At 43.3% G+C, this 288,358-nt stretch overlaps 6 protein-coding genes and 1 long non-coding RNA gene across 8 annotated transcripts; 3 read left to right on the top strand and 4 right to left on the bottom strand.

Moving 5' to 3' along the window:
• Positions 1-20,340: 20,340 nt before the first annotated feature.
• LOC118123778 (transcription factor Sox-9-A) lies at positions 20,341-24,298 on the top strand. Its single transcript, XM_035181368.2, has 3 exons — positions 20,341-21,092; positions 21,477-21,724; positions 22,082-24,298. The coding sequence occupies exons 1-3, from the start codon at positions 20,665-20,667 to the stop codon at positions 22,846-22,848; spliced, it is 1,443 nt and encodes a 480-aa protein (XP_035037259.1). The 5' UTR covers positions 20,341-20,664; the 3' UTR covers positions 22,849-24,298.
• A 42,954-nt stretch (positions 24,299-67,252) lies between these two features.
• LOC118123483 lies at positions 67,253-176,882 on the bottom strand. The gene is made up of 7 exons (XR_004698587.2): positions 176,663-176,882; positions 119,239-119,451; positions 118,376-118,494; positions 117,213-117,949; positions 84,361-84,424; positions 70,007-70,074; positions 67,253-68,074 (listed from the first exon to the last, which is right to left on the bottom strand). It is a non-coding gene; the product is annotated as an uncharacterized LOC118123483 (long non-coding RNA).
• Positions 176,883-177,690: 808 nt separating this feature from the next.
• LOC118123547 (somatostatin receptor type 2) lies at positions 177,691-183,434 on the top strand. Its single transcript, XM_035181010.2, has 2 exons — positions 177,691-177,963; positions 179,407-183,434. Exon 2 carries the CDS (start codon positions 179,452-179,454, stop codon positions 180,562-180,564), a length of 1,113 nt encoding a protein of 370 aa, XP_035036901.1. The 5' UTR covers positions 177,691-177,963; positions 179,407-179,451; the 3' UTR covers positions 180,565-183,434.
• Positions 183,435-184,996: 1,562 nt separating this feature from the next.
• On the bottom strand, positions 184,997-208,643 carry LOC118123546 (ubiquitin carboxyl-terminal hydrolase 22). Of its 2 annotated transcripts, XM_035181007.2 has the most exons (14): positions 208,140-208,643; positions 207,164-207,196; positions 197,213-197,345; positions 194,783-194,896; positions 194,578-194,679; positions 193,190-193,356; positions 191,438-191,597; positions 190,779-190,884; positions 189,615-189,773; positions 188,396-188,522; positions 187,455-187,546; positions 186,833-186,895; positions 186,239-186,388; positions 184,997-186,156 (listed from the first exon to the last, which is right to left on the bottom strand). In XM_035181007.2, exons 1-14 carry the CDS (start codon positions 208,257-208,259, stop codon positions 186,114-186,116), a joined length of 1,569 nt encoding a protein of 522 aa, XP_035036898.1. In that variant the 5' UTR covers positions 208,260-208,643; the 3' UTR covers positions 184,997-186,113. The 2 variants fall into 2 exon arrangements, with proteins under 2 accessions (XP_035036898.1, XP_035036899.1); XM_035181008.2 differs by lacking the exon at positions 207,164-207,196.
• Positions 208,644-215,043: 6,400 nt separating this feature from the next.
• On the top strand, positions 215,044-215,912 carry med9 (mediator complex subunit 9). Its single transcript, XM_035181730.2, has 2 exons — positions 215,044-215,188; positions 215,403-215,912. Exons 1-2 carry the CDS (start codon positions 215,109-215,111, stop codon positions 215,620-215,622), a joined length of 300 nt encoding a protein of 99 aa, XP_035037621.1. The 5' UTR covers positions 215,044-215,108; the 3' UTR covers positions 215,623-215,912.
• A 398-nt stretch (positions 215,913-216,310) lies between these two features.
• LOC118123982 (dexamethasone-induced Ras-related protein 1) lies at positions 216,311-217,700 on the bottom strand. The gene is made up of 2 exons (XM_035181729.2): positions 217,315-217,700; positions 216,311-217,205 (listed from the first exon to the last, which is right to left on the bottom strand). The coding sequence occupies exons 1-2, from the start codon at positions 217,583-217,585 to the stop codon at positions 216,682-216,684; spliced, it is 795 nt and encodes a 264-aa protein (XP_035037620.1). The 5' UTR covers positions 217,586-217,700; the 3' UTR covers positions 216,311-216,681.
• A 46,572-nt stretch (positions 217,701-264,272) lies between these two features.
• Positions 264,273-268,168, bottom strand: LOC118123391 (transcription factor Sox-8). Its single transcript, XM_035180746.2, has 3 exons — positions 267,454-268,168; positions 266,885-267,120; positions 264,273-266,758 (listed from the first exon to the last, which is right to left on the bottom strand). The coding sequence occupies exons 1-3, from the start codon at positions 267,867-267,869 to the stop codon at positions 266,010-266,012; spliced, it is 1,401 nt and encodes a 466-aa protein (XP_035036637.1). The 5' UTR covers positions 267,870-268,168; the 3' UTR covers positions 264,273-266,009.
• Positions 268,169-288,358: the final 20,190 nt, after the last annotated feature.

Here is a 288,358-nt window from a genome sequence, read left to right as displayed (position 1 = left end):
GAAGAAGACGACTGCTGGCATCTTAACATGGATGTAAACAATGCAGATTTAAGAATAAAACTTAAAATCCTGGTAAGAAACGCTGAATTTAAAAGAGAACTTTGTTTTGCAAGAGTCTTCATCGGAGCTTTAAAGTCGTAATACTCGCTTTGCTCATCTACTGTCTAAAGGTCAACTCGACAAAATAGAAAACAGAAAAATGATTTTTTGCTCCAAAGCAGAAGGCAAAGTAAACCTATTCATACAGTTAATTCAAAGGCTGTTTCTAATGAAATATTGCTCCATGCTAAAGGTTTTACTGTTAAACTTTGGCAGAAAGATTTTTTTGTTTTTGTGTCGTCGTCAAGGACACATCAACATATAACAAAATCAGTTTCTGAATCTAAAAAGCTCCACCAGTCCGACCAACTTGACTTTTCACGTGTGCTGAGTTTGGAGCCCACACACTACAACACGTTGACGCACGGCGCTGACACTGATGTTCTCGTCATGACTGGACTTCTGCCATCCTGTAGTTTTTTTTCTGTCACTTTCAGACCAACAAAGCAATCACTTTCCTGGACTTACAGGGTTTCCTGTCTAATGGCACTTCTTCCCTCCCTCCCAACCGGCCCTCGCTTCGCAGCATCTGCGGCGCGGTTCCCCCTGTAAATCACACTGTCACTTCTCACACTCAGCACCTCTGGAGCAGCGAGCGCCCGAGCTGGTTTCAATTTGAGCCCTGAGCAAAGTTAATAAGTTTGAGATAAATTCAGCTGGCCTGGCTGGAGCTGATTTGGAGTGGTGTACGCTTTCGTCCCCCTGATTAGCCCTGGTCCCAAACTTCATTGGCAAAGCACAAAGAGAGAGTCTGTTTCACCCTGACCCCTAATGCAGTGTGACCCCACGTGAAGAGAAGCCTGTTATCATTGCTATTTAGAGTTCAGGTTACAGGTGAGCCAGGTACTAAAAAAGATAATAGAGACATAGCGTAGGCTGACTGCGAGCTGTGGGGGTTCACTAAGGAAGAGTTATCGAGAGCATCCAGTTCAGTGAATCTTCACCTTGCAGAAAACAAGCAGTGTCCCGGTTTGATCTCGAAATGTTGCAATCACAAATATAAGGTGGCACGGGAGAAATTGACAAGTCACACAAATCAGCTTTGTACCGGGAGTGAAATCATTCATAGTCGATAATAGGGGCCTGCCACACATAAGTGCCAGTGCCATTTTGTAAAATAAACCTCACATGCAGCTAATATTCATCCGTGGTAACCTTTGGCAACTGGCGTGATGTTGGTAAGCACCCGTTTGGCCGTCATTAACCAGCTGGAAGTGACTAGAGCCCTTTCTGCTTCCCACCACATGATTGGAGGCAACCCCCAGTAACCTAACGCAGGGGCCAATTATAGATAATTTAAGACTTAAGCAATTTGGACAGATTTCTGGAAATTACTGTAGAGGTCTTGTTGCTGTCGCCGAACAGAAATGAGAGTGGGATATTTTGACAGGTTTTTACCACAAGCCAGTTCTCGGATACACAAAGGCAGAGGTTACATGGTGCCTAATATCCATGTGTTGATTGGGGCTAAAGTCAGGGGGTTAAGCAAGGTCTAGTTAGCCGTGTTCTGAATTACCACAGAGAAGGTTAAGCAAAACAACAGGCCTCCATGCCACCTGTCCACCAATTACTGCTACATAAACACGATGCTCGGTCTGCTGCATGCACACGCATAAGATAAATTTGCCTAGGTGGTCGGACTTCCCCAATTAAGGAATCTGACAACTTGAGACTGAAAAATGCTCAGCTTGAGCCAAATATCATAAAACCCTGGAGCGGTGACCAGTCTGGGCACGCTTTCGAGAGTCAACCGCTAGTGACATTAATCATTACAACTATATTTCATGGTAAAGTTGTTAAGTAAAAGACATATTTTGCAAAGCAGTGAACTGGAAGCAAGGGAAGAAAAAGCAGAATTGTCTTTATTCTAGTTCTCATCTCTCCCTGTGAAGCCGGACCCTTTCCCCTGCTGTCTTTGGCCTCTGTGACCCGGCTGTGTTAACAGGTGGATGCGCCCGTGTTTGCTGCCCGTCTCTTAGTGTTTGCCCACGATGGTCGGACAGGAAGCTGGCCAGACTGCGGTCAGCCTGAGCCAGCGCTCAAACCTTTCGGCTAAGTGTGAGGAAGACTCGGTGACATCACTGTTGTGGGGATAGTCTTCAGACGAATAAGGCCAGAGGGAGGAGACTTGCTGAGAATCTATTTCTGGCTCTGCTTATATATACACACACCATCTTCCATAAGAGACACTTTTTCTATCTAAATATATGATTAAAAGCGTAAAATACCTTGGACATATATATCTAGAGAGAGAGAGAGAGACCTAAAGTATTAGTATTCAATAAGTATGCCAAACTACCTTCTTATGGGTTCAGTGAACATAGGAAATCTTTGTTTCCTGCTGCATATGGGTCAAACTAACGTTAAAAACAGAACCCATTGCGGCATCCACCCCTGATGTTTTGTTAAACCACGCAGACTGAACCCGGTCGGATATTCTCGCTGCTTGGTCCAGGTGTGTATGAGGGACTTGGGGCTGTTCGGTGGCCCACAAACATCCAAGAACAGTCACTTCTCATTACAACTGCGATGGTCATTTATTCGAGCCACGGTATTACAGCATTTGTGTAAATGTGCATATGTGTGAATGCATGTAATTGTGTGTGGTCTTATTCACATCACACATATGTGCCCCCCCCCCCCGCTACCACTTCACCCAGAGACACAATTAAGAGCCGTGGCCGGAAAGCAGGCCCGAGCGGGTGGACGCTGAGACGAGACAGACTCGCCGGGGCAGTTCCTTTCCTTCCTCGTCTCCAAAGGCCACTTGGCACGATGCAGACGGCCCGAGATGTCAGGGCCAGGCAAAAGCGCAATCTGTCTCATCACAGTCGGCTGACTGCAGGACCCGGAGCAATCCCAACTCGTAGCATCTCTCTGCTTTGCTTTGCACTGAGCCGTGCAGGCTCAAACACAGGGAAATAGGAAGGCCTGATCATTCACAGCGGTTGAGGTGGTCTGTGCGTAGAACTCATGGGACATTGCCACTGATAAATTTCACCACTATGGGCCAGTTTTCCTTGAGAGGCAGTGAGAAAAGTGTTCCTCTCAAAGTCACTGCAGGCCTGTGAGCTGCATGCTGAGTAATTACCAACAGATGCTTCTCCTGTCTTTAGTTCTACGTCCAAATTGGAAACATTAGTCCATTGTTAGACTTAATAACGGAAATATATGTTTCACTGATTAAATAATCCTACTCCATATTATTCTGAGCTATGCAGTATTCATAAAAAAATTAATTTGAGCTGTCAATAAGTGTGACATCTTCCCCCCATTGTGAGATCTGAAGAAAATAACAAATAATAATAATAATAAAAAAATGCCATCCAGTGTCCTCTGTCAACAAACTGAGACAAATCACCTCTTAAATGTCTGTTCCAGAGTCCCTGGGGTCGAATGACAGTCCTGACTACATATAAAGAGCTATATTTAGGAGAGTGTCTTGTATTGCCTCTAGCACCATATTAACCCCTGACCTCTAACTACGCACTAAGCTCCTGGTGGTTTACAGCTGGGACAGCTACTCTACGCACTGAGTCTGGTGATCATTTATCTGTTGGACAGTTCTAATACATGCACATTAACACGAGCCAAGGAAGAGATACTCTATTAACAGATGAGCGTGTTAGATCTGATTCATTTTGTTTTCTAGCAACCAATGGATCGTAAATGCAAAGACTGGATTTTCAAGTGACGTCTCACAAACGCCCCGATTCAGATGGTTAACGAGGGTGGATTTCAGCATCCTCCTCCGCCCTCAAATTGACGTGACAGTTTCGGAGGCCCTCTGTTTTCCAGCTCGGAGTGTGTACTCAGAACAAACAGATTTGCTACTTAGAAATGCAAGTGCGTGAGAGGGCCGCGTCTCGTTGGGTTTTCGAGGGTGCCACGATCAGGGCTTCGAGCCTCTCTGATACGAGGGGGTCAAGTGTTTGTTTAGCCTTCACCTTTGATGTAGTGAGCAAGTCACACTAGCCTTTTACCCAACATGCAATAATGTGCAGGTCTAGGTAAATGCAATTATAAAGCAACGTGCAGCACATTGAAATTTTCCATCATGAAAAACAATCGTTAATTCCCAAAATACCAACATTTCCATGCTTCTTTATTTCTACGAGTGTCTAATTGGTTGCTGGTGTTTGACACCCAGGTGACAGGTGTTTGTATTTCCCTTCCCGAAACCCACAGTAGGTTTATTTAGGTTTTCACACGCAGGCTCCATCCACAACGCCTGCTCCGTCCTATAGAACAGGAGGAAGGCATCATTTGTGTGACTCACGTTTCGAGGCTGGCAGCCCGGGCCCGCAGCTGAGGTCCTGGATGTAACTTAGCTCCTCGCCTCCCTAACCCCCAGCTGTAAAATGACACAACTCCACAAGTAGCTCCTCAGCAGCCATCAAACCCCCAAGTGCCTGTTAAAGCTCACTGGCTCCCCCCCTCACCTCCCGCCGCCCCTCCCTTGTCTTATAAAACCATGGAGCCATAAAACCGCTGCAGGGCTCACACTAACTTTCTGTGAGTCCTCTGTGTCGCGACAACTGGACAGCTCATACATTAAGATGTTTTATGATCATATTTTGAACTTGATCGCTTCAATTGGAAATTTATGATTAATCTGCTGGATCACAGGTCAGAACTCGGACGGTGGAAATCTCATAAAGTAGATGCTTAGTCCCGCTATATGTAATTTACATAAGTAGAAGAATATTAACAGTCCAGCAGTAATATATGTCGAAAACCTATCAGAGACGTTGTGTTTAATATGTGTCAATCAGCTGAACTGAATGTGACTGAGCACTTTTACGTTCACCAGCTTTCCAGGGCCCGACATGAAGAAAACATCACCAGCCTGAGAAGCAGTGCTGAGGAGTTGGCTGTCGGACGGAGGAGCCCCTCCCGATCAAAACCCCGCCCCTCCCTCTCAGCATTCTCACTCCACCCTTCTCCTTCGCCACAACTCCTGTCCACGGGCTGAACCACGAAAAAAGTCAAATCCAAGTCTTGGCAGCTGCTTTTCGTCCTATTACGGGGGTGAAATAGAAAACTATTGTCGAGATCAAACCGCAAGTGACAAGGAGGACAAGAACATGATGTTGTTCTCAGGCAAATCATTTCACTGGCAGCCAGGTGCAGGATCTACTCAGGGAGGCTGCCAGAAAAAAAAAAGATATAATAACATACAATGTTCAATTGCAAGCTATTAGTTCTACAACGGCATCTTACAGGTTTTATGTTGTGTAAAATTATGCATATTTAAAACGCTAAATATGCAAACGGTTTAACACAGAGAAAGCTGCTGAGTTTTGCATCTTACACAGCTTCATGGAAACAATTACTTCCTGGCAAACGTGGATTTCGTTGGCAGATCTCTTCCTGAGTGTGTGTGTGCGCCCGTGCACATTCGCATGTGTGTAGTTCCACTTGAGCACAAAGAGAATAATTGCCACTGAAACGTCACTAGGTTTTCATTTGACAAGTGTGCTGTGCATCAGCCAAGCAACAACTGGACGCAGACGGAGAAATGACTGCCAAGCGCATGCATTACAACTCAAACCTCTTCGCTCGGGGACGCTTGCAAGGCTGAAAATTAGCTGAGAGAGTGGTGTAAAAGTTGCAAAGGCGGGAGCGTCTCATTGTCTGCCACTCCATGCTGATTCCACAAAATACAGCTCAGTAATTCAAATTAAGGAAGCGGCTCCACGCAATAATGGCACGTGATGTTTGAGGGAACAGAGGGGATGGTCGGCGTTAAAAAGCTGCGCAAATACAAATAAAAACGACCCTAGAAATAAAGCTAAAGGTTATAGTCACCCCAAGGAAGCATAAAATCCTAATAAAATAAAGTTCTTTAATGCATGAAGATGTAATAAATATCCCTTTCAGTGTTTTTACTGGACATATTAACTTCACAAGTGGCTGCTATGACCACATCCATACACACCTCCTCATGCAGTGGCCTTTCTTTGTGCTTTTAATGATTCAAGCATGCGGGATGAGAACAACACTTGGAATTTATGGTAATGATAAAAAGCAACCGGCAATTGTGGAAAGATTGAAAAAAAAGAAAAGGAAGAGAGGTTCACATCACTGCACGAGCAGATAAAATAAATAACATTCAGCATAAAATGTCAAACACATCAGCTCCCAGTGAAATTATTTCAAGGATACTTGTGTTTAAATGTCAAACTTAACAACAGTACCTAAGGAAACATGGGCGTGCACCTAAGTCCAAGGCTGATGATGTTATACATTATTAAAGTCTGCGATTCTGTGAGTGGAAAATTAAGATTATTACATTCTTCTACTTATTTTGCAATCATATCTCAGGTCGTGGAAAATGTGTGTTGTACATGTATATCATTCAATTTAAAATTCACACCGGTGGCCTCCAGCTTTGACACACACCTGGCAGCGCAGAATATTCCTCATGTTTTCTCGTCTGCACCACGCCGTCTGCAACCGGGCGAGGAATACTAAGAGGGCGTCCTCAGATGAACTCTGACCTGGTTCCTGAAACGTAGAGTGGAGGGCCTCTCTATTCTGCATGTTTAATGAGAGCGGCTGACAAAGTGAATCTAAGTGTCTGCTGAGGGAAGGAACGCGAGGTTGGCGGAGTGGGTGCGGGCGGGTTAGGAAAAGAAATTAGCTACCGGGGGCCTGTTCTCTGTTGGCTTTAAGTGAATCTGATTGGCTGTAGAGGGATGTAATTGAGTTCAATCAAGTCAACAACAGCGGTGAGCATTTACTTTTCCTCGTGCTCGATAAAAGAAATTATCCCTGTCAACAAGTGGTGGAAATACACCTTGCGTTTAAAAGTGGGACCTTGTGTGAGTGAGAGAAACAACATAAGCCGAGTATCCTGAGAAATGATGTTGGTATTGGTTAATTCAGCCGATCCTGATTTAAATCCAATGACGAAATTCAGCGCTGATGTAGACAGTGAGTCTTGGGCTGCTATTTTCTGTCTGAACTCAAGTGAGCCTGAGAGAAAATTATCTGAGCCAAGCCAACGTGATCGAACCCGACCCGAGCCAAAACATAATTTAGTTAACATAGTGGATGGTAAGGATGTAGGGGATGTACTGGTGGACAGATGTGTGGCATTTGACATTCAAGCAGAAGACAGGAGTGAGCTCTGCCTCACAGACCTGTATTATTCTTTTTCTTTTTAACTTTTAAAACTACAATTTATACGCTTGGCAAATCGACATCCATACTTCTTAGTTCAACTTTGACCTATTGTGTTACTTATGTAATAATAGATTAATATAGACATTACAGGAGCACTAACTTTTGGTTTGGTATCTTCAAATCCAATCATTAGCTGATCTGGCAATGGTGTTGGCTTGTTCACAACATGTACGATTGTCTAACCGCTGCTTCTTTCTTCACTCGACATGTTTTTACGTTAATGTAAAACAACTGATGGCAAGTGCTGTAAAAATAAAAGAGTTCTAAAACACATTATTTTACCTTAAATTTGTTTGTTCTTTTGGCTTTAACCACCTTTTAACCTTTAACTTATTTCCTCGCATATTTTCCCCAACGCTGCAGTTGTGCAGATATTGTGCAATTTTAAACATTGGCATGGCAAAGTGCTGTCATTGAATCTCATCCAGAGTTCTGCGGAATCGTGAAGTTTCAGGTTTCTGGTATGGTGACAGATGTTGCCACTCCTTAGTCCAACTAGGTTTAGTTTAATCACCCAGGCTGGTCTTTGCCATTCACAGATTGCTTAATCAGTGTATGGATGCATTGCTTTCAAACCTAACATGCATGTTTTCTTGGCAGCAAGGCTGCTTATATCAAAGTCCCAACGGTCTGTCTACAGGCATCACAGTACAAGTGCAGCGGTAACTTCACTGACCCGTCTCAGCCAGGCAGCCTGTGCACACACATCTGTTGCTGGTTTGGGGAATATTGTACTCTTTCATAAGCAATCCCACACATTTTGCAGAGGATAAGCAATAATTGGTGAGACAACTGTAAAATGGTGATCAGTTGCCGGGCGTTATAGGAACCTTATGACAGCGCGATACACCGCGAGGGCTGTCCGGCCTGCCGTTGTTTGGCCGAGCAAGCGGCTGTGAGGTTTCGTAGGCTGGATTTACCCTCGAGGGAACGGCGTCCGAGGCTGACAGCTCTCAGGAGGTCGGGGTGGAGGGAGAACAGGAAAGAGGTGGTGCATGAGCGTTGGAAGCGGGGCTCGTTTTTATGAGTTTGATTTGGAAAGGACACTCCATCACTTGTATGGTGACGCTGGCTGAATGAAAAAACAGGAATGGAATGGGGCCGATGCACAGTCCAACAAAATAGGGAGGTGAAATGAAGACTCTGGCGATGATGCTGATGCTGATGCTGATGATGATGATGATGATGATGATGATGATGATGATGATGATGATGATGATGATGATGATTAGGCTTCCTTTGGCTAATGTGACTGCTTCAGGCTGCCTCACTAATCAAAGTCTGCATTTTATGGTCGGCTCAGTTGAGTAAACTTCATGGCTGCTGTCCGCTCTCTTCTCGTGCACCTCATCCTTGTTCTGTCTCCCTGCTTTATTTCCCCTGTTCTTGGCGCAGACAGCTGGCACAGACAGGGACTGGCATTTCTCTTAATTACTGACTTCTGTGGATCCAGCAAAGACAAATTCAATTTCACACACCAACTATGGGCCATAGATAGCATAACTCACGACATTTTTTTTGAATGTCAAACCAAATATGAACAAAACTGCTCAAATGAAACGATTTTTAAATATTCTCATGTAAACTGAGCATTTTCCTGTGTAACACATTGACCAGGCTTATTTGGGGGCTATATTTATCTTTATATACATGTGATGAGTTGCAAGCCCAGTTTAATGTATTACATATATGTATGGTATATCTCAAACGCCAACATGAATTACATCATAAAACCTAATGCACGTCCAAGCCAAACAAAAACCGAGGCGTAATTCTAATTCAACGCAAAAGTTTGACCACATTTCTTACCTCCCTAAAATAAAATACATCAAAACGAAGATGTTCCAGCACAGAACATGTTTTACTGAAAAGGCACTGAGCAAACTATCGATTAATACTTCAGCTGTTCAGAATAAAACTTGTAGTGTGTCCTGAAAGAGCCCTTCATATAATTTGCAGTATCATGATGCCAACTTTCTCTGCGATTACCCAGATGACAGTAACAGAGAAATAGGCTTGCTGTCATCTGGGACGGCTGCAGAAGGATGAGATCATTTATTATGTAATTGCTGCTGCTGTTGCAGACTCTCCTGACGTGTGAAAGACGGCATCGCCCACACTGGTATCCTGCAGATCAGCCAAACCTCGGCGATTAGAGAAAAAGCACCAGGATCCACCATATCTGTTCCAGCCTGCAACTTCCAGCCGCCAATCAAACAAACCTCTCAGCGGACGATTAACACTACGAAGTCCTACAATAGGATTTGAGCCGGTTATTATTTAATGTAATGAAGGTCTAATTTCATAAACCTCACTCATGAAGAGAAAAACCATTAGCGCAGGAGAGTGTATTTTCTGACTTGATGGAATCCAGATTTACTCCAGGATGCCGGGCAAGTACAGTTGGGGGATTACATTAACCTTTAGTTGATTAATATTCATAAGCAGTCTGTGTTATGGAAACAAAATAGATGCCATAACAAACATATTTAATCACTGTAGCGTAAACATGAATTAATGTTGTTTGCATTTCCTGACAGAAACCTGGAGGCATAAAATTTGACATTGTTAAAATACATTAGGTAACGTCTTGACGCTGGATGCATTAGTCAGATGATGAATGTCAAAACAAACTGAGCAAACCTTAAAATGTTTCCCAGAATACACCAGTGTCCACCGGTTATTTTCGGGAGCTAGTAAAGGTCGAAAAAATATTTATTTTCGTAAAAACAATGTGGCAGAGTGGGACTGAGCCACGCAGAATTACCTGTAATCGTTTGTGTCAATAAGAAATGTATATAGAACCCCAGAGCGCCGGGAGGTTGGGGAAGTGGAGTCAGTTTTCAGAAGTGATAAAAATCAGCTGGCGCCTGTTGAGGAGGTGGCTGTGTATGTCCTGTCACCACCAAGGACAAAGAGTCTACCCAGTCACGCCTGAAACAGGGATTTCCACATTAATGCTCTCTTATATGCTGGCTCCCGACGTAGAAAGTAGTCCGAAGGTAAATCAGGGTCTATAAAGTACGTTGGGTATTTAAGCTAAAAATCTTATTTCAATTCAAAGTACGCCTGGAAACCTACAAAAGCAATAAATTCTCTTTAGGACTCAAATGCCACCTCAAGGCCAGATGACAGTCCTCATAAAGATGATTCTGATATGATACTTAAATTGTCTTCCTTCAGCTCCAGTAACATAACAATAATTCTGAACTTCTCCCCCCCTCCGGATCAAATTCTCTTTCATTTTTCCATGTTGTTGTTTTTCCTCGCCATTAGCCGACACCTTCAACTGTAAATTCAAGCCCCCGGAGGGACCGCTCGCTCCTTGTGTTGCACCCTCTCCCTCCGCTGGCTTCTGATCTTCAGGCCGGTGAGGAACATTCAGACTTGCTCCTTTTTCCTTCCTGTTCCACGCACGACTTTAAGTGGTGCCCCAAGAGACTCGGATTGTGCTTACTGACAAAACTTTGCACACACACCCCCCCCTGACATGCTCCCCATCCCAGCTTTATTCTTCACTGCTCCTTCTGGAGGCTCTGCTCTCTCAAAGGCCTCGCGCGGCTAAAGACACCCATTATTAGAGTTAGGCCTCAGTGAGCGACTTCAACCCGGGCTGAGGTGCGCTGAAGCCACAGTTTCAGGTCACAGGAGTGCACTGAGGTGTAGGTGCAGTGTAACTCTAGATTTTTAATTACAGAGTGTGCGATAAAGAGGGTCACAGCTTCCTGATAACCCGTTTGGTGAGTCAGAGGCTGTTTGTCGCCCAGACGGGGCGTAGGATGTGAGAACGGGACAAAACCGCAGCTATGTGTCGATGCATCTCTCTGAACTTCCTATAGATTCAAAGTAACAGCCGCCAACAGGATACAGTGAAAAATCCAGTTTGAAGTATGAGACATGGACCCACAGTCAAAGCTCAAAGTCTATGTTATGTGGTTTGAATTACGTCATTTAGATTTCCGATTCAGAAAGTCCATTTTGTGTAAATGTAGGAGGCAGGCTAAAGGCTTTTCTATGACATATATACGTCCTGTCATCATCATCTTGTCGGGCTGAGTCTACCTATACTGGGCATTGATTAGTTTGTGGACAGTTGAGCAATTACGACCTCGGTGTGTTGTCAATTCATCCATTGTATTCACAAACCTTTTTTTTAAATAAGGCGCAGAGAAAAAAGTAAGTTGTTCCTTTTGATTAGATGGTTTTACTACCAGCAAAAAGAATGTCCTCGTCTAAAAATCGTACATCATATCGTCAGAGTCAGAACCTGCAAGCAATCATGCGAGCCGCTTCAGCTTCTTATTCCTCCTCCATTGTTTAATGCCGTCTCAACTTCCTGCAATTGTACGGAACTATCCCAAAAACAACCACAATTCAGTTTGATCCTGACCGAGACTACCTCTTTTGCTCCTGCTGAATTGTTGTCCATTTGTCTGGACCTTGGTACGAGGCAAGTGTCACATCTATTATGTCGGTTTGGACTAAATTGGAAAGTCTGACTAAAAATCCAGAATAAACAAGGTTGGTGTAAAAGAGCCCTTACAAATAGATGAGATTTTAGGTTTATCAAACATTTAATCACTACAGTTTATTATATGAGACAAGATTTTGCAGCTCTGTAAAGTAATTTTTCACTGTCCAAAAAATCGCTAGGCCAGTGGTAGAATTACCTCTTTAGCATTAGCCCTTTAGCATCCTGTTCTCATCCATTCTTCTTTTACATTTTTGTCAGAACCCAGAAAGATCTCCTTTGTGCCAAATCACTGGTCTCATTGAAATTAAAATACTTGGTGCTGTTGTCAGTCTGAAGAACTTGGCTGTGGTAAATGCACATGTTTGATTGGCTGATAGAGAAAACCTTGTTTGAATTATAGTTCACGTCACCTGAAAGTACAGCACCATGTTGTATTCTGCAGGCACATTTAAGACACTGTTGCACAACTTTGTAAAACGTTAACACCAACTAGATTAGTGCAATTTGTGCTCAATGATATTCCAGAAAAACCCACTCTGTAACTTGTAGTGAACTCCCCAGTCTAGTGCCTGGACACAGCAAGCTACAGATAACAGGCCGGCACTGAGCTCTGCAGCAAATCTAATAAACCAGTTCCAGTTTTCTTATTCCCACCACGAATGGTAACCAAGCTGCTTGAATATTGGATCTCAGGAAATAGTGCAGGACAATTTCCTCAGAGCGTAACATTAGAACGCACGAGCCTGGCTCCTGGAGGTTTGGGGCCGCCACCGCTGGGCCGCTCCAATTAGATGGAGCTTCCCCGCGGTGTCTGAGCCAGCCTGGACACAGGAGCACCCGAAAAGGAGCTGGAGGAAGAGATGGAGGAAGGAGAGAGGGGAGGCACACGCGGCCCCCCGAGCGCTGTGTTATGTTTGGCAAACATTTCACCCAACGTCTCTCCCTGTCTACACTTCTGGCCCCTGATCAGGCCGCAAAGTGATCGTCAGGCAGCGAGAAGGGAGGAAAAAAAGAAAAGATGAAAACATGGAAGGTGGTGGAGACCGAGGAGAAAGCCACTATTATGGTGGATGACTGTTACCTCAGATTTAAAGATTAGCTTTATGTATTTTCTAGCGTTTATCATACTGCTATTTAAAAAAAATTTGAAAAAACCTTTTTAAAAAACTGATCCAAGATTTGGATGAATCAATTATCTGGGTGGAGTTTTTATTATTGTACATCAGAAATATTTTATTTAATATTGTGCATTAAATGTTTATATAATGGTAATGAATGCTTTAAACTGTCCCAATAGTTTGAATCAATGAAAAATATCAATATTTCACATTTTGAAAAATATGTTTTGCTCTGACTGTTGTTTTTATATGTGATATATAGGCCATCCATCCATCTGTTTTCTATAACCTATCACTTAGCCTTTAAGGGTGGCATGGGAGCTGGAAACAATCCCATCGGACATTGTGCGAGATGCAGGGTTCACCCTGGACAGGTCGCCAGTCCATCACAGGGTCACATGTCAGGACATTTCTTGCTGTTAATAAAACATGTTCAGTGTATTCCCTGCCCATCGAGTAGACAGGCTCCAGAGGGTTTAAGCTTTATATGTACATTTGCTTTTTGGTCAAACATTAATTCTCACACACATTCAGATCAATGGAAGAAGTTAAAGTTTATTTTTTCTTCTTCTACTTGGAAATCAAACCAGTGATAATGGACAAAGCACCACTGATCCTAAAATAGGCTGAAACAAAAAGTCTGTATTCATTTTAATAATAAAAAATAAAAACGTTTATACAGTGTAGTGTCACTAAATGCAGTTTGTTGACCTTCTCTTTTTCCCTTCGCCCTGATATAGGATTAATCAAGAATAGCCTTGGCTCTCTCCATTGTAACAAGACACTGTTTTAAAGCCCTTGAAGTATGCCATTGTTCATGTCACCCCTGCCCTTTCTGAAAGTATTAATCCCATTGCCACGGTCTAATGCTGAAATCCCCAGTAGAAACACCTAAGAGGACTGGATCTGCTTGACCACACAAGGTATTCCTGTTTCCCCCCCGCAACAAGTGATATCAAAGGTTCAACTGTGGTCGCTGCCGAGCGGCGAGGAGGAAGTACATCTGTAGGCTGTCCGCTTGTGGGCATTCAGCACAGGTTCGGGCCATTGGCATCGGATGCAGGTGCTATCCTCTGGAAGGTGATTAGATATCATCACTCTTTCATTAACTCAGTATTTCTGGTATCACGGTGACTGTGTGGAATGAATGGCCCTTTTCATAGGTCAACCCGACAAATGAGCCGCGCTGAAAGGGCCAGGTTAAGGTGGGAGGATAATGAAACAAGAGAAAAGCAGGGATAAGTCTGGCAAAAGAAAAGAAAAAAAAGACACCTAAGACATGAGGGATTTGTAAAATTATGCCAAAGTAGGTGGATGCTTTCTAAATATGTCCATCTCATTTTATAGATCAAGCCTGTTGTCGCTTTAATATGACAGAGGAGTATCGATGTGAGCTAAAAATAAACAAAAGTCAACAATAGCAGCTGAGGTGAGGAAACGCGTTGAGGTTTATTTTTAGGTTATGACACCGCAGGCGACAACAATAGCCTCATTTTCAACTCATGCTCGAAACAGGTACGGAGGCGGGAGGAGGCTTGAATGTTCCATTACGTGTGGAGCAGACCCGGCTGAATACAGCCTCTTTGTGAAGGGTGTCTCTGTGTGCAGGCAGAGGTGCCGTGCACGCTGACATCACCCGGAGCTGGGGATGTGACTTTTTCTCATGTGTAGTGGTGCCAGGGAGCAGCCAGTACCGTCAAGCCAGCCTGAGTCAGCGCTACACGCTCCAGACACGAATGTGCAAGAATCCATGACGGAAGAGAGTCTCACAGCTTAAACACAGCATATCTGCTCCAAACAACCGGAGCTTCAAGACCGTGGAGGAACAAAAACAACTGGAAACTGGGATGTTTGTTTTTATTAGAAAGGAGTACATGTTTAAATATGGGTTTTAGAATGTTAATGGTAAATCAGAAAAAAGACTGTTGACATAAACAATAGCAAGGGAGATATTTATTGGCATTTATTTAGACATATTGGAGATCTGGAAGGAAAAGCTCTGACCTCGGGAACTGTTTATTTGAAAATAAAATTAAATAAAATTAAAAACTTCAAGTTAAATTTTAACCATATCTAACTGTCTTCCTTAGCAGCCGGCTACCAGCATTTTAAACAGCTGAAGAAAGACAAGTTAAGAGAAAATCGAATAAGTCGACCTTTAGTTATCTGTACCACTGGTTGTGTTTTCGTCTGTTTTTTGGTTTGTTTATTAGCAGGATTACACTAAATCTACCACTGACCCTAAAGACATTTTGTGGGGGGGGGGCACAACCCAAAGAAGGTCCCATTAAATTCTGATGCTGATCCAGATTAGAATTATTTATTTCTTTTGCATTTTCGTTGATTTCATGCATGAGAAGGGAATCACTCACGTTTAGAAAACTGATACTTATCTGTGCGTGTGAAATGTGGTGCAGATGCAAATAAAAATCTGGATCCAGTTTTAGTTTTGTTTTCTTGCTTTTTGGGGTCAACATACCTCATTGGTTTATAATTTGCAATAAAAATCTTTGCAATGTTGATTTGCTGTCTGATTGGTGTCAAATGATGCATGTCATAGTGAGTGAAGTGGCAGTGCGTGAGTGTGTTGACCTGAGCCAGGGTTTTGCTTTTAGTCTCTAAATGTTTCTCTCTCTCTGTTAAAAGCAATCGTCGTGTGGAAGTTTTGTAAGATCAGTGTATTTTCATCTCATGCTTCGTACCCGTCACCTGTTCTCTGTTGAGAGGATCCCCGGTGAAGACGACAGCGCAGTATCGGCCTCTGCCAGGTTATGTCATTGCATTTTGTCAGCACTTTGACAATGAGCCATTGTCATTCGGGCGTAATTACAGCTCAGGCCTTATTAGTGGAAATGCAGGAGAGTGACCTGCTGAGATCTCACCCTGCTTTTGATACTATTTCATTGTCTTTTAAACTGACTCTGAGGTCACATCACCTGAAGGCATGGGCGGGAGCTCGTAGTCACTCAGCAGAGTTCAATATGAGAGCTTTTCAGGGGATCTGTCAGAAAGGTGGGGGGATATTTGGATTCTGTTCAATGCCAGTGGCTTTACAAGGTTTCACCAGGGGGGGGAGAAAGTACTCAGTGAGGTAAAAGTATGTACTCAAGTGAAAATACCACATAAAATGTTCTTCTTGAGCAAAGCAAGAAAGTAAATACTCACTTTTAAACATACTTTAAGTATTAAAAGTACCTTCTGAGTGTATCCTATATATTCCTAATAATTCAATGGTCTACATCATTGACTGTGTCTACTGTCTATTTAGTTTACTACAAAAATAGTACAGTCGTTCATCTATCTCTCTTTAATACTGCCATGGATGGGGTATGTCTAAGGCTGAATCGTGGTGGTGGCCTCTTCTTAATTCATTTCATGTGTTGAACTTAACATATTCTGCTTTATTATGGTTTCGGTTTGATGATTAAACAGGAAAACTATGACACTGACATTTATCAAGAACTATTGGTTCCACTGCATTCCAAGATCAGTGTGTATTTCCTTCCCCGCAGATACACTATCAATGAGTGGCCAATGTGTTTCGGTTTACTAGAAGCCCGGAGCAGATAAGGCCGAGATTACAGTGGCACTATCTCCAGAGGAGGCCGGAGAAAGGAGAAGATATACAGGAAAGCGTGCGGCAGCAGTTATCACACACTGCTGGTCACAGGGGTGAAGGCCGGAATACATCTGTGTCTTCACGGGATAGCTGAGCCATCTCATGCGTTATCTGATTCTGATTTGAAATGATGATGGAGGTGACAACTGCCAAGTCAATAAATAATCACACTGGAAAGTCGTTTTTTATTCTTCTTGTTATTAATCTTACAGCTTTTTAGAGATACAGAACTCATCTGAGGTTGTTTCCAAGTGTCTGCATGCACCCCCCCAACCCCCACTCCCTCGCTGTTGCTGCTGAAGCCACTGGGAGCTGTTGTGGTCATGTGTGGGATATCAGGGAGGTGTGAGAGAGTCAGAGCGGAGAATTTAAGCTCATCCATCTGAGGATGTCAGGGCCTTGATAAGTCCTGTTTAAACTTTACCCTTTGCAAAATGCCATGTGTCAACAGTTGCCCGTGACCAGAGTGCTCTGATCTGGTTAGGCAAACACCTGGGGGAGACCCACCCCATCCCCGGGCGAGACCGCGGCCGACAGTGGGCGAGCTAGGGTACAATTCTGCAACCAAAGGTGATAAACATTTTTAAAGAACTAACACGCAAACTGAGGGACAGTGGAGGCATCCGGAAAGGAGAGTTCAAATGGTTCGTTGAGAGGATTTTCTCAGTTCTCCCTCTTGCAGTCCTCTGCCGTGTCTGGGGCAGTTGGCGTTAGTTGCGGAAAGTCTCGGGCAGGTGTCATGCCGGCTGTGAGCGCTTGAAGCTCTGCCTCCTCTGGCGCTGCCAAACTATCCATCACCTCGTGAAGTCTTCTAATTCTTTCAAATGTTCACAACAGATCATTTAAACACAATGGGGGTTTTAATGAATTTTGAGCAAAGTCATCCATATTTGTGATATCAGCGAGATATTTGGTTAAAATCCTAAATGTCCTTTGTGCACTTAATCCTTTCTTAACTTGAATGGCATTAAAACAAAGACTCATACGTTTACGGCACTAACACATCATTACATACACAACTCTGTTTTGTTTTTTAAAAGAAAAGCAGGGAGGGTGCTCTGCTCAAACATTTACAGTGGAATCTGAGAAAGCCCGAAAAGGTGGAAGACATGATTTGGCAGTTTACCTTCAGTGTTTGCCTCAAAATTTTGACGCCATGGCTCGAAGTCAAGCTGAGAAGTTTCCCAAGACCCGCTCGGCCTACAGGCGGGTGCTCTCCCTGTTTGAGCTGTGAGCCTGGCCCCCGAGGACCTGTGTGTGCCGCCCCCCCCACACACACACACACACACACTCACTCCCTTGATCGACCATAAGTCAGTCTGCAGGGCACCTCAGACCCTCTGCAGTCAGCACTGCGGGGGCGCGAACATGCCCGACCACACCTCTGATGCCTCAGTGTTAGCCATCACCGAGTTTCCTCCTCTGTGTGTCGAGACCAGCTGCCTCTCAGAATGGAAACTCTCCAACGACACCAGGCCTCCTCACACCTACCACGACGCACCGAATTAAAATCGGGAAATCAAAACAAATACTCACTGTGGTGCGTTCAAAAAATCTCATATTATCACATAAGATATTGGGGGAAATTAACCAAGGTTTTCTGTCCAAGTACAGAGAATAATCTTATTAAATCAGCGTATTATCAAGTGGCGACGAAACTAAACTAACTTGCATGCCTTATCTTTATCTACTGTCTCTTTCTCTCCAACATGAACTTTGGAGGAATAGCATTTCAGTGGGGGGGGGGGAAGTCCCTGACTGGAGCAGACTGCCACAGCCACCAGTCAACCAGTAAGACAAGGAGCAAAAATAGCAGGTTCATCTACCTGACAGACATATCAGGCTATTTTTAATGAAAATGTCACAGTCAGGAAAGACTGGAAGGCTTTAATGTAACTGGAAACCTCAAACCAGCACCTTCATCCATGGAGAAAGATTATCTTCACAGTAAAGCATCTATTTTTAGCGATGAAAGAGAATTCTTTAGACAAAAAAAACATTGTTTATTTATGTTGTGTGTCTTTTTGGAATGTTTTCTTTATATTCTACAGTTTTCTTCTGTGATTGATATTAACAAAATTATGAATAAGCATTATATAAGCAGCTTTAGTTTAAAAAATATATTCTTTATTAATAAGTACCATTTCATGTGTGTGTGTGTGTGTGCCTATAAATCTTTACTGATAACAGTACTGCTACTTTTTTCTTCTTATACAATCATTATGATGTAGACCAAATAATTATTAAAGGTTATGGTAAAAATAGTAAAAACTTTCAATCTTCTCGTGGCTAAATATGGACTCATAACTTACAGTGGGATTTAGTTTCTAAAACTGAATCCATGGATTATAGTGACTGAACTCTCTCAACAAAGTGTCCTTTGTGCACCGACAACAAGTGTTGGAGCAAATCCAGCAAAGTAGATTTTAGTGTTGCAAAACAAACATGTTTGCTTCATTCCAGTTTTTCATGGAATGTACAGTCACAATGGTTTGACGGCTTCATTGAGGAAAAATTATTTGTATCATATGTTGTATAATATTTAATATGATCATGCATTCACATACAGTTACACATAATATTGTTACTGTAACTGTTGTTATTATTTGTATCAGTCGTACTGTTTGTAAATAAAATAAATAAAAGTCACTAAAACAACGTCAATCAACTAAATCTTGAGTTAACAGAATGACTTTTGATGTTAAAAGACATTCTTGTTTAGGATAAAGTCATATCTCTTGTTATTAGTCCCAAAGAACCATTTTATTTATATTTTTTGTTTTGTAATATTCTTGTTCTTGTTTGGAACATGACATTTTAAGCCAGAAAGAGGAAGACCTAAAGTATAAATGTGAATCGGGGATTTAAATGTGGGAAATATGTTTTGAAATCCCCTCGGACTTTCTCTCGCAGCCCCCGCACACATGTCGCTCTCAAGTTTCTGGACCGCTGTCTCCCCCTATTGGTCCATGTGGTCACTGCAGCGCCGAGAGAGCTGATGAGAGGAGGCTGCTGCTCCGTAACGACTTCATCCAACAAACATTTCAGACAAGTGTCCGCGTTTAAAACAGACACTAACAAGCACCACTGTCCATTCCAACATAAATAACACTTGTTAAAGACGAGTTTGTTTTAAGGTTTGGTAGTTTTATAGAGTATTTACTGCTCTTATTTCTAATTGAAGCAGTTGTATCCAGCTATCAGGCTGTTGCTCAGAGAAAAGTGAACTCAGCACGAGGATGAATTCAGCTGTGAACGAGGGAATTAAGATGGAGGCATTTCAACATGTATTATTTTTAATTTGTCAACTTGGGCTCAAGTTGTACATGCCTGTAATTGCCTGTCATTTCAATACGGTTTAAATAAACGATATAAATTCTATTAGAAAAAGAAGACAATAATACAGTCTGCAATAGAAATGTGTGATTTTAGAAAATCACGGAGGAACATATAATTTAATGAATATTGTAATGTCAATAATACGGATTTGATTTTGTGATCATTGACAAATCATACATTTATCTCCCTCGACACCAGTAGCTATAAGATTATATATATATTTTTTAGTTAGACATGAGATACTTACAGCATTGTTCAATTTTTTTGTTTTGTTTTTTTAACTTTGGTTTTTAACTTTGAATCCTCAAGTTTTAAATGTGAATGTTCAGTCAAAGCAAAGTTTCTAGAGGCAGACACACACACTTGTTCTCGCTGGACGAGCTTTCCACTGTTGTTGACTGCAGGAGCCTTTCGGAGCGGAGTCATATTACGTCCCCGCCTCCAAAAAGTTTCCCCCAATCGCTTCCTCGCCGTGAAACATAAATCCAGGCAGCGCCTCCTGTGTCCCTAGACTCCTCAGCCATCCTCCAAGAGCGCGTCTCTCCTCACAGTTCTCCTCAAAGTCACACTTTCAGAGTCAAGCATCAGAGCGGCATCACTCGCAACTCGCCTTCTCGTCTGCGTAAAAGTCAAAGGAGCGTCCAGAACTTTTTTTCTGTTTGGCTTTTTGGTTCTGTTTTGCACTCAAGGATTCAGGTTTGCCAGTCGAGCTGTGCGCCCTCACAGACTGTCACCGCAGTCTCTGGGCACAGCGCTTGGATTTTAGAAAGAAGGATTTTTCCTCCTTTTTATCTGTGATACGCGGTTCTTTCAATTTTCTTCGCATGAATCTCCTCGACCCTTACCTCAAGATGACAGAAGAACAGGAGAAGTGTCACTCCGACGCTCCCAGCCCCAGCATGTCTGAGGACTCCGCGGGCTCTCCGTGCCCGTCCGGCTCCGGCTCGGACACCGAGAACACCCGTCCGATCGACAACCACCTCCTCCTGGGCCCAGAGTACAAGAAGGAGGGCGAGGAAGAGAAGTTCCCCGTGTGCATCAGGGATGCGGTGTCCCAGGTGCTGAAGGGCTACGACTGGACGCTGGTGCCGATGCCAGTGCGCGTCAACGGCTCAAACAAAAACAAACCTCACGTCAAAAGACCCATGAACGCGTTCATGGTGTGGGCACAAGCCGCGCGGAGGAAGCTGGCCGACCAGTACCCGCATCTGCACAACGCGGAACTCAGCAAGACCCTGGGCAAACTTTGGAGGTAGGTTCGCTTTTGCACTCAGTCAAGTTCGCTGTGCGCTTTTTACGCGTCACTGTGCGCAGCGTTTTCGGACGAAACGCACCACCTGCCTGCTGTTTCAAGTTTGTGCAGATTTGTAATAATGATTTTCGAAATGTATTTTTATCTGTGAAAGATAGATTTTATTTGTTGGTCTAGGGATTGAGGTCAGAACTTTGGGTTTTTAATTCTAAGAAGTTGTATTGATACGCAAACTTTGTAGCTGCCTCCTGCTGACGATTGATAATGAAACAATTAACGCTCAAATGTAACACCTCTTCAATCAATGAATCTGTCGTTTCTCGTGTAAGTTTTCGATTCATTTTAATAAAAAACAATTCTCTGTGATTTTTTCCCCCCCTTCAGATTGCTCAACGAAGTCGAGAAGCGCCCGTTTGTGGAGGAAGCGGAGCGTCTGAGAGTGCAGCACAAGAAGGATCATCCCGACTACAAATATCAGCCGAGGCGGAGAAAGTCTGTGAAGAACGGACAAAACGAGCCCGAGGACGGCGAGCAAACGCACATATCTCCCAATGCGATCTTCAAGGCGCTGCAGCAGGCCGATTCTCCGGCGTCCAGCATGGGCGAGGCGCACTCTCCAGGAGAACATTCAGGTAAGAGACGGAGCGAAGATATAAATAAAGAAAAAAAAGTATTTTATTATTATTATTATTATTATTATTATTATTATTATTTGCATTTATTCTACAATTTATTCGTTTTTGACTTTAGGGCCTTGAACTATACCTGTCAATGTCTAATGATTAATGATTAGTGGGTTTTACAAGCATCATGTAAATACACCTGTCAGAATAGTGCCAACAAACTCCTCCTCCTACAAGCATTTACATTTCATGGCACTATTGAGCTTAGTGCTTCATGCTGGAAATACTTTTTTAATTGGATCAGATCTTTTTTTAAATGTATTTTAACTGTGAACTTACCATAACGTTGTTTTCCTTTTTAACCAGGTCAATCCCAGGGCCCGCCAACACCCCCAACCACCCCCAAGACAGACCTGCCCACCACCAAGGTTGACCTGAAGCGTGAGGGGCGCCCCATTCAGGAGGGCACCAGTCGCCAGCTCAACATCGACTTTGGCGCCGTGGACATTGGCGAGCTGAGCAGCGAAGTCATCTCCAACATGGGGAGCTTTGACGTCGATGAGTTTGATCAGTACCTGCCGCCTCACAGCCACGCTGGGGTGGCCGGCGCAGCCCAGGCCGGCTACACTGGCAGCTACGGCATCAGCAGCTCCTCAGTCGGCCAGGCGGCCAATGTCGGGGCCCACGCTTGGATGTCCAAGCAGCAGCAGCAGCAGCAGCACTCTCTGACCACCTTGGGTGGAGGAGGCGAGCAGGGCCAGCAGGGTCAACAAAGAACCACCCAGATCAAGACGGAGCAGCTGAGCCCCAGTCACTACAGCGAGCAGCAAGGCTCCCCACAGCACGTCACCTACGGGTCCTTCAACCTGCAGCACTACAGCGCCTCCTCTTACCCCTCTATCACAAGAGCACAGTATGACTATTCTGAACACCAAGGTGGTGCCAACTCCTACTACAGCCATGCAGCTGGCCAGGGCTCCGGCCTGTACTCCACCTTCAGCTACATGAGCCCCAGCCAGAGGCCGATGTACACCCCGATCGCCGACACCACCGGAGTGCCCTCTGTACCCCAGACCCACAGTCCGCAGCACTGGGAGCAGCAGCCCATTTACACACAGCTGTCCAGGCCGTGAAGAGGCAGCCTCAGCACTGACTGTACGACACTCGCCCCCGCGCATAGACTTCTCTCTGCCCGGTGGCCTTCGCGCCGCCACTTCACAACCCCCCGCATTGCCAACAGAAAAACATGACAAGGACTTTTTTATAGTACTGAAATATATCTTTGGATTGGCTCACAACAGTGCCTTTTTGTATTGGTTGGAATTGTGATTATATTTTTTTAGATATAATGTTTAAAAAAAGTTAAATCCTCTGTGAGGACATACTGGTTATAAATATTTTAGTATGTACTGTGTATGTGTTCTGCTCTTGTCATCCTCATCTTGGTAATCAGTGTCATTAGAATCCTCATCGTCACGATTTGAAGGTCTCACACGTTTTAAAGGAGCAGTAGTGCCGAGTAAATACACCCTCAGTGGCCTTACTTCTCACTCATGTATTTTTTGTACAGGAAGTAAGAAACGTCTGTTTACTGACACTGCCATCTTATAATAGCCTTCATTCTGCTTTGAACTTTTGTACTGTACATATGTTATTGTAATTCCCGTGAGATGCAAGGTTTGAGCAATGCACGTTAGAAATAGATTTGAATTGTTTGGCCATGATATGACTGTGTCATCAGTGAATTAGTCAAATATTCTACTTCTCGTTCTTTGCTTTAGCTCAAACGATTGTGTTGGAAACGCTATAGCAGGTGCCATGTAACTCTACTAGGGGCCTTACCGTGTTGCTAGACGTAACTGAGCAATGCTTGCTTTTATCTGGGTACTGCCTTGATACCATTGGTGCCTCTGGAGCCACATTAGAGCGACTCAGTCCACTGGCATTGCAGTGTCAAAACCACAGCATAGTTCTGACTTCCTGTTTGGGGGGGAATACAGGAAGTGACCATTTACCTGACTCTCCTCAGCAGCCAGCAGGTCTGAGTCTGGCGTACTTCTGTCATTCCCACAGCCTTTTCCTAACCTTTTTATTTTCTTAATTTATTCTTTAGCATAAATTTTATTTGAAAATAACTATTTGCAATTATCTTTTTAATTCAGCAGCAGCTTACAGCCGCTGACATATGTGGTACAAATTTGTTTATTTATCATTTGTAAATGTTTCCGTATTAAAGTTTCCTTTATTCATGATCTAGTTTATGTACAGATTACTTATAATTACACGATAAGTCTTTCTCTTAAAAAAGAAAAACTGGAAGTCTTCTGTCTTTTCTCTCTAACAAATGAATTAATGTATATGGAAGCCGTGGCCGTTTTGTAAAGAATTTGCTGGAATCCACAGGATACTTTTTGTTTTTGAAAAAAAAAAAAAAGTTGTGTTCCTCATTTTATATTCTGTATCATTAGTTCTTCTTTTGTCATCTTTCTTAATGCAGTTTCCCTATAGGTAAACATGCCGTTGTCTTAAAAGCTTATCTTTTGTATTCTATTGTTTGCAATAAAAACAAAACACTGAGAAATATGTGATCTTCTTGTGCGATTAATTCTAAGCATGTTTCAGTCAGTATCATATGTTGTTCACGGCTGTGTGGTGCAGTGCATATACAGCGATAAGATCAGTGGGGTTTATTCATACGAGTGACCCTCCACCGACGGCACAGCACACCAGCGAATTCAAGATGTTATTCATTGAGGTGGAATGACTTTGGAATAGTCGTTATCCAGCTCGTACGCTCAAAGAAACAACAGAAATAAACAAGCTTGTTTTAATGTGACAGAGTCAACCTGTCGCAGCGGTTTGATGAAGTGAAGTCGTTGCCCCTGGCTTCTCAGACCATGAGGTCACAGGTCCATTATTGCCACGGCCTGTTGAGAAGACGTATGTCCACCCTCCCCGCCCTGTATACACGACGGCTTAAAGAAACAAACTCGACGTTGCATATTGTTTATTCATTACTGGCCAAGTAATATAGGAATAGAGCGGCCCTTAATAAATCAGTGACAGTGTAAACACAATCAGGTACTATAGCTTTGTGTTGAAATTCGAGGCACATTCAGAGATGACGTCTCTTTCCTCACGTCAACCGGACTGAACCTTTCTCTGCCACCCACCGCTGCACCTCGTCTCCCTGTGATGACTGGATAGTTGTTTAGTTTTTTTTATCTTGACTCCTTAACTACCCACTACACATCATACACGGCTTCACTGAACATGTGGCTCAACACGTCCGCACTGCATAGAAATATGGAAATATGATTTTCATACTATGACCAGAGTCATCATTGTCTTGCTTCGAAGCAAATTTTAAAATGTGACAAAGAATAAAATCAATAACCACCATTTTGATGACATAAATAGAATCATAGTCCATTCCCATTATATGGCCAGTCTGTATGACTTCGTCCAAAAAGTTTGTTTTTTACTGCATAAAAAGCAGGAAAGAATAATTCCTTGAAAAATCATTCCTCACACGGCTTAATTAAATAAACCTGAGTACAAATTTTAATTTTAAATAAAACTTCATCAGTGTTTTTGTAGGTTTAAGTTTTAAATTAATTTATAGCGTAAAGGGAAGTTGTGCTGTTTTTTTTGGTATGCTATTTTATCAATACTTAAAAATGTGAATTTGTAGTTCTCTCACACGCTCTGGTATTTGTTGAATGTTAGTAACTATGAGAAGTATAAGCTGTGGGAATGTGGGTACAACCAAAAGGGGAAATTACAAAATTGCAGCACACGCTACTGCATGAAATTCACTGAGGACATGTATCAGCAGGATATCGTTAGAATTGTGGTTTGAAGTTGGCATCCACAATTTAACTCTATTGATTTAAATTATGACACAATCACTGATGTGTTGGAGTTAAAACAATAAAAAAACATCTCATCACTGTATTTGTTTTAATGGATTGTAAAATCTGAGGTTGTTTATAATCTTCTGTCTTTATCTCTGCTTCCTTTCTGTGCTTTGCTTAAAAAACTGCTGCCACTACTGACACTGCAGCTTTCAGGAAAGAGCAGCTGATTAAAACAGCAAAAATAGGAAAACAATAAAACAACCCTTGTCAATACAAAGTTATATTTAGGCTTGTTGTGTTGATCACGAGACATTGATACTCCGGCAGACTTTCCTCCATCGTCTCTGGTTAAATATGAAGTCTGAAATTTCTCCCTCTGACAGTGAGTGTGTGAAGCTCTGAGCCCACCTCCCACAGAGAGCCCCCCCGAGGCACATCCATCACCGGATCTCCAGTGGTTCAGACCCGGAGCGAGGCAGCGAGGTAGCAGGCAGAGCCTCAGGGCCAGAGAGGGCAAAGGGAGGCCGGTTAGTGACAGCCTGGGGAGGGGGGGGGAACAGGAAGGAGGGGCAGCGGGGGGGTCACAAGGGGAGGACAGAAGAATCGTATTAATTCACTGTTTTTGTCCGTCAAAGCGAGGCCTCGTGTTCCTGACTGACATGACTGAAATATTAACACGCCGCGTCATTTTCAGGAGAATTCTGAATGGGAATTACTCAACTAATTGAAACGTCAGATTATCAGGGAAAACAATGTGAAGGGAATCAGGGGAAAACACTTAATTCAAACTGTGACGCCACTCAAACCTTTGGCAATAAAAACGTGCGGATAGATAAAGTAAAAGATAGTATTACAGAACATAATGTGGCCTGAAGGTTTAGCTGTAACTAAAAATTTCTGTTTGGCAAATAGGGGAAAATAAACTCCTGTAAACACAGGTCCATCATCCTCCAGCTTCAGAGAATGACCAGAAGATTTTAGCTGGATTGTTCTATTCTGAGGTTTTTGGCAGCATTTGTGCTTGCATGGGGAATGTGAAATGTCCAGCTGTTAAAAAACTAACCACAAGATTTTATATTTTCAAAATAAAAATAATAAGAATAAAATTCTTATAATAAGAATAAAAAAAATAGGCAGAACTTTTGATATTTCTATATGATCCCAAGAAGGTTTCGTGAAGAACCCAGCGTGTTTGCTCATTTAATTCTAATAAGATGAATAACAAGCATTGTGGAAGGGGTGAATTAAAATAAAATTAAGTAAATACTGATACGTGATATATATGTGAATTTTGCTGCTCTTTCCTAAAAGAAGAAAAAAAACAAGGAACGACGATAGCCACTTTCAGCGAGTTTCATCAGAATTATACGTCACATGATGCAGCATCATTTCAGGAAATGACCTCACTATTGAGACGTTCGCTGTTTGAGACCACGGTGACTCATTAGTTGGGCTTCCCTGTGGACACAGACCGCCTTGCCCAGTAGCAACCCAAATATGATGATACATTTAACACATAATAACAGTTACAGCCATGTCCCAAAGCAGATGCTCTCAGATTATGACTTCTGATAGTAAGAAATATCAAAACAACTGTCAAGAGCCGATATACAGGCTGTTCAAAATACATACTATAATCACCGCAATATAAATTAAAGGGCAAGCCAAATAAAAAAACTTCTTTCTAAAGCGTGCGCCCCAGCCTGCTGACCTCGCCTCAGAGGCTGCGACGGGACTGCTCCCCTCCAAAACAGCAGGAGCGCCCTGATGAATGTTTCCGAGAAGGATCGGAAACAAGACCAAATTTCTCTCTCTTCTTCTTCTTTTTCTTTTTTTTTTTTCAGACAGGCCTTTGCATGGGCAATTTTCCCAGGACGACCCCATTATTATTCCACAGAGACGTCTGCCCCCTCCGAACCCTATGGGTGGTCTTTCTGAAGGCAAAAGGAAGAGGAAAAGAAAAGGAAAAGGGGAAGAAAAAAAATCTGGTGATACACCCGCGGAGACTGGACAACATTAAAATACACAATAAAGTAGAATGAGGCAGAAGGAGATGAAGAGTCAAACAGCAGTTCTAGCATATTGCAAGCATACAGCTACCTCTTTTAGTTACTGGACTGTGTGTCTGGGTGTGTATGTGTCTTTTGTATGTTTCTGTATTTCAGGACAGTTTGATATTGAAGACTAGGTTACTTAAGAGTGTATTATGGGCTGTGGTAAACTGGTTATCATTCCTCCGTTTAAATAACCTACACGGACAGTTTGAATTGCCCCCCCACGCTGAGTTTTAAATTGTCCAGTCCATAAAATTCTTTCTTAAACCAATAAGACACATCCAGTGGAAACCGCTGCTAAATCACACAGAGAGACAAGTTGACCACAAGGCCGTTTCCATGGAGGCGACACCCTCGGCGTAAGAACTACCATGTTCTGATTAAAGTTGGGAGCACAGGGCGGACACATTTCCTACATCCTGAACCATATTGATCATGGTTGTGATTAAATCAGAAGAATTACACGAACATACAGCGACTCACTCTTGGGAAATTATATGCGTTTAAAGTTTACACTCCCCTCTTGCCACCGTTTGATTCTGCTCACTGCTGGAGTAGACTTTAGGAAGTGAGACTTTGCCCCACAGCCATCTATCTTGCTCTGGCCCCATGAGGACGTCGGCCTGTGCCAAGAGGCCGAGCTGGGCCGGCCTGCTGGAACCCTTGGTGAGCTCCCTGCCTTTGTCTGAGGATGTGGAAGAAACCTGGCACCGGCCCGAGGTCAGCGTCACAAAATTATATTACCATAATCCCATTAAGTGTGTCTGAGGCCTCGTGAGCTCCAGCTCAGTCTGGGAGGAAGGTAGGCGAGGGCTGGCAGTGGGTGGGTTTGTGCTGAAGACAAGAAGTCAGGGGATGATATCCAGGTCAGAGTTAACCCATAGGCTGTGGGATATCTTTAGCCTCAACGCCAAATTCAAAGATGTTTCCTTGACTTATATATCAAACTAATAATTTAAAAAACTCTGTCTGTCTGTCTGTCTGTCTGTATGTGTCTCGTATAACCGTCATCTAATCGACTTCCCTCTTGTTAAGGGCCTAGGAAGTGCCGTGTCGGATTTGGTGCGTTTTGGACACGCGATAGCTTCACTTTTATGGTTTTAGAGAGAGAGCTGCGAGCTGCGTTATAACAGGCCAAGCAAACAACCCATTCAACAGGCAGGTTTAAAACAAGCACCGCACTACTCTAGTCCTCAGGTGGAACATTCCCAAAGTATGCATCCAATCACACGAAGTGGGAATCTGCCATCTCTGACACCAATCTGTCACAGTAAAAAGTTACAGGAAATGTTCCTATACAAGCAAGACCAAGTCCGGATGAAACGCTTCCAGGAGCCTGAATAAGATGACGCATTTGTCTGTAAACTTTTAATAATAACAAAGGATTCTTATCCTTATCTCCATCATCAATTCTCCCTCAGAAAAGTAGAGATTTTCCAACCACCTACATTTGTCTCCAATTAAGACTCCAGTTCCAACCAGCCAGAGGATCAGAGGAGTTTGCCTTTGCTTCTTCATGTGTACCTGTTAAATCTCCTCAGAACATTTCTTTTTACAGAGGATGTGATGACAGGTTGTTTGCTCTGGCAGTTGATCCTTGGGGTATAGCTGTGGCTGCTGTGCCTTACTGTATATAGAGATTATACACTGTACAGCCTCGCTTCTGTGTTGTTCTATTGTGACCACAACTTTTTTATAAAATACCCAGAATTACAGGTTTCTGTTCTCTTGCTACGGTCATAACTCTCTTTCACTTTCCTCCAGTGCTGGATAACAATGTGGACAACTATGTGCGTAGAAGATTTGGGAGGAGTCGCACACACAGGGTGGAGTGTATGTATGTGCACGTTTTCTCAGCTATCAGCAGCCATCTCTTTACTTACAGACCCAGCATATCAAACATACCTCCCCCATGTTTGTCCATTCTATCTGCGGGACAACCAGTAAGCCCTAATCCCTTGTCCAAATAAATTAATACCTCAACTAACATGTAAAAGTAAAGTTCAGGGCCCAAATGCAGATTCCTGAGAGACAGACGGTGCCTAACCTGGCAGTAAACCAATTAATTACACACAACGTCTCAGTCTGTCATGGAGACACAGAGTGAGTGACACACACACACACACACACACACACACACACACACACACACACACACACACACACACACACACACACACACACACACACACACACACACACACACACACACACACACACACACACAACCTTGCAGGCTCTCTCACACAGAGTCACACACACACAGTATGTTTATCTTTCAAACTAAAAATTCTATCCCACGATTTCCAATCCTCTGCTTTGCATGCTCCTTTGAGTTTATGTGTGTGTTTATAGTCGTGTGTGTGTATAGTCGCCTGTAGGTTTATTCTACCTTATGTTTCTCAATCTTGTTCCTTTGTTGACCCCCCCAGTCCCAGCATGTGCTCCGACATGGTTCATCTCAGTGGCCTTCTCCTCTGGGACAGGGGAATCGTGAAATATGGGCAGAATGCCTTACGGTAAATGGGGTCTTCACCAGCCTCATTTCCTGCACACAGTGCACTGTCACAGAGCGCTAAGCAGAGCCCCCGGGCCCGATGCCGACAGCACAGGAGGAAACTGCACATTATTAGGTTCCCTTAGAAATTAAGGCAAATATCACTTCACTGTAATAAATAGAAGCGGTAACTCAATTTGAGAAAAGAGGCTAATAAGACACAAGTGTCTTGTGATGCGCTGCTTAAGCTTTGCTGGCAGATCACTGCAGCAAGACAGCTGACTGGTCACATAACTAGGTGATGGGAAGGTGAAAGTAAAATCTGCATTCACTTTAAAAATAAAATAAAAAAAGCTTTTCTGCAGCAAGCTATGGATTTTGCAAAAAAATTATATCTCTTATGCTCCCATCCTGCAACTTTCACAAAGTTACGTGTGGAGTCTCTTTTGTGCATTAATTGGTAGCAGTGCTGGGATGGGGGTTGGGCAGAGCTCGGGGTGTTCTGCTCTGTGCCCCTATTATTTTCTCCACAGGCAGTTTAGTGCTTTCCAACTACCTCTGAAGCATCAGCAGTTTTGGCCTCATTGTGAGCAGAAGGGAATACTTTGAAACTAGGTGCAGGGGGACTCTCTACAGGAAGCTTTTATGTGCCTCTAATTTTAGAGAGCAGTTGCTTTTACAGATGCCCACTCCTTATCAGACAGTTTCATCTGTTTGATGGTCATACATGTCCCTTTTAAGGCAGGCCATCAAGATGTTAAGGTTTAAAACGAATTTGGCAGCTGTATTCACAACAATAAATACTTTCCTCTCTGTATTTTTTTTCTGTTATACTAATATATGTCCAATTTTCTCTTTAATACCAGTATATAGACAAAATGCATATGATTGTATATGATTTTTTATGTTTTCTATTCTATCTTTTGTAAATCTTTTGGTTGTGGTTTTCATATAAGCCATTTCTGGTTTTCTACCACTTTATATTTTTGTTGTGTGAAACAAACTCAATCTAACTAAACTATAGTGAAACGAAAACCAAACGTCTGGAGAACCTTTTCCAAGAGGGCTTAGAAAACACTTAAGTAGCCATTGCTCCCAGAATGCTTTGCATGGAGCAGCAACTGCGGAGAGCAGGTGTGTGTGGTGAGCACATGGTGAGGGTGGTGAGGTCTGCCACATGTTGAATACGTGAAACACAACATTTCTACTTAAGTGCAGAGGGAGAGACTGCGATGCTATAGCCGCTGTTGGAACTACATGTATGTTTTTGTGTCTCTTCAGATTAGCGGGAGGAAAGGTCGCCAAAACATCTGGAGAAAGAGACGCTGGGGGAAAGAAATGAGAAAAAGGTGCCAGTTAAGTGTCTTTCTGACGTGGGCTAGATGAGGGAGAAATTTGAATCTCTCCCTTTAAAGCAGGATCACATGGTGGGATTTCAATAAATGAGTGAGCGCTGTGCCCGAGTACAGAGCCAAAGCTGCCAGACAGTACATCCAGTCCCCCCTCGCTCTCTCTCTCTCCCTCTCTCTCTCCTTTTTCACCAGTTCCTCTCTGTAACTTGCTGTGAAATTCCAAGGAGACGTCAGGAAGAGAAGAATCAGGAGGCAGACATTTGGTTTTCATGTGCGGCAAAGCCAACTCTTCGAAATGCAAGACATAGTGTTTTAAAGATTATTTTTTTGCTTGCCAGAGGAATTTTACCTCTTCTTGTTTTGGCTCAGTTGTGTCTTTTAACACTACATTTCTGTGTTTACTTGGTAAATGCAATCCTTGATCGGTTTAACCCCCAGCAGATTCCCGGCAAAGGCCTCAGAATAAAACCGCAGAATAGCAATTCCCCCCTAACTCTATTACCACTGGTTGCCACGGTAACACAGCCTGCTGGGCGTTCATTGGCCTTGATGGCCTATTGGCAGTGGCCAATAGCAAGTGAGACGCAGTTCCTAACCCTGGGAAAAATCATGCCCCCTCCGGATATAATGTCCTCTCTCCTCTGTGAAAACTTCAGAATTCTCTCCCAGACGTGTCAACAAACATCACAGTGCAGGTTCAGCTATGCATGTGCACATGTGCAAAGATCCAACAATCCTGTTTGACACCTTGTTAAGGTTTTCCTCTCCCGTCTCCTGCCCTCTGTATCCCTGCACACCAGTGCCCCTGTGGCCTTTTGGACGTTAGCCACTGACCCCGAAGCCCCGAGGATCAGTCGAAGGAGCCTCCGAAACCACCACAACAATCTGGCAACATTTGGCTTCCAGATTTTTTTTTTTTCCCCTGAGGTTTCCCCCTGAATCTCCAAGCTTGTTATTATTGTTGTACAGCAAATTGATACGTAACCAGTGCTTCAGCTGCACTCGCTTTGACTCTTATAATGATGAATATCAAACATTACCACCGACTTAGAGACTCGTAGAATTTGTCAAAAACTGGGAAACAACATATTCTTCTACAGTTGTGAATTATATTTAGTTGCAAATCACTTGAATATTCAAACTGGGCACTTTTTTATTCATTTTTATTTTGTTTTTTTTCTCACTTTTTATTTTTGAGTGATAATTCACGGGTCTGTTAACCTCGACATTCACAGCTTTTCTGTTCCAAGCCGGACCGCAACAAGAGTCCAAGGACCTGTGTCTGTGTCCAATCTGCCAAAGTACTCCACAATAACCATGAGAACGGGCTCTCCTGTAAGATCCAGGAATGCACTGTTGCATATCAATGACCCACATCAACAGAGAAAGACAGAGAGAGAGAGAAAGAGACACAGAGAGAGAGAGAGAAAACAAAAAGAGAGGATAAAAGGGCCCCTTCCCAACACAGACACACAAACACATTGCAAACACACACAGGCAGGCAAGTCTGTGAAATATGACAGCCCCACGGTGAAGAAGGTGGGGGTGAGGGAAGCCATATTGTAACAATCTTATTCTGTGGTCATTAATCGTATCCTGCTGTTCCAGCCTCCCCGACCGTGTGCGCTGAGCGTATGTCAAACACATTTCCCCCTTCCTCGGTGGGCGCACTCCCAGCCAGCTCTAATGCTGCACAAAGACACAAACCCCGAGAGCTCCTGGAGGCAGACGGGCCAGATAATCTCCCCCTCGGACTCCAGCGCCAAGTCCAGAGCCAGGCATAAAGACGCAGAGAGACGCAGGCCCATGAGGGAATGGCCCCTCTGGCCGGGCTGCTGCCACGCTACATTCACAACGAACGCCGCGACAAGTCATATACGCTGTCAGCGAAACGGAAAGATCTCATCAAACATCTTTATCTCTGTCCCTCGTGGCCTCATGAACAAAAGTTGTGAAATGCTACTGTTTAAATATACATTGCCTCACTGGGGCCGTCTACCACATGGCTTTCCAAATTACAGAGGGCTTAGCTGAGCTATCTCCCCCAGGTCGGTTTATATGATCAGTGCAGGGAGACACTTTAATGTGACAGCGAGTTGGACTCAAGAACAGAAGTAATCACTTTAGATACTCTTCTGTCATACAACTGATTGCAGTTTTTAGTACTCCACAGTAATCCTAAACTCTGTTCATTGACAAACGCAGACAATATCTGGGCAACTGGTTATTTGGCAACAGAAAAGTGGTCTTCCCTCTCTTTCCTCTCTATCCCTCCATCCCTCCATACTGCTTGTGCTGCTCCCTCTTTCCCCCTCCTGCTGTGAGCTGCCTCATTAGAGAAGTGATGATGTAACCCCTCTGTTTCATCAAGAGCTGCCATTTGTCATTATGACTGACAAGTGCTGAGGTGGGCCAACTGAGCGACAGGAAATAAAGGCCTCCCATTGGCCCTGTAACCAGTTCTATCGATTGTTACACCTTTCCCTCATCTCCCTTTTTGACGCAGTGCATAAAGAAATACTTATGACTACTGTTTTGTTCTGTCACTACCATTTCTGTCAGATACAAATTCATAAAAAGATATATTGCGATCATAAATCAGTCTCTATAGTTCCATATGCTAAGTGGGTCTGCATATGTGTCTCCAAAACTGCGACTGAAGACCATTGCCAGAAACCTGAGACGTCTCTTGACAAGTGGCGTCTCCAGAGCAATGGAAAAAATCGGCCTGAAACGCCATCAATCACGGCGCAGGAGATCGGTTGAAAGACCTGCTTTTCACTTCCCGTCTGCTCAGAGATCCTGACAAGATAATAGATTGTGAAGCTGTCAAAATGTCTTGATTGAGGACACGCATTGTTCGTAAATCAAAGACTTTCCAGAACGTGCAGCTACTGTAAGTGATGTATTTGTGTCATTGCTGTTGTTATTAGAAGAAAATCATTTTTTATGGGTTCCTTTATGGCTGTTGAAGTGGATCATTATGCAGCCTGAAGCATGAGATATGTTATCCAGCCCGATAACTTGGTCTTTTGAAATATACCCCAGCTGACACATTTGTTTTTCTTTTCTCAGAAGATACCAAAATACTACAAACTAATACAAACACTCAAGGCTAGGGCAGCAGTCCACAAGAACAACAGTAGGACCAAGTAGCAGGCCAACAGAATGGCTGAGATAAAGCAAATATCTGGAAGTCGTATCAACAAGTACACACACAATTAACACTCCTACCATAAAGCCACACTCAAGATGATCAAATAAGTTTGCCCGTGGTCAAGGGACGAGTGTAAGGATGAGGAGATGCCTTGACAGAACCCTTGACCTGAAGGTCTCAGTTGGGGTGGGTGCCCGTCAGTGAGGACAGGAGGGGGGTGATTGATTGTATCCCTGTCGGCAGGCTCAGCTGGACATCCTAGAAGAGATCTCCCCATCCATCAGACAGTTCAGACGCAGGAGAAGCTGCTTCCAGATGGGAAGCATTGTTCCTGGGCCACCCTGGCAGACGTCAGCGGGGCCCTGCAAGACCCAAAATGTTACCGACAGCCCACGGAACTCTGCATCTGTGCCTGACTGTCAACACGCTTCAGGAGTCGTAGGGACACACCCAGCCTAATCAATACCATACACCAGATAGGAAACAATAGCTGTCATTACGATCACTGGCCATAGCTCTCTGTTCATCCGCAGATTGGAGATAAGCGGTAGCGGCAATGGTGCCCTGGCAGCGATCACTGTGTCAAGTGACTAGTGAGGCGTAACATGGGGACTTAATTGTGGTGCGAGGCCTAATTGCATGGTCAGGACAGGGGGTAATGAGTTAATCCCAAGCCAGTCATCCATGATGAGAATAAGCAAGTCCGCAGCACAGTAATTACACTGCTGCTCATTAACCTCTGAGCTTCAGGACACGGGAGAGTGTTATGCGTAGATTTTGCTGATATTTTACATGTTTTTGTGTATTAAACAAACTTGACTGGTTGAGAACAGGTTGATTATTTGTTAGTGGCGAGCAAGCAACCGTACTCCGCCAATCCAGGGAGGCCAGAGGCTCAGTTAGTGAGGAGCGCTTGCCAGGTTGCAAGCCCTGTTGACAGATTTGAATGTGTTTTCTAGAGAGGGGATGGTGTGGTATTCAGGGGGAAGAGAACCTGGGAGATATTTAGGGGAATGGGTGGGGATATATGTGATCCCATGGCCCCACTATGACAGGCGTCACACTACTCTCTGTGTGATGATCTCTTCCATATGGGCCCAGGAATGGTCAGTCTGTGTTTACACGAGCTGATCCTCAAAACGTGTCCCAAGACCCGTTTCTCTGGCACCGCGGCCCGGGAGGAGAGCAGACGCGAGGCGCTTGGGAAATCAGGACACCCCCTACTGAAAATCCATTAGAGCAGACTGCACAGTGGCACCAGGCGGAGCAGCAACCTGCCAAAAAACACCCACATGCACTTATACACATGCACTTAAATACACACCAAGCCCTGTTAAAGATTACACCCGTCATATTTTCATAATTGTTGGAGGCACCTGAAGTCAAGGCCAAGTCAACACATTTTGCCTGGCAGTCCATGAAAAGGGCTGTTTGTGTGGAATGTATATCAAGAGCATTTCATCTCTGTTTGCTTCAGCAAATTGAAGAAAATATCAGGGTGTCGCATTCAGAATCTGAGCTTCTCTGTCAGCCTTGGACTGAAGAGGGTGTCATGTAGTTTTAATGAGCTGGAAGTCTAAGGTCTTCAATCTCTCACTGCCAAACCAAACCCTGGCACCCGGACTTAAGATGGGTGCAGGCCAGTGCCATGGTACTAACAACTTTCTGCTCTGAAAAAAAAAGAAGAAACGTTGAACATTTAGGGCTATTTGGTCCTTTGCAGCGAGGTGGTTTAAACAGATTCGTCATAGGGATGTGTGAGAGAGCCCATACTGACAGATAAGTCTGAATATATATGAAACTGTGATTATTTCCCTGGTGTTCCTCCTGTGGTTTCAGACTCCATCAGCTGAGGCAAAAAAGAAAATGAGTGAACCAAAGTCACCGATCTCCTCTCCTCTGTCTCCCTGATAGCCTCTCCTCCATTCAAAACATCAATTCACCCTGAGCGTATAAACCCCTCCATGGATGTTTGGAAAGGGGGGCTCTCCCCATAGTCTGCTTAAATAACCACTTCCCGTGGAATGAAAACAGATCAATTATAGGACACTGGTATCTCCTCTCCTCCAGGGGCACCTCTCAGTCTCTCCTGACTTGGGTTCAGGGTCTGGGCTTAGTGATGGGCGCTGTGATGGCGTAAAACTGCCCCTTCTCTGTTGACTCAGAGCTGGAAGTGAGTAAGCTGAACTCGGGCCTACTCTCACTAGGGACCAGCCGCACCCCGCTAATGACATCCAGCCTTGACATTCTTAAAAAGTCTCTGGTTATTAAGGAAAACAAACAAGGACATCAGACTCACTCACTCGCTGTGCTAACAAACACCATCCCCAGGCAATCCGGTGGATAGCGGGTGCAACTCTATAGTCCCCTGTTGAAAACCAAATCAGGTTCTGGTGATTTGGAATATGCAGCGACCATAGCTCCTCTGAGGTGAATGAAAGAGACAGCTTCAGATTTGATAACACACAGGGCGTGCAGGAAGGCAAGTGCTTACCTGACTTCAAGTTTTCTAGCTACTACACTGGAAGGGGCAAGCGAGAAAACACACAAACACACAAACATTTGCAGTCTAGAGTGATGTGTCCTCACTGCAAGGAGATTCGTGGTGGGACGTGGTTCTCATCCCATTGGAGGGAGCTCCTCCACCCCCTCCACCTGCCCCCACATCCCTCCCACCCAGCGGGATCTTGCCACACATCATTGCCCCGCTAAACGCTGACAATTGGTGACAAATGGACTGCGCTGCACACTGTGCGCCAGTTGCCCCTGGAGACGGTGGCGGACCTGGGGCAGGGACGTGGAGCAGAGGAGGAAGGGAGCAGGGGAGTCCCTGCAGCAGCGTGGCGCCTGGCACAGGTGGCTGAAAATCAATACAGATCCGGCCCCTGATTGGGCCTGACAGCACAAGAGCGGTGGAGTGTGGGAATCCGCTGAGTGCCACACACCGCTAAATTGGATGATGGAGGGCTAGAGAGCAGAGGAGGAGCAGAAGGGAGAGGGAGGGGGGGAAGACACGTTAGTCCACATTATCAGAATGACATTTTGACAGGGTGACAAGGACACGCTCCGAACGCATGCACACAAAGTTCAAGATAAATGAGAACGACACTTAAACAGATGGCATCTGGACACTTGTGCGCACCTCATATTTTGCATGTTTCTTTAGCATGTTTAATCTCACTACCATCCCAAGGGGATTACACTGTTCAGGGTTAACAATGGCTGCTGACAGTGGCATGTTGGGCTATTAGGAGACTAAACGCTCTGGTTTAGTGCAAATAACGACGACTCATGCATGCACAAACACACACACTTGCTGAGTTTGCAGTCACTGTAATTTCAGCCAAGGCTGAGTGCACGCAGAAAGTGCTGCAATGTGGCCACTCTGCTGTTTCGAGGCCTAAACTACTGCTGGAACAAAAAAGAATAAATAAATATCAAGAACAAGAACCAGAAGAAGGCGCTTTCTGAAATGTGATTATCAAAGCTATTACAAGGTTGTCAACACCATCATGTCTTGGAAGAAATACTCTGGCAAGTACATACAAACAAATGGCAAAATAGTTTCAGCACCAAATACCATGCTGTTAAAATTATTGCACTGCTTATCCAAGGAAATAAAACTAAAAATTCTCTGGATTTTCCATTGTTTACTTACTCACCAACACGTGTGTGTGTGTGTGTGGGTGGATGTGTGTTATAATTCTACTTTCCTCCAGGAATTCATTCATCAGTTCAGATTAACCTCTCAGATTAATGATAGCACACTTTATAGTTGATGGAATGAAAAGGAAAATTCTAACAGGCAATAAAAGATAACTGACACAAGGAAAGGTTCATTAAACGTTAATGGGAAAGAAATGCCTCGGGATGTTTTGAGGAATGGATGAGTTCACCATGACTAAATATAACATTTAACACAAATCTACATATTGCACTCTGTGGATGTGTTTAAGTCATTTTCGTAAGTTTGAATCAACGCTGGTTAACACGGGCAAAAGCCAAACTTTTTTTGGGAGACCCCAGTTCACTGTCAGTCTATTTGACAGCAATGAACCTAGAGTTGGGTAAGTGACATTCCCATCCTGCACCCCTTAGAGAAAGACCCCTCCCACATATGACAGTACAAATTAATCAAGATCCCAGACAAACCCTCAACCTTCATGCAACAAAAGGGATTTTCCCCCGGCCCACCGTGGCCTCACCAGGCAATTAAATTACATGTGTATGTGAATGAGCGCAAACATTAATACATCTTTATTATTAACTGCATCCCGTGTCATGAATTCGTATTCATGCATTAAACATGAGCGAATATCTGTGTCGAACCAGCGATGTATATTTACTTGCGTGTGAGTGTTTGCTTTGCAAGTGTGTGTATTTGTACACGCATGTGGAGGAAAGTGTGTTTTGTGTGAAAGGGGGGCACAGAGGGGGGGCCTCGATCAGCTGTGTGCAGGTTGCTGTCTTTGAGGGGTGGCTGTGTGGGGGTGTGAGGACATGTCGGCCCTGTGTGTGGGAACCCCGCGCTCCTCACTTCTCATACATTGTTCTCTCGCTCCTACAAACCGTTAATGCCACAAAAGATGCTCAGCCTATTGTGGCCCGGGACAGCTGAGGGGGGAGGGCAATGGGGCGGAGGCAGGCGAGGGAGGAAGGGTCTGGCCCCGGCCTGAGCTTCGTATGGCTGCTTTGGCTACCTCCCCGCCTTTGCTCTCCTCTCCTCCTCTTCCTCTCCTGTCCTCGTTCCTCTCTGCTCCCGGGTCCTCTCCTCATCTCTGCTCTCCTCTCCTCTCCTCACTCAGCCCTACCACTTAGCCCCTCTCAAGAGGATTTGGCCAGGCTGGATTTAGGGTGCCTATGCTTATCATACAAAAGAATTAAACCAACTCAAGGTCCGAGCTTTCTCCTCTAGTCCGCTATGGCTAATCTGAGAATCTGTGAAGGAGGGCTTAGGTGATGTTACATTTTCATTAGACTTCTGATCGCAAACGGGCGACTAATGGTAAGAGCCCTGGTTGCCATTGTGATGCAAATCCTGATTATTTCTTTAATTAAAGCATTGAAGGGGGGCAAGAGGGGAGGATGGGTGGGGTTGACGGAACTGACAGTACTGCATGTCCTCACCCCTACTAGACAAGGATTTTCACATTGCTCCCAGACTGGAGATCTGGGGCTCCAGGGGATTTGGCTGCTTTGTGAGGGGCTGGTAGGGTTGAGGGATTGGGGCTGAGCCTTTGAATCTCTCTCACAGGTCACTTACATTGACTGAGAGCATATAATGTCTTCTAAGCCTGAACATTGGTGTTTCAACTATTGAAAAACAAAACAGATTGACGACAATCAAGTGGACGATGATCTGGGTGTGAAGTTCCGTGGTTTGTGCTTTTTGATCATTATTTTAGGATGAAGTTATTGTACCTTTCACGAACAAAGAAAAAATCATCACCAGTGTTCTTATAGAATAGTGTTTATCAGTGCGGCATTAATTTCTAATTATAAAAACTCTAACCCAAGAGAAGATGGATTGAGTGAGATAAGTGTAAGATGAACTGGAACGTTCACAACAAACATATCAAAGGGACTGATAGCTGCAATGACTGCGTTTTACTGCGGGGCGAAAATATGTTGGTTTTGGTCCAGTTCCCCTGAGATAATGCGCACCACAAAAGAGGAAGACAGAAAAACACTGAGTGTTGGGTAGATGAGCGATCCGCCCTCGGGATCTGTATTGTTTGTCCTCGCCACGGTTGTGGTATTCATGTGAAGACTCTGTGTACCCTGTGCGACTGTGGACCAGATGTGGCCCCAGAGCTGAGTGCGGAGCAGGACAGGGACCACTGTCTGCACCGGAGACAAGAGGGAGAGAGAGAGTGAGTGGGAGACAGAGAGAAAGAGGGAGAGAGTGAGCAGTGGGTCAAGACACCTCCCAAAACACCTCTGACCACCCTCCAACAGTGGATGAGGCGTGCGTGTGCGCAGACACGTGAGTCCTGGTTGGTGGTGAGTGTGCACTCCTGGGGATGACTGCTGGAGGTGGAGGGATGTTGGGGGCAGTGGAGGCAGGAGAGGAAGGGGTGTGTGTGTGTGTGTGTGTGTGTGTGTGTGTGTGTGTGTGTGAAACCCTGAGAACTTTTTTTTTCTTCTTTCTGTTGGCGTAGCTGTGCTGCTCTCCAGGACCATGGAGTGTTGCCCCCCTGCAGCTTAAGCCTCTGTCTCTTTTTGTCCCCAGCACAACAGCCTGTGGCATTCCATGGCAGCAAATCTGGCTGTGCTGTCACATGGGGGAGATTAGCCAAACTAAGTCCTCAACAGAATGCTCACTTTACTCACCCATTCCAGCAGTGGCCGCCCCCCATGCCCAAACACCCTCGCACACCCAATTTAACCGTTCCTCGTCTAGACAGGGTGCAAAGCGATTATTAGTGGCATTATTAAGACTTATAAGCAATGCTCCTTTTTTGTCATTGTCACATTCCCAGCGGTACACATGAGCTGCCAAGCAATGAGTCCTATTTCCCACTGTGAAGGCCACTTCCTCGTTGGGGCGACCTGATCAAAGCTCCATCGGCCAAACTGCAGCTTCGGGGACAAAACGCAGAATATCTTGCAGTGTATTTACATCTACTCCCTATCCATTTTCCTCTGTAACTGTGGTTTCCCATGCCTCCTGGCTCCTCCGGTCCACCTCCCCTTCATAATGCAGTTATTCTGGGCATGGTCACAGATATTATAGAGTTATTCTAGCCACACCGCCACTACCCACACACACACACACACACCATCCTTATCTGGCGGGGGGGACACTCGGAGGAGGATCTTCCAGGAAACGAAGCTCCAGCAGGCTGCAGAGGTCTGTGGCTGCCTGAAGGGACCTAGGATGAACTGTAAAGGGGACGGGGGGAAACAGTTGAGATCTGGGTAGAACAGAACCCTCTCCTAGGGGGTACTGCAAGAACAAAGCCATCTGACTGCATTTATAGACAAAGAGGGAAACACATATGGTTCACGTTTGTAGCATGTCAGACTTACACCATTTGCCCCTTTTACGAAACCCCTCCAAACTCATTTACATATGTATTCATGCCCAAATGGGAATTATTAGATTAAGATTTGCCTGATATATTCTCTAGTTACATTTTGGTAAATACCGCTTACACAAGGCTGGAGTTAATGCAGTGAAAGAGGACACTTAACAGATTATTATAGTCGACAGAATCTGAGGACGCTTGTGATTCGAGAGCTAAGACCATTGTTCCAGTTATTGGTTAAGTGAATCAATCTTACTCTTTGGGTTACGGAGACGTGGAAGCCTGAGCGTCATGAGGCCCAGGAGCTGAGGCCAAAGCATGAGTCTCAGTTTGCAGCTGGAGACTGGGGGCCACAGTTTCGAGCAGCACAGAAAATAATTAGGTTTATTTTCATGTAATGGTCTACTGCCCAGAGCACCACCATTGCTAAGCATAGGCAAAAAGCTATTTTATCGCTGCCACATAAAAGGCCCTCTCTCACCGCCTCTCAAAATGGATGTCGTTAATGGACCAGGTCTGGTGGAAAAGGGGTGAGGGTAGGGACATGGCAGGCAGGGGGAGGGCTTGTACTCTAAGGAAGGATATATGGGCAAGAGCCACCCAATCCAACCTGGCGAGTCACTCGGGCCGTGGCGCAGTAGCACTGCCTCGATCACCTGTTTTACATTAAAGAGCAGAGCAAACCACAATAAACCATGAAGTTTGACCAGTAAGCATTGCAATATATGGTATATCTGCTCTGAACTTATGGATTGTAGTTGATACACATATTGCTGAACAGCAGCGTTAAAAATTTGAGCTGCATGTTGACTATTAGAGAAGATGGTCAGATTCTGGAATGAAGAACTTAATCACAATCTCCTCTCGTCTAAATCCCCTTGCTATGAGAATATCACTGAAAATATACCTCTATCTAATAATTCCAGAAATCTCCGTCAGTCTTTCCCTCCGTCTGTATGTGACTCGCATGTCTCGAGAACCATTCATCTTATCAGCTTCACACTTGGCAGGTGTATTGTTCAGGGCCCAAGAAAGAGCAGTATCAATTTATTTTTGTTAATAAACTTTGAATAAACAGGAGGCAGCGGTGGCTCGGATGCATTAGCAGCTGCGGTCAGGACTCAAGGGTGACAACTCGGGTGTTCACAACAACAGCAATGATGACTGATTTTCCAGTTTGGCTTCCTAACGTACTGAGTGGAGCTCCCCACGAACAGCTCTCTGTGCAGCAGCGGTGCCGTGGCTTCAGGGTTCTGCAGAACTGCAGTCTTTACTTAATGACTGCCTCAATTACTGCCCGGTCACTTTTACAGTTTCAGAAAGAAACCTGCAACCAGCATTACCACAAGCCAAACAAACAGCCAGGATGTTTACAACGGGCGCAGCACTGGTCATAAATAACAGCGTATTGTTTACTTTTATCAACACATGGGCATTAAGTACTGATTTAAGCAGCAGAGTTTAGCTTCTGCTTTTAAACATATGTGTCGGGCTGATTTTGTTTATCCTCACCACGGTCTGTTGTTTGCTGCAGGCATAGTTACCTGGCAGGCAGCTATAGCCAACCCAGCGCACTGCAGTCCAACAGAGTCCTGGCAAATCCTTGCCAGGCCTTCTGAATTTTACTGGACACATGCTCTGGGACACATTGTGAGACCCAGCAATCGTCTAAGCCACCAGTGATCTAACGTTTCACCTTGCCCCCTCTGGCTCCAGAGGTGGACTTGAATTTACAAGTCAATGTTGGTCAGCGATTTTTGCAATAAAATGCTGTATAGTCAAGAAGTGGTAACAATAATGTAGCCCCCCCCCCCCTTTAGGGTCTATATGGGCTTCTGGGTGGGTGCCTTCACTTTTCACCCCTGTGAGAAAAAAGGTGCCTGAGTAAAGTTTACATCTGCTGATCAGAGTCTGGGTGCCCATCAAACAGACAAACCTTAATCACCTCCTCTTGGCAGTTGACCCAGTTCTGATAGGCTGGCTTTGCAACCTGGAGGCTGTGGTCATATCTAACATATCCATTAAACAGGATTTAATCCCGACTCTCTTCCATCCTTATGGGCATGGGATTATCGAAATATCCTCAAAAATAAGGAGGGGATTATATATGGGGAGACCAGGAGATGTTTTTGTCACAGACGACCTTTTGCCACTCTTGTGACGCACAGTCACAGAAACACACACACATACACACAAACAGGAGTGGGAGTGAAGTCAGTGCTTGGCAAAGCAAGACCATGTGGGTACCTGAGATGTCAGGCTCCTGGCTCCACTGATTCAGGCTCTTTCTGCCTCTTCCTATTCCTTCCATCCTTCCCACTTTCCACTCACTTTCCACTTTCCTTGCCAGCGGGGTCATCATCTCACACACAGAGTCTCACAATGCCGTATTTGTCTGTAGTATGTTAATATTGGTGGTAGAAGCAAGAGATTTTACACAGAAATTGACCAAAGGTTTTTGATCTTGCTCAAACAACAATTTCCCCCCTTGTTCAACAGACAGTGCCATCAGGCATATTCCAGCTGCCTCATGTGGTAGCCTTTTGGCTAATAGCACCAAAATTAGTATTCATGAAGCATCCTACACTTCCCTTCTTGTTTGCTCTCTGCTGTGTTCTCACCATAAATTTGGCTCCCGGAACAGCAACTCACAATGGTTGAAATACTTCTTGTTTTGTGACTGTGTGTGCATGTGAAAGTGTGCATGTGTGCACAAATGCATGGTAACATGTGTGTTTGTTTGCATTAGAGTAACTAATTGACGCATTTCCCCACATAAATGTGCAGTCTTAGAAGTAAATCTGGAATTTCCATAAAAAGTTGTGACTTTTTGAAGAGTAACTCTTGATGAAGTTCACAGGAAAGCTTTTGGATGTGGCTTTCAGTTCTCTTCTTGACAAATCTCTTTTATTAAGTAACTTTGAGAAGCCATTGGAAATTTTTAACCCATGCACCATGGTGTGGAAAGGGTGCAACCGCAGTGGCAGATTGGACATGCAAACAAAGGAGTAAGCATATTGATGTGTGAAGTTTTGTATTCCCCATCGCAAAGGGAATGCACCCCTGGAAGCTGCAGCACATTCACAGCCAACTGGGAAGAAAAGAGAAGCACCAACCGCAAGAGGTTATAGAAATTCACTCAGAAAGGAATCGTCACAATCACAACGTCATTTCGCAGTGGGGATGCCTGACAGGACAGTGTGTTTAGACACAACAGACTCAGAACTTCCTCTTTTGACACTGGGGGAAACTGAAAATGTGTCTGTGTGATGTCACTCATGTCAGACAGGCATGAGAAAGCAGAGAGAAGTGAAAGTGCATAATGTCTTTGCTCTGCCCACAGTGATGATGTCAAAGCGTCTCATGAAGATCATGCTGAGAATGTCTACACGGCATGAAACACCAACAAAGGGAAATCGGAGCTTGAATATAATGCAGACAAATTAAATTAGCAACATCTGACGGAATAATTAGGGGATGAGATCATCTTAGATTTTTTTCCCTTTTCACATTAAAAGCAGAGAAACTCTCGTCATAGTCTTGTTTAAAGTGTTTCTGACACGTGCTGCTTGTTAATTTATAAGATAAAACACTATTAAATTCAAACAGTTGTTCTTTGTGTGTTTGTTTCTCTTAAATGATCAGAATTATTTATATTTGTAGTTTTAATTTTGATAATTTATCCATATACTTATTCACAGCCTCTAATCTATGGGGGGGAATGAAATTACTTCAGCTGTAGAAAACATTTAATTAAAACTTAAAAAGTGATATAAAAGGCACAGCAGGTAAATACTGACAGTAACCGAGGTACCTGCATCTATCTCAGACTCACCCACTCAACCAACGCAATATGAAAAACAATGCACAGCCAAAGTGTCACAAAGTCCTTCAGCAAACGTGAACATGCTGTCAGACAAATGCAGCATTCGTAGCACCCTTTTTTTTTAATGCAGTGGAACTAAAGTCTCATACCAGGTATCGGTTTCCACTTTCCAGCTCCCCATAATTGAACAAATTGCTTTGAATCAGATTTACTTGCATGGTCTGTTCTTTGTTATACGGGTTCAGAGTGATTAGGGGATCATGACTGAGCTTTGCCTCAGACGATGACAAACTACATGGATTCTCCTCGTAGCCTAATATGTTCTCCTTTGGCCAGCGTCATGTTGCCATGTTGTATGAAGGGGCCTCCCGACTGGTTCAGGTCAGGAAGGAAAGATGAGGAAGTTTGTGTTGTTGTACAAAAACTTAATGATTAAAAGAATAAGCCCACTTAGGAATAATGTTTGAGAAAATGGATGGCCTCCCGATATTCACTGAGCTGTTTCTGGCTCCGAGGAGCTGCACTTGAATTGAGAACAAATGTTTTTCATTATTAAATTATATGGAAAGTATTTTTCAGCTAAGCTGCTAAGTTATTAATTGACCACTTGCTGCTGGTTACTAACCAGGTTACTATGTCGTGCCTGAACATTGCCTTCGTGTGAATTGTTTGCCGAATGCAAATTATCCTTGATCTGGACTCACACACTACTATTATTAATACCTTTCTCTGACACTTTCACAGAAGTGCTCCTTTGCCTGCATCCATGCACAAATAGACAAAAGCATAAAGGCACAGATAAACTGGATCTTGCAAAGTGTTACTAGCCTGTGAGGTTATTCTGGATGACGGCCAGCACATCAGCTCAGAAGCTTTCTAACATTTCACCTCATAACAAAACTTCAGGGAGCAAACATATTAATTAAGGAGCTGTATTTTATGTGAGATACATATTACTTTATTTAAAAAAGTCTTATAAATCATTCAAACAGGATACAGCAAAAGAAATACGATAAAAGTTCAACTAATCTCTCTAATTTCCTTCAGTCTCACTGGTTCTTTTTTATTCTTTCTTTCTTGCACACAAACTTAGGGGGTTAGTGATACGTAGTAGTAAATGCAGCATGAACTTTCTGGCTTTGTCAATTCAAGTCATGTGAATAATAATTTGAACAGCACTCAGAAAGCGTATACACTCACTTATTAAACCACATTAAAATTCACTAGTTCGACATTTGTCAGTCTGATCAGCACCAAATTGTACACATTCATATCCACCACCTAAATATACCTCTCAGTAAAAGCCATGCACTACTCCCTGAGAAAATATCAGAAATGAACAAACAACAAAAGTCACAACAATGTACAAAAACACAAAGATCTCAACAATCCACACAAACTCACTAATCCTGCATGTCACCTTGATCAATTCCGAGCTCCAGCAGGTTCCCCTTTCCCATATGAAAAACCTATCCAACAACGTATACACAATAACAGTGTACAATGCTATAATAGAAGTGCCCTGAGTTTCTATTCGATAGACATTCCCATGGTTTCAGCTGTCCTAGGTGCCTGCCAGGATGTTGCTGGCCCATGCAACAGACAGCCATTTCCTCCCAGGGCAAGGTGATTGACAAAGACACAACAGGCAACAGAGCCAAAGCGACCCGCTGCTCCACTGCCAAGTACTCTGGGTTATACTGCCATTCCCATACCGAACAAAAGCATGGAGCAACTGGAGATAGAGAGCCATATCAATTTCAGTTTTAATGAGCACCTTCTGCACTCAAGCTTAATAAGCGCAGGCACCAACTATCATCCAAGTGTGTACCTTCAGAGAACTACATGAAAAAATGCTTTCCACGACTGTTGTTGTTATTCTAAGACTAACGTGAGGTCGGCCGGTGGCAGATTTATACCTTGATAATGACATAGTTTATATGGAAGGGAATAAATCATGTCCTTCAGCTATCACATTTATCGCAGCGCGGCACACAAAGCATGTTTGAGAAGCGACGTGCATCGGAAGTGAGGGAACGTCAACGTAATAATGAAAAAAAGCTAAACAAATGTGAGCAGACATGAGGACCTGGGAATTTGGCCCGACTTGTGTTGTAAACAGCTGCGCGTTATCCCGCTTACAGCAATGAGACGTGACAGAGCCTCCCTCCCTCCCTGCTGCACGTCTCCCAGGATCACTTCAAGGTGAGATACCATCAGAGGGGCAGTGATAGCATCAGATGCAGGCCTGAAAACATCCCCCCGTGAACAATATCGCTAATTTGCTCTGCTCTCTAACTTCCCCAGAGTTCCACCGAGTGTACGTGAGCTTTTGTTTTGTCAAGCAGAGACAGCGGGACAGGTTCCTTGTCAAAACTCTTTTCCTTCAGGCCACTTTCATGAAGAGTTTGACTTCCAATCTGTTGACTGCACTGATGACTCCACTCACCTGTAAAGATCTGTGTACGTGTGTGTGTGTGCGTGCGCGCTCAAGCATGACCAAACATAAGCCTCCGCATTTCCTTGCAGTAGCTGTTGAGCTCATCAGGTTTGGAGGAGACGGCTTCTCTGACAGGTGTCGTTAAAGTATGAGTAAGTGTATCTGTGCTCGGGACACTCAAGGCGCTCACTGTTGCCTATTATTAAAGAAAACACTCTGCCATCACCATGGCGATGGCAGAGCTCTCAGATGGCTGCCGGGAGTGCTGACAGGCCGGTGTCAGAGCTGAATTTCCACCCTGCCATTTAGGATCGCTCCATCCCTCCACCCCTCTTCGCAATTTTTTTTTTCTTTTTTTTGTCAAATCACTGAATCTGTCTCCAGCACTACTTTTCTTTTCCCTCATCTTCTTACTTCCCCTGCATGTCATTTTATATCTTATCTCTGAACTCACATCAGTCCATACAGGCTCTCCTTGGCAATCTCCCAGTCTCCAGCAGTCGTACACACACTGGCACACACACAGTTCTCAGAATGAGAGACAGGCAGCAGCAGGCAGAGCAGCCTCAGTTTTCACACTCTTCCTCGGGCAACCAGGTCTTGTCAAGGTGTACGCTTTCATATTTACTGTACAGGCTCATTACTTCACTCCGAACAAAGCCATCACTCTCCATAAACTGTGGAAGTTTGTAACACAGATGAACTCCTACAAACACACCAGAAATTTTAAAGCCCATTTATCAATGCTTCAGCTATTTACTGTACAAAGTTGTCCTTGCACAAAGTGTGTGATGATGATCTGTATGAATCAGGCTCAGGGAGTTTGACAAACAAAGGGACTTTAACAGATGCGTGCTCTGCATTCCCACGGCGCAGAGTTAAGCCGGCAGGTATATCCCTCCATTCACACTACTGTCACTCACTGTAATGTTTATTAAGTCGGAAGATAATGGTGGCTAAAGATACTTGTGTGAGTGTGGCATGAAGTAGCACATACCGGTTCACGCGTCTCGCCCGCCGAGCACATGCAGTTTACTGGGCACAAGCAGTCGGCTTATGTGTTCTGCATGACTCAGATTTTCTGATTAGTGGCCTGTTTGCATAGACACGGCTGCAACAAGAAACAAACGGCGCTGAGGAATAAGTAATGGCAGCTCAAATGAAAGGAGCGATTCAATGAAATTTGAAGGTTCAAAGTACAGTCACTGACAAGACTGACCTCTGGCAACAAAACTGATCATACTTTATTATATTTTTTTATCTGCTTGCAGGGATAGAAAAACAAACATTCCTTTTTATGTCGAAATTAGCATGAATTCCAACACGTAAATTACTTTGCAGCTTTTCAGCTCTTTTTATTCTAATGACCACCCACTGATGAAGATTAGCATCGAGGGATTAAATGGTAAATGGACTGGATAGGGAACTTTTCTAGTCTTAGTACAAGTCGCATTCCTGCGCACATTCATACAGCTATATATACTTTTTTTTTAAATCACACACCATTCATACACTGTGAACACAGCCGTCAGGAGCCATTTTGGGTTCAGTATCTTGTCCAAAGACGCTTTCGGAAAGCAGACTGGAGGAGCCAGGGGATCGAACCACCAACCCTCTGACCATTGGACCAACCTCTCTACCTCCTGAGGCCCAGCCGCCCACAAACTGTCACCTTTATCTACCATCTCATAATTTGCATGCAGTACAGAGACAAATTCTGCATTTCATTAATTGTGGTGAATGATGCGTTCAATGAGCTGAGTTACCAGATTCAAACCGTCAGCTTCAGTTTGTGGTTTCACTTCGTCCATAGTTTGTTGTCATTACAACAAAGCAGAGAATAAACACTGTTGATGATGTGTTGCACGTGGAGAAGTGTTGACATGTCACCTCACTGAGTGAAAACAGGACTCCAGCCCTTTACAGTGCAGGACAAACTCTTCAGTCAGACAGTATATTTCTCAGGAGATGAGGCATTTGTGGAGAAGAACAGCAGAGTACACATGTAACAACAACGTCCATCAGCTGCTTATTTATATTTGATCTGTTGTGCTTGATCACAACTCTAAAAATTCTAAATGTGCTCGTCAACAGTTTCTGCAAAAATATCTGTCACAATAGGGACGATTATCTCAGCATCACTTTCCACAAACAGGTTGGCATATGTGTGCTCTATCTATATTTGAATTTTACAGTAATCAAGGTTCCTTTAATCATCGACTAAAATACTCTTAAACTCTGTGCTGCTTCCTTTTACTGTGTTCTGACATCCTTGCAAGTCATGGTCATACTTAATGGAGCCTCAGAGAGTTGACGTAGATGTTGCGCAACTACGTGATTTATGGATAATTTTCTACCGATGCAAAATAATCACTGGTGTGCTTTCACAAGCAGGATATTATCACACAACTTTGGCACCCCCACCCAAGTTATTTCATCTTGTTCTATTCTCCCCTCCTTAATTTCTAAGGCACATAATTGAAACAGAAGCCAACTGATGACAGATTTGTGGTGATTTTAGGAAGAGGCTTTTCAATGGACGCACAATGACATTCTGACATTTCAAGGCATGGCTTTGAATTATTGCTGGATCCAATGTGTTAACAAGCCACGACTGTCAAAATACTTATGCATGAGGAACGCTATAATGCAATGCCAATATGTAAATGTAGGGCAACACGCTTCGGCTGTATTTCTCCTTCACCTTTGCCCTCTCACCCACTTCACACATGCGCATGCCAGCGCTCGCGAGTGCACAAACACACACACACACAGCATGCGCAGAGCCATCAGATACAGAGCTGCTGACAGTTCCTTTGGCCTGTTACTCTCCAGCTACGGTGACAGGCCAAACAAGTCTGAGCAGCGTAAATTCATACACCTTTCATTACCCTCATCCTGAGGCGTTCAACACAGTAGGCAGTCGCAGCAGGGTGGGGCGCACGTACCTATTACTGTGGCACCAGACCTGGCAAGGAAGCACTAAACAGTAGAGACCTTTAGATTTTACACTACCTTAACGCTATTTCATTTATTTTTTACAAATTTAATCTTTATTAATCAGATAAAGAGAGTAGGAATTATTGTCTTGATAATGATCAAAGTGATGATTCTGTTTAAGCCGCGACGTGACGACTCAGTTGCTTCGTGCTCCATTAGAAGAAAACCTAAATGTCAAGTCCCAAATCCTCGAAACCTTTGTGAAACTCAAGACAGCATGCACTTGATTAAGTCACTAGAGAAATATTCCACAACAAAGAACTGTGCCATCCCCTCTTGCCTACATCAGCCCTACGCGACATCCCATAATCTGAACCCTGTGTCATTCTCAAGTGGTTGTGCATCACCAAGACAACATCCACATAAGCCTGTCCTCCCAGTGAACTGTGCTCTGTGCTCTGACGAAGCGAAGGGGAACAACAGCCCTCATGGCTATGGGACAGGTAAATTGCACTGCGAGACAAGGGGCTGTTTGTGTGAGACAGAAACATGACACGTTCTGATGCAGGAAGTGAGGTTTTTTTTCTCTCTCCCACTGTAAAATAAAGAATTAAACCCTGGGAAGAGGGAGCATTATAAAAACAATACTGGCACCTTTGTGTCTGTGAAGGTGTCAGAACAAGGTAATGTATGACTGACAAGCAATATGTTCCCAAGCCGTGCATGTCCCGTCATGTGTAAAAGTGCAGTACAGTTTGTACCACAGAGGAATATTACCATTCACAACTCTATGGTACAACAAAATTGCCCCTGGAGCTTACCCAGGCAGTAACCGAGCTGTGGAAGTGTAACAGTCTTCTGTGTGCAAGTCGCTGCAGAGCAGACATGGAGGGAAATCGTAACTTCTCCTCTTTCTTCTTAACAATTGCTTGGGATGATGAAGTTCTTGGCCAAACACACAAAATATCACAATCTAGCATTTCTAATATCCAAATTGCAGGATTCAGCTCTTCTGAGTTGCTCCATTGCCACTTTTCAGCTTCCTCTTGTCCCCTGAGAAACGTCCTTTGGTTTCTGAACATGTAAACCAACACCCCCGCCATCCACAGTAAATCTCTGTGTCTTTATGCCTGTCTCAACTTAATGTTAAAAAAAAAAGACTTAATGTCCAGTGTAACAAGGCAGGGATTAAGAAATCTGAGGGATATAGTGCCCTGTGAGAAAGCTATGAGTTTGGCTCAAGAGCTGATACCCTTTGGTAACATGTAAAAGCATCTAAATATAAAATCCTGCCTGACTTACTATATTGCCCCGTTTGGCAGCGCTGCCAATTTCGAGATGCAGAGACACTAATGATTTGTGCTGTGTGGGAAAGCTGGTGGAGCATGCTTGGAGGGGATCTGGAGAGATTCAAAGATGAGTAATATGACCGTGATATAGATACCATATGTTGAGGATGATGAGGTGCTAAGACGTCAGATCCTCGACACTCAGAGAGCTGGGTGATAGAGGAGAGGAAAGGAAAGAGATGGCGAAGAACTGGGGAAAGGAGCTATGGGTGCTGAGAGAGATTCAAAGACAGTTCCCATACATCATGCCAAGTACTCGGCTGGGGCATGCAGTCTATGACCTCACTACTCTGCGGCGGAGTAGAGCTGCTCAGCAACCTCACTGCATCAGCCCCTCCACTTTTGTGGTTTTGTTTGGGATGGATCAAGAAAGCCCAAATGGAGCACAGAACATGGAGGTGGGCTGGCAGCCCAAAAATGAGTGGGAGACAGCCAAGTGCTTGTGGTCGTCTAGTCAGGTCAACCCTGGTCAAGGCAGAACATCGCCCCATCCATCCAGCAAACAAGGCTTACCCTGGCTTGTGTTATGACTGAGTCACAACAGAGAAACCCCTCTTTCTGACCCAGACCCTTCGTCTGTGCAACCCGTTTGGACTGAGCTGCCATGCTGCTTTAACTGGTGCAGAAGCTGGAGCCAGAACAAGGAACACAGCCAACTGGCCTTGGAGGTGGAACTACTGCTCTAAACCTGCATTAATGTGAGAGCAAGGAGAAGGGCCATTTGGGGATTAGGGCACAGTACCCTGAAGTGCTGATATAATACATCCTGCAAGGCAAAAATAAGAATGATGAGGGATAAACGTCTGAGAAATAAATAGGATATATTCCAGGCAGGAAATCGATGCTTGGATCTTAAATCACGTCTCATCCTCTGGTAGCCACACTAAATGTGCAATACTCTTGAGAAACCTTGAAGAGCTGCAATTCTAAGTATACTTTACACTTGGCCATCTTGACAAAATGTGGTAGATATCATCATTCAGTTGATAGCTTTTGTCTGTTGATTCGTTTGTTGCAGCAGCAAAAACAAAACTGATGAAGGTTGTGGGCTAATACACAGCTCATTTGTTTTTAAATTATTTGTGCCCCCTGCACAGCTATATATCTGGCTATGTCAACTGTTTTTAGCAGATGTCTGATAATGATAATGTATCGAGTACATCACACAGGTATCTCTGTCTAAAGTGTGAGATTAGGTGGTACAAGTGTGAATTCATTTGTAGGTTTAAGACTCTTCGTGGGATGTGCGGCAGCGTTCACGTCATGCTTACATTAGGAAAGCTCTGTCTCCCTTTGTAACATTTACTCCTCTCCCACAGAGCTGAACTTTGTCCAGCAGCTCTATCTAGCTCTAGCCAGGATGCTAACCAGTCCCAGGTGCTGCCAGAGCTAGGCTAACACAGTAGGCCCACCTAGACTGCGAGGCCTTGGGTTTCACCTCAAACCGCAGGCAGCCCTCACTGAAAGATCCAAACTATATCATAAAAAACACTGCGGGTAAATCAGGCTAGTCCTTGTACAAGCATGCCCCGTCATGCATTATAACTCTATCTACTTTCCATCAAGCACCATGAATCTCAAACATATTTCTTATAGTTATATGGACTGAGTTTGTTTGTTCTTGTTAAATACTCGGTAAGCTTTGAACAAAGGGGATTGCTCAATCCCTGCCAACCAGAGAGGCAGCAAATACAGGATTTAAAATGATGAAGGGATGTAAAACTTGAACTCGAGCGGGCCCTTTCAAATCTAGATATATGTGTTGTTGTCTTTTGTAAATCCTGATCTTGCTGAACCTGAGTTAAAGTCTTTCCCCAAACTTCCTGTATGCGCCGCAATACCGCCTGTTTGAGGCGTACTTTGTGTGTCAGGCAGATCTAATCCGACTTTTGAATGTCATCTACAATGTTTCCCTCCTGAAAACCTCAAGAGATGTAAAGTCGGTGGACAGATTGAACACGCTGCGTGCTGTTGAAAGGTAAAGTACGGCAGCTGCTACTTTGATGCTCATTATTCTCCACCACTTTCTGTCTGTCAGGTGTGGGTATTCACCCATGCAGGCAACGGCGGTCTGCACATTGGCTTCATGGCCATTTGCCAGCAGTGTGGTTGCAGACACAGGTCGGTGAAGGGAGGGGTGCAGTAGCTACGTGCCTGCAGAATGGTTTTGCAGGGGCCAGGTTATGGGGGCAGGAGAGAGGAGGAGGAGGAGGAGGAGGAGGAGGAGGAGGAGGAGGAGAGGATGTACTATGATAAATCTCCTTTACAGTGCACTAAGCTCTACCACCATGCTATGCATATAGATATGCCCTACACGTTATGCACGATGCATACGAAGAACAGGCCTAATAACACGTAAACCCTCCCATATCACATCCATCACAGCCCCACGCTGTGTGCATAGGCTCATGTAAACTCCCCTCCACCTCACCTACAACTTCTCGAGCACCTTCCAACCCTTATCTCTCGTTCCTCCCCCTTCGTCTTGTCCTCAAGTTAAGGCTACCACCTTTTATGAAACCACTGGGTCTTGGCCAAAATGTCCCGATGACATCATTGTTTCCACAGCTACTATCGCCCCCATTACCCAAAATCCCATTCGGCAGAGTCATTATCTCACCTGGCATCGGGCCCGTGAGTTGTTGCCCCCCCCCCATTAAAATACACAAGCACGTATGTGCACACTCACATCTCCACCTCTAGCCCTGAGTGTCAGCCAAAGCCTGCAGCAGGCAGCGCTGTAAAAACATGTCCCCACACATCCACTTTCTTGGAGGCCATTTTGGCTCGTTGATCTTGTCAAAGCCTGAGCAGAGGAAACAGTACAAAGCTGTTCTGCATTTGTCTTCCAACAGGAAACCGTTTGATCTCACCATCAGCAACACCATGCAATGAAATGCACAAGGACTGGTATACATGTGTATGACCTAAGATTTAAGACAAAAATTATGTGACTGTGCCAAGTTGATCCCACCCCGCAGCTGCAGCTTTTGGCCTGTGTTGGAGGCAGAGACACATCAGCAGTGGAAGCTCTCACAGACGAGCAGAGGTTTGCCCCCACATCACCTGAAAAAGAACATAAACGTTTCAATGCAAGCGTCTCATTGTAAGTGGACTGCATTTACACAGTGCTTCTCTAATGTGATGATCAGCGTAGTGTATCCTTCACCCATTCACACAAACTCACACAATGTCTTGCTCGAGGACACTTCAACATATTCTCTGTAGGAGCTGAGGATCGAACCAGAAAACCAATGACCGCTTTACCCCCTGAGCCATAATCTCATCAAATCTCTACCCCTTCCCATCTCTACAGGTATCTCTACTCCACCTGATTTGTTGGAGACACCCTTCCCTTCACTCTGTCTGTATCACTTCATCTTAAATGTCTGTTGTTTTTTTTGTTTTTTTATCTCTGCGGGTTGGTGTTGCTACATGGCAGGGTCAGCCACAGGCTAACTGACGTCATCTGATTGCGAAGGCTGATTATTTTTATTTCATTTTGTAGTGTCCTTATCAGCAGTCATCTCATTCAGCTACTGTCTGCTGCTCAGCCCCACACAGAGACCAGATTCTTGTCGGCACTCACGCACGACAACTCGAGTGAGAGGCAGCTCATTAGGGTGTGAGATGTCGCAGAGGTGGGACTGTGTTATTTGTGCGTAAGAAAGAAAGTAAAAGGGGCAGAGATATGAAGTGAAAGAATCAGAATGAGGGAGCGAGGTTGAGCACTCAGTATGACATGAGTTATGGGGAAATGAAACATAAGATTCCTTTTAAAGCCACATCCTGTGGAGAGGAGCCCTACAGCGAGTCGGGTAGAGGCCTTTGTGGCCCTCTGTCATCTCTTTGACAACAAGGATCCATCCTTCCCCCTTAACAAACACAAAGGTCTGTATAATCATGCAAACCACATTAAAAGGCTGCACTGCTAACTTCAAAAATAAATTGGAAGGATATGAAGATAGCACCAACATGAAAGCAACATTCGGGTGCGTTCAGGCACATACAGAACTTCACGTGAGGCTATTTTTATATGGTGGTAATGTTTTCATCAGTGTTTGTTTGTTAGTTAGCAGAATTATACAAAAACTACTCAGGTGATATCCATGGAACTTGGGCTGGGACATGACCGGATCAAGGAACAGATACAGTATTTTTACAAACACTGTCTGAGTTGATTAGCGAGTGATGAAAGACTGTGGATGAGTAGCCAAGGAAGAATTAGACCGAACGTGAAAAACTAGTATAGTACAAGTATTAGGGAAAAATGCCATGCACCTTTAGCAAACATCCATTCATGTCAAAGAAAGTGTTTGACTATGGAGGCTGCTTGGTAATCAGGTGATGTGTGTGCGCGTGCGTGTGTGTGTGTGTGTGTGTGTGTGTGTGTGTGTGTGTGTGTGTGCGTGCATGCATGCGTGCGCGCATTCGTGTGTGTGTGTGTGTGTGTGTGTGCGTGTGTGTGTGTGAGAGAGAGAAACAAACATCGCTCTCAATTTGTACTGTATGTAAAATGTTGCAAAATCACTGATTGACCCGCACACAATATGTTGATGCATTTCAAGAAAAGTGTCATTCCTGTGGATTAATTTGTGTGTGTGTGTGTGTGTTATGCAGGTGCAGGGTTAGAGGGAGGGAGGGAGGGAGGGAGAGAGGAGGTGAAGCACTACTTCATGGCGTTGCTTTGCCGGGAGGCAGTGGGTGGTAGGGGTGGAAGTGCAGTGGAGATAATCCCCGGCTTTTGCCCTAAGCCCTGTGCATGCTGGGCAGATCAGGGACTGAGGGCGGAGTGGTGCTACCCCGTGGCAGTCACCCAGCCCCGAGCCTTCCACCTGACCAGCCTGGCAGCCCGGCAGCCCTGAAGACTCAGCGTTCAACTTTGATCAGGAGCTGCTGAACAGTTATGGCCAAGTCTGGCTAAATAGACTTTGAGCCCGCTGCTGGTATGACTGTGTCCTAAACTGCCCCCGTCCACTCAGCATTAACATGCTTGGAATTCTCTATCACAGGGCCTCCGCTTCCTCATCACCAAAAAACGTTTCATACTATTGTTGAGCGTCTTGGGGCATAATAACAGCCTTTACTACTGAGTGAGGATGAAGTGTTCTGTGTATCAATAAGCAGGACAGAGGGGGTCAGTGGGTTAATGTGTTCAGTATGGCTATGTGTCTGACCCTGGGGAGACATGAAGTTGAGAAGGTCAACCCAGGGGTGAAAGGGCCAGGTGACCCCAGAGCACATCTCCAGGCCAAGCCCCGATTCAGCTGGAGACCCTGAGGAGAGTCTCCACCAACCCACACATCGCCCTGCATGCAGTCGGGAGCACAAGCTGCTCAGAGGAGAAACCGAGCGAAGGAAGGAAGGAGGGCGAGATAGAGAGAAAGCTCAGCTGACAGGATGTGCTCCCCTCCCAAGACACTCTTTCACTCCCATCCATCCATCCCACACTCTGTGTTTGTTATAAATCACACTAGACTCTCCATGTTCATTCAAAGTTATTTCCCCCAACAGCAAAGTTTTAACATTTTATAAAACAGCTGTAAATAACGCCGGCACTAAACGGTTTTAAATGACACCAATTTCTGAGGAGGTTCTGGATGTGAAACCGAAAAAACATTGTGGTGTCACAGTTAATTGGTCCACCCTCCCACCCCCTCCCCGTCAGTGGCAATAAACTGTGGCACTTTCTCAGCTGGTCATAACCTCTCAGTAACCCCGCCACCGCTGTCATTATGGCCATCACAAGAGCTCCAATCATGTGATATGCGACGCTCGGCTCCAGCTGTGAAACCGCAGCTTCACACCCATGTCCACCGGCTCGCTGAGGGACTCCATCGTGCCCCGGTTGTAAACACGTAAACAACAGCACAAACACATCGCTACGCTGGAGGGATTCTTTGAATATCTGAGATGACTGTTTCCCCCAGCACACACAACAAAGTCACTCTCATGTCCTAATTCCAATTACTGAGAATAATTATTCCCGTTACTTCTCTTCTCTCAAGGGGAGTTCCCAGGTTCTATAAAGGAATGAATGCAGGGGTTGCAATCTGACTGTAGGAAAACAGGAAGCAGGCAGCTTGACTTTGACTAACTAGACTAATGGCATTTAATGGTTTGAGGATGTTAAAAAAAAAAAAATACAGCATTGTAATTCTATTGGATAGTACTAGGTGTAATCTGAACAAAGGTTGTGCAGCTGTGGGTGGGAAAAAACGGCGATTAAAATTTTAAGGACGCTGCATGACTCCAGCTCGAGTTTCCTCATGCACCAATTGTGATTTGTAATTGGACCAGACGATATTTTGCATTATATCCCATGAGAAATGAGAAATGGGCTCGATCCCAACAGGTGCTGCATTACACTCACCTGCAAACATGACAATGTCATTCAAACCGCTTCAGGCGGAGATGGGACAACTCGCCGATGGCTGTTCTCAGGGGGTTTCAACATGGGAACGCTTTTCATCCACCAGTGAGCACAATGAAACTTCTCACATTAATGGAAAAGAGCTGTATCCCATCATGCAGGCATTTGCTAAGAAGTTGTGCTGAAACACACCTGACAGAAGCACACAAACAAAGCAACAAAGGCCCAATTAGACGGTCCTGCGTTTTCTCAGGCTGAACAATACACAGAATCGACGGCCAGCGCGCCGGGCGGCATTTTGTGTCCCGACCAAGATTTCCAGAGGAGAACCGGGAAGCACACAGCCCCTGATCCTGCTCTCCAAAACACAAACACGTCCCCAGAGGGAGGACGCATGGAGCCAACCGCTGGAAAATTTTGCACAGACTTGACTTAGTCACATCATGCATCCACCCTAAAAACACCACTCATGGTCAGTGATTGATGTGCGTTAATGCGGGCCCCACAAAATCTGAACGTGCCTCAGCATACGAACATGTCACACAAAACATCCATATTCATCATGTCTGGCCTTTTGGACTGGAAAGGGGGGGTTTTGCGCTCCATTTTGCCCGAACAGGTCGTGTTATGTGATGTATGTTTGCCGCAAACAGACGTTACATCTGCACTTAACTCCACAATTCTCACTGACTGGACACAGGCCAGTGCAAACATTTTTTATTTAGTTTCAACATCCAAATAAAGTTTGCTGAAATGAGTGAATTCATGTTTGTTTCTGAGAGCAGTGAAAGGAAACTCTGGGGAGAACCTCAGCTCGGTGTTGTTTTAGCGAATGTACTTGCTGACTCGTGTCCAGATACCTCTACGCTGCTCAAATGTTCAGAGCTTCTAGAAATACTGTACAGATACTTTCAAATTAACCACAACATGATACGTGATTTGACACAAGATGAAATAAGCACCATCATAGGACTCTATTTACATCTGGCATTAAAATGTGTTTCATATCAAGATTGTATCTAGATATGATTTTAAAGGGATTCCATTTACACCAGGGGTTAATATGACTCTCCTGCATCTACACTGAGATCTGATTTTGATCTGATCCAACAGGATCAACAACAAAACAAACGACAGAGGAAGAAGAATAGAACAAGCTGGTATCTTGATTGATGCGAGGACTGAGGGGAGAACTGCTTGTTTTCTTACCGACTAATGGCTGCGAGCTGCTGCTACCTCATTGGTTTGGAATAGCCATGCATATGTTACCATTTCTACCCACATAGCCTTTGTATGTGGATTGACAACACATTTACATTTGGGTTCAACGCGGTCAGGGTGCATTCCTGACCACCTCCGGGGATGGTTTGGCCAATCTGATCACAATACAGCCTCAATACACATTTGGGGCATTTACACATGCATTTTCGTTTGGTTAAGCACAATCAGATTTTAATCCCATCAACAAAAAGGTATCTTAATGTCAGGTTTAAATGAGGTAATAGACGAATTGACCAATGTAAAATACTTATCTGCACCATAAATATGTTTATTTATTTATTTGACTTGTTTATTTCCGCAATGTGTTGATAATCATCTCTCTCCCTAGCAGTGCTATAAAGTAATGCATACAGATTTGCAAGTAGAACCAAACAACACGTTTAAAGATTAAAAGAGAGACAGATGTAATTTCCCCATGCTTATCGTTTAAATGTAATTAAACATTGTTTTGTTTTTATCTGTGGCTGCAGAAAGAATCATGATGTGCATGAATGTAGAAATTGTGAAAATGTAAAATGAATATACCAAAAATAAAATATATATAATTTATTACAAATTCTAATCATCTTAAAATGTATCAATAACAGTTTATCAAAAAAACTAAACAATGTGAAATGGCCTTAAGATTGATTTAACAAGATAATTTATAAATAATAATGAATGGTGTCTCCGGGACTTTACAAAAAAAAAAGAAAGTAGGAAGCGTTTAGAATTTCTGGCGAGGACAGGAGCATACTGGGGCTCTCTGATAAGATCGCACACTGTCAACTTTCTGGGCTACATTTCAAGTGGGATGAACAGGAAGACAAAGCCGCCTTTGAAATGCAAACACGAGTGAAGAAGAAGAAGAAGAGGGCTGAGTGTGCAGTGTTTTGATCATCCTCTGTTTCAAGATAAAAGGCCTAATTTTGTCTCGGATTCCTCAGATTTCTGCCTGTAGGATTCAGGGCGGATTTAGCCTTTACCCTGTTCAGTGTTATTATTAGCTTATATGTAAAATTGTCAAAATCCTTATTTTGCAGTCAAATGAATTATTTTGGCCTTGCTTTTCATTTCCCTGCACAAACTCTGGTTGATAAAACCATGTCAGTGAGAGAAGGTGGGAAAGGAGTGGATGGGGTTGATTTGCTCTGTGTGTTGTGCCCTTGGCTGTGTGCAAATCACAAGTGTGTGTTGGTGCCGAGGGCCTCGCTGTGTGTGTAAACAGGGCCCAACTGCACTGTAGGCAGATAGCTATTGACCGGCCGAGCCCAGGAATGACAGGTCTTATCTGGGTTTGTCGAAGTGAGATACACGTCTATGTGTGTGAAGAATAACCAGTGTGTGTTTGAGGCTCCTCTCTGTTCAAACGAGTTAGGGCTTCGAGCAGGAGGACGTGGGAGAAAGGTCCGTGTTGCGCACAATGCCGCGACATCAGTGACACACCAGCACCATCTTGTTTGTGCTATCATTGTGATAGATGGTTGTGTGAGTTCACGTTGTTCCTCACCCCTCTGCCAGCTCTACACATCAGGAAACGAAATTCAAGTGCTGCATGTAAAAAGGAACTTTGTGTGTGTGGGGGTCAAAGGGTCGGAGCTTTCCCCCCGACCAGAGGATTCTTGCAGTGTGGGACGCTGTGCACTCGTCAGATTTGCTGGGATTAAATAGTGAGATTATGATACTGAATACACTGTAATTACAAGGAAAAAGCACAGTCACCGAAGCCTTGGTTCACCAGAAATCATCATATACCTGCTTCAACTGGTGAAAACAAACAGACTTTAAATACCAGTGACTGGAGGCAGCATTGACACACTGGCTTTTTTATAAGCAATTGTTGTGTTGAAGATTTCTTGGGATGTGCATACAGAGCCTGTGCAGGAATAGTTTTTTTCTATACAGTGCATTGAGGCAAACATGATTATAGAGAAAAAGATATTCAGTTTATTTTAAAACAATCTATGAGAATATACAGGTTTTATGACCATGCATTTAGCAAAAGTGAAACAGGTTTTTCTTTAAGATGTTAAAACGTGTGTACAGCATGTTGCCTTTAGACGTTTCACACTTTAGCACACAACTTTCACTTCTGCTTTTTGGGGCTTTGTTCTAACTACAAGTTTAAAAATATTGACTGAAATATTTATATTTTTTTGAGATATTTATTTTGACGCTTTACTCAGTAGAAGTTTGGCCATATCCTTATTTTCAGAGCTCTTACAAACATATGCTTGGTGCACTAATAACGTGACCAACTCACTATGACAGTTCTTTGTGACAGCTCCACATGAAGACATTTATCCGTGCGGTTGACAGGCTGACACCCTCTGTCTAAATTCACCAGAGGCATAATGAGACATCTCTATCTGACTGTTTCCCAAGGTAAACTCCAGAATATCAATGGGCTTTCTAACGAAGAGGACAAGTACCGACCCGACCTTTGACTTGACCTTTCTTTCACAGAGAGAAGAAATGAGAAACACTAACGGGGAAAAATGCGCTTCTGAAAAAAGTTTTGAATGTCTTGAATTCAAAACTGATCCTTCCTCTTTGCCAGTCAGAAAAGGTCAGGCCTCTGATGCAGCTGGAAAATCGTCAGATTTCAAGTGAAAAGGGAGAGAGAGAGAAAAAAAAAAAAAGGCATTTGTCACAATTTCCCCCATTGGACGGATCTGGCTCTGCAGCCAGTCGGCAGAAGTTCAAACGTGGTGTTCAGTGGTCTGAGAGTGACGTTCTCACCGAGCGGGGACAACCCAGAGTGTTTGAGGTGGTCGCTCGGCAGGAATTCGGAATCAAGGAGTGAAATGGCCTGTCAGAGTGATGTATGGTGCAGAGAGGACAGCGGGCTGGCATCCTGGGTTTGTGAACGGCCGTCATGCTCCTTCGTTTCACGCAGATCGGCAGGAAGCATATCGGAATTATTTTCACTGTCTCACATAGCCATTGAAAAAGAAATTGATCTAATTCCCTATAAATCAACTTAATTTAAAATCTTAACTCCAATGTTCACGATTACTGGCCCTACTTGTGATGATGCATCGTAGAGTTCCTCTGTCTATAAATAGGTGTTTTCTTGTCATCACTTCTCCAGAGACCAGACACGTAAGAAGGGGAAATGCTGCTCTGAATCAAAATGTGCTTATACCCATAAGGTCAAGCTCACGTCATCTCAAGCATAATTGAAATTGAACTCGCATCGCTCTCCACCTCACAACCTCTCGGCTCTCCTGGTACGCCATTGGTTTCTATTTTGACCTAACCCACCCGACCGCCCTCCTCCTCCTCCTCCTCCTCCTCCTCCTCCCCCATCCCGCCCAACCCCACCCCCCCAAAACTCTCCCACACCCCCTTGCCCCCGCCCCTCGCCTTGCCACTGCCTCTCTGCATTGATGCTGATAATTACCACTGAATGGATCCGCAGATTCCCATGGATGTCAGCGGAGCCTTTGGCCTGTTCTGCTGCTCCCCTCCTCCTCATCGTCCTCTCCGGCTTCCTGAGTCTCCCCGTCTCCTTCTCAATGGGGATTAAGAGAGAGGGAGAGCGGCGAGGGATGGAGAGGGTGACAGAGGGTGCTTGCCCAGACTGAGGGATGCTTTGCCATGCAACTGCCTCATCTATGTCACCTTGCCAATCAAGGTTGTCACCCCGAATACACCAGAAACCCTGCTTTAGGTTTTATGGTTTTTAGGCAGCACCTAACCCGAATGTCACTATCAATTTGCTGTCGATGCGTTGATAAAGTTCTTACTATGGAAAATACAGTCATAATAAACTCAAGGTAAATCCCATGACACATTAGAAAGTGAAAACCTATTGGAAAATAGGTTACCTCTATAAAGAACAATTGTGGAAAATAGAGAGAAAAGGGAACGGAGTGGATTCCCACAATTTCTCCAGTGCAGGCAGAGCTGAGTGGATCGACGTCATGGTCACTGGGAGCCCACGCACCCTCAGCATGCCAGAGGTAACCGATATCCCGTCAGCACTCATCCAAGCTCGAAAACCCACTAAAGAAATGCTTTCTTCCATCGAAGTCCAAGGTGGGGCCAGCCCAGCACACCACAGTCAATCATATCACCAAAGGGAAAGCATGAAGCCTGCCGAGAGGGGCACTTTAAAGTGGGTAGGGGACCTGGCATGATGCACAAGATAAAGACAGAAAGCTGTATGGGAAGAGCAGAAGAAGCAAGTTATCTTATTTTGTCTATTAAAACCAGTATGCACCAGTACGAGCACTACCATGTGTCATGCATTACTCTTTTCGGTAACGTTTTACATGAGGCGTGGACTTTGTCCAAGACCAAGTGGTAATTGTGTCATTTTTTCTTCGGATGCAGCCCCAATTTGAGGAAATGGTTTGGAGTGTGCTTAAAGGCGTCTATGCTGCAGGAGTGTTTGGAACCAACAAGGTTTGGCTCCGGGCTGCATGTCAACCTCACTTCAAATTATCCTCATTAACGACGATTCCAAGGGGAAACAGCTATTTGTATGTGTGTGATACTCTGGTGTTCGGGGCCTATAATAGTCCTGAATGCGCACCAGCATGAAAAGTGGCATTTATTAGTCAGGGTCGCAGATTGTACCGAACTGAGCTAGGCAGCCAATGGCAGCTTTTCTGGCTCTGATACTGTGGGAGAACCCAGTATTTGTTACTTGACGTCATATACTGGTGAATGGAGAAACACCCCAACTACTGCCCTAAAATGTGGGTACATAAAAAGTGGGGGAAAGGGTTTATCGGTGAAATCATGTCATGGATCTCTTTTTAGGAAAGTTAAATTAAAACTTACATATAAAAAAATCAAACTGGGTATAATAAAAAAAACGTACAAAATAATAGGTGAAGAGAAATCTCAACTGAGGGCAGATTAAAGACGCCACACTGCCCTTAGAAAATTAATCAGGCTTGTGAGCTGTGCATGAGCCCACGTCCCTATTCATATGCCCCCACATCTTCCATCCCATAAACACACACACACACACACACACACACACACACGAAACTCGGGCGAGAGAAAGTGAAACACAATGAAACTTGCACCAAAACTTGGCAGCGCTTCAAGTGAGGGGTAAGCAGTCGACACAAAGCTTGACATTAAAAGTTTGTGGCTTGACACCATTTGCTGAAGTACTTTCCCAATTACAGTTAGAGTTACATCAACACTCTTAATAGAGAAAAAGAAAGAAAAAAAAAGAGAGGCCATTGTATCCAAGACAGTGTCCTTCACCCCCCCCCACCTTCCCATCTCCCACTATCATTTCCCAAGACTGTTTACTGCAAACACAAGAGCAACGCAGCCTGAGCTCATTATGGACAGCCAAGCCGCAATATACTGCCAAGTCCTGTCCCACAGCCTGGGCCTAACTGTGTTGTCTTGGCAACCCAGCATCCAAGAACATGGAGCAGAGGGGTAGGGGGGGTTGGTTGATGTGCTGGTTGTGATGTGTTTGGGGGTGTTGCATGATGTCATCCTGTAGCATGGAGTGGGCCCAATCAAACCCTGAGAAAATTATGTCACCTTTTGTTGAGCCGGTCCATTCAGCGCTATAGAAGTGCAGTGAATTGAGAGCTGCAGCGAGGTCATTTTTCCCCTGAGCTGTGTATGTGTGTGTGTGTGTGAAAAAAAAAAAGTGGGGAGGAGGGGAGGTAGGCGGGGGAGGCAGGCAAGCAGGGGAAGTGCATTGTCGACATGCTAATGTTGTTGACCGTAAGCAGGGCTATGAGGATGTCATGAAGCTCAACTTCCAAAACATCAGCGCCGGGGCCTTCACACCGCCTCCTCTTTCTTTTTCAGATGGAGCTGACCTCGTCCCCCACAAATTTGATTCTTAATATGATCCCTATGATGCTTTTGAACAACTCGTCAGGACATTGTTAAGCCTGTGCACCCCGCGATGGAGACGAGACCGGCCGACTTTATTTTATCACAGAGAAAAAAGACGACAATACGCTAAAACCCCTTGAGGAATAATTACCTCCTTAGCAACGGCGCTACCTCGCACTCTCACACCAGAGTCCCATCCCCCCGCAGCTACCCCCGCCCCCTCAGCCAAACTTTATTGAATTCCAGCTGAGAGACAGTTGAAGGGGAATTCGCCGCTGAATTGCTGAACTTACAATAACTAATTGAAAACAAGAAATGCATTTGTGGCCTACACTGGAAAGTCTTTCTGCGGAAAACAAGGGGTTGCAGGGAATTTCGTATTCACCAAATGGTGAAAAGTCCCTGCAGTTTGACCCGGAGAGTGACATTAAAACACTTCTCCCTCAACATCATACAGGCAAGGTTTACAGAAAGTAAAGTCAGCAGACTTACTTTCCATGATGTCATTTGCCTTGTGACAAATTGTAAATGTGTTTTTACGCTGCATCACTTCAAATTGATCCAACTTCGACCAGACCTGGATCTAGGGGGGGGCAATTAAAAAATTGGGATGGGCACTTTTTCACAGTTTAAAAAAAACTCTTCACAATAGGAATTTCAACAAAGCTGTTGTGTAATTACAATAATGATTATTATTATTTGAATAATCCTTTTTGTAAACAGATTAGCGCAACTGAACTTTTTTACCCCCCCATGGAAGCACGCATGCAGGTGATGGGCTCCAGTAAGGAAGCTGGGAACGGACGGGACTGCAATTAAACAAAACACTGGAGATTATTTTTAATGATACAGGTGTCATTTATTTAAATTATGTCAAAAAACAAGTTCAACAGCCCGGTTCACTTTAGTAGATGAACAAACTGTGAACACCTGGAGACTTTGGCCTGGTCGTCCTCTGTGTAGAGTTTTGTTTTTTTGACAGCACCTGAAGGCAGCACCAAAAAAAAAAAAGGACCCGAGTGGGATCGATTCGTCCTTTTTATGAATCGATATCGGATCATTCAAATAAAGATCAATTTCAATCAGGGAACAGTTTTTTGAAACCCAGCCCTGTGTCCAACCAGCAATTCAGAAATCAGTAAATTCTGAAAAGGAGGATGAAATAAACGTGATTGGCAGATTTAAATGACAGAATAAAGTTGACCAATTGGGTGGATCTTCTCGATCTGGGCCCTTACTGACCCTATTAAGTAAAAACCTCTGATTTTCAACCTTTCATTTTATCAACATTTAAACTACATTTGTCCATTGCCACTATAAAAATGAATTTTGTTCCACTGAGCAGAAAAGGAAAAAAATGTATAAAGAGAGACGATAACAGACGGTAATTGAGACGGTAACAGATTGGCAAATACTGGCCAAACCAGTAATGAAACCAGTAATGAAGCCAGCATGACAAACAGTCACAGCACACACGCATTTGCAGACGCATAATGAACACCATGAAATCATCTTATTAGTTGATAATAATCTTACATCTGCAGCTGCAATAACAAAACATACAAAAGCTTGGATACACCTCTTTATTACTGCAAGTAACACAATCAAAGTTATGTTGCAATAAATCATCATGGAAATACGCAGCCTGACAGGAATATTAACCGCACACAGAGTGTCACAGTGACATGCAGGGTGAGTAGGAGAGTTTTCAAGGTTAACATTCATTAACACTGTGATGATAATGGCTGCTAATGGACTGATCCTTCTGAGGAATCTCGATCACGTGTATTAATTAGCTTTTACACCACAGGAGACATTTATTGCGCTGTTCACTCCACAGACCTCATGTGTGCCTGCGCTGGTGGAAGCGCTGCCACCGGTTTGCGAAAAAATAGTCTTAAAAAATGAAAATAACATCTGATTATATTCCGTTTACAGTTCCAGCGCCTGTTGATACTTGTCCCAGAATAACACAGTAAATGTCACAACTACGGTACAGGGTATGAACAACAGTCTGAATAAGCGCTGGATATCAAAAGCAGATGCATATACAGGAAAATATTAATCCAGGTTCAATTTAGAAAAAGTCAAATAATATGTAGATCCATTGTGGTAAACTACAGCGAATGCACATTCATTGATTTGGCTTTCCTACTTGAGCATCTCTCCAGACAGGGTTGACTGATCTGTTCCATAATGTCGGAGCGGCGGAGTACACGCCGCTGTCCTGCTGAGTTTATGTCAGAGCTCCTCCAAGTCCAAGGGGCTGGCGCGGGTCCTGAGCAGCAACATTGTCAGTGATGGAGCTCATGCTGTCAGCAGCCATGCCAAGAGCAAACATCTGCTGCAGGGGATGCTGGTCCGCAGTCCAAGCCGGGATTTAACATGATCCTAGAAACATAATACAGAAACTAATGACTGTTGGAGGCCAACAACCACTTGAAGCTTTAACAGTGACACATGTTTCTCATACCCACTCGAAAGAAGTTAGAGGCTTTATTTTTTCGTAATATCAAAAAGGTAACTGTCATCTCGAGTAACTAGAGACTCATAAAACATGCAAAACTGATCGACACAAGCTTCTCCTCAGCCGATGCCTTTAGTTGAACTGATTTGGCTGCTATCGCTAACTTTCCACTTTCAACTTGGCATGAAGAAGTTGCAGATGAAGAACCCAGCGCCTCGTCCAAATCAAATCATCACATTAACTGCGGTGGCAAATTCCCAGATGTGTTTTGCTTCCAGCAGCGTGGCTTTTTCAGTCCAATGCCAGAATTAAGATGTCACTCTAGTATTGTCAAGGCACACAGAACAGTAAAAAATAACAAACACCCTGATGACAAAGACACATCTGATTCCAGCGTTTAAAGACATGACATATAATGTCTGTCTAGAACATGAGTGTGGGAAGCTTGGAAAACTGATTTATATCCAGAACAACAGCTGGATGCACATGTTGTATCAGTGCATAACATCAGCTTCTTCACAAAATGTGAGAACAGCCCGAGGTGAGGTAATGCAGGCAGGTGGCCTCCTGTCAACCTCTGCTCTGCTCTACCTGTGCTTGCGTTCACAACCTCCCACGCAATGACATAATGTCGTCTGGCCCCACACACCATCCGCTCAGCCCCGTGGTTGTCATGGCAGCGAAGTGGCAGGACCGGCCCGTCCTGCCTGTCCTTTGCCCGGGGAAGGAACAACATGTCAAAGGATAAGTAGTCATCCATCAGTGTTCCTCATCTTCTTTCTGCCTGTCTGCACCTCTGAGCTGGTTTCCCTGCTAGAAGTCACGTTCCACCCGTGTACCGGATATGGCCTTATTCTCTTTCTTCAGCGACCTCCCCCTGCACTCCTCCCTCCTTCCCTCGGGCCTCACACATCACCGTCTGTTACCGACTTTCTTCCCCTGGCCTAAGCTTCAACCAAACACTTTTTAAAAATGTGATTAATGTCGTCTAAACTTATTTATAGTTCTATACTTCTTCGGTTTCACCTCTCAACAACCTTCATTTTACCTGATCTCTCCCTTGCCCTCCATTCTGGGTTTTCCCTTCCCACGTTTCTCACCTATGCCTCACCGGGAAGCGGAGCCAGTAGAGAAGGATCAGCAAGAGAACCACGTCCCAACCTGCCTCTGAGCGTCAGCCTGCCCGTGTACGCCTGTCTGCGCCTGGGGCTGCCACCGAGGCCGTCCCCTATCTCCCTCCCTCATCAGCACATCTACTGTACCTGTCTGCTGGCTCCCTGCCATCCACACACACACACAGCCCCGCTTCATTTACTGAGGGAACCAGGTAGTGGAAATAAAAGAAGATAATGCAAGCATGAAGTCTACAAAAAAAAGAGACTACTCATGTTGAGGTCAAGCATGTTTGACCCCCAGTGAGAACACCCACGGCTACCCCGAGAGGCGCACGTATACAGTGCCACTCATTCAGCTTGCTGGCTGCTGCGCAAAAGCCCGTCAACAGGTTTCTTTGAAGGCCACCGACTCTGTGGTGGGCCATCAAAGCATATCTTCATTCAGGACCACTGAAAGGATCTGAGGCTCCTGAGAAAAGCAGTGTTTGAAGTGATATCTCTGTGCAACTGCATTCTTTACCGTGCTGTCATGACTGGAGTTACACAATAAAAACAGGAACACGGGCATGAGGCCAGTGCCACCACCCTGATCATGTCTCTTAAACATGTGAACTACCACTACTGCCTCCATTTGATCAGTGGATGTACCAATCTCTGGCTGCAACGGTCTGTGTCCATTAATAGGAAAGCACCATATATTCCTCTGAATGAATATCAAACAAAAAGCAGAGTCATCCCTACCTGTTGAATCACTGAAGATCATGTTTCCATTACTCAGCCTCTTCTTGTTGTTGCTCATCTGAGATCATCTGTAAAAGATAAAGGACGGGGGAAATGAAATGATTCAGAGGGGCTCATTTAAGTGTAAACATAAACGTCAACCCAAAAAACGGAGGAATCAGATTTAATTTAGTCCAGCTCTGCCTAAACTTGCATTAACACTCCAACAAATATTTATTTCTCCACAGTACAACGAGAGAAAATACCTCCGCTGTCTGTTATCATGGGGAGGTTTATAGTTAAAAGTTTCAAACTTCCATTACTTAACAAATAACAGGAGTATATTCTATTTTGGTGCACAAAATTGTATTTATTTATTTTTTACATTCCTGTATTTTTTTGTTCTTGTAAACTACTGGATGTTCACATCTTTAAACAATAATAAAATAAAACATGGGAACGAAAACTGGCTGTGGTTGTAAGCCTCCACCATCCAGGGCAGTTTCGGTCAACATAAACTTTTTTCCGGACTCATGTGAGGTCACTGTGACCTTTACCTTAGACGACTGAACTTTGATCGGTTCATCTTTGAGTCCAAGTAAAATCAGGTCAAAATTCAAAGAAATCCACAAAAGGTAGATTCGAGAAGAAAAGGCAGATATAAGATATATTACGTTCAAGAGGCCGAAAAACATGTTTTGTGAGACCACCAGGACCTTGACTGAGCCCACCCAAATCTATTAAATTAATCTGTGAGTGTGAACATTTCTGCCAAATTTGAAATGATTCCCTCAAAGCGTTCAAAGATAATATTTTCACAAGGCAAAAGAGTTTTGTGAGGTTGCAGTGACTTTGACATTTGACATTCAAATTTGAATCAGGTCATCATTGAGTCCAAGTTAATGTTCGTGCCAGATGTTATTTCATTTTTGGTTTTCCTGATGTATCATATCACAAGAACAGGAGGCCACCATGTCCTTGATATTTGTCCTTCAACCAGGAGTCCAAATGAACATTTGTACCAAATTTTAAAAACTTTAGTTCAGTTTGTCCAGTCTGGACTTCTGTAAAAAACATGGCGGCCTCCGTAGAGAGGACCCACTCCTGATGTAAATATAAATTGTTTAAATATAAAAGGGCTCATTCTAGGGTAAAGATAACAAAAATGTGTAGAATTTAGATGAAACACACTAGTGAAAACATCCCAATAGATCCCTTTCACCTAAATCTTACACACTGAACCTTTAAGTAACGATCAGCTGCCCTACGTTCTTGATGCATTATTTTTCAGGCACCGGGTTCATAATGACCACATGAATCAGACCTTCTCCAGTATCTTCACAGACCATTTAAAGAGTCAAACCAGGAGTAGCAACATAGATCAGCGTGACTCTGGTTTATGTAAATCTAAGGTTTCAGTGGAGTTCGGCAGCACCTGGCAGTTCAGAAGAACGGAAGCATTCAAAGTGGCTTTTCCATTTTACCATTTTAAATGTACTTGGTTTTATTTTATAAGGTCCACAAGTTCAGTTAGATATTGTACCAAAAAACTTGCAGGTTTCTTCATACAAGCATGTGAATGAAGCTGTACCGTCTTCATCCAATCACAGACAAAGGTGCTCTCAGCTCCTGAGTTTCACTGTCCCAGACCAGTTACCGTGGAAACAAATGCACTGTTTCCGAGTGACACAAAGCCTGAACTTAAGAACCTCCTTTCAGGTTGAAGGCTCCAAGGGTTGAGGGGAAAACAGCAATAACAGGACGGCGGGGAGAGAAACTGAATACCGGCAAATTGCTTCCCAGAGTTTCTGGAGGACATGGTAAAATAATTCTTCCTTTTAAAATACCTTTCCCTGGCACCAGGCACCCTAGGTAGTTTTGTGCCGGTCCCATTTCTTTTATATCCCCTCTCATATTTCCGTTTCTTTTAGCTATCGTACTGAGCTAAGTGAGTTATCATGTACACCAGCAGGCTGGAGCAGCATGTGGCTAGGCTAAGCCTCCAGATGAGGTAATGTTTACAGGGTTGGCGAGCCAGGAGAAGGGTTGGTCAGGTCTTGATTAGCTCAGGGGTAGGGGCTCTCTCTAATATTGGACACCCCTTTGTGTGGTGAGATTACTACCTTATGAAAAACTGCCCCTGCTGACACGCCTGATGGGATCAGAGCTTCCTGCCTGCTGCATCGTCCTGCTTATGAGCTCTCCACACATTGGGAGAGAAAACACACAGGCAAACACCACAAACACACATCTGTACCTCTCAGAGAAGAGAGGCGTGTGCAGTGAGAGATCATGTGCACAACTCACAAGTACTGTGCATGCCTACGTGTAAACAAGCATGCACACACACACACACACACACACACACCCAACAAGCACACACATGGCTGCAAACTGTAAGTCATGACCATAACTGATGACCCCCAGATGGAAAGCAACCTGCATTTATTAGCGAGGCCAGATGCGACACAAACACACGCTCATGCACGCTCACTTGCTTTTACTGAGGTCGTCTCCTCCGGCCACTCCTCAATGAAAATCACATGATGGACCACATCCAGCTCTGAAAAAACAACTGAGAATCTCCACCCCGAAAAAACATCAACAAACAATGTTAAAAATCCCAGGGGAATCGGAGGCAAAGCTTCCAGGGGATTTGATCCTTGTATTCCTCTAAAGAAGGCTGAGGCTATAGGATGATTTCAATTATTTGATATAATTTCTGATGGTCCATTAGTTCAAAATAAAGCTCTGATTATATGTGATGTGTAAACAGAAGGTTGCAAACAAAACCTGCATCTGATGCAGGGCTGTACTTTTTTCCAGATGCGTAATCGACTCTTAATTAGCAGTGGCCTCACTTTCATGTAACCTTTCCCAAATAAATCTCCTTTAAAACCAAGAACAACTGAATCATTGCAGCGTTTTGGTTCCTTCAACCACACAGCAAACATCAACACCTTCCTATTTCTACTGTTTAGGGGCCTGCACTAACAAATGATCATATTTCTGCAGCTCACTATGTGGAAAAAGATATATACTTGTAGGTGTATGCACAAAAGCTAGCGCTCTCTTTCTTTCTCTGTCTCTCACACACACACACAAACAGAGACACACACACACAGGGCACTGGCACAACCTTGCGCCAGTGGTCCTCTAAACCAGTCATGTGAAATGACCCGTTCCTTTCTGCAAATCAGATTACATCTCCAAGCTGAGGTCTGCAAGTCCACACACACATTTAAAGCTAGGGGCTCAGGTCCACGCAACACACACACACACACACACACACACACACACACACACACACACACACACACACACACACACACACACACACACACACACACACACACACACACACACACACACACACACACACAGCTTAATCCGATTTTGCCCTACAAACCTGTACGCAACCCTGCGCGTATCAGCATGGCCAAGAAATAGAGGCTGAAAACTGTGCCTAGAAACTTACAGGACCCAGAGAAATATACTGCATGTATACGGCCGACATCAAGAACAGTGAAAGTATAAAAAAACGAGAGCCGCTCAGGCCACAGATTCCCTCGCATAAGATCAAAACAAAGCAAGGTCTTTGTTAAAGAAAATCATAGGGGGCTGTGATAAGCATCCTTTCAGCAGCGCTCGACTGCTGTTTGGCAGCTCCGCTATGGAATGAGCACATGCGCTAACACGTTTATTATGTGTTCGGCAGAAATGCAAATGATAGTTGATTCGCAAATGATTCGAGTCCTCTTCATGTTACCGAGCCCCGATGCACTAGCGCAGGGAACTCTCGAAAACTAGTCGCTTCAATTATAGTAACATTTTCCAGGGGTTTTCTTAACTTTGACTGAGCTCAACAAGTAATTAAATAAGTGCATGAATATTTGAATAAAACAGTATGAGGTACTGTTTGCTTCTATGGTGCTTTTGACGTCTTTGCACATTTTAGAGTTAGTGATCGGATGTGCAGCTATCCGAGTTTTCTGCTCCAACTCTTTCATTCTAAGTCATAGTGCGAAAGCAGCTTGCTGGCTGGCTGATGGTGGACTGGTCCGCTTAATCATACCCAGACAGTTGGAGGAAGTACAAGTCTCTGTCCCTACAGGATCTACATTAAGTCTCCACTCTGCTAATCAGAAAGCCCTTTAAATACATCAGCATGTCCCTCTGGCCCAACCAACAAGCAAATCGCATTTGTCTTTACAACTTTTTCAAGGAAATGTCAATTACTTCTCCGTCGAGTCTGGAAAACCAACCACTGCTGTCTCAGTGTTCATTGTAATAAATAAATAAACTTAGTAGCTCATTATCTGTCTTCCTTTTTGCCCTTGATCCTGTGGAAGTCAGAGGGTGGGAAGTCGTGGGTGGCAGGAAGCTGAGATAGTTGTGGCTACAATGGGGTGTCAGGACTCTGTCAGTCATCCCAACTCAAGTTCAACTCGAGCGGGTCATTTTCTCTTCACCGTGATATCTGAGAGCACCAGCGATGGACACCAGCAGCGAGGGGAATGGAGGAGCGGAGGGACTGTGCCCTGGGTTAGATTGCAATGGATGCTCAGATAAGACGACCGCAAAGGGCAGATTTAGGCAGGTCAACGGGGGAAGCTGGCTGAGGCTCCTGTTACCTGCAGGAAGAGCTCACTCATCCCTCAGATCACCTCCCACACCTGCAGAGGCCGGCATCTGTAACACGGTGCCACCAGCCAGGAGCTGGGAAGTGGTCGCCAAAGCCTCCCAATGGTTACTTTTATAGCAACTGGACAATAAATCATTGTGCTGGTGGTTTTACAAGATCTGGCCCTCACTAACCTAACTGGTCATTTCCCAAAGCATATCAAGGTTTTAGATTTGGAACTTTCCAGGTAGCCACTGGTTTCAAGTTAATTAAAGTACAGAACCAAAACTTGGAAAGATACATTTTGTTGTTTTGTTAAAGTCATATTGATGTGTGGTCATTTGTTTTTTCTGTCTTTGGGAAACTCCAAATATCTGAAGTTCAGTGGACAACAAGTTCAGAATGTCCATGATTTGCCTAATTGTGTGACAGCTTAGTAAGTGAATGCACTGCTTGCAACTCCTATGTGGAATGTTTCTGTAGCCACAGGACCATGTGACGACAGCAGTACTAACTAATACTTCAAAAACAGGAAACAGCTAGTTTCAAATCGCTGCGGGCTGAATTTTGACATAACAGTGAATGTCAGTGCATACCAGTTACAGCCTTTCACAATTTACGTAGTATTCATCATAATTTGGACATTTACTGAAGATGAGCAATGCTGATTATCAAGCCACTGATCAATAAATCAATCAAAAACCTTGCAAGGCTAAAAGGTTACGGAATAGAATAACTCAGAACACATATGGTCAGTGTTATAGCACACATTCCTGACAACACACACATAACCATAAAATAAAGATAGCGTCGTCTACTTGAGTGCATTTCCTTTCGACGGGGTTGGCATATGGCTGCTGGTTCCCCTTTTACACCCTGCCACAACCGTCTTACAGCTGACACCTTGAAGTGATAAGGACTGTGACCTTGCACATCTACAGCAGTGGGATATGACCCATACATATGATAAATCCCAACATGGAGGATTATTCTGGTTTAGGATGTCGTTTTGCCAAGGTACCGCTCCCAGGTTTGCTTTCAAGTCATCAGCGTCATATGCTGAGCCAAACTTCAGCTTTAAAATGGAAATTTAAGAGGATAATAAAGTTACATCAAGCAACTCCTTAATAACACAAATTAAACAGCAAAACCCTCCTCCCCTACTGTGGAACAAAACCTAATTTGTGTGTTTTACAAGGTGAGAAGTGAGGAAACAGTTCTATTCATAAGCACTGGTGTCAAGGAATTATCTTGTCTTAAACGAAAATGCCACCAAGTTATCTCCTATCATCTGTTGAGCCCAGTCGAGGTAGTGACCAGGAGTGTGGTCACAGGAGCCGTGAAATGTTAGTTTTAGAGTGAAGGTAAACAGCCTCTCCCATGGTGGCCCTGTACCCTACACAGAGTAAGCACATGTTTCCCATTGTGGTTAAAAGGAAAGGGGATTAAAGTGTAGTGCAGCCGAAGCCATACCCATACACCCCACGGTGGGATCACAGTACTTTCAGGTCTTTCAGTACTGCTGATGCAGCCCAGTTGGAAGTGGGTAGTGTGTATAGGGAGAGGGCACGGCCAGATTTATCAGATGGGCAAGTCAGGGTCCTCTAGAGTCGGACTTTTGTCCCGTTCATACCAACATTAACATGCAATCTGGGTGATCCATCCACTGGTGGACAGCATCAGTTCACACCCGGCACAGCATGTCCACACAAGCATCTCAAGTGACCACATCTCCTTTCCCTTCGCTCTATATGCAAACAAACACAAAGCTAATTAACAGCTGCTTGTAAAGGCAAAATGCATTATTTTCCTCGAAAGTCTGACTGAGGGAAAAGTCGGCTGTTGGCTCTACGGTGAAATAAGAGTTGAAACTAGAAAAACAGTAAATCAATACAAGGCGGTCAATGTTGATTGCAGCGTTGGCCACAAATAAATCAATGTATGGGAAAAAGTACAAATATTTTCAACTCATTATGAGACTTTGGCGAGCCAGAGGACGTCAGCAGAGCAGGCGGTCCATCACAGGACACTTTTGCGTTCACACTGCTAAAAGAATGTGGCCACATGCTTCCCAGACGTTCTCCAAATGCGGTTTCATACGTGTCCTCAATGTTGCTTCACACCTGTACTTAGAGCTGTCCACTTGCGATCAGATCACCCAGGACGGATGTGAATGCCAAGTCTGAGGGGGGAGCCTTTGAGGCCTTTCTCTGGGGCTGAGGAGTCGGGCATGTTACCAAGGAACTGTCTGACATTCACACAAACACGGGGCAGGTTAGGATTATGAAAGGGTGTTGAAACAGAGCAGATTTCACTTTTCAGAGGCCCAACATTGCCCCCGCGAAAAGAGATGAGCTTCATAACTAATATGAACAGAAACAGAAAAAGGGGGGGGAAAAAAGAGATGAAGCCAAGGTTAGACTGAAAACAAACAAAAAAGGAAGTTACTGGTGACTGGTTTTAGATGAAGCCAGGGTTAGACTAAAAACAAACAAAAAAGGAAGTTACTGGCGACTGGTTTTGGCTGCCAGATATGAGGCTTTCACCCCAGGGCTGTGGGGTCAAATAGGCCACAATCAGGTGCCACGGGGGACAGTTGAAGCAGGGGACTGTGACTGTGCAGCCAATTAAAGGACACTTTAAAGAGGCAAATCACGCAAGGGACATTGAGGAAGATATGCATAGTGGAGCATATCTGCACGTACCCAAAAACTGCCAATTAACCAACACCCCATGAAGCTCAGCTGTGACCGATTCGGCAGGAGGGCTTCCATGTGCAGTGAGTAAAACTTGGGTAGGAGAGGATGTAGACGGAGGGTCAAGCATTCACCCTGTCAAGTCTCACCAAAATATTACTGTGTCTCTACTGAGTCATGTTAGAGACTGATTGTCATCTATTGTGTGAGGGTTTCTCAGAAATCAGAACTCGAACTTGAGGTGAAGAACTCCAAAGGCTCATTTATGCTCAACGTTAGATGCATGCGTGGAAACAGACGGAGCCTTGTGTTCGTACTCATTTAATCCGTGATTGCGCACTTCTTCAAATAGGGATCAAATAGTCAAAAACGGAGAGGTCCCTCTGGAAATCATAGGGGGCAGGGTAGACAATAGTTCAAGCTAGAGGACAAAAGAACACGATGAAGAAATAACTTTTGAATACAGGCTTGACGAGTTGGTTAGTTGGACCAAGGCCATTTACAACACAGCCGCTTTTGCCTGTTTCGTAAGAGGTACATTATCGCAGCCAGTTTGTTGTTGTTTGTAACTCTCGACACTGCGCTGCCCTCTAGGGGATTGCTTAACAACAATGCCAACGTAAAGCACGCATGGAAGTATGCTTCAGTGACGGTTAAATAGATTGAAACCGTTGTATCTGTAAGTTCTGTCACTTTGAATATTTATTTGTAACTATTGGGCCAATTGAATATACTTGGACTTAACTATGTAAAACTTTCAACATAAATTGGAATTTTAAAATGTAAAATGCTGTTCAATTCACTTTCTCGACTTCTTGACCCGGACGTGACCTAGATCACTTCAAACCACTCCACCCAGCGGGAAGGGATTCTCACCCAGACTAGTTTAACTCGAGCATTCCAAGAAAAGTTATGAACTGTCATTCTTAACCTTTTGGCCTCAAAGCCCACACACATAAACATAGATAATTACATGATACACGTCTGTCAGTCTAACAGATTTGGTGCATCTGCTTCTGTCTGTGTTTGTGGGAGGAACTGGGGCAGCAATGGATTGTGAGCAGGACCTAAAGTGTTTGTGCAGATTTGCAGCACTTTCTCACCCACAAAAACCCTGTGTGGGGAAAAAGAGCGCGGCATGTTAATGAGCATGTGCGTACTCGTGTTTTGAAACTGGAAACAGATTTATGCAGTGTTCGGGATCAGCTCTTTAAAGGTCATCCTGAACAAGCTCGCTCTCTGCTCTGTAAACCCTGTTCCCTTTCTGATCCAGGTTACGCTCGGCCAATACTTTCATGACACAGGACAGACACATAAACACCACTCTGACCGATTTCTCCTTCTTTGTGATGTCAATAATTTCCGATTCCGATGACGCAACACTGACATTCAGTGTCATTGATTAATTGGTTCCTACGGGGTTCTAAGAGTTTCCGTTTTGAAAAAACTAGAACACTTTCCGGAGCTCTAAACTGTAAGACACAAACAGGACTCCGGCCACAGCGCAAGATGCCCTGGAAGGGGATAAAAAAAATCAGCCACGGTAAGTTTTCCTATTGGTACTGATCACAGTGTTACATGAGATGCAGTTAGAGGGGAAATCTGTGAAACTCCCTTGATTGCAAACATTCTGCAAACATCACATTTGTAAATGCAAAAGTCCACATTCATACCTCTGCATACATGTGTGTGTGTGTGTGTGTCAGTGTGCACATATTGTTCATACACACACACTTAACTAAAAAAAAACTCCTAACATAAATGTCAAGGAACTGCAATGGTGGAAAAAGGTGGGATGGGGAACACATCAAGGCTAATCTGGCCAGGGATTAGGAGCAGGCAAATATCACCAATAATAAACAAATGACTAACATTCATCTGTGTGCTTTCAAGCCCCCCGGGCTCCAGCCAGAGCACAACAGGGTCTGGATCCAATCCCTGCTGTTTATCAGTGTGAGTAGAAGCGCCCACTTGTCAAACCTCCATGAAAAGCATTTGGGGGACAAACCCAGAATGGGGAACAGAGCAATCCAACAAATCAGTCCCCCCAGATTTGATTTACAGCTCAGACCTCAAAGACCAGAGCCCAATATTCTGATGGTAATGGACATTTTGTTACCGCTTCATTATTCATGCTGACACTGTTGTCTGGTCAGCCATTTTCTGTGGGATGATAATTAGATTTTGACTGACACATATCGCCTGTGACATTTTCAGCTGAGACAGAGGCAGCGTTAAGACAGCAGTGTCTGAATAGGTTAAAATAAATAAAAAGACACTGTGACAGCACATATACAATGGGATTGAGAGTCAGACACCACTTTTCCCACTCCCTTAAATGGGAAGTGAATGGGAAAGTGGTCTTAGACTTTTGGACCACACTGACGCACCACACTGCGAAGCCAATGTGTGGATTAAAAAAGTGAGAAGACACAAATGATTAAAGAGGATACGCCTCAGTCTTTGAATTTAAAGTTTACTTTCTTTTTGTTATGTGATTACATACAGTTGAATATATCACACACTATAAGATTAATCTAGTGCTGTAACCAATTAACAATTCATCATGTGATTCATTGATTTATTAATTGGTAATAACTTTCACTTGTTCCAGTCTCTCAGATTTGATTTTGCTGCTTTTTCTGTTTTATATGACTTTAAAATAAATATAGACTGAAACATAATAGACGATTCTGAAGTGTCACAAAATTTAATGGACATTTTCTACTATTTAATAAACTAAAATGAATTGCAAATATACAACACGATTGGATAAATGTTGTGTCTTAGCTGTTGTTTGGCGTGTTCCAATTTGACCCGAATCAAAATGCGTTTGTTGGAAGCAAATGTCTAACGCAGGTGGCAAATTTAAAACCAGGCCACGGTGTCCTCGTTGCTCAAGGGCAAAAGGGATTTTTACGATTGCAACAACTCAACCCACGATGACAGCAGAGCAGCGCACCAGATTCACATTATTGACAAATATTGATTACTTGTCTAGGCATCACCATGGAGATTATTGCAGAGGAATGTTGGACAGATAAAGTAATGGGCCATAAATTCCCTCTGTAGTCACGCCGTGGGTTAATTAGCAGGGTGATGAAACTGAGATCAAAGGTAAAGCAGTGAAAGCAGGTTGTAATTTAGCCCGTGCACTTTTCTGCAACGAGGGAATAGTGCACACGAGGAGAAAAGGCTTCCAATGGAAATGCAAACACTGCATGTTTCCCTCCATCTCCTCCCTTTTGTCCTCTGTGACATCAGATAAAAATGCTCTACTAAGTCTTAATTTAGGTGGATGTTCAGAGGCCTTGATCTCATTCTGTATGTATGTGTGTGTGTGTGTGTGTGTTTGTGAGTATGCTAAGAAGAAAAAGTCTTCCCTTTGCTTTAATCCACTTATTTTGTTTCGCTCCACTGTTCAAGGTGGAAAAGTGCCGAGACGGCAATGCTTTGCCTTCTCTGTCTGTTTGGCCCGCAGTGCTTTACCTGCTGAGCGCCGGGACTCACCAAGCCTGAGGAACTCCGTTGCGTTAACCCTGTCCCTAAGTATGTCCCTGGCCAGCACAAAAGCCATCTGGGGTGCAGCTGAGAGCTTTAGCAACAAAATAACTCTTTCAATCTGCACTCTGCATGGTTCTGACTGCGGGGCGTTGAGGTCGCCAATACCAAGACTTGTACCGGACCTCCTCCTCTTTCTCCCCCGCCCTTCTAATCCCGGCCTACATGACTGACTCCATCTGAAAGCCCCACACGCCAGAGGTGGGAGCCAACAGCACAGTGAGATTCAGAAAAAAAGACCACCTGCTCATCAAACTAAATTGCACTCACTGAAGGCAATGGCGAATAGAATAGAGAGAATGAAAAGGAGGGGAGCAAGAGAGAAAAAAAACACGAGTACGAATAAAAAAAGAAAGACGAGTCACTGCTCTCCCTCTGTGATCTTGGCAGACAAAAGAACAAATTGCATTTATGCATCACGGCACCCAAGGGTCAAAATCGGCGGAGTCCCACTCAATCCTGTTTGTGTGCGAGCATGTTGATATACATAGGTTCCATCAGTTCCCAGAGCCAGAGAGGTGCACAGGCCTACCTTTCAGCCTTTCATCTTGGCTTCTTTTGTATTCCGCTGCACATCCGTCTGTTGTCTCGCTCCTCTATTTGGTAGAATTGACTGTTATTATTCCAAACAGCATTATCTATATTAATGCCACAGGTCTCACGACTGTGCACTCCCTGGGAGCCGGGTCTGGACAGAGCTGGGACCAATCTCCCTAGATAAAAGCTTCGTGGAGAGCTGTATGCAAGCCAGACAGCTTGGACAGGCCTTCATCCCCACTCCTCATTCTCACAGAGAGGTATGGTCCCTACAAAGACTAAGATATGGCTTTAATCTTAGCACTTTCCGGCAGGCAGGAACGTTTGAACTCAGAGCAGCTCTCTGGAAGGCTATCAGAAGTCACTTCGGGTTGTTAGCCACGAGTCAGAACAAACAAATTGTATTATGAGCAAACACATTTATATAATATTTGAAAAAGAGAAGGATCCACAATGAAAAAATAAAGAGGATGGTTTTTGAATCAGGTTTGTAAATCATGAAACTTTATCTCGGTGCTTCAGTTTATGGGGCTGCCCTCCAGTTCGACTGCGGCTTATACTCGTATGTACTTGGAGCTGAGGCCATTTCCCAAAGTCAGCCATGCGTGACGAGTTATTTTAAAGGTGGTGTGGAGAGCTGACGTGTGGCCAGGCCAGGGCAGGGCAGCGGTTGGGGTCTCGGCTTAGTGCCTCAAGCCCCTCGCTCCAGTGGTCACACAGCCTCAGCTCCCGGCCCGAGTCCGGACACTGATTTATGGGACAGGGGGATTACCATCAAACCAGCCATGAGGACCACCCAGATGGTGGCACAGGATGACAGCAGCACAAACACACACACACACACTGTCGCCACACGCACGCAAATTCAGATGTACTTCTGCATCCGCACATGCACATTGTGTACCTTCACACTAAGATGTCCATAGAAAGCCACATAAATTGAGAAGCTGCACATTCAATCTGTAATGGCTCTGTTAACCACTCAAGTGCAGTGAGTGGGATTAGTTCAATGAGGTTTCCTCATTATAACAAAGCAAGGGAGCCGGCTTTGCTCATCAGAGATCATATGTATCTACTGGACGTTCCTGGTTAATTCTGCTCAGTCACAATGTTTTTTCTCACTTACGTTTCCGTGATGCAGGATTAAAGATGGATGACGTGTTTTTTTTTTCGTTTTAAAGAGACCCAGGTACAAAATAAGAGCCGTCCGGTTACAGATAGCTGAAGAAGAAGGCTCAGACTTCAGGCTTCTACCCGAGTTTTTCTAAATTATCTATAATGGGTGACATTCAACTTTTCTTCAAAGCAGGTCTGGACTCCTCTCATTTTCACTCGGAATGCATTTACCATCCTTCATACTTTTCCACCAAGTCACATTTTCATCCAAGAAAAGTGAACATGTGCAAATACACTGAGCAAAAGAGGAAAAGGGGAAGAAAGGCACATATTTCCCACTTGCCGGGGCACAGCACTACTCAACCTCAAGGCACCAGTTGGATGAGCCAAACAATAAGAGTCCATGACAAATCGGACATAGTGCATTCCTTGGGCAAACACTCATCTAATAAAGGAAGACAGGTAGGCAAACACTCACCTGCCCTAAGCTAATAACGCATGTGGAGACAAACACACACACACACACATACATACACACACACACACACACACACACACACACACACACACACACACAGACTTGAGCGTGTCGATATGTTGAGATGATGTATGAAGATAGGACCAAATTTGATTAGAAAAACAAAATTAAAATCAAACTAATATAGCATTTTTCCCAATGAATAAATCACTGTACTGTACTGTAAAGAGATCTATTTCTCTGCACTCTATCAATGTGTACAGAGAACTATGTACGGTACTTGACCTGTGCACTGTGTTTAGGGTTGCACAGCAAAAATAAACAGATTTTAACCATTTTAGAATAAGTTGCAGGTCTGGGCCCACAAACGCTGTAGCCTCCTCCAAACCTCTGTCTGCATGTGCGCGTGACGATGTTTAAAAATGACTCTGCACTTCTGTGTGTCAGAAAATCGTTGATGACTGTACTCGCAAACAAATCACACACAATTTCCCCAAAGGCCCGATGGCACCGCTCCACTCAGTGGGACGCACCCCTCAGCACTTCCTGACCATGTGACTCCCCTCCAGCTGCCTTTTGATTGGACGCTCATAGGCGGAGAGGATGAAGAGGAGCGGGGAGGAGGCGGGTGGCGGGGAGCTGGCTGGCAGCGGACGCATGAGAGAAAACAAATTCCTGCCACATCGCCATGGAGATGAGTCAACAGCAGGTCGGGGGCCGGGCGGGGGGGACGTGGGGCACAGGCTGACCTGCTGTAGTTAACAATTCATCCCCGTATCCGGCTCCCAAATGATTGGGCAAACACGGAGTGCTGCGGAGTCAAAAGGCCTCCAAGGGTCTGAGAGAGGGGCATCACCCTGGGGTGACACGCTGACAGGCACACACTGGTTGGTAGAGGGTGGACCAGTATAGGGAAGGGATATGGGGCACCAGAGGGGAGGGCGGATTGGGGGCGGGGGGGGGTGATTGGATGTGGGAGAGTGGCTCAGTACACCGAGTAGCAAAGGCTCCAGCACAGTCACACCACATTATTGACGGCTGTGGTTTTGTAAAAGCAGTGTAATTAAATGATTTGTGTTAAGATGCCAATTTGAGGATGGGAACATTCTGTTAAGTACACCACAACAAACATCACCCTGTTAATTCTGTTCAAATTCTTCATGTTAAGCTTAATACTTAACAACATTCGGTGGCTGGCCGTGCCAACAGTAAAATAGCAGTTGCGTCAGTTTTATAAGCTTTAACCACAGTAACACTATGATTCTCTGGCATATATCCACTAAGATAGAAGGCTAACCCAGAGGTTTGCAGGAAAACACAACAGGCAAATCTTTAAATATTTTCAGTGTCTTTATATACTCACCAGAAGATCCCTGGGAAGCAATTAAAGGTTCACATCTTATTCCATGAATTTGGATTCCTTCATTCTGAAAAAAAAAAAAAAGGAGAAAAGAAAAATCAAAGGAGGACAAACGTCACTTCACACACTCATTATATCGTGTTCCATGGCTATATCTGGTTAACTCTTCACTCTCCATTTGTACAGCTGGGTTCATTTAGGTGTTAGTGCATGTAATATGAGGTACAAATGGAAAATGGTTGAAAGCCTCAACCCACAAGACCTGGATCCAAAAACACTGACCACTTTGCAGCGGAGCAGAGCGCCGCTTGACAATAATGGGTCAGAGACAGAAAAAACAGACGGGCGACGGGTGGATCTCATCAATGTCACCTTCGTACGGAAGAAGAACCGCAAGGCCTCAACGCTGCACTTACGTTCGGCTAGACTTTACGCAGTGTTAGGTTTTGTCTCAGTCAGCACAAGCTGCCGTGTAACTTTATGCACCGTCACGGCTGGGTCTGCTCCCTCAGAAAAGCAAACCAAATCCCATTATCTAATTGGCCATCTAACTTTGAAGGGTTGAAATGCCACCATCACAACAGCCCTTTTACTGGGCAGCTGTGCGAGGAGGGTGTGTGAGCAGAGAGGACCCGTTACTGGTTCTCCACAGCGACTCACGTCAGAGCAGTGTTTTCCCTAACACCGCTGAAGCATGTTCTCCCTTCAGAGGGAACGAGGACACCGTCTACAAGGCGTCTACCCAACAAATCTTGCAAATGAAAAACAGGACCGCATCATTTATTGTGCGTCTGTTGGAAAACGAGAACAAAAAACAAGGGAAAAAGCACACTTGTGATAAAAATACCAGATGTTGAGTCACTTCTCGAAAGGTGTGTCATGCAGGGAGCTTGGGACGAACCTCTGGCCACGGCCGAGCTCTAAATTTAGCATATTTACAAAAATAAAAAATGAGTTCAGTCCCTGGCACGGGAAACGTTCTCCTCCCCATTCATGATCTCAGCGGTGCCGCCAGCGTCACTCGTGACGAAAACGCTGACCATATAAAACAACAAAAAAAGACCTCCTCAAATACTCAGAGTACATAAGGAAGCAACCACAGCTTAATGTTCCCTGTAAATGATCCTATTACGGCAATTCAACAGAAAAAAAGAGATGGTTTTGACTTTTCTATTTTTAGAGCAGCATTTGAGAATAAATGACCTTTTACATAACAACCTCAGACAGAACACAGAGTCTAGTTTATAATGAAGAAATGGAATTAATGGCCAAGAAGCCTTTCACATGGCTTTCTACTCATGTACTCTGTGTACACAAAGTGAATAAAGGATGTATGACACATGTAGAAAGCTACTGTGATTGTTGACTGTCTCCGTACATGCCAGGGATCAGCCTGTGTGTGGCGGTCTTGGGAGGATGCCCCTGGGCCAGGCTGAAGAGTAAGTGAAGCAGAGGTCCCATCTAAGCTCTAAAGCATGCGAGTATCGGGCCTGTAACTAAAACACAGGCATAAACACAGGCGATGTTAGGGATTACACCCTGCAATAGCGCCGCAGGAAACCACAGACAGCACAGGTGTAACCATGACACGGCGACGGACGCATTCCTCCCCATCTCCGTTCTGCCCGTGGAGGTCTGACTGACAGCTCATCATCTGCTCTTGTTGGCTGTGTGAAACTTGTATAAACATCTGCAGGCATTTGTATGTGTGTGTGTGTGTGTAGGAGCCACAGGTGAGGGACACACACACACACACACACACACACACACACACACACACACACACACACACACACACACACACACACACACACACACACACACACACACACACACACACACACACACACACACACACACGGGATTACATTGGCCTAATGTCAAATAAAAGAAGCCTCGCAGCACAATACCACAACATCTGTCAGAGAATGAAAATCTTTCCTTGGAGAAATTGCCATCTTATCCGTGGTGTTTTTGTCCCACTTTCCCTCGAGAGCTGACTCCGATCTGATCCATCAATTTTGAATGTATACAGTAAATCATATATACATATCTGCCGACAGCAATAAAGCAAAGAGCTGCACACAACTATTTAGATTTTGTTTACACCGTCAAGAAGTTTTATGCTGTTGAGAGAGGGGGGGAAAAAAGCAGCAGGGAGGAAGCGAGTCATCATCCAACACATTTCCTCAGTGAACAGCACCCTCTAGAGCCACTGGCCCAGTCAGACCTGCACTCCTCACTCTCACTGCAGCTCATGGTCTCAACATGAGCTGCCAAAACAATAATACTCATCAGAAACAATTACCACTCGTCAATTCAAAATGAGAACAATCAGACAAGCGCACATGCCGTATGATTATTCATATTTATTTGCAGAGACACAAACATGCGGGGGCTGTCTCGTCGTCAGGCTCATTTGCGAGCCACACTGCACAGAGGTGAGGCTGAACCACTCATTATCCCAGTGTGAGTTGATAATGAGGCAGGCCGTTATTAAGATGTTTGCTTTAATCGTGTGCAGGGTTATTAGGGGGCAGTTTACAGTACACAAGAGAGATTAGGGCAGGCCATGCATGACAGAAAGAGCTGAGGAGGCCAGTGATAGGCCAGCTATACCCACAACTGTGAAGCGGGCTGAGAAATACGAGCGCACAGTAGGACATGAAACCCGGCAGGACGAACCTTTCCCCCTCTCTCTCTCTCTCTCTCTCTCTCTCTCTCTCTCTCTTTTCCCTTTCTCTTCCTCCTCGTCTCACTCTCGCCCCGTGTTCGCCTCAAATCATGTTACACAACCACAAAGAAAAGCCTTGTGCATCGGAGACTTATTTAAAACAAGCGGAGAAGAAAAGAACAGTAAAGAGAGGATCACGGAGGGATCTACACAAGCAGTAGGTGCTTGGTTCCTTTATATTTGTATAAAAGGACAACATGGCGGGGAGCTTGGCACTACTGTAAAGACGCACAAGTCCAGACACTTACGCCCCTGACTACTTCACACATGCTTACATAAACTAAATCAGCCCGAGAGACGCGGCTCCGTGCACCGGCCAGGGAGCACTACACGTTTCCTCTATATTTTTCCACGCCATTAATAAAACTAGACATTGCTCTGTTTCAATATGTTTTGTTGGGATTCAGGGAGCACTTGAAAATCCATCATTTTATGAGCTTTCAAACTTTCCCACAGAATTCCCACCATTCCCCCCCGTAGATTTGACCCAAAGTAGCACTCAATTAGGGCCGCCACACGCAGCACCAAATGCTGCACTCATAACATGACATATCACCGATGTTAAAAAAAAACATGTTGCCTTAAGAAAAGCTATTTTCTGACATGCAGACAATAGGAAATCATTCAATTTAAATCTTTCATATTTTGAGAAACTGCATAAGCTGCCAACTAAGAGTTAAACTCAGCTGGAGTGTCTCGGTAACATCAGCATGAATCTACATGCTCACAGTATTTACACTCTGCAGAACTTTGCTATGCAACAAAAGCTTGGATTTGGTTTCGCGTCAACATCATCCGTGTCTCTGTCGCTTCACTCATTCAGTTGCATAACAGATAAACCAGAAGAATCTGAGATTAAAACAAACTTTTCACACATCCTCTCGCGCTGCATGGTGAGTAAAAAGGTGAGTGTGTGTTTAACTGTGTGTATCAAGTTAGCAGAAGGTCAGAATGGTGAAGTATTACAGCACTGTTTACTCTCTTCCAGGTACTCTCGGGGACAAGCCTGTTTGAGAGTTTGAACAGTGACGTGTGAAACCCGTGAAAACAGGACACAGCGCCGCTCTGTTTGCTCAAGAACACCTAAAGAATGGGCTGCCATTACAAAACAAATCCCTCGGCCTGCATTCCTCCTGTCCGTCAAACCCTACCTGTTCAACAAGATATGACACAGGCTGGAAAAAAGGTAGCTACAAGAATCTACTTCATGGGGGGGGGTGACTTGCAATTTGTTAAAATGCTGTAAACACTCTGACCTTTGTGTCTGACCTGCAGAGAAGTTTGGAAGAGAAAGAATCCTCCTTCCTTTTGCCAGTAAACAGATACATGTGCAGGTAATACAGATACCTGCACATGTATCTGCAGGTGGTAAACAGGAACACAACGTCTCCTCTGGATCATCTTTATTTATATTAATTGATGATTGCAAAAAAACATATGAGCGACTTCATATTTGTGGGCATTTTCACCTTTATCGACAGGATAGTAAGCGTGAAATGAGGAGAGAGAAAGGAGAAGACATGCAGCAAAAGGGAAAGTCGGAATCGCACCTGCGGTCACTGCAGAGTGGCTCAAGCCGCTGTGTGCGGGGTGCCCGTGCTACCAGGTGATCATCACCAACTATCTTAACAAGAAATTAATCCTTAAATCATGCAAAAAGAAACTGTTGATTCTATAAACCTTCATATGATTGTAACATAAACAACTTTGGGATTTTTACTTTGTTAGAAGGTTTCACTTGAGCTCTAAAAAACTGTGGAAATTGGTCCGAATCTTTCTGGACACATCACTCAAAAGAAACGAAAACAATTGATCCTAAAATGAATCATTAATTGCGACGATTTATACTTGTGCCGGTCACAATGCCTCGGAGTGACATGACGGATTAGTTCCCCTATAAATTGTATCTTACATTTTGAAACACCAAAGGCAACAGGACAGTTTGATAACAGCCTGTTTTTCCTGCCTTCTGTCCAGCATCTGTTATAAGCAACATTTTAATGATGTTTTCGGCCCGCGATGCTGGACGTGCTCTTATGTAACAAGTGATTAAACCCACAAAAACAAACTGATGGACCCGATAGTAAAGTCGAGGTGACACCGGGTGGAAATCCATCAACTGGAACACATGAAAAGGAGAGAGGGGCACCTCCCCTCCCCTCCCCACCATCATCCGTGTATCAGAGGAGCCATTGGGAGAACTGGATGTGATTTGTATGTGTGTTTTTGAAGAGGGGTGCTCATAAACAGCCATGAAAGGGGCCCCTCTATTCAGCCCGCCAGCCGAGATGCGCTTCACTGGGCCGGCCTTTTGTTTTCCCCTCTTCACAAAAACCTAAGCGTAGAAAAAAAAGGGGTTGATTCCCTCGATGTGTGCAGGCCCAAATGATGCCATTAGATTGGTGCCCGCTTTGGGTGAAAAAGGCTTCAGCAGTGCTTGAAGTGATTTAAAAGATGCAGGAGAGGGCTGCCTTCAAATCCTGTTTGAGAATAACACTGGGGGAGAATGGGGAGGCAAAATGCCAGGCTAGTGATTATTCTATAGTATGCAAAATTGCTCTCAACTCCATGAGTGCCGTGGATGTTAAAACAAAAGATGCGGAACATTCCTTTGTCACGTGATGAGGGTCAATGTGCTGCGGTGATGCGTGGGGTCAGGAAGTTCACCAAACTTCCCACGCTGCCTTACACCAGAGGACCATGGGTAAAGCCCGTAACACTCTTCATTACTGGCAGGGGAATTTTTTTCTCTCCCCCAAAAAGGGCCAGAGCAGGAGTGCCCACCCAGGGATGAGCAATCAGAAAACATTTATATATATGCAGGACTTCCTCATCGGCGTGACAAGGATAACACATCAATTACACACCCGGGATGCAAGAAAGACTGAGGGAATAAATATCTTCACAGGTATCTCAAAGAAAATCTGCCATAGCAATGACTTCATCCTTCTACCGATACTGTTATTGCATAAAGACCGAGTGTCCCTTTCTGCTAAAACCACTCCAGTTGAGCAAGAGGGTGATAATTTGACAATGACGCAGTGGGAACCAGTGGCATTGTGCACGGGGCATGTCACCACGGTGCCCATTCGCGGACAGCAACCTAATAGGCATGGGAAGCTGACGGCGTCGACAAAGGGGCGATGCCAAACAAAACCGCTCGTTGTCGGCTCCTGAACATACGGGGCCAGGTCTGGTTGGACCGCACTCCGCTCGGCACTCATCACCTGCAGTTGTCTCCGTGACGTCTCAGCGATCAGGAAGAACATTCAGTGTTTGTTTTTCTTTCACATATTCGGTGCTATTTTAGGCAGACGCCCACGTTTACTCTGGAATAACCTCATCACTGTTTTAATTCTATGTGTCTTTTTATAGATTAAATTCCCCCCCTGTTGTTTCTGTCTTGTGACAAACTGACAAGACCAGTTTGGGCCTTTTTCCTGATTTAAACTCATAACTTGTTGGAATGATGAGCAGGTAAGTAAAAGGTGCTCATTGTTTTATTAAAACATTATTACCGACATGTAAAACATTATGTAATTACACCTGCGCACCTTTTCGTCATGCCAATAGGGGTGTAAAAACAAAACAACAACTATGTTAATGATGTACATGATTATACAGTCAGAGACAGGAGGATCATGGGAAAGGGCCTTGACAGTCTCAAAGAACAAGATACCAGACTAGGTTCAAAGGTGTAGAGGGAAAATCGAATGAGTAAAAACATCACTGGAAATCATTAGTTTACGATGCACACCAGGTGAGCTAACAGTGAGTCAGCTCGATAATTCAGTGACTCGTGCAAACTGATGGATTTTCCCCCTCCTGGCGTATTTGTCAGCTGTCTGGCCTTCCAGCCAATATCACCTCTGGCAGCACACAACAGACTAATGCCCTAAATACCTCACTTATCAGTGCTCGTTAGTAACACAGTTTGAGAAGTTTGCGATAAAGTTTCTGCTGTAGACTGAAGTCACCTCTGGGACGTATGGACAGTAACTTTATGAGGACACGCTGTTTTCTTCTCAGCACGCCGTCCTATCTATCTGCTAACTCTCAAGGTTTGTGCACAGACGCTACATGAATGAATCAACGTCTCTATTCTGGCGCAAGTAATTGACCAGTGCTGACACCTGCGCTCGGGGAGGCTTAAACACCGAGCGGAGAATCACAACACGACACCACTGCAGCTGCTCCCGGAGAGATTGAGAGCATTATGTTTCCCACAACGTGCCAGGGAGAAGACAATAAAATACAAGCACAATTAACTGCAAAGCAAAATGTATATTCAGGCAATACAAACACACATGGCAGCTCAAGCTTGGGCCTAATTTGCTGTAATATTCCTGGGAAAATGTCAAGACTTAAAGGGATAGTTCGCCCCAAATAAATGAAAATTCCCTCATTATCTACTCAGCACTGGATGGAGGGGTGGGTGAAGTGTTTGAGTCCACAAAACACATTTGGAGTTTCAGGGGTAAACAGCGTTGCAGCCAAATCCAATACAATTGAAGTAAATGGTGACATATTCAAAAGTAAAAAAAACTACAGAAAAACAACAGAAAATGCCTCCATACTGCTCCTGTGGTGTCATCTAAGTGTCCGGAAGCCCCGACATTCAAATTCAACTCGAAACAAGGTCATTTACACCATGTTTTTGGCCTAAATGTCGTCTGTGATCATCAACGAACGCAGCTCCAGGATATCAGAGGACATTTAGGCTAAAAACATGGTGTAAATGATGCGGTTTCAAGTCGAATGCAGCTTACGGACACTTGGATGTTGTTTTTGAGTTTGAAGAAGTGGTCACCACTTAACTCTAAGCTGTTTACCTCTGAAACTCCAAAAGTGTTGACTCATACACTTCACCCACCCCTCCATCGGCATAGCGGTGAGTAGATAGAGTGAATTTTCATTTTTGGGTGAACTATCCCTTCAACTTATATTATACTGATCTTTAAATTTAAAAAAAAACTCTTTATTGCACTTTATTTATTTCAGATTCTTGTCTTTCATCCAGAGTTTTACTTCAGTTGTTAGATTTAAGAGAGCCAGTAACATGCAGGCAACACACGCAAATCATAACTGATGCAAGATGTCGTTTCATATCTCGATGCTTCCATGTGAAACCAAGTAGCAGGTTCCGCTATCAAAATATATCCTGGGTAGACCTTAGAGGCCATGATGTCAGTGGAAGTCTTTTCCATGTTGCTTGATACGGGTCCTGTGGGCTCCTGCTGATAAGATTGAGGAGCAGGTCCCTCAGAGCAGGAGACCCTCAGCAAACGTGCTTGTGCAACAATGCTGCCTCAGTCCTGCAGCTATCGGGCCATCTCACCACAGACCACGTGTGGGCTCGCCGGACACAGGTAATCAGGGCTTTCAGAATGGTACCAGCTCCTCTTGCAGAAACCATAAACCACAATCTCCACACTATAATGCTTTTCCTATTGAACGTGCAGCATAGAAACTTGCGAGAGAGAAAAAATCCAAACACGCATTTAACGAGTTTCATTCAAGAGCAGGGTAAGTTGAAACTCCTCTCACACCTGGAAACCTTTGCCAGGACTTGATCTGTGCCACATTCTGCAACGTTGAGAAAAAAACTGTCCCACCTCTCTGCTCTTAAGTGACCCTCCTTGCACAAGCGCCACGACAGACTCTCTGTCGAACCGGTTGGTGGCGAAATCACTGTTCATTGTTGTCATGGATACACCCAGGTGTTGCTCACCAGCCAACGCCGAAGATTCAGAAAGCCAAGGCGCTCACTAATCCTTCTCCATACCAGTGTGTCAATAATCAGGAATGCACTGCTTAAACTAAACTATTGTTCCCCTGCCAACAAAATCACAAATATAAGCACTGACGCTGCCTCTGGGCACTGCCGTCTCTGGGACTGGAAAGTAAATTAACTGAAGAGAAACAACAAGAGTCAGCGATGGAAGAGGGGAAGCTTTGATATCTTTCCAGACAGCTTAACACTGTCTAAATCATAAAGCATTCTCCTGCAACGCATGGGGAGACATATAGTGTCGTATTGTTGGGGATGGACTAAAGCGGTTAAGTAGTAGCTTCTTTATACAGTCGGACAAAGTCAGAGCTCCTGAGAGGAGCAGCTGCTGTCAACAGTTGGATGGCTTTGAACCAGCGCTAAGCCCTGAGACAGCAGGAAATATCCTCTTTGCTTCTTTGAACCCGGCCCCATTAGTGTCCAATTCAGGTTATGAAGTCTAATAGAAAAATAATCTCACGGGGACTTCTATGGATGCACCTGACAGTAGCGTCTGATCTTTGTGGACAAAAGCTACCAAGCCAAACAAGTGGTTGCCCACTGTTCATCTGTCATGGAGTAATTTTCTTATTACTTTTCCTGAGCATGTTATGTGGCAAGTTGCCATTCTCAGGATGACTGGGTGCTCTCTAAAAGTCATTTGTCTCCTGCGTCATTGCCCTTATTACGTCTCATTTTTAAAGAGGTTTAATGGTGGCTGGCATGTTAAAGAGTCTTCTTGACATAAAGCAGCAGCAACTCAATCGTCCTACACAAAACCGCAGCTCATACTTTGAGATCAGACATGCAGACATGAGTAGCTCTGAGTCCATCCTATGTGAGACAAGACAATGGTTTGCCTGTTGTCTCTCCTGCACCCTCTCTCTCGCTCTCTAGCTCTCTCTCTCGCTCTCTCTCTCGCCTTTCTGTTTGTGTATGTGTTTTCAAATATTGCGGTATCACAGAACAGGGAAAAGCAGTGCCCGCCAAACGGATGCGGCCAGAGTGGTGAGACCATTGTGGAACGCCCCGGCTCTGAGAAGGTCCTCCTGAGAGCTTTATTGTGTGGGGCAGCCTGCCGCAGCCCAGTTCGGTTTCCCCAAGACGCAAGGCCCCGCTGCAAGCCACAACAATGAGCATCTTTGTGGAGCAGCGCTATTATCCTTACACGTTACTGTAAATGACAGCAGAGGGTAGTGCACTGAAGATCCCATTTAATGAGCTCCAGGTATGTGCATGTCATAAAACATTAACCGAATTTGAACATCTGCGGAGCTGAGATCAGAATGCCATTGTCAAGGGGTTTTTTTGCTTTGCGGAAAGGAAATCCACAAAATCTGATTAGTTATAGCTTCTCTCAAAAACACCTTGGGATTTGAAACTGAATTCTGTGGATGCATTTTTTTATTTTATTTTAAACTGTTTCAATTCTTTGGCCAAAACCATTGATTAAATGTTTGTTCAGGTTCTCAATGCCAATGTCCAATGAACAGGGCTTGAAACCAAAAAGGTTTTATGAATGCAAAAGTTTATTGGACAGAGTTTTGCTTGCCATTCTGGTCGTTTACAAGCTTTAACTATGGACCTCTCTCTCTCTATGTTCTTCGTCATCTTAAAAATGTTTCTTCCACTGCTTCATGTTTTGGGTTTGTTTTTAGCAGTTGGTGTGTTTTCAGTTAATCTCACTGTACAAACCACTATTTTTATGATATATTGGTGAACAATGGGTAAGTCCTTCTCATCTGCACAAAGCAAATTGAAACCAGAAACCGATTGAATCCACCAAACTAAATGCAAATGCACCCTGAAGAACTCAAAACCCATATCACCTTGTTTAGTCAACAGGTCAGAGGCGAATCAGACAGGCAGAGGCACTTGACCCTCTCAGCCACGTCACAGCTCAACCTGAACTTGACCTCTCCGTCACCTGGTTTAAGCGCCATGCGTTTGTGATGAAGCTCGCTTGTTGAGGATTATCTGACCCCAGACCTGTAGAACGTTGCCCTCCCTCACTTGACAAGTGCTCACTTGTCCTGATGTCATGTGTCTAATTGCTCGCGCTGCGTGGGCTGCAAGGTCTGGTATAAGGCACATTGTTGACTGTGTGCACGGGCTTTGTGTTTGTGAATGTGTATGTCATCAGGAACCAAGCTAACGCCTGCAGCAATGCACATGCACACACAACACACACTCATGTCTTCACCCGCCACAACCTATCATTACTGCTGTCACGTAGCCACCTCCGCAGCGGGCCTCACAAGCCCCGACAACCACCAGCACACACACCTGGAGGCCCGAACACTTAGTTCCCAGCCCTGTGCTTCGTAAACACAGCCCTTTAACACTCACAGACACCTATTCATATCCTGCAGCCTCAGCTTCTACCTCGCCCCTCCCATTTTCTGCAAAGTATGTCTCAGTTTTTCTATCTCCCCAACCGCAAATGCTTCAGTGCTATTTAATTTATTTCCTTTGTTATCACAAAGAGCGCACACACTGCACAGCCAGGTTGGCAGCCACTTCCATGCTGCTCCTGTGACTACACAAATAACAGGCCACAGTATGTGTTTGAGAACAAACACAGTACGGAAAGTAGGATTGTGCGTCGACTTGAGGTGAACGGTACAATTCCACTTTCTAATCCAGTGTCAAGTTGCATAGTACGATTCTTGGAACTGGATCTTTGGCTTCCTCGTCCAAGTTTCTTCATCCGTGTTTGCTTGAGCCAACGCCACTTGAGAAGTGTACATGGTTGAGAGAACACACAAGTCCACTGAGCAAACACGCGGCTGACGTTGCACACCTGACCCCAGCCCGCCTGTTGCACATGCATTATCTTTACAAATGCTGTCACCGTGACAAATCAGACACAAGAAAGAAAAAGAAAAAAGAACTCTGAAGATCCCAGTGTGGTGGTTTAAGGCCGCTCAGTGCAAACAGACACTTGAGGCAGAGTTAATCGAGGGAACAATGGACGGACCTCTGGAACGTGCTACCCTGACAGAAGCCTTTTGAAAAAGACAAGAATCATTGTGGTGTTTGCCCATCTTAGTCATGTTACAAGGTTGTCCTGGGCCTATGCTTGCTCTGCACCATGCTCTATTCAAAGAGGGCTTAGCGTGTAGCAGGTTTCTCCGATAGGTGTGTGAAGCCTGAAACTTACAGGCTTTAGAGGCAAACTGTGCAAATGGAGGATCCAGAAAAACGGCATGTCACACCTTGCCAGCTTCAATGCCAGGAAACCAACAGCAGATTATGTAAAAAAAAAATCATACAATCTAATGTAATGTCCTTGAACATGACAACACTTTTTAAAAAAAGAAAGAAAAATTGAAGCAAGCTGTTTAATGACGCATCTCTGAATTACGGAGTGGATGGAAGAAGTAATCTGTTGAGGGTTATGACAGCAACTGATCCTAAATCAGATCAGGCATCATCTTCACAGGGAATTTAATTCTAAAGCTGCACACACACTGTACGGGATTTTGTTGAGCTCGATTTCCTCTCCGCATGACTCATTTTAGAGTCAGACTGAATTTCAGCTTCATCATGCTGTCCCAAAAGTGTCCCAAAACTGAGTGTCCCCTTTTCTTACAGCTCCACTGTTGTTTATCTGTATAGCTTAGTCCAATTATCTGCAGAATGGAAAAACAATGCTGCCTACTCCTCCTAGCCATATATGTAGGTGCATGTTTTTTGGAAGTTGCAGCACATGGGACGACACATTTGATCGAGGCAGCACCTTTCTGCGTTGTTTCACCTTCTTCTTTGGTTACCTAAACAAACTTGTACCTGCCTCATAATGAATCGTGAGCGTTGGTTTTTACATAAGCGCCGTAAGGAGCCTGAAAACAAAACTGGGATACAAACGTCTTCAATCTCGTATCGTGAGAAAGAGAAATACAACTGTGATACCTCAGCAACCCCCTTTGTTTTTGCTCTTACCTTATATCTCTGCCCACAATTTCATGTGTGTGTGTATAAACTGTGTGTTATGAATGACCTCATCAAACACTACAATACACAGCAGAGAGGTCTGGGCAGCATCAGGTCCGAGCTACACCACAGAACACGACGGTGTCTCCCCGCTTCATTTACATACAACAATATACAGGTCCACGGCCCACTCCCAAGCACACACACACAAACTACACACGGCATGCTAAACTCAATCTGAGTCAGAGCACAAGTGTGTGTGTGAGTGTTTGTTTGCAAGCGGGCTGAAAGAAGGCCCGGTTCCCAAAAAACATGTCATCTTCATTCAATATGGCGAGCAGGGTGTGGCGTAAAGTGGAATGGCACAATTGTTTTATTGTTCAAAATCATTTATGCACTCCTGGATTTGATGGGGTTTTTTTTTGCAGTTAATTGTACAACACAACTCGAAGCCAGTATCCCTTTGCTCCTCCGCAGGCCGAGGCTGAGAATGTGATTGCTGTGAGGAATAGGCCGTCCTGACTCCAGCTGGGGAAAGATCCAGCCTGAGGGTAAATCTGTGTGTGTGTGTGTGTGTGTGTGTGTGTGTGTGTGTGTGTGTGTGTACATGCAGAGGGCTCAGGCATGATTAAACAAAGCACATCCAGGTAAAGTATGCCATCTGTACTCCCCCTCCCCTCCTCAGTCCTTGAAAAATGTACTTTCCCCTGCCCTCTCCATCTCCAGGCTGAGTCTCTGCGGCGTATGGAGTGTCAGAATGAAAGAGGCCTTGTCTAAGAGCCTAATCCCTGAGCGATTAGTCAACGCATCTCGATTAAAAGCTGGCAATGCTGCCACACCCCCCATCTCTCAATCCCCCCCCTCCTCAGTGGAAATAGGCCCACAGGTGTCCATACAATGTGTCTCATTGGGAAAAAATGGTGGCTTGAGGTGGCTCGGGGGTGAATTTCACATGAGGAAGACTTCAGGAATGCAAACACAGGGCGGTGTGGCTCTGGAGGAAGAGCGGTCGTTCACAAAAACAAAAGTTTCCTAGTTTGATCCAAAGTGAATGACTGTGTCTGTGAATGGGTGAGTGAGAATATAAACACTACGCAGTCCATTTAACGGATCAATAAAATCTCGACACGTATCCGTCACATTACTTTTCTGTCCTGAAAACGAAAGAGCAAGAACAGCCAGTGAGAGGGAATAGAGCGAGAGAAAGAGCGAAGTGACACATGTATTTTTCACAGATTATCCCTTCATCACCCGGTGTTTTCTGTAAACAGCCGTTTTGAAGTGGAAGGATTGAGCGCAGACACAGGTATTTCAGCTAATCAGCCTCATACACCCTCACTTTCCATCAACATAAATACCTCGTCTTGGGGGCATTCCCATGCCAGAACATGCCACCATTGACTAAAACACTGACTTTGACAACACTGTACACAACCAGACACACAAAAGCTTCACACGGCGACGCTCAGAAGCTGCTTCAGTGCTCCTATGGTCACAATCCAGCAGCGTGTTTGTGTTGAAACAGATGACTGATGTCTGTGGGGTGTCTTTATCCTGTATTCTTCATCACTGCTCAGAACACAAGTGCATTTAAAGGGAATGATGTGTTTTAGGCAGGAGATGTTATGAGCACCAAAGGCCCTCTCAGGCATTTATAAAGCCTCTGTCATAAAAAATAACTATAAATCATAAAATGAATGAATTTTTGTGATGATTTTTCCCACTGGCTTAATACAAGTCACATGCAGCCATCAGTTTGTGTAATTACTGAGTAGCTATCGGTGGCTTTATTCCTCCATTGTCTCTGTGAGTTAAAGCCATTTCTCTTAATCTGGTCCTAGTTAACCCGTTGGCAGCTTGAGTATCAGGAAATGACCTTTGACCCTGGGGACAGACTACTGTACTTCCCCAATCACATCCATCGTGTGTCTAACCGTGAATGAAAGCTCAAAGAGGGGAGGGGTGTGTCTTTAGAGACCGGACACAGAGAGGAATCACTTACCACTTTCCCCCAAAAGACCCCAGTGGAGTTCCACAGAGAGGGGATTCAAATAACAATGGCAAGAGGGAGGGGATGAATGTTTCCTCAGATCACAAGAAGACCACAGCACTTGCCAACTAGCCAGCCAGGCAGCCAGGCCGGCTGTGTTGCGGACGTCCACAGGGCGAGAACACACATGGTTTGAGTTTAGCTCCGTGTAGGATCTGCAGGAAAGAAGGGGCCTGGTAGCAGGAACCCTCCAATTCTCACTTCCTGCTTCTGCTGGAAACACGATCTGCGTGCCCGTCGCCTCCATCAACACAGAGCACAGTGTTCGGGCCGGCAGCTGAGGGGTTAGCATGTTCATGCACAGGGCACCCCATCACACCGAATCAGCGTATCAGCACCCTAAAAAACCAGGCTGGTGTTTCCCAGATGAGCTGAGGGCATACGGCAGAGCCAAACCCATTCAATCATGTTGTCGATCCTTCTGTGCCTGAGCAGCAGGTTAGGTGACTTTTTGTTTTTTCAAATAGAAGCGCTGATAAATAAATAACACCACTCCAAGAAAATACGCAGGAAATTGGGAGTGTCTGTGTCAGAGGTATAGTTTTGTCAGCAGCTACACCATAAACAAACAGTGTCTTGAAACACATGAGGTAACCTACAGTAGATTTACAGCTGATAAGTAAAGAGAGGATATGCATGGGTGGTGCAATTACCTTTACTACCTGAAAGGTGATGTCAATGTCACTGAAACTGCTCCTGGAGGAAAGAACTCCGGCTGACCTCGCTGTCCCTCCTTGACAGCGGAAGATGACTCACCTCAGAAAACCACAGGTTACATTTGGCCAAGTAAACACGCCATACTAATAAAACCACTCGAAAGGGCCGACATGCAGGCGGCACATCTTCGACTCCGGTTTGAACTAATAATTTTGGGAAAACTGAGAGACATAAAAGACATCCATGAGAATTCCCGGGAAAATGTTGCACAATTTGCAAGAAATAAACAGCTTTGGGGTAATAACAAAAGTTGCATGGGGCAAATGTGTGTGCTGTTGTGTGTCCATGTGTGCAGTGTGTGTGTGTTACTGCCAAGGCCCTAGCTCCATTGTTTATGCTCTGCTGTGTCTAGGGCAGCGGGGCTCTTGACTGAATTCTTGCCCCAGCATGCAGAAAGTTTTAACAGTGTTGTTGCAAGAGGAGGAATGATTACATTATAAAAATACACCACACCATATGTCCTAGTGCGAGCCCAAACCACACGATGACATACAGTAGAATCCAGCAGGCCTTTAACCCTGCCTCTACAGCTCTCGGGCTGACGCAGCCTCACTGCGGCTTTCTGTGATCCCCTCACCTGAAGTTATTTTCAGAAAAACGACAGGAGGAGGCGATTGCGTCAAAAATCCTCCATTTGATGGGAAAATGTGACCAACATACACAACAAGGGAGAGTGCGTGCTTAAGAAAGCCATTGGTTTGTTCCACCTCTGATTTTCAAACAACCTGTCACCTCAGGTTGAAAACATGCTCCTGAGGCCGGGTGACACTGTTCAGCTGAGGCACTGTGGGAAAGGTGCCGGCAGAGACGAGTATATGCAAATGTGGCTTTGGCAGCAAAAGTCATCAGCGCTATTTCCCACATACGCAAACGCAGCACAACCAACTCCGAGGTGGCTGCATAGCTGTTGCATGCAAAGTTGCACCGTCTGTGTGAACCTTCCCACACAAGTTCACTCTGGTGAGGAGCCAGTCGGTTACCTCGGATCTGAATCTCACCCTCTCTCTTCCCCGTCTCCATTTCACGCTCTCTGTGCTCTCCTTGTGTCTCATAACAAGACGGAGCATGCTCACTGTAAACCTCTTGGGGGGTGAAAGGGATTGGGAGATTAAATATATTTTGAATTCCTTCCCCTTAATGTGGCAATTACTCCCCCTTCCCTCTCGCTCACCTCTTCTCTCGTCTCCCGGCAGCACAGCACGGACTCTGTTCCACGGCACATCTCGTTTATGTTTTGTACACAGAAAAGTGTTTCTTTCACCCCCAGCCGAATCTCAAACTTCATAGCAGAAATGTTCTGCCACTCACTCGACTTAAGGTGGATTAGATGTACGTGTGTTGCAGGGAAAAGTGTGTGCTGAGTATGAATTCTTCAGTGTGAGGAGAAAAAGAAAAGCTCCAACCCAAATCTTTGCTAGTTATCACTTATGAATGTCAGATAAAGATTTGCATACTTGTGTAATAACGGCAATAACGTTTTTAAAAGGTTTATAAAATCAACTTCTATTTGTGTTGCAATTTGATTTTCTTCATTAAGAGAAAAACAAAGTAAATATACACATATAAATACACAGCATTAAGCTATTAAGTTATATTACCGGTTATAAAAACTCAGGGGTTCTAGTAATTAATCTAGTCTTGTGAAATGTTCTTAGTAAACATAATTCCATGGATCTTAAGTCACACCATTTTGCAGTGTCATAAGCCGGGTCATTTGTGTCTAATCTCAATAAGCAGGTTAGGAACTTTGCATGTGTTTGTTGGCCGTGCAAGACATTTTATTTTTCTGCATCTGAGACAAGGGTCAGGAATGCAAAGGTCAGCAACTCTCCAGTTACAAAAGTGTCTTGATTGTGACGTTTACAATCCCTGATCCAAACCACTTGTGCAACAAAACCGAGCCCTGGACGGACTCGAGTTTTATGCCACTTTTCCACTTTAAATCGAATTGCACCATAAGGCTCTGTTTCCCTATTTTAGTTCCCCCCCCCACACACACACCTTTTCACTGCGTTTTCACACACCCCATGCATCCGAAACATTTCTATCAACTGAGCGTCTTAATTGACCTTTCAATACACAGAGGGATTAGCTGATAAGAGGGGGTAAAGAACGAGAGAGAAAGCAAAACAAAAAAGAGGAAGTGCACAGTCAGTTGGGGGGTGGCAAGACACCAAAGGATTACCCCTGTCATCTGTTCGGCAGTAAAAAAAATAATACATCTTCAGATGTGTGGGGAGAAGGAGGAAAAGACTTTGTGAGGAATCCAAGAAAAACATGCACTATCAGGCACCTCGGAGGCAGCCTCGCTCCGGGAGGGAGCAGAGGAAGGCCCTGCAGTGAGGATTCAGTGTTTCCTCCACCAGTAGCTACAGTTAAGACACTCAGAGGACCTGGAACTCTTTCCATAGGGCTGTCGTCCGCATGCTCTCTCACAATGCTTGGCCAGCGTCTCTCTCTCTCTGCTTCTTTATGTTGCTTCACACAGCCGCCCAGGGCCCATACGTGTACTAAATATATTGTCGTCACGTCATGCCGTAATGTTCTAATGTGCTATTTCCATTGTTTTGCTGGGCTGCCAGTTGATTCTATGATTTTAAGTACAAACGGGGTAAGTAGGGTCATAAAATACGGGTTTTCGTGCTGCTGTGAGATCCCCAAACTCTTTAGAGCAAAGCTGAAGAATGACGAAGTACAACAGGGACCGATATATAGTCCATAACCTGTGAGTAAACACACACACATACAGAGTGCCAGCTGTGCCACTGACGTAGGTGGAGTCTGAGTATCAAGCCAACACAGACCATTATATTGTGCTAGATTTATAGGTGTGGTGCCTTGTGTTCTATATCTAATTACAGATGTCTACAATGATAGCATGTTGAGTGAAATGTAATACAAGAGTGTTAGAACCATTGCTTTGACCTAGACATAGCAGCCCGTGAAGCTGTACCTTTTAATTTCGCCATATAGGGTTTCACCGAAGAAGAAAAAAAATAAGGGCTGGTACGCTTCCTCCTCGGGGGTGCAGGGGTAATGTGACTGGCAGAAAAGTAGATAGGGAGGTTTTTTTTTTTTTTAGGCCGTCTCTCCCTCAATCTGCCTCTCATTTTCAGGCTTATCACTCCATTCTGTCTTAGCTCTCTCTCTCTCTCTCTCTCTCTCTCTCCCTAGAGGTGCATATTTTCTTTTATCGTGTATTTGCCAAACAAAGGTGCCATTAAGTGGCATGCCCTCTGACAATATTTAATTAGCCTTAAAACAAGTCAAAAATGGCCAACGCTGACTTCAGGGAAATTCCAGCCGGGGATGACAAGGGCTGCAGGCGTAGTGGGAGGGGTTTTCGGTGGGGGCGAAGCAGTGGGGCAGGAGGAGGAGGAGGAGGGGGGGGGGGGCGTTAATAAAAGTCGAGCTCCATCTTGTTTTGTTTTTTTTTGACGGATTGGTACAGACACGCGGAAACTTAACACGCTGTTTATTTGACCATGCTTTTCCGTACGCGCGTATCATATTAAAAAAAGCCACAAGTGTCGGGAGAGGAGTCAGAAGAAAGAGCTCTTTCCCCCCCTCAACAATGCCCGAGCTGTTCGAAGCCGATACATGCAACACAAAGGTCTCAGCGAGCAAGAGAGAAACACACACTTTCATGTGTCACTCACCGTCGCTCTCGACTGCCACTGTCGATCTGCACTGATGCATTGAGGAGGTCATGTGCACAGATATACACCAGCACGTGGACGCATGCACACAAGCTTTATTTAGACACTCTAGTGCATCTGTCAGGTGTGTCGCTATAATCTTCAATCTGACACCTGGTGATCAGCAAACAAGTATAAATCCATCAAACAAGCCAACGTGTTGTTCACCCCATAATAAAAAAAATTGGCCCGGACGTGAAACTACCGACAGATTTACATTGTAAACTATAGAAGCAAAGTATATCTTCTGAGACAGATTAATTATCAGGGCACGTCAAGGCCCAGTGTTCTCCTTAAATTCAATCGGCCTGCAACAAATTTCACACACTCAAAGATACCAGTTTAATTTTTTTTCCAGAACCATGAATTATTCCCCTTGAAAAACACCTTGCAATATTAAAGGAAGTGAAAGAAATTCCTCCAACCCCTAATTCGGGTCTCTTCCTTGAACCATACCACATCTTACAGTTTCAAGGTAATGCAGCCAGTAGTTTTTTCTTGATCTTACTTACAAACAAACAAATGGAAAACCACCTGTAGTGTATTCAAGAGACATTTCTACATCTGCAAAAGGAATTTGTCAGCAGCATTAGACGTCACGGCACATCGGACAGTTTCAGCTGAGTACATGTAGGCCTCATGTGCTCTGACATTTGCGAAGCTGATGTCTTGATTGGCGCATACCAAGCTAATCTGTCACCACCCTCAACAAGACGAGGGACTTAAAAATGCAACCAGCTAATAATAAACTGTGTTGTTCTCGACACAAAACAGTTTTCTAAAAGTGACACAACATCCTGATGATCCGACACATAGGATATCGCGTTGTCCAACGCTTCAGGAAAATGCTGGACTCGAGCCATGATGATTAGAAAACTGAAGACCACCCGTGTTTACTCATAGAAAAACTGCGGCTCCCACGTCCAATCGCGTATCATAGATCTGACTGTTTATGAGGCAACCTGTAAAGACCAGAGGCAGAGGCTCAGCCACATGTTTTACTGCTCTGTTTGAATAATCAGGTACAAGTAAAACAAACAGCTACAGAGGGGATGTTTAGCAAGGAGCTCAGGATCCAACTCGGGGTAATAAGTGTTCATTAGTTTTAATAGCCTGGCTCCTGCACCGAATGACATGAAGACCAGGAGACCACATCCAGCTAATGTAAATAAACCCAAAAATCTCCTCCAATGTCTGTCATGAAATATTTCTCTCACTTACTCAACAGCTTGTGTAAAAGTAAAGCAGGAACTGGAAGATTGTGCCATCCTGACTGAGAAGTACAGTTTGCATTCTGGTAGGATTACTGTTGAAAACATGCATTCATCATGCAGAGGAGCTAGAAAATCTAACGATAGAACATTTTACAACATGAATTAATTCACCATGGTTCCAGATGCAGAGTAAATAACTATATTGCGACTCAAGACGTACAACTGGATCTAGGTCATCTTTTGTGTTTTGTTTTTAAATGCCACGCTAAGACTGCCAAGTGTTGAAGCAAAAATGTGTTGGACTCGAGTCAAGGATTGTTTAATCTCCAACATAAGTTTAGAAAAAGTATATCTACTGTGACCCAGTGGTTGTGTTTTAAGCCTGTGTTAGTCCATTAGGCAGATGCTGGTGTTGGTGGCACATCTTGATTCCACCTGAGCTCGGAGAGCAGCGAGGCGGGCCCAGTGGTCCAGATGGCCCCCCAACACAGGCCTGAACATAAACATGGCTTGGGTCTGGTTGAGGAGAAGGAGACCCCGTTTATTTATGGACATGTCTGGGTCTGGGACACAATTACAGAAAGATAGATAGAGGAGGTGAGGGACAAAAGGAAAAGGGTAGGAGAGTGGCGTGTCCAAACTTACACGTGGATGACTTGCAGTACGGTCAGACAGTTGTGTGATCCAGCCCACCTACACAGCAATAACTGTGTGTGAGCCAAGTCAACTGTGCCTGTCCCCACACACCGTTCTTTCACTATTACAGATTCAGTCCAATGTACAAAATATAAAGTAAAATACATTTCTAAACTGGAGGGAGGAAAAGCAACGACTCACTCGTGCAGAACTAATTGAATGGTCCGTGATGCCAAACGTGCCACAAACAAGCCCATCTGGCTGCAGGGCGGCAAAAGTAGAATGAGGGTGTGAGTTCGGGGAATTCAAAGAATTTCCCTGTGCGCTTACCGGTAAAAACCAAGCCCACTGTAGGTTTATGAAAGTATAACTGAGTGAGGCCCTTTTTATCTTTTCTGCTCCCTCCTCAACTAAATCGGAGTCAATCTAGATTTTTTTTTTTTTTTACAATGGGTCTTTACAGCTTAATAGCCTGGTTACAGAAACCCAGACATCGTAAGGTGTCTTTATGGCTGTTGTAGCCCCTTTATGACTGGGCCAAATGTCATCGCTGTACTGTACGGCAAAAGAAGGTCAGGTAGTTTGACAGAGGAGGGGCCAGACAGTTATTCTCAACATCGAGACCCGAGGAGCTGTGGTCGGGATGAGGGAGGCTCTATGAGTAGATCATCGGCTTGTGCTCAAACACCACAGCTTAAACAACACTGCAGCCCAGGTCCTCACGTCCACGGCCAGCTCATGTGTTTTCTGTTGCCTTTCCCCGAAACATCAGAAGACCAGTTTGTGAGGAAGGGCAGATCAATTTCGCTTATTTCTCACTCCTGACATGTTTTGGTGTTCGAGTGCAAGCTCATTGTTGCACAAGGAAGAGAAGATAAATGAATCGCGGCTTTTGGATGTTTTCTTGGCAACAGCGATGGTAATCGATCATTAGCCAGTGACAGCGAATGTCCTCTGCTCGTCTCATTTCGGCAGTGTTACAACATTGCATGGAGTAATAAAAGTCAGGCTAGGCAATTAGCACGGTGGCCTGACACAACTTGCACACACACACTGTAGGATAAACATTACACAATCACACCAAACATATGAGCTGCATCAGCTAATTAAGACCATGCAGCCTTTTAATGCCAGTTTCTATGCGTCTCCTAAATGAATGCTGCCCCTGGAGCTCCTTCCAAAACAGCTCAGTCAAAGAGGAGAAGGGAGGAAAGGAGGGGATAGAGAAGGTGGGCTGAAAATTACAGTAGGGAAGGGGACTGGCAAATGATTTTCCCCCGCAGTGCTCCACAGTCAAGCTTTAACCAACAAACCTAGGGCAAAAACACACGAAGAAAAGTTCATTGTTGACTAAACTCCTGTTCGGAAAAGCAATTTAGTCCTCGGAGAGTGTTTACGCTATTTTAGCAAACCTGTTCTTTAAATGATTAAAGAAATCTACAGCGAGGCCTAAAGATTATCAAACGTGCTGAGCTGCTCCAATTTGTGTGATCGTCATGATTCGGTGAATGAGTGAGCGCAAGCGAGGGAATCCGAACAGTAATACCTCTCAATCAGTACCATGTGGGGCTTTATTGGTGCGCCGCTGCTATTCTCGCTGCCTTGGCGGGCGCGGAGGACACGGAGACCCAGGGGGCAGAGGGACTGGCCATCGCTCGCTCACATCGTTAAAGTCGATAAGCTGGCAGCTGGCGGGGGGAACGCTTGCCATCAGTAACCACCAGGTCCCTGACCACCTAGCTCACATTTTCCAGAACCTTCCCTCAATCCGCTCCCTGCCTCTCCTCGCTGGTTCGACCGGACCCGGCCCACCAGAGCGCGGGCCAATCGGTCTGGTGTGTGGCGCCACAATTCTGGCAGGAGCGGAAAAAGTCAAGCCTCACCTGAGTGACTTCTGCCCTGTCCTCAAGGCCAGGCTCTTTGTCAGGCCTCTGAGAAGCAGTAAGCAGCTCCTTGGACATCAGTGCTTCCACATACCTCCCTGACTTTACAGGCCACAAATGTCACTATTATAGTCGGTGTATGATAATCCATTTTCATATACACACGTTGTGGGACACAGGGTTTGGATTTCAAGTTGCAGCTTGTATCGACTCAGGGATTAACTGAGAAAGTGGCATTGGCGCGCACGTGTGTGTGTTTGAGAGAGAGTCAGGAGAGAGAGAGAGAGAGAGAGAGAGAGAGAGAGAGAGAGAGAGAGAGAGAGAGATGTCTGGAAGAGGTTAGGTTGGTGGAGTGTATGATGGAGGAGTGCAGGCTTTGTAAACGAACAGAGGAACAGAGACAAACATACGTATCCACACAAACTCTCCTCATAGCACCATCACCAAAACCTAAGCATACACCAGTGCACCATGGCTTCTCTGTGTAAGTTGTTATTATTGTGTGCATGAACATGTGTTTATGCTTGCACTCCAGCTACGCAACAGTGGAGTTACACACACACACCCCAACGTCCATGCACCCCATTTGGGCTGCTGCTGATTGAGAGCTGCAGCACTGACTGGGGGTAAAAGCATAAGGGGACAGCGTAGTTATTAATTTTCATTATGCTCGGATTTCCCCCAGATTCTAGTTGGGGGTATTGCTGATGTTACCCATAGAGGATGAAGAAGTGTTGAGTGTTGGGGTGCAACGTACACTGAGAAGGCCTGTAAAGGAGCTGCTGCCACTAACAACACCCCATTAACATCAACCACAGGGAGCAAATACACTGAGCAGTAAGAAAAAGCTGCAGAGAAACCGCTCACATATGTACTGCTTTATTGCACAGCTGCAAAAATGTGGTTAATGCAATAGCCAGAAAATGCATTAGGCGGTTTGAAATGTGAAAAAGGAGGCTAATGAACAAAGGTTTTCCTAAAGTCTTGCCCGCCTGCAAAGTACAGAGAGACAGTGAACTCCAGAGTCAATTATTAACTAGACGAAGGTTTACTTGAGCCATCGACGAGACAGATATACACTCAGACTTCCTCCTCCATATCTCTACCTCAGCCTCACCTTGGCTTGCTCACCCCCCCAACTGCTTTGCCACGCCTCAACATATCGTCTGCAATGAGCAGCACGGGGAAAAACAAAGATGTTGTCCCTTGAGGCAAGAGAGCTCCTTCAGTACCTGCCTGCCTGCCTGTCTTGGACACGTCTGGTCAGGTTCCCAGTTCAACTGGTCTGCGGTAGCTGGTGTCAGAAGCTGCTGATGGATTTAGTTGATCGATTACTATGTAGAGATGATTAAGCTTGGAAGGCTTAGGGAGTTGGCAAAGATAAGCAGCCAGGAGCAGTGTTGCAACCTTTCTGTTGTGGTGTTAGCATTGCCGCCGTGGAAAAGAATGAGATTTGACGCAGGTGCTAATGTCAACAAGCTCTCCACAAAGAGCTGAAAGTAAACTGTGGGCAGTGCAAGCTTTGCACTTTCACTGAGAATAAATAGAAATGAAATGGAAAGAAAGAAAGAAAAAACGGAACAGGAGCAGAAGCATGTGGCCAACAGCTCTGATAAGGCCACAGGTTGAAATTTGATTTTGGTTCTAAGCGAGGAGTAGATAAGAGGGATTCAGAGGAACTGTGCACAGTGTTTGAATTATGGCAAAGGTTATGCAGAAGGTCCGTGCCTCTGTTTGTGCGCGCGCAACTTTGTAGCATGGCTCTTTAAGGTGGCTAAAGTCCCCTTAAGGAGAAATCTGATTAGCGGTAGATTGGGGACAACTTGACATACACATGTACCAATTGCAAGAGGTGTTGCCACACACACAGGACTGATATACAAATGCACCAAAGTTACGCTGTGCTATAATTTACCTTGTAACTTCAATGCAACATGATGCAACAGCACCACTCCCATCAAATTCACAACATGTGCACCAGTTCACACAACACACAACTGAACAATTCACTTACAATTAGAACTTCTTCCCATCAAAACACTTTCCCATGATCTGCAACTGACAGGAACCTGAATAACTGCATTCTCTTACATTTGATTTGTTGAAGGCAAATTGGTCCGAGTTCAACAATGTATTAAACACACTGACAGGAAACGGAAGACGGGGCCTTCCAAAATGAGCAACTTAAAAGAAACTGTTCAATATGCAAAAAGGAAATTCATTCAAAAATCAGATGCAGATGAATCAAATCATATTTCGACACAGGCTGCGAGTTCACATACAGATCTGAAGGCAGAGCTTTTTTAAATTTTTTGGGCAGATTAGTTAGTTCAGTCACATCCATGAAACAATAAACAACAATTATTAAGATTTACCACTTGGGCCACGACATCATGTGCTAAACTAATACCTGATTTAGTTTAAAGCTAAAACGCAGGTATACAGAACACCTGCAGGAACTGAACTGCATCTGACATGATGTTTGTATTATTGTCACACGAACACAAACGGCCCCACCTGTTCCTTAAACATGTCACCAGTAGATTTCCTTTATTCATTCTGCCCTGTGATGTGTGCAAAGCTTGCAGAGGAGGAGTAGAACCAACAAAGAGCTGAAGCACTTGCCAAGTCTTCTCGCAAACAAACTGGATGCTGAAAGTTGTTTGCTGCTTTTTCACTTGCTGAAATATAAATATCCCCAACTTTGCTGATATTATTCTGAAAGCTCTTGTATAACCTCTCCGTGCGCAACAGTTGACTCTCTCGGTTCAACAGCATTTCATCTCGTAAGGCCCGGAAAAGGGTTAGCGACAGATGTACAAAGTGAACAGTTGGCTTTATTGAAGTTCACTCTGGGTTTACAGCTGTCGGTACACACAGAGGCACACGGCTGCTTTGATCTTCAAAGGTAGATGAGTTAGAATGAGGGGCAATAAGGAGATAATAATGCCGGTCTGCATCCATTACTCCAGAGATCACAGGGTTACTCACATGCAAAGTAAGTTTTACTTTCCTCAGGGAAGCCGCTTTTCTTGTGACCACATTGCCATCTAGTGGTAAAACAAAAGACCAATACTTTCTCCACCAGAGAGTCAAACAGAAATGCCTTGTACGTACTGTGAGATTAAAAACAGTTTGACTCAACGTATTAATTTAGAAATATGTCATACAGGACCATTAAGCAATTTTTAAAGCACAATTTTGGCAAAGGAGAGATTTGTCTTGTTCTAGATTCCACAAATGTTCTATTTAACTTATTTATTTTAAACAGTGAATAGTTAAAGACATGAACACATGCTGTCGAGGCGTTTATAAATATATCATCACTGTTGATGTCAAAGAAATAAAAAGTGTAAAACTCAACAGCTCTATAAACTGTAGAGGATAATCGTTCACTCAGTCTTATGCAAGAGAGACACCTAGTGCTTAGCCAGGTGAACTATAATAATATGGCACACACCAATAAAAGAATGAAGCTCTGCTGTGATGTGGTGTCAAGCTAAGAAAAAACTAATTATAGAAAGGTAAGATCGATATATCGAACATTAAAACAATTTGATCTAAGAAGGTTTTCAATTAAATGCAGAGCTATGACTTCATCCAGTGTAAAGCAGGTGAAATAACACAATATCTTTCACCCCACGGAGGAAAATATATAATTATAATACTATTGAATAATATTTATAGAGTTAGTTTATATAGCCCCTTACAAAACACAGTAAGTGATAAACATTAAGAACTACTACTAAAATAATATGAAAAAATATAGGAGTTTGAAGCTTACGCATAAAATGACAGAAAAATAAGAGTAAACGTGTTACAGAGGAGATAAAATATACATCTACCAGACCCACTATATTGTACTGTGCTGTAATGTGAGTTACAGTGAGTGAGATGTTTCAGAACACGGGCAGAATGCCGACCTCTAGTGGTGACATGCAGTAAAGCACATGTTGTGTGTTTATAATTTCCAGAGTGTTGTATTTAAACCAATCTAGATAGCTACTTTTTTCTAAATTAAAAAATGCTGAAGATCGATTCTTTAAATACACTGATGAATTTTCTGTATAATTGGAAAAGCATTAATTATAAATTGATCTGCCTGGTTTATCCTTTAGCTCCATCAGTTGCACTTTAGATGCTGAGAATCATGGTGTATGTGACCCGTTAAGATACGTTGTGCTTCTTGGATTTGAATCTATCTGTACTTGTTTATCAGAATAAAATCTTCATTTCATATTTCAAGGTTGGACAGATCACATTGCATGTGTAACTGAAAGGACTACACCTGATCCCAATGGTGGCCCATTTAGACATACAGTTAGATTCTGTTTAATTTGAGAATTTGTTTAAGCCTAAAACTCAGGTTTAAAATCACTGAAAATATTTAAGGAGTGTAGTTTTAGTGCAGTTTAGTAACAGTGTCTCTGTTTGTACATTGGAATTAATGTTCAATATTGCTAGACATGTAAATTTTGTATGAGAATAGCTTCCTCTTATCTTCTTTATTACTATAGGTGATTACTATAATAAACTTTCCCCATGTCCCAACTAAGGATCATCATTAGCACCACCAATCTTAAGTGGACAAAGGAGGAACTGCAGCACAGCAAATCAATATTCTGTTATTGCACACGCTGTCCACAAGGGCGCAGCAGAGTGTTAGAAATAAGCACAGGCATTTTCACATTTCAACCACAGGCTGCACTGCAACATCAACAGTCTCCCCATGCCACAAGAAATAATTTTTAGAGGAAAAAAAATATATAAAAGACTATAATGTTAAAAAATCTAATTCGTGCAGCCCATCAGTCAGACATGATGTTTTAAACCTCACAATCCAATCAGCCACAGCACACAGGGAAACATGGCTGCATGTCTCTCAGCGTGAGACGAGTGATGCCCTGTGATGACAGCCTGATGTCTGGACAGCCTCCAGTCGTTTAAGCTGTCATTACAGCGCTTTGGCCCTGAATGCTTATCTGAGCATCTGGTCAGAGACACCGAGGACAGCCTTCAACCCAGGAACATCATCCCCCCGGTCCCCCAGTCTGCATGATAATTTGTCTGCACCTTCTAAATGTCAGGACTCCTAACAATCCGCCTTAATTGAACTTTTTTATGTGGAGAGAAGAGCAACTCGGCCTCATTCAGTCCCCTTTAAACAAGCCTAATAAAACCAGCACTAAAAAGCTGTCAGTGTCACACGGATCTCCCACACAAGCGCAGGATTGGACACACACATATCCACACACACAGTCAACTGAGGAGCCTGGTGGTCTCGCCGTGTCCCGGGGAGGTCACACAGGAAATTTCACGCTCCTCTTCACACTGAAAATGTGTCCTTTATCCTCCCCACTGAGGAAGAAAAGAAAAGGGAAGAGGAGTGAAAGAGTGGATCGAATGAGAAAAAAAGAAAAAGAGAAGGCCCAAACCCCTGAATGAGGATGGCTTACTTGTGTAGGTGTGACTCGTTGAAAACGGAGTGACGCTGCCATGGCGACCCACACCCAGCAAAAGTAAAGGACCCAGTGTTGTCACAGGTTCGGTGGAATGTGACATTTGTGAGACCTGAGCACAAAGGGAGGAATTTTCCCTCCAAAAACGGGAGCGTGAAAAGAACAAGTGAGGTCAGTTGGAGACGGAGAACCGAGGGAGGAATGTCTGGCATTTAAAGCATTGGAGATTATTTTGATTTTGAGTGCGTGCGAGGCAGGTGAAGGATCCACCCTGAGGATCCACCCTGAACACACACCTGACTTCTGCTTATGCAAACACAAAAAAAAAAGATGATGATCTCAAATCTAGGGGTGGTTGCTTAAACCTCATGAACCTTCTTTGTATTGTGCGTGGGAAGAAAACCCTGAGCTACTTTCTGCACCGCAAACACCCCCTTCCTCACACGCACGTATCCCAGTCTCACGTTGGGACTATTCTAAGCACCGTCTCATTCGCCGCTGTTCTGCAGATCCATAGTGTCCTTGTAGTGAGGTGGGTGGTGCATGCAGCCGTCCTGCGGTGGTGGCATGAATGAAGTGCTGTCTCTCTCTCTCTCTCTCCCCCCGTCTGTTGGCGTCCGGGCCGACAGAGATGCTCCTGTGCTGCGCTGTGTGTATTCACTGTTTACTCTCCCTGTGTCGACGAGGGCACGTTGAGGACAAGACCCTCTCCTCTCCTCTCCACCCGTCCCTCTTTCACTTCCCTGTGCTCTCCATCGCCCCTGTGCGCTCTTTCCACTGGCTACGCTCACACAGGAGGTCAAGGGCAGAGAGGATAGCAGGATTTAAATGAAAGTCAGAGGACGTGTGCATGTTAATTGTTCAAGAGGTGTAAGCACGGGGTGAAGAGGGGAGGTCTGGGACTTTTGACACCCAGAGGCGTCACTCTGAAGAATCCCCCTCTCATGTTCACCGACACAGGCCGTCCGTCGCCCTCAACTTCCCACTTCCTGATAACTCCTCACGAGTAACACCCCCCACCACCCACACACACACACACACACACACACACACACACACACACACACACACACACACACACACACACACACACACACACACACACACACACACACACACACACACACACACACACACACACACACACACACACACACACACTAAACAGCGGTTTCCCTGTAGGAAATCATCAATCTGCTGCCATTACCCACCAGCATTTACTCCTCCTCTCTCCTCCCTGTCGGTTGCTCTCCCTCATGAGCATCATTAGAGGGCAGACAATTGTTTACATGCTGCACAGACTGGGGAAACGGGCAAGAGGAAAAAACGCAAAATGGCTAATCACAATCTGAAGAGGGGGTCACTGAGGACTACAGCGTACACACACTAATAGAGCACATTGATTTGAGTAAATGGTGTAAAATTGACCTTCAACACATTTGAAGAGGATGACCACCCTTATTTTCGGTTTCCTAAGAGCCGAATACTCTAAGAATCTATCAACCAAAACCTGGAACTAGCACAGAATAACCAAAGTGCTGAGAGAGAGAGAGAGAGAGAGAGAGAGAGAGAGAGAGAGAGAGAGAGAAAAAAAAACACTTTACACTGTGCTCCCAGCTTTTCAAACCCTCTCTCCTTCTCCCTCCCGCACACATAAACACATAGGCACAAACACATACACCTCGGAACAAAGGTGCCATTTTACTCAGGAAGGGTCAGCAGTTCTCTCCATCAGACAGGGGCTTGTTCTTGGTCGGAGGCTGCTGCCCAATCTCAGGCCACCCTCCCATGGCTCCACCGGCCCCCTCTGGCCCCCCCTCTGGCCCCCACCACCCCGGAGACAAGCTCCCCATTGTTCCTGCACTACTAATAAATGACAGTTCTCCTGTTCAGACAAACTTTAGAGCCCATTCCACACACACACACACACACACACACACACACACACACAGTAAATGCTGCTCTATATGAAGGGATACACAACAGCATTCTTTTTTTGGACATTTCTCATAGAGCTCATTAAAAGGTTATCGGACACTAACGATCGGGGGGGATACTTTCCTGCGATTTGAGCTTAGTGCCCCGCGGACTTGTTGAGGTAATGCTGACGGCATATTTGCTAGAAAAACAGGGTGTAATTAATGCATAATAAATGTTTCTCTCGCTTTCCATTTACCCCCTCGGAAATGGTCGTGACATCGAGACACAGTTCACAGGGAGGTCGCGCTGCTCAGACGGCGTTGTCACCTGTGTGCAATGTCAATTAAACACACACACACGCGCGGAGCTCCATCAAGGCCAAGGACCAGAGGTGAGCGTTGAGTTTAGACATGATAAATCACCACTCAACTTAAGCCCATAAACACACCATTAACACGCTCGACCACAGCAACTTGATCTGTTTACCTTAACCACTGTGCTGGGGACTATTGCTCTCCGGGCAGGCGTGTGTTAGCATACCTGGGGGCCTGATGCACACGTCCATCACTGGGGCCAGCCAGCTCGGGCTCTGGGCCACAGAATGGTCTCGGCGGTGCAGCTCCGATGCCTCAACACTGTATGAGGTCATTTTTCCAGCACTTTGGGGGCACTTTCATCCAGTCTGGGTTTTTATAACTCAAGGGCCAAACTATAGAGCTCGATAGAAGAATTAGCACCTCAGGTGAGGAAAAAGTGTGACTCTGTTTAGTCTGAAGTGTGCGTTACCCGATTCATCCAGGTGACATTGCAAGGGAATGGAAACTGGCTTTAAAACTGGCTCTCAAAAATGTCTGCAACCACTGCAAAAACAAATTAGGCAGATGACAATAAAGCAGAACCTGAATTTGAAAGTTCCTCGGAAATGTTGAGTGGAGTAAATACAGGGTTGTTAAGTGAGTCTGACCCTGGTGTGTGTATGGCTCTCTGCTGTGGTTCACCACAAGCATATCATATGACAGCAGCGCCAGCACATTCAGCCCTGTGAGAAATTCCTGCTCTACTATTCTCAGCTGTGGACCAAGACGTAAACAGAAAGCATAAAAAAGCAATTACATCCACCGAAATGTTATGGCTGCTTTGAAGAGTCGACGGTGCGCGCAAGTGGGCGTGTTTGGGTGCATCTGTGTTTGTGTGGAGCTAACGCGGCACAGGGGTGATGTTGGCCATGTGCAGGACAGATGCCAGGCGAGTAGGGGTCACGTCAACAGACATGCTCCCGCTCGGCCGTTCAAATGACAAAAGGAGGAGGAGGAAGAAGAGGCAGAAGTTGTGAGAAGAGGAGTTAAGAAAAAATAAAAAAAAAAGGGCCCAGTCTTTAGTCAAGGCCTGGTCACTGACACAAAGTCCGTCTTTGTCTGCCTCCCAGGGTGCCAGATAAAGGAATTCTTGTGTGTCGGGGGCTCTGACCGAGTTTATTTGACACTTCAGCTCCTTTTGTGAAGCAAGTGTCCCACCGTCAATGCTGGCCATGAGAGTCACTTGGCATTAGACAGAGGGTCCCTCTTCAGTGGAGAAAGGGGGTCTTGTTTGGAGAAGATTTTTAATGGAGGGGGTGTGTGGGGGGTTGCCGGGCTGGAGCGGGGGTGCTCGGTCTGTGCTCTGCCCTGTGCACAGACATATAGTGGGGCTCTGTCCCCCTGCCCCAACAATAGCTGGAATTCTTTTAACGGAGGAAGTGGATGGGGTCGAGTGAAGGAAGAGGAAGGTGCTCGAAGAAGGAGGAAGCTTCATCAGATAACTTGCATGAACACACACCTTCTATGAATGCAATGCCATTATGTCACCGTGTGCTCATTAAAGATGGATGTGCCACTCTGCAGAACAGGTACAAACACTTCTCTGATAAAATCCTCACCCTATAAGGTTCAGCAATGAATATGGTGGCGTGCACCTGCAGCTTCCACCGGCATTGGGCAGCTAAAGGAGAAAATCTAAAGCTTCCACTGTATCAACCACAGGGCAGATTTGATCTGTGAGTGTGCCGGGTAAGAGCAGCTTGCACTAATGACAGGTCTCCCTGAGCCCAAACAGATTTACTCTCACCTGAATGGAGTCACTGTAAGAGAGGTGGCTGGAGTACAGGTTGCTTTCTATGGACACTGTATCCACACTGTTCATTTATGCGCTTGCACCTGGACTTTCACGACTCAGGACAGGTCACGTCTCTGTGAACGGGGCTGCGGACACTTTGCACTGCAGGTGTTGTAAAACGTGTTGAATGGGTGGATTTAGGCTGCTGGGGTCAGGCAGTGACACTGTGGTCAAGTCATGCGGCCAAAACAGACCGGAGACAGTTTGAGTCAGTGAGTGAGAGATGCGTGCGCCTAATGAGCCCAGAGAGTAACGGAGCAGTGAACAGGTGAACCTGAATATGTGGAGCACAGCAGAGGATTGACTTTCACACCAAACATCACCTCAGACACAGGTTCTACTCAGACCCCAACCTATAGACACAAGATCCACTTTATTCTCATGGGAGAACTTTGATTGTAATTGAATAGTAAAGTGTCCAGATGGGCGTGTAGGGAGAGAAACTCTGGTCAAAACAAACCCTGGTAAAAAACCAACAACTAACAAATAATCCTGGCTGATGAAATACACTTATTCCTCACTGGGACCCCTTTGGAAAAAAACTGCTGGTTCCTATAACGCACTGACTCCATGCTGCACATTGTGACAACCCTTCATAACAGAAATTGATTTCTAACATAACCTGAGTCAGTTCTCAACATCTCACTGTCATGAGGTAGAAGTATGACATTTAGTTTTCTCACATACCTGCTGGATGATATTGATGGGTCCCGTCCATTATCCACATTTGCTGCACATCTGTTGAGCATCACTTCCCAAAGAAAAAAAATACATATACTCCAGGATATTGTACCTCAAATCCACCAGAAAGTATTTTCCATAAGAATATCATGGTATTGGCCATGTATGACACTGGCTCCCCACGAACACGCGTGAAGTATCCCAAGAGACTGGTGTGTCCGACACACAGCTTGTCCAGCAGCAGGGACCGGGCAGCAGGAGGAACACACACCGCTCATCCCGGCACTTGATTCCCTTACATCCAACAAGACGACCCGGGGCTGGACTGTAGAATCCATCATCCGATTCCATTGTGATCAAGTTCTACCAATAACAATATTAACTCCACACGGGTCAGTGCTGTAAGGTCAGCGTTTAATCCTCCTGATGCGTCCAAGGGAACCCGTGCGTAAAAGGATTTGCGCTCGGGGCAAATCAGGCAGACAGCTCGGAGCGGTTATTTCCCAAGAGCAAGAGTTTAAAAACAAAAAAGTTCGTGCTCCCCCTTGATGCTCCAGTGCAGTGATGTTCCCAGCTCCTCTGGCGGCGGCGGCACGGTGCGCTCCCGTGGAGAGCCCGAGCAGCAATGAGCCATAGTTGGAGCAGAGCGCTGAAGCACATGCTGCGCTCAGCCCAAACGTAGACGCGCAAGGCATGACGGTACTTGAAGTTTTTTTTGTAGGTTGCTGCCAAAGAGTTTTGAACTGGAAAAAGTATCAGAGAATAAAAAAATACAAAAAAACGCGTTATCTGGAATGATTATACATAAATCTACACATATAGACAAAACGTATATAATGACATGAAAATACAATAAAGTGAGGTTAAAATAATAGTTGAAAGTTGTGTATAACTTTTGCCATCAAAGAGTAAATATAATTATTGTTAGTATTTTATTATTATTATTATTAGGAGGAGTAGTATTAACAGCTAAGTAAGTTATTATGAATATAAGCTGGTATCATCTTGGTTCAATCACTTGTCATCTGTCAGTTTGATCCCTTGGTTGCGTGTGAGCCCTGTGTGAGCGGTAGGAGTGAGTAATAATGATCATCTGTCGCTGAGCACAGATACAGGGATGTCGGTGCCTTGAATCACCTTCCCATGAATGAATCTCTTGTCTTTCTTACCTCACTTTCATGTCCTAACCACCTCCAGGCTTGCTTGTATTTCTGGGATCATAGCTCTGCTGAAACCGCAAAACCAGGGCCGGACTCGCAGGAATGGAGTGCAGACCCAAAGGAATAGACTGAGAAATTTAAATAAGGTTTATGATCATTAAATGCACATTAGAACAATCGTTTTCTATAACATGTTCTTATGTTTATTAAAATATGTTCTCTTCTTATTTGAATTACATCAAAAAAAAAGTATTGTATGTATTTGAGCTGCATTTCTTGTATGAAAAGGTGCTGTAAAATTTAGTTTATCATTATTATTATTATGAGTAAATATATATCATTGATGGATTTACCATGTGTTAAGACTATAAAATAATATCCGGACTTCATAATATTTTGGAAAAAACTTATTTTTAGCTTTGTATGTGCAATATGCAATACAGTATTTAATTGACAACAAAGCTGAGATAATATGGAGATAAACTCATAATCATAATATTAAACAAGTAATAATATTGTGATAATAACTTATATTTATACAGCACTTTTCAAGCATCAGCACAAACTGCTTTCCGAGTGGGAAAAAGGTTAGAAATTAAAAATTGAAATCCACGAAACCCCCTTGATACAGGACAGACAGATTCTGGAACACAGCAGCATATCAAACACCACTGAGCCTACACCTTGATAAATTGATGTACAAGTACAGCAGTTTTATAAATACAACTAAACCAATAAGAAATATAGTAGCCTATGTTTTCATTAAAGAACTTACATAAAACTATATTTTATCAGCTTTTATGTCACATCTGTTTTGGGTGTTGTCACAAAATATTCCGATAATCCAAATTATAGTCGTTTGTTTTTTTTACCTTCCACACCACTGACTGCTCTGCATGTCATCTCAGGCAGGTGAAACTCCACTCCGCCTTTTCCTTCACTCCCCGTTTGGCCTGGCGCCAGCACAATCCAGGACTACCTGAATTGCACGCGATTCTGTCAATTGCAGGTACTTGATGGCTTTCTTGTGTGTTGGGGCTGAGCAGTTGCTGGAGGTTTGCGCACACAGCATTGCGTGACTAGAGCTGGGGATGAAAACACAAAGACATTGTTTTCACTGATCAAACCCCCTTTATAGTAACTGAACAGCATTCCTGTCTCACATTCCTAAGCCACCGCTGCTGTGTGAAGGATTTTTTTTTTTTTAAGGAAAAAAAAAAAGGGGGGAATGGAAGAAAAGGAAGGTTAGACATTTATATCTGGTTCACTGTGTTGACCTCTTCTTGCACAAAAGTTCTCCCAAGGCTCATTATTCATTAATCTGGGCTGATTTAAAGCATTAGTGGAGGTAATTATCTTGTAATTAAGAGGTAATTATCTCTTATCTAAAGTATGTGATGAATTTAAACAACAGACTCAGCAGTCGCTCGTGCTTTCAAGCTCTGCAATGAGTCAGCATCACAACAGAGCTTAAATGAAATTAAAATGCATTATCTGCTATTGTGTGTGTGTGTGTGTGTGTGTGTTTGTCAGCAAGCCCGACTATGCGGCTGTGTCAAGTGTGTGTCCGCTCACTGTGCATCCTCCTCCACCGTGTCTCCACTAACGCTAGTGTGTATGTAGGTATGCATGCGCTAATGTGCACACAAATGTTTTCCAGATTGGTGTGACAGGGATAATCATATCCAGAGAGCACAAAACGCTGCTCACACAGATGGGACGAAAAAGAAGGAATGCATCAGAGAATTCAGGGGAAATGACGCCGACTCAGTGAGGAGAAAATATGTTTAAGCAGCACAAACAAGTTGTTTTACAGTGCACCCCCCACGCCGCCACACAACTGCAGAATCGGTGATACGTGGAGATCTCCTCTGCACAAAGAGCTCAAAGAGACGGCAGAGTGATCACCTGGTCGCGGCGGAACAGATCTAATATTTACTGGAAGTGACGACCTGTGCGACTTCAGCTTTCAACATACAAAACACAGCGCGGAGGACAATGGAGTCAGTCATATCTCCAGTGTGTGCTCGGAGAGTGATTAAGACTAGAGGACATTCATTACTGGCCCGGCTCAGACAGAGAGGGGCTTCAGAGCAGAGCTCTTGTGTTGGACTGTTTGGATGTCCTCTCCCCTTGTATCTCTTTGACTACCCCCCAACACAAGGCTCTATTCAACTGCACTGGGAACAAATGTTTCCTTATGTGGCTCTGAGTGCCCAAGCTCAGCGACAGGAGAGACGGGATAGAGAAGGTTACAATAACGCAGGCCATATTGCTGCTATTTAAAGACTCGGCCCATCTTATAGTATGATGTGGGCTGCATTATTAGGAGTGGGGGGTCATGGAAACCAAGGGGTACATGAGAAAATGACAAGTATTTCCCAACAACAACATGCCCTCTCACTGCCATGGCCCCCGCCACAAGCTCGCTCAGCCTGCCACACTCGGTTTCCTCTCCTCGTTTTTTCCCACCCCTCCACTTGTCATGGGTGTTATTACTTCCACATCCACCTGGGAATTAATTTTGTAAATATCAGCCAGGAAACGCAAGGTTGGATTGAAAGTTGGCAGCTTATCTCAGTTCATATATGGCCAATGTGCAGACTTCCATCAGGTTGTTTATTTTTTTCTTTTCTTTTTTGGGGGGGGCATCTGCGTGGGAACGGGCAAAGTGAAGCCAAACAGGGGTCACGCCGAGGTTCTCAGTGTGACGCGGTCCAAGATTACTCATGTGAAAACTGGTTTAAATAAAAAAATGGCTTGTGCCTGCTCTATATAATAAGACATAATGTGGCGTGTACCTCTTTTCTTTAGAACCAGCCGGGATAAAGGGCTAATCCCTCTTGTGCTGTGGGGCTGATAGTACTGGACTCCCTCCAGCACCTCGGGGAGTCAGCTCAGTGGAGGGGAGGCTCTTTCAAAGGAAACCATGTAATCAATGACCACCACCACCACCAACAACACCCCTCCTACCATGTTATTTTTCACATTTGATTGGCGTTAACTGTTTTGGTACAGAATCCATCCAATCCATCCATTAGCCATACGGCTTATCCTTTGAGGGTCGCACAGGGGGCTGGAGCCTGTTTCGGTAAAATCATTCTGAGCGTATCACCGTCTTCCTTCATCCCTGGCTCCCTTCGGGGCCTTTTCCCCTCTCACCCTGCATTAAGATGTCAAGCTGTAACGGGGTTCTGATGCTCACTCACACAGATTTTCCCATTTGAGGAGAAATTAAATGAACTTTTGGCCCGGGGTCTGGCAGTGCCGTACAACTGACATGATTCACGACTCATTTCCTCTCCTTGCACAAGAGGAAAATTTCTTTGGACAAACATACCCTTGCTGGAGCCTCACAAAAGTGTCACCCGTGAGAATTTACCCACAGGTGCCTTGGCTTATTGGGTTTCTGTGTCCAAGGCGAGCCTTGTAAACATCACGTATGAAAGCACCAATTATCAACAGCAAACACCGGAATTTCCTGCAGGAAAATACCATGCAGCGAATGAGCAGCTGTCCACCCAGACATGCAAATTTACTCTATGTACCTGTGCATTTTTTAAAAATTGCTTTGTAACTTGCAAAAGAGCCCATAATAACTTTGAATTTGTAATTAGGAAAAGGAAGAAGTTAAGTGTTCAAGGGGAAAAACTGTATCTGTAATCAGCACATAGTTCTTGTCTGCAGAAGCTTTTCTAGGTGTGTGATCTCAGTGGCAGTGTGTAGGCAGCTGGGAGTGTGGCAGGGCTATGCGTGACTAGGAGAAATACACCTGTCTCTGTGCTCAGGTACGGAGGGGGAGCCGGCACGCAGGGGCCTGCCAGCTGAACAATGCTCTCCATTGTACCTGCGCTCCGTCTGCAGACGCTCGCAGGAGAGGAAACCCTGAGCCCAGTGTGTGTGTGTGTAGCGCTCTCTCTCTCTCTCTCTCTCTCTCTCTCTCTCTCTCTCTCTCTCTCTCTCTCTCTCTCTCTCTCTCTCTCTCTCTCTCTCTCTCTCTCTCTCTCTCTCTCTCTCTCTCTCTCTCTCTCTCAATACACACCGTCAAATTATTTATAGTACACATATTGTGCTGACCGCAGGCGCCCAGGGCTAAATCCCAGTAACTCTGGCGTTTACACGCAAGTCTGCCAATCAGGGCTGTGATGGACACATTTTATTTACAGTTGCAGGGAAGAGCTGACGACATGAGAATGAGTGTTTGGTTCAATGTGTAATTGTTCTCAGGGCGTCTTGTGTGCACATTGTGGGAAAATTATGGTATGAAAAATGTAAAGAAGTTTTGGATACTGGTGGAAAAAAAAGTCCCGTTTCTGCATTTAAAAGTTTATTATGGTGGATAATATAAAAACAGAAGATTCAGATGTGTTACTGGTAAGAAGCATCGTAATAGAAAGTCCCCACTCTGAATATTAAACCCACGATTTGACCCTTATCAAGTAATGTATTATCATTCCTACAGCAGCCCAGGTATTTCATGGCCTTTTGTTCTCAGCAGAGATAAGGTGAGATACTGTAGATGTGGAGACAGACAGGCAGACAGCGACCCGGAGAGAAAGCATGCGAGGGGCCACCTGTCAGTAAATCACTGGGGCTCTCGACGGTTTCCACAACAAAGGCTGACTTTCATTTTGTCTTGATTTGTTGGCCAATTATGATGAAAAGTGAACAGGGCGACCGCAGAGGGGGGGCCGGGGCCCGGGGGGGGGAGGAGATGCTGAACATCTGCTTTCAGAGGGGTTTGGTTCTGGGTTGAGTTTGGGTGGACACAAGTACCCCTTCTGTCAAACAGAAACTCCAGCTGTTCCACAGATGGGGTCAGTTACTCTGTCCCGAACCCCTTTTGATCCCCTCATGTAATCTGTAATTTGTAACAATGTAATTTTGTATTCTTTTCCACGGGAATCCACAGTGTGAGTCCCGTCACGCACTTATCTATCCCTGTTAAATTCCTTGAAGCGTGTGTGTGTGGGTGAGAGTGCAAGTCGAACACCAGCGGTATCTTAGACGAGCGTGAGTGTGTGTGTGTGCTCACTGACTAACGCAATACAGTCTTCATAAAGGTAGTATTGTTAAGTTGCGTGCGAAGCTCATGCTTTAGGCTTTGGGTCCCCGCCCACCCCTGTAAACCACGGCCTTTTTTTTTCCTCTCCTTTTTTTCCCTTCTACACCTTCCCCTTTCTTTTTGTTACAGGTAAACATTTGATGTCCGCACGCAATCCCCAGAGAGTCTCCTCCCCTTGTTCTCTCCTCAGCTCCCTGGTTTCCACTCAGCGTTACTCACACCCTCTCTCTCTCTCTCGCTCTCTCTCTCTCACACACACGTACACACACATCTCTCTCTCTCTCTCTCTCTCGCTCTCTCTCACTCATGCACACTCAGACACGCTACCCTTCCCTCCCCATTCTTCTGACATTCCTCTCCTCACTGACTCAGCACCTGTTTCCTGTGGAGGTTATGAAGTCTCTCAGTATCTGAGTGACTGGCTGAATCAATCTCCCCCATCCCCACTATACACATCAAGGTCTTACACACATCACGCTCATTCGCCATTAATAATACATGTTATTTATGTTCTGGATCATTGTTGCATCTCACAATGTGTTGGACGTATCAGTAAAATGAGAGCCTGACACTGGCCACTATTTGTCTTATTATAGCAAAGTAGTAAAAGTAAGTAAAGCATATTCAGTAAAGTTGAGTAAAGTCAGTGTTTCGCATAAATAAAGCTAGAATGACACTCAGTAGAGTGCATATATACACCAAGGACCAACAGTCCCCTTGTGAAACCACATTTAAATTCACTAGCTCAGCTTCATCATGTTCCATGAATTATTCTTTGAGAAGTCAACTAATATATTGAAAAATGGCAAATCTCGCAATGTCAAAGAAAGTGAAAATAAAATCCTGGATGCCCCTCCTGATCCAAATCCGCACCAGATTTGATTCCTTGGGTCATAAAAATAAAAAAAATCGGTTGAGTGGTTCTTGCATTATTGTGTTAACAACATACAAACAAAAAAACCTGAAAACAAAACCTCCTTGGTGAAGGTAGTAAAACCATAAAACTAGCAATAAACAACAGATATATGCAATAAAAGACACGCAACATAAAAACAATAAAAATGTTTTCAGAGATAACAGCCAATATGAATATATAGGTTTTCATTTCTCTTTTAAAGGATTCAAGATGCTGCCGAAGTGAATATGAAGAGCTGGAGCCGTAGTCAGAGGACCTGACCTACTTTACAAATATGGATGGAGCGGGTCAGAAAACACTGTCAACCTAAACCTGCACTTTATAATAGAACCAATAAAAAAGTAGCAAAATCCCAAATTCACAAACCTTAGCAAGACTATTTTAAATTAGAACAATAAAAGAGGTTCATTAAGTGCAATGCAAACATCATTGTAGGGACAACGAGCCACAGATAAAGCCCATTAAATTCAGCTTCTTTTTAATTGGTTCTTACCACACAACAATAAAAAACACTTACCGATCACTCTAAACCTTTAAAACTTTATGTGTTGTTGCCTTAAAGGTTTTAAGTGCAGCTTATGTAAAAGTCAATATGTGTGAATAACATTCAACACGTTTATTGGTGCGTGTGAATGATTGTGATCTAACAGATGTTGAACACTGGGGGAAGGAAATAAAACAAGTCCAAATCTGGTGTGCGGACTTCAGAGCTCTGTTACAAATGCCAATCTCAGTCACGCACATCCCCTCGAGCAGCCCTCCACGGCAAACTCCAGAGACCGCAGGGAAGCTCGCACTGGTTCGGACGCATCGTGGGCGACCGTCATGTCCGAGCATTGAGAAACACAAACCGCTCTGCCAGTGTTACCCGCAGCACACATGTGATTTCAATCAGCGGGCAGAGAGGAATCTTTTTTTAGCTTGTTAGCAATGTCAAACACCCCCACCCGCCCACACTTGCATGTCTGCACACATATTCACGTGCTGCTTATTGACAAACCCCTACATGAGGGCTAAGTTAGTGCGTGGGGATTCCAGACGAAGTCAAGCTGCACGGTTACCAAACAAATTGCAACGCTCCTTCATCCAGATTTGGTCGCACACGAGCATAGATTTAGAGAGCCGAGTCATCCCCGGCCGTTTTTATTTGGAAAAGTCAGGCGGTCAGAGAGGAAAAGAGAATCCCATACAGGCATAAAAGAAATTATTTCAATCCCTACATTGTTGTGTCTCCTGTGATAATTGTGGCTGCTGCTCTCTGTCATCGAGGGGCTTTTGGCTCCCTCCAACCAGCCCAATTAGTAGCTCTGCTGAGGTGCAGCGTATTATGCAAATACAAACAGTTACTGTACCAGCATGAGGAGCCCCCATGGGTAGCCTGCAACAAGGCTATGTTAAATGAATATTAGATTTGTTGTGCCTACAACAAGTTACCTATTGTTGTGCCGGCCTTGCTGCTGCTCTGGAAAAGCCATTCAAACAAGATAATCTGTCTGCGTCTCGTCAATGCAGCGCACTGTTTCCCCGTGCTCGGACGAAACACTCAGACAAAGAGGCCGTTTGATTGGAAATATGAAGCAATTGGTGTGGGAGAATAAAGGGATTCTTCTTACAGGCTCCGCGGTTTTGCCGTTGGAGCCTTGGACGCAGGCACAAACACCGCGTTCCGAATAAAGTCGACAGAAATGTTGCCCCCGACACTTACGTCAACCCACAAATGTAGTTTCTGTAATTTCAACTTTGCCACATTTTTCCATTTGTAGATCACAACCTTGCCTGTGTCTTATTGTGTCATGCCCGGTTCGTCTGTGCCGCTCTCTGCTCTCGTGGAGAACAATGGCTTTTGTCCATGGAGCCAGTGGATGTCCTGGATATAAGGTGTGATAGTTGGGCCAGAGCTGTGAAAAGAGCTGTATTGTCCTTCCCCTCACACCACAAGGTGTGCTTGGAGACGGACTAACAACATGGCAATGTAACAATGAAACAGATTTTCTCTGTAAATTTGTACCACATGGCCGCTGAAGGAGCCATTGTTCCCGTTCATTCCTCACATCACGTGGGCAGTGAAGTATTCAAGTATGTATCCATAAAAAAGGGTGATGCCTTTTGGAAGTTGGAAGACTGGTGTAATGCTGGGTGACGTCTTCATGCTTTACCGTGAAGCCACACACACTTTTATGACTATTACAGATGTTACATCTCACACTTTTTCTAAAGTGGTCACCATTATTTTCTTTAGGACATAGATTTAAGTGGTGAGCTCAAATATTCCTACACAAAAGCTTTGTTTTGACACTTTAACCATAATGTTTTATGGGTAAAAAAAAAAAATGCAGCCCAGTTTTGGGGTATGCTGTAATACATAGCGTGTGTCACTTTCTCTCTGGTCATGACAGGCAGCTGTTTGTAAACAGTGCTCCCCACACCCCAGCCAGCTAATGACAGGGTTGAGCTGGAATACAATGGTTTCCTGGCACGCTCTCGCAGCGAAAAGAACAGCACTGACAAAGCAGCTTTGAAATGAATACAAGAGGTTCATCAACCACAAAAAAGGGGGGGGGACAAGCCATTTTTTTCCTCATTATGTGATTTGTTTGATGTATTCGCTCTTTTTGCAAATCTACGTTGGAGCGCTGCGTGTGTTCGATGAGTGGATCTGTGAGTTTTTGATTTACTTCATATGAAAAACATGAAGCTATTGTTTTTGTCATTAGTTCAAAGGGATTAGGCTAAACCCTCCCTATTTAATATATTCATAGTAGCCGAGCCGTGACACGCAACATCTGAGAACGCAGTGACATTTGTGGAGGAGCGAGTGCGTCATGGGCATCACTGACAGGAAACACTCGGAACACAACAATTCCCAGGATGCCAGCCGAAAACAAAGTTCAGTCACCGATGTGTAATTTCACTGACTGATTTACCAACTTCAGAAATCACTTATTCCACCAAACTACACACACCAGGTCCCTGCCTGTAGCTTCACCTCCCAGTTAGTTGCACATGGAGCCCACAGGCACATCCAAAAGACACAAACTCTCTTCTGTTCCTCGTGTTCTTAAACTGTCTTATAAAGTACTTGATTAATCTTTGGTACTATTGATCTCTGTTCTTGCTTTGAGTCAAAAAGATAAAAATGCATATATTATCTATACCACTTATCCTTTGAGGGGCAACATTCATACCTGCGGTCAGTTTAGAGTCTCCAATTAACCTAACTCCAATCTGCATGTCTTTGGACGGCAGGAGGAATCCGCAGTACTCGGAAAAGAATCCACGCAGACACGAAAGACCACAGCCGAACCGGGATTCGAACCTCGAACCTTCTTGTTGAGAGGTCCCCCCCCCCCGTTATAGTCTCTATTAATAATCATTACTATTATCATCATTATTATGAGACTTTGTTGTATAAGCATGAGAATCTGTTGGCTTTGACACATTTCAGGTTTCCCAGCTAAAAACCTTTCAAGCTGTAGTTTTCCGTCAAATTCTAATAAATGAAACCTGAAACCTACCCACCGGGTCCAAGTGCTGGCATTTGATTTACAGCTTGTTTGTATGCAACACACACACACACACACTGTACAGATGTGCTCAACTTCGCATGCATCAAACATCAGTTTTCACTGTGCAGCTGCACGGCGGCAGAATAAAGGACTCTCTTTATGCTGTGTGTGTTTCCATGCAATGAGGGAACACCCACAGGTAACACATCCAACAAGCGCTTCAAAAGAACAATCGTGTTTCCTGACTGGCAAATCCAGTAGGATTACTACTAACTCTTTATTTTTTTGCCGTTGTTGCCCTTTTTGGTTACCAGGCAACAGAGCAACGTCATGCTTTCATCAGGATTATTGTTGGAAGCAGCGACCCGCTCAAAAACAAACTGGCCAGGAATCAGTGAATGCCACGCCACGTATGGAGTCACTTTAGCCCAGCTTTGATGTGTGAGAGCGGTACGCTGAGGTCCTGCTCCTCTCGCTGACTCACATAACTGCGAGATAGCGTGACAGCTGAGGCAAGTTAATGTGTCCCCCCCCTCAGGCCAAACACAATGAAATATGACTGACAGACTTTGGCCTTAGGGCCGAGGACATGAAGCGCGGTGGAAAGAAACTTCTCCGTTTGAAAATGTTCTCCTTTGCAACAAGTCTTTTTCTTTAAGTAAGCTCATGCGGATCATCTCATCTTTGTATTTAACATGTCAGAGCGGTTAGTGTGACACATTTGTCAAAGGCTTTGGAAAGGAATAATCTCCGTCTCATCTGAATCCACAAGTGGATGTAAATCCATCTTGGCCCTGGGCGGACCGAGAGCACTCCGAGCTGTGTTTAAAACCCTTAACATTTATGTCACTGCTAACGCTACACAAGTATTCAGCTCCTCACCTGACACAATAGAAATCCGCAAATGTCAAACTTTAATGTGCCTAATGTTGATTTTCGTGCTGCAGAGTTGATCTTAAAAACACAAGCTTTGAGCAGTGTCAAACTCCAAAGACAGAGATTTTCAAAGATAAAGCTGAGGGGTACAAGTGATACTATTGTTAATTGATGATGGACTGTAAAAACAATCACAGAGCAGCACATGACAGCTGTCTAATGGCTATGTACACACAAACATAGATGTACTCTCACTGTGTGTTTCTTCCTTCACTCGTGACAGTTCTGTCTTTCTGATGGTTGTCAAACCCAAGGAGAGTAACACAACTTAAGACAAATATTGTTCCAACCCAGTGCACTTAAAGGAAAATATTCTTCATGCACATGTAGAAATTGATTTATCTACGATTATTTCATGCATCTAAAAGACATATGAAGGCCAGCAAGTGACGGTAACTTTGCAACATCGTCTTCACACCCTCTGCAACACACCCTCAGCCCGTTACCGTGCACCCGTACAGCACGATAATGTGGGTTTGAGCAAAAGCAAACCCGTGAAGAAGTGGAAACCATATCGACATTATAATCAAGTTCTGTTTGTTTAGTTACAAGTGCAAACCGAGCGTGGTTCCTGTTGTTGGATCACTGAAGAGGTGGGGAGACCATGTTGAAGCTGTAAAGGATCTGAGGGCAATAGGAAGTGGGCGAGTTAAGTAGTATGTGGTGGTGGTTTGTTGAGGTTGGATGGTGTGTTTTGAGGGGGGGGGCAAAGTGTGTGTGTGTGTGTGTTTTGGAGTGGTTGATGGGGGCTGAATGGGGCACTTGTTAAGAGGAGAGGAGTTGTACTACACCCGCTGATGGTGGCCCCTTCGTTTTCTTTATTTCGCAGTATCTCTTCTCACAGGAAAGCAGAAACCAGGGGGACCTGCTATAGAAAACAGGTTGTGATAAGATAACACAGAAAGATCCAGCCCATTCATAAGAAATACAAAGCCCCTGAGACCCAAACACACAGGTACACGCACACGCACACACACACACACACACACAACAAAAGGTGTTGCTGCACAGCTGAATTTCCACTCTCCTGCGCTCTCATCTCGTTCAGTTGACTGACGTTTATAGCACCAACAATGGACTGTTAACCTCACAGTAGCTCTTTACGATGGCGATTGAGCTGCATTTTTATTAGGGGCAACTGTTGAAATTACTACTCATTCATCTCCGCCCCAGGGCTGCGCGATACGTGATTTCTGCCTGCAACACAAAGTCCAGAGTCTGCTGCCAACACACTGAGGATGACGCATAGGACCAGTGCACCTACTGAACAGCTGTCACTGCAGGTCAGCCATCCAGACGACCGACAAATGCACAATAACCAGTGGGTCCAATGATCTTGACCTTAAATATAAGTGCAATCAAGGAGAAAATCGAGTAGAAAACACAACACAAATATATATCTAAACTAGAATGTGCACACCTCAGCCAAGGCTCATCAAGACCCATACATTTTGACCTGGGAGAAGAGTGAAAAGGTTGAAATTCCTGGATCCGACCCTGATTCTTCCCTGAACCACAGCGCATCTTTCCACCAATCTTTGAGGAAATCGGCTCAGCATCTTTTTTAATTTGCTTACCACCCAACATACAAAAGGGACAGAGGTGAAGAAAATCCCCTTGGTGGAGGTAATAAACAAATATTTTTTGTGAACAAACCCTGAGCTTGTTCGTAGTTATTGTTTAAATATGGAACTGCATGTGCCCTGAGAAAGAATTCCAGGATTTTTGGCTTCGGGTGTTTCTTCTTGTAAACAGTATTATTATGCTACATAGGTGTGCATGGTTTGACGGTATCACACTCAAGTGTCAACAGCGGTTGACTGACTCACACTTGTATTAACTATAATCATTTTTTCCCTCCTGTAAGCTGCCGCAGGTGCTGTCACGGCAGCAGGTTTCCAATGCATGAAATTAAATTACACATGAAATTGGATAATTGCATTGGTGACAAAAGTTGCTCAAATATAGACGCCTTCTGCTAAAAATAGAGGAGTTTGTACAAAGAAATACCGTTGACTAAATGCAGCATGCACTCAAACAACAGAGAGGAGATAGGTTTCATAAGTGCCAAAGCTACATGTCTGCGCGTATATATCTAAACCTATGGATATATCAGCCGAGGTGTGAAGTGCGAGGCCTCCAGAGTCACTCCTTTGTTGTGTGGAGCAGCGTTGCCCTCAGGGCTGCAGCAGCGTGAGTGTGAGCTACATGGTGCTCTGGAAACAAGAAAAGCAGCTCTGTTTTTGGATGGCTGTCTTGGCTTTGTATGAGCACTTGCTGGCATGCAGTCAAGATCCTGCCCCTAGAGAGGGAAGATTAATGACAGCTAGTCACGGAAAGGCTTTACAGCAGCAGAGAGCGAGAGAGAGAGAGAGGGAGGAATAGAGTGGGAGAGGGAGGATGAGTGGGGGGGAAGGCGGGGGTGTTGAGGTGGGCGGACAAAGGTGAGGAGCCGCTGCGCTGAAGTTTTAAGTGATCGTGAGTAAATGGTGTGGGACTCGGTGTGTGCTTCAAAGCAAGAAGAGATAATAAACGGCTTAATGCCATCCTCGAAAACATTCATAACACTCTGTGAAGACAATGACTGGATGCACTCGTTCTTTCATTTCATCGCACTAATCCAGCTAATGTCCACACGACAGATCTGACAGCTGCTCGACTCGCACAACCTCGCCCTGCTCCTCCTCCACCTGCGCTCGGGCTCGACATGCTCAACACCTCTGCCAAATCCCAGGCGAGGTTAAGAGATGGCTAATTACACAGGATTTTGTTTAGGTTCAGTCTAGACATTTCATCTATTCCCCATCCAGTTGTGACATCTGAGCAGGCAGTGCCCCGCGTCCTCATCTAGCACATTGTTTACTCTCCCGTGAGCTGCGCTGAAGTTCAGGCATTTTCCCTGACATTTTTGTAAGTGATGCCATACGAGATTGCAGCAGGAAAAGGTCTGGAAAATTCCCAGTGAGCGAGTGGGCGTGTTGATGATGAATCGACCGAGAACGACTGGTGAGGCAAAGAGAAACCAGAGAGGCCTCAGCAGTTGATCCTTTAAACGCAACATGGACCACAACACTGGAGAGCCAAAAGCTGAGGGGAGTGGGACGCAGCCAGGGCGGACCTCTCCCTCTGTTCCCCTGCCCAAAGCCCCTGCCCAAAGTCCTGGGCTCCAGGGCAGGCACAGGTCATGGAGAACCTCCTCCTCTTGCATTTCCTGACCGTACAGCTCATAACCTCTCACATTTTGGAGTCCTTGACAAACTTAAGCATTTTTATCACAGATAAAAAAAATGAGATCCCGGATAATGTTTGCTTAACGGGAGCCAAAGATCCCTCAAATTGAGAGAGAGAGGACCAGAGCATGCGTGTCTGTTTTCAAAGCTGTTTACTTCATTTTAGAGACATGCTGGATTCCTGCATCATGATGCCTGGTAAAATGCTCCAGTTCACGGTGCCAGGCCATTCTGACCACAAGAATGACGGGAAAGTTATTCCTTAAAACCATTTTCATCCAGAGAACATCAACTCTGAGCACAGAAACAAGAGAGAATGTTGAAATCGCAAACTTAAATTTAGTGAACTGACGAGAAAAGTTCTGGAGGAGGTGGCAAAGGCAGGGTTGTGGTCAACAAAAGGAAATTTCGGTCAACTGAAATCAATTGGTAAGGGCAACAGAAAAACACAACAGAGTTTATGTTTTGAACCAATGCCACGCAAGTCCAATATTTACCCTCTTTTAGATCTGCTTCTTTCTTGTCCTTGCCGGAATCGTCAGGCTCATTAGCTGCAAAAAGTTTCCATTGTCTGTTGGCTGTGCCGTGTCGAGCAGGTAGTGTGCAGTTGGTTTTTAGAGCTTTCTCAACAATATAAAAGGCGTGAGAGTGAATCAGAACATTAAAGTTTGAAGCCAGATGGATAGAGAGTGTGCAGGACTGCCCTTACCACGTGACGAGTGCGGTGTCACGACAATAAAGGAAATTCATGATCTGTCACCAACTGGATCCCTTCAGTATTTTCATTGCTGCACCTGGAGGAAATTAATTTAGGTTAGCAAAACAGTCGAGCCCGATAATACATTTCAGCACTGTTTTATCTGGCAAAGTCCACTTAACATACTATCCACTGCTGTGCATCTCTGGATCAGCGAGAAAGTTTCATATAAAGTAGACAACAGTGCATCAGTCTAAAAATATGTTCTATAAAGCTACTTAAAAACTATACACCCTTCTGAGCCAAATCCTTTAGTTCTCTAGGGTTTTGACAACATTTTACCCAAACACCTGCCACAGTCGCCAGGACCAGAGCCGGGGGCGAAGGGAGGGGTGCTATTGTTGGCAAACTTCTACAGTCCTGTAGGCTGGGGAATGTGTAGAGGTAAGAGAGGGAGATTCAAGAGAATAAATATTATTCTTTCACAGGACTGCATTGAATCAGCTCTGAACACCGAGTTTAAAGCTGCGCAGACTGGATGAGATCATTCAGTGAAACAAGCTGCTACGGGAGGGGGGGGGCACAAAAAGCTAGAGATAACCTAATTTCCCTTCACGATACTGATTCCGATATAGCTGAACTTTGAGTATTGGCTGATACCACATACCAATCCGATACCTGTAATACTTAACAACTTATAGAAAGTATTTTAACCGATGTATGCTAGTAACTACGGAGGTGATGCTTGCTATCATTATTGTACGCCCTATTGCTAGTGTTGTTATTGGCAACACTAGTACCACCCCTTCAAACTGAAGTATTGCATGTGGTGCACACCACTTTTACTTGTGGGACTTTCCGCCTTGAATCTCTGCCAAATTGCTGACATTTTAGCTAACTCTGGCTAACGCTACTCTACCTGAGATCACTCTAAAAAACAGCAATCGCCAGTGGCAGCACAATGCAACAGCTGTTTTGAAGCGACGAAGAAAAAGTGATTTACGCTAAAAGCTAATTTCAGTTTAATCAGGATGAAAAATATAATTTAAAGACATGGTATCATATTGGTACTTAGATTCACATACTTCCTCGTAGTATTGGGGACATTTCTGATGGGTTTTTTTTAGTATTGGAACATCTCTACAAAAAAGGACAAAAAAGATGAAAGTTTCCTTGAAATTAACATTCAATGATCAGACATCTATGAGTGGCAATGTCTTAAATGAAAAATTAACTCCTGTTTGTCTTTATGCCTTCGGTGCCTTGATTAGCGCTCTAGCAGTTCTTGTTGAAGTAATTTCTACAGGGAAATCTGTAGTGGGACTTTATGTAATGTCTTAATTTATATTTAGCTTCTAAGTCTTCATTTCAGTTACTGGCATGGCAACCGATGCTGGTAATAAAATATGAACGTATTATATAAACAATTACGCAGGCAGTTCTAGACTAGGAAGGTATTGAATAAATGAATCTACACAAGCCTTTGTTGTGTATGACTGGGCTTAAAGGAATTCTCTTCTGTTGCTTTTGTGGAACATACATACTTCTTGGATTTCAATGTCTAAACAATGTCACCACAACATCCGTAACTGTTCTGGGAATTGGTGATTGAATCGCATGAACTTGATCAGATAAATGGAGTTTGCCAAGTGATCATGGAACTGAGGATGGTCTTTTCTTTTCCGAGCATCATCAATATTGAAAGGTCAGCGTCTAAAGAGCACTTTTCTCCACAAACCCATATTTGTTTTACCCTGAAGATGGACGACATAACTCATCCCCCAAAGTGAAGCCACAGTGTCTCGATCCCCACCTGGAGGCTGGCTGCAGCATAGGCCATACATTCTGTCTCCTCCGTGTTAGTGGATGGGACATGCAACAAAAGTGAAAGTACACATCAACTACAGTTTTCCCAAAAAATGGTTTCTGGCATATTAGGTACAGCAAACAAGGGATATTCAACTTGTCCTCTGTTCCAAAATATCTGATTGATTCAAGTGTACATTTGTCAGTTATGTTAGATATTTGATGCTATAAAACAGGGTGAATCTTGAAGATGAGTAGCTATGTCCCCAAAATTTACATTTATTTATATTAAATGTATGTGTTTTCTTTTATTTTGGCAAATTACATTTAGCCCTATAGCAACCATTTAATTCTTAACGTTACTTTAAGGATGAAATCTCCACAGAGATTAAAATTATTAACATTAATATAGTTAGTGTTGTTTTAATGACTGAGGAGGGCAAACAGAGAAATCAAGAGTCTGAATGTTAAAAAGTGCATTTCTAATCTGATTCTACTTAAGCGGGTGCTTAACTTCATTTCTTCTTAACTGGTCAGCCTTTGTTAAGCCCAAAGCTTCCACTAAAGCTCAGGTTGTTATTATAGCATACAGTAGCTCTTAGTGGAAAAAAAAAAAAAAATCTCTGATTGTTTGCTGACCTGCTGGGTTAAGTTTCCAAATCAGTTTCCAAAATCAAGTTGAGGGCTGGTCATTTGAGCCCCAACAGCGGCAGATTAGATTAGTCACGTACAAGGAAGGGACTTTGACTCTGTTCTCCAACTAATCAGTCGTCTGCAATTTGATTTCTTTACCCCAGAAAGCTGGACCTATGGACTTAACAGGGATCTAGAGATGAAGCTCGGAAGTGCCATGTCTTTGAATGTCTCCACTCAGAAATAAAACCAGTAATTTCCTCTGTATCATACAATTAAATTTGATAATGATACTTCACATTTTGATTCGACTTTAGTGCGAGTCCTAATACAATATGTACGTGTAAACTGATGTATGGAAGCGAACCCTTGGGCAAAAGGTTGCAATAATTTATATACAGTTAAATTATGAGTAAATATTCATACACATACACTTAGGGTAGTTTAATAATATCTAAGAGGGGGGAAAGTGCAAATACCTCCACCCTATCTCACTATGTTAAAGAAATAGACAAGAAAAATTTGTTTAGCCGGATCCGCTTCGGGGGGGTTCATGTGTTCGAGGGTTCAGTAGTTCTTCAGTAATCCTGCTGACAAACAACTATGAAATCTTAACCTCCTTGGCGGAGATAATGACATAAATGGAGGATGATGATAACAAAGAAGAGAGGAAGACAAGACCGTCTTCCTCAATAAATCTGAAGAAGCGATCCAACTCTTTTAATGTGCATTAAACAATCACACCATCATCCCATTGCTTATGCATCCTTGATTGTGTTGTGTTGATTCGCAACCAACCATCAGTCGTCATGGGTTGACCCGCCGCACCACTGCACTCCTGCTTGGATCCAGATGTTTGCAGCTGTATTTCAGTTACAGGTGAACTGCAGATTTGGCTGAGGCGGTGGATGCACTCCGCAAAGTCCCGTAGCAAGGAGGAGAGGCGATGGTCGGTCCTGAGTTACAGGGCACAGAGAGGGCAGTGTCTAGGGGAGAGAGGGACTCTGATGAACGGGCACAAAGGGACCATTGGTTTGGCCGAGACGCAGCGGGAATCCAGTCGGAGTTCCGTGGGAAGAGTTGAGCTCAATGAGACCTCTCTCTCTCTCTCTCTCTCTCTCTCTCTCTCTCTCTCTCTCTCTCTCTCTCTCTCTCTCTCTCTCTCTCTCTCTCTCTCTCTCTCTCTCTCTCTCTCTCTCTCTCTCTCTCTCTCTCTCTCTGTGTGTGTGTGTGTGTGTGTGTGTGTGTGTGTGTGTGTTGTGTGACAGAGAAGAGGAGATGGAGACATTAACAAAGCCTTCACAAGCAGCACTCCATGATTGCACCATTCCAGTTCTGCTGGTGGGCAAATAAAACCAACGAAATGCACAGTAATGAACACAACATTTAAAAAAAAGTACAGAAAATGAGCCGTACCTCTGGAATGCATTATCTGTAATTATTAACATCCAATTTAATGTGAGTTTTTTTTATCTGTAATGTTGAACAGGCAGGAAAGGCTGATTTCAGAGTTGCGTTATTGATCGTCCGTATATCAATACCTGGAAGCATTTCTTCCTGGCATATTTCGATCTTACCTAACCCAAACCCAAGTGCCAAGTTCTCCCTTTAGTTTTATCTGCATCACGACCCGAGCCAACACATGTTGCAATCCAGAGCGCACCGATTCCCATGAAATACAAGCATCAGTGGGATCCAAAACTACCACAAAAATCCCATTGTTCTTCATCATGCAACGCGCACCCTCCAAAATCAAGCTCTGCCGAGAATGCATGCACTTCTGGATGTCCCGAGCAGCTGCACAGAGGGCATTGGAAAGTGGAGGAGACACTTGGAAAATCCAATGAGGCCACCGAGACATTTTTAATGTTGCCCTAAAGAATATAAGTATGTAACTTTTTTTTGACAGAGCATTTTAGGTCTCTAACTTGAATATTAAAGTTCCAGTGTGTAAGATTTAGGTGAAAGGGATCTATCAGCAGAAATTGAATATAGAATAATCCCAGTGATTTTTTCACTAGTGTGTTTCATCTAAATTGTACAAATTGTTGTTTTCTTTACCCTAGAATGAGCCCTTTATTTTTTTTTTACATTGGGCGCGGGTCCTCTCTACGGAGGCCGCCATGTTTTTTTTTACAGTATCCCAGACAGGAACAACTAAACACCTTTAGAGTTTTTACGACAACTGAAGGCTACCACAGGTTCTCCGTCATGTTTGGAAGGGGAGGGTGAGGTGAGGGGTATCCAGCTGCAACATGCAACTTCACCACTAGATGTCACTTATATCTACACACTGAACCTTTAAGTTTTCATGGTCTATATTTTATTCTAACATATGCAGTTTTCCCCTCCGCTTTTCACTCCCCAAGCCGGCGCTAAATGTTCCAACTAGATTTTCATTGCTTTCCACTTTACTCCTACTGCAACCTGTGTGCACCTGGTCTGAGGAACCACACAGACCACAGGGTCCAGAGGGAGCTATTCCAAACAGAGCGAACACTCAATACCTCTATGCCCCCACCAATGGGAATCAAACTATTTTGACCAAGCCCTAGTGTTTCCCCTTCAGGCAAAGATTCATTATCACCCTGACTTGTTAGATCTGCACTTACACTAATGGTGACCGCAAGCCTCCACGTCACTTCTCCATTCCCAAGCAAAAGTTAACCACTATCCTTCTCGCCTCTTGCCCCTTCAACGTTTTTGACCACCCTCCACTCCTCCGCTCTAATACCCCAATGACCTCCCCGGACTCTCCCCTGCCTCCTGCCCCCTGCACTTCCCCACCCTCCTGTGTCCTCCCTGGCACCTTTGCCCCAAGGCCCGGCCTCATTCATCTAGCCGCCCCTCTCCGGCCAGGGGAGCTGAAGGCCCTCTTTGTATGCACTCCCTGGGAGATATTAACCCCCCGTCTCCACGCTCCTACCAAACAAAGGAAGCACTTACTAACCGCTAAAGCCTTAACAAACAGGGCCTTTCAAATGAACCCTGCTCCATGCGGTGCACAGGGAGGGGAGCGCACAGGAGAGAAAAGCCCAAAAAAACATTTACTTGTTTTTTTCGCAGATTACAGAAAACCTGGTGGTGCTGTACTCGGATCTTGTCGAGTTGACTTGCTTCACCGCCCGGTTCCTGCTTGGACTCAGGTGGTCGATGCCGAAGTGAGAAAGGAAGGACAAGGCCCACACTCTCACGCACGCTGCAGGTACCTGTTTTCACGGACATGACAGCCCACTGACTTATTGTCCACGGTTAACTTTCAATCTCACACTGACAATAACCTTATTTCAACTGATTCCATTACTACTACATTAGTGTTTGTTGATTTCAGTCGCCATTATTTACTGCATCACCACAGCAATTTCTCCAGGAATCGAAAAAGCACAAATTGCCAAAACCCATAACAACTCACAACTACTCCCTTGACACCCAGTTTCCTGTAATTTCCCCTGACTTGAATATGACTTGGTACGGACGTTTGGAAAAATCTGTGAATGTTGACATATTACTTTAATCCAAAGATATATTGTCTTATCACCCAACCTCAAACGGCAATGGTAATGTCCACGCTGAGTTAACACCTTAAGACGATCTGACACTGTAGAACATTGAAAGACAACACAGGGAAACACTATGTAAACTATACCAACACTGCTTTTGTTGATCAGGATCTATTCGGGCAGTAAGAACACATAGCTATGTCTTACACAAACAGGCACACGCACAAAAAAAACACACACACACACCCGAGTCCAACGAATGAGTTTCTGGGTGAGTGTGTAATGTGGTTGAGGTTCACAACGCGAGCCAAAATCAGCCAAACTGCCTCCCAGGTCTGAAATAAATCCGGCAGTGACCTTTTATCCCCACAGAAATGTGCACTTAATATGACGGGGGAAATGACTTTATGATGACTTTGCCCTCAAACCTTTTGGCAAGTGGAGCGCTCTCGCTGGTTCAGGGTGAGCGAGCGAGAGCAGGAGCGAGAAGAAGAGAGGAGATGGAGAGATAGAGTCCAGATGCAACGTAACTGAGGAGACGAGATTGTTCTGGAGTTTCCACTGATGATACTACACACCTGTGACTAACAAAGACACGCATAAAGTCGCACGTGCCGTTATCTATGACGTATTGTGCCAGCGTGGAGCTGAACTACAGGTCAACAACCTCATGAGCGTGCTCAATGTCCTGGCAGTGTCTGAACTGAATAGCAGGAAAATGTTATAATCATATTGTGAAACTGCAGCTGGAGAAATAAGAACAATATGTGAAATAAAGTTGAAAGTATCAAGTAGAAAAATTGGGTTGAATTTCAAAAGAAAAATTTGATTTAGTTTGACCAACGTCCAAGACAACAGCGACTGTATCGAGAGTGGAACGAGACGCTGTAAACCAATCGCAGTAAAGAGCTTTACAGCCATTGTTCAGCTGAGGTGAGAACTATTGTATGAACTGCAGAGTATGACCTCTAGTAAACTTCATTACGTTGACATAATTATGTGTATTCGAGACACAAGGGACAAACACTTGTATATACATGCATGCTTTTGTCTTACTGAATGTTTGCAGCATTAGTAATTTTTTTGGTGGGGCTCAAGGTTTTACCCAAATGTTGGCACTCGTCTTTTCCCCCCCGAACAGTGAGTCACGCATGGAGAGCTCACAACAGGGCTCATGGGTAAAAAAAAAACATTCATCACAAGGTTTCCCATCCTCTCAAGGTGTGCCATCCACCTTTACAGCTGTCAGAGATATACGTCGACAGGGCACTTTCTGGCTTAAGGCGAGAGTGTACCCACCGGCTGGCCAAATACAACAACGGCAACCCTGACGGTGAATTAAAAGGATACTGGTATCCTGTAAGGGATCCAAAACATACACATCTGTTTGACATGCTGGAAAAGCTCTTGTGTCAGTACGACAGCCGATAATCTAGGAAATGTATTGTTCCATTGCAATTTGAATGAAATTTTGTTCATTTAAATTGATATTATCTCAGATCAAAAGTCGGATGAACTTTGGCTCCATTCTCAGCTCTGTGTAATGGAAACAAACCCACTGTCTACGCTCCTCAGACAGGAACACAGAACACTGTCCACCTTCCCACAGCGCGATCCAACATCCTCCCATCCGACCCGACACATGTGGTACACCCCACCCCCGCCCTCTGTTCACAGGACAACATGAGACCCCAGAAGGAGTGGACCGGCTCGGGTCCAAGTCCCAGGAATCGTCTTCCACATCTGAGCTATCTGCCAATGAATGAGGCTTTGTCTGCAGAGGAATGAGATCCATATCTCCCATTTGGCATTGCTCATGTCGTCACTAATAAGAAGCAGATGAGCAGACAAGTTGTGCTTTGCACCGACTGTGTGTGTGAGAATGTGTGCATGCATAAATGTGTGCATGTGTGTGCAGAGCTTAGGTGGGTTTTACTGCTGAGCTATAGAACATGACTGGGGTTAAAGACACGGTTTACGTAGAGATCAGCACAGTCTGATGTAAAACACGCACTTTGGTCTGTGCGACTTTATATGACCACCGATTTTTCACAAGTGATTTCTGCATGTCTTCAATTTTTGTATTAAAAAAAAACAATCCAAGAAATCTGGATAACATGTGTGAGAATGAATAAATGTGGTGTTGCTCTGTATACTAACAGAATGCACATGTCATCAACAACAAATAAATACGTACACACTCACAAAACTACGTGTAGGTCAGACTTCAAGTGATGGTTTCTGGTGTCACCCAGTACAAATAGCTACCGTTGAGCTGCAGCGCTGACAGTGGAGGATCCACGGCCCTCTGCCACCCACAGGTCAGATGAGGAACAACCACAAAGCATTGATAATTATCATTATATCATTTTCTTTAGTAGCAATGAAATTGAAAAGTTCATTATATAGCAATACAATGTTTATGCCTTGTGCATTCACAGTGAGGAGGTACAACGCATAATTGCTTCATCCACTTTCACTCAAGAGCAAAAATCTGTAAGAAATGATGTCACTCATGTGAATGATAAGAACATATTCCTTCTGATAACATGTCGCCCAGCCCTGCTGTGCACTGTGAATTAACCTGCAGTTTACTGTATAAGCAACACAATGGCAACACTTATACCTTATCTCTCGTTTTTATTCTCAACACCTACAGTGTCAATAAATCCAGAGAGTTACAAAACATAAGGAAATAAAAATGAAAGGCATCACTTGAGGAAGCAGTTCAAGGGGAGATATTTTTTTCTACTGTGAACAAATGTGAGATATACAATCATGTAAAACAGAGAGTTGCAACAAGGGGAATAAACTCAAAACACCAGGGTTTTATATTCTGCAAAGTTCAATTCTAAAGTAAAATATCAAGTGCTAATAAAACAAGACCAATAAACATGTTCAATGAAAATGTCCAGTGAATTAAGTTCATTGCAACAGTTCCACTAAAAAGGTCCAAAGGGGTCTATTAGAGTGCAACGGCTGCAGAGCACCGAGATACGACTGCAGGCTCAAGATAGAGGTTAGTCAGCTACATCACCGTGTGTGCAATGAGCCACTGCAATGCTCAAGAGCACTTTAGTAGGGCAGATGGGTGGAGACAGCTTTTCAACAAAGGCCATCTATCTGACAGACAGTTTACATGAGCAGAACTATTGCCAAATACCTTGCAGCACGACGCACGTTTGACATTTACCGTTCAACATGCAGCGTTTGGGTTGAGATTCCCACACCGGTTGTGGTGTGAGGTGGCTGTCCGAGTGTCAAAGCCAAGGTAACGGACGTATGGTCAGATGTGTGTTGAAAGTAAAGCAACTTTGTGATGTTTCTTAAACCATCCTGTTCCCAAACTTCTCATGGCCACATTCATCCTGTACAAAGGATCTCTGTTCGCTCTGGCCTCTCTCAGTATCCCTTTGTGAACTTAGTCGGCAAGTCCTCTGCACTGGAATGCCTGTTCTAGCGGGTTAGGAGGTAAAATGCACACAGAGGGACACACACACACACACACACACACATTATTCCCCACATATTTTAGATGTGACTCAAAGCCAAAGACAGACATTAGCAGCCATATTCAGGTGCTTCTGAATATGGCTGCTAATTGATACCTGCGGCCCTCATCGTCATTCTGGTTGACCGCAGCTCGTAAAAATTAATGACTGCGTGGTTCTCAGGGACTTGAACGGAAGAACACATCCTCCCGTGGAGAGAAATGGCAGGAGAGAGAGAGAGAGAGAGAGAGAGAGAGAGAGAGAGAGAGAGAGAGAGAGTTTGCGAAGGGAGGGAATATCTGAGAGAATGACGGAAGATGAGGAAGGAGAGAAAGAGGAGGCAGAAAAGAGTGAGAGCTTGGGAGCTTCAGACGACCTCTTCACCAGTAGAGACTGTATGAGGGGGATGAATGTAGCCCTTTGTACTGGGCAGACTGTGGGCTCCAATGTACGTGTGTGTGTGTGTGTGTGTGTGTGAAAAAGAAAGAGAGAGCTAGGCGGCCCAGGCTCAGGGCCTACAGATGTCTGGAGCTGCGCCGCTTGCCCCCAGCCTCCACAGGCAGCAAGCAGCTGTTGTCAGAGAGAGACAGGCCGCCCCGGAGAGACTGGGAGGGGGCCAATGGGCAGAAAACAAGAAAGAGCCTCTTTCACAGCCTGGTATGTCCTTCTGGATCCCCACACAATGTATCCTTTGAGGACCCAGAAGAATAACATTTAGATTTAAAGTTTTCTCATCCTGGGAAGTTTGGGTCAGCTCGCTCAGTCCTCTCGCTCTCTAAACTGTTGAAGGGTTGACGCTGAGGTTAGGGCTGGGGCCCGGAGAACCCTGTGGCTGGAGGAAGAACCGGAGCTGTGGCCGCCGCCGCCGCCGCCGCCAAATCAGAAACTCTAGCAGCAACCCAAGAGCAGCTTGAAGCACCACTCGACCGACGCAGACGACGAAATGTCAAATACGGTGTGGGAAAAGTTCAAGAATTTTGATGAGTCAGATTGTTTGCATTGCACGGGTCATGCTAAATATGCTCGTGTAGAATATCAAAGTCTTAACCAGGCTCAACCGGTTAACGTCAAACGGCCGACAAACACAATCCAGTGTCAATCAGCAAGGATTCAGAGTTCAACACAGTTTAAACTCCCAGCAGGTGTTTCTGAAATGTGCTCCCAGCACCTGCAGCGTCAAGGGAACTGAGCCACACTGTATTTCCACCACTCAGGAGTCAAACGGGGCACAACGCTTTACTTGTTGTAGTGCAGAATGTGTCTTGGCAGTTTTGGAAGCAGGGTTGTCAAGATCTTTCCACAGTAGAATTAAGGATGTAATATGCCAGCGTGTGTCCAGGGCGGAGAGGTTTTCTCTGCGAACAAGCTTTGTCAGCTGGACGGGAAAAGGAAGGAAGGAACCTTTCTTTTTTCAACTAAACTGCATTCATTAAGAAGTCAGACCTGTCGCTTTGCAGAAACCGCTTTAAGGTCAGATCTTACTCACCTGTTCACTGGGGGAGGGGGGGGGGACATCTTCCACCTGTGACAAAAAGATCAAATCTATTCTGGCAGATATATTTCTCAATCACAAGCCAGAATCAGAGGCTCTCACGTCACTTCTGACCTCCAGCACAACCCACTCAACTATTGACGGTAATGGGATAAACATCATGACAGATTCCACAACTGACTAAGGCTTTAAAATCAGAGTCTTAAAGATCCCATCTTTTTTTCAGATCATCAGTTTCGGAGTTTCATATCAGAGTGGGTGTTGTGAATTCAACTCTGAAATAACAGACTGCAATGGGAGAGCAGGTGTATGTCCATAACATTTCTAAATAAAGAGTTTTAAAAATGTATGTTTTAATGTTTCAGTGAACTGTGAGAAAAATGATTTTTAAATGTGTTTAAGAAACACTGATAAATGGGTGGTGCAGTTTTGAAGGAGAAATACTCAAATACAGAAATAATGTTTGCAGATATAATTATTTTTTTTAAAACATATTATTCAAGATTTCAAAACTTCATCATGCAAAACATTTTTGTTAGATTTCAAGCTTTCAATAAATTTCTTCAGTTGTGCAATTTGATATATTTATCCCATACTCAATGTGCTCTCAAGCAACATCATTATGCATATGTACCATTTTAGTGTAATGGCAGAATCAAGAGTTATTTAAAGAACCTGTCACAGAGACAAAATTAAACTTTTAAGAAATATAAAAGAAGAATTGAAACTATAAGAGAACAAACATCTGCCCATTCATCTGCTACATCTGACATAACATCGCACTATTTTAGGGTTTGTGTGTTGTTTAAAGTTTGGGCAGATGGGCAGCGCTGACGGTGCCATGGGAAAGGGCAGGCTGGCAAAATGAAACATAGGGTGTGGAATGCTCAGCCAAAACAAACACGGTGAGAGTCGGGAAGTCACACGGCTGCTTGTGTTATATGCCCAAAAAAAGGCATTCTGCTGCAGGAGTTAAATCCAGGGATTAAGATAAATCCACCATGTCTGGGCTGTGAAGACAAAACTTACGAGAACTCTGTGACACAATCGCAGAAAGTTGGACGTGATCTGTAAAAACAATCTCTTTTTAGATTTTCTTTGTCCATTATTAACACAACAAAGTGTGAAAAGAATGAACAATTATAGGAAACACACTGAACAACCTGTGTCCACCATCTCACCTTGTATGTGAGTAGTATGTGATCGCCACTGGCTCAAGGAGGACTGAGGATTTCCATAAGCACTAACCCAGACAATAAACACTTGGGAAATTGCTCTGACGTGATCCTGGTCTACAACATGACATATGCATTGCAAGAAACATGTATTTAAATAAAAAACTGCAAGAATCTCATGCTCACACCAGGTGTTCACATTTTTCTCCAGACAACCAACTAAACAGTGCCTCAACACAAAAATATCAGGTGTCCTAAAATGACCCTGTGGGATGATTTACTGCTTACATGACAAAAAACAATGCTCTGAACACTAAGATACAGTGGTGCAGGATAAAGACAAAGTAAGAAAATACCATTGAGAGAAAAGTACGCAACAAAAACACTATTCTGTCTCAATATCTGCCTCTTTGGTCAAAATAGACTCAAGTAAAGACGGGAGATGTGAAACTACTCAGATTATACTCAGTTCATGTGCAGAGTTTCTACCTCTGGGATTAAACAGCGGCGGTTGTCTGTCATTAACAAGAACCATCGCCGTCATCATCCTCATCAAACAAATCAAGCTGCACAGTTTCTGTCTCTGTCTCTATACACACACACACACACACCGGGTGTTTGCCTGCACACAAGTAAAACATCAAACCCACTAAACAAAGGCAGCACAGTAACCATGGCATCATATTTGACTGTGTATGACTCAGTAAACATGAGAACAGAGGAGCAGTGGTGCACACCCACTTTCACACAGACAGGTAATGGAATCAGAAAGGGAAACATTATAAAACAAGAATTGTGAACACTGCTTCCATTATTGATTAACTATGAATTGAAGTTTTGAGGGGTTTTCTGTTTTAAAACTATCATGTTATAACTTATTTAACTGCGCCCGGTGGGAGATATCTGGGATATAATTTGCACAAAAAACGATTAAATTGAAAGGTTATATTTGAGTGAAGTAAAAATATGTACCCATTTAAATTTGAAGTGTAGTTAATGAAATTGTGAATATATATTTCAGCCCAGCATCACATTCGGCTCCTGCTACCAACACATGAAGCCAACATTTGCTTAAGATAGAGCAGATTAAATCACTATATCATCCAAACTTGTATTTCTGTTTGATAGGTATGACCCTGCATGGGGCACAGAGATGAAAAACGAGCTGCTGCTAAGTTGTGTTCATGCACGTTTCATTCAGATTGAGATGAATTTTCAACCAACAAGCAGTTATGAAGTTTCATTATGAAGCGATAACTTGTAATGCTCAAATCAGTAATAGAATCTATTTGTATGTTCTTCTTTTATGCAATGATTTTAATGTTATGGTGTGTTTAGAATTTGGGGGTAATAAGGGGGAAATGCCTTTGAGCTGAACCACTGTAGAAACATGACTGTGGAACAGAACCTGCTCCAGATGTAGTTATAAGTGGCTCATTCTAAAGTAATGGAAACAACAATTCCTAGTTTAAAATGATTGATTTGAATTGAAGACATTACTATATTTCATTTCTGCCTAAATCCTACACACTCTGACTTTCAAAAATCTGTGCACGTCCCTGCTGTGCAGTCACCACAGAATATAGGAATATAAAACAGGATATAAACTGACTACAATTACAATTACAAGACAAATTACATTGTTTTAGGGGGAAACAAGAGGCAGAGAGAACAACAGAAGGAGAAAGTCAAGAAAATGTCTGAAACAACAGGAGAGAGCGAAACATGGGAAAGTGGAAGGGCTCAACCGCAGAAAGGCCCTTTCACTGCAAGAATGTATAAACACACGGTTGAGTTTCTTGGGAAATCGGGCCGTCCCATGAATGGATGGTTTGTTTGTCAGCCACTGAAACGATGTGGGGAGCAACACACAAGACAGTTAGAGAGACAGCGAAAAACCGAGAGCTTAATATAAATGAGCAAGGAGCAAATGATTACAGCAAAGAAAACACAAGTTGAGCTGCTCCCCCTGAGCTTTCAGCAGAGTAGGCAACATGACTGCAGCTGATGGGAATGCAGGGGGAGAGCGGCGCAGTACAGTGATGCTCAGTGTGGCTGGAGAAAAATGGGAGGAAGCTCTCTGTCACCTTCTCCTTCCAAAAACCCAGTGACCAGGGCTGGCAGCGCGAGTTTAGGGTCCAGTGAGGTAATCTGGACTGCTCAGGAGAGTCGTTGCCAGAAGGTTGTGTGTGTGTGTGTGTGCGTGTGTGTACTAGACTTTGGTCTTTGTGATGATCAAATCGAGATTTAGACCTCGAGAGGGAGAAGACCGTTTTGAAAAGTAAACATTTTGGGTGGTAAGAGATGGAGAGAGAGAGACATCCGGGTCCGTCTTTCCTCCAATGATTGTCAAAAGCTTAAGTTTGTAGTTTTATTATAGATAATTAAAAAGAAACTTAAGATTAAAATTCCAAAAGCAAATTTTTTTTAGGTTAAAAATCAGCATATAAAGATATATATAAGATATTATAACTATAATTTCTGTTTCATTAATTTACGAATTACAACTTATGTTAGTATTTTTTATATAAACGTAATTCACTGTATTTTTATGGCATTTACAACAAACTATAAAATAATACAGTACATTTTTGTGAAATTTGATCAGTTCAAGAAAAAGGTTAAAATATTGTGTTACAATTGTTATTAAGTTTATGGCTGCTTATATACACACACATGTATATACTGCATCTATTAAGAGCATAAATGGCAGTAGAGGAAACGTATATATAACTGATATAAACCACACCCCTTAACATATAAATCTGACCATAGATACAAACACGGGTTATTTTGGGACGTGGACAGATACAGGATTGTTCGAGGTTCCAGACTTGTTGTTAAAATAAGGGCTGAAGCTAGACATGCGATTGTGAGCACGCACAATGGGCCTGAATGCACGAGGCCCGATGTGTTTGGGTTGTGCGTGTTTGAGACTAATTTGGCCATTAGGAGCCAAATGAAGACGGAGAGAGGAATCCAGATGAGGGCAGGAGGTGGGGCTGAGGAGGGAGGAGGAGGACCCCTGTGTTCTTACCAAACAGCCCAGGAATGCAGTGGTAAAAAACGAGTTGGGCTCTCTGGCACAAGATGGCCCGTGTGACTGGGTTTAGATGATGGCCGTGACAAAGACTCCTTTCTTACTGACTTTAATAACTACAATACGCCGCGGAGCCACACACAAGCAACCACTTGTTATAGAAAATACGGATACACACCGACGTGCCACTGCACCCATGCGCACACACAGGAAACACACCCTTGGTGCACAATAGAGGGAGCTTTCACCTTTTCCATGTGGACAGTTGACACATCATCTGTTTTTATAATACACGGTGGATGCATATAAAACCAATTCATGGTCTGTGTCTATAAGGCTTTCCCTTTTTAAATTCAAAGTGTCATTAAACTGCCCATTTAGAGAAGAATGATCAATCTAAAATACACAAGTTATCACAGTTCATCAAAATCGGTGATTGATGATTTTTTCTAGACAATCAATGTCAAGAGTCAGTCGATTAGTCAAACTGGTTCAAGAGTGCACTGGTCTATACAAACCCTTTTTCCCCAGGGTCATTTTAAATGCAATGACTTTCATGTGGGACCAGATCCAGACATAAATCGATCATGGATGGGCTGCAGGCCTCTGACCCACCCATCCATTCATTATATGAAACAAATACATGCTGTTCATAAGACAAACACGTTGAGCACTGAACAGTGGAGCCACATGACTACGTGATGACATTTAGTCATTCAATGTGAATCAATACTGGCATTTTGTCAGATCACCAGCTGGTGATACTCTGAACAGCCTGAACGTCCAGAACTGACAAACAACTCAATACACTTGATGTTTTCTGAAAGGAAGATGTCGTAAACACAAAAACTGAAAAACTCAAAATAAATATTAACAGATATCAATGATAACATATTCTGCAAGATCTGCTTTACATTTGTTTCCATTGTTTGCCTTCAATTTTTCATTTTTAACTGGTAAAGCAACTCATAACAGCGTTTTGAATGGCACTATAAATAAAGATTATTTATATAATATATATATTATCCTAATTGTGATAATTAGTTTGCATTGGATGTTATGTTTTCACCTTGTTTGTAGTTGTATTTGTTGGCAGGATAACACAAAAACATAATAAAACCAACTCGGTGGAGGTTTGGAGCCTGAACCAGAGAAGAAACAAGTTAACTTTGATGTGGGTTATTTTTCCATTGTTGCAATGCATGTTTTACATATTTCTACTCTAATGAGACAATCCTGTGTCAGATTGTTGGTCCTTGGCTGAGAGAGGAGAGCAGAGCGAGACCAGGAACAGTTGTGTAACCATCTTGTTTCAGCTCTGACCAACTAGTTGTTATGATGAAACACAATAAGAGGGATAATTATATCTGTAAAGATGTTTTTAATGATAGCAGCAACATTTCGGACAGTCCCCCAGCCACCAAAGTGACACCATAGGTTCACAGTATCCATCCCTGTTTTGTTGTCTTGCTGATTGGCATTCATGTAACATACAGTTCCCACACAGCACACTGACGTCCACAACCACCACCACTACCGCACCCACTTCACATCACTCCCCGTATTCCCCTACCACTCCCCATCTGGACAGCAGTTTCCAGAGCATTCCACGACGCCCCATGCCTCTCAGGCGCTTTATTCACATCCTTCACACCCGGCCTGCGTAACATGCACCTTACATACGTGTGAGAAAAAATGTCCTAGCCCTCCACATGTTATTTCATGCTTTTCCTTGTTATTAAAAAGAAAGATGTGAAACTCCCAGCTGCTGGCCGCCTCATGCACAGGCCTCAAACTGCTGCTACAAGGAGGCTCACATAGTTCTGTGTACTTTACGAGGCCTTCTCCTTATAATGTATCCCATCTGGACTAGAAATATAGTGACACCATTCACTCGTTTTCATAGTTCCTACCTGGATCTATTACAGCTGATTTTAGTAGAACAGCTGTGAGAGCCGTGGGGCTTTCAGATGTTTTTAAAGAGTTTCTCACTTGAGAAATATGACTACGACCTTGAAAACTGTTCTGTTCAGAGATTTTCCCTCAAATCGGAACATGTTGACACCTCAGGCTCTCTGTGAGAAGTTTGTTCTACTCACAGTTTGTGAAGTTTTATTGCCAAAAGATTTCTGAAAGCAGGGGTCTGGGAGTCGGCATAAATCTGCCACGGGCAAAGACTCAAACTTGAAAGTATTTGCTTGAGATTCAAATTGGTACAAGTTTTTTTTCCTTAGAGTGTTCTGTGAAGGAGGGTTAAAAAAAAGAGATGATTTTCTTATTGCACAGTTTAAAGGGATAGTAGAAAAATGAAAATTCCCTCATTATCTACTCACCACTATGCCGATGGGGGGGTAGGAGAAGTGTTTGAGTCCACAAAACACTTTTGGAGTTTTAGGGGTAAACAGCGTTGCAGCCAAATCCAATACAATTGAAGTAAATGGTGACCACTTCTTCAAACGTAAAAAAACAACAGAAAAGAAACTTAGAATGCCTCCATACTGCTCCTGTGGTGTCATCCACGTGTCCATAAGCCCCGACATTCAAATTCGATTCAAAACAGCGTCATTTACACCATGTTTTTTAGCCTAAATATCCTCTGGAGTCACGTTCGCATACACACACGCTCTCGCCCAAAGGTGCGCGCGAGGAGTTCTATCACTTTCAGTGGATTTGCTATGAATTTTTGTTTGTTGTAGCGCCACCATCAGGAGACTATTGGCGCCCCAATGCCAGTTGTGGGCTTTTGGCATAGGACTGGACCCTTTGTGCAAAGTTTGTTTTATTTTCATGGGAAGGTGGATTTCCTCGGGAGACGAAGAATAATAACATTGAGAAAAACAAGCAGAGCAGCCCGGAGGACAAAAGCTTGGTCAAAAATCTGACCTTAAAAGTGAAATAAATACGTGTAATGGATTCTCACAATGTATCATGGCAGCTATCACCATGTATCATCTGCTCCTTTGCTGTCCATTCGAGACAGAAAGATCCCGTGTTCGTGGACTTTGCCAGAATTGTTCCTTGGCCAACGATGAGCCACTTCCCCATCTCCTCCTGATCAGTTTTCACCTCTGCTACCAGTTCAGGTGTTACCCTCAACAATAGTCATCTTGTCCAAACTGTCACCCCTCACATTCCTAAACCCGTGTAATCCCAGCTCCACTACATCATAGTGTTACCACAGGTGACGAATATCTGCAGCAGACACAGTGCGCCCTTTGTTCCCCCAATGTTTGGTTTTCCTTCTTAAAAAACACGGCCAAGAACGGACACAGGTGCTGCTGAACTCCACAGGGTGGGATTTATTTGGAATTTGAGCATAAAACAGGTGTACGGCTTTGAGACCGATACCCAGCACCTGTTGACTTATCAACCAAAATATCTCATAGAAATCCAGTTTGTGTGCAAGTTAATTCTTAATCCCCCGCAGCCAAGACAGATGAATGACTGAATCACACTTTCCAGGGTGTGTTTTCGAAGTCTGCAGGTTATTGTGTCTTTATCAGCCATGTCGTAAGTCCACAGAGGCACCAACAGATGGGTGAGTCCTATAAATCACTCCAACAAAGGACGACTTTGTCCAGTGCACGGAGATAAACCCATCATGTGCAAACATACTGTCGTTTTCTGATCACTGATCCACAAAGATGTGCCTGGAATAAGATTGTATAATTTTGATGATAAGCGACAGGCCTATTACATTGGACTTCAATTGTCTTATCGGAAAATATCTGTGCACAGCCATGCTTCCTCCAGTAGGGGGCAACCCTACACAGCAGAGAGGGTCTAACGCTTGTTTACTCACCACACACACACACACACACACACACACACACACACACACACACACACACACACACACACACACACACACACACACACACACACACACACACACACACACACACACACACACACACACACACACACACACACACACACACACACACACGCGAGAGAGGGTTGGTCACTCTGCTGAGGGAATTCACTGTGCGTTTCATATACAGCATTTGAAGCAGCACTTAAACCGTCCATGTGAGATGTGGGATTCAATGATGAGACAATGATTTTTATTGTTTGGCGGCAGCAGAAAATAAAATAAATCAGTGTTATAGTACCATGTTTGTGTCTCCGTGTTGGGGTTACCAGAGAAATATCTCATCACTGCGGCCCATCACTTTCTCAACACTGAATCTCTCAGGTGCGCTGATCCGTGCCGCTTCCATCAGACTCAGTTGTTCCTCCGTCCCTCTGTTGAATAGTGCGCTGATGATGCCTTCAGTTGTGTGTCATCAGAGCCACTGTGCCATTGTACTCTGATAAAGCCCCCCCCCCAGTGCCACTTGAGCGCTGAAGCCTCCAGCCAGCATCCGGCTTGATTCACGAGCAATCTATGTCTAAGCAATCAAAGACGAGGTGGATGCTTATGAGAAAGGCCACAGCTTGTATCTGCAGGTATGAGAGAGGAGAAGCTGTGAAATTAATGTTACATGCTGTGCATATTGATCATAGCACCCCCTGCTGTGATTTTATATAGAAAATATTTCTCCCACAATGATTATTTTCCACGTTTACTATACCTGCTATTGCAACTAAAAGATTTTGTTCCAAACACCCGTAAAATGTTTTACTTTAATTTAAAAAGCCAAAAGTATTTTGTGAATGTGGTTGTATCTGAATGGTAATTCAGAGTTACAGATCATACAATATTTCTGTTACACAAATTTTAACCTCACAGCCTTGGTCAGTTTTTAGTTACCCTCTCTAACCTCGCCATCTTCTGCGCTGACACTCTCCACCTCTGCACTGACTCCTGAGACGTCTGGCAAAACAGCACGGCCGCCACCGACACCACCGCCACCGGGGGCCATCTGTGCCTCTCTGCATCAGAAGTTCCTGCCAAGCCCCAGATCACCAAAATGCTCTGCAAGTTTACCACTCACACATTTTCGTCCAGTCCCTGCTCGGAGACAGAATGCGCCTCGGAACAAACGTGGGAAGTGCGTCTAAATAATTCAACCTAAAAATCTCCATTTGGTTCCATGAAAGGCTTGTTTTGACTGAGATCCTGCGACTGCAGGTGGAGTTAGATCACCCCACGTTCAGTAGGAGACAACAGGCATCAATCTAGCCCTGCAAATATACCCCACTCTCCTCTGATGCAGCACGAGGGCTTAAGAAACAGAGAGAGGCTCCAGCCTGTTGATAGTCTCATAAATCTTTGAGGACTGTGAGCTCTGTGCCCCCGAATTGAGCAAATCTCCTAAATAGATCTGCAGGGGCTTCAGAGCCATCTGTGAGAAGAACATAACACTGATGAAACGAGCTGCACAGTGTTACTTGTAGATTTGTTTTATTCCTGAAATCAATTCTGCCACAGGCTCCACTAGGGGATATGGGGAGAGTTATCATGACTATTTATTTGCCGGTTTATCAATGGACACATCTGGCTTTTTTTGATGGAAGGCATGTTGTTGCGTGGGCGCGAATCGCCAACATCCACGCGTGTGCAGCCACATCACGATGCCCCGTCATTTCTCACACCGCCAAAGTGCGCTCCACAAGAAAACTGATGAAGCCCTCTTAGATCTGAGGGAGGGCTGTCGATTCTGAATGGCACTTCAAATTTAGCAAGAATTTCACAGGGTGACCATTTCACCATAAGTACTCTGCTCATACATGACAATCTGTGTGAGCGACAGCTGCATTTGCTCAGCGATTATCCACATGGAATTCCCACACAAAATTGAAAGAGAGGAAACAATTTTAGAGGCAGCATACTTCAACAAGCTGTAATTGATGCAGGCCTGTGCCATTATGACCTTTGCGGTCCTCTGAGGATTGATCCAAGTATCCTGCAGCCAAAACCACCAGCTGCCATTTCCCTTACAACTCTTTCCCCCGATTTTTTGTTCATTGATTTTAGTAATAACGCCTGGAACACAGAGTGAGCTATTTTCTAGCAGTCAATTCTATCAAATTACTCTATAATCATTTGTTCATGTGGCAGACTTCGTATTTCAGCTCCTCGATCACAAGGTTCAATGAAACACAAAAGAATAGGACTGAGAACAGACAGTAATTTCACAGCAGGAGGGTCTTGTCTGCGCTGCATGATTTGTTCCTGCACGTTTGTACTTTCAAGCAGGGTTAGGAGACTTTCACTGAATGTTGTATCTCCATCGAGGAGGCTTTCACTGCAGTTTGTCTGTTTGACTGTTAGGATCATGAAAGAACTACTGAACCAGTCTTGGAGGAAGGGGGTGGTATGGGCCACGGAAGAACCAATTACATTTTTGCACAAAAATCCCAGGGAATAATGCATGGCTTTTTATTACTGACACAATTAGGGGACTGATATTGATGAGTGTGTACAATCCGGTGCTGCTTGATCAAATTTCAAGGGACTATCATATTGAGCCCATTGAGTGGGCTTTTTTGGCATCTATAGTTTAAAGTCTTAAAAACTAATGGATGTCGCGTTGTGAAATTTTGTATAGATATTCTTTGTCCCCAGAAGATAATTCTAATGATTTTGGTGATCCCCAGACAGTTTATAAAAATGGACCAAGCGTCTCGACTTCCTCCCGCTATCCAGAAATGAAGCCAAAATATTAAAACAACGAACGCTGCCATCTTGTGCATTTGAAGCCAGAGTCTGCACAGTAGCGATCAGGGGATGTAGCAGTGGTATCAAGGTCCCGCCGATACTTGCACCTGACCAAACGATTGCATCAAATAACTAATTTCAAACCAAACCTAACGGAATAATTTGTACTTAGTCCATGAGATGAGAACGAGATAAAATGACAGAACCAGCATTTGAAAAATTTGATGCGTACTTTGACTTTTTAGTTTGGTCAATGCCACATCCACTTACCCAGAGAAGGCCATGTTTATGCCCTATTCTGTACTCAGCCAGTAGGGGGTGACAGATATGCTTTGGCTTCACTTTTGGGGAGCTGACCAGTCTATAGTAGATATGCTTGTGCCCCTTAGACTGAACTATGGTGATCTTTTTTTCCTAAATGTCTTCCATTCGTCCAATTATTTAGTTTATGACAAAATTCTTGCACCCTCATTGTGAGCATGCTGATATTGGCATTTAGCTCTTAAGGGACTGCCTCAGCAGAGCCTCACAGATCTGCTAACCTGTCAGCAGTCAAGCTTATTCATCCATAGGAAGAATAAAGAGCAACGGGTCAAATCGGTTGTATTCAGCAGAAGCTAACGAGCAGCGTTTCATTTTAATGGCCTGACTCTATGTAACCTCCCTTCTCGGCTGGCATTTGAGTTTATTGCTGGCCAAGTAATTGCAATTGTCACATTCCCACGGACACAACACACACTGTCATAATGATGGTGGGTAGTCACAGTTTTTCCTTTTGTGTTTTATAATGAAACGCAAAATATTAAAAGTCATCTGAATGGGTGTGAAGGTTAAATCCCACAGGAATGTATCTGAGGGGAGTTGTTTCATTTGTTCGTATCATAGCTTGGAGTTTTCCAGTTAGACTAAATGTGACGAGCATGATCCTAAAAACAATGTTCAAACAGGGCACAGGATCTTAGCAGCAAATTACACCAACAAGCACAAATACATCAGAGGAAACAGACTCAGCTCCACTTCACTTCCTCCATCCACTGCCCACATGCTTCATCACCAAGTCATTATCAGGGAAGGTGGCAAACAAACATTATACCATTATGAGGAGGTGCGGATAACATCGGCTCGCTGCTATGGAGAGCCAGAGGCCAGATAAAGATGGGATCTGAGGCTTATCTAAAGGGAGATTCTGGATTTTGCAGGATGGCTTCCTGGTTCCACTATGACCTGTGCTTTGCGATCCAAGATCAGGTAATCCATCTTACTATTGTGCCAGTTATCAAAGCATCACTGGACCGGATACTCCTGGAGCAAATAAAACATTTTCAGGACAAACTAAGCAATGCTGTACAAAACAGATAGATTAGCAACTATTGGGTGGAGACAGAAAACATCACAATAAAACAATTCAGAAATCCCCTTCGATTTGCCCAGACCCCTCATCTGACACAACCTAGCAGGCGTGCTTCAACGCTGCTCACTGGGAAACACAAGATGTGCGACTGAGCACGTAAATGGAAATCTGAAGAGGTGCTTTGCATGTCCTAACTACATGCGAGTGGAGCCACCAACATTATACTCACCTGCATCGTCCTCGCTACCAGGACCAACGGTCGTTGCTGATGTTGCACCTGATGAAGACTCAGACCGACTTTCTGCTTTCTGTCAGAATGGTTGGTCATGAATATATTATTTGAGTTTGATATTGACAGCTGTTCGGGGGATTGTCTTGTGGGAACCAAATCATTTTTTATTTCCTGCACTGAAAGTCTTCAATGGCTAACGTCTACTTTATCTAATTTAACTATTGCTACTGTAATGGTTAATTAAATCAAAATCAGGAAAATATTCCAGTAAAAATATTGTATTATCTCATTGCTTTTTGTTTACTGAAATCAATCGTGAATCTGTAGTTCTGCTGGGATCGGGAAGATTCTGGATCAACGGTTTCCAAATCCTACTAAAAAAATAATTCTTCAACAAAACAAGCTGAACGCTCGATCCAGATCGAAACCAAGAATAGATTGCATGACGTAATCTGATTCTGGAATCTTTTATTTCTTTTGAACGCTCCGTTTTTGAAGATTAAATCCACTCTGATGTCCAAAATCCAATCAGATTACCTCTGAACATATCGGCCCTGGGCAGTACGTTAGGATGCCGTATCCTGGCATTTACCTTGGACACCAGGAAACAACCAAAAGGCTTTTCAAAAGGTTATTTATTCTACAAAATACAAGGCAGGCTTTCAAATTTAGTAATGCATGAGCAAATAACATTTGTAATATTCACAAGTTTGCCTCTGTGGTTGTCAACTATGATGAATTCTTCAGATTGATTTGATTTCCCTCCAGCATTGCTCTGGCTGCTGTTTGCCAATAGTTACACCTCTTTGTTTGGACTCCACTTCAGGCAATAAAATCCAACTATGATTCAATGGGTTGTGGCGATGGGCCTGCTCTGGCAATACAGTGAAAAGCATCTCTGTTCGAGTTCAACAACCACAGTCACAACCTGTCTGTTTGGGTGCTCCTCTGCTAGTTGTAATAATGGAGCTTGGCTTCTTCTGCCAGCAGCCCATTTCACACCAGACCAGTTTCTTTCCTAAAAATAATATAAAATCTAAAATAAAAGACAATGGTTGATAGGCTATATGTGAAGACTCATGGCCTTTTAAAGTGGATAATAAGAAAACTAGAATGTCACCCGGTAAGAGCATAACCTTGCTGAGGCCCACCAGTCCACATTTAAATTCAATAGATACTGAACTATATTTGGTTCTGCACCAAATTGCACACACTCATAAATATCAGTCCAATGAGCATGTCTGATTTTGTATTTCTTAATCAGCCCCCCGATCCGGTTTCGCACCAGAATTCAACGGCCTCTCCCCTGACCAGCTCCAGAAGCAAAGGCTTCGAGGTCGGATCTAAAGTAAAAAACTAAAGTCAGTTGGGTTATACACCTCATACACCTACAAACAGCTCTTCATGTGGCAGCGTGTGCAGCTCCTCTATGACTGACATGGGTACCAGAGCACAGTACAGTATGTCTACACTGAGAGGCAGCTGGCTCGACAAGCAGAGAGGGGGAGGTGAGAAGTTACTGTCACTCACCAACTGGTCTGTTGACGTTGTAAAAGACTGCAAGGAAGACTGGATTTCTGAGTGTCATGAAGTTACCAGGACATATGACATCACACACCTGTGGAGTCAGGACACTGGCATGTTTGCAAACAGCAGAACGCTGCACCCGAGCAGCGTGTGGAGGAACGGTGCATCCTGGTGGCTCAGTTGGTTAAGACACACTCAAGTGTAAAGTAGAGCTACTTTGATATGTTGCATCTCCTGCTCTCTGTGTCTTTTAAAGGTATTTTTCCTCTACAAATGATTCATTCTTAGTTTCTATTTCTACTACATTTGTGAGATCGGAATTTCAGCTATACCTGGACCTTGTGGCACCAAAACCTTTATTGTTCCCTAGAGCAAATTCCCAAACCAGAGATTGTTCCATTAGGAAGCCGAGCGAATACAAATGAAGAAATGTGACATCCTCTTTCAAAATATTGATTTTTCTCTGCTCTCTGATGGGACGGCTCACTCGCTGTCACACTGCAGTGTCAGTCACGGGGACTGTTGAGAAAACCCGCGCAGGAGGAGGATTTATTGGCACAAAGGGAGATTGACAGGTGGGTCACAGGGACTGGTTATGAAACTTCAACTTTATATGAGCTGACTTGGGAAGAAGTTAACAAATATGTTTAAATCTGTTGCATGCGCAGTGCTGCCATCTACCGTGCACGGACTTATTACAATAACTATAGAGGTAAAATTGCACTTGTGGCACTATGCCTCACACACACATCGATGATGTAAGGATAAAAGGTATATATATATCAAACCACATGGTGTCATGCACATAATATCAAAACCAATCTGCAAGAGCAGCAGTGCAAAGCAGATAACGCAGGATATTACCAGGAAATTGCGAACCAATATCAAGCCTGTTTGGGATATTCTCGGCACACACTTTTTAATCTTGCATTTAGCCGATCCTTACCCCTCTCACCTCCCCAACGCCTGCGCCAAACACAGAGGTGCAGACACCGAAGCATCGCGTGAGAGGACACAGACAGATCAACGCTTTACTATCACACTTTCCTGCTCTCGTGTGTTTCCCTTCTTCCCTCTGTTAACCAACATTTTTTCTGTTGTATTTCATCAAATAAAGTAGCATTGTCCTAAATCACCCGTCCTGGAGCCAAGCATTAATCACTGTCCTCCACGTCAGTCCAACTGGCTGCTCCTGTGGCCCTGTTGATCACATCCATCCGCCACCCGTCCAGCGACGTGCAGCATCGAGGACCAGTATCTGCAAACAGACTGGAAACTGTCGCCTGTTCTAAATTCCACAGTGCTATTTCCATATTGATTAAAAATGGAGTGGGACGGCAAATCATTTAACTTAAAGCAGAAGCAAAAAAAGAGCTGGTATTGTCCGTTTCCACACAGCGCTTATCAGCAGCTTTTTTAATGTGCCACACTGGGACTCATTCAGCCAGCAAAGCAAATAGGCCGGCTGAGAGATTGAATCCTGGAGCGGCAATAACGTGCAGATGCTTTGAAGTCCTTCTCACAACCACAGTAATAGAACCTGTAATGTATAAGTGCTGATTAAAAAAAAAAGGCTCGGATTGGTGCAATTTTGACGGTAATGGTAAATGGACTGTATTTATATGGCACTGTTCGAGTCTTAATGACTACTTAAAGCGCTTCACACTATAGAGTTAACAAACGTCCACTCACACACGTATGGATATATGGACAGATGCTAGTCAGTGTCTGTTGCCCTGGATCCTTGGACATACATTCATCTTTTGTCCCTTGTAAATGCAGCATTGTGTATCAAGAGGCTTTCATCATGGAAAAACTGTCCATTCTACAATCTCCCTTATAATGAATGTCCCTGTTATTTAGAATACATAAGGGAAGATAAAATCTCGCCAGTATATATTCTGAAAAACATATTAATCAGGTACTTGAAAATAGACGGAAAAGTGGACATTTTATTGCACCTGAAAAAACACCATCTTCCCTATGCTGCTCACTGGTCGTTTATCATTTTGCAAGAGAAAATCATTACAGGTTAAAATGGTGCAATGCCATCATTTCCACCTTCATCAGAATCCCTCATCTTCTGCGGCATGCAAATCAAAGCCCATTCTTCCACCGCTGGCGGCGGGCACGTTTGTGTATTTCTGAGATCAGCCGCTCGTGTACCGCTTGTGGGAGACTGGAAGCTCTAATGAAAGTGAATCTCATCAAGCCTCCTATCTTGCTTTCATAATGAGTGTCATGAAACACATCGTTAACCCTTAGCCTTTCAAACAGAGAAAAAGGAAACTGTCACCGTTCCTCTTGCTAACAAGTCCCGTCTTTGTGTGTCCGGGACCCATTCAGATCCTGCGTTAGACGAGAGGACGGCTGCTGCTGCTGCTGCCGAGGTTTAGGCAATATCCTTTGCTTATGTTCTTCCATCAACGCTGGCTTCCACTGCTATAGCCCAGCCAAACACAGATGGTAATCACGGGCAAGCATGAAGACAAAAGGAGAACGCCAAGTGAGGACGTGCTTCTGCAAATATCAGTGGAGCTACGAAGACAAATCAGCAGTAGAGAGCATGTCCGCTAATAAAGGTTTGTGCTGCACGGAGCAGATAACGACTTCCAATGTTGTGAATCACAGGAATGAATGATTTGTGGCTTATCATTCAATTTAGTCTGAATAAATTCCAGACCAGTGCGTCCATAAAATTAGACTTTAAGGACACGTGAAGACTTTAAACAGTTTAAAACAAGAATTACAGCATTTATGCTTAGGACTGTGAACTCTACAGCACATGCTATCCATCTATATATCTATAGGAACGCACTATAAAGCAGCACTATGAAACCATTAAGAGCAGTAAAGAAAGCTCACACGTGTCCTAGACACATATACCCAAGTGTGGTGAGGGATGCTTTCATCGATACTGTCATGTTATAAATGTAAAACAGTAAAACTATATGAATAAAGGCTGAAATACATAGGAGACTTAAATTCTGAAATACTATCATCCGTATTATAATAACTTATTTAGCACTTTTCAGGGTTTTAGTGCTGTACACAAAACAAAGAAAGACATAGGAGGGGAACAAATGACTGAAGTGAATTAACAACAACCAATTTTAAATAAAGATAAAATTAATAATTCATTAATCATCATAACCACCATTAAATAAATAACACCAAATAAAAGTATCCAAATCAGAATCACGAATTAAAAGCAGCTTTGTACAAATGTGTTTTAAGGAGTGTTCTAAGTCACCATTCAAACCAAACATGAACTGGAACGGCTCTCAGAGACAACACATATCCACCAAGGCCCAACAGTCCCCTCAGAACTGACCATTATGAAAAATAACAAATAAATTCTACTGATTCAAATCTTTCTCAAAAGGTAATTTCTCTGCCCTTGGTTCTCATTTCCAGCTAAATTATGCCTGAGGTGTCCATTGAAATTGAGTTTGGTCTTGTAGAGAACTGCATGAAAAATATATAATTAGAAAGATGGCAATTACAATGGACTGTGGTGAAATCAACCCATTTCTGTGGCATGCATTGAGCTGTAATATGCAAATAAAAGGTAGAAATGTCCTCCAAAAAAAGAGCAGGAAATAAGAAAACAAGGTGACACAGATGATAAATTACAAAATAATGCAGTCTCTAAGTCTTTTCAAAATGAACTTTCTGAGGATGTCCCCTTCTACCTTTTTATCATTTGCCTCAATCGATTAATCCTCTCGGCAATGTCATCAGGTGTCATCATTTCATTTAGATATGAGGACTTGAATAATATTAGGTAAGTAAAACTTTGTTTATCCACAGGATAATGATATAACAGGAAACTCATATGTTATGTATGTACCATCAAAATAGACTAGGGGGCCTATCTTATTTCATTTCAAACCGATGCAGTCATCATTTTCCACCCAAAAAACACCCATGATTAACTAGTGGGCAAAGTACAACCCTTTTGAACCATTTTTCACTATAAGGAAAAGTGGATTTGTTCTTGCCCTTTAACTGCACTTGTGACATGCCCTTTTGATCATGTGCTTGGATCATTAAAATAGAGCCTGATGTCCTTTCTATCAAACCAACCCGCTTTTCTTTTCTTCTTAGGAAATCTGGCCTTTTGGCACTACCTCTGCTGGACAGTTGATAAATGATACCAAACATAGGCGTCACTCCCCCGAGCCTGAGCCGCGCTCTTCTGACACTTTAATAAAGTGTACACAAACATGGAGTGCACACACACACACACACGTATAAATAAGGAAGGCACAGCAAGATTTCTCTCCCAGCAGTGGCAACCTAATTGGTAATGACATGTTGGAGAGTTGGAGAAATATGCCACCGAAGAGGTCAGACAGAGAGAGAAGTCTTTCAGTTTCTTAAATTCTCAAACCACATAATAGTTCAAGGATGAGTGTGAACTGCACCAAGGATTTTAAATGGTATTTAAAGTTCAAAGATAAATATTCAAATTAATTCGACTCATTACTCAGACTGGGTCTTCCATTACGAACCTTTTTATAATTATCCAAAATGTTAAGAATTCGACCTAATTCAGACTAATATGCTTTCCACATACATGGGAGTGACTTTGCTTTTAGCATTAATGTGAAAATTATAAACTCAAAATGTGGCTAATCCCACAGCAGAATAATCCTGAGCCTCAGACACATCTCATTTCATTTGCCAACAACACATACAAAAATATGCCTGTTGACATTTAGAGAATCTACCGTGGCTTTATTCCCAGCACTTCTTGTAGATCTGAGATTGTTTTAGTATTCTGTTTGCAAAGAGAGGCTCCAGCATGTCTCCTTTCATTTCAGCTGCAGCTGAATGTTGTCGGGTCAACATTAAAACCTCAGTGTTTGAACTCTCAATGCATATGAATCCTGTACCTGTGGGGGGAAGCTCCACTTTGTGCTGAGCAGATAAAAGCATGAATTGAGTTGTGGCTGATGCTGTTGAGAGGGACCGGGGATCAGTGAGGTGCTGTAATGAGAGGCTTCATGGAGGCGAGCGTGATTACAAGAGCACAAAGCAGTGAGAAAACAAGACGTAGGTGGATCTGAAGCAGACCCCTTGACATCGCCGTCTCATTTAAATGAGATTCTACGTTCTGCTCAGCAGCTCCTGAGTTGATTCGATCCATTTATCATCGTGTCATTTCTTTCTCCATGCACCTGAAAATGTCTCAAATAATGTTTTTCCCCACAGAGGCACAGGGAGACATTTACAGGCAAAGTGATTTGAATTACAATTTATTTGAATACAAAAAGTATAACTTATTTATTACTATTTCTTTGCAAAACTGTACTTATTTAACAATCATGTGATATTTGTACTTTAAGCTGCATTAACAGTATAACAGTGGTTTCCACATCTGTTTTGTCTGGATTACACACAAAAGACGGCCATCCAACACCATTGGTGGTCGGGCTCTTTGAGCTCAGCAGGACTGGATCAAATTAACTACTGTATTGTGATTTATTTTTTGCCAACAGACAACAGTGCAGCACAGTGACTGCTGCATCTGCATCATCATCATCGTTGAGTTGTCAACCTTTTTGTTGAAAACAAAAGGAAAAGAGGCCACTTGGCTGAACTTTGTAATACAGTCGATGAAAGTCAAAAAATGACATGGGTGGAATTGGAGGGTGTGTGTGTGTGTGTGTGTGTGTGTGTGTGTGTGTGTGTGTGTGTGTACTACAAGGCGCACCAAGTCCTTAACGACTCCTGACACCACGCTGTTATAGGTCACGGTAGTATTCTGCCCTGATGTCACGTCCATGCTGACAGAGTTAAATGTTCCAGTTCTTCATCCCACTTGTCCTTCACACACAAAGCCTTTTGAAAAAACACCACAGAAGAAAGGAGAATTGTAACAATAAGATCCAAGAGGAAAATAAGATGTAAATGGCCACACGTATAAACAATGCAGACATGATATTAGGACTGAAGAGACTCAATCTATTCACTACGACAGAATCCATGAACAACCCTGTTGCTGCTCAGGTTACATGTAATCCAGGAGCAATCAGGCAGAAGATTCACAACAGAGGATGGAGATCACAGTCGTCCAAGTTAAAGCGACCAACTGTAATCCACCAGAACATATTAGGATGAAAAGCCCATCAAGCTCGTATCGCGGCCTCGTTTTTTACAAAAAAGAAATAGTTTCCAACCTTGATCACAACATGAAAACACAGTTTATCTACATCTGGATATTTAAAATTCAAACTGGGTGTCGCATTTGTCATAATCTGCCCTTCCGTGTCCCAGTGAATAATAAAGAATGTCCTCTCCCCTTTCAGTTAAAAACGTCCACGCCGCGTGTAAAACCCGTCACAGGCTCGTCTGACACCATGAGACACTGGGGTCTCCTGCTACTGTGGCAGATCTAATGAATGTAACAGAGTCATGTCTGTTGTTTCCCCCTCTCAATTTATACTCCTTAAGGCCGGTCCATGCACATCAGCTCACCTCGCACACGGGCAGGTGTGTGACAGCGGCTGGGTGGGGGGTGGGGGGGGATGTCACCAAACATAAAGTGGTGATTCTTATTCCCAGTAGTGTGACTTGTGGAGATTTGTGTTGGGTAACATTAGTTGTGAAGAGAGTGGGCAGATGATTCTCGCGAGCATTGTGTTTGTTTTTTTCCAGACAGTGAAAGCACCGACATCTCCATTTCCTGTGTTGATTTGTCACTTGCCATTTCCTCACATACAAAGTTGTTAGTCACACAAACTGCGACAACACTGCAGAGATGATTACAGTGTACTACGCTGTATTCAAATGAGTCATAATTTACATGGTGAACATGCTGCTATGCACTAATAAACACTGATGGCTTCTGTATGGCGTACTGTGTGTAATCTGTGTTATTAATATAACGTGCAATTCAGGGCTATTTATATTTCATAACGGGACTATTTACAAATCACTTCCTCAATTACACAGCCCAAAACACAGGGCAGGTTCCAGTAGCAGCAATGCTCAGGGTTGATTCAATATTAAAGACTCATTAAGAGGCGGGCATGCTTTATTGAAACTGTGTTTTTTTGCTTCAGCCGGAGGCAGCACAACTCTCCATCTCTGCCACAGTGTCGCTGGTTGTGTACACACACACACACACACACACACACACACACATACACACACAGGGTAGCAACCTCCTCGCTTTCTCGCGCTCCCTCTCCCAGTTTGCCACTTGCCATGTTTCTGTATCTCTTTACACAGCCATCTGTTCCTGCGCTGCATGTTTGTGATCTGTGCTGCAGAGCAAACATTGTGCCGACCTTATTAATACAGTTTTATAACTCCCAAACTGTTTAGGATAGGAGAATAAAGCAAAACAAAAGATATGCATTAAGTACAAAAGTACATGATCTGTTGAGAAATACATGAAAAACCTCACTGGGCAGAATGTGACTCGGGCCCTGTGTTCACACCTGATATTAACATCTGCCTCAGATGACACGATCACAAGCTGGCACCTCTGAGTCCAGGTGTGAACGCTCACAAGATGCATTGAGGAGACATTTGAGATAACGATCACTCACACCACTCTTGCAGGTGTTGGAAGTCGCACGCGGCATCATTCTTTCAGCAGCGTGAACGCAGATGTGTCTCGGGCCACATTCAATGAAAGGCCGATGTCCTCTGATGCACTTTCAATGAACGTCTACATTTCCCAGTGTTTTGCATGCATTGATTTAATCACGGACGCCACCACAGCATCAACATGATTCTTTTCAATCTTTTTCAAAAAGCTATTTGAAATGAGTAAAATCTTAATTTGATTTACTCAGGCCGTCCTTGCCCGCTCTCCCCTGGCTCGCTCAGATACAATCGTGATTTAATTTGGCTAATCAGAACGGCCATTGCACAGACAATCATTCTGTACGTATGTGAACATAGCGTGGATCCGTTATTAGAGTTGGTCAGAATAAAAAAAACTATTGACAGCTAATCTCTACAATCATGGGACATTTTAAATGTTGATCACAATATACCTTTGTCCAAGCCAACATCACTGAGTCTGCAAAACCAGGGTCAACAATGAACGTTTGATGGAGCAACTATGTGTCATTGACTCACATCTGCAAAAAAAGATATCATCCACTCAAAAGGGATTTTGAAAGTTAAATACTGTGTGTGTGTGTGTGTGTGTGTGTGTGTGTGTGTGTGTGTGTGTGTGTGTGTGTGTGTGTGTGTGTGTGTGTGTGTGTGTGTGTGTGTGTGTGTGTGTGTGTGTGTGTGTGTGTGTTTGAGACTCAAGGCAGTGGCATTAAACCAGGATAAATATGCACGTGCATGGCACCGGAGATAATCCTGCAGGATACAGAGTGCACATGAATAAAGCCACAGCTGACATCTACCTTTTCCATTCAGAAAAGCAACATGTTCTGGAAAAAGACGGTAATGAAGGTAACACCTTGGTTTTTTTAACGTATAATAGACAAAGCTTCTAAAGACAAATGCCCCTGATAACATCCACTTCGGTTTAATGAATCTGTGGAAGGTCTGATGAGTCTAAAACACAGAGTGCACATACAAAGGGTTGACAAGAAATAAGCTGAATCATTACAAAAGAATCTCATCATTTAGCCGTAGAGGTCTCTTCCCTCATCTGAAGCAGAGATGAAAAGCTTGCAATCAGCTAGACAGAAAATGGTAATTGAATTGGGGAAAAAGAGAAGAGGTTTCAGAATGTATTTCATTGTGCGCATCATTAGTCCAGTGAGTACGTTTTATATTCCTCAAAGACTTTGCTTAAACTCAGCCTATTGATGAGTAAAATAACTTGTTTCTGCCTTGAAATAAACCTGCATATCTGAATAATACATTGGCTCTTACTCTTTATTTTTTTGCTTTTATGTCGCTAAACTGATTCCCCGCCTGGATTTAAAGGAGTTTTAAAAGTAATGAAATTACTTTATTTAACAAGGTCAGTGCTCAGAATTGTCGCTGTACTTCATGATTTAAGTACCAGTATGCAGGTTGCACAAGCAGCTGGAAAAGCTCCACATTCACTCACTCAAACAGTCGAGCGACGCGGCAGGAACGACGAGATTTAAGGTAAATTGGATCTTTTCAGGTCATCCACTCCAGCTCTTGTAAAATAAATTGTTCCCTAAACACAGTCTTCAGATGCGGAGGATGAGAAGGATAACCAATAAAAAAAAAGCAATGTTGAAGAAAGAGGCAATTCCAGATGAAGAGGAAGCGGCTCAATCGGGCAAAATTAAAGACGTGAGCAGGGAGAAGCTGGTTTCAGGCTTCAAAGAGTCGAGCAGAGGTACTTCAGTGAGGACAGTATAATTGATGCTTAGGCTGCAACACTGGCACAATAAATCCAACCAATGACAATGGGCCTTATGCAAGAATATTTTGTTTTTACGAACGTGACACGATGGATTCAACAAGCATAAACATGATGAATGTTACCTGTGCGCACTTAAGCCAACATGCACAAGCATAGCAAATTAGCTAAATTAACACCCCCACAACACCAAATGAGGCTACGGTGAATGAGACTTTTCGGCTGCGGCACAATATATTGTAAAGAGTCATGAAGATGGAAGGAGATAACAGTTCACGTTACAACTTACATCTGTAAACACACGTCCCCAATTGACACAGTCCAGACAAGGTATGACTGAGTAATGGCTAAATATATATATATAAATTAGATTTTTCATATGGCTAACACATATTAAAGGTTTAGTGTGTAGAATTTAGTGACATCTAGTGGTGAAGTTGCATATTGCAGCTGAATACCCCTCACCTCACCCTCCCCTTCCAAACATGACAGAGAACCCGTGGTAGCAGTCAGTTGTCATAAAAAACTCAAAAGGTATTTAGTTTGTCCAGTTTGGGCTACTGTAAAAAAACATGATGGCCTCCGTAGAGAGGACCCACTCCCAATGTAAATATGAAGTATTTAAATTTAAAGGACGCATTAAAGAAAGGGTAAAGAAATCAACAATTTGTACAATTTAGATGAAACACACCAGTGAAAACATCACAAGAATTATTTTATATTCGATTTCGGCCAATAGATCCCTTTTACCTAAATCTTACACACTGGACCTTTAACACATCCTTATGCAGAAGGAGACTTCATTTTACGATGTGTAAAATAAAGATGTTAAACCATGTGGCGTGTGTTTTCTGAGCTTATTTCCAATGCAGCTTGTTCTAAATACAAATAAATCAACAGGGTTGAATAAATTAGGATCAAATGCCCAAAAGAGTCGTGTTGAAACTCCGGTTGGTCATTAACTCTCTGAACACTGGCAGGTGCATCAGTAGCAGTTGGTAAATGAGTCTGTGTAGTGCAGATGGATGTGCACATCTGTTTACACCTCAGACACCTTCTTCACGAGAGCAGCGCTGGTCTGCCCCAGCCTGAAGGCTAATATATTAACTGTGAGCACACGCACTCTGTAACAACACAAAGTATAGTTTGTCTCAGATTCTTTGACCAAGACTGTGGAGCCTTACTATTGTCTCCACATTCAAACAGTATAATAGCAGGTAATTGCCATTTGATTATTTTTATGGGAGATAAATCAAGATTTGTTCTCCTCACAAGTTTAGAGTCAAAAACAGACGCTGTGCAAAATATTAGCAGTCTGATGCTTTATCATCAATTTGTAGCTTTAACCATATTTAAGCGCTGATGCACCAACATTTATTCCTTTTTTCAAAGTGTTGTGTTATTGACTCCATTATTTTTCCCACAATCTCCAGGACACGTCTTGTATAAAATGTACCTGGGATCATACATCTTCATTTTAAGCCCAGCAACAGGCTGATTTGCAAATGTGGAAAAATACAAAACTTCTATAAGAACAGAATCTGGAAAGTAAAAACAATCTCTGAACTTTGTGAAGAGCACAGCAGGTATAATGAGACATTTTTTAATTAGTGCAAGTAGTAAGAAGAGAGTAATTTTGCAGCATTCCCTGTAAGCTATACATTAAGGAAGTGGAAGACGAGTAAGTGTGGGTATACAAATGTCTTTAAATGAAGCTCTACACATCCCTTAATGTGACATTTGCCGTCGGCGAGGCTGTAGATGTAAAAATGACACATGAAATAAAAACAAAGCCACTCCATGAACGAGGAGGCTTCGTTTATCTGCCAGCCACACATTTATAAACCCTGAGAGGGGCTTGTTGCTAGACGCCGCGCGGCGGTTCACAGACCGCCAAGCCGAGGAGGTCTGTGGCCCTGACAGCTCCTTCAGCGAGAGACCACCGGAGAAATCAGAGGCGAGACCTGCCTCCCTCCATGAGCTGCATTATCTATCATCTCCGGGCAGTGAAAAGACGACTGAAAAGCAATTCTGGCTTCATGTGATTAGAAAATGGCACACGGTGACCAGGAGCTCCACTGCTCTTCTCTCATGTCATTACAGTGTGGATATCACATGGAGTTTGGATGTGAGCTTTCAGGGATTTAAGTCACGGCTGTCATGGCAATACTCCGGCTGATAAAACACTGCAGGGAGCAAAAGGTTTTAACCATGATATGGTCGTGTGATTTTACTTTCATTGTAGACCTGAAGCAAAGGGACGATATTTGGAGAAATACGCGGTAAACGGTTACTTGAGAAGCTCGATAGAAAAGCTTACGTGGAATATGAAAGTATATTCACATAAAGCAACCAAATTACACAGTAATTTTAGTCGTACAGAGTTTGGTCTTTGTAATTTTATTAAGTACGTTGGAGAAGAATGTTGATATTCCCGTCGGCCTCTTATGTCATAACCACCAGCTCACAAGTTCTATTCGAAGGCAGCGTCTAATGCAACCAGCCCTTAATCTTTGAAACGGAATGAGAGTCAGACGATGTCACCGCCGTTCACAAGTTTTCATGAAACTCTCTCCAAAAAACGAAAAGACAATGATGATGCTCTATACAGTCGCTAACCCTGAAACCATAAACTAAAAACAGACTTAGAGCCGCCAACCCACACACATCTAAAGGTTATGATTTGAGTGCCACTGAAAATAGAACCAAGTATGCAAAGGCTTCATTTACATTTTAATTAGTATGTACTAATTAAGATAGCTCAACCAAAAGGAAAATGAAATCAAATGAGTGAGAATTGACTGTCAAATACAAAAAACATCAACAATGGAAACTCAGTCCACAAAACACCAAACAGAACAATAGACATCGAATTCACGTCACGTCTTCGGACGCTCTGGTCTCTAATGTGTTGACTTACTCATTCAGAACTTTTTATTTTTCGTTTTAATCTTCAATGCAGTGATAATGAATGTGATTAAAATGATTTTCTGCCAGCACCGGCAGTTTAATCCACAGTGAGAAAGTTAGTGGATTGAATCTGTGAGCCTGAAAAAGTCTGGTGGCACAATTTGCAGCAAATACAATCAATCACAATTAAACTCCCTCCAAACAAACAGACCTTTCACTCCCTCAGCACCGTGAACAACAGGGAAGTGAGCAGTGACTGCTTCGGCGTGCCAGATAACAGACTGGGAACCAGCCTCTGAGGCTGTGACCACTGAAGTGACCTGCTGCGAGCCATTATACACAAACAGGCGACAGGAGGTAGAACAGGAGAAGGAACATGCACCAAAATCCAACTCTATTAACAGTTTGTGTTCGTACATAATACGATCAATTATTAAACATGTGTTCTGTTACAGCCGAGCTGCGACTGTGACTTTAACCCTGTTTTGATTTGCCATTTTTAACTTTTAACCACATATATGGGTTGTAAACGTACAATAGTAACTTCGGCCACTAGGGGGTCTGTCAATCGAAACAATAGCAAAATACCTAGTTGGATCACATCATGAAACAGCGAGGGATCATGGGAGTTGCTGTCTTCACCACATTTGAAGATGAAAATCTACCTTGATTGTGTTCACGGTTGAGTTAACGGGTTGAGGTTTTATTCATGTTATGCAGCATGAACACCCATCATCCATTACGAGTGAAGAATACAAACAGTGTAAAGAGACAACAGCCGACAGCAGTTTGTCTTTTCTGTTGTTTGCCCCAAAAGTTACAGCAAAGCAGATGTGACCCAATTAACAGGCGACCAAAATAGAACGTCCCGTTTCCTTTAATGGAACTGGGGATTTTCCTCTGGGTTTGAAAATTGTTGGAACCATTTTGGATAATGTAAGTACACAAGCCAGCAACAACATATAAGATAGGTCTAGTTGTTTTCAGACATTTCAATGATCGTTACATATTATGGATTTTAAGTTTCACGTCATCGACACCAACAGCATCAATCACAAGCTCATTTAAAATCCAATTTTACAGCCGAGTCAGATTAATGTGTAATTCATTTGGATTCAACATTTCAATTTGTCAAACGTCTTCGGTGGGTCTATTATGGGAATTGTGGAATTAGTTAGTATTTGTGTGTCAGATTCCAGATGTTTCTGTAGGGAGCGCAGGCTGCTTGGTCCCAGCGTGGGACCACATCTGTGCCTGCGAGAAGCAGAAGTGGTTCATGTCCGCTTACGGACGCGTCCTAAATATTCTGCTCAGCTGGACGGAAGTTTTTTTCCATTCAATTTTCTTCAGAAATCACCACAGCTCACGATCCAAACTCATCACACCTCCAAGGACAGGCTCCAAAATAAAGCTTTGTAGAATAGATTCCAAATTGAAAATATTTCAGAAAAGTATGTTTAGTAATGCAGAAGATCCATTATGAGCCAGTGAAGGATGACTGAAATAATAAGTACCACAAAATTAGAACGCCACTGTGTAACACGGCCTTGACAGAGACTAGGGCTGCTCGATTATGGAAAAAATCATAATCACGATTATTTTGGGCAATATTGAAATCACGATTATTCAAACGATTACTTTTGAGTTTGAAAACATGACGCATTTATTCAGTATTTCTCTCCAAAAAAACACTTTGTAACTGAGAACTTTGAAATTTCCCAGATTTTCTTCTCATTATTAAATGTCCCCATCTGCCCCCCCACTACAAGCACACAAGCAGACAGACAGAGAGAGAAAGAGAGGGGTGGGGGATGGCTATGAGGACCATCATCATTTACCCCCGAACCCCGACATTGAACGGGTTACATACAACAACAAGCGGAGAATCGCGGGCTGACCGGCGCGGAGAAAAGTATCACTAATCTAACCCTCATGGCATTTTTCACATAAAAATAATTGCTACTCGCCTATGGCCAGGTGGAGTCTGTGCCCGAAACATTGGAGCCTCAACCATCCATTGACCTCAGCCGCCAGCTTTATGTTAGCGGCATTATCCGTGGTGATGCAGACTAGCTTTCCCTCGTTTAATCCCCATTCCGCCAGAGCTTCCCTCAGTCCATGGGCGATGTTTTACCGTTTGTCCAAAGTATGGATTAGCTTCTTGAAACCCTCGCCCGTACTGATAGGGTGCATATCTTTAGCTAAAAAGTGTCCAATGGCAGCTGTTATTTTCTTGTGCCTATCCGAATTTGACGGATAAGGAGTCGCATTATACAGTGTGGCTGAGATCGATGTCGGTCGCTGCGTTGATGTCGTGGGGGTTGTGGCGTTGTCTTTTTGTTTCTTTATTAATTCGTCGTGAGTGACTTTGTGCTTTAGTTTCAGATGGTTGAATAGATTTGTTGTGTTGCCAAGTGGCGCAGATATCACCTTGTAGCAAATCTTGCACATTGTGTGGTGCTGCTCCTCGTCGGATTCTTTGAATCCGAAGTGTTCCCATACAAGAGAACTTTTTCTACCCTTTTTGTCGATCAAACGGGGCTGCCCTCCCTCTGCCATTTTCCACTCGCGCTGTTTTTTAAATACCGCCGGTCACCACACACACAACTCGCCTCCTTCACTTTACAGCTGCTTGAGAGTGAGCGCCAGTCAGCAGGCCCGCGTTGAATGCTTTGGGGGAAGGACTGAATTGCACATGCGCGTCTCTTTCAGAAAATCTCTAGGCCTACTGTACAACGAAAAATGCCAAATAAATCGTTTCAACTCGATTATATTAGTTTGGAGATCGTTTGACCCAACAATCGAAATCACGATTAAAATTCGATTAATTGCACAGCCCTAACAGAGACTGCACATTATGGACTTCTCAGAGCTGGTGTTCAGGAACATTTCATTCCACTGCTAGAGAAGGTTATGTCACAACCAAAGAGTGACAAAAATGTCTCATCGAGATCGAGACAGATATGTGAAGGGCATGTTCCACAATCAGAGGTTTGAGGGACAAAATCAAGAAAGCACAACCGGTGGGAGCAGCGTCTCCATCTCTCTTTGCACTCGCTATTTTTGTGCGGAACAACTGAAAAAACACCAACAATGGAGCTGATCAACATCCTCCTCCAGAATCGCCCGGTCACCGCAGCTGCGTCTCCTGGGAGCTGGAGTTGGCCTCAGCGGGCTTTATCACAGCAGCCAGACTCAGTGTATGTAAATAAACAGCAATGTTTAAAGAGCACACATGGAGCAGACTGCACAAGTTGACTGAGGCTGCTTTTCTTCTGATAAGAGTCACAATCAAGTAGCAAGAATGTGGGTTGACGCATTAGGCCACAAAAAAAAAAAAAAATACTCATTTCCGACTGGATGACAAATTCAAATCGAACATCATCACGACTCCAACATATTTAAAAACAGAGTTCACGAAGTGCTTTGACAGCAGAGCAAGAAATATAAATGTAAGAGAAATAACAATTTAGCAGGATTTGACAAGGAGGCGAGACAACCACGTTTAGCTGGTCGGAAACAAGGTAGTGTTCAAATTAAAAGAATAAATATAGAGCTGTGTCACGTGAAAACAAGTCAAATAAAGGTGAAAAGATAACTGAGGCTCTAAGGCTGCGTGCAGGCACACAAGGTGTCAACAATTCTGTAAATCACTGTACAAAACATATTCATGCCTCAGTGGCCTTGCTTCAGTGCTTAAATGACTTCAAATGAAAAATGAAGATGAAAGCACATGCACACCGGAGAAGCATAATCATACTCTGAGGTGATAAGAAAGAATGAATCACTTAGTTGCTCAACGGAAAATGTAATGGCAACTAATTTGATGATTAAGTGTCCGGTCCCAGGAAAGATTTCCAGCTTTTAGTCATAGTTAGGTATTTGTCGGTTTTGGGCTTAAAGACATCACATTGGAAACCTTGTGTAATCATTTACATTGCTATAGGCTGGCAAGTGTTGTTTTAGATCATTTTCCATTTCATTCTCATTGAGCTTTTCTTTACAAGTGCATATTAATAAATAGAAGGGAACTTGGAGAGCGCATGATAATGGGTTCTTCCTTGGCCCATAACCAGCTCTTCCACCGAGTTTCAATAAAATCATTTTAGTAGTTTTTGAGTAATCCTGCCAGCAGACAGACAAATAGCAATGAAAACATAATCTCCTTGGCGAACACAATAATATAGATTAACATAACAATTATCTAATTATCTACTTATAGTTTTATTTCAACATTTTGATATTAATTTAGCCGCAAAAAGGGCAAATATCACAACAAACAATTAGACAGAAACATTATTTTAAGTGGATCACTCAACAGTATTATCACATGATATGGGTGCAAGAGGTCATGACTAACAGACTCTAGAAAAACATATAACATTTCTACTAGGAAGGACACTCGGTATATCTATGCAAGCATGAAAGATACAGCACAAATCTGACCAAACTCCAAAGACAGTAAAAACAAGGCCTATTGCTTTGATCCATAAAAGCAAATCCCCCAATTTTAATTCCTATTCTTCTCTGGATAAATCTAAAAATGAGAAAAGGTTGCCCTGAGGCCACCTAAGAAAATAATACTGTTCAGTGCTTATATATTGCTGCAATATCTCCCAGTACACCCGGTTAAATTATTACTCTCATAGTAGAATCATTACAAAAATGCCAAAAGCATGAGTCGGATCCACATGAATATTTTGCAGCCGCCTCGGGCCACTAATTGTTCGTCAATTTACCCCCGGGTGGGATAATCAATGATTTCAGTCCAGGGCCAGAAGCTGACAGGTTCTTGATCACGCCTCGGTGATTAAAAAAACAAATAAAGACCAGAGCTTCAACCCTGAGCTCCATCAAACCTTCACTCCAGACCTCATTCGGCACCAACATGTATAGGCACGCTCGTTTCACACGGATACTACACTTATTTGTATATTTTGACCCTTCACTGACTTCCCAGGATAGTTAAGTGAGAACATATCTAGTTCAAATGTCAGATTCAAATGAATACATCACTTTAAATTACCCGTATTGTATTCAACAAAAATCTCATTATTGGCTCATTGATTGCCCCTCGTGGCAGGAGAACTAATACATTACTGCTTTCCCTACTTAATCTGTTTAATTTCCCCTGTGACCTCTTTCCAGCCGCTCCGTCCAGCGCTCATGTAAACACAAGACCTCTGCACAGACAGAAACTACCACCGGCTGCCATCAGTCTGTGCAAGTGTTTCTCAGTTCTTGGGCAAACAACCATGTGGAATCAGTCAGTGCTTATTGGGCTCCGGTGCCTTTAAAAAAAGTATCTATTAATAACACAGGGCTAAGGTTCCTTATTTTTTCCTGAATTATTTATGGAAGATTTGATGTGTTTTGGATATTGCATAGCCTAAATAACTAAATAGTGTTCTAACAGAAATGTAAAATGCATTAACAGTAAGAAATAAGGATAAGGAAACAGCCTCTGGTCGACATGGAGTCACAGCAGGGCTGAACAGTCAGTGACACCCTGTGAGTTCACTATAGAAATGTTCCCATATCTTTTTCCCCTTCCCGATTCAGGCACCTGGACTTTAATTATTCTCCTATACCAATGCATTTAAACTAAAATAACGTTTCTAACTTGTTTTAATAGCTACGCTACTGAACCTGTTATTGCTACCATTGTTGTCTGGCCTGGCTCAGGTTAAACAAATACTTACAGAGAATGAATGACATGGAACTTATTGTATTGTCCATTTTGACAGTCTTAAAGTGAAAAAAGACACAAATAAATCAACACAACACTGTGGCATCCCTCCAACCTGAAGTTGCCGACATTTTAGTTAACTCTGGCTAACGCTGCACTAACAGAAATCCCTTCTTCTGTCAGTGCAATAGAGTGCAAGTGCCATTTTGGAGCCACGAAGAAGAAGTGAAGAAGTCCAAAGCAGCAGTTGCGCTCCAATGTACTCGCCAAGGCCCCACCCGGAATTTTCTGCAGTATCAGAGGTATTTGTGATGCTGATATTGGAATCACAACATCTCTAATTCAACAATTAGAGATGAATCAACAAATCACAGGATATTTATTATTACACACAATTATTTGTCGTTCTGTTTTGTGATTTGCCAATTTGAAATGCACTTCGGGACATCCTATTGGCTCATTTACATCGAGGCTTCCCTTCCTGACTACTCTGGAGTTTGCATGAGCAGCAGACTCCACGGAGAGATGCGATTTCCAGCCTGATGAAAACATCAGTGCTGCTGGCGTGAGGGTTGAAAATGTTCTGGACCAGTGAGCTCAGTGAGCACAAATACACAAACACACACGTAGAGCCGCACTTTGCATTTCAACAGCGTTTAACTTACACATGTGAGTCATGACATTCACACACTGCAAAACCGGGAATATCTGCGGTCACGGGTTGCAGCTCTATCAAGTTGTAATTAAATAAACCAATATTGAACACATTACTTGTGAAATTGAAGCCATGATTGAAGGTTACAGAGGAGGACGTGTTGAGTGCATATTTACTGCAGGTCAAGAAGCAGAGAGCAAGATGTGGGGGGGGGGGCATGAGGCCTGTGGAGGAAGACCTGGCACATCCACCTTTATGCAGCTGGAGAGAAACTGAACCGTCAAATCAACCAGTGCTTTTTTAAATATAATTTCCCTGGTGTTCATCCGCTTGCAGGTTATTGGATGGTTTCCTTGTTGCTGTTGAAACTCTTGGAGGAAATAAAAAACTATTCCAGCTAAAGAAGAGACACTCCCTGTCCCACATGAATACAACCATTAATTTCATCTGCTTTAACACATCAATATATCTAAATGGAGAGACAGGGAATTTATCCGATGACTCACTCACCGAAAGTAAACTGAGTGGTGTCTGGCAGAAGCTCAGGTGTTGGACAACATGGACGTTGCCAGGTTGGACTTAATCATGATCATCTGTCTGGAGGAAATCGGGAGCTCTTGATTTGAGGACAGTTGTCCCACGTGGAGAGACCTTCGTGTAAATCGAAGATAACACCCTCCAAAACTTTTTATAAACCTGCGCGTCATTCAAGACAAACCACGCTGCTGTGATTGAGGGGGGGGCGGATTTTCACGGCGCGTAATTTGAGAGTCGCTCTGCGTCTTTTGAGCTCAGTGCTGCCTCCGATGGCTGGAGGCAAATTAAAAAAGGGATGTTCCACCGGCAACACAGCTTCTCGCCACTGGAGGCATTGGTGGATTTCGGAATTATTTGACCACCCCGAAGATATCTCAACTGAATTTTTTTTTTTTTAAAAGGTAGAGAAGTATATAAATAACTTTGTTCCCTGTCAGTAAATGGACCAACCTGAGGGGTGTGCTGTGCGTAAAAATGTCGTTAATTTGATAAATTCGACAAGTTGTTCATATTTTGAACGTTGACACATTTTGCAAGACCATTTTGTTAAAGGGGGGAGACATGGGAACATGAGGAGGGGTTTAAAACAGAGTGAAACACAGAGAACCAAGAGGTTAAAAGCACGGAACAAGCTTTGCGCACGAATTACGCGAATGTTCCCTGAGACTACATGTAGCATATAGAGCTCTGTCTTCACTAATTTAGTTAATTTGCTGTGTTGGTTTGAATTTACCACCTAGAAATGAGCTGTTGACTCCATTTGCACACTATCAAAATGTCTCGGTGCCTTTCTTCATCAGGCTGCCACAGCGCGCGTTATACATCAGGGTGCCACACAGCAAAGGGCACGTTCCGCGAGAATCCACTCAGTCCTACAGATGGAGTGGATCTTTATCACACAGTCTCTCTCTCTCTCTCTCTCGCATGAGGGGGGTGAGTGTGACGGTGCGGCACCTCCTCGGCGTCATGTGAGTCCCTCCACATCCATGCGCGCGCTCCCCAGCTGGAGACGGTCTCAGACGCGCATCACGCCGCCAGCGCGTTGTTGCAGCTTCATCTCGAGTCCAGTCGGAGGCGGTTGTATATGTGTGCACTTGTGCGTTTCGTCCTCGTCGCGCGTAACGCAGACCACACTGTGGGATTACCCACGTTGCAGAGAGCTCCTGCACTCCGGTGAGAAAAAGAACTTGAGGAATATTTTTTAAGATGGAAAAGACGAATCTCCCCTGAACACTGAAATACTGAAATTCTACAGCGAGAGAACAACTGAGCAGGTAAGTGGACACTTTGGTTGTGAGTGGTGAATGGTCATGGAAACAACGCAATGCATGAACAGGTTAATGTGATAACTGTCCATTTAAACAGTTATACCCCTGTGTCCCATTGTTTTAATGTTATCCAGTAACACGATGATGTTCTTGCATATGTGTTGTAACAGACCATTTCATAAAAGCACAAATCTTCATCTGGATTTTTGAGAGAGAGAGTTTACCAACATTGGAATTTCTGACTCGACCTCAATTCTCACTTTATTTTCCACAGGCTGGATTTGCACGAGTAGCTGTGAGCACGTGATGATTTATTCAGATGCATATCCATCCTCTTTCCCTTTTGCAGCTAAAAGCAAAAGTTAGAGCAGATTTCATGGCCTTGAGCTCCCAGCAGGGGAGGGGAAAAAGACCCACAGGAAATAAATAAGTTAAAGTAGGCACTTTATTGAAATAGTTTTCCACCAGTTGTCCTGATGGGAAACTAAATTTAAGCTTTCTTTTTTTACTGTGCTGGCTCTTTGGTTTTTAATATAGCGAGGATACCTCACCCCTACAGACATTGATCAGTGATTTCTAATATATTCTACTTATGGTTCACCCCAGCAACTGAAAAGAGGGCATCAGAATGTGTGTCTTGTTTAGTTTCTGTGGGAATGATCCTCTCTGTGCGTGTTGATCTTATGCAGACAAGCATCTCCCAATGTGTCTCCTACTGTTACATTATGCAATATTCTGTCCATCCAACTGACTCACACAGCCAGCAGCTGCCACCGAGTTCAGACCTTTACTAACGTTTAGCTGTTCACCAGAGGCAGGACTTCAGGCCGTGTCGTTCCAGTGCTGCTGCCGGGTGAGAATGATAAAGTAGCATAATAAACCTCTTATGTTATTGGCACCAAACTAAGTTGTCAGACCGTGTTTGCCTCCCCTGCACTGGCAATGACAAGCACTTCAATCTGACTGCAGCGAGGCAAGTACAGTGATTGCCCCTCATTCAATTACTCAGGCTGGGATTAATTTACATCCGTGCCCACCCCCTAATAAAGTGTAAAAAAACGTGTCAGCAAGGAATTCTGTGCAACCATTCACAGCTGATCGTTTAGCAGCATGTGAAGGGCAAGCAATTCCCCCGGGGAGAGCGTATGACTGTGGGGTGTAGTGTGATTTCCCTCGGCAGCAGCGTCAGGCTGAATAAACACATGGGGAAGGTTCGGCCTCAGGGAGAAATCACTGCCTTCGATCCTTCTTTTTTTTTACACGTGCTATCAATCACGCCTGTTCTCAAGAGAGACGATCGAGATGTGAAAATCTATCAAATCCACATAGGAAATGTTTTCCATAAGCAAAGCTGTTGTTTATGACGTCACTGTCAGGATTATACAAAATCATTGGGGTCATTTTAAAGTATTTTACACTGTGACTGACAGCAGGTCTTCGTGTTTGCAGGTGGGATGCCATAACCGGTGTGAGAGGGAGAGAGACTGAGGAACCATGGACTCCTTGATCTTTGCGTCATCCCCCCCCAACCTGTCGGACCACCTCATGTACGACAGCTTCCTGCAGGGGAACGAGTCTGAGCTCCACGGGAACTACTCAGACCCCAGCTTCAACCAAATCAGCACGGTGATCATCACCTGCATGTACTTTATGGTTTGCACCGTGGGGCTCTGCGGAAACGCCCTCGTCATCTACGTCATCCTGCGCTACGCCAAGATGAAGACGGTCACCAACATCTACATCCTCAACCTGGCGGTGGCCGACGTGCTCTTCATGCTGGGCCTGCCGTTCATCGCCATCCAGTTGGCGCTCGTCCACTGGCCCTTCGGTCCCGTGCTCTGCCGGGTGGTGATGACCCTGGACTCCCTGAATCAGTTCACGTCCATCTTCTGCCTGATGGTGATGAGCATCGACCGCTACCTGGCGGTGGTGCATCCCATTAAGTCCACAAAGTGGCGCAAACCTCGCATGGCCAAGACAATCAACCTAGCAGTGTGGGGGGTGTCGCTGATTGTTAACATTCCCATCGTCATCTACAGCGGCGTCATCACCAAGCACAACGGCTGCTTCTGCACCATCGTGTGGCCCGAGCCTCAAGAGGCCTACTACACAGCGTTCATGTTCTACACCTTCATCCTGGGCTTCTTCCTGCCGCTCATGGTCATCTGCCTCTGCTACCTGTTCATCATCATCAAGGTGAAGTCGTCAGGGATCCGCGTGGGCTCCTCCAAGAGGAAGCGCTCCGAGAGGAAGGTGACCCGCATGGTGTCCATCGTGGTGGCGGTGTTCGTCTTCTGCTGGCTGCCTTTCTACATCTTCAACGTCACCTCGGTGACGGGCACCATCAGCACCACGCCCATCCTGCGGAGCACTTTTGCTTTTGTGGTGGTGCTAGGATACGCCAACAGCTGCGCCAACCCCATCCTCTACGCGTTCCTCTCGGAGAACTTCAAGAAAAGTTTCCAGAATGTGCTCTGCCTTAAGAAGGTGGGGGGGCTGGACGAGGTCGATCGCAGCGACAGCCGGCAGGACAAATCTCGCATGATGAACGACCCGACGGAGACGCAAAGCACGCTGCTGAACGGCGACCTGCAGACCAGCATCTGAGAGGAAGGACACACGCAGACAGCCCTCTCTCTCTCTGTGTGGAAGTGGAAACAGTCTCTCTAAGATCACATCAGAGGGGACGTTATTAAATATTAAACGTAGAGTTGAGAGGGGAACTCATCACTTATCAAGGAGGGAAAGCAGGAACACAACTCAACAAACTCAAAAAGATACTTTCGTACTGGACTGCTTCTCCATCTGCCTTTAGCTGATAGAGACGTTGTTGGGTTTCGTTGGCGCTACACAAATCCATTCTAACACAATCAGTGTTCATACAAATGTTTGCTCTGGGCTGCAAATGAAATGAAAAGGAATTCCGGTTGACTGTTCCTCCGCAGTGTATTGACTGTCGGGTAGAAGGTAAATGGTCCCTCGGGTGACATGGATTTTCCCCCCGGAGATCCAGGATTATAAACAGTTCACAGCAGACGGTCTCTGCCAAGTCTCACAAGTGTTGTGTTGTGTAGAAATATCAACGCATCAGTGTGTTTGTGTAAAACAACATGAGGATGATAAACCTGTTGACGGTGTCACTCCACTACTTGTCTCATCTACAGCTCGGTGGTACGATTGTAAATAACTGTAAAAAGAAAGTGGACGAAGACATAAAACACAAAGTCAGAGGGGGTTTTTTTTGTATTTACTTTTCAAACTCTTGTAAATAAGTAATGATGTTTCCAGACCAATGAATGTCGAGTGTCATTGATTCTCATCAGGAGTCGCTTTTTCTTCCTAATTCGTGTGAGCAGTTTAATCGTGTTAAACGTGAAATGTGAATATCAGTGTTGAGTGAGTTTACAGATATTTAGTGCTGTGCCATTCTCCCCCTGTTTATTTCTGTGTGAATAATTTATGTCAAATCAATTGTTGCCGGCTCGGTCAATCGACAAAGCCAGCCTCTAACCAAAGTGCTGCTAAGATGTACAGAAGATACAATGTGGTATAAATATTCTTGTTTGTGACTCATGTTGGTGACTGTTCTTTACCACGGCTCATTTACCATTTATTTATAGATATGGTGTAATATATTTAACGTTTCAGCCTTTGTTACTGATCTTAATCAGAAATGCAGCATCTCATAATTCTACACTATTCAGTCTAAATGCTGAGGAGTCGCTCAGCTCCATGTTCTTATGTCATCTGAGAGCGTACAACCCTGTGACGGCCAGATCTCCCCAGGGCTGTGGTGTATGTCAAAGGTCACAGGTCACAGGTCACCGGATGACGGATCTGCCTGTGTTTTGAGTTATCACAAGAGGATGCACACTGTCCCCAAAGTAGTGAAGGACTGAGGGAGAGTTTTCCATTCTTCAGTTTGGTTTTTGTTTCCGTTCCCCTCCTCTCGTCTGCGGTCCGTGACGTCAGCAGGCTGAGGGTTAATCCGTGTCGTCGCTGTGTTGTGACTTTTTCGATTTCCCCTCCACAGAGTACGGCGGACTTTGCTCTCCCCCTTACCGCCTCCTCCCAGAGAGAGCTGCTGCTGCTCAACACTCTGTATTCCGACACTGACCCGTCCTCTTCTTATAATCCGTGGCATTTGCGAGGCCTCAGTTCCGAGGTGTCTGAGAGACGTGAATTTGTGAAGGGCTCGAACACTTAGCCTCGAAAGGCTCTGGTGTTCTTTTATCACCTCATCATCAGTATCAGTATTGCTGTGCTGCTCCGCGAGTCCACAGCTCCTCCTGTGACTCACTGTGTGTTGCTGTTGTCTCATTACTATGTGTCATTAAGAGTTATTGAAATTTAACCCTATGTGTGTTCTTGTTTTTATCACCTCTTAAGGACATTTTCCAGCATTGACTCAGACTTTGTCAGGACCAGTAAACCTCACAGGGACCAAATCCTGGTCCTCAAAAGACAAAAAATGTTTTTCTGAGGTCCTGGTTAAGTTTAGGTGGTAAGATGAGAATTGTGGTTAAGTTAATGCTGGGGTTCGGGATTAATTTGTTATGGTTAATGGATAAAGATTTGGTTAGGCTGTCCACAATGAATAGAAGTCAATGCAAAGTCCCCATTATGGTTAGCTGCGCAAACCTGTACAAAACAGTGCGTGTGTGTGTGTGTGTGTATTGACGCCATCCATGACGAATGGAAACTCCATATATCCAGTTTCTGTGTGTGCAGTGCTGCTGAATTTGTCCAGTAACAGCTTATTAGCACAGAAAGACACGACACACCTCTAGTGTCCGATATCTCCATGGCAACAGCGACTCCGAGTGTCGGTCCCGTGGTTAAATTCATCAGCATAATGATAATAGAGCGACGACTCTGGGCATGAATTTTGAATGTAGACATTGTTCAGACGACTGAAAAACAACACAACAAAATAAAGAGCAGCATCCAGCAGCAGGCCAAGAAACCAGACTCCCTCAGTGTCATTAACCCGGTATATATATTATATTATAGTTTGTGTTTGTGTGCATTAGGAATCAAACATCCTGCTTTATGTGTTTTTGTAGAAGATATGAAAGAAAACTCGCCTGTGACATTGTTTACTGTTATTGAATATGGACATGTATAAGTTGTACAATGTCATCCAGCTGTTTGAAAGTTTCTGTCTGCATCATTCTGGCAGAGACAAAGCTTACGGTTTATTTTTCATCGATGCATTTTTTTTAAGACTACAAGATTTTCTACTGTGTATTGGTGTAATAGTTCAATGTGAGTTTTTTATTATAAGCTTTTATTTTCAGGCTAAAAGGATTTTGTGTTTTTGGGGAACAAATTCAAGCATCGTTTAAAGTTGTAGTGTTTGTGTATAAAATTGTATGTATGTTTTTGTTCTGTTGAATAAGACTGAAACACCAGGTTTGACGGAGCAGAGATTGTGTGGAGCCGTGTTGAAACTAAATAAAGAATACAAAGCATTACGCAAATACTCTTTTGGTGCAATGCAATCGTATATTAGTTAGCTATCAAATATTAAAATTAAAACCAAATTATTTTCATGAAAAAACATTTAATTGATTGCATCATGTGTGTACATGAGTACACACGTAGTTTTCCATATCACAATCATTTCCCAAATAATTACATGTCACAAGTCATAAATGTACAGGTTTATCACATGTAATCTTTCAGGTGATTTTAATAATGTAATAAGTGTATGAAAACGTGCTTGAACTTGAGGCTGCTTTACTTAAGGAATATAAATTCACATTTTTCAGTCTGGAATATGTTCACGTCCCAGGATTGTGCACAGATTGGATTTTGTATTTTCCAAGACTGTGTTGTGCTTCTTGTTTCGACCACAAAGTGGCGCCATAATCAAATGCATATCTTCATCTGCTCTGAGTCCAAATACACAACTAACAGTGTTTGTGTGTTCAGCTCTGGATAAAAATAGGTTCTGTTCACTCTACTGTCTCCTCTGGTTCTACCATGACAATACAGTGGTGGCATTAAGACAGGGACTGCACAACAGAGCGCTCGTGGAGTTGGTGTATTTACGACAGCACTTAACTTCCCGAATGAAGCGTGGATAGAAATATGACACAAAAAAAACCAGCACATACACATTCCAGTTTTGTTCTGAGTTTAATCACTGAAACGGATAATGAAGCTCTCCTCTTCCTCTTCGTTTCAGCTGCGTCCCTGAATGTCCTCGGGTGGCCTCACCTGCTCCTCCACACATCACAACCATAGTGCGACCGCTCCACAAGTCTCTGATATCACTGCTCAGAAAAAGCCCACTGTGGTCCCCCAGCGGCGGTTCTGCAGCAGACCGAAGGATATGCATGTTTTTGTTTTCAATTACAGAGCAGCTAGACCAGGGTTATGTGGTTTTTTAATGTGGCATTACTTTGTGATAGGTTAGGGCCCTCATCTTATACATGAGTGAAAATCATCTTTTTTTTTTTTTTTTAATACATACACAATCAGTGATATTCAAACATAAACATACCACAACACCCTGATGTTTATGTGCATTATCTAAAGTCTGACTTGACAGCATACTGATTGAATAGAGCACTGGGTTTACTGCACTGCAGAGGCAAGACACACCACATACCACACCGGTCGACACCAGCCGCACAGTTGCCATGGAGAAGATTAACACTGATGGATTCAGAGCCGGGCTGTGGCTCCACAGTGCCCATATACGTGCAATGTGTTTTTAACCCCCCCGCCCGATATAATCTCATATACTCGCCTTCCCACCCACAAACGACAGAGCAAGAAATCGTGATTGGGCAGCTGGATGCTTGAGGCGTTACTGAGGGCAATTCTTCACATGTTCACGAAAAGCCCGGTCGCATGCAGTGTTGTTAAATTGGCTTTTGTTGCACAGAGCATTCAAAGGTGTTTAGGATGAGAGACCACAGCCCTGTCGCATAATAAGGGAGCTCGTCTAGGTGTTCACGTGTCGCATGTATGTCTCCTCTTCAGAATGCCGCATGAAACCCAAAGCTCACATTCAACGTACAATTCATTAACAGCAAAGATGAGCCAATTTAATCATCACCATCATTATACCAACAATTCCACAAGAATGAAAGTATAATACGTCCAAAATGAATTTCCAGTACCAGGACAGCGAGGGACATACGACCGTACTGAAAATAAAAAAACAAAAACAAAAACAAAAAAATAAGACAGTGAAAATAACAGTAAACAAAAAAAATTCAATGAGTTGCTAAAAAAATAGATATTCCCTGCCCTCAACCAGACTTAAAAATAAAACAATCAACACAGTAAATAATGGAACATGAGCACACACAGGTCCAAATCTGTTTAGTTTCCATGGCAGCGCTTCCCCAGCAACTGGCAGAGGCAGCGTCTCCAAGCTCTCCCATGATTTCTTTGCTCTTAAAAATAGATGTATACTAGATTCATACAGTATTTCATAACTAAATTCACAAATGATAAGAATCATAACCATACCTTTAAAAATGTTCTTGCAAAGTTCATAATACATTGATTTTATTTTGTATTCTTTCTTTTTTTTTTTTTTTTGCGTTCAGTCCCAAGTGCATATGACAACAACAAGTCTTCCATCTTGACTAAGTTAAATGCTTGGTCAGTTGAAACGAGAGCACCATGGGAGAGAAATGGAGGTTGTGTGTATGCTTGTGTGTGTATCGTGTGTGTGTGTGTGTGTATCGTGTGTGGTTGGGGTCAGAATACTGTAAGAAAAATCCGGATGTGCCCTATCAACATGACAGTCAGTCGTACTCAGAGTTTGCCCCTGCAGCAGGAAGGGAAAGGTGGAGAGAGCGTGAGGGGTGTGGGGCCTCTCCCCTCTCCCCGAGCCTGGAACTGACAACACCCAACTCTTCCTCCTTCTCTCCTCTTCATTCAGTTTTATTTTGTCAAGTAGATGCCAAGAAGTAGCTCAGTGCTTGTTTTTTTTTTTTCCTGTTGAAAGGTTGCATGAGTTCACACGTCTTTTTTGTTGTTGTTGTTTTTGTCCTCCAGAGCTGGAGGAGCAGACTGGTAGTCAAAAGAGTTTCAGGTAGGTTTGTGTGTTTGTGTTTCATCCTGTCCCCAGTCCCCTTGGCTCTCTCTCATCAGAAGCAGTGGTTCTTCACGGTCAGTGGTCACAGAGACTACTCGTACTCCAGGAACTGTTTATGGTAGAATAAGAGATACCTGAAAGGAAGAGACGGAAACAGTTAAGTCAGGTGACTCACTGTCTTCTCGCGGTGTTTCTAACATCTGTTTCCATTCTTACCCTTCGCTGTCGAGTACATCCTTAATGCTGGCCTTGGTGATTATGGCATCATCACATTTGAACCACTGGTCCTTGTGCTGGCGGATGAAGCTGGTGTAGTGGCCACTCTCTAATGTGCCTTGGTGGTTGACCACCGCAAACAAGGAATACCTAGAGAAAAAGAAGAAATATCCCTGATGAGCTGGCTAATCATCACCCGTCCTAACTATCCCAACTAACCTTCTCATACATGGGTGTTTGAATTTGTCTGAACACCCTTACTGTTGTTCTTGTAGACAATTTGTCGCTTGCTAAAGAGCGCTGTGCATTTTGCCTTTTGTCTTTACCACAATGAACCTGTCAATAGTATTAAGACAGCCAATTCCCAGCAAATGTCCTGGAAAATTAAAGCTATTGTAGCTGCAATGGATGAAAGAAACTGAACAGCTTTTAATCGGCTTCAAATTGATTTAATTTGGGGAAGTCACAGACGGATGCCTCAAGTCATTAGCATGTGCTGGAGTAGAAATGTCTCCTGCGATGACAATGCTGCAGTGTAACGATAAGTGTAAGTCAATCAGTTCATTGTAATATCAGGTTTCCCAAGGTACTCACTTATTGTCGTTGTTTAATACATCAACCGTCTGTTGATACTGCCCGTTCATTCTGCTCTCTTTACTGCAGGTGACAGGATAGAGGGGGAAAGAAAACAAAGACATTATTAATGCATGCGTGTGTAAACATGCTACACTGCCACACAATTCCACTAGGTGGCAGGATTATCCAATCTACGGAGGCAGATAGCTTCCCTGCCTGTGCCACTAATGATCCTTGTGTCTCTGAACTGAAGTGAATGGATGCTACAGCCAGGGGTGGGGCAAAGACTACTGCTGCTGCTGCTGCTACTACTGCTGCTGCTGCTGCTGCTGCTGCATGCTCTACTGACACTAATATATATTAATAGAGAGCTGCTTTAGCATACATGCATATATATAACTGTGACATATATATGACGTAATATACATAAATAGTATATCATAAGTACATTTATAAATATTAAAATTGTAACAAGTAAACCGGGGGGTGCTGTTTGATATTAAGTAAAAATAAAATGTGTTTTCAAAGCTGGTGGTCGAACTGTGGCAACTTTTATTATAATGGTAAAGGGGCAGAGGAGCGGCTTAGGGAAAATGCTCAGAAAATCTGAGGTTGTGATGAAACACAATGGGAGTCTCACCTTGATGCCATGAAAGGCGTCATATCCAACTCTAGAGGGAAGGAAACGTATGTAGTGATCTTCCTCCGCAGTTTAGCAGAGTGCTCAAACCGCTGGAGATGGCCGGAGAGACGAAAGGATGAGAGGAGAGGAGAGGGGAGAGAGGAGAGAGGAGAGGGGGGGAAGGGGCAGAAAAATGGCAAGTGAGAGAGAGTGAGGGTGTGGGGGGATGGGGAGAGGAAACATATTTAGAAATAACAGGCATTATCATTACAACACACAAAATAAAACACATCTCGGTGAAAATGGAAACACTTGTTTGCCGCCCTCGCTGTCACACATGTACGCTTTGATAACAAGATAATAACAGGCTTGGATTGATTTAAGACTATCTTCTTGCAGGCTGCTCCTATGAATATCATAAATACATTATAGGCCTCCAACACTGTACGATAAATAAAACATGGACAGTGGCGGACTGGACGAGTCATTAAGATCATGGGTGTCCTGGGACACTGTGTGAAAAGGCTACACGGCAGGAGGTAATGCACCAACAACAGAATCACATTAGGAACACACCTACGCACAAGCCATGTACCAGACAGATTCATGGCTACAAAATGTGAACTTTTGCCTCCATCACATGTGCAGCTGCATACACACAGGCACACATTACTGGACATAAACATTCTTACATATTGCAATATGGATAGTATAGATAAAAATGAATAGGATAAAAGTTTGAAAATTTGATATAAAGCGCTTTAACCGGGGAGATCTTCAACGACACCCACACACAGCCTGATTTACAAGATGCAACTGAAGCTGCTATTTTGATGACAGATCAAATTAGACGTGTGAAACATGAAAGCTCGATGTACCCTCAAATAATCAAATTGTCAGACGGTGACAGATAATGTAACAAGTGATAATTGGCAGCACGTTGTCACCGGCTGACTCACTTTGAGATGGAAACACGCTACGATGGGGAGCTTCTTCATTGTCAGCTGTTTGGTGGATTCCTGGTAACTATGGCAACCGCCACACTTGATTTTGGCACTGCTTCCTAGATGTTCAGGCCGCGTAAATCTGCAGAGAAAAAGAGAGAGAGAGGATTGGTATTTTTTTTTTTAAGAGATGATTAGAGTCAGTGTAAGGGTAGAGAATGTGTAGACTAAAAAAAGGAGGCAGGAAATGAAAGCAGGGAGAAAATGACGCTGTGGTTTCTGTACGATGTGTTTTCTTCCCTTCGTTCACACATATTCTTAAATTTGTCTCGTTACACATCTCTCGCTTTTACTTAATCTGATATCAGAGAATCTTGACTATTAAGTCTGCCTGGAGAGTTTTGGTGCAGCCACTCTGTATGCGAGTACACCCAACCCAGAGAACTGTCAACGCCTCTATCACCACGGCAACACCATCAAGCGGTTCTGTGCCTTTAAGAGTCTTGCTGCAGCAACTAGGGGTGTGTAAGGAGCTGCAGTAGTAAAAAAAAAATAGAAAAAAGAAAGAAGTCACAAGGAAGAGAGGCAAGAGAGATAGAGAGGGAGAAGGAGAAGGAGGGGGTGAGAAAAAATGTGAGAGGAAGAGAGAGAGAGGGGGCACGGGGAAAAGGAATTAGGTGGAGTGGAGAGGAGGATAAAGAAATTACAAGAAAAGAAGAGGCAGTAGAGGAGATGTCAGGTCACACCTGCCCCGACAACCAGGTGATGGGGGAAGATGAGATCTGGGGAAAACAGGGTTGTTGTGCCTGAGCAGACGGAATATGACCCCTCATACGAGTGGAGGGATGATTGAAATGTATTTGAATTCAAGTGCAGACATTTGATCGAATGAATTCGAAGATGTGGAGGCAGTAAAGTAAGAAGAGTGAAAGAAAACAGGTAGAGAGCGGAAATACCTCCTTTCAAAAATGTTGCAAACGTGATTCCTTTAACGATTTTAACATTTAGCGTCACTGGGCATCAGCACAGAGAAACATAGCAGTGCTGCACATCAAACACATCTGACCTATGGGGTTTGTGCAAGATGCTCCTTTCATTTGGCACTATTCAATATTTTAAAATCTGGCTAGTGGGGAATTCAGTTCAGCTGCTTTAGAAAGTAGATGTAGCAAAAAAAGAGCAAAAGATATCGTCACAGGCAGAAAGAAAGGCAACCAATCGGCTGAAGGTGTACCTGCGTAGGCAGTCTGTGAGTGTGGTGGACCCTGAAAGGTGGCTCTCTCCATTGACTGTGCTGCCATCCCCTCCCGGACTGAGGGGCCAGAAAGGCGTGGATGAGCCCGGCAGGTCCAGGCTAATGTCCCAGAATGGATCTATCGTCGTGGAAACACCACTAGAGAAAGGAGAGGGGAGTCCAATTATGCGGTTTAATAGTGTGTAGTTGTGTGCAGGTTTGTGTGTCACTTATTACATGATGAAAGGATGATGACATAGATGGTAACGCAGGAGCTTTAATTCACACAGCCTCTGTAGATTCTCATCATGTTTTTGTTTAAGCCAACAGGCAGATTGAGTGTGTGCATGTGCATAATATACACACTGTGCTTTCAGGTCCATTTGCAATTCAATGAAGTGCTACATCAGAGAAAATTGGCTTTACAGAAATGAAGGAATTTGTGTTGTTGCAGTCCGATGACTGTGATGGACTGCTGCCCAGCTGGAATGGAGGCTTCCGGTGTAGAGCACAAGCATTAAATATACATATATATATTCAGAGGATGGGCTGTTGCACATCATTAATGTTAATCAGATTGTGCTGTAATACCCAGTAGTACCAGCAGATGGTTGTTACGGCAAGTGGTCATGCATTTGTTCTGGTGCAGTAATAAGGCACCAATATGGCACCATTTCTGTAAACCCATTAGTAAAAGGCAGTCAGAACACCATTTGTGTAATGAGGTTCAATTTATGGCACAATGAAACACAAGACACCACCACCAGCAGTCTCTCTTCTCATTGCAGAGGCAGGTAACGTCACACTGAGCATGGGCTCGGCCTGCCTGGTAGCCTGGGCAAGGTGATTTGCAGTTCAGTGCAGCGTGCTACTGCTAATGTGACAGGACAGCTCTAGGGGGCAGGCAGGCAATGCCTGGGTTGTGCTGCTGTCTAGACAACCCCCCTTACAGCAGCTCCACAGGGACTGAACCTTTAAATAAGAGCAGTGGAGGGGACACAACCAGTGGTTCACCCACTTCAGGACCACGGGTGGTGTAGACATCGATCATCCCAGCTGTGAGAGGGGACTACAGCGGACAACGTGGATACATGTGTGATGGATGAATGGATAAAATGTAGAGAGGAGTGTTCAGTCATAAACATGCACTGTGCACAAACTTACTGGCAAACTTGACAAGTAACATCTGATTGCAGGCCACCAGTGAAGATTTGGTCAATGATGCAGTTACAGTGGTTTGGGTTGTTGGCCTTCTTCCCATTGTCGTCTCCTGCGGACAAGAAAGGACCGAAAAAGTATAAACACATGACACCACAACAACCACCTCTTTAACGCCTCTAAAGGAATCAGTCTGTCTCACATCCCCACTCCCCTGTCGCGGAGCATCGACCATTTCACAACTCTCTGAGTCCTCTATATCCAATCAGAGCAAGGCTTACAGCCAGGTCTAGTTTTGGCGAGTCAGCCTGTCATTGCCCAGCAGGAGGGCATATTGACATCCCACCGCTCTCATGCTCGCTGTCCCCTTGGTGCGCACCATTGTCAGTCTCCTTCAGTATATCTGCAGTGAGGTGAGGCACTGTGCTCTGGATCTAAGGCAGAACTCTACATGCTGCATCAGAGACCGTGGGTGGCACAGCCGCAGACACACTTTGCTCAGTCTCTCAACTGAAACCGTCCTTTTTTTAAATTCAGGCAGAGTTGAACAAGCTGTAATTCTAGCCTGATATAAAAATATTCAAGAATGCAAATGCCTACAATATTTTATAGCATAAAACCTTTAAACTACGGTCATTGGTTACGGAGATTTCAGTGAAGCTTACGGATAGTGTCCCCTTTGCAGTGCCTGTGTAGAACGTCCAGCGCTGCGATGAGGAACTCGTGGGCGTCTTGTTGCTCGTAGCCTGCGAGATGACGTGCGTGAGTCCACACCAGGTGCAGCAGCCGGAAGGGAATGTGGGGTGAACGGTGGCCCGAGTAGAACTGAGAGCAGGGGAGAAAAGTTTGGTGAAGGTGGTGGGGGGTGAAGAGGGGAGATGGTTAGCCTGCTTTTGTTAATGGGCACATTATTTTGTATCATCTCTTTGCCAATATTATAGCCACAAGGCGTCATTTATAATTCATTACTGAGCCAGAACGCTAATGTCCTGTATGTCAAGGTGATTATCTGACTGCTGACTACTGATTTCTAAAAGCCTTGTCACACGAAAAACGAATTTCACCGCATGTCACCTAACAGCACCAGCTCTAATGACAGCACATCCTCAGAGAGCGAGGATGTGAGGTGCAAAAAGATCCGTGTGTGTGAAGCACTGCAGAGCCTTTGCGTTGCCATGGGAATTGGAGTGAGTGACAGTCCAGGTCGGGGTCAGGAGATGTGGGTAAGAAAGCAACAGAGCTGCGCAGAGTGCAAAGAGTTGGTGGGTTTGCAAATGCTGCGATGAGGTTCAAACCGGAGCTCATTAATGCCGGAGAGGGCTCTCGTTTTTCAACACGTAGCTGTCGCACACTCCTCACTTTATCCTCCACAGCTCTCAGGGAAGTCTGATTGAGCTGTGAGAGAGGAAAACATGCCACGCTGACGTCTCTTTTTGAATCTTACAGGCGCCGCTCGTATTCGGCCGTTTGAAGGTGGTTGATAAATGAAAGACGCGACAAGACGAGCGGGGGAAACAATGGAGCGGGAGGAGGGAGGGTGCCTCTCACCTTCAAAACTAAAGAGCTGTGTGCAGGAGTGTCTGCAAAGTCAGAAGACGGCTTTTGATGACAGCGTGGAGGTGGGTTGGAAATAAGTAACAGAAGTAAAGCGTTGGGGATAAGGCAAGGAGGTGGGAAGACTTAAAAATGAACAGCATATGTGTTTGAGCATTTAAATTATTGAGCATTTCTTTCTTGCATGACTGACCCTAAATTTTCTGTTTAATACTCGATCAATGACCGCCTCCCTGGGCGATGAAGGTGAGCGATTATCTCCTGTGTGTAGCTGAGCAGCTAGCTGTGTTTGGGCTGGGCTCTGTGAGCGGGTTGGGAAGTGGGGGTTGATGGTTTAAGTCATAATTACACCACTTGCCATCTGTGGGCTCATATATATTTGGAAGTGAGAGGGTGTAAGTAAAACGCAAGGCGGTGTGGGAGAAGACAAGGCAGCCATTACATAACGCACGAGGCCAGTGAGTTTCTTAGCTGTAAAATGCCAAACTTTTGTATCAAAGCGGTGGGATTGAAGGGTTATAAAAAAGGCTATGCAATATAATTCCCACCGGCTGATCAGGTTCAATAAAAGTGAGATTAGAGCATTCAGCTCATTCGTTTGTACGCGGCTCTGTACATTCCTTTCAGGCAGGATATTTTCCCTCCTCTCTGCCTCTCTCTTTGGACTCGACAAAAGAGCACAACAGTGACTCAGCCTTCTGCAGTAGGTTATGGTGCGAGAGAACATTCTGTATTATATGGTTATTAAAAAAAAATCTCAAATATGGCTCAGCTTTTGTCTCAAACTCACATGCATTTCTTTTCTTTGGGGGGTTTAAACAAACTTACATAACAGGTTCAGGCATGAAAATTGTGTATCGTACCTCCTGAAAGAGCTGCGACATCTCACACACCAGACAGGAGTTTGATTGCATCTCGCACTTGTGTCTGTCGGAGAGGAAGAAGTCTCGCAGCAGCGGCGTGTGTGTTAGGGCCTGAACAATACAGTTCATGAAACATGTGTTGCCCAGGTTTATTAACCCTCGTAAACCTGCGGGACAAGGAGAGAGGGAGTGAAGAGTGAGAACAACGTGACTTGACCTGACAGCGCTTGTGAGTCATACGGCTGGGAGTGACCTGAATCACCTCCGAAGACCTGAGCTCCGTCTCTCTGGACTGACTGAGTATTAGCTGTGGTCTTGTTATAAACCAACACAATTACACAGATTTCCTGAATTAGTAGCAAAAACAATAACACATGGTAATAACTAATAACACATAATCAATATAGATGGTCATGAAATCAATCAGCAAATAATTTATCTAGTTTTTATCAAACGAAAATGCCAAATGTTACATAGTTACACATCCTCAGTTGTGAGGATCAGCTGCACTTCTTAGTCTAATTCTTTTCCATTATTTTTACACCATTTTTTAGCATTAGTTATTTCATTAAAAATATGAAAATATCACAAAATAACTATTACAGTTTAATTCATTTGAATTTTTTTTTGTTATTTAGAGCCACACCTGGGTAATTATTAAATTAAAAAGCCATTGGTATTCTCAGATTAAGTTTTGTTGTGTGGCTGGAAAGATAACAATATGGTGTCGGGTCAGGTCTGCCAGCAAAGCTGCGTGGGTTCTGGGGCAGATGCCAAAGCTGTGAATGGATTCATTTAGGGTGAGAAAGTGGAGCTAGAGTCCTTCAGTGATGGCCAGTAGAACAGGTGAGACGCAGCAAGGTCTGGGATCTAATCCAATTGAGCAGAGTTTGGTTGTGGAGGAAAGCGCTCTGAGAGCTTAAACACTTTAGACTGGTCCTCGGTCTGCTGCCCAATCATCGCTACCAACCAAGCTGTTTGAAGATAGAAAGGGTGATGGATGGCAGGAGAAAGTGGGCAGAGGGAACAGTAAAATCTGAAAAACTGCACTCACAAAATCAGAGCGGGAGATACCAGAAGAAAAAAAAAGAATCAAAGCAACAGACGACAGAGAAAATACAACAGAAAAAAAGTTCTGGAGAGAAACACAGACAAATTCAGGCCCGCTGTTGTGTGCATCTATCAGAGAGGAAATACTGTGTCCTGCCCCCAAATGCACTGCCTGTGGGGGCTGCCTGGTCCTGTTGATCCTGGGTATCACACATAAATGCATGAATGATCCCCAGTGCACTTGTGCCATAGGCGCATGTACACATACACACCTGTCAAGGGATGAAAAACGGGGCTGATTAAGATGTGCAGACTGAACAGTGCAGTCAATTGCTCACCTATGGTACAGTTTGTAGTGATTTTCCTCCGCTTAGGATTGTGTCGTAATAGTTCTAGCTCCCTCTTGGTCGGCTCCCATGTTGTGTATTTCTCCCCTATGCCTGTGGATACAAAGAGACATGAATGTGACGACACTGAGAAGTCAGATGGCCTCGTTTCAAAAGCTGCATTGAGTTCTCTGACAGAAAGTAAAAAATGCTATACCTTGCAATTTCCACGCTTTCCTCTGTTCCTCTTTGGCAATCTGCTCCATGTCTTTGTCGTATATGTAGTCTTGACACACAAAACAATATATTCCACCGTATAATAAGTCTATCGCTGTAAGGAGGAAAAGAGAGGGAAAAACAGAGATTGCGGCATAATTACAAATTGATTTTTTTTTTAGCACAGTGATACACATTGGGTTTTATTTTACTGTCCAACCTCAACTGAGACAAGTGCTTTCTCCACCTACATTTTTCACTCACTGCAGCGTTTGCATGTCATCGCCTGCACTGAACAATAATCGGAGATGTGAGGGAAGCAGTGATGGAATAGGTATATCTGTCTCCCACCCCCACCTGAGCTTTCAACTAACGCACCACCCCCTTCCATTCTCAAACTCCACGGCAACAATACTTCAGCTCTGTTGCCGTGACAACCTATTTTTAGCTTAACCGGACATTTTTCTGTTTTTGGTGCTGCCCACACTGAGAAAGTGAGCTAACACATCATGTAGAAAACCTGACTGGTGTATGTTGTGTTGTCACAGTGCCATCATTTCCCCCCCTGCTCGTTCTGTTTGTGTGTGCATGCGTGGGATAAGAAAACACAAAAATAAAAAAAACACAGACATCTACTTTAAAAAACACGATCATTTTTTCTTGTCATGTTTCTTTTCTCTGGTGAAGCATGACGGCATGTGGTAACTATGCACTGAACAGGATGCTCCTCTCTTGACAACAGCAATCCGGTAGAAAGAGAACGAGTCCAGGTCAAAACATGTGGCTGGACCGTTTATGGTCATTAGAAAATGTTAAGGAACGGCTGTTGACAGAACATGGCTAAACCCTGCTGGAAAATTAGCATGTTTGTGAAGCCATTGCATCATATTGGCAATGTGACTAATGTCAGTTTCAGCTCTTTATATTCGGTTACCTCTCTCGTACTCACATATACAGTATATTAATACAGCTGAAATCCCAATAAAGCTGTTCCTGATTTACATGCGTTACTGTTTCTGTTGACAGACAATGTGACAATTATGAAATGGTGACAGAAACGCAGACCTTTAAGACCACATGTTGACAAGTGGTCACTTCCCAGCCATTTCCATGCTGCTGCACTGCTTACATCCTGATTTCATAACTGAATCTTTTTATCTGACAGAATCAGACCTACATACGTTAAAGACGATGGCTGTACAGTGATTTCAGCTGTATTTCCGTAAAAATAATGAATGAGACTTTGGAAAGAAGCTAATGTTTGTCTGAACAGTCGCTAGAGTTGTTGCTAAGTGCTATTTTGAATGAAAAAAAGCTCCTAAAGGAAAAGTCAATAATTCAATTCTGAGAGAGCAACAGCTCATGGGGAAACTAATACTCAAACAACCAATGGTGTTGGTTACTGACATTTGGGTTCATAAGGATTTGCACCACTGTTGAAGACCAGCTCAAAATGGAAGCAATACAAGTGGCAGTGAGAGGAAGAAGATACACAGACTATGAGTATTGAACAAGACATGGGGGAAAAATGTGCTTAATCAAGTCAAGGACAAGGAAAATCAAAGGAAGATGTGAAAGGGGTTCCAGAGGATGAGGTAGCTGTAAAAAGAGATCGGAGGAAGAGATGAAAGGAGTCCTGAGGAGTGAGATGTTCTGGAAATGGAGGTGAAAACGATGTAAAAGGAGAGCTTGCGATGTAGCCGTCTAGCACTCAGGGGAGTTTGGATTAATTTGATAAGAGGTGCAGAGGAACAGAGTGCCAATGTCAGAGAGGGTCCTGTGGAACGCTCAAAGCTAATTAACACTGTAGCTGTGCACTTGGGGTATGCGTGTGTAACCAAACTGTTGAAATGCATTAAATCAATTCAAGCCAAGCCAAGCCATCCCACTCTCCGCCCTTGTTTCCATACGTGCATGTCCTTGTCAGAGTAATATCAAAAACCTTGCTCATTAGCGCTGTTGCCTCATTTGGCTTAATTGCCATGTAAGTTTGGAGCTAGGCTCTCTGGCAGATGTGGATTAGCGATGTCAACCCCTCCCTCGCTACTGTATGAAGGCGAGTGTCGTAACTTAAACCCGTGACATTTGACTAGCTAAGGAGCTCCCACCAGAATGGTAATGTGCTGCGGTTAGAGCGAGGTTCAGCTCCCTGTCTGCTCGGAGGAGGAAGCTGCCCAAAGTAATGCTGTAATCCTTCACTGATAATAGCTAATGCTGCAGTGGACCACAGGGGTGCATATGAATGGGAAGACTGATGCGAGCGAGCAAGCCGTGGACATAAGGCAGGATAATATATTGATGGATCTCTCATGAATTTTTTTAATATAAAGATACATAATTGTCTTACTAATATAAAGCAATTACTTTATTTAGATTACTTCCAGATTTATGCTGACAGTGTAAGGAATGAATGAGTGGGTGCATGGCTTACCTAGATTGTGTCTCTTGTTCTTTGCGTGCTCGTGGATGTGTTTCTTTGTAAAACAGCCGAAAAAGACACAGTAGAGACAAGAGTGGAGTCGGTTCAGGTGGGCGCCACACATGTGACAGATACACGACTTGGCCTGTAAGGAAAGATCAGAGGGCAGGACCAGGGGTTGGGGTGGGGACAAGGAATTGAGAACACAAAAGAGGGAGACGAGTCAGTATAGTGAGAAAATCCTCCACAGCAGGAAGGAGCTGTAATGTAGAGTGGCATAAACAGACAGGAAGTCCCTGCCAGCTCAGTTAGATTTGTATCTTCCAGTCAGTCACACAAACACTCTGGAGGACACAGTGCGTGAATAGACCTGATACGAAGACAGACTAAAGATTTCTGGGACCGTTGACAAATCCAATGGATGGAACTGAATAACAACATATTTCCGCGCCGAATCTTTTGCTCTCCAACACATGCAGGGCATGACGGGATTTAATGCTTGGCAGGCAGGATTTGCCTGAAGCACACACTCCAGCAGCGGCTGAAGGGTGGGTGTGATTGGTTTGACTACAGCACTCAGAGGAGATTGGAGAAATTGCACATTAGAATGCCTGACATCTTCAGCATATCTGCAAAAGTGAGGCCTACAGGGGCTGCACAGGTGCGCAGGTCCCCGACCTTATGCACAAAATCATTTTACATCCGTGGGAAAGGGGAGCCACTGACAAGGGTTATTCTAGCATGAATGTTTATATTTCAGCAGGGAAATCTAGCAAGATATGGATGGAAATGATAAAATGAACAAAGTGTTATAGACAAGTGTGGACATGGTGAAAATTGTCATTGACATCGTTTCTGCGGTTTTCAATGACATAAGACTTTAAAACCTTCATGGGTGCAATTTAAGACCCATTTCATGTCCATACTGGCAAAACACCCTGAATGAAGGAAAATTGGGCTACATCCAGTCTAGTAGATTTTTAAACCAAAACAATCTCTGTCCACCTTGTAGCTCTGCATCAACTATGATCTCAACCCAAACTAACACACCTGAAACATACATGTCGTAACCATTCATAAACCGGAAACGGATGGTCTTCTCTGTAGTTGGTTGCAGAGTTACAGAAAATATTACGAACAAGTAAAAATAATAGTGACCGACGATGAGATGGTAGTTACTCAGGAAGTGAACGCAGGGGTCCTCGTCATTATTCTCATATACGTATCTTTTTCTGTCCATCCAGACTACAATGCAGCCGCAGAGTTTTCAAACTCAAGCGGGGCCGGCAGTGTTTCTTGAGGCTTTTTACAGCAGCGTCATGTTTTTCTGAATTCTGATGCAACTCCAATGCCTTTAAACACAGTTCAGCCTTTTTTTTGGCACAAGCTGCAACATCTTCAAATTTGTATAATACAGTTTACATATTGTATATCTAAGATGCATTTTAAGAAAAGTCAATTCCCAATGTAAAATCTTGTAGTAGTGAACACTTATTAGTGAAAGTGCAGCAGAAGTTTTTAGCTTTGGGAGGGAAAAATTGAACAGAAGGGATAGAGGGTGAGGACACAGATCCAATCGAAGCCTTTCAGGACACAAACCTGCTGCAATGTTCACTCATAGCGAGAAGACAGAAGGAAAGGAGGCGTGAAGCAAAGGTGAAGAGACGCATAATGAGAAAGTGACTATTGGCTGGAGAGATTTAGCAGTTTTCAGTTTCTGATACACTGTGTAAGACCAGCTTGGAAGCCACATTCACACACTCCTACACGCGAAGGCTGCAGAACTTGAATCCGTGAACTCAACAGCACCTGCGCTGCATTGTCTGCTATTGCAATCCTCTAACAAGCGATACAATAGAAGAACCTGACACCATCTGAACAAAATTTATGCTCATTGTGCAAGAGACATAAAAGCGTTGGTGGCAGGCAGTTTCACTTCCTTCTCTCTGGATGACACATAACACACAATAATGGCCTGAATACACAACAAAACACTGATACTGCGTATGTGGAATAATAAAGCAATGTTTATCACACTTAAGCTGCGAGACGACCTTAAACTAGGCTGCAGCATTTTAGGTCAATTTTATTGTGAAGCTTTGTTTGGCAGCTTGCGTTTCCCACAAGGACTAATTCAAATCTAGCTAAGGAAGGATTTGCAAATAAATAATCTAAAATGGTTGGAGGTGGGCAATTAGTGCGAGGCTGTATGCCATGCATCCTAATGTATCAGAAAAATAAAGCTATGTTTGTATCACTCAATCTCTAATAGCAATAATACCATATGTCTTGCTATGTGAAACACCAAAATAAAGAACAAATCATTTTTACCCAGTATTGTTTTCCAATGCCTGAACTTTTAGCCACCTCTTTTTTTACTTTTAGCAATATTTAGTTAGAATTCCCTTAAGGTTGTGCCTTCTATAGATGATTTAATAAACAGATGAGCAACTGTAGTTACAATTCCTTCTGCTGGTGGGTACACGATTGAAATAACTGTCCCATGCAGACCATCATTTGTAAGGACCAGGCGACAGAGACAGACGTGATTCAATATTCACTTTCGTTCATTTTCTCGCATCGTGCTACACTAGGGAGGGGTGTTGCATGAAACACTTGAAATAAGCTGCTGTCCACTGCTGCAGACAGGCTGCAAAACTCACAGACAGGCCTGCGTTTTTGACCAAGCATTAGTAGACGTGGGATTGTGATGACATTGCAGTAGTGGGGATATTCAGGGTTGTGGACACTAAGCTTTGTTTATATTCATATTGGACTGTTAGGCCAAGCCAGCAGGAATGAATGCTGAGTGACAGACAGAGGGGGAGAAACAACGCGTTGACTGACTCTAAAACCAAGATCGAGACTGACATCTACAGCAGACTCTTTAAAGTTTAAAAAGGCAGAGCTCGTTTCCCTGACATCCAGAGAGAAAAGAGGAGCACAGACGAGTTAAAAAGGGAGAGAGAGTGAAGCACCATTTGTGTTCTTAGAGTCCAGATGAAACCCTACATGCAGAAGCAAATGGTAAAACAAGACAGACCACATACTGTTCATCTGAAATCCTAAATGTACATTTTAGTTGCCTATCCTTCCTAAGCAGTGAAGCCACCCGCCCTCCGCCTTCATTGCACCAGGACTCCAAGTCAAAAACAAGAAAGCCTGCCAATGCCACGCCTTGCCCTCCTCCTCACCCTCCCCCGTCTTAACACCCCTTTAGCGGGTAGAAAGTCTATCTCTGCTTCGGCACCCACGGTTCACAGTATGTCTATTCCTCAGTGTCAGCAGTCCTGCATCTCTGTGCGCCCAGGGCTTTCAATGTTCTATTAGATCAGCTATTGATCAGCCACTGGCTCAGATGACTGGAACAAGTGTCGGACAGGTAGCAAGCTCATGCTAGTGCTGCGCAAGGCTGCATCTCCCATCTGGGATGTGCTCTTTGAGGCCCATCAGGCAGGGCTCCATGTCCAGTGGAATGACCGTCTAATGTATAAAGCTGTTGATTGATGGGAGAACAGATGCAGGAAGGTATTAGCTGGATGAATGGATCTCCGATACGTCTTTAACACGGACGTGAGATAGCATTACATGCTTTGTGGGTCCTCTGAGGCTCCGAGTGGCCATCAGCTCACAACGACGCAGGGGGAGCAGCTATGAATCCTCCAATGTTTAAGATCCAGCTGCATACATAGAAATCTAAATAAAGCAAAAGCCATGCCTCACACTAAGCATCTCTGACATTCTGCATTATTACTCCTCGAGCATTTAGGTTAATGCATTGATATATCAAACCAGGGATGTGATGAGCTGTAACATGAGGACGAGAGAGAATGGCAATGACGATTATGATGTGGACAAAGGTCTGGCCATAACCGAGCAAGCGCCTGCTGCTGCAAAGAACAGAGTGGGGAGGGGAGGGAGAGTCAATACAGAGTAGAGAGCATGGGCTATATGAGAGCAGTGACTCACCATGCTGCCTCATAAGCCTGTGCATGCATCATTCTCAGCACACACATGCTCATACAGCAACAAAATGAACAATGGCTGACATACATACTGCAAGCTATAAATCTGCATTATAGAGACACAGATAACCTCTCCACTAAACTGTGTGCACACGCAGACATTTGCTCTGAGCGTCTCAGAGACACGCAGACAGGGTCCTCTCCGATTCTATATTTAATGGGAACAAGCCAAGAGAGGCAGAGAGAGGAGACTGATGATGATGCGGAAGAACGGTGCTGCCGACTGACCCCATGGGGCTGCAGCCTGCCAGTGCCTTGGTCAGATGATGTTGTCACCACCCCCCCAATATCTCCACATGACAATGGCTGGCCTGCAATATGCAGTTTCAAACAGCCCTAGAGACTCACAAGCGCAATGTAAATCTTTTCTATTCTCTTTTCACTTTCTTACTCACTAGCTTATTGTAACCTCTGTTGACAATGATATGACGTGTGGTCTTTTTGGGAGAATATATTCCCACCTCGTCCAATTGAGTTATAACTTGGCCGCATACTGTCACACAATGTTGTATGGACATTATAAACCCTGAGCCCCAGCCTATGGAGTCTAGCTTCTTGTCAGGGGGTTCGTGGCACATGTGATGGATCTGCATAGGCGTGCATGCGTGAATAGGATTTGAGATCACTCGATTAGGGGGAGGGACGCTGTGCTTGTTTGTTGAGATCAGAGGGTATGGGGGGAAATGAAGAGGCAGCAGTAAGCATTTCTGTAAGTACAGTAAAAAAAAAACAGTTTGTGCTACAGTTTGCTGTTTCGGGTTTGATATAGTAATTTGGTAGTAAACTGGTTAACTAAAGCTGTTTTAAGACAGATTGCCTTTCACATATGAACAATGCAGCAGAGATTGTCCAGGTCAGAGACGCGTCCAAAACAACAGAACAATTTCTAGAACATTAGAGTCATCACCAAAAGCTCTTGAATCTTGTTTTCTTTCCAAGTGGACATCATCGTTGTGTCTTCTACGTGTATAGCAGCTGTTTTTCATCCTAATATATTTATATTCTTCTAATTTTGGCTTAGAAATTTTATGAACACGCCCACTTGCTCTATGGGAATGTTTTGGACATTTTCCTGCATATTCTCTCTTGGGCTCAAGATAATTTGAGAAAATGTCCAGACTTCGGTGTATGTCTCAAAGCAGCTTAAGCCACACATGTTTATAAAGAGTGAAGTGGAATACATCCCACACCAATACAAAAGCTTAAAAACCAGCTGTACTGCCTCAAAAAGGAATGATGAATCAATACTGAAACCCCTCACACAAGAGCACCAAGCCAACATCTATCGAATGCACCAGAATGCAGACTGACCAAGGGTGTAAAAAAAAGTGACGCAGAAAGACTGACGATAATGTACAGCAAGAATAATAAGCCTGCGGATAGATTGTGTATGTTTACACAAGATGGTAAACAGTCAACCTCCAGCTTACCAAAGGCTGAGTGATCATTTGTCAAACCTTGCAGATACCACACAAAGCCCACAATCACAATGCTTCAACAAAATAACACACACAGACAGAGAAAGGACTGTGGCTGAAGCATCTGACCGTCACCTCAGCACTGAGCTTCTGACTTGTCCTAGTGGACTTAAATCCCCTTAAATGTTGATTTGTTACTTTCCCTAGGGAACCCAAAAGGGTCCACAAAGTCTTGAACATTACCCTCAGGAACACCAACTATATAAGCAATTCCTACAAATTCCTGCAAAAGGTCTAATGCCACAATCTTCACCTTTTCTGGGTTTTTTTCCACATAGAACCACTACCAGACCAAAGTCCCAGGAAAAGCTGTCACTTGTGTTCAAGGTTTTCACAATGGGGAACAATTGGGTGAAGAGATTGATTGCCTCTTGGTTTTGGGCTAGGTTAGCCCCTGGAGAGTGATTGACAGCTCATTAGCCAGATGGCGATACTAAGGGAGGGCTGGACAGCAGCCTCATTGGTTGGCTCAGACCATGACCAGCATGCTTTGTAGCAGCATTGCCTTTCCACAGGCTTTGAGACAGTCAAATGTGAAGTAGCGGGTCTGGATGGAGGGACAGCAAAGAGGAGAAATGGTCAAAGAATCAAGAGGAGGGGCAGAGATTAGAGCTGGACACAGTTTAGATGAGCAGTTTCATCCACCATTGAGTTGATGTCCTTTTTGCATAAATTTGATATAGGATTGATCCCTGTTCAAGATTGTGTATCAGTGTGAGGGAGCTGCAAAACATGCTGTACTGCCGCTTTTCCTCTCCTTTAGCATATCTGTTCTGAAATACACAGCAAGGAAGGCACAGACGCACAGCAAGTCCATTGAAGTCAGAAACTGGGAGGAAATAGTACGTGAAAGGGATTTGCTACAAGGTGACGCAGCAAGCCAAAGACTACTCTTGGAGGAGGTTTCAGACCTTGCGCCATTTGTTTAGTCTGAATGACTGAGCCACGGCCACAGTGACTGACATGGAAGAAACGAACATCTGACATCATCGAACCTCGTCTCCGAGGTAACAGGAAAAACAAGGAAGGGAAATTAAAGATTAGAGGCTTGGCTATTCATTTCAAAAGGAGTTTCAGATGCAAACTTCGGGGAAGAGGGAATGACATTTAAGTGTAACAGTTTAACAATGTGAATACTTTGTGTCATTTTAAAAACTGTATTAACTACAGTATTAGAATTACAAGATGATTAAAAGGGAAAAGCAGTTTTTTGGCACAATTTTTAATGGGATAATCAGAAAGCAAGAGGAATTGTAAGCTTAACTAGGTTTCGCAGATAGAAAAAGCAAAAGCAAGCGAAAGGAGGAAGAAGCAGCAGCGTGGGCACAGAAGAGGAACAAGTGAGGGCTATGAAGAGACTGGAGGAATAGATCCTGATGCTACAAACGTATGCTGATGAGTCAGGGAGCAGGCCTGTGATGTGATGGAGACTGATCTGACAAAGAGATCTGCTCGCAGCCCAAGAATAAACCGCTCTCTGGGATGGGCTGTGCTTCGGGTCATTGTGTGTGTGCTTGTGTGTGAAGTGGGAGAAAGGAGTGACAGAAGGAAGTACATGTGTCATCCTTGAAAATATATCTACTTTTCCTACCTCAGAAATTCCCAGCAATATCTAGGCAAACGATTTCACTCTCATCTTCTCTCATCACAAGCTGAGAGCGGGTTTGAACTAGTGGGAAAGAGAGGGGGGGGTTATGGGTCCTCTGATCATATATGATTCATCAAAACTAGAAGATGAAAAAAAAATGAAGTCTAGTTCAGTCAGCTCTCTAATCACGACCCTTACCCCGTTAATCAAAGTGACAGCAAATTCTTCAAAGCAGTTATGGCTGTAAAATTCTGCCAACCCCACCCACCCTCCTTTCATCTCATCCAATTTCCACTCAGCCAAACATAATAGCTCTGGTTTAACTGCACGGCAGATTCCTTCATCGTGGCAGTGTTTTACTAGACACAGAACCTTCTCTTACGGATAGTAAATTTAAGTCCATCCTGCTGAGTTGAGCAGCGCACACAATAAATAACCATAACCACGGCCGTCATGAATATTCACGCCATCCCTCCACCATCGCAGCCATTCACAATATATAAATTATGAATATGACCAGAGTTGGGATCTGAGGAGGAATGAATTCAACTGTTAAAAGCAAGGGCAGGTTTCTATCAACGAGCTGTGTCGACGTCCTTGGGTACAATTTTGGTGAAATGGTAATTGGCAAGCAGGTGGAGCATGAATCTCATTTAACGTCAGAAATCTGTTCAAACAACAACAAACTAAGCCTCACGTGCAGTAATCAAACAAGCACTCACTAAACTCACCAAATACTACAACGCAGTAATATTAGACCAAGAGACAGGAGTCAAAGGAAGATAGAGGAGGCTAGAACGGGAAGCAGATCAGAGCAATAGTTCCTCCTCTGAAGTGGAAATCATTTTTGTGACATAACAAAAACTGACAATTTATATTGTGTGAAGGTCCTCTGGCTATGTGGCACGGCCAATCAGAACCTTTCTACTAACTGCCAGCCCTTGACATGTAGCACATCTCGACAGGAACCGAGCATAAGCATGAAAGTGCAAGGGAGAAACATGCAAGCGATATTAGTCTGAATTAAAATCGCATTAACACCAAAGGGAAAACACTTCTGTACTTGTTTATGCTTGTCATCTCCCACATTTCATCAAGGCCAACATTGCCAAAAGAATAACTACGCTACGGTCTCCAAATTAAAGATAAATGATCCAGAGTCACACTAGGCTGCAGTGTCATCTCGGGAAATTCGTAACTACGGCATTAATTCAGCCATCTTTTTTTTTTACACATGTGCCTTTAAGGTTGTGCACGGAGAACAGGTGGTAGATTCTCCACCGTTGTTCTTGCACATGGGAATTTATTTTAGTGGGCAGCAGGGAGGGTGATAGCTTGCAGGGATGCAGCTGAAGACAAAAGAGAAGTAAATACATGGGGGGGAAATGAGGTACTCCGGTTTAGAGACACTGCTGATTAAACCAAGTCTGGATATAATGTAAAAATTCTTGTCATGTTTCCCTCAGTCAATGAATGGTGATGTCCTTCAACTTCCTTCTATGTAGAAGACACTGTGTACCACCGGAGCAGCACTACACCTGCTCTGCATATCAGATCAGTTGGAGGGTAACGAAGCTCAGCCAAGAAGGGATGAGGCACAAGATTCATCCTCCCTTATGGACATCGTGGAGGGCAATCAGGCTGTAGGAAGCCAACGTTATCTCCTTTGTTTCTGCATCAATCACCTAGACCATCAATGTCTGGGGGGAATGGGTAGAGCAGAACCACTACTACACAATTTAACAGATGTTACACCGCTGTTACTCAACAAAGTCCTGTGCAAAGCTAAAACATAAGCAGCACAGCTTTTAATGCTAATAACAGCACGCTTACAACACCTCTATTAATACAATGCAGTATTACACAGCAGTCTTTCAGGGACAAAAACCTAGCCAGGCCTATTGTCAGTTATGTAACATTAATTCATGATTCTGAGGCTGCAGTGACACAGAGGCATGTGAGGGGAACTCGGTGGGGACACTGACAGAGCATGAAAGATTTGTACACATAAACAGCGCAAACTGAAAGATTCACGTGTAAAATTGTCTTTGGACGCCAACTAGCCTGTGACTGCGAACTACGACAACAATCTGGCTTCAAACCAGGAGGACATGGTAGCAGAGCAGGGAGGAGATCTTTCACCATGAGCCTCGCATATTGTCACTGTGTTTCTCTTAATGTGGCTGAGAGATTAAAAAGTTTTTTCCCCAAGGATGGCAGTGATGACTCAGAGTCGGTGAGGTTGTTTTCAAACCTGATTTGAAGAATGGTTCTCCCAAATCTAACTGATACACCAGGTTTGCGACAAACGAAAGGAGGCTGGGCAGACCAATGAGTCACAATGAGGTGAGCGCACAGAAAGCTCCCCTGACCAGGCTTACATCACCTCCTGCTGAAACTAGACAATCAAAAATGAATACAGTTCATCCTGCAGAGTCACCCTCTCCACTGTCTGATAACCCTTTGGAGCTGCCTGATACATTTTCATACTTAAGGCTGCAAAGCATCAAAACAGAGAATGCGAGCACCAAAACCAAAGCATGTCACTACAACACTGTATAAACAAAGGGTCATTGACCATTTTTGCACGAGCTATTTGCTGTGACATGCCTTACTGTAACTGGATTATGCCATTTTGCTGTTCTGTTCACAGTCCACCCTCCCACCAGGTAGTCGTACTAGCTGGTGCAGCAGATCCTAGGATGAGGCGGAATTATTCCGCTACACGGGTTCACATCTAGAATTCAGTGCATCAAATGAAGAGGCACCGAGGCACACAGGTAGGTGAGCAAGAGGAGAGGAAGCAAGCCGGCGTACTCATCTGAACTACAGTATGTCAGTGAAGATGAGGAGGGAATAATCATCAACTCACCAGCTCCGTCCATCCTGCATCACTCTGACGCACCTATTTTAGCACAACGACATAAAAACGTATGAAATGTATAAGAGAAGCATGTATTTCTCATGACAACAATCAAGCAGCGTACAAATGAATCGTTGCTAAACCACATTGAAAAGAAAGCTTTGAGTTTTGGTTTGTTGTTTTTTTTTTTAAAGAACGGACATCATGGCACAGGACAAATCAGGGGAACAAGTTGACAAACAGGGGGGGAGGAAGTGCAGGCAGTCCGGTGATGACCTCACACTGTGAAGGCCGAGCAGGTGTGGGACGAGCTAAGGAGAAACATTGGCAATGGAAGTAATGAGCTGACGTCCCAGCATCCGAACTCCTGAGTGAATGACCAGTGCAGAAAAAAAACACACTGACCCTGGGGGTTCTCAGCAGTGAACCGCTAATCTGAAGACCCAGAGTGTGTGTCTGTTTGTACGTGTGTGTGGAGAGAGAGACACAATGGGTCCACTTGGTTGTGGTAATGTTAGCCCTACGATCACAACTCTCCCCCAAACCCAACTTTAGCAATCCGGCTAACTAACACAGCATCAACCGCACAGCCCGCTCTGCTAACAACACCCGATGGACTCACGACAAAATAAAGTCCGGATGATTATCACTTTAGCGACTACACACACACACACTCACACACACATTTCAGGGCTGCGGTCAAATCTACAAATGTGCTCCCCCACCACACAGGAAGACTCTTGCTAGCTAACACACCGGTGATAACCTAGCCGGCTAACCCCCCTGGTGCTAGCACCGCTGCTGCTGCATGAGTAGTGTCAGCTACACGGCGGTCTGGCTCCAGCCCCAGCTCTGTGATGGTGCTCCGTGTGGGACGCCGGTTCTGTGTGTGTGTGTGTGTGTGCCACGTTAAAAAATGACTTCACGTGTGTTCCTGATGCTAACGTTGCTGTGTGTATTTTTTTTGTGGGGTTTTTTTTTTTACCTTGCGTCTCCTGGTCTCAGCAGTACCACTCCAAACAAAGCATTGGTATATGACCCGAAGATTTTGTTTCCAATTATCCACCTTATACCCGTTCACATGGGAGCACCCGGCCGGACTCATGACAGACAAAACATTCAGTTTGAGATGTTTAGGTGACAATGGACCGTCTCCGGGATGCTTCACGTAGCTAGCTAGCACGAACTGTCTGTCCAGAAATGGTTTCCGTTTGGAAATGGGACAATCGGTTGTAGTATCCAAAAATGCTCCCCGGGCATCTGGCAAACACGGTCCCCTGCTTAACTTGGCGACAAGTATGTTGGCGTGGCCGTCTAACGGGAACACCGCCTCACTTAAATGTATATGTTCCCTTTTGCTGTTTTGACAGTTGCCTTCTCCTTTCACGTTAGCTTCCACTTCCACTCTGCACGGTTAGTTAGCTTCCTTTCTCCAGTTAGCCTGCTAACACTCAACTCCAGCTTCACAAAGCCCGCCCAGCGTGCGCCGTGATTTGCCAGCACAAAGAGCTGACGTCACCACGTTGGGTTTGGAGCACGTCGGGTGCCCTCGGTGGTGTCTTCTTGGCGTGTCCCGCGCGGGTGGATTGTTGGATTTCAACCGCGGCACGCATCGATGATTTTTGTGCAGCCATCAACACCGCCCTTCCACGCTACGCCGGAGTACATCACCCATCCCAAAATGTGCATCAGTGTTATTGTGAATGGTGCGAAGCTTTTTCTCAAATAGGCGAATTAACCGTTAAACCGACAGGAAACAAATGCTTATAGACGTTATATTACATCATATATTGTTGTTTTTGTTGCTATTTTATTTTTAAATTGTCTTATTTTCGTGCAAAACACATCCACGTATAACACACACCACCAACATTTACTTACCACAGTTTAATGATGGATATGTGATATATAAAATGTATCAAGTCAATATTTTGATTTGAAGATCTCCAAAAAAACAAAAACCTCCTGTACTTGTTTGAAGGTGTAATTAGTCAGAGTTGAAACCTCACCTCTTTGCACCATCAATGAAAGCCTACCACCTAGTGGTTATGTGTTGTATGTAGCGACTGGGCCCTCTTGGGACAAATACAAAATAAATCTATACATTATATCGTTATATTGATGTATAGGAAGCATGTCAATAGGACCAGGGCCGTTGCTAAAGTCTCTACAATACAGGCCTCACGTCTCCATTGGGAGCTCAGGTTCATGATCTGTGCTGCAGCTGCTGAATTAGAAATATAGTACAATGGGGAATAACAATAAACTATAATAATAATAATAATAAACTTTATTTATATATCACATTTCTAAACACAGATACAAGGTGCTTTACAAGCTAAAAATTAAAAATTGAAGGCAAACAATAGGACACATATAAAGCAAGCAACAAGAAACAATTGAAAAGCAATTTGAAGATCACACAATAGAGCACAGATACAGAGATAACAAATATTAAGATAATATAAAACATCATAAATTATTAAAATAGACAGTAAGGTCAGAACTAGGAAAATGCACACCTCTATAAACGTGTCTTTGAGAGAGATTTAAAAGAGGACAAAGAGTTTTCCAGATGAATATCCACAGGACAGAAAAGTGCCGGTCACCTTTGGTCCTCAGACTGTGGAATGGTGAGTAGGGTCTTTCCTGAGGACCTAATAGAAAAGCACTGAGTAGAGCGTATACCTCTGCCAAGGTCCAACAACCCCCATAAAATTAATCAAACTGCCCCAAAGTACACACCCTTGTAGATATCAGTTCCTTTACTGTTTTTCAATGTCTTTAAAAATTCACAAAAATGTCAATACCCTGTCCGAAAATGTTTAAAAAGATCCTGGATCTGCCCCCTGATCCGGATCTGCACCAAAATTGAATGTGTTCTTCTCTGAGCCATACCACATCCTTCCACCAAGTTACATGGTAATCTGCCTGGTAGTTTTTGCATAATCATGTTAAATATCAAACAAATGCAGATAAAACAGTACCTCTTTGGGGAAGGTAAAAAAGAACTGTCTCTAATTTCAAATTCCTGTCATCACATAGCAACAAGGGTGTACACTGGTGCAGAACATGTGACGATGGAGTACAGGGTTGCTGTACAGTAGGAATGTCTACTGGTAATTGAATTCGTCAGATATGTCTTAAATTAGTGGTAACAGGCCAACCCATTGTTAAACATATAACCTTGCTCCCAGGGGATCTCCTCATGGGCTCCTCATCTGTGGCAGATTGTGGGAGAAGTGGTGCTGACAGTTATAATGTACACCAGAGAGGTTTACCCAATGCAAGCAGCTTCTTTATTTTCTTCTCCGATTCACTCCATCATAAATATTGTGGAAAACAGGCTGATTTCCAGGTATGTGGGTCTGTGTCGCATGATTCACTGCTCTGAATTAGCTTTTTGGTTTCACATGCAAAAACAAGAGCTTGTTTATGAGGTGAAATCAAACCGTTATTTCCTTGATTGTACACTTGGGGGCAGTATAAATCTACCCATCTGATCAGATCAGATTTTGATCTTTCGATATGAAAGCTTTTTAGTTGTAATAATAAGAAGCAGATGAAGAACCAGCATTTACTCTCCACTCGCCTCCCACTTGTTTCTTTATTGCTCTTCTCTTATATTTTCTAAAGTATTTTCTGTGCACACAAATGGTTGCTGAGCATTTTGCCTTTCGTGTGTTTGCATTGTTGTTATATGTGTATTGTATCAACAGTAATGTAAAAAAAACAAGTAATGGGTTCGACAAAACATAATGCATCTCCTTATTTTTCCAACGCTGCAGTGTCCAGAGGAATCTGATAAAAATGACTAAATGACTTAAGAATTACTTCAATTGCCTGAGGTATACGGTCAAGATTAATATTATAAATGAAACAGCTAAATGTTAAATGTGACAAATAATTTTTGTATTGTTTAACTACTCAAAGATTTCGAACATGTTTTTCTTTTCATACACAAGCGCACACGGATTCACATAAATTGAGTGCTTATGCGCATGCAGGGCCAACTGGCAGTAACTACACTACTTGTTCAAAGCATGCGTGACTCCTTTGCAGCTATAACACCAGCTGTAATGTAATCATGGAACCGAAGAGGCCTTTTGAAACCCAGGAGATTTTAAGGCTCCATGTAACTCAGCCCCGGCCTTCTAGGAAATTTGACTGCCCTGGCAGACACCAATGAGGATGAGCCAGTTCTGTGGTATTAATCTAACAATCTAGAGTAAAATCAATTGCATGTTTCATTTAGTGAGTAGTAAATTATTCTTTTAACCAATTTGACGCTGCTGTATTTGTGAAATCTTAATCTTTTGCATACAAATGTGAAAAACTGGAAAACGTTTTACACACTTCCAGTCTGGTGAAACATTAAAAATTAACTGCTTATGTTACACTGATCAGTGACTCTACTTTAGAAAAGGTCAATCTCTGTGTGCTTAAAGAGGTCACATGAAAGCCAAAGTTGTTCGTAGTGTTGGCATATACCCAACACAACAGATATTTATTAAATCTATCATTAGAATTTATTCAATCTATTGATACAGGGTTTTTTCACTTGGAAATTTCACAGTTATTAACTTGCATATGGAGACTGGTGCTAAGATTAGAGGTCAGATCATCAGGCAGGATATCAGCATCCGGCCGGCTCTGTACCAGAGATGCGTGGAGGTGGCACATCTGCTGGAAGCTGTCAGCAGAGACGTCAGCACAGAAGCTCTGGGCGGGGTGAGGCCGGCCACTTGGGGAGTGCTATGTCGGGGATAAACTGGAGCTGCCTGAAGTGAACCTGAGCCCAAAAGTTATCCAGAGCTCCCTTGTCAGTCATAAATCACAAGTTTACTCGAAGCTGCACATGAGACCATTTCCAGAAAGATGCAAGTATTTCACAGCTAAAGTTCATACGTGGGAAAATCAGTCGGGAGCCAGAATATTTAGGAAACCATTGTGTCTTTGACCTTTCTCACTGAGTCCGTTCCTGCCTGACATTTACATGACGTTTACTTGGAAATAGAGAGAGAAATAGGAGAAATAGGAAAATTTACAAGTTTGTTGATATTATTCTCTTGAAATTTGGTAACTAACCCATAACATGGTGTTACAGAAAGATGTAGAAATTAATTTATTCAGACCCTTACAAGGAAAAATAACTGTCTGTCTTTAGCTGCTGATTGTTTCATTGATGATGAAAAGGTGTGAGAACTGCACACAATACCAAATTAATAATGTCTTTACTGAAAGTAAAATATAAAAGAAAATCCTCTCTCGTTCACCAATGGTGCTCCATGGCAGAATAACTGCTTCATTATTAGTTACATGACTCTCCAGAGTGTGCAGAAGCTGCACAGGCTTAATGGAGTTTGTTTGATAAAGTAAATAATGGAGAGGTCATGTTGAAACACATTAGACAGCTTTTACAATGACACTCAACATCTGTTAATATATGTGACCTCTGTAAGCACTCCGATTTTTTTTTCTTTTTGTGGAACAAAACCAAATTGCCATTTCTTGGAAAAAGAAAATAACCGTTAATAAATTTAAATATAATTTATGCCTGTGAAAATGCTTAAAAGTATAATTCCAACACTTTTTTATGTATTAAGATGATTGACAAAGTTTATGGAACCAAAGCTCTACTCGGGTGGCTTAAATTGTTAAAGTTAAAAATGAGAATAAAAAAACAGGATATATAATCAAAACCTGAATCTCATCAAACTTTTCAAAATGTTATCTTCGTGACAGAGGTCCAAAGATTATATTTCATACAGATAACCATGAAAACATAATGAGGTTTAAATGTATGAATGATATCAGTTAGATTCACATTCAAACATGTATAATTAAGAAATGACAAGGCTCAATGTTACCACTATTTGTAATCCTGCTTTTTGATATCAATGTAGATACATATCAAATGCTCAGCATCATATTTACATTTCTATATAAGCAATGAGGTTTGCGCGCTAGTTCATTTATCTTTTACAGAGTCCAAGGGACAAAGCAAAGCAAATCATTCATCAGTGATTCTGACAAACAGTGAGAGGTGGCAAGTCTCTTCCTGTTTGATGGCCAGGTCCCAGGCTGGAAATGGGTCACAGTAACTCAGGATGCATTTTCATGAAACAAAAGTAACAATGAAAAAAAAAGTAAAATGTAACAAACTCCCATGTGCGCATACAAATCTGATACTTACCTGAGCAAGGAACTGCTGTCAATTTACTCCATGACACAGCTGCAGCATTCTATTTTCATTCCAATTACAGTAACACTATGAATGATATTCCGGATGACATTGTTGGGTCACAAAATGACCCACTTTACCGAACTAAGGTGTCTGAGCTTTCATCTTTGGGGTTCTTAATCCCCATCAAACTCAGATCTGGGTCACATATACCAGCTCCGTAGATTTCAGCCACTTGTGGCGCCCAGTAAACATGAGCACAGAATGATTGTTTCAGTGTCAATTAGGCCGTCAACACTGTCACTCAGTCGGAGGTGCAACCACAGGATAAAAAATACCCAACAAACCTCACGTCTAAATTAGTGCTTAACTCTCACAAAAGCTACTCTTAATGAGGTCTTTACCGGCTGCGTCACGACAGTGGACTCTCTGCTGTGGTGGCTAATGAGAATGTGTCCCTACAGTATTTACCAGGTGTGGGGGAGTATATTGTGTGAACAAATAGCTCTGAGAATATGTAGGTCAGTGAGGTTTAGAACAAACACCATAGCATCTCAACAAGTGGCAGAGACCAGTTATGCTCCTGTGAGGTTTTGCTATTATAAAAGACATTGATTCAAGGGAGAAGATATGTAACTCAACAAATGCTATATTACCAATCATCAACTGACTTAGCAACCTAAAATGAGATGTTTAAGTTGCAGGTTAATGTTGCTTATGGGACTAAGAGAAGGATGGAGACCTGTGGGTTGCAGAGGCCTCATATCACAGGATAATGGGTCAATGCAACGGGAAGAAAAAATGGACCAGGCCAGGTGTATATTTGCTTTCCTTACTTGCATTGTGGTGATACCCACTGAGAGATAGGCAACTGCGATTTAGATAGTCAGAGGCCATTGGCCGTTGCTTAGAAATATAGTGTATGAAGCTGTGGTGATGCTGACCATTGTCCATAGCTTGGTAGGTTTCCCCTTTTATTCTGTATCATTAATCTAATTATGACACGAGGCAGCCAAGTGTGCAGACAAGTAAGAGCGATACACACAAATAACCTTAATGCAACTCGTCACTGATCCATAAAACACATATCAAGTGGGAGTCATCACAGTGTATTAGACCATAGTCGTGTCATCGGGCCAACTAATATTTACACAGGTTGCCATGTTTCACTCTACATGCATGCCATGCAGCGTCACACAGCAGGTACAGATGCTTAAGGTTGCTAAGTAGTGGGGTGAGAAGTGTTTATTTCTGCTCATAGCAGGTCAGGCTTGTTTGTTCTGTGTATGTCTGTGGCCTCATTCTGCGGGAATATAGGCTATCAGGGATATGATTGAAAAGATTGACGTCTACATAGATGGCAGGATATCTAAAAGCTTGCAAACTGGGGTATATGTATATAACAATATGAACAATTTGGGCACACTCTTACAATAAGATTCATTAAATTGACCAACACAGGAATTTAGATTGTACATTTTAATAACTATAAATTAACGTATAAGATATTTTAAAGTTGTGTGTTTTCTTTTCTACATGGCACAAAATAAAATAAATATATATTATTAATCAATTATCAGCTGGTTAATTTAATTGGTTTACTCAATATTGATAATTTATATTTTTTTAATTGGGTCACTCAAATGTTGGTTATGCATTTCACGGAGTTAATTAATCTTATTTATATGTTTAGGGGCGTTTTTCTGTGTATTGACGTCAGCAGCTGATACGTGACGTCAATTTTCTGCGCAGCGAGCAAGCAGCGTCGCGATGGCGGCAGCTCAGCAGAATGTGGAGAAGGAAGGCGAGGATTGCTCCTTGTTGCCTTTAGTTCATGACATTATCAAATGGTAAGATGGCAGACATGTGTTGTTACGAACTGTCGGTTCACTGCTCTGTGCTAACTCGTTTACCTGCGTTCACTGCAGTTTCCCGAGCTTGTTGTTGTGCTAGCTAAAGCTAACGTTAGCTGCTAACAGTCGGAAACCACTTGAAAATGTAGATGTCCTCAAATGAAAACACGCACGCGTGATGTTTAACCCACCCGTGTCCTTGTCTTCTCAGCATGGACAAGGACAGCCAGGACGTCCACCAGGAGCTGGCCAAGCTGAAGACGAAGATCCAGGAGGCTCGGGAGCAGATCTCCAACATGCCCGGGATCGACTGCAGCCCGGGGGAGCAGCAGCAGCAGCTGACCACGCTGCGGGAGCAGGTCCGCACCAAGAACCAGCTGCTGCAGAAATACAAGAGCCTGTGCATGTTTGACGTGCCCAAAGCGTCGTGACACTGGAGACCGATCCCTGCGGTGCAGGAGGGACATCCTCACCGCAGCAGATAAGAGACTGGATGGACGTTTAAAATGAAGAGGGACTGATTCTTCTTCTCTCTCTGTTGCAGTGAACAGTCTTTTTCCAGACATTGTTCTCTCTGTTCTTTTTTTTTTTTTTCTATACTAAAGATGCACATTAGTTCTTTGAGTTTGTATAAATGTAGTTTTTCATTGTGTAAGTTTCTGATCTACCAACTCTCTTATTTTGTAATAAAATGAGTTCATTAAGCACTAACTGGCTTAAATCGTGGCCCTTGACCAATTCTTACTTCTTTAAGTTATGAAAACTCACAGCGATTCTTTATAATGTTTGATGGTTTAAGAAAGGATTTGTGCTTCTGAAATCCAGTGATTCAGTCCATACTGTATATCCACACATAATGGCAGGGGCGGAGATTACTTTGAGTTAAATGGGAGTGGAAGTGCTTTCAACTGTAGTGAGTGGGCTAAGGGTCCCTACTGGACTCTCGGTTCAGCAGTTGTTTGGGTATGAAGTGACAGGAAGAGGAAGAATATGATGTCAGAAAGAAGAATATTTTCCAGCAGAGGCAGGCTGCAGAAACGTGTGCATTTTAGCCTGTGTGCTCTTTTAGTGCAACTTCATTGTGTTTTGCGTGAAAGAAAAGAGGAGGGGAAAACAGACTATGAAAGTAACAAGGTTTTAATTATTCTGCAAAAATTGACAGACATAATAAATATACATTCAGATTCAAATTTGTTCATAATGCAACAAACATCCGGAGTTTGAAAAAAAATAGCAAAAATGTAAACGGTTTTTTTTTCTTCTAAAGTGCTACTCTTGGCAAACTAATGTACAGATTTGACAGCATTTTTTGTTGGAGCATCAACACACAGCGGTGAGCTGAGCCACCCGCCCCACATGCCTCAGCTCAGGTTGGATCGCACCAAGGCACCAGGAGCTACAGTTTATTGTCTTCAGAGCTCTGTACTCCGTCTCGGGCTCTTTCAAGTCTCTCGAAGAAAAAGTCTCTTGCACCATGACAGAAACAAGTGTCAGCAGATGATGCAGCCCTTCTCTTTGGCCTGACCTCCTCCCACTGCCTTCTCCTTGATGTACATCAAGTCACTGTGCACGCTGGGTCTCCGCGCAAACGGCGCCACAATCCCGTATGCGTTCCCGTCTTTGCACTTCTTGTTTCGGGAGGACTTTCTGTGGAGAACGTCGCAGTACTGGAGGGAAACCTTGCTGTGGCGGTCGGGGCTCATTTCGTTGGGCAGCTTCGCCATTGTAAAGAGAGTCTGAAACATTTGGTCCACGTTGGTGTTCTTCTTGGCCGAGATTTCAAAGTAGGCGCAGTGCTCGTCTCCGTTCACCAGCTGCTCGATCTCCTCCTCCTGCACCTCCCGGTAGAAGTCTTTGTCGCACTTGTTGCCGCAGATCACCAGCGGGACGTCCACGTTCTCCTTGGTTTTGTTTCGCAGGCACGACTTGGTCTCGTGGATCTGTCGCTTCAGGCGCTGCACCTCCTCGAAGGACTCCCTGTTGTCCAGGCTGAACACCAGGATGAACACATCACCTGTAAAACACAAAGAGGAAAACGAGTTTAGTATAAAATCATTATAATTTCATTTGAACAAACTGCAGGGATCAGAGTCATATGAGGCGTGAAGTGGTTTCAAACTCACCAGTAAGAATTGAAAGCCTCCTCATTGCAGGGAAGGGGTGATTTCCAGATGTATCCAAAATGTCCAGCTGGTAAACTTCTCCCCGGATGCTGTAGAATTTCCTGTGGAAATCCTCAATAGTCGGCGTGTACGGATCATCAAACCTCTCGTTCAGAAACCGAGAGATGATGGCGGTCTTCCCAACTTTGGTGGAGCCCATGATCACCATCCTGTGGCAGTTCTTGGCCGGTATGTCGAACTCGTTCTCGGATGGAGACATTTTCTTAATCATGCTTGCAACTGACTGCAACCCCGTGGACGCTGGTTTAGATTGTGGGGGGGTTTAAAATCCTTTGGAGTGATGTGAAGGTTCAGTCCCAGCGATCTGCGAGCTCGCTCTGGAGATGGAGGAGCGCATGCTGGCAATATATGGGGCGAGTGAGCCGCGCCCCCAATGCGTCACGCGTCATGCTCCATCCATGGCGAAGCGGGAGAAGGACCCGAAATCATAGTGTTACTATGGTTGTTTTTTTGTGCGTCAGATGTATCCAGCCCCCGTCAGCACAATACAGGGAAAGATACGGGTTTGATTTTACACATGATAACTTCATTGTTTGATCATTTCAACATCATATTGTCACGCTTAATTACAAATGAGCTGCCAACAAACATGATCTGAACGTTACAGCCCTTAAATACACTGCTGATAGATGATATCAGCACGCACACAGTTGCTTGCATTGTATGCATTTGTTCACATTATATAGTTTGTTGGACGATATATGCATAAACTTCTGACGTGCATGTACCCAGACTGACTTGATTTGGGGTTGTATCAGTGCAGGCAGCTGAAGCAGCAGTCGAACAAGGAGCAATTAGAAAAAAGACTTTCTCTGAGGAGTTGGTGTGTGTGTGAGGAGAACAGAGGGGGGCGCAGTGGTGCACACCAGCACGCCAGGCATTGTAAAGGGGACACAGAATCTGCATGTTGTTTGCACGAGTGTCAACCTGTTACAACTACACTATTATAAATAACACATCCGTGTATAATAATTTCATACATTTATTTACTTTATAATAGTCTGCTTTCAATATGTTTATTTGTTGGATTAATGTTTTTCAATTTTCTTTATCTCTTATTTTATTTATTATTCTAAATTATTATATAAGTATCTATTTCTATTTATTTTTAGGGCTGCTTTTTGTCGTGTGCATGAGTATCTGCATCACTTTATCAGTCCCATTATATTGTTACTTCAATAATTAGTATGTGGCAGTCTTTATCTGCAGGACAACTCACTGAATGTAATGAGCAACACCATATGTTGCCTCATTTCAAGAAAAATAAGTTTAATTGGGATTGAAATCTACTTTCTAGAGCAGCTACCAAAAGGGCAGCATAAAAAACATTGTTATAAACGGGCTATGACCGCTGTCGTATGAATGAAAACACCGTTCAGTTGAATACCAGGCACAAGTTTCCAAAAAATAGGGGGGGTGGAATCCAGTGCAGATGAATAAACAAGTAGTTTCCAAAAACCCCAGCTCAGATAATCAGGCGTGAGTGGTCAGATAGATAAGAAACAGTTCAATTGGCAACACTGTTTTCATGGTCTTTTAACAGCTAAGGAGGCTTTTTTCTTCCCTCATTTACTTTTACCTCCTAAAAATAAACAGATCTTTAAAATATCAGGTCGCTGTGAAGTGAGCAACAATGTACAAACATCATAATGAAAAAATACAACTGCAAGTGAAGAGGTTGTAACAACTGACTGGAGGCCATACAATCCCCTTTGTATTGACTTTCTCATAGGTGTTAATTGCAGGACCCCAACGGATGGTCTAAAGATAGAGTTCTGGTTGTGACTCATAGTCTGCTCATCCACTTTGCCACCTTAACCGTTTGTCACCTTCCACTTTTCTTCTCACCTGTGTGTAAAGAGAGAGAGGATCTCTTGTAAATAACGCTTCATGTGATTGTGTCAACCTCCACTATAATCATTTATTGTTCACTCGTCTTTATTTTTGTCTCCTATGTGATGGCCACTTCACCTGACCTCCACTGTGCCCTGTTTTAAATATATATATGCTGGCCTCATAACCACATTATGACGGACAACACTTTATTTTTCCTGTCCTATTAAGTAATCATTTCACTGCAGTAGGTAGGACAAACTTGTATCATCACTGGATTCAGTTGGTTGAGATCTACATTAGTTTGCTCCCTCTCTTTTTTTTTTTAAATCTCTAATGCTTTGCTTGAACTCTGCTTTAAATAACCATAAAATCATATTTCACACAATGTCCACAACAGCTGTAAAAAGCACCAGCTTTTTGTATTTACGTGATTTCATGTGAAACCTAAAACCTCGCAGCATGGATGACTGTTTTAATCCCTCTATGGGCCATCGAGGCTGAAATCAGATAGGTGTACTTAAGCCTGGTTGTTCAAGTCTTGGGCGATGGGTTTGTGTAACCAGGTTGGAGGGAACAGGCCGCTACAGGACACGTGGAGAATGGCTTGTCCAGCTCTGTCATAACACTTCATGCATTATAACACGATGGAGGGAGGATCATAAATATTCTCGTCCATAGGGAAAACATCTTTATCAATCTGTGTTGTGCATTTCAGATTTGGATCAGTCTAGACGTTTTGAGTAATCTGCTCACGAGTGCTATTTATATTCTGCTAACAAAATCAAACTGTTATTCTTAGATGCATTGATCAAGTGCAGAGCAGATTCAAGCAACTTATGCCCAAAGAGGTTGTACAGTGCATTTAAAAATCTCAGAAACATCTGCTTTGCAATTAATCAAAAAGAACGACTTTCTGGTTAAAATGGATATTTGACAGATGAGCCAATTTCTTGGTAACAGCTGACACAGAACAGGTCAAGGCAACAACTTAGCCGACAGAGTTGCTATATTTGTTTGGCCAAGGGGGAGAGAAACAACATCAACATTTACAGGACTCGAACCTCGAGGACAAGTCCACAAACCGCGGCTGCTCACCTGAGAACCAGCTCAGGGTCAGTCTCAGACGTAACAGACACATAAGGCACAGTACAATTTGTCTTTCGGGCGTCTTTGTCTCGGACCTTGTCTCGGACCATGTTTGTGCCCCCGCCTGTTCTGTTGCTTTCACCGCACCTCTGCAGATTCACTGTCCTGGCAACGTGACCCTGAAGCAGGGTAAACAGCTCAGCTGCAGCCCGCTCAGGCCACGGCCAGTCACACACATCAGACTCATTTCCTTCTCAGTCGTGTTTAGCTTTATCAATTAGTAAAGAGGACACAAAATAGTGTGGGGGAAGTGACCCTCTGTCAGGACACGGTGCAGATATGAAAATATGTTCTGGTGATGTGATGGATCCAGTGACAATAAACCCTCATCTTCGGGGGGGAGCACCAAAGCCACGTTTTGTTCCTTTCGAAACATTAAGCTTTTGCGAAAACCAGCAGGACCACAACGCCGACTGTCTGATTCCACAAACAGCGGTGGCGTAGTCCGTATGGAAGTACATGCGAACAATAGGAATCTAATAACAGGTAGAACAGTAACATTTTGGGCATCGTGTCATCATCCCCCTTTCAGCCATCCCCCCCGTCCCTTGAGATGGCGGCTCACACATGCTCGACACATTATCAGTTAGTGAGAAGTCTAATTAGCAGTCAGCAAGAGCATGTGCGCATGTGTGTGCGTGGGGATGTGTAGCGCTATTCCACATTGACTTGCATGGCTCTACACGGGGTCTGGGGTCGTGTGTGGTCCACGTCACGGAGGCGATGTGGACTTGAGGTAACATCAGTGCAGTAACATGCCCTCACGGCAAGGCCAAGAGAGTCTGTTGAACATGCCACGTGTGAGACGGTGAAGACTCACATGTTCTCTCCCAGTTATTCTACTATAATTTTCCTCAGGTAGTATTAAATACATCTAAAGCCATTTTTATGTTTGTATTTTCATAAACTCTTGCTCAATATGTTAGAAAAACTTAATACATAGCAGATTTTAATACTGTCCTTGTTTGGCTTGATTTGCTTTGACTTCCATCGCTGAGCAGTTGCAACCAAACTTCGTGACAAGTGCACAATCACTTCCAAGCAGACTGGCTCCCAGTGTGTTTTTTCTTCTTCATACTTCATTTGCCCGAGAAGTGACAGCAGAGACGGACAAATCCAAGATGAAACATCTCGGTACCTTGAACAAAATAAGGAATTTAATATTTTAGGAACCATTTTTGATGATGTAAGTACAACACAAGTCAACAACATAAGTATAACATAGGTTTAGTTGTTTTCATGAAGAATTGTTACATATTATATCTTTGATGGTCAAAAAAAATGTAATATCTTGTCCCAGAGTAAATTCAGAATCATGTCAAATGTCAACACACTTGTGTAACTGATGCCAGTGGCTGGTTATGGGACAATGTGCACGTGCCCTTTCATGATACTATTCTTAAAATACAAACTTGTAAGAAGTGAATTCCCTAAGGGCTTTTTTACATTCACTGAATATTTTGTGCTCTTGCTTGGTATAAACACCAGATGTGGTAAACTGTGGAAAAGAGTCAAAGTCGATTTTGTTCCTCTTTCCGTTCATCATTTCACGCTCTTACAGAGGGACAGCCTTCTGAAGTCTGTGCTCATGTAATTTGTTTACATGGCTCACTTTGTTTTCAATGCAATGCAAGAAAGTATAGTTTGCTCTTGTCTACAGGAACAAACAGGAAAACCAAACTGAGAAATTCGGTTCTCCAGGTTCCACCAATGGACAAAACTGGCAAAACTGATATTCAGTTAAAAACCAGAGAGATAAGATCTGTCAGCATGGAAAGAGCAGTCTTGATGAACTCGATCCTCGTGGCGTAAGAGAGGCCACCTGATCTCATAGGCCGAGGGAAAGAGGGGCCATGCTGGGTTTACATGGCGTGAGACCCGGGGCTGTTGCGTGTCAGGCCGGGACATCTTGCAGGGAAACTGATGAATGAAGCATGAGCCGGCGGTTTCCAATACAAAGGCGTCAGGTTCTCAGAGCCAATCAGAGTCCTGGCCTCAGTCCAGGTTTAGTTTGCTGACCACCTGTATGTTTTGATAAACGGACAATCTGTCAACTCCGTGATTATCTGTGACATGCAACCTGATGTCGGATTCCCGGCGTGACATGCAACACAAGTCACAGATAACAATTTGACTGATTAAATGGCAAACACGCACCATTTGAAACCTTCCTTTTTGATATGTTATGTCCCTGACCTGTTTTACTGAGCATGTTGGGCAAAAAATGTGTCTCGCTATTAGGGAAACGGACTCAGAAGATTATTAGGTTTGATCCATCAGCGCAATTACAGCCTTTTGAGAGACGACGAAGACGGAACAGGTTGTTAGAACTGTGTATTTTCAGAATTCCAGCCTCTCTGCATTATCAGAAATGATTTGACATTTGTTGATTACCTTGCATACACTCACCAGACCGTGGTTCAGAGGGTTCTCTCCCCGACTGACCAGGCTGACCTGAAATCTTCAGGACACACGGTTATTTTCTAAATGGGAGGAAGTGCAATGAATAAACAGACAAATGCATCTGCTCGTGTGGACCTCAGTTCACCTCACAATGTTGGAGGGATGTGTGTCCAGCATGGAAGCGGAGAGGAAAGTGACATTTGTATTATTCATGTATATGTTCAACAGAGTCTTTCTACCGTCTTTTCTGCAGCTTCTCTCAGCTCTATGGAAAGTATCTGCAGGTTTCAGCTCAGTGTGCAGCAAGTTTGCTGGTTTGGATCAGTCTCACGGATCCTTTTCCATTTTGTCATCCTTTTAGAAAATAATTACAAGGTTCTACATCTTATATAATATTTGTGTTTTAATGTTAAACAACTTATGTTCATAAGATTGTAAGTTAAATACTAATTTAATTCTGTTAAACACTAAAATGTATAAAGTTGAGTTTAAGTGATATTTTACCACATCTTTTATATATAGCATTACATTGTGAATATATCATGTTAATATATAACGAGTAGATGCAGTGTAAGAAAGTATAATTTCTCTCCAGTCGTTATGCAGAACACAAATCTCTGAGAGAGAAAGTGGTTTGAAAGGTTAAATGTAGTTTTGGATAAGGAATCTGCCCCCTGATCTGGATCTACATCTAAAATATATAGGGGTTCTTTCCACCAGGTTTGGTAATGGTAAGTTGTGTGGTAATCCGCCCTTGCAGTACTTTTTGTGTACCAACAAACAAACACAGGGGTATAAACATGAGCTCCTTTGTGGAGGTGATAATCCCCAAATAAACCCCCACGGTGAAAAAGACCAAAATGACAAGAAAAGTGTGATGGCAACCCAGGTTTTATAACACATAGTTATGTTGTATAAAGGAAATAATCAGCCAGGTTAATTAATCTGTGAAATGCCCTATTACACAATTTCCCCCCACAAATGAGGCCTCAATTTGTTCAAGCCTCTGTCCGTGAGATTGGTTGGTAAAAAATATATAGAAAAAAAATACAGTTCAAATGTCGGTTTAAGTACCTTTCATTCAGGACCTGCGTGTTAGGTGTTACAAAAGGTCACTGGTTTCGTTGTGGGCCTGCAGACAAAAGAGTACAATGAAAAGCACCTTTGGGAAATTAGGTGCTAATTCTTTCCATGGGACATATTGTGGACTTGTATCAGAGGGGAACGGCCTATTGTGTTACCTCACTGAGCAGCTCACTACCAGTGAGTGATCTTATGAATGCTTAACCTTAGACGTCAGTGAGCTGCACCGTTTACGCAACTCTAACAGCTTCACGCAGAGACAAAAAAGAGGGGGAGCAAAGGAAATAGAGAAAGTTAGCAAGTGTTGTGGCAGGGATTGATGTTTTAAATTGCACCTCACACACGCCCCTTTAATACCAAATATTAATGATGTCAGCTGAACTACCCTCCAGGCTGTTATATCAGCGTTTGAAGTCCCCTCGCCAGCAAATATTACATGAACTGCTACACAATGCTTGTGGATGTAACACCAGCACCAGGTGGTGTGTGTGAAATACTCCACGCACCACTCAAACGTTTCTAGCAGGTCGTAGCTGAGTTGACAGCAAGTTCACACCCAAATTGCTCTCCCTCTAACATTGAATAAATTAAGGTCTACGGAAGTTGTGCGTCAGGACCGCATCACACAATTCACCTTGGTATATTGCACATATTGGCATGATTAATCGCACTAAAAGCCAATTGGTTGCTCACCGTATCCGACATTGAATTTGCATCAATAAACTGAAGAATACATGAAGAGATATCAGATTTTAAAATTTGGAAATATGTGATTAAAATTGTATGTATAACACTTGATCGATCAATTTATTGTTGGACTTGGAAAAATATCACAAAGTCCTATAATAATCACACTGACACCTGACTTTAAGATTAAGTTGTAGCTGGGTCCGTGAAAAACATTATTTCTTCAATATTTATAAAATTGCTAATATAAAATAAATGTTCCTTTTTCAGTGTTTGTCAAGGGTTGAAAAAAGTATAAAATTATAAAATAACAATAATAATGATACTAAAAACACTGAATCTTTTATTTAATCTAAAATATCTAAAATCATCGAAATTATCCAAAGAAAATAAATTAAACTGTTATACAATTAAAATTAGAGCCAATTATTGGAGAAGCAACCACATGTTGTGCAACGTATAGATGTTCACATTCAGTCCGTTATGAGAGAACACATCTCGCTCTGGCCGCTGCCATTAAAATAAGAAAAACAGGATTTCATAACACACGAGGATCACATGGCCGGCACTGTCCATTTTCCTCTGTTTTTGTTTACAATGCCACTATGTAACCGACTCCCACTCAGGCTCAGTGAGAAGCCGATGCCACCAACCGCTCAGAGGGTTAGTGGTCGGCGGCCAGCACGGATATTCCTACTGTTTGGATTAATATGCACGTTCTGGTCAAATAATTACATAGGCAGCATACACAGGCATGCTCCCTGCACTGGTACGGTGGGCTTCAGGTCGGCCCCATGGTTCAGCCCCGTCAATGAGCTCCGATGTCTCTGTGTGCCTCTCTGTGTTCACCCCTTGTCACACTTTTTGAGTATAAACAGGAAGCTATCACATGGCTTTCAAATCACTCATACAGTGCACAGGTACAAACACGAACTCACACATACACCTCACACATTCTAAAAATGAAATAAAAACATTGAATGGCAAACATTCATTGTACTCATGAAATGGGCAGTGATCATTGAATGCTGCAGTTTTTCATAACAACAACGGCACATGTTGCAATCTTAGAAATGTTGTATGTCTGATTAAAGTGGAGAGGAGAGGAGAGGTTTTCAAAATCCATTTATTGTGAATTTCCAGGAAGAAAAACCCTCCTTACATCAACAACCAAATGTAAAACCACAAAACAAGATTAGTAAATAATAAAGTTTTCCTTTCCATATATACACAAACATCCACACATATATATATATACATGCATGTACATATAGGGTTGCAAAATTCCGGGAATATTCAAAGTTGGAAACTTTCCATGGGAATTAACGGGAATTAACGGGAATAAACGGGAATAAACTGGAGATTTTGTGGGTAATTTATACTAACTGTATTTACCTTGTCATATACAGACATAAATATAAACATTTTGTTTTGTCATAAGCAGACATGCATGCAAATATTTCAAATACAAATTTGTGAGTAGAACTTTAATGGATTCTTTCATTGAACAACAAAAAACATGAATGTTGAATAAAATAAATGTATTCCCTATGATCCCCCCCAAAAAAGTCCCATTCTAAATGTAAAATGAAAGCATTTAGTCAAGCTTCTCAAGCCTCTGGTTTTAGCGCTTTTCCTCTGAATCCTTTCAGGTCTCAATGCTTTCTTCCTGGACCTCATCAACGTCCACTTCCTCGACATCTGACTCGTCGTCATCTTCGGTGTCACTGTCCAACCTTGTAGAGGATGGCTCTGTGTCAGGCTCAAAGAGCCTTAGGTTTGCCCGGATGGCCACCAGTTTTTCTACCCTTGCATGCTAATATATTTGCCCCAGTAATATCATCAAAACTTACCTGACTAGTCCTTGGGCTCAAATGCAGTAGTGTAGCCTCAATAGCCCTGCTGTAGTGTGCAGGATGCTGGGAATTATCTGTGCATGTGATGGAAGAATGCACTGCACATGGAAGAATGCACTGCGCATGTGATGGAGGAATGCACTGCACATGTGATGGAGGAATGCACAGTGCAGGGTTGAAATTCAACGTGCAGCATGTGCTACCCGTCTACCGCTTTGCAACCCTATGTACATACACGTGCACACACACTATTTTTTCTCAATTTAAAGGTAAATACTCAGTTCCCTATCTTCCCCAAGAGAGCATAAAATCCCCCCAACAGCCCATATGTGACTAAAAGCCAGCACATTGTCCATCATCCTGTAGTAGGCGTGTTCTTATTTTAAGTCTGGCTTTCAGAAGTCCCACTAGCATTGGCGCCGGATGTACGCCACCAGTGTTCAGGCCTGGTTCCTACGTGCACTACCCTCCACTGGAGGTCTGCTGTCCGTTATTCGATGGGCAGCTTGTACAAGGACCGCCGGCTGCCTTTCAAAGAAGCGTCCGGTTCCAAAAGCCCAGTCCACCTTGACTCTCTCGTCCCTTCCAGAGAGTGAAAAGTGCGAACCTTTGCACAGGTCTGGTAAACTGACTGTTATTCCACAGTCTGAAGGTTGTCCAGGTGAGGAGTTGGGAAGGACAACAGCTGACCTCCCCACAGCTGGGGTGATGGACAGGGGGGGGGGGGAAACTGTATTCTGATTCTTCACTCCACTGGTCACACAGAGCATGTTTTTTTCAAAAACTCTCAGGGTTTGTGGCAGGGCGGCACAGACCTCCTCCAACACTTTACTGATCAGTCTGGTGGACGTGATGTTGCTTTTCTCTCAGATGGCCCAGTTTGGTGCAGCCAGCTCGTCTGGATGAGTACTGTCTGGATTGTGGATGCTTTATCCTCCAAGTGACAATCAGATCTTGCTGTGCAATGAGGCTATTGGGGGTCTGTGATGACTGGGGATGAGGTCCCTCACAAAGTACAGTTGAAATCCCACTGATAATCAACTGATCCTGATAATTTTTCAGTTCATTTTTAAGTAAATTAAAAAAGCTGACTCTCTCTGAACCTTGATTGGGGGCATGTATGTTCATGAAAACTAACAGTGTGCTTTCCATTTCTGCCCTAACTATTAACAGCCACCCCTTTACTACTTCTGAACTGGATATGGTGGTAGCATTTGTTGTTGTTGTGAACAGGACAGCTACTCCTGCACTAAGATTAGAGCCATGTCTAGAAAGCATGTCCAGAAAGCTGTTACTTTCTTCTAGAGTGTAAAGAGAAGTGTTTCTAGCAGGGGTCCCAACAGAGGATACACTATCTGAGTCATCCTCCATTTCTTCACATGATGCCTGACTGTTTGACAGACTCTGCCCCTCATTGGTGTTCACAATGTGATCTGTGGCTGTGGCATCTGAGGAAGCTGCTTCCTCAACATATTCTTCTGTCTGTGAAATTGCAGCAGCTGCAGACTGAGAGGAGTTTTCTACATCCTCAGACACACGTAGCTTCTTAGACTGACTCTGCATTTTGTGGGGAAACATAATAAGTACTCCCCATTTCACTCTTGCACTGTCCTATGAATCAGGCCCAAAATATCTTATGAATATCTTATTTCTAAATAGAAATATTATTTATAATATCAATATACAAGTAGAGTGTATAATATTTTTGAATACATATGCTACATATTGTTAATATACATGTGCAATGTGCAAAGAAAAACGTGTTAAATTTATATTTTATGTACCTCAATAGCAGCAATAATAAGATTGGTAATTTTCCATTGGAGAGACATTTTTCTGAATCGGGATCTCCTAAAAAAATCAAGCAGAGGCATAAACCTTTCTTTTCTTCAGAAACGAATGAGATAATCCTCACAAACAAGTGTGTTCACTGGCTCCAGACCGACTCTGAAAAACGACTGATTACAGGAAGACTCGTCCTCAGGTCTTGGTTGCGAGCAGCTAATTAGTTCTCAGTGGGAAAAGCTCGTCTCCTGCTGTTCACAGCCAGACGTCCTCACCCTTGTACCTGCCTCTGTGCCACAGGCAGTGGCCAGCCTCCGGTGAGACAGTATAGCTTCCTTATCTTCTTCACATCTAACCACTGGGTTCCAGCCAAATGTCATTCAATGAATTATTTCATGATCATCCACCTCTATGTGCACACCTCCTCTAGTCGCTATGGCCTCCTTTTTAAATTATAACCTCAGTTGTTGTGCATGAAAGATTAAATGTTTCATTTAAAGAAGCATCAAAGCTGCATTACATACTCTCTCTTCCTCTGTTACTGCTAAAAGTCAATTGTTGAAACCCAAGAATAATTTTTATTGATGTTAATAAAAAGTCTCAGTGCTCACAAATATCACAACTTTAATTTGAACAGTCTATAGATTATATGTATTAAATATAGAGGTTAGCCTCAAAGATAGGCTTTGATGATTTATAAAGTGCCTCTGATGATTCAATAATACCAATTTATGTATCTTAAAAATATGCATATGAACAGTTGTATTGAGCACAATAAAAAAGCAAGTTCACTAGACTGAAATTGTAATCCATGCTATAATACATTTCCACTCCGTGAAAGAAAAGGACTTGTTCTACTCGACCGTTCCAAATAGATGGTGCAATGTAACATCTGTGGGCCAAATAGGGTTAAAGAAATAAAAACAAAATGAAATCTGCCACCTGTGTGTCAGCAACTGCTGCATCAATCTGCCTGCAGATCTCGTGCTCCACTTTAACCTCATGTACAGCCAACACTGTTGTTATATCTTGTTTGTTTGTTTACAAGTGTCAGTACCATTTAGCTTTCAAGCAGAGGACACATGGTGGACTGCACATTGCCTGAAGCCCCAAACGCCAACCACCTCTTATAGTCTCCATTTCTACCTGGCAACAGTTTTGTGATGTAAAAATACTGCGGTAACGTCATTGCTCAATAATACTAAGATCCAAATACAGACACAGAGGAATGAGAAAGCTTCTGATGTCACAAAGAAGGGAAGGTGCGATGACACATTGTCCTGGAACAAAAAGGAAAACCTGCAACAGCAACATTAACAACCTGGAGAACAGGGACGGGGAACATTCTTCTATTTATAGTGTGGGGCCTCTGACTAGACTCTGAACAGCTGGGCAGAGGGATGTTCAGGTGAGTAATGGTAGATAAGGGAGAGAGGTGGAGACTGCGCAGGTGGAACCATAACAGATATTGTAATTTAATAAAGACGAACTTTATTTAGCAATATTTAGCGATATGTATGTGCACTCGTATTAAGTAAATAAAATTTAAAAAAATTTGACACAAGTTCCCCACTGATAGATAGGACTTTGTCACCGTTATCAGTTGTAGAGCATGACACTTTTAGAGCTGGTTCTGGAATTTCCCTCATTGACGATTCAGAGAATCCTCATGAAAAGAGTTTCAACATGGACCTTGGCCGACCAGCGACGAGATGAATCGTGACCGTAAAACATTTGATTCAGACCAAGACCTACTTGGAATTGAGGATTGTGGGTAGTGTAGTATTTCTCCTTGATATTGTGAAGAACACGTGTTTTTCTCGAAATGCAGTTGATATCTTACAGAATTGTGGCTTCTACTGGATCATATAACAATTATGCAATTAATTTAGAGCAATTATGACAGGGCCATGGATAAAGTTAGGAGACTTTGTGTAGTGACAAATCCACGCAGGACAGAAGTCTTAGACTCATAAAGCTGCTTTTTGGATTCCTCTTTGAAACTGAACCATAAACTTAATCACATGTTTATTAGTATAAAAATGACGACAGAGGTTCTCTAACCTGATCTTTGATCTAATGATCTTTCCCAGATTCTTCCAAATACATTCTTTGTGTTTACATCGGGACAAACAACCAGAATGGTCGTTTTCATTTTTTCTTTTCATTATTGATTCCTTATTTTTTACCTCGAAATGAAATTGAATGGACCATTTACCCAACTGATTCATTTTCCAACCAAACACTACTCTCCAGCAGTGAAGATGTATTGGATTCCACAATTTCTGCAAGAACAGAGCCGACTGAAATGTTCTTGCCCCGAGTTTCACTCAGAGAAAAAAATCATTCATGGTGATGAGAGCAGATGAGTGTAGTTTCTGTTATGAAAGTAGCATCGAGGATCACATGTACTAAATTGCCTTGCCAGGGTTGTCTGTGTTCATAGGACGTTTTCACAGAGGTCACTGACTATAAACATGACATCGGTTAGTGTTTCCATGAAACAGTCTGCCTGGGTGAATTCAGATGAAAAGAATCGTAATGACTGTAATTGTCCATGAATACACTGCAATTATAAATGAGAACTTCAGAAATGTTTTCCTAGAGACACTGGTCCACTTCTAACCACTGATTAGATAAGTGATACCAGTCGGTGAGGCTAATGGTGAGTGCAGGCAAAGGATAAGAGAGAAGAGAGCCAACTGATAAAAACACGAGTTGGTCTCGGCCTTATTATCTGTCAAATCACAAATAATTTGACAGCTTGAAGTTGTATATCGCTTTCTTTTTACATGTAAAAGTGAGTTTGTAAAACCCAAAAATTCAAGTATGTGAATGTGCAATGAAGTTTTACAGCTGTGGAATATTTTGAGTAACTTTGAAATCTATTAATGCAAACACATATGATTTGTATAGTTAAAACAAATTGCAGCTGAAGATACATTTCGCCTCGCAGCAGGAAGGACCTTGTTTTCGAACCTGCCAGGTTCAGGCCTTTCATGTGGAGTTTGCATCTTCTTCTCTTGCCTAAGTGGGATTTCTCTGAGTTCGCATTTGAACACTGGATTATCTAAAACTTGGGCGACCCGTCCGTATGCCATGTCCTACCCAATGTCAGCTGTGATTGGCTCCAGCCCGCCTGGACCAATGTGAGCACAAATTCACATATCACAGACGTATTCATGGCAGGAGGCGAAGGGGCAGCAATGAGGGTGCAGGTGCTTTTCAAGGTTAGGAGGTGTGGGAAATCAAAAATGATCCAATTCTCCATGTGGAAATGACCGAAATAGAATTTCCTCTCACTTTGGAGGCGGATTCTTGGACCATGTGACAAAGAGGGGGGGAAACAAGGCCGTGTCCTTCGAACTGTGTGTCACCGCGTTACTGGAGCTCTTGGGGGCCCAAACAGCCATTACCCACAGCAGGAGCACACAGTGGGCTGACTAAATGACAGACCGGGTCGATACTGGCTCCCTGTTAGCTTAGCCGCTGCACTAAGCTAATTATGTATAATTGGCCCTGAGTGCAGCTGGGACTCCGGGGATGAACTTTATGGAGGAACTGATGATTGGTAATGTGAGACTGGAGGCAGGGGGGAACAGGTGCAAACATATACGGCAGATGTACATCACACACGAACCCAAGCAGCATAGGATCTGTATGAACTCATACACATGCAGATACTGAACTATGGTGCTCTCTCCCACCTGAGCTCTCCCCTGAACCCATGGGGCATTTCAGTTCACTCTGCGTCATGGCAGCTTTTGTGTTCAGATTATCCCTTATGCCTTAATTTGAACAACCATGTTCATGAAGCATGATAGTGATCAACATCCCAGATGAGCAACACCGTGCATCAAGTGTTTCTCTGACCTCGGGGAACCTGGCTACTTAAGCCCCACCAAGAACAAAGTGTGCTGGTGTGTATCTGACTACACTGAGTATTACCCGGGAATACCTTGTTGTTGCTGCCAGACGGAGGATTGAATTGCTTTGCTTTAAAGGATAAAAAAAAATTAATTCTTTGGCTGTGAGGAGTTGCAGGGGTCGACTTAACTATTGTTTCTCAACAATTTTAGTACCCACATCTTCAAGTAATAGAAACTTCGAAAGAAAAAGTTATTAAAACACATTATAGGTAAAAGTGGTAAGTGGATATTTTTATGGAGATCAGGCAAGGACACAGTGCAGTCTAGCCAAGATTCTTTTGGTCTTGTGGAATTTTTCACATGTGATGTGGCCTCTAAAAGAGCGAGAGTTTAATGGCTCTGAGGTAGTAACGCCTGTTTTTACACTCTTTTACACACGCCCCTGGTGTTGTGTTCATGACTATAAAGTCACCACTTACATCACTGAGCAGATTCCCTGAAGTTATACCTCTTTCGGTGACAAGGTCAACAGAGTTTAAATGGTTCCTTGATGTGACTAATTTTCAGCCGCAGAAAGTAACCACTGGCAGCCATCATAAATTTGAATCTTAGAGTCGTCTTTTATTTCTCACAAAGTACAGTTCTTGCTGCTTTCACAATGTTCAAATTAAATCTCAGCCGTAAAATAAAAAGTATATTTCCAACAGAATCAAAAATGCTCAGTGCTCATTGGTTATTGGCTTCACAGTGACCTTTCGAACAAGACTGATCCCTGAAGATGCATTTACATCAGGTCAATCTGCTTGGTTTGCTAGAAATCAATACAAAGCTATGTCAGAGGAATTTATTATCCTTAATATTACAGACAAATAATTTTAATCTCATGTCATTCCTTGTGGGGAAAGAAATACAGTTTATAAAATCTCTCAGTGAGCATCAGTTCCTTTTCCTCCTCTCTGGAATTAGTATGTTCTTGCACGGAAAAGATCATTTTTTGTCACAGGAACACTGGATACAGATGTCGGCAGAGTGCCATGTGATGTGAGGCAGATGGTGCGTCTGAATAATCTAGTGTTCCCTCGCCGCGTTGAGAGTTGCAACCTTGTTGACTCTCTCGCATGCAGTATGTATGAATGGTCAGGAGGTCGATTTTATGGTCAAGAGCAGCATTAATGGACATTGTCACTGTATACGGCAAAGAACAAGCCTCCACCAGGCACACATTTAATGGCGTAATGACACTTGTTTCTCGGTTTATAAGTGCCAAATGCTATGTAATGGTGAAGAGGTGGCAGGAGCTACATTCAGTGTTTTTGAGTCACGGTGGCAACAGTTGGTTTGTGTTGCTTGGTAACGGCGGGGAAAACATATTTGTGGATTATATTAAGTGATGCAGCGATATACAGAGGGCGACAGAGAAAGAGAGAGGGCGACAGAGAAAGAGAGAGGGAGAAAGAGAGAGAGAGGAGATGGGGTTTAATGATACACTTAATCGGGATTAGCATGGCTATTCTATTATGGTTAACTAAAACTGGCGGTTGCACGCCTCCACCCGCTTTCATTTATCATGGATTTTCTCGGAGCCTTTGAAGATCAAAGAGTCTGTGACATTTTGTTTGTCTGCTTATTAGTATCCCAGTGGAAAGAACTATTCAATTCAAGATCAGTCCCTTTAGCTAAATTAAATCATTCTCTCTTAAGATTATCATGAAACCATTGTTATTTTGAGTTTTCGCTGCAAAAGTTACTATTCTTTGTTAGTGTGTGTGTGTTACTCTTTTCTCTCTTGGAAGTGTGTGGACTGTATGCACACCTGTATGAGTACTGTACATTCACAGTTTCATAAGCATAATGTGAGAACACACACTGTACTTTCATACTTTGTGTGTCCTTGGTAGCTTTGCTCTCACAGTTTGTTGCAGTGGCCATGAATGGAAAACTATTTTCAGGGACTGTCTGTACGCAGGAACAGACAGGAAACCAAAATGACAACTGGAGCTGGATTTGAACCTTTGCACTCACTCGTGTTGGCAGCCTGCAGATGTGGAGCTGTTCTGCCACTGACCAGGTTCTATACATGACTCGGCATGCTGCAAATAAGAAAAATTATCAGCAGTCACAGTTTAGACGTGCACAAATACAGTGATGTTGCTGCCTATAAGTAATGAGAAATAGAGCTGCAAGATTTTCAGAGATCTTCAAAATTAATAAACAAAATATGTTCATGCCCGAGTTTTCTGGTATGATCCCCTATTGAAAGAACAACATAATTTATCTGTACCTTTCAAAAACTGCTACAAACCACTGTTATAAGATAAAAATCTGGTTAAATTTATGGAGAGTAATCATGTGGATTAAAGAAAGTACAAAGTAAAAGTAAGAGAATGATAATTTCCATGCTAAAAAACAATAGGAAAACAGTATTTGACAGTGCTTTTCCATACTAAAATGTAAAGCTACTACAATGTCTGAAACGTATAAGGTTTTGGACACGTTCTAAAACAACTAATTCAATAACTGTGCCACCTCAACACTTTGTTGTTGTTTGTTGGCTGTTTTATTTACTTATCATTCAAGTACTCTCTCTACTGTTTCTAGATCTTTTGAAGGTCTGATAGGTTTATAATGAATCCTCTGGGACACAACAGGATGAGCCTAACGATTAATATTAACAAGGTAAATCTATTCTACCACTAAACATCAAGCACTTCTTATTTAATAACACTTAAGATTAAAGTTTAAGTTTTGTACTGCACACCGGCGGGTTTCTTTGTCATTAATGTTCCGCTAATTTTGTATAATAAAATATCTTTCCTTTGTTTCCACCCTCTCACACCTTCCTCCCTCTGCACCAACGGTCTAATATTATTAAGAGCATTCATCTAAAGAGCAGAACAGACATCTGTGCAAACACTTATAACACACATGCATTTGTACCAGATATCCATCAACCTCCCGCAGTATGGGATGCATGTGACAAAGTTAAAGCGTGTTCTTTTATGTACGTACAAGATGTACCGATTAGCGGCCCTGGGTCCTGGATCCATAATGAGCTATGATTATGTAATATACATTCAGTGAGATCTCGAGTTAATCATGCTAATGACATGTGAAGACACTCTCCCCGACTGCAAACTGTGTTTTTATCTTTTATCTTCCGAGGCTTAAATTAATACCACCAGTACACGGTACCAGTATGGTTTTATCTGCATGGTGTGATGACAACAAAGGTGGAGAACGTGATAGGTTGCTTTGGTTGAATTGGTTGTGTGACTAAAATAAGTCAAAGACTGTCTGGGTTGAACGGCAATGAAGAGACGGATGCGTCAGTACAATGTATTCAGCATATTAGAATAGTTGAAATATATAGTACAATCTATTTGTTGTACAATTAAATGAAGACAAAAGTTTGATGTGACATGAAAACAAAAAAATCTGACATTAAGACATTTTTAGTAAAATGAAGATATGAGATCACAAATAAAGTATATTTTTTGTTTCTTCAGGCCATCTGTTAGAAAAAGAGAAAAGTGACCACTTACCCTGGAATCGCCATTATTTTTTTCTTTAATTAATTTATGACCCAGGTTCTAATTTTGTCCCATTTACAAATTGAAACAAATAGCACTGTCCAAACTATTTATATGCACGAGAGCACAGCGTTTTTCTTTTGTCAGTGACATTAACAAGGACTAAATAGGACAATGCAGTGGCTGGAACATAAGCAGGGAGCAGACAGCCCTGAACATGGAGTTTATGTCCTATCTCAGTCCAGCTGGAGACAAGGACACACCTGCCCTCACGGAGACCTCCAGTGGACTATTTTCTGTTGTTGGACCCAATGATCCGTAACGGCTCCATATAGAAAAGTTGACTAAAGGGTAAAGGGATTTGTATTATGCATGTGCTCATCCTTGATTAATGTCAATTTTATATGCATCGTGCTGTGATCAGCTGGCTGAATGTACCCATATCATTTAACACAATAAACACAGAGCAGGAGGTTATTATTATTGCATCATGCCTCTGTGTCACTGATTGCACACGTCTGTCAAGGCAGGATAATGTAAAGAGACACATTTAAAGATCTAATGTGTAACAATACTTCATTAAAATGCCTGAAAATGATAAGACCAGTTTTGTCTATTTTGTTCACTTGTGTACGGACATTATCCAAAATGTTTCTGACGTACCATGAATGGCTGTTATCTACACTTTAAACTCTTACTAATGTAGTAAAAAGAAAACAGATGAGCAGAAAAAAATCTGTGAGATTAACATAAATTGTGTAAATATTGTAGTGAGCCGCTACATAATGTGCTCCGGACTAAAGATCCAGATCAATGTTGAACAGACTGCATGTGTGTCTCGCGTTATTCCACAAATTAGCGGCCGTAAACAAAGCTCTCGAAGCTTAAACGTCTGATTCACGCTGCAACTGACACTCAGAGCAGAACATTATCCGAGGATCTTAGCACGGCCTGGACAGAAAGAAGAATCTGTGGTGGAAAAGGTTAAGAGGGAAGGACACCCAGATCTGGCTAACACACACACACACACACACACACACTGGACAAGCTGTTCTCTCTCCTGACTCAGCAGACCAAACACAGCCTGACCTGTGTGGCTGCAGTTTTGTGCTCATCTTTACACCTTGCTGATTCCAGTTTCCACCAGAAAACCACACACACACACACACAGAGAGAGAGAGAGAGAGAGAGAGAGAGAGAGAGAGAGAGAGAGAGAGAGAGAGAGAGAGAGAGAGAGAGAGAGAGAGAGAGAGACTACACACACTGTTCTTGTTTGCATTCTGCGCAGGCAAAAAAAATGTCCTTTGTCCATTATTAATGCAAAAGGGGAAAACTGTGATCTGTCCCCCACACTGCACAGTCAGACCTCTTTTAATCCCCCTCAGTAATATACAGGGACAGGTAACATCTTGGGCTGCATTGTTCCTGTCGCTCCCATTAGGCAGGGGAAGAGAGTGTGATTGAGCAGAATGATAAAACCTCATGTCTATGTATGAGAACAGGCCAGTCCTCTGCCAGTGCTGGACACACTGACTAATCCTATTAAAGTGTATATGAGTTAATGGTGGGGGGCATTTTTTTAGAAAATACACAGTCTTTGTTCCTCAAAGACAGCTCTGTCTATCCATCCATCTATCTATCTATCTATCTATCTATCTATCTATCTATCTATCTATCTATCTATCTATCTATCTATCTATCTATCTATCTATCTATCTATCTATCTATCTATCTATCTATCTATCTATCTATCTATCTATCTATCTATCTATCTATCTATCTATCTATCTATCTATCTATCTATCTATCTATCTATCTATCTCTCTCTCTCTCTCTCTCTCTATCTATCTATCTATCTATCTATCTATCTATCTATCTATCTATCTATCTATCTATCTATCTATCTCTCTCTCTCTCTCTCTCTCTCTCTATCTATCTATCTATCTATCTATCTATCTATCTATCTATCTATCTATCTATCTATCTATCTATCTATCTATCTATCTATCTATCTATCTATCTATCTATCTATCTATCTATCTATCTATCTATCTATCTATCTGTCTGTCTGTCTGTCTATCTATCTATCTATCTATCTATCTATCTATCTATCTATCTATCTATCTACAGTCTGTCTATCTATCTATCTATCTAACTATCTAACTATCTATCTATCTCATTGGATAGTCATTATCATTTGATCATAAATTATTTTTCCTATTTATAAAAGCTGTATGTTGAGTATTTTTAAACTTCTCTGACTTCTTTGCGACTTCTTCATAATATCAGTTATCACATGATATCCTACGATGGGTTATAAACAGTGGTTAGATACATTTTTTATGTATCTATACTTTACTTTAATTGTTCCACTGATCCAATCAGATTGTGCAGGGATCATTAGACCCCGCCCCTTGCAGCAGCAGCATTACTGTTGAAGAAGAAACACAAGATTCACACGAGGCTGAGACTCAACCACAATGATGCAGGAACAGGCTACACCCAGAAAGTACTTATATTTTCAATACTGTTATTATAATTAAAAGCAAGGACTTGGGTTTTCTCAAGTAAAAAAGTTTATACTTTTACATTGACTTGAGCACATTTCTGTCTATGGATTTGTATTTTTACTCAAGTGAAATGTTTGCGTACTTTCTCCACCACTGGTAATTACATTTTGATCAATGTAAGCCTTAGATCCGCCTTAGATCCTCCCTCTATCCACAGTATTTGCAGATATATCCTGAAAAATGTGTTTCAGTTGAATCAGATTTTTGTTGACCTCGGCCAATCATCTGGACAAAATCTAGTAATATTGAAAAATCAGTGCATGTGAGGTTGAATTATTTTAATAGAATTTCAAGCATAACCAGAGTTCAGACATTTTCTGGGAAAACTGTGTTCCAGGGATCGTTTGTTCGTTATAGATAAAGGAAATTTGCACAGTGCTCTGAATGATTTATATACTTTAGAAAAATAAAATGACCTCTCTGCTAAACTCATGTCAGCCTTCTGATGCATCATGAACCTGTTGTTGATAGAGTTAAAGGCGAAATGCCACATAGTTCAAATAATGGCAGAGGTTTTGCAATAAAGAGCATTTTAGAAACATATTCAAACTCTACACTGCTCATAATAAACAAGGGCTAACTGATCAATTTGAGTTTTCATACCATAAATATGGTTAATAATACATTTTGTCAGCTGACTTGAGAAAAGAGTGTCGCCACCACAATCATCATTTGACTTAGGTCGTGATCTGTTCAGCATTGTCTTGAAACATCTTGTTCTGATGTTCCTAGGAATATTGCTGTTGTTGTTGTTGCTGCTGCTGCTTGTGACCCATTATGTGCACAGTTTAACATAATTTAACATAATCTCAGCGGGTAATCACTCAAGATGTTTATCTACAAGAACTGGATGTTTTTATTTACCTTCCGTGTGACAGATATACTCACAAATACAAACAGGATTTTACGCTGAACAGCCAAATATATATTTATTTCATCGGAGGCTGTGACGTAGTGGGTGTCCTTGTCCTGTTCTTTTTTTTTAAGTTGAAGTTACAAAAAATGTAACTTCATTCAGTCCATTGAGTTGTACGAACGCTGCCATCTTGCACCAATGTCGTCATTTGCAGCCTGTGCATAGGGATCGTGGGTCGGAGCTGCGGTATCACAAGAATCATTGCCTTTCACTCTGTTTTTATAGCATCATATAAGTAATCAAAACCAACCAACCACCTTTGACATACATCAGTGGGATAAGAACTAATCATTTTGTATTTTGGCTTTTTATTTTGATCCATGCCCCATCTGTGAACACAAAGGAGAAGCTGTTCATAACCTAAACTGCACCATCAGCCACCAGGGGGCTTTCAAAACAATTTGGCCTCACTTTTGTTCAGCAGTCATGTCGTCCATCTTTAGGTGCAGTCTGTGCTTCAGCCCAGTGACTGCAGTGATCCATTGAAAATGATAAGTTGCCCGGCAAAGACTACCACTAGTCATTTTAATCACCCAACTGTAATCCACGTAGGTCTACTGTATGTTTAATGTTGTCAGACAGTATGGAGGTGTGCTAAGGAAAAAGCAATAACATCCAAGAAAAGAAAACATGAGCTTTAGCATCAGTTTGTCGGTATTTATGTTTTTGTAAAATATTTGCTGCTAATTTTGACTCAGTTAAGTTAGTCATTTAGTTCATGCAGCTGTAATATAGGTTTGCAACTATCTATCATCACCATATTGACTATGATAGCAAGCTCATCTACTCAGGCTGGAGGAAAGCACACCATCTACTGACCACAAATGTGACTGACACACACACACACACACACACACACACACACACACACACACACACACACACACACACACACACACACACACACACACACACACACACACACACACACTTCTGCACTTAACTCAGAACCATCATCATTTCAAGGTGGAGGAAACCAGCGTACGGACATCTCATACACAGAGTAAATGATACTGTCAAACACGTGAATAATAAATTTGTAACCTGCTGCCTACTGAGCTGCTGACGTTGATTATGTTCTCCACCTCACACAGGAACACGTGTCTGGTACATGCTGAGACATCCATTCGGAGAAACACTACAGTGAAACACGGACTCGTTGGATATGCGCACACGTGCACTCGCAACACACAATAACTCACTGTCGATGCAAACGATTCATTCGAAAGAACGACTGTTTTGCAGCTGAACTGAATCTCCTCCTGAAACTATTGTGCATTTCTCCTTGCAGCCACATTCGAGGGAAACTGCAGCGATTCACTCAAACACTGAGTAAAGGGCTGAAGTCGTCGTTTAGTTGCTTTCGCAGATGCATGTGCAGGGATGAGCACCGAGCAAGAAATGAAACGTCTCAAAACTCGTTTAAAAATATGTATTTAACATCAATATTCAGCAAAGGATTGACTATAAACAAAGTTTGGTATATTTGTAAAAAGAACAGTATAGTTCCAGTCCCAGAAGCTGAGGATCATAAGGTTGATTCTACTTATAAAGGACACTGAAAAGAGTTGTTTGGCACATTACTAATATACAGTAGCAACATGAAAACACAACAGCTTTACAAGATTGCAGATTTATATTTTTTCTGTTAAGCGTTTAAAAACACAAATAAGTCTCCCCTCTCAAGATGAAGGCAAATTAGACTTGTCTTCCATATGGCTCTGGAAACAGTAAAGCTATTAAAAGTCCAACCTGTCGTCTTGGATCAAATTCCCTCGGTCACACTTTCACATCAATCGCACCTACACCTTTGCTCATTAAATAAAGTTGAGACAATTTAGACAGCAGTGCCACGTTAGAGCTGCCTGAACTAATCCTCCTCTCCTCTCCTCTCATTTCCTTCTTGGTAAAAGTTTTAACGAGCAAAGCACCGACGTCCACAAGGTCATATCATCCAATCTAAATCTAAATCTACAACTGAAACAAAGGCAGATCTATTGGGCATTTGCGTTGATGACCTGAAGACTCATATGACCTAATGGCTCCCGAGATGATCCGCATTTCCGATCTCTTTTATGGGACACAAGCAGCGGACAGCGGATCAAAGATATTTCTGTCGGGGAAGTCATCCTTCTCCACAGTGTCTCTCTGAGTAATTAACCTTTCAATCACATGTCAGAGATGACAGTAAAGGAAGAGCACTTGTCCATATGTGGAAACTTTCCCCACCTGTGATGTCACAGTTTGCGACAGCTCCGAGTCACCGGTGAACAATTAAGGCAAAATAACTGCAGGGGAGCTTTGAGACGCTGCTGATGATAGTTGATTCAAAAGGTTGTTGACAAGGCTTTGTATAGCTTACATGGAAATAGCTTTAAGGTCATTTTTTTTTTAATCTGGAGGGAAACAGGATACGCTGAAAATAACAAGTTCAGACTGAAGAACCATGCACCATTATCCCTCCAGAGTTTGGTCTTTTATGGTCATTAAAGTTTGGACTGAAATGCAGAACTCACAAGAGGTTTTCAACAGTTCAGAGGAGCTGCATATCACTGGATTGTTGTTATTGAGGGTTATGGGAAGCAGAGCCAGAGTAGGCAGTGGAGCAGAGGCAGGCAGGGGAGGCAGGAATTTCAGCTGGAATGGCAGATGGAGAAGGAGCTGGGCAAGGCAGGGTAAAATCATATAGATGCATGTAGTTTCTTAGCACATCATTTTCCTCAAAAAACTCGTGAAAAATGTTATAATACCTATGGGCCATCCCAGTGGCCAAGAAACAGCAGTGACCTGAAAAAAATAATTATTTTTGTTTAACTGCATTCTTCTCCACAGCAGCTCTGAGTTGCATATTACGTAATGACCTTGACCTTAACATTTAAAGGTCAGGGACGAATTGGAGCTTTTATCAGATTGGTTGAGAACCTTTTGGCAGAGTGCTGTGTTACCACAGCTGCTGCATGTGGGACCTGTCCTATTCATCACCGGCACGTGAGTGAGCCGATCTCAGTGACATACTAATGCTACTAAACTCAAAAATCAATCTGGATCTCATCTGAGCAGAGCACATTAACACGTGCAATGCATGCATACACAAACGTCTGCGTACACTGACACACACACAAACACAGGGAGACAAGTAGGTGGACCCAGGTGGATCAAGTCATTAGCTCATGCAGTCACTAAACAACAGGTACAGACGTGCAGAGCGGCAGGTCATCGGAGGACAGAGGAACCTCGGGAGTGGTGCGGTGCTATATTTAAATATGTGTGTGTGACGTCACAAGCACATCATCTAGTTGTTCTATGTCTGTAACCCTGACCCATAGGATCATCTTACACCAGTCCAGTGCATCATAGCCACTACTGAAGGAGAAACCCTGACATTCAGTCAAACTCATAAAACATATAGAAATGCGTCATATAATCATTGCTGCAGCTCTAATTTAAAGCTTCCGGCTGACACTTTCAAATCAGTAGGATTTAACTTGTTGAACTTCTGACTGTTGACGAAGGACCTCTGTCCCGGGGTCACCTAACTGTCAGCAGCCAGGCAGCAGAAGAAAAGGACATCGACGAAGAGGTCGGAGCAGTTTATGAAAGTTTTACTCAGACTTTCACGTGCAGGGTAGGTGTGAATACATGTGCATAACATTTTGAAGGCATCATAAGAGCACAGGGGCTGGAAGAAGTTGTTCATTACACTGCACATGGAAGATGTTCCGTTCAGCTGAAATAAGTTTTGTTTGGCTTAAGGGAACACGCGGCTGCTTCTGCACATTTAAGACCAATAACTTCAATTACTTGCCCGCTAGCTTGTGGATTGACTCACTTACTTCGCTGTGGCACAAAGCTGTAGACACCCAGTGTCTAAGTCAGAAGGTTATTTACGAAACACACCCACACAAATATTTTTTCTCCAAATCATTATCACTACTGCTGGGAATCAACTGTTTAACTCTTTGAAAATAAACTTAACAGTATTTTTGTGGGTTAGATTTTCACATCTCTCAAGCACACTGCATATTTTCAGCGTAATGGCACGAATCTAAAGCTCCTTTGAGATGTGCACTGAACTCCTCAGAGACTTTCTCCAGAGGGGCTGTGTGCGTGAGGGGCAAATGTCAGAGTGAGAGACTCTGTAAATTCTTCAGAATTTCTCTGTCCAGTCAGCTTGTACAAACTCGGATCTCCCTCTGCGTTGTTCGTGTGTGAGAAGCAAACTTCGGAGGAAGCGGACCTAATTCTTCAGAAATCTTTCGGAGATCATGTTTGCAAACGTCTCAAAACACAGGCCGCATGGCGTGGACGGTATATTCTCCATGTACCCTTACAGGTAACGCTCCAAATCAAGGAAAACATGTTTTTTTGCAGCAGCTTCTTCTGAAATCTCATTTCTACAACTTTCCAACCTTTTCAAAAACACATACAAAATGTATGAGTCCTCTCTGTCATGAAGCCACATTGTTTGTCCTGCCCTCCATTAAGCACTTGAAACCATTAGCATGTTTTCTTTCTGCTCCATCACAGCACACGAACCACCATTAGAAACCCTTTTCCCTGGTACTTGTTTGTGTCTGGCACAGCCTGGTAATACAGACCACCTCATTGTGGTTGCTCCGCTGAGGCATTAAAAGGAAATGAATAACTCCCGTTGTTTTACCCTTATAGGCTTATTTTCTTTTAGAGTTCAGTCAAGTGCACAACTACGATGCAGTTACCGAGTTATTTATAAAAGGTTGGTCCGCTGTCTGTGTCCTTCTTCGGATGCCGTCATCTTATGTTGATGCAAAAGACAAAAACAGCGTGGTCATATTGACTAAGCGTTGATATTCCTAGAATTGTGCATTAATCATGTTCTCATTATAGTTTCATACAAATATTAACTTAAAATAAATCAAAAAGCCATCGTTGGACACCAGGAGGAAGAAAACAGATCGAAAAACATCCTCAGAACGAAAAAATATCCTCACAAACAATTCTGTTTCTCTATTTTCATATCAATCTTCAGTCCCTCATTGTCCAAGAGAACTATATATATATCCAAACTATCTGTATTGCATTCATCATTGAATTACTTCAGTGTTCAATGTTGAAATTGGACGTTTTTAGATGGGCACCATAGAGCTTTAAGGTCACTCTGAGTGATAACTAATTCTCTGTCCACTCATGTTTTTGTCCTGCAGCTACAGACTTTTGGGTCACAGATAATGTTATAAGCTATTTTTGACAGAGGGTAACTCAATTCAAAAAAACATCAACAACTGAAGTTGGAAATGTTGCTTTTGAAATACAGGAAAAGTTAAAGCACTAAAACAAACCCTGGATTCTCGATTCATGTATTAGGACATGCACATGTTCCTGTAAATGAACCAGATACACACATTATATGTTGGACAGGCTATTTTATTATCAATATAAGATTCTTCAAGCCACATTCTTTTTAATTATTTTCCTTACATCTCATAGAAGAAATTTCAATTCATCCAATTTGTCCTTAATTCATTCATCATTTAAAACGATGGACAAAAGCTACTTTAACCTGTAAAAGACTTACAGAAGAAAAGTAAACACTGACATGCCCGAACATAAACTGTAAATAGAGATGTTTCATCCTGATGTTTAGAGCATCGAATAACTGAAATAAAACCAAACATATCTGAAACATATGATGAACATACTGAGATTTATGACCTATTCAGCAGCCAGCCACTAGGGGATGGTCAAGATACTCTGGACTCACTTTTAGGGGGGGGCCGTCAAGTCGCCCATCTCTATATAAAGTATTTGTGTCTGATTGGCTGTGCAGGGGGAACAGATTGTTGATTATGTCTTTGTCGCAGCTCACATGTCCATTCACCAAAAGTCATTTATCCAGAAAATACATTTGAAATGGCCTCGGCTGCCTCCTGCTTCTGGGTTTGAGTGTCGGGTCTCATTCAATCACTGTGACTCACTGTGCTCCAGGCTCAGCAGAGAGAGACAGAACTGCTGAAGTAGAACCCTTCATTTCTTGCTGGGCCTAAAAAGAGAAAAACATGTATTCAACCAAACTTATTTCTGTCTTACAATGGGCCCTGTCGGGAAAAAAACGAAAGAGCAATAAGGATGCATCATGTCCAATGAACTGATTCTGGGACAAAGATGAATATTTTCGCTTTTGAATAGTCCATTCAGTGTCTGCATCTGTTCATCCTCACAAAACATCTCCTGGCTGGGAGCAGCGTGCATACATCCGATTTATTTACAGTTCAACATAAAGCCGGCAAAATGATGTTGAGTAATCGGGTCGTGTCAAATCTTTTCTCTCTCTGAAATTCTCTCTCTGAAATTCTCCTAATTAAAAAGTATACTCATAACCCATCGTCTGACTCATAATTCCAGAGGAAAAACTTTCATATCGCTCATGAATCAGTTATATTTCAACAGAAAAGCTTGTGAGGATTATGGTTCTGATGCTTTCGTGGTAAGATCGTGAAAATGATGCTTTTATTTCTAAGAAGTTGTAATTTCTGTGAATTCATTATCTCTGCCAACTAGTTGCTTGTGTTTGTGGATATAGTTTTGTAGTTTCCCATTGGATTTGTGGTTTGTTCCATTCAACAGTGTTTGATATAGATATTTTAAAAGATAAACTTAAAACATTCACATTAGAATTTTTTTAGGAGGAGCATATTGATACATTCGCTGCAGGAGGCTGCAGTCACCTGTTGCTTAACAGTTTTTCAGCCTCTTGGATCCTCTTGATATCCGTGCAGGTCACTCATCTTCTGCCTCATTCAAGATCTCTGACCAAAGCAGAAACTGGGCATCTTCAGTGAAGTTCTACAGGCAGCAGGTGACTGTAAACCACAAGACATCGTTAGAAAAGATAACAGCTACATTGATGTTTAATGTTATACTTGTGATATATATTTTACAAATAAAACCTTTGTTCCTTGAAGTCAAAGTAAAGTCTTCCTGCTCCAACATTTTGTTCCTGCTTAATCTGAGTTTACTGGAGTCATCCAGAGTTTATTGCAAATAGAGTTTATTAGGTTCTATCAGACAGCAACCTGAATAAACTCCACCCGAACATTGCTGGATTGGTTCTTTTCTGTGATTTCAAGTCTCATCTGAAATCTGCTTCGTTCTAATGGGTGCCAATATGATGCTGCTCTGCTGGTTTGGGTTCAGCCGGAGGTCTTTTTGATTTAGTGGCCACCTGAACTCAGCCTGACAGAAAAGGGCCTGCCAGGATGTGTAACCTCACGAAGCCCGGTGCGCTGCCATTGAAATGCAAATCACGCGGCCTGTACCGTGAGACGTACCATGAGCACTTGACGCATTACTTTTTCTAGAGAGGTGCACAGCTCACAAAGACAGCCACTTGTGTCTCAGCAGCTTATAACAGGGATACTTTAAGCACCCAGAGTTTTGTTGAACATTTGGACAGATGAGATGAATAGTGACGTACAGCGAATAACCTGGTGAACGACAGTAAATAATCAAATAAAGTATAAAACGAGTAATAAATGACACGCGGTGGATATCAATAGGTAAATTAAAGAATAAGTGATTAATGACACAGGAAATAATAATCAATTGATGGTGTGATCATTGTAAAGAATGTGAAGGTGTGATGATGCAAACACAACACGTCCCAGACAGTAGAAGTGCTGCAGACGGACGTGTTGTTTTCTTTCGCCAGGCAATTTGAACTCTGATATAACGGCATTGTTATACTGCGTAAGTCCGCACTTGTGCCAAAGTGGCAAACTTAAGTGATGGCTGGCTATTGTAGCTCTGAACTGTGACACACCAGACAAATGCTGTGAATTCCCCCAAAGAGACAAAATAAATACATTGTTTTGGTCTTTGGACTTCTGTTTGTTAATCCTTAAAACGATATTTATTTCTTAATTTTTCAGCAATGTCCATTTTATTACTAAAAAAATTGGGTTTTAAAACCCTTTTTTTCCCACGTATGTGTTATTTAAAAGAGGCTTAATGTATGTGAAATTGTTGTATTTTTTATTTTGTTGTTTTGATATGACCACAATGCCATTCATATTGCCATTCATTATGTGGTTAAAGTCTGTTGACTCTTAAAATGTCTATTTTGGAATAAAAGATTAAGGTATTTGATAATACTGAAAATCAATCTTTGTCTAATTCCCCATTTTCTTGTTTGATTCCTCTGGTTATTTTTAAATATAACTCACAGTGTTTTGGTATGGCTTTGGTCTTTCATCACCAGTATGCATGGATACTAGAATTCTTTTACAAAATTACAGCCTTTTTAAAATTGGAAAGTGTGTTTTTAAGGTATTATATTATCAGTTTAATTGCGTGTTGAGGACGACTAAGATATACATTGGTCATAATTACATTGGTAACTTGCTTCTTTTTGCAAATGTTGACATTGGATGCTGGTAAATACTCACCACTGCTGCATCCTCTGCTTGTTGCCATGACAACAAGTGACTCGGATGGAAGCTGTTGCTAAGTGCTGATCCCAGTGTACAGTGAACTAAGTGCAGACTGAAACCTTTGCTTCTCTAAATGCTTTTCTCCTCTTCTTCGTTGTTTTGTCGAGCTCTTTTTTAACACATCCAGGACGAGCTGGTGACTTGGAGCCAGTAATCAGGCTCCATCCTGGTACATTCATCGCAACAGCTTTATGTTTGCATAAGCAAGACACGGACGATATTATATGATATTATATTTTACCGTGATTTTTTGTTATTTTCTATTTTCTACTTCAAACTAACCCTCTTAGTCCTGTGCATGTTTCCCCCATGTCTGCATGCCTGTCCTCAACTTGTGTTTGTATTTTTTCTTGTATTTTGTTATGCCATTTGTTTGGTTTGCTCTCATCATTCATAAGAAAGTTAAATAGAGTTCACAGCTAATATTGGCTTGTGTGCGCATGCAGAACAGAAGCTGTCTGAATTATCCTCCTCTCGTGATTGCAAACGTCCTCATCCGTGCTGCCTAATAACAGCCACCTCCTCCGGATCACCAGCGCATTATTATGGAGCAGCTACATTCACGGCCGCACTTGTGACTGCAGCTCACACTCAATAAGGCCGCCCATTACCTTCGCTTGTTTATTAAAATGGACAAGGCTCTCTGCGACGCAAACTGATCGGGCTTCATTCATTTCCTCGTCTGGAGTTGTATTAATAAAATATGCTCATGAATTCGGAAATGAAACCTCTGTTTACTTATGCTGGTAATGGGCATCCCTAATTGTTTTTAGTTGGATTTATGTCTATATTTGGAATGCATCAATATTTATGCACGCCGCAGTAAACTTGATCACATGCATATTACAATTCTTAACAAGTAAGTATAAAAAAGTGAATTAGAAACTAAGTTGCCTCAGTTTAAATATTCATCATGTCTGATTTTAGATGTTCTTCCATCCTTATCTTACGTTTGTGATAGATAGATAGATAGATAGATAGATAGATAGATAGATAGATAGATAGATAGATAGATAGATAGATAGATAGATAGATAGATAGATAGATAGATAGATAGATAGATAGATAGATAGATAGATAGATAGAAGGATAGAAGGATAGATAGATAGAAGGATAGATAGATAGATAAAAGGATAGATAGATAGATCGAAGGATAGATAGAAGGATAGATAGATAGATAAAAGGATAGATAGATATATAGGAGGATAGATAGATAGATAAAAGGATAGATAGATAGATAGAAGGATAGATAGAAGGATAGATAGATAAAGATAGATAGATAGATGAATGAATGATAGATAGATAGATAGATAGATAGATAGATAGATAGAAAGATAGATAATAGATAGATAGATAGATAGATAGATAGATAGATAGATAAGATAGATAGATAGAAGGATAGATAGAAGGATAGATAGATAGATAAAAGGATAGATAGATAGAAGGATAGATAGAAGGATAGATAGATAGATAAAAGGATAGATAGATAGATAGAAGGATAGATAGATAGATAAAAGGATAGATAGATAGATAGAAGGATAGATAGAAGGATAGATAGAAGGATAGAGAGATAGATAACAGGATAGATAGATAGATAGAAGGATAGATAGATAGATAGAAGGATAAATAGATAGATAGAAGGATAGATAGATAGATAGATAGATAGATAGATAGATAGATAGATAGATAGATAGATAGATAGATAGATAGATAGATAGATAGATAGATAGATAGATAGATAGATAGATAGATAGATAGATAGATAGATAGATAGATAGATAGATAGATAGATAGATAGATAGATAGAAGGATAGATAGATAGATAGATAGATAAAAGGATAGATAGATAATCGAAGGATAGATAGAAGGATAGATAGATAGATAAAAGGATAGATAGATAGATAGATAGATAGATAGATAGATAGATAGATAGATAGATAGATAGATAGATAGATAGATAGATAGATAGATAGATAGATAGATAGATAGATAGATAGATGATAGATAAGAGAATAGATAGATAGATAGATAGATAGATAGATAGATAGATAGATAGATAGATAGATAGATAGATAGATAGATAGATAGATAGAAAAAACAGATTGAAAACAAACATCTTACTATTAAAAAATGTAATATTTGTCTCTGAGCTCTCTTGCTCTCTACTCTGGATTTACCATCTCCTCCTGCCTGTAATACTCTACCCGCCCACCAGATGTCCCCAGATGTTCATCCTGTCTACATAATGAAAGCTGCTCACCAAGAGATAGATAGAAGGATAGAAGGATAGATAGATAGAAGGATAGATAGATAGATAAAAGGATAGATAGATAGATCGAAGGATAGATAGAAGGATAGATAGATAGATAAAAGGATAGATAGATATATAGGAGGATAGATAGATAGATAAAAGGATAGATAGATAGATAGAAGGATAGATAGAAGGATAGATAGATAGATAAAGGATAGATAGATAGATAGATAGAAGGATAGATAGAAGGATAGATAGATAGATAAAAGGATAGATAGATAGAAGGATAGATAGAAGGATAGATAGATAGATAAAAGGATAGATAGATATATAGAAGGATAGATAGATAGATAAAAGGATAGATAGATAGATAGAAGGATAGATAGAAGGATAGATAGAAGGATAGATAGATAGATAAAAGGATAGATAGATAGATAGAAGGATAGATAGAAGGATAGATAGATAGATAAAAGGATAGAAGGATAGAAGGATAGAAGGATAGATAGAAGGATAGATAGAAGGATAGATAGATAGATAAAAGGATAGATAGATAGATAGAAGGATAGAAGGATAGAAGGATAGAAAGATAGATGGATAGAAGGATAGAAGGATAGAAGGATAGATAGATAGATAGATAGATAGATAGATAGATAGATAGATAGATAGATAGATAGATAGATAGATAGATAGATAGATAGATAGATAGATAGATAGATAGATAGATAGATAGATAGATAGATAGATAGATAGATAGATAGAAGGATAGATAGATAGAAGGATAGATAGATAGATAGAAGGATAGATAGATAGATCGAAGGATAGATCGAAGGATAGATAGAAGGATAGATAGATAGATAAAAGGATAGATAGATAGATAGATAGATAGATAGATAGATAGATAGATAGATAGATAGATAGATAGATAGATGATAGATAGATAGATAGATAGATAGATAGATAGATAGATAGATAGATAGATAGATAGATAGATAGATAGATAGATAGATAGATAGATAGATAGATAGATAGATAAAAACAGATTGAAAACAAACATCTTACTATTAAAAAATGTAATATTTGTCTCTGAGCTCTCTTGCTCTCTACTCTGGATTTACCATCTCCTCCTGCCTGTAATACTCTACCCGCCCACCAGATGTCCCCAGATGTTCATCCTGTCTACATAATGAAAGCTGCTCACCAATTACAGCTTGTGTGAAATTAACACACATTTCTAAATGGAGCCTAAAGCAGTTGGCGTTTCCCGAACACAGTGACAGAGGAAGCAGAGTAAATGTCATTCAGCAGCATAATGCGTTCATGGAGGTGGATTTCTACTATAATCCATTACCTCGTGTTAACACAGCCTTTTGCATATGTTACAAGTGGCTGCCTAACAAGCAGCCTCCTGCCAGGGCTCAGAAACAGAACCAGTGAATAGATGTGAGAATCGTCCATTGCCAACATGCAATTGTCCTAATTTAACCACAGTGGATGGTGAAGGGAAATTAAAAGTGATATAAAAACAGCAGTCAAGTCAATATGGTCCAACAGATTGTTTGCTTTTGTTAACGCTGACAAAATGATAAAAGTGGCTAATTTGGTAAAGGTGGCTATTTCTATTCTGGATTATTTAGAAAATGACTTTCATTCTCTTTACATGAGAATGATCTGGATCCGAAGAAGACACTGATTTGCGTATGGATATTTCTTTGTATTTTTACTTTTAATCTCAGCTCCAGTAATAGATTGTATCTAAAGATGGAAGACATGTCTCAGCCCGTTTGCATAGCATCACTTTACTCATGAGAACACATACCTCCACCAAGGCCCAAAAGTCCCGTTAAAACTTTATACACTCATAGATATCAGTTCTCTCAGTATGCCTGATTCCGTTTGGCTGTACTCATGGGGAAGCTGTCATGTCTGCCCACCAGGTTGTGTGGTGACGTCTGTCAGGTGAGCGCTGCTCTTTAAAAGCAGGTTGAAGTCAACCCCTTGTGAGCTGACATTGTGGCCACAGCACAAGTTGTAAAGTTAATTTAGAGAAACGTGTTTATAACATTAACTTTAACTGACTTGTTTGGCGCAAACTTAAGTCGCTACTCCTGATTTCTCTCATGTGTGGTTGATCCAATTTGCTAACATTTCTGTGAGGATGTTTAGAGTCAACACGACCTGAAACAATTAAATCAAAGCAAAATAAAATTGTTTGAAAAAAAAAATAGGTAAAAGATTAAATAAAAGGTAAATGAAATACGAAGAATTAAGCAGAATAGGAATGGCCACTTTATCAGAAAGTTAAAAAAAAAGCCTATTGACCAACTTTATACACGTCGATTATTCCAAGTAATATTTGCGGTGAGGCTCGTTGAGAGCGTTAATGTTGTCCACCACTTACCAGGGATTTACTCACTGTGCTTTTACATTAATTGTCCAAACTGTCTTTTGGAATAAAACCAAACCACATGTTGCCCTGGGTAAGAAGCAACGTGCAAACAAGAACGCCAGGTCCCATCGTGCAGGCAATTTGGTTAGATAAAAGTTTAATGAGGCATCGTCTATCATCCCTGACATCGTTTACACAGCCCGGGAGATTCATTAATGGAGACTATTTTGGGGTTTGGCAAATGCACCTGAATAATTAAGAGCCAGGTTATGTATTAAGACTGTTTGTTATTTCTCCATTGCTGTGTAGTGACCATCAAGTACCATTGTGACAGTCTGGATTGAACATTGTGCCATTGTGACCATAGCTCAGTTTGATTGTTTTCCTGTAAATCATACAGTGAATATGTATCCATTTAAAATTTAAATTGTTACTTCATTCCAATAAAATAATATTTTTTATACTCTTCTTGAGATCCAGAGAGATAGATTGCTGTAGTTTGCAAATTCTTATTTTGATAATATACAAAATATGAATGTATTCTATGGTCGATCAGCTGTTTATCACGAATCTGACAAAGTTGCATGAACGAATGCTACATACTTACTGCTGCTCTGGAACTTAATCCAATAGACACTGTCTGAACCATGTACCAGGAAGTACTACTTTTGCCCCATTAAATATTCTCCACCTGCAAACCAGAAGATTTGCACTGGTCTGTAAATTTATGACCAGTCTCATCAACTCTCAGTTGATCTGTGTTGATCCTGTTTGGCACTAGTGGGCTTTACTTTACTTGAAATGCACAAAACTACCACAAAGTTATCAGATACTTAAAGTCAATCTTTCCTTGCGGTTTCATTTTCTTTTATTGTAAACCAATACAGGACTTTAACATAAATGTGACTGGAAAGGCACCTGTCAAAGAATTCCTCTGGAGATTCTTTCCAAGTAGAGATATGAGAGAATTTAAGTCGTGAGGAGAGAAGCCTGTTTATTTGGTTGCATGTTTTTAGGTCTCTCACTGAAAAGTGCAGAGATCATAAGACGAGCTAAATTCTATACACACCGGCCTGTTGTGTTTCACCTCCCTGCTGTGCTTATCTCTGCTGTTTCTAATCTGGTGGAAATATGTCTAAGTCTGAAACATGGCACGAGAACAGTTCTGTTATTGACTCATTAGACGTTAGAGATAAATTAAAAGACACAGGAAACAGTAAGATACAGCCGTGTTTTGCTGTGTTCGACTGAGCTGAGTTTATGGTCTGAAAATAAGCACAGTTTTGTGTAATTTGTTATTTTGAACACTGGGTGGTGCAAGAGATTGCAGGAGCCTAGGATTGTGTTGATTAGAAGTGCTGCAGTGCCATCTTGTGGCAAACTGTGTTTCCCTGAGCCAATTTTTAATGACCCAACTCATCTTTACAGGGAGCATTTATGATCAGAATACAACATTCTCTCTTGAGAACATATAATTTTGTTACCGTTAAACCATAAATTTACATGAACCCAAGCGATTTACAGCTTTTCTCTACATGTTTAAGAGGCTCACATTTCTCCACTGTGACGGATTTCTGTTGTAACTGGGAGGAACAGGTGGAAACGGCCTCGCCTTTGGGGAAGTCTCCATCTCCAGGGCGGATCTGACCACCTGTGGGTTTTATATTTTCCACCAGAAAGGGAAGATGACACACAAATTCCCCACGTCGAGCTGTAAGAGGATCATTTCTTCTGTTTGACTCTACTCTCTCCCCGTCCACAGAGAGGAAGTGTGTGTGGGATGTGGGTCACAAGGTGTAAGAGATACATCGGGTGTTGTGTGTTTTAGCTGTAACAAGAGGCTCTGATATCACTTCTGTGTGTTGCTCAAGTGAGTGGGTTGGGTTGATGAGAAATCTGGGAATTGTGATGAAGAATTTGGAGCCTTCGTTTAATTTAGTACATTTTTGATTTTTTTCGAGGGGGAGTGGATGTTGAGCAAAAATTCAGATTCTTTTCTGTGGAACACAGGGGAAATAAAAGGCTGAGCCAGAACTGTAACAGTTTGAGATTTCAGGGGATGGTAGTGGAGATTATGTTGCCACTCATGGAGGCTGCTGCAAGTGAAGCGACTGAGCCTCAGCTGTTGTTATGAACCGAGGACCTGGGTGAGCGGACAGCTGCACGGGCCAAGAAAGCAAAAGTTATTGCAGCGCTGAGCAGTTGTCCTGTGTCATTATAGCTGAAGGTGCAGAGGGGGGGGAAAAAAAGAGAAAGCGAAAGGCACAGAGCTGCGTCCTTCAGCTTCCTCATGATATTTATACAGTGCGTGCAAACAGCGACGGGATGATATGAGATGAAAATAAATAAAAAGATCAAGTGGTGACATGTGCCGATGCACGACAGAGAAATCCTGCAACTTCTGCAAATCACATTACTGTTGCTCCACTAAATATATTAACTTTAACTATTTGATTAAACAAGCATGTGATCTATCTTTTCAGTTGCAGTTTTAAGATTTTACATGTAAGTGGCTTTTATTGTTGACGTGGACGCCAGAGAGGAATTGTAGCCCCCACAAAATTTAGGGGGGAAACCCCCCTCGACCTTCCTGCCAGGATGCGGCTTGTTTTGCGAGTCAGATCAGCCGCCGCTGGAGACGTTTCAAAGGAGAACTGGGGACCAAAGTGAGCGAGGAGGGCAGCGGAGGATCTGCGATGAAAAGTCAGTGATACCTTCGCGGTGCCTGTTTGCCAAGTGATGACGGGTCATGAGTGATATGTGGAAAGTCCCTGCAGAGTCAAAACCCTTCGAGACATAAAATCATCCGTCTTTACCTTGGAGGAACTCGGCGTCGCATTTTGGTGATGATTTCATTATGTATTTTTTTCATCATGTGATGGGGAAGTCCTCCTGGCGGAGCGGCTGATTGGTCTGCAGGATGCGGAGGGAGTCTAGAATTATGGCCGAGTGAAAGCTTTTCTGGACCGGGTTCAAGAAATGCTGACGAGGCAAGACTAAACATCGCAAACCGCAGTTGAAAGATCCGCACATGTGCAGGCTCCCCCTGCTCTCCTGCCACCCTGGGATTAGTCCCATCCTGGGAGAGCAGCTATACATTTACATGTGTGCAGGCGGACACACACACACACACACACACACACACACACACACACACACACACACACACACACACACACACACACACATGCTTTACATGCACTGTATAATTGGAGAGAAGCAAGGCAAAGCTGTGAGAGAGGCCTGAGTGTCAAGAATGATTGGAAAATGAGAAATATGAAACATGACATTCCTGAGTAACCACAACTAGTAGCATAAATACAGTCTGCAGTTGTAGTGGTGTCAGGTTTGCAGCCTTGACGGTCTGTAATTGGACTTTTTTTTTTACCAAAAATTATAAAACACATTGAATTCATTGATTTAGAAAAGGAAGATGAGACAAATATTGGGAAATCAAAAGAAGAAACTGTCAATAAAGTTAAATTCCAACACTTCTTTCAATAACAGTGTCCATCATGGTGGTTGTGTTTTTGTCTGCTCGTTTTTGTTTGTTTGTCTGTTGGTCAGCAGCATTACACAAAAACTACGATGGATTACTACGAAACGTGAAGAAAGAATGTGCTGTTGGTCAGGGTGGAACCTAGAAAATCTTAGAGGCAGTTATGGATCAGGTGTTGAATCCATTATTCTTCACTTTCTTTAACATTGCAAGACTGTGCGTGTTTGACTCTTAATTCATGGATCTTGATGAAAACAATAAGGCATATTTTAGGGAACTGATATCTATGAGTGTGTGCATTATGGTGCAGCTTAATTGAATTTAAGGGGAAACCTTGGCTAACCAGTTACACAGGTACACTAGTTACAGTGATGAGCTGAAATGTCAGAACAGAACTCAACATGTCCAAATATGATGAACAGAGTGACGGTGAGAGAAACAGAGAAATATCCACAAAGCTACAGTGAAATTTGATTCCCATGATGCTCGGAGAGAAGTCAGCAGCGTCTCCTCACAGACAGGTGTGTGTGTGTGTGTGTGTGTGTGTGTGTGTGTGTGTGTGTGTGTGTGTGTGTGTGTGTGTGTGTGTGTTACCATGGTTACAGGGACACTCACCCTTCTGTTGTTCTGAAACTTTCTCCTGAATCCCAATTGCAGGGTCTTGGGTTATTGTAATTGTACCTCATTACTGAAATCTAGTAACATCAATTTTCATTTTGATTGAGATTACGCAGGGTGGCCAACACGCTGTCACGTCTCTCAAATCAATCCGTCGTTTAGCCTCAAAGCCTCTTACTCGTGTAAATATAATTATATATCTGTTTAATTGACTTTCTGTCAAAGTCTAAAAATCTCTTCTTTTTTGACTGAGGTGCACACACACACACACAGATAACACAGTAAAATCAACATCTTTTACCTATGCAGACATTTGCATCATTAGTCTGTTTTGTTTGCAGGGGTTAGATAATCATGCTCACCAGTTACGTGATGCTGGAACCGCTGCTACAAATTTGAAAGTTAAATCTTTATGGTGCATTGGGGGAAATGTTCTCTTCTTTTATCAGACGGCACCTGTGGGTTCTTTGCTTAATTTAGCTGCCGAGGTGTCAGGAGATGAATCGCCTCTTTGACATAACGAGAAAAAATATGACTCAACCAAACGAAACGGTTCAAAAGGTCAATGCAGTGAAACGCTCCTTGATTTATGAGCATTGAGGGAACCTACCCTCAGGTTTAATCATGATCATGTCATCCATTTGTGATGTGTTTTTAAGATTATTCCATGTATACAAATTGTTTCTCCTTCCAACCTGCAATCTACTTCAGTTAAAGCCTGCATAAGGTTTTAATGACGATAATTTTAAATATGAAACAACTGTTGGTGCAATAATCATTTCCTGTTGTTACCTCTGCCAAGGAGCTTTTGTCTTTTCACCCCTGTCCGTTTGTTTGTTGGTAAGTTTGTTGGTTTTAGCGAGATTGCGCAAGAACTACTGCACAGATTACCACACAACTTGGTGGAAGGAAGCTGTTTGGGTCTGGGCACAGCCTCTAAAACTTTGGTGCACATCCAAGAATTTTTGTATCTTTTCCCCCAAAGAATAATTCATGGATCTAGATTTAAAAAGAAAAATCTTGCTTATTTAGGCGACTTATTATGACTGTAAGTGTTTGCATTTCTGTGAATTTAAGGGAGCTATGGAGACTCAGTGCCATTCTAGTTGTGGATTCATTCTTGATTACTGTACTGTATTTAGTTTGCTCCTCCCTCTGTGTTAAAACATTTCCAGGTGCCCATGCCTCCGCTAAAGAACAAGCTTAAAGGGACATGTTTCTACTCAGATCATTAGATCATTGTAGAAAAATAACTGGAGCTCTGTTTTCAGATGATTTCTGCCTCCATGCCCTGAAATAGCGCATGAAGCCCATTTCAACATGTTCTCTCTTGTTCGTCGGAGCTTGTTACCATTTCCCCATCCAACCCCACTCCTCCTCCACGAAACCATAAAAGCAGTTAGGCAGTAGCAGAGGCAGGACCAGGCCCCCTGCCTGTACGGGGTCAGGGTTCAAGCTCATTAGCTGCTACAGTGAATGGTTCATCTTGCTGGCACAAGCCAGGTTTTACTACGTCATCCTTCCTGCATCCTGGCAGTCGGTGCTCAGCTCGGTCTTCTCTCTGTCTTCTCTCTGTCCTCCTCTTTTCATGGTTGTCTCAGACCTTTTTAAAGTCTGACACCATTACTTCATAACCACGTGACATCATGGCTCTGTCACAAAGACAAATAGCGTTTTTTTTTTTCTTCTGAAGAGTGAGGGGTTACGACATGTGACTGGAAGTGGGCTTTTAAAGGACGACTTGGATGATGGAGCGTTTGGGTGTGGGGGGGGGAGCAGGTCCCTTCTTTTGACTCTTTTGGCTGAAGAACATAGGAGAGATTTGTGAGGGAGACATTCATCTTTGGTCATGGGGGAGTTTAACTTGAAAAACAACATCTTGGTGCGTCCAGACATGAGATTTAAATCATTTTATTGTATCTTTTTGTTGAGTGTTCCTTGTTATGAATACATGACCAGTAAGCTGCTGGATGACGATTCAAACAGGCAGACATGTGATCTCCGGTTTGTGTTGGTTTTGAACCTACACCAGGCCGTATACGTTGTGGGTTTCTGGCCGCGGGTGTCCTCACTGATTGTTAGCGTAATGCTTATTCCTGGCCTTCCTGAAAAGTCAACACGGTGCTGTCAAACATCGTTGTTGCTTCTCGCTGACGTTTCATGAATATAATTGTCGCTGAGCGCTGACTGTTGTCACGCTGATTCTTGACACGGGAGAAAATGGTGGAGCAGAACCAAATCAAACATTACCTTAAGGAATAAGGGGGTAGAGAAAACCACAGACTCCAGTTTTACTCAATTACTTACTGCTTTGTGGTCAGGGCTGATCCTCCCAGACACAAAGTCCACCTTCCCACCATTTACCTTCTCCGAGTCATGCCTTCCATCTTGCGTCATTGGCGTTACCGAGCACCAAGTTTGGAGTGGCATGCTGGCAACAACGCTCGTAAACTTATCGTAAGCTTTATCTTTTACCTTCTAATATCTTGCTGTCAAACAGCAAACACGCTGATCTCATTTTCATTTATTCAAATCCTAATAAGCTCCTGCTGCTCCGAATATAACTTTTGCATTTGCATGGTGCAGCATTCAGCTGCTGCAGTCAAATCAATCCGCTCATCTCTGGCACAGCAGCGGACAGTTTGCAGACACTGTTCTAGTTCCTTTAAGCCCCTGTGTCATTCCCGATATGTCCCCCCGCTGTGTCTCCCAGTCTGCAAGAGCAAGCAGCGGTCAGGGACCCATGTGTCGTGCTGCAGGCGCCAGAGCGTTCTGCAGCGGGCGATGTCCGCAACCGCGCTGAGGTTTGCTGCTTTCACTATAGCTCAGCGAGCAGTGAACTCAGCAGACCACTTAAAGGCTGAGGCAAACTCTTACCATCCATGCAAAGGCTGCTGCAGGAGAATAGCAAGACAGAGGGCGGGAATGAAAAATGGCTTGAAGTTCGCTTTACCTCTATTTGTATTTGGTGCAGGCCTGTTCAGATCGACTGCGCAGCTGATCAAGCTCTCAGGTTGGGTGTCGAGTCTGAAAAGTTACTAGTTTTGCATTGCGTAAGAGGAAGAAGTGCAGGAGGAGGTGAGCAGCTTCACATATCGGAGAGAATCGGTTGGATGCTGCCCGTTTGTAGTTCTGGGAGTTGGACACAACTGCTGCAATTCACCTCAGGCTGTGCACTTATTCATCGCAGTTGTGTGAGGGGCAAACAAAGGTGAAGCGGATGAAAAGATTTGCTGCGTAATTGTCTAACACTCTTCAGAAATTGCAAAGTGAAAAACCTGTCAGGGGGTCGTGGTTGTTATCACAGTGTGTGAAGCTCATTTCAAAGTATAGGGAGGAGGAGTGGTGGACTGTGGAAAGGTGAGAGAGGGCTGTGCTCCTTCATCCACTTGCATTTCAGGTCCGCACACACACACACACACACGCATCTCTCCTGCTGGCCCCATGCATATTGTTTTATTTTTTGACAACAGATTCAGTTACATAATGAACCCCATCCATATCAAAGGCTGGACCAGGGATAGACGTGGCGTGGCTCCAAGCCCCTCAGAACGGGCCAAAACCACATGGGAGAACAAACTCTTCCCTATTATTCCCCCCCTCTACCCTGCTCTTTGTCATACCACAAAAGATATCAAGTGTGAGAGAATAGACATGTGTTGCTGATCATACGCGTATTAAACAAATATCGCAATGGTCACCTAATATGTTGCGGTGGTCTGTCCGTTTTCGTGTGTCCCAGAAACCAGAGAAAGCGTGGCAACCCAGACATGTATTATTATTATTTTTTTTAAATGCATTCCTCATGGCACTGCACCATATAGGATTTGTGAGGATTGAGCTGGTGAGTATAGAAAATCCAACCGCGGTGGTAAACGGGTTGTCATGGGCTCTGCTGTTTAGTCTGAATCGCCATGTTGCACTGGGCGACAGGATTTGGTGCTCCCACAGAGTGCACTCACACACGCCTGTGCCAGCGCTGAGCTACATTTAAAACTCTGCTCCTGCTGTCCCTGCCGCACCTTCTGCCAAGCAGCTCCACAAACAAGAGAAATAAGGGAGGGAGACTTTTCTTTCTTGTTTTTTTATTTTCTACCTGAGACTCTCCAGCCCTTTCTGTCCATTTCCTGTCGCTTCGTCGTATTCTGACAATGTGCTTTTTGTCTTCTTTTCTTCTTTGTCTCTACCTCTACTACCTCTGCATCAGTAGCATGCAACATTTGTGGCAAATGCTCCGCCCACACTCCACATTCCAGGGTCTCACAGGATGCACATGCTGGTGGCTCGGTCCCTCTCTCCTCTGACTCACTGGCGACAGAAGAGTTGTTTGGGTGCTGGGGGGCTGTGGGGTAGGTTCACTGTCTGTGTGTGTATATTTGTAAGGAGGTGGGGGGCTAATATGTTAATTTATCATTCTGAATTTCATCAACCAGAGATTCCCTCATTCTTAAAATCTTAATGGTTTCTCATAATCAGTGATTAGAAGATTTTCAAACATATGCTGAACTTGATAATTTTACATTCTAAAATGTTCACTGATTCTATATGGTGAATTTCAAGAGGACAAAGAGTAGTGTGTTAAATGCTGTCAATCCTTAAAAGTCTGAGCGCAGTGTGATAAGTACGTAGGGAGGCATAAAGTGTGAAGGGAAAAAGGTTGAGATGAGACAACTTCAAGCAAAGGATGGAGAAAAGTACTGGAGCGATGCCACAGTTCAACAAAAGCACAAAGCTGTGACAATGAAAACACAGCCATAGTTACTCATCAACAAGTCCTAGAGCTGTGGAAATAAGATGAGCAGCTATGCTGCCACCACATTCACAATTGAGATGTGCCAAGAAAAAGTGAAAAGGAGAGAACAAATGAAAAAAGAAAGTGAAAGACTGTGGACAACTGTTCAGAGAACAGACCAGATGTCAGATTGTTGTTTTATTTATTTGTTTCCAGCCTTTAAAAGAAAGACTTGGGAACACTCCACCCTGTGTGAAGGTTTCTCTTAAACACAATTACTATCATCATTCTACAATGCTGATGAAGTTTGACAAAATTATATGTTTCATATATAATTTTACCAAATGTCCATTTTCTAAGTGCCAGAAACGAATCATTAATCCGAAGCAGTGAGATAACCTGACAGTCTCTGACTCTCTGGTGCAGTAATCCTTCCCCAGCTGGAGCTGCAAACAGGTTAAAACAGACACTAAGTATTATTGACAAATAGTTTTACACCCAGGTCTGAATATCTTTCCAGTAACGATTTAACTCGTTTCTGCCTGATTGAAGCAGCAGATTTTTAAATTCCATGACCACAAAGTTTGAACAAAGATTTATTTACTGATCCTTCCAGATTTACCAAGATATAGTCCAATCCTCAGAAGTACAAACAAAGTCCAACTTTATTGACAGTGAAACCCAAACTGCTTTGCTTTACTTTGTAACTTCAGATACTTTTGAAAGAAGTCATATTTCCTTCTCTCCTTTTAGCTGCAAACTGATTTAAATCTGGAATCAGGTCCTCGAATGAACCGGTTGATGGAAGTACTGCTGGCCAGTCGTAGGTGACCTTGGTGGAGCCAGCATCAATTTAGTGGCGATTTTGAAAGACGGGAGTGTTGGCAGCCCTCCTTCTCTGTGCGGGCCCGTCCGTGTGGAATCGGGCATGTCAATGTTGGTTCTGTCGGCCACCCTGTTTTGCTTGGCCCGCGTGCCAGCAAACACAGGAGACACCAATACTAAAATGGACGGCTTTATTTAGTGAGAAGAACGGGGCGTCGAGGCAAAAACGAGCCTCAGGAAGTCGTTTGGTTGGGCGGAGCAGCTAAGTTGTAGTTGAATGTATTTTCGTTGGAAGCTGTGGGAGATACTGTAGCAAACAAGAGCAGCTTTTTTTCCAAGAATTAATGCCATTTTGATTTGAATAAAGTCAAAGCTTTATCTGCACGATGGATATTTCATATTAAATTTGAAAAAAGAATTGAGAAAAGAATAATTTCTGTAATGTAAAAGTATCCAGGCATCACAAAATGTTGAGGGACACACAATCTGTCTATTTTTGGGACTGGGAACTGTTATTATTCTCTTTTTTGAAGATAAAGTGTAAAATCATCGTTACAAGCCAGTTAACTGTAAAACAGCCGTCAGTGATGAGACATTAGCTGAACCCTGGATGAAGCCTCAGCGCATCAAAGCGGGATCAGGCCGGGCCGATTCAGTGACAGGCAATAACCACTCTTTATGTCCACTTCATTTCCCTTGCAAATCAGCCTCGCATTCTCCGAGTTTTCACAGTTCCCAGCTCCCCTCTTTTTTCCCCGAAACATGCCCTGAGTCAGCCAGGCTCATTAGACAGGATGAGACTATTACCAGGCGAGTTATCCCGCTCCTAACAATGGGATGTGGGATGTGTCGTGCCTCTCCCCCCGCATGCCCTCGGTTTCCAAGACCGCGACTCTCTCCTGGTCCAGTAACGCCCGTCCCTCCGTCAACGATAAACGTGACAGCTGGAATGTAGCACAGCCTCTGCGTGCCAATGTCAAAATTATTGTAAATTACATGTTTAATTTTCATATCCAAGTCGTGCTCGAACGCGAGGGGAGTGCGCGGGCAGACAAAGAGTGTGTGAGCCTTTTATTGCACCTGATTTGAGCATATGGCTCCGTAGACAAAATGTTTTTCTCAGGCGAAATTGCAACTCTGGTGTAAAAATGTCCCTCTCCTCCTTCGTTCATTCATCCTTTTCATCCCTTCATTCAGTATAATGTGCCCATGTAACTCACAGTCGCCACCATTCCAGTTCATTTTTTTTTTCCTTTTTTGTCAGCTATTTACAGTAGGGCTCTCAGGACGCCCAATCAGAAACTGTGGACAAGTTCCAGGGCAACGGGACCCAAGCACCCTGAAGAGCCTTTTTGCCTCACTTTTATTCACTCCTGTTCTTTCTCAAGAGTTCCTCCTGAAAGTATTTGGCAAACACTGGTGAAAAAAAAAAAAAAAAAGAACTTTGAGACTTTGAAAAACAACAAGTCGCTCTTGAGCCACCCACACCCCATCTGCTGTGGTATTATCTTCTTTTATTATCTACAGATTATGTGCACTGATATGATTTCTACAGTTCGGTCTGCTGGTCATTGTGGTGGTTGTTCTTGTTGTTTTTTGTTTGTGAAGCGTTGTGATATGAGACAGTGAGGATGGGGGGGGGATAAAAAATCCTCCCCCTTGTGCATCTAATCGTCCATTCAGGACCCTCTTAATGGCTTGTCAGTTCCCCTTGCCCTTCCATTTTCTGTCCAATTAATTCCTTTCTAGCTCTCCGGATAAAAGGACACAATGGGGCCCCTCCACAGCATAATGAATCATTAAAATTCAGCAGCGCGGCCCTGGCACTTGGCTTCTCCCTGGGCTGGTTAGGGACGGCTGCTTGGCATGCATGCCAGGGCCAACTTGAGCAATCCACTCTCCGACCAGAGCAGATATGATCTCTCCCCATTCCTCTCCTTTCAGTGGTTTGACGAAAACATCTCAACTTTATTATTTTTGGTTTAAGGGCACATAAGAAGTGTCAAGCGCAGGGCGCCATAAGGTCAGAAAGTTTTGCGAGCAGCACCAGACGTGGAGATGAGCCCGTTTGCAGCAGCAACTTGTAATTTTTGGTTTTGGACACCTATTTATTTCTCTGAGGAAAAGCGTTTCAGCTCTACAGCAACGGGATAATTTAACGGGTATTTTACAAAATACACCTAATATCAGTAGCGTCCAATAAAATTTACAGTTAAGGTTTAATTGGAAAAAATGTTCGGAGGATTGAGAGCTGCGAATAATACAGGTCTCACTTGTCTCCCCTCACAGCTGTGGCTCACGGTACAGATGTTAAACAACCCGGCTCATATGAACAGCTGGTAGTCAGCGCAATGCCATTCAAATATTTATTATTATTTTACATATTCTTTCCAAATAAAAACGTAATCATGAATGCAAATAAGAGACATAGACAAATATCAAGAACAGTATCTTTTATTTTGAACCAAAAATGGCCAGCGCATGGGTTAGCTGTGCATGTGTGAATGAAACTCTAGTTAATAGAACAATAGTTTTCACAGCCTCTCTCAAAATTATACACCAGAATAATATACAAAAACACGGTTCTGTGGTCAGAACCTGGAACGTGATGCTCTGTGTGCTTCTCATACGGCGTCTCGCCGAACACGACAAACCAAGGCTAGAAGGAATGATGTCAAATTATGCACCAGGATAATATACAAAAACACGGTTCTGTGGACAAAACTTGTACCGGGATGCACTGTATGTGTTTCTCATACAGCACCTCACAGAATATGACAAACCAAGGAATGATTTAAAATTCAGGATATAGTCAAATTAAGGATATAAAGAGGAGCGGGTTAACTGTGGGACTTTCTGGTGTGGATTACTGATTGTGTGCTGCCGGATGTTTGTTAATAATTCAATGTCTTATACTGAAATACTGACGATAAGCATTAGAAGGCACAAAGACGTTTTTGTTGTTTTTTACGAGACACTGCAGCAGTGAGCGATGGCTCGGATAAATTTGGGCAAATACTCAAACAAGTAATTTCCTCTTTAAACCCGACTCTAAATTACGGAAAAAGTTGAAATGATAAGAGTGGTCGTAAGTATCACTTGTGTGTATTATATCACGGGATATGTATCTCCTCTCTCACGCGTAGAGCTGCACTTTATCTCCCTGACGCACACACATGGATGCACGTACGTACACATGTGCGTGCGTTGTCCATCCGCGTATACAGGAGGTCCAGCTGACATGTCACTCAGAGTGCGTGGTGTTATTTTACCCCATTTCCTTTAACCCTAGATCATGACTAATCGCGATTTGCCAAGCATAGCTTTCAGACACCTGTTCTGTCCTGTGCACGTCGGTCCTGCGCCACTTTCTTGCAATAGGGAACGGAGACGCAGGAAAGGGTGGAAATTGGACCGGAAATTCTTCTTCAATGGAATGATATAAAATGCACTGAGCTCGTGCTGTCCTTCACTTCACTTACTGTGTTTTCAATACAAGCCAAACAGTACTGTAAATAACCAAACCCACATTACATGTGTTATCTACTTGAGAACAAAAAATAAAATAAAACCAATAATGCATGAACATAAATACATAAGACTTTTATGCCAAAATGACACTATAAGATTCATATGAGCAATTTAGTTAAGACGGATCCACTAATGCAAATGGACAAGTGTGCTGCGATATAGCTCTGGCCATTAATGTAAATTTTACTGCAAATTTACATAATTGGTCCCGTGTATATTCTCCAATATGTCGGCTTCTCCATCTGCTCCACATCACAATTTGGCCAAAACCGTTCCTCTCCTACACAACTCGGGGGCAGGCCTTTGCTCTACCTCAAGTGTGCGCACACGTGCAATCTTTAACTGGAAAGATGAGGGGTGTACAGGATGTAGGCGTAGGTGACATGTCCTCATGGAGGAGTTTGGCTCACCAACAACACAATTTGTCCCTGTAAAAAGTCTTAAGTGTCTTTTTCACCGCAACAATATAACTTTGTATAAAATCAGCAGGCACTTTTTTTTTCATTTGTTTGCTTCACGTTCAAATGGTCACAGGTAACTTACTACCCACCAAACACACTCCTCCACCTGCACCTTACGTCCTTCATTAGTAGTGCATCAATCTGAATGAGTTTTCGTGTGCGAACTGACGGCTTCTCGTCCCCTTAAGGTCGCGACAGTGTGGTGTAGACGGGCTGGTCCCAGCTGGAGGCAGTGGGGCTGTGGGCAGGAGCCATGGACAGGCTGTTGAGGATGGGGCTGCTGTAGGGCCGCCTGGATGAGTGGAAGTAAGGGTACTGGTAGAGGCTGGAGGGGTAGCCAGAGTAAGGGTTGTAATAGTTGGAGCTCTGGAGGTCAGTATAGTCACACTGGGAGCTGGAGAAAGAGGCCGCGGCCGAGGCAGCTGACGCGGCTGAAGTGACACAGGCCTGGCTGCTGTAGGAGCCGTAATCGGTGTGTGAAGGGGACCCGTGGGAGTGCTCGCTGTAGTGGCTGGGGCTCAGTTGCTCCGTTTTAATATGGAGTCGGTGCTGGCCCACCTCGCTGGTGGAGGAGGAGGACATGGCGCTCTTGCGACTCCACGCTGACCCGTTGGCGCCTGCGTGGCTGTATGAGGAAGTGTAAGAGCTGCCGGGCGCTGGAGCCTGCCCGTGGCTGTGGTCTGCGGGCAGGCCGGAGGAGCCTGAGGTGTGGCCGTTGAGCAGGAGGTACTGGTCGAACTCGTGCACGTCAAAGGTCTCCATGTTGCTGATGACATCGGTGCTGAGCTCAGAGATGTCAACGTTGCTGAAGTCGATGTTTTGCCTGCTGCTGTCGACATGGCGACGGCCCTCGTGCTTCAGATCCTGCTTCAACCCGTGGTGCAGTTCTGTCTTGGGAGTAGTGGGCGGTGTTGGGGGACCGTGGGGCTGCCCTGATAAAAAAACAGTATCAGAAATAAAGCATGTTACACACAGATGATTCAAACAAGTGGCCTGAAACTATTTTTAAATAAAAAATTTGTGCGATATATTTTTTGGTGTTCAATTTGAAAACACACCTGCATGCTCAGGGGGGTGGTGCCCGTCGGTCATCCCTGCCAGTCCTCCCATCCCTGGTTCAGCTTTGTACATGTGATGTGCCAGCTCTGCTCCTGAGTCCGAGTCGCTCTGGCCCGGTTTCACATTCTTCCGTCGCCGAGGCTGGTACTTGTAGTCTGGATGATCTTTCTTGTGCTGAACCCGGAGCCTCTCTGCTTCGTCTACAAACGGCCTCTTCTCACTCTCTGAGAGCAAACTGCACGGGGGAAAAGAATTATAACACATGACAATTAATTCAGTTACACTTATTCTTGCATGAACCAAGTTACTTAGTAGCTTTTTACTCATTATCAAGGGGGGGAAAAAATGCAGATTTTCTTTTATTGATTTCTTCTTCTAGCTCATTAACCATAAAGCCCAAACTTTGTTAAAATTAACGTTATATTTTGCTGTAATTGCCAATGCTGATTAAGAGAAATATTGTTTGTTTAATTTTGATGAAATACACGGAGACGTGTAGAAATCTGGAGCTTTGGATAAACAGTTGTTTTCTCCTGATAACAATTGACAGTATCCAATGTGTCCTTACCGCCACAGTTTCCCCAGCGTCTTGCTCAGCTCGGCGTTGTGCAGGTGTGGGTACTGGTCCGCCAGCTTCCTGCGGGCCGCCTGCGCCCAGACCATGAACGCGTTCATGGGTCTCTTGACGTGGGGTTTGCTCTTCAGAGATCCGTTCCCTCGCACGGGCATCGGCACCAGGGACCAGTCGTATCCCTTGAGCACCTGAGAAACCGCGTCCCGTATGCAAGCCGGAAACCGGTCGTCGTCCTCGGAGTCCAGCTTCTTGCCCAGGCCGGCGAGCAGGGAGCCCTGGCCGTCGGATCCCGTCGGGGAGAACGGCGCGTCGGAGTCGGACTCGTCCTGAGACAGGGAGCTGTTCGTGCCTGATGGACTGCAGGGCTGGTCGCTCCCTAACTTGTCATGCTCCTCTGTCATTTTTAACATCTTGTTGCGGGGGGGAGGGGGGATGAAGATCCGAGAACAAGCTGCAATGGCCAAATTTAAAACAAAAGAAGCAAATCAAATGTTACCGCTGGATGGAGGCGCGCAGCAGAGAGCCCCGTGCGCCTTTTTACGCACAGCAGTAAATCCCTTTAATAATGTCAGTAGGCAGGAGTCCGCTGTTTTCCCTCCGCTCCCCTGTTTGTTTGTCTTCGTCTGTCTTGTTTCCCGAGGCTGTCATGAGAGGTGCGGTCGTGAAAGTTGCGCTCCACACTGTGAGCTGCGGAGCGACGCGTTACAGCAACTTGAGTTGGGAGTTTAAAAATCGTCACCCCACCTTCCGCGTGGGATTGGCTGGAACAAATCACCTCTCCCCCCATTGGTTCCGGTTTCAAAATGGGCTTCATTATCTTTCATTTAATTTTCTCTCCCTTTTTTTTTTTTTTTGCTTCCATCGGTGACAAAGGTCTGCTTTTAATTCTAGTTGTAGAATTGTGACAAATAAGATGCTGCGCTCACTAAAGCTGATAGGGAATATATATGAGCTCAGAAATTATTCCTTCAATGTTTTATTGTTTTATTAGTGCATGAATAGAGATATATACTTATTGATCCCAAACTGGAATATTCATATATATATATATATATAAAAATCAAGATATAGTGACTATATCAAATGTCAAAATTTAATTTTAAAGACACATCAAAAACTATTTGGATTATTTCTCACTGGCATGAGGACCGAAGTGTAATATCTGACATTTAAACATGAACTATATAAACACTGGTCATCAGATAGAGTTGGTGCATTACATAATAGAATCAGAAAATTTCCAATAGTGTAAAGTATTAAGGTTTTGTAAAGACTAACAAATGTGTTAATAGCAAATTTTAACAATATAGTTCCTGTCAAGTCTGATCTATTGACAAACATGTCACCATGTTTAAAGATTATAAAGGATATTAAGTCCTCCATGACTGTATATATCTGATCTTTACTCTGTATGTGTTTAGTGCAAATAACTAAATATAAAAGAAAAATGATCATAACTCGGAAACACCTGAACTGACTCCTGACAAAAAGCTGTTTTGCTAATACAACAAAAACCTCTGACTGGTCGGACCCGTGCAAGCTCAATTACAGCTTCGGTAAATCGTCTGCATTTAGAAGAGGAAGTTAATTTGTCCCAACAGTATGTGTGATCCACCAGACACTTGTCACCATCAGTGAAGCATTGTTTTCATGACGTTGAAGTTAGAAAGAGCAGAAGAGATAAGAGGGTAGATTGAATCAGTGCCTTTGTTAATGCTGTCTTTGTGTTGATGTATTGTCAGATGATTTTTATCACCGGCCTCCCCGTGAAAAGACAAGGTGTGTTTGTGCTGGACGGCAGTTTGCTTTGCTCAATGTGCGCTGCATGTGGCTGAGGGGAGAAGAGAACATGATAGAAACTGTGGGTTGTAGGTAGAGAACAGAATTTCTGCAGAGGATGTAATGGTTTTGCACAGTAAGGTAAGATATTTGCATGTTTTTCCTCTGATAAACGATATGGTTTTAGAAAAAAACCCATTTTATTAAATGTCAAAGGACCGTCTGGCTCCTATTCCTTTTATATTTTAACACAAAATAAGTTGTTACCAATAATTTTTACCGTCTATCGGAGTTTTGGTTTGGTCAGTCCTCTCTTCCTTTCCTGCAGCTGCTGTCGAAGAGCTCTTTTGGGTCAAGTTCAGTGTGTGTGTGTGTGTGTGTGTGTGTGCATGTGCATGTGCGAGTGCGAGTGCGTGTGTAAGCGAGAGGGCGAGAGAGGGAGAACAGCCAGCGCAGAGTTGTCAAACATGAACAAGTCTGGCCTCATTCTCGTTCTGCTCCGCACATGGAAAAGTATTTACTCTACATGCATGTATGCATTTAAATCTCAGACATGTGGAGTTGTAGATCTTTTTGTGTCAGTGCCTGAGCATGTGTGAACTTGACACGCTTGGCGTTAACGTTTAAAAAATGAAATATTTGACTTTTACTTGGACATATTACATGTCAATCACATTGGTTTTCAGGAAAGTTACTACATGCGCCTCTTGCTCGCCCTGACATGAGGCTATAGTGTCACTCTCGATGAGAATACGTTAATACTTAATAATTTATCAGTTTGCTGTAACACAGGAGACGTAATTACCGTAATTTACACACAAATTAAATTGATTTCCTAATCCTGTTAATATTCCGAAGGGAATACTAACTAGATTAAAAAAGATTAAATCTTTTCCTCTGTTTGTGTCACATGTGATGATGGAAATCCCTGCTCTTAATCACTATATTGAACATGAATCAAGTGTCCCTGGCCCAAGTCCTGTTCCACCCAACATATTTCATGGAAATCCTTTAGTCAGGATCGAGGCATCCTGCCCGACGGACTGACAAACATAACACTTAATGAAACTGATGTGTCAAAGTTCAAAAAGGGTTTAATTTGTGGATTATTTATTGGGAATTCTGATGTGAGCTAGAGTGACACTGAGGAAAAATCCGCATGAATGACAGCTGTGTGTCACATCCTGTCCAAAAACAGTGAAACAGTCCTGTTTTCTTGCTAGAGAGAAAGAGACAGACATAAAAAAGACTCCAGCATTCCCCCTCCATGCCTCCCTGTATTGTGGCGAGAAACTCTGGCCAGAATTTGTGGGCTCTGCAGCCTCTTGATTAGAAAAGGAAGGAGCAACAGAGGAGAGGTAACCACGCATGAACCTTAAGTGTCCCGGAGAACGAAGGAAGGTTTTCATTTTCCGATTATTTTTTTTTTTGCAACAGGCATCTCAAAGGGAAAGAAGCGGGGTAAAGACTTTCAGATTTCTTCAGGGCCTTAGCAGAGCATGTTCGTTCTTTTCTCCTGCACCCTAGTCACTTCTAACCCACATGTAAATTATACTCTCTGGCTTCTAATGTGCATACAAAATTAAATTACACAGTCACCCGCAGGAATCTCGCCCCCTTTGGTCTCTGCTTCTGTGTTTTAATACACTTAGGCTCATTTCTTTACTCCAACCAAGTAATTTGAAGGGATGTGTTCAGCAGTTGAAGTGGCACAGGATTGTACAGTATAGAAAAGAGCCTCAGATGTAGAAGGATGTTCCAAAAGGGAATGAAGTTAATAAAACACATAATGGAGACACGCCGGTTACGTGCATCCAACAAAATACTGCATGCAAATCATTTATTTGATATATAAGTCTCCATTTTGGTGCACGAGAGGATTTCTGCACCACAAGACGTCTGATAGGATTTATGCAAACATTTCCACATGAGAAACAACTGTGGAAACCGCCCCAGTGTCCTAACACCAACCAGCAGGCCTCCATTTCTGTTAAATAATCTCAGCGATTGCACACTGAGTCAGTATAAACTTGCTGAACTGTGGAGACTGGCATGCCCTCCCGCTCACCCAGACGATCCCGACCACGGCCTGACCACATGTGGAACAAGCTCCTGGGCTGCGAACAAGCCATATTTCTCCCCTGTACCACATCAACCAGACCACTTCTATCATTGGTTTCACACACTCGGATAGAAAGTAATTAGTGCATAATTTACAGTTGCAGCCAATGCAACTGGAAGGAAAATGCTGGTTACAGTTACTGTAGAATGTGAATTTAAAAAGCCCCACTACGAAAAATCCTGCTTGAATCCAAAACGTGTATTTCCCAACTCTGGTGAAGTTATAGGAGCCGGTGTTGTAACATCTCCAGGTTTGTTTCAGTGGGTTTTCCAGTCAGGTTCACACACACACACATTAAAGCAAACGCTCAGTAATGGATGTACCTTGTCCGCCTTTCTGTTCCATCTCTACTCATCTCACCCCCTCTCAAACATGGATGTTTTCCATTTTGGTCTGAGGCCAAATGTATTTTCCAGGTTGTCTACTTAGCGAGGTCGAGGACCGGGGGATGTTTGACTGCACTGGTTCTAATCACAAATCCAACCCTCATGACAGCTGCTCCGTGTTAGGCCCTCCCATTGACCCCCTGACCCCACACTATCCTAAATTCATTCTATTAAAACACCATAATGAGGGGTTTACTGGACCAATTGCAGGTTTTATTTAAACCTATTAGTATACGTATAGGGGAGGGGTTGCACGGAGAGGGAGGGAATCTATTGAGTAGATTGAAGGGGGAGTGTTCGAGACTGAAGGAAACAATTAGTCCCAAAAAAACCCGTCTCAGGGTGTGTTTGGCCTTCAGCCACATTCATTTTTAATGTCAGGAGTATAAAAAGAGCTCAAGTGTTTCCAGATTATTTGCTGTGTTTTCTCCCTGACGCATAACTGTTTTTCGAGGCAGCGGTTTTGCTTGTATAGTTCTGTGTGTTCATATGAATTAGACATTATGGAGAGAGAGGTTTTGAAAGCTGTTGTAGTAGCAGGTTTGAAAAAAAAACAAAACCCAAACAAGGCAGTTTCCCCTCCAGCTTCTCTGCAGAGCTTTGATTCCCGGCCTGTCAGTAGGTATCTGTTTCAGTAACACGCATGAGAACAAGTGCAAGGACACTGACTGTGCACATTTGTAAAGTGTGTAATAGTTTGAGCTGTTGACATAAAGTTTCTGTTTGAAGCCCAAGCTGAACAGCAGGGTCGACTATTCGAGAGCAGTAAACCTCCATTTCGTTTTCCATGTGCAGTGGAAATCCATCTTGGTTTTATTTTTTTTCCTGACATGATGGGATGAATGCTAAGATGTTCAGCAGGGGTGACACTTCTCATGGTGGATCTTCTCTTCCAGTTATCGCAAGAGTGCGTTTCTCTCTCTCTCTCTCTCTCTGTGTGTGTGTGTGTGTGTGTGTGTGTGTGTGTGTGTGTGTGTGTGTGTGTGTGTGTGTGTGTGTGTGTGTGTGTGTGTGTGTGTGTGTGTGTGTGTGTGTGTGTGTGTGTGTGTGTGTGTGTGTTCTTTTTTTACATTTTCTGATCTACACCCCCCTCTTCCCATCTTTCTTCCCTCTCATCTTCACGGCATATGTTCCGAATAAAACTTGCGGTGTGCTCAGTCTTCCACATTGTCTACTTTTTTTTTATCCTTGATTCACATAAATCATCTCTCCAATTTGCCTGTGAATTAGATGGTGTGGGACACGCAGACATTTAGGACAGGGCTCAGGGGCGGCGAGAGTACAGAGAGCCCACCCCTTGACTTTACGGGAAATGGGCGGCTGCTCCACAAAAGCGAGACTATTTAGAGGACTTCTTTGGCTGCAGGGACTTTGCTTCACAGCGCTACGATAACTGTGGTGGATTGTTTTTATTTACAGATAATTAAAACAAGAATAAAAAACATTTTAAAAAGCCATTTGCACTGTTTTATGTCCCGTCTTTTTACGAGCACAAGAACTGTGCGGTGTGCGTACACATATTTGTGCACACAGACAGCGCGGCACACACACACACCAGCACAGCGTGAAACCCAAATCTCTTGTGTACAATTCATACATTGCAGGATAATTTATAAGCTATTAAAATGATTATTGGTGGAGTGGATCAAATTCTCCAATTAGACGTTCGGTGTAGCAGCCAAGACTTTCAATGTTTATGAGCAGCAGTTAGTCCGTCTGTCTCCAGCCTGTCTGTAACCTCCAAAAGAAACACTACACTGAGAAACACATCAGCACACCTACTGCGAAACCACATGAAGAAGCTGTGTGCGTTGTGATCATCTGAATGCACAGTGTAATGTTTTGTATTATATTACTGCTCTGTAGTCGTTGCCATGGCTCGATGTGGGTTGGTTTACTGCCTAACTAAAAGCTGGTTAGTGCTTTGGCATCTGGTCAAAGACCCCGGGGATGGCTGTAGAGAATATTGCATCAGTTTAGTACATATTGTAAACATGTATGCAAATGTGCATCTCTGCATGAAGTATTGTTTAAAGCTGCAGAAAGGTACTGCACCTGTGTATATATATATACATGTATATATGCATGTAGCCAAAGCAAATCTTTGTACCTTTTTACTGAGCAGAACAAACGGCATTGCCACTTTGTACAGAGATGAGCAACATACACAATCGACTACATCACAGAGCCTCGACATCTGTCGTCAAAAAGGCTCAAATGAATCAGGTTATGTGACTCATTCTCAACCCACCGTTATTAAAACTGTAAAAACACAATTTCTTTGAGTTGGCTGACAGTGATTATGATGATGCTAAGGAATGAAAGGTTAAAAAGATTTGCACCCCCCCTGGGGACATTGTTAGTTTTGCGAATGTTGAATGTCCTGTAAGCGCCCCGTGATCCGGATCCGCACGTTTTTGTTTTAGCATAATCCCACTAACTACCAGACAGACGAGCAAACAAACGTAGACACAAAGAATATAGCAGAACATTTCAAAAGCATTGTTGTGTTTCCGACTCTTCATCCTGAAATATTGCGATCTATTGGATTTGATCTCGTTCTTTAATCTGGTGGGATGTCCAAATGAATATGTCTCCCTTCAGTTTGGCTTGACATCCATAGCATGCTGTGTGGTTTCTCTGCCAACTGTCACACAGACCTCACCGGACTCAGGTGGGGAAAAGAGGGAAGCACTCGAAAACTGTCTCCACTGGTTGTAATTTGGGTATTTCCTGGTCCAGTCACTTCACTATTTCCACCTGTGTACCTGACCTAGTCATGCAAAGCAGCAAAGGGAAAGATTGTCTTGTGTTGTCTCTTTCAGGTGTTCTATACAAAAACTCAATACTTATGGACATGTCCAACAGGGTTAAAGGCTGTTTATTTGTGTTGAGTTTATTGGGCTGTTGTGGGAAGTTTTTGGCCACAGCTGTTTGGTTGTGCACAGCTTCAGGTCACATGGTGTGGGAGTGCAAGGTCACCGAGGTCACTTCCTGTTCCCTTTAAAGAGGTGCAGCGCTCTAGCATGGGGACAAAAGAGTACACGGAAGTACTTGTGTGGCACGAAGGATATAAAGAGTCTTTTCAGTGGGCCACAAAGTCTGACCTTTTCATTCACAGTGGAATTTAACTTTCCCTGGAAGTTGCTTCTTTTGGAAAGTTCTCTCTCTCTCCTCCACCTTCTGCAGTGCATGTTCTCTAATTCGGATCAATGTTGATGAAAAAGATTCGGTTTTTATTTTCTGCATGATGACTGAAAATCTGCTGTTGCACAAACAGACTCAGATCAGTTTGGTTTGACAGCGTCGCCTGTGGTGAAGTTCAGAGTGTTTAACCTCCACTGACGGGTGACTCAGCTCCGAGGACGATCAGTGCTTAGATGAAATTACATATCTAGGCTGAGGATGCTTGAATCAATCGTCAGATCAACAACATTCGATTCCACTCACCTTGGTAACCGGTGTGTGTGTGTGTGTGTGGCTGTGTGTCTGTTCTCTGTGTGTTTTGGTTCAGTCACCTTCACCAAACATTCTCAATCCAGCCTTTCTGCTTATTTTAGCTCAATTCAGCCCCCATCCACCTCTTGTGGACTAATGGCAGCCCCCTGGGACAGATTTGGCTAAATTTAACTCAGAATGTAAATCTACTGAGCCATAGGGTCTCTCATTAAAAAAAAAAGAAAAGATTCCAGTGCAAAAATCAATGCTCCTGTTTTGTTTTTTGCAGATTAATTCATCCTCATCAACAATATGACTCTCATGATGACTCTTTAAAGCAAGACTAAAATATGTCTAATGTCAAGGGAATTGCATATTATTAATTAGAGAAGTTGTTTATAGTCTGTGTTTGTATGTATATAAGCATATGGCATGTGCAGCGTAGATCATGTTTAGTATTCCACATATGACTCTACATGCTTTTGGATAAAATGGTAACAAATTTAATCAGAACCAATGACCCCCCCCGCCCATCCACCCAAATGCCCAATTTCTGCTCCATGGGTGCATTTACGGCCTCAAACTCAGGTATATGTATGTATTTATTTATGACGGCAGTAAAGTGGCCCGCTGTAGTTAATCTCCTAATGACGTTTCTCTGCCACCAGTGAGTCTGGGTCCGGGCCACAGGGACTGATCGCTGGAGACAGCGTGTGGGGGGGAGGGTGTTGTTTTGTGGATGCCGACTCCAGAGATGTGGGTTTGTGTGGCCACGAAAACTACTGTTAAGACAGAGCCTGGCTTTTGTCTGCGTAGTCTGACGTGTGAAATGACATATTTGTGACACGGCGTATTCCAGAGGCGTGATGATCCACTGCGGTTCAGTGCCAGCGAGAAATTTCACTGATTGGAAACAAATGGGCCGCACGTCTTCTCAGCTGTTGTCACTTTCTCCCCGTGACGCAGCTTGTTTAATTAATTTGCAAATATGCTCTGTGTACATCTTTTAAGCCGCCTGTTGAAATAATAGTTGCTTGTTAAACCATGCGTGATGCATACATGTACGTGCACAGGTGTGAGTGTGCAGTCATGTCAATTTGTGTCTCTGCGTGCGAGGGGATTTTTTGGCACCAAGGCCGGACTCCTGCTACCGTATGTAACTTTACTTAAAGATACAGTAGCCTACGATCTGCCAGTAAAACTGTCGCACACCGAGCAGAAGAGTTACCGCCCTTTTCCTCTCTTTGTCTCCACTGTCCATCTTCCCTCCTCCTTCCTCTCTCCTCTCCTGGTTGCAGTTGTATTTGTGCGCCTTGGGAAGATTACAAAGAGGTGCTTTGTGAGGGGATGCAGCTGCTGAAATCCGACTAGATCCAGCTGAAGAGAGAAGGGAGCAGGTGGGTCAACAACGCTACCCTGCCGTTCCCAGAATATCAGGCTGCAGAGCTGTGCCTCCCTCCCCCCACCCACACACACACACACACACACACACACACACACACACACACACACACAAACACGAGAGTTGCCCCACCTCACCCGAGCACACACACAAACAAACATTATACCATGTCAAAATACAAACACAGTAACACCCACAAAACAGCAATACAGCCATATGCACATGTCAAACGACTGCCTCAGTGGTGATACTGCCCACTCAATCAAGCGCGCATCACTGGAATCATTCATACGGTGGGAGATTGTTGGCAAGAAGTTAGAAAAGCAGCACAAATAATTAAAATTACACACAAACATAGCCTCGAGTGCTGCCTCGCTTAGTCTCTCTGATGATTCAGAGAAGTCTCGTTCTGTGATTTCGACAGCGGCAGTGGAAAGCGCTGCAGAAAGCAGAGGACGCTCCTGTCAGCTTTGCGAAGTTGAGATGTTAACAGGTCAGCGTGCTGCCAAAATGCTAGATTTCTGGACGTCGGTAAGACGACCCTCATCCGGCTTTGCGCAGCTCAGAGAGGTGGTGGGAGATGGAGAGGAATGAAAGAAAGGAGAGGAAGTCCGGCAGGAGGGTGATCTTGTTCTCGTTGACGTGGATCACATGTCACGGCATCGTCCCCTCTGCAGAGGACATGATGCCCAACCAAGGTGACATGAAACGCACACATGCAAATTTCCATTTTCCTCAAATTTGAAATAGAAAGGAAATGTAGAGTTGAAGTTAAAAAATGAGAAACAATGTTCCCACTTATCATCTCAACCCTCAATCAGCTTCATCTCCAAACAAGCTGCTTTTTGTTTTGCTGCGTGAAAACTAAAATATGGATGATTTTCGCATATGTTCTCTCCCTCTGCCGTCATGTCCTATAAACAAGCTTTTTGATAATCATAAAAGCAATATGCAGATGGGATTGCGAAGGAGTACGGGCAGTATGGAAAACTGTGGGCTTTGTGAACCATTCTTCAGCTTTTTAAAACATGCCTCTGTTACTGAAGTCTCTCTGTGTCCTTAATGAGAGTTTTGACGCACATCGTCTCCCTCCCCCACACCTCGGCATACCCGTCTCCCTTCTCCCTTCATGTGCGATAATTCGTCCATGTTGATAATAAGTCCGTCTGTCCCTCCCTGAAAACGCGTGAATGTCATTTCATACACACTGTGCCCTACGGGGCTGTACCATGAAAGGGCCCACTGTCTCGCACGCTTAGTATTCCTGCCTTGAGATGCTTGCGGACATCACTGTCACTCGTAAAGACTTGTGTGTGACAGACAGTCAGCACTGAGTCATAAAATGTTTTTCCTCTTTTTCTCAAGCAAAAAAGCTGCCACCACCATCAGTGTTTTCCCAGGAACTTAGATTTACAATTCTGATCATCGGATATTTTCTGTAGGGGAAAACGTTTTTTCTTTTTTTTCTCGACTCTGTTGGCCTTCGATCGCGTAACATGTTCATTTTCCCAGCACGCATCTCAAAGCAAGACACTGGCAATATGTCACCGGAATTATCAATCTGTCATTGACTTCAGCTCTATTTCGTAGGTTAGTTAGTTATCTTCCATTCGTGTGGCTGAAGCTTTGAGTGCAGTGACTTGATATCGCTTCCATCACAGCTCTGTCACTCGCGCCCCCCGCGGGCTCGCTGCCTCCTGCGCCAGAGGGGAAAACACGGCTCCCACTCTCCAGGTTGTTGTTCATTTTCCGTCACCCCGTGGTTCATGTGATATACAGTAGAAACAACACATTCTGGCTCAGTCTGGGCTCCGCTCTTGCTCAAATTACAGTTTGTGTGGAAGTGCAAGAGAGATCATCATTAGGAGGTGGATCTCAGAAAACACTGACTTCCAGCCATCTGGAGCCGCATCCCTCCACATGTTTCAGAGTGTGGAAAGTTGCGAGAACGTGTCACTGGTCTATATCAAATCCACAAAAATATTTCATCAACTCAGTGCTCACTCGTGGGCGTGTGGATGTTATTGTTTCAGTGGTTTTCCTTTTTTTTTGTCTTGTGGCCAATTAAACTCCCATCACTGTCATTTACATACATTTACATCAGTTTATTTGTCATGTTAGATTTGTCTAAGCCCCGCAATCTGCGTCCAACCCACGTTTCTGAAGTTTGACAAAACGAAGCCATATGCTGTTGATATGGGACCGAGCAGATGCTTTCAGCTTTGCGCTGCGTCATCTGAACCGAATCTGGGCAACTGCAGAAGACGCACCACCTCTCACCTCCTCCACAGAGAGTAATGGTCTCCACATTGCCTCGTGAAGCATCGAGCCCGGTTGCCGCCATTCTCACATCTGCTTCCTGGAACAGCGGCGGAGAAGTCTCTCCCTGAAGAGCTCCCAGTGGAGTGTGGGGCATGTGTGCACACACATGAGGCGCGAGTTTGAGATGGGGGGGCTTGCCGGCGTGGTTTATTTTCAAAGGGTAATGCTGAGGATGTGTTGAGAGGGTGAGGAGTTGAGAGGGCTCTCGGCACTCTGGTTTGGGTTTCGCCTCCCTGGGACACAGCTGGGGGGGGGGTATGGGCTCAGAGCCGGGGAGGGGGTGTTTAGACAACAACACAAACAAGATAGAATATCTTGTTTAAGTTATAATATAACATAACATAAACTTGTTCTTTCCATCATATTAATAGGAAATCTCCTAATTCTTGTTCATCTTTTTTGTGACCATGTCTCCACTTGAATGTTGTGTGAGAGAGAAAAAAACATCATGCAAACAGCTAAACTGTACTCAGCAGAACAGGGAAGTAAAGCGTCAAAGTCAGGCGCAGCTAACTGTCATATCTGCACCGTTCATTTCCCTATTTTTCAGCAGTCACATAACATGTGGGCTACTTTGCATTGAAAGAAGGCCTGGGCCATATTAAAGATGCACGGAGCTGAACCGGACTTATTTGGTTATTCAAAGCCGCCACTCTCTCTTTTCTGACCTTCATCCCTGTACACATGCGGCACATTTTTTCGGCTGTCACAGCAAATGGGGAAATTTTTTAATGCAAAATATGATGCAAAAGGGAACATTTGCATCTAGAGGCATGAAAGCCCTCACGTGTTGGACCTGGAGGCTATTTAGCTCAGGACCTTTGAGCGTTGTGAAGTGCGACACGTTCAGCTAACTGATCAGAGCAATTCTGGACAAGTGAATCATTTCCTCTCCTCGTATCTATGGGCATATTGTTCATACATTATATAATATAAATGGAAGAAGAATATATATGTAAAGTATATAAATATGCAAATTATACTGTAAGAAAAGTCCTCCCTGTTGAAAGATGCACTTTAAAGTTCCTGTCAGCATCATCACTTTTATTTTAAGCGATGATAGCGAGCAGAACCACAAGTTGACAACAGTGTCCGTTTAAAAAAACTGAACTTGAAATTTATTTGAGGAGCATTTCCTGGCTCATGTGGAATACGACGATATTGCGACCAACTTTTATGATGAGCTGTATCCAAGGGATCCCCACCTGTAGAGCACCCACTCTCACACAAACACACACACACGCACACACACACACACACACACACACACACACACACACACACACACACACACACACACACACACACACACACACACACACACACACACACACACACACACACACACACACAAACAAATTAGGCCAGGGCAGTTGCACGGCAAGTTTATTTAGCACGTTTCAACAACTGCTTTACATAACATATAAAAGGCATTAGGACAAAAGCTGCAATTAATGTATAAATAAAATAAAATAATAATAAAATAAAAGAGACAAAGTGTATGATCATTGATTATTTGATATAATTGAAGGCAAACAGGAAAGTGTTCAGCATTAAAAGACATAATTGTTGCAGCAGACCTGCAGTGGGAACTTGTTCCAAATATGTGGAGCTTAAAAACTGAACGGTGCTTCTCCATGTTTCGTTCTGACTCTGGGGACACGAGAGAAGCTTCTTCCCAGACGACCTGGTTGGTCTGGATGGTTCATTACGTAGCAGGAGATAAGAAATGTGCTTCAGCCCTAAACCATTCAGGGTTTCATAAACCAAAGTAATCTGTCTTCGCTTGTCAGTCTTAATCTGTGCTCCACACACAGAGAAGCCAATATCACAAGCTCAGTAAATACCAGAGTTAACTGAGTTATTTCTGTCTGTTTTGCACCTTTTTCTTTTCATCGTTTGGAGTTTAACACTGTTATTCTTTCTATTTAAAATCACTACGATTCCTATTTTAATTTCTGAACCATAAAGATTTTACACCCACCTCCCCTGTGAGAAATACTACATTACACCCTACATCTAAGAAATAAATAGGAAAGCAGACAAGACGACATGTCTGGACTTTTTTCTTTTTTACAGTTCTTATGACTTTTCTCTGCATTTGCTGCTTAGCGTTTGCCTGCCAAACACTGAGGCTGCCACGCTGCTGCCGCCGCCGCCACTGCTGCTGGTGTTTTTTCGATCAGACTGGTGTGGACCTGGGAAGCGGAGCATGTGCCACAGTGGAATTCAGGTGCCAGGAGCATAATTTCCCCTAAGTGCTTACAACTGTAAAAACCCAAAGTTGATTCCCTGTGACTGAAAGTAATTACAGCCCGTTCAAATCGAAGCGAAAGACAAAGCAGCGAGTTCTTTAAGTTTTCGCAGAACTCTAAAAAACATCATGTGGTCTGTCTAATATCTGTTTTATTTGAATGTTTTCACTTTCAAGTTGGTAATTTACGTTGGCCATGTGCGAGTCCTCTGGAGGAAATGCCACTGCCTGTGGTTAACCCAAAAACTATAAATTGTGGAAGATGTATTGAGCTTTTTTATCAAAACTTATATACAAACCCATCATCTGAAATGAAATGGACAGTAATATCTAGTCTCTAACATCGGCCTCTCGCCTAATCAACCCTCCGCCTCGTTAAAGTTAAAAGTTTGATTGACTGCCTTATCTATCAGTTTGTATGACTGAAAGCCCAGTTTTTGGGGTTTGTCTTCGTGGAAACCCAAAGTTGTCTGAGGGATGTAAGTCGTGTATCTGTTGTGGTGGCGCGGTGTGTGTAGTGTGGGTTGAGCTTGTGAGAGCGTGACGGTGCACCTGTCAGAGAGGAAGGCCTCGCTAATCGCTGTAAGCTGGCCGCGGAGCGAACATGTGCACTGGGGAGACCCTCAGGCCAGGAGGGGAGGAGGGGAGGAGAGGAGGAGGGCATGCCTGACCTAAATTGCTTCAGTGATGAACCAAAAAAAAAAAGAGAAAAGGACTGCATGTGGACGGAGAATTCCCCCGGATCCTCCCCCCCACCTCCCCTCTGCTCTCGCCGCTCCTCGGTTCTTCCCCTCGCACTCACACTCCTCTCATCCTCGGACATCAGACCATTTCCACTGTTTTTCCATCGTAAATCATCCGCCTATTGACAGAGTGATTGCGTCCTTGCTCAGATTCGCTGACTCATCTGTTCTTTGAAACCCGCCTTCTTGGGAATATCTCGCCCGCCATTGGCTCCCTCAGGTCTCATAGAGCAGAGACTCCATCTCCCTCTCTCTCTCTCTCTCCCCCTTGCTCGTCTCTCCCTCTATGTTGAGTCATTCATGGGAAAAGCGAATCAGCGCTCCGCCGAGATCGCAGAGAACACACTCTCCGGTTCTGTTGACGAAGGGTGAGGTTCTTCTTCTCCTCACCTCTGGAGGCAGGACCACACAGTGCGTGTGAAAATCTGGCCGCGCAGACACACCTCGGTTTCCATGTGCAGTAAAACGTACATGAGCTACACAACAAATAGCTTCACACCACAGTTAGAGAGATGCTCTCTGTGGGGCAGGAGCAGTGACTCAGGGTTACTTGTGTTTGTTACCCTGGAAACGGGTAATAATTGAATCTGGTCAAGTGATGGTAAACAGAGGAGTTGTCCAGCAGTAGCCTGTCTCTCTGTCAGTCGGCCAAGTCACTTGTCAACGTCCAAACTGCTTGAATTATGTTTATTCCTGTGAACCTTGGTTCCTTCAGTTATGCTTCTTTTTATTTTGAATTATTGTCAGTTCCTGGAGGACTCCAGATTTATTTTTGCTCTGAGTTGGAGCACTCTGATTTGTATGCACTCCCCTTTGTAATCGTGTGTCTGCTATGACAAATTGCATTTGGCCCGCACTTCTGAAACGCTTTATGTTTGTCGGTAATCATTTGAATCGACCACTGTGACTTTCCTTGAGACGTCAAACCCCTTGATTTCATTGCACTAATGCATCCCCGATTTCCACATCGCTTATTTCCTCCAGAGTGCCCCGACTCCCGAAGCAGCCTAATTTGTGCAACACGCCAAAATAATAGACCTTCGATGTTTCAAGACAAACTTAATCCAGCTTGTTTGTTTTTTTTAAAGCTGCAGAAAGCAGTGGGGAATCTCTGGTTTTTAATTCCTTGACATAAAATCACAGCTTAGATTAAGTCCCCATGACTCAATGTTTCACCTCAGATCTCCTTTCTCTCTGAAAGCGCGCAGGCTTCAAGTGTAATGGAGCTGGTGAAATGATAAACGGTGATAATAAGCGTGAGATGTGTCATCAAATACAGTTTTACGTCACGTATTAGATGCCATAAATGTTGAACCTCTTACAGTAGCCGACTTGTCATTCAAGCTGCGTGGCCATTGCGGAGAAGCAGCGTTTCATCGCCGAATGGGCTTTTGTTTACGATGCTCACAAGTTAACACTTTTCGCAAAATCTGAATAATGGGACCTTTTCGGTGGGGACTAATGCCTCCAAAAAGCCATCAAGTGGAGTTGAGCGTCCCCAGAGTATAGTCAGTAACCAATCTTTTCAACAGATCCTTCCAAAACATTGGAAGCTGGACTGGACAATAAACATGCAGCGAAGTGTCTGCTGTCTACAGCTTGTCAATGTGCTTCCACTTATATCCACCACCACCTCCTCCTCCTTTTCTCTCTTCTCTTTCTCCCCTCTCTCTCCCTATCCCCTCTCACTGCGTCTCTCCCTCCGGGGGAAGAGTTTGAAGTGGCGTTTCTCCGGCTTTGTTTCCCCAAACTGGCTGGTTTTGTTGTGTCTAGTATCTGGGCTTTGGCAGGGCCGCGGATGCTGAGCTGAAACCTAATGTAACGATGCGGTCGCCACACCACAGGAGGAGGTTTCTGGGATCCTCTTAGTGGCTGCTGGCTGCCTTATTCTGGACAATGGGGACAATGGCTGCTTCCCATCATGGAAACACGGTTCATTGCCTTCCATTAAATCCTCCTCAAATTCAGCTTATTCTCATTTTATGCCTTTGACTTAGTTAGATTTTCATTTGTTGTGATGGAAGTGAAGAAATGCGATGAAATGAGACACTTTTATTGAGGCCAAGAAAATATTTTTTCTGAATAATGTTCTTATTACGTCCACCAGGCTGGTTAGGTTTTCACTTAGTTTGTCTGTCTGTGTGTTAATTTGCGGGATTATGCAAAAAGTACCAGATGGACTGCAACAAATCTTGGCTGTGGTGTGGATCTACAATAAATGTAGGTGCAGATCCGAATGGCGGATCCAGGACCTTTGAATGCACACAGCTATGCAATGCATCAAAACACCTAGTTACAGATCTCCTATGCTATCATTAAGTGTAATTATTTTTCATATCATTATTAAACTGCAGTCTAGATAATTAATGGGAAGAATTGCTTCAACATGGTGAGATTAACCTTGGCCAAGGTGCACTCCTAGTCAAGTGGAGGCGTGAGACATTTCTGTCGATGTTGTTTTTCTCTGTGAAAACAAACTCAAGCCGTCAAATAGACAAACTTTTTACAGCTACAAGTCTTCAGAGGATGTGTCTGATGCTCAAAATATAGATTATGGGATAAAGAATCGCTTTGACAGCATATGAAGGTGACATAGCCGTGCCAGCTGCTGCTACTGTAGCCTTCTCTACCTGTTAGGCCTCAAACACACACACACACACATACACACACACATAGACAGACAGACACACCGCCGTGGGTCCCCTGGCCTGGCTGGGCTGTGGGTAGCTTGTAACCCAAGTGTTTTATTAGCAACTGGTCCAACATAGCTAATTGCTTCCTGAGGGAGTCGCCTCCCTCCGCTCGGTGGCTGATTAACGGCCCACATTATGTGTCTCGACAACCTTGACAATCTTTTTTTTTTTTTCCTTTATGGTCACAAAACTTTTTATTACACTTGCACTGCCACAAATCTCCAGTGTAAATCTCCTCACCAGTCAGTTTTTTTCACTGACGCGCAGTTAAAGCATTCTGAAACTTTTTGTTGCAATCAATGTTTATTGGAATGATTTAATGATTATTGATAGTGATGTTTTTAAAACTAATAGTCATGGCTTTGCGATATTTGTAACATGATTGATTGATATTGAAATTCAAGTTATTAAGTTATTTAAAAATATACTTTTTCCACAGTAGAAATGATGAATTAATAATATTTTTTCTGTCATTTCTATTTCTTTACTGTATCATTGTAACACATTGAGCAATATTCAAATGATGATGATGTATGAATGCATCACATTGCATAAGAAAACGTCAAAATGCCAGTTTCACTATGTCCTTTTTGTAAATGTGTTTGAAATCAGAAAAGAAAAGGAGATCAGATTTTAATATCCTCTGTCACGATTGGTTTGTTTCCTTTTTTCCAGGACCAATCTGGGTCATTCAGATTCAATAGAATATTTTTTTGGTTATAGTCAGATTTGTCGCTCGTTCCTCCCTCGGGCCTTTTATCCTGCTTTTCTGAATGTAATTATGTTCTAACTTTAAAACCACTTGTTTGAGGCGATAACTTTCAACAGATTTCATGCCGTCGTCTTCTCTTCCGTGTGTGGGTTCATGCGTGGGTTGACTCTTGTGACATCCATGCAACACACATGATGTAAGCATATAATAACAGACTAAAGCCAGGCATCATCTGGTGTTTGACCTTTTAACTCCCCAAAGGAAAATAGTGAATGCGTGATAAGTGGGTGGACATCAGCTCTGTGGCTGCATAAGAATTCCCCTTCTTTTGTTTATTTTCTCTCCCGTTGCAGATATTTATACATGATTCAGCTTTTCATCCTCTATAACTTTGTTCCTGATGATCTTAGTTACAAATTCAGAATCTCTGATGTTAAAAAGCAGCTGCTGGTTTCTGGACCCTTCCTCTCACATGCTCTTGTCTCATCCGCGTCTTTGATGATGCCATTGGGAGCTATGAACAGATGGGTTTCAAAAGGCTGCTTTCCTCAAACAGGATATAGATGATGTTAAGGCCTGATGCTCTCAGGAGCAAGGATCAAATGGGGTTCTTCCACCCCCCACCGCTCCCTCCATCTCTTCAGGGTGGGGTCCGGACGGACGGCCCGAGGAAGAGGAGGTCTCCCTCAAGTGTGTTTCAAGGTCACATTATCACACTTGCTCTAACCTCATCAGTTCCTGCAAATCATCTGGATATCGTTATATGTCCATCTAATTTATATTCGTACCCCAAGTCTTTTTTTCCTGTCATGCTGCACCTTATTTTGACCCCTTGATACAGCAACTCCGTCACAGTTGCATATTCAATGGTGGATCGAGGCCCTGAAACCATGTTCAGTCAAACTGCGGAAACAGAATGCATACTTCTGGTTTGGGCTTGGAAGAACCCCTTGTGCCTTTTCTCAGAAGTCCAGAGCCAACGTCAAGTCGGAAATAAGTTATTGACAAGGATCGGTTTTGTATAATTTCTTTTCGACAGCTTTCTTCCAAAAATGTGTCAAACTCGGGGACATCTGTCTCGGAGGGGGACTCGTCTGATTGATCTGTCCTCCGCAGCGCTCTCACATGTGTTTCGGCGTATGTGCAGCTGTTTCTGAATGGAAGACAATGGCACTAGAATTGGCACTGACTCCACGGGACGCTGGGGCAGGCGAGATGACTCAGGCGCTTAGGAGAAGATCCTCTCCTCTGCCCGGCGCGGCGGGGAGCGAGTGGGCAAGGCAGCTGCAGCGCGGTTGATAGGAGCGCTGCAGGGTCGGACGGAGGAGGAGTCCTTTTCGCATTAGCAGAATCGCATTTTGAGAAAGATGCTGCATTCCAGGACCGCTTTATTTGATTAGCCATAATGTCGTAAATGCAAGAATGTACTCTGATAAATGGCAAAAGTAGCTGATGAATTAGTTATTCCCGTCAGCAAATACCCACGCTAGCTTGCCCTCCCTGCTCTCGTCCCACGGGCCACATTGCCTCCTCAATCTGCAATATGGAGCACAATTATACTAATTTCTTTCAATTGCATTAGTGAGGGCCTGGAGAAAAGAAAGGCTGTCTTTCTGAGCAGGAACCTTCTCTATGCAGTCAGCCTCCCCGCACCTCAGAGGGCAAGTACAGGGGGAGGCAACGTGACCCCTGCTCACCCCTCCTCCTCATTTGCCTGCACTCCCCTCTCCTCCTTCATTCCCTCCAGCTCTTGTCCCTCTTTTCTCATTCCACATTTTCCTCCCACACCAGTGGCTTCATCTGAAACTTACAGAAATCTTAAGCGCTCAAGTCTTTTTGTGCTCTTTGGGGGGGTTTTCATCTTCTTTTGTTCGAGGACGAAACATGACTACACACGGGGGACCTCTAACATCTCTTTCAACTTCTGCTGAAACAGTCCCTTCTACTTCTGACATCCATGTGCAACATCTAACTGCTTTTAAGAGCTCGTTCTTAAATACAGTACAGGAAATACTCCCAATCCCAGCAAAATGAAAGAAATAACAGCACGGATGTTGGGGTTTTTGTGGATTTAATTGTATTACTTGGCCCAGCTTAAAGCACAATTTAGATACATTTTACAACAGTCTTTTGTAAGTAATGTGCACTGTTGCTGTTTTGAATGCTGGATTAACATGTATACAGTGTGATATATACAGTATCTACTGACTATGACCCTATAGAGTTTCTCTATCTGTGTTTCCTTCCCAAGTAGAACCAGTTCTCCATGACCAGGTCACATCAGAGCGGCCTGGTGGATGAAGGACTCTGGGGGGCTGCAGGGTGCTGGTAGTGGGAACACAGTCCCGGTTATGAAAGACACCATTGTCCTGTGTAGCTCGACAACATGAAAATGAATAAATCAAAGAGGAGACATCAAGAGCGGAGGAGAGGAAGGGTTGGAGGGACTGGGGGGGGGTGACTATCTGACATCTGCATTTTTAAACCGGGCATTGAGCTCTGGAGGAATGTTGTTATCATCCAACATCAACTGCTACGATCGGGAAGAATTTAGCATATTGCATTATCTGACTTCTGATCAGATCTCGACTGCCCATCATCATCATCATCCCTCAAACAAGCAAATATCCCTGCTTATCTATCATCAGATTTGTATCATAGCAATTCATTTCACTTTTGTTATACATTAATTATTATATTTGTATTATATTTTGTGCAAAGAGTAGCATCATTTGATTAGTTTAACTTGCTGATCAGTTTTCTGAGAAGAGATAATGGCTTCTGGTGTGGAATGGAATTAATACAGAGTTTGTGTAAAACCTGGCTAAAGTGTTCATCCTGCTTAGCACATTTGCTTCCATATGAGGTTTATGATGTGATGCACGTACGACTCAGGAATTTGCTGAAGCAGTATTTGTTACAGACTGTTCATAAATAGTTTTCGGTGATTTAGGCAACAGGCCTCCAACCAAAAATAGATAAAATAAAAAACTAATAAGATCTAATAAAATCCATATTAGTATGATCAGCAGCATTCAACTGACACAA

Source organism: Hippoglossus stenolepis, chromosome 16 (genome assembly GCF_022539355.2).
Source record: "Hippoglossus stenolepis isolate QCI-W04-F060 chromosome 16, HSTE1.2, whole genome shotgun sequence".
In the NCBI taxonomy this organism is placed as follows: Eukaryota; Metazoa; Chordata; class Actinopteri; order Pleuronectiformes; family Pleuronectidae; genus Hippoglossus; species Hippoglossus stenolepis.
The sequence above is the reverse complement of the archived record's forward strand: the minus strand, read 5'-3'. Positions and strand labels throughout refer to the sequence as shown.

Bases quoted from the DNA above. Each gene is read 5' to 3' on its own strand.
- LOC118123778 (XM_035181368.2), top strand. From the start codon at position 20,665: ATGAATCTCCTCGACCCTTACCTCAAGATGACAGAAGAACAGGAGAAG. The intron at 21,093-21,476 runs GTAGGTTCGCTT...CCCCCCCTTCAG, and splicing joins ACCCTGGGCAAACTTTGGAG to ATTGCTCAACGAAGTCGAGA. The intron at 21,725-22,081 runs GTAAGAGACGGA...CTTTTTAACCAG, and splicing joins CTCTCCAGGAGAACATTCAG to GTCAATCCCAGGGCCCGCCA.
- LOC118123547 (XM_035181010.2), top strand. From the start codon at position 179,452: ATGGACTCCTTGATCTTTGCGTCATCCCCCCCCAACCTGTCGGACCAC.
- LOC118123546 (XM_035181007.2), bottom strand. From the start codon at position 208,259: ATGAGTCCGGCCGGGTGCTCCCATGTGAACGGGTATAAGGTGGATAAT. The intron at 194,680-194,782 runs GTATAGCATTTT...TTGTATCCACAG, and splicing joins GAAAGCGTGGAAATTGCAAG to GCATAGGGGAGAAATACACA. The intron at 189,774-190,778 runs GTAAGTTTGTGC...TCCTTTCTCTAG, and splicing joins GTTACTTGTCAAGTTTGCCA to TGGTGTTTCCACGACGATAG.
- med9 (XM_035181730.2), top strand. From the start codon at position 215,109: ATGGCGGCAGCTCAGCAGAATGTGGAGAAGGAAGGCGAGGATTGCTCC. The intron at 215,189-215,402 runs GTAAGATGGCAG...TTGTCTTCTCAG, and splicing joins GTTCATGACATTATCAAATG to CATGGACAAGGACAGCCAGG.
- LOC118123982 (XM_035181729.2), bottom strand. From the start codon at position 217,585: ATGATTAAGAAAATGTCTCCATCCGAGAACGAGTTCGACATACCGGCC. The intron at 217,206-217,314 runs GTGAGTTTGAAA...TGTGTTTTACAG, and splicing joins GAGGCTTTCAATTCTTACTG to GTGATGTGTTCATCCTGGTG.
- LOC118123391 (XM_035180746.2), bottom strand. From the start codon at position 267,869: ATGTTAAAAATGACAGAGGAGCATGACAAGTTAGGGAGCGACCAGCCC. The intron at 267,121-267,453 runs GTAAGGACACAT...TCCCCCGTGCAG, and splicing joins ACGCTGGGGAAACTGTGGCG to TTTGCTCTCAGAGAGTGAGA. The intron at 266,759-266,884 runs GTGTGTTTTCAA...TTTTTTTATCAG, and splicing joins CCACCCCCCTGAGCATGCAG to GGCAGCCCCACGGTCCCCCA.